Source organism: Oryza brachyantha, chromosome 4 (assembly GCF_000231095.2).
Source record: "Oryza brachyantha chromosome 4, ObraRS2, whole genome shotgun sequence".
In the NCBI taxonomy this organism is placed as follows: domain Eukaryota; kingdom Viridiplantae; phylum Streptophyta; class Magnoliopsida; order Poales; family Poaceae; genus Oryza; species Oryza brachyantha.
Window position 1 is genome coordinate 9,729,812 of NC_023166.2, and position 215,448 is coordinate 9,945,259.

The window sequence follows — 215,448 nt, forward strand, 5'->3', positions numbered from 1 at the left end:
ATAAACATACTCTATCGATCACCCAACTCGAGCCACCGGAGGAGTATGCCTACAAGAAACTGGTCAAGCATGCAAGTTAGGTACCCAAACTTGTTTAAGTTTGGGTCCCTTAACAATAGTAATCAACTCCTTTGGGATCCATATGCTTGGCCTTCGCTTCTCTTGACTTGATCTAATGAAGATAGCAACCACAGGTCCACGGTTATCCTTCATGATCACATGAGAGCCATAGATAAGCCTGATTCGAGTTGGATCATCATGAACTAAGGAGAGCTTAAAGTCAACCTTTCTTCTGGGCTGGGGTCGGACTGTCCGGCCCGTAGGACCAGATTGTCTGGCTGGTACTCTCTGCCAGGCAGACAACTCAGGTCGGACCGTCCGGTCATTGGGACTGGACCGTCCGGCAGGACCCTTGTGCCAGATCGAGAAGTCTGACCGGACTGACCGACCCAGACCAGACTGTCTGGTCTGCCCTCTCTGTTGAACAGAGGGGCTAGACCGGACCGTCCGGGCCGGGCCAGACCGTCCGGCCTGCCTTCTCTGTTGAACAGAGGACTCAGGCAGGACTGTCCGGCCCTGTTTGGACTGTTTGTCCTCAGGGCTGATTTTTGTGTCCTCTTCAGCAGTTGACTCCCTTTTGTCACGCCCAGAAATTCCTCACACGAATTTCTGAACTTAATTGTGTATTAAATCCCTGTCCAGGACCAGCCAAGGTACACAAAAAGACAATGTTGATTACATAACCATCGTTCTTAGAAACAACTGAAAATTACACTTATTCTAGCGGAAATGCAGCGGAAAGAAAAACAAAGGGGTAGACTAGCTCCAGCGGGTACGGCTCCAGTCCACAGGCAACACTTCGACGGCGGAACAGCTCACTCTTGAGAGGCACCTCCATCGGACTCTGCTTCTAGCTCTGGGTTGGGAAAGTTAAGCAAGGCTGAGTACAAACCACCATACTCAACAAGTAACACGGACAAGGGGAAAAAATAAATGATGCAATGGGATTAACAAGGACAGGCTAGGGTTAGTTGCGACAAAGCAGCAGTTTAAATAAATAACATAGATTGAAAGAATAAAGGTAATTTAAATACAGTAAAGCATAAATAAATAAACAGTTGTAAAGTACCACAACACTGTCCAACGTTACACCACGTTGCAACAGGCCCAACCACTACTCAACGTTACACCACGTTGCAGTAGTCCCAAGTGATAACAAATTTACTCAAGTTATTAGGGTTCACTAATCACAGTGAAGCTGGGAGTTCGCCCGTAACCGTGGGCACGGCTATTCGAATAGTTTATACTCTGATCAGAGGTGTACTACTGTACCCACAAGACACGACTCCACTACACTTGAACGTGCGCCGACATACCACCATGGTATACCGGAAAGGAGACCGTGATAGGACCCGTTACACAACCCTCCCTATTTAATCGTACCACACTTCAGGTTTCACCCCCTCCTTTACACCAAGTCGGGCAGTCCCCTCTTGTGCCTTGGTAGATCCGAAAGCAGGAGAAGCTTTCGTTACACCACGATTGCCCGTCCATACTCCATCACGCCTACCCTTGCCTGGGTACGTCAAATAGTTCGAAGTCATGCTCCAAATCCCACCTTACCCATTTCGGCATGTGGTTAGCACTTAACGACTTCCAGGGTTTCCCGTGAACCGGTCCTTAATCGCCATGGGTGCGACTCTCAAAACCATGCACCCATAGCCCACCATTATCAATATTTTAGTTGACATTAACCCGAACCGGGTAGTGAATCATTATCTCGGCTATTCAGAACTAAGCATAATTATATGTGATCCCATGAGCTATTTGTTCTAAGCATGGCTAAGCATTAACCTAGGCCTGACTCTAATCAAGTTACCCCTGGCCCAGCAACGAATAAAGTTGGATAAACAACGGCATAATAATAGGGTTTACCCGAAAATAACATAAAGTAAGTACTTTAATTAAAACAATGCATATTTGAAGTAATAAAGCGGGGAATTTGCAATAATGGGTTCAATATGTTCAAGGATGTGTGTCACTTGCCTTGCTCTGGCCCTTGGGGAACTTCGGCGACGATCTCGAAGTAAACCGGCTCTTCGGCGGGGTCCGAATCTAAGCGACAAAGCACAAAAATAAATAAAACAGGCACAAACTCTACTGAACAGCAAAAGAAACTATTTTTAATGGATTCTTGATAATTTTATGAATTTAATGAAATTTGAATGGACCTAAACGGAGACTAGATGAATTACTTATGAATTTTACAAGTTTTCTGGGTTTTAACTAAACAGAAAAGTCCTAAATCAATTATTGCGCAATTAATGGGGCTGCTGACGTCAGCGAGGAGAGAGGGTACTGACGGCTGACAGGTGGGGACCACCTGTCGGTGAGAGAGAGAGGGAGAGAGGCGCTGACAGCTGGGCCCGGGAGGAGAGAGAGAAGGCGGGCGCGGGGAGTGACTGACGAGTGGGTCCCACTCGTCAGCGAGAGAGGACCGAGAGGAGCGCGGCTCGGGCGGGCGGCGGCGACCGGCGGGAGCGGCGGGCGACGCGGCGGCGGCGGCGCACGGCGACGGCGCGACGGCGACGACCGGCGGGCGGCGACGGCGCGACGGCGACGACGGCCGAGGCGGCGATGCACGGCGATGGTGGAAGGACAACGGCGGCGACGACTGGCAAGCGGCGACGGCGCGGCACGCGCGGGCGCAAGCAACGGCGGCGGCCAGACGTCGGCGACGCGGAGGCGACGACGACCACGGTGGCTGGCGGGAGCGGCGGGCTTCGGCCTTGTCCGGCGACGGCGCGCGACTCGGCGGCGGTCAGCCGGAAAGGGGGAGAAAGAGGGGAGGAGGGTGCGGAGGCTCACCGGCGGCGGTGAGGGCGCGGACGGGTCAGCGAGACCGAGGCGAAGGTGGCGACGCGGGCGGGTGCGGGAGATCGGCGGTGGCGGCGGAGATCGATCGGCAGCGGCGAGGTGACCGGGCGCGACGGAGGAATGCGCGGCGCGGGGACGCTCGCCGGCGACGACGAGGATGGCGACCGGTCGGCGACAGCGGCGCGGAGGTGATGACGCGGCTGGACAACGGCGAAGGCGTCCGACTGCGAAGTTGCGCGGCGGCGGCGAGGGGCGGCAGCGCGGCGGCGACACGAGCGACGGCGGAAAGTGGGCGACGGCGCGGCGGCGGAGGGGATTTATAGGGTGGCGGCGACCGGCTAGGGCGGGCGGAGGTTGGAGACCGAGTCGGCGACGACGCGGTCTCGGCGGCGGCCGTTGCGGCGCGGCGGCGCGAAGTCCGGCTCGGACGCGGCGCGGCGTGGGTGAGCGGCGAAGCAGTCACTGACAGGTGGGCCCCACCTGTCAGTGGCGCGAGAGGGAGGAGGGAGGCGGCGCGGACTCGCGGCGCGGGCGTCGCGCGAGCTGGGCCGAAGCCGCGGCCCAGGCGGGGCCGCGCGCTGGCGAGCGGAGGGAGGCCGGTCGGCTGGGCCGGCCGAGGAGGAGTGGGCCGGCTCGGTTGGGCCGGCTCGGGAAGGAAAAGAAAAAGAAAAAGAAAAGGAAAAAGAGAGAGGGAGGAAAATTGGACTTCGGCCCAATTTGAGAAGGAAGGGAAAAAGAAAGGAAAAAGGAGGGAAAAAGGAAAACCCCACTTTTGCCGAGTTTTAAATTAATTTGCTTGGCCAAATTTTATACTTCTGCAATTTGAATTTAAATCCTGTTAGTCGATTTGCGAGCCTCGATTTAATTGAATTAATTCCTCTTAGAGGGATTTTTCCTGAGTTAATTAAGCCAATTGTTATTTACGGATTTCTTTTTACAATTTAGGCTTAGGACGAAACTCCGGGTGTGACAAACCTACCCCCTTAAACGGAATCTCGACCCCGAGATTCGGAGGCACTGGCGAAGAGGTGCGGATGGGCGGCCTTGAGCTCATCTTCCCTTTCCCATGTTGCTTCTTCTTCTGAGTGGTGACTCCACTGAACTCTGCAGAATCTGATCACACGGTTCCGAGTCTTCCTTTCACTGGTTTCTAGAATCCGTGCTGGCTTCTCCACATAAGTTAGATTTTCCTGCAGGTCGATGTGCTCGGAGTTGGTCTGTTCCTCAGGCACACGGAGACACTTCTTGAGCTGCGACACATGGAACACGTCATGGATTCCGGCCATGTTAGCGCGGAGTTCCAACTGATACGCAACTTCTCCCCTGCGTTCCACTATCCGGTATGGTCCCACGAAACGTGGTGCCAATTTTCCTTTGGTCTGAAACCGGTGTACTCCTCGCAAAGGTGTGACGCGGAGGTACACATAGTCTCCTGCTTCGAAGGCTAAGTCCCTTCGACGATTATCTGCATAACTCTTCTGTCTGGTTTGGGCCGTTTTCAACCTTTCACGGATTATTCTGACCTTTTCTTCCGCTTGGCTTAAAACTTCAGTCCCAAAAACTTGACGTTCTCCTGTTTGATCCCAGAAGAGGGGTGTACGACACTTTCGCCCATACAATGCTTCAAAAGGTGCCATCTGCAGACTGGCTTGATAACTGTTGTTGTACGAGAACTCTGCATACGGTAGATTCTTATCCCAAGTTCCACCAAAGTCGAGAGCGCAAGCTCTGAGCATATCTTCAAGAATCTAATTTACCCTCTCTGTCTGACCATCTGTCTGGGGATGATAGGCTGTATTGAAGTTCAGTCGGGTTCCCAATTCTTCCTGTAGCTTCTGCCAAAACTTTGAAGTAAACTGACTCCCACGGTCAGAAACGATCTTCTTCGGTACTCCATGTAAACACATGATCCTAGCCAAGTAAATCTCGGCTAATCTTTTCCCTGAGTAGGTAGTGTGAACTGGTATGAAATGAGCGACCTTTGTCAATCGATCAACAATTACCCAAATCGAGTCATGACCAGCAGCAGTCCTTGGTAAACCAGTGATGAAATCCATCCCGATTTCTTCCCATTTCCATTCTGGAATCTGGAGAGGTTGCAATAGTCCTGCTGGCCTTTGGTGTTCTGCTTTGACTCGTTGACAAACATCGCACAAGGCGACGTATTCTGCAATCTCTCTCTTCATACTAACCCACCAAAACTTTTCTTTGAGGTCCTGATACATCTTAGTACTCCCAGGGTGAATAGAGTACTGGGTTTGATGAGCTTCTTGGAGTATCAACTCCTTCAACTCCTTGTTATCTGGTACGCACAACCTTTTTCCTATCCAGATTGTTCCATGTTCATCTTCTGAAAAATCTCGAGCCTTACCAACTCGCATATTTTTCTTTAGTTCGGCTATCTCCGGATCATTTGCTTGGGATTGGCGAACTTGATCCACCAAAGTGGGCTGCGCTTCTAGGGCTGCCACAAAACCTTCTTTGACTAAACCCAAATTTAGTCGTTCAAACTCCTGTTGCAACTGCTCACAAACTTCTGTCGACATCGCAGCGTTGCAGTAATTCTTCCGGCTAAAGGCATCGGCAACTACATTTGCTTTGCCGGGATGGTAATGGATACTTAGATCATAATCCTTGATCAATTCCAACCATCTTCGCTGACGGAGATTCAAATCCGGTTGTGTAAAGATATACTTTAAACTCTTATGATCCGTATATACTTCACACTTGTTACCGATCAAGTAGTGTCGCCGAATCTTTAGGGCATGCACCACAGCTGCTAATTCCAAATCGTGAGTCGGGTAGTTACCCTCATGTGGTCTCAATTGGCGAGAGGCGTAAGCAACCACCTTTCCTTCTTGCATTAGCACACATCCCAGTCCTGATCTGGATGCGTCACAGTAAACCTGGAAGTCCTTCGTTTGATCCGGCAAAACCAACACTGGTGCCGACACTAACCTTTGCTTGAGCTCTTCAAAACTACTATCGTACTCACTTGACCACTTGAACTTCTCTTCCTTTTTCAACAACTGTGTCATTGGCTTGGCTATCTTCGAGAAATTCTCAATGAACCGGCGGTAATAGCCCGCAAGTCCTAAGAAACTCCTGATTTGGGAAACCGTCTTAGGCGGGGTCCACTTGATCACTGACTCCACATTACTGGGGTCTACGGCTACACCTTGGGCATTGATCACATGGCCAAGGAACTTCACTTCATGCAGCCAAAAATCACACTTGCTGAACTTGGCATACAACTGGTGTTCTCTTAGCTTTTCTAGCACAATCCGCAAATGTTGCTCGTGCACTTCTTCTGACTTGGAGTAGATAAGAATGTCGTCGATGAAGACAACCACAAACTTATCCAGGTATTCCATGAACACCTTATTCATGAGATTCATGAAGAATGCCGGGGCATTAGTAAGTCCAAACGACATTACCGTACACTCATACAAGCCATAGCGAGTAGTGAATGCCGTCTTAGGGATATCTTCTTCCCGAATTCTCAACTGGTGATACCCTGATCTCAAATCGATCTTGGAGAAAACTCTGGCTCCCTTCAACTGATCAAATAGGTCATCAATCCTTGGCAGAGGATACTTATTCTTGATAGTGACATCGTTCAAAGCACGATAGTCCACACACATTCTCTTAGTTTTGTCCTTCTTCTCAACAAAAATAACCGGGGCACCCCAAGGCGAGGTACTCGGTCGGATGTAACCTTTCTGAAGCTGTTCATCCACTTGCTTCTTCACTTCTGCCATCTCATTGGCGGCCATCCTATAGGGTCTCTTATAGATCGGAGCGGTTCCGGGTACCAAGTCGATACGGAACTCGATCTTTTTTTCTGGTGGCATCGTTGTGAGATCATCTGGAAACACCTCCGGATATTCACAAACCACTGGTATGTCTTCCAACTTCTTTGGGTCTTTGGCTTTTTCCGAGGGCTGCTCTTCGGCTTCCATCTGATTCAATCAAGTCCTGGTTGCCACCGACTCCAGCGACTGATAAGCCACCACTTTACCTTCTTCACTGGTCAGGGTGACTGTACGCTTGGCACAATCGATCACTCCTTGATGCTTGGTAAGCCAGTCCATTCCCAAAATGACATCTAGGTCTTTAGATTCGAGAAGGATGAGATTGGCTAGAAAGGGTGTCCCTTGGATTTCTATGGGCACGTTAGGGCTATAAAGGTCCGAAAACATACTATGCCCTGGAGTATTAACCCGCATCGGGTCTCTTAACTTTTCCCTTTTTAATCCAAGCATTCCCACAAACTTCCTTGAAATAAAAGAGTGTGTAGCACCAGAATCAAAAAGTACTGTAGCAGGTACGGAGTTGACAGGAAACGTACCCAGTATTACTTCTGGCGCAGCCTGTGCTTCTTCGGCGGTGACGTGATTCACACGAGCTTGCACAAACCTTTGCCCACTGCGCTTCGGCTTCGGGCACTTATCAGCAAAGTGACCTGGGTCGCCACAGTTGTAGCACACCCCAGGCTTTGCACCTGCATCCTTCCTGGCTGGAGGAGGTTGAGCTGTCGGTGGAGGAGCATTCTGTTGCCGAGGAGCTGGTGCAGGAAGAGTACGCTGAGTAGGAGCACGCTGGGACGAACCACTGGAGAAGTTGTTGGGATTGTAAGGACGATGTTGGCGGACAATGATGGTTGATTGCCCGTGCTGCTGATTCGAAGGATAGGGGCCGGTGTGGAATCGGGGCTTCTGAGGAGGCGGCTGGTTAGACCTGAACTGCGAGGCCTTCCTCTTCTTGTCCATCTGGAGGTGCTGGTCCTCTTGACGGATGGCCTTGTCCACTAGTTTCTCAAAATCAGCATAGTCGCCCGAAAGCAACTGCTTCTTCAATTCATCATCCAAGCCTCCGAGGAACTTTTCTTGCCTTTCGGCGTCGGTGCGGACATCCTCGGGAGCGTATCGCGCTAGGCGATTGAACTCATGAAGGTACTCTGTCACTGTCTTGGTACCTTGCTGCAGAGCGCGGAACTCACGCTTCTTCTGGGTGACTATCCCGTCGGGAATATGTGCCTTGCGGAAGTTAAGACAGAATTCCGCCCAAGTCACTTCCGTGGTAGCAGTGCGGGTAGCCAGGAAATTATCCCACCAAGCAGAGGCGGGACCCATCAGTTGATGTGCGGCGAAGGAAACCTTCTCTTGGTCAGTGCACTGCAATAAGTTGAGCTTCTTCTCGATAGCATGGAGCCAATCACTTGCCTCCATGGGGTTGGTGGTGCTTGAGAAAGTTGGGGGACGAACACGGAGGAACTCCGGTAACTTGGACTGCACTGGGGGTGGTCCCTGCTGTTGCTAGTTGTTCTGACTTTGATTTAGAAGCTGCTGTAGCATTTGTTGGTGCTGCTGTTGTTGCTGTTGCATCTGCTGCATCATCCAAGAGAGCATCTGCGTCTGGTTAGCAAGAATCTGGGCAAGCGACGGGTTCTCTGGTGGAGGCGGCGGGGGCGGTCCTCCGGTGCTGGACTGGTCGGTGTCGCGGTTGCCGTGGCGGGTGTTCACCATCTGCGGGGCGGGAGGAACAGAAAGAGAAAGAAGAAAAAGAAACGACTAAGCAAACAGGGGCTTTATTTAATTAGTGAACTGTAATTGTCTTGCTTAAGAAACACACTTAAAAACCACACAACTCCTGGCGGCACAACCATAACCCCACTACTGCTATGGTTCACCACTAGCCCCAAGCGAAGCAAACCTAACACACAAAAACTAGCAAACAACGACTAAAACGAAGCTAAGGGCGGCGTCTAGGGCACGGAAGGAGAGCGACAATCGGCGACCGGAGACAGATCTTCTTCCTCGTCTTCAGAGCGGCTTCTTGAGTTGCTGGGGAGATCATCTTCATCTTCACCAGAAGCGGACTCACTGCTGCTCGAGACCGTGACGACCCTGTTGCGGTTCCTTGCTGCGTTGAACAGGGAGACACCTTCCTCGGGCACCGGGGTCGGAGAGGTTGGCACCATCTGCATCAGGGGTCCTGGTCCATCCGGGGCACCGTGGTAAGACTGAACTCTGGGCGGCCCACGGGTTCGCTTTCTTGCTGTCGTGCGACACCTTGCACCTCCGGGCTCTGGGAGTCCTTTAAGCCTGGCATTCTCCTTCTTCAAGCGGTCGACCTCATCTTGCAGACGAACGATCTGGGTGAGCTTGGCGTCGTTCAGAGCCTTGGACGCTTCGTGGAGGTCGTGATGCATCTGGTCGAGGCCCTGCAGCACCGTGCACATCCTACCGAAGGTAGGGTCTTGCTCACTTCGGGCAGATCGAAACCTACTGACCATGGAATTGGGTCCACGACCAGGGTGATACCGGTAAGCCGAATGTCGGAACGTCAGGTCATGCCTGGCCCTGAGCGTTGTCATCAGACTGTAGGCAGCTTCCTGGCAGGCATGCTCATGCGAACCTCCAGCTCCTTCTGCTTCCAAGTTAGGGAGAAAACCGGGGATTCCATGTAGCTCCAATCTTACTCGGTGGGGAAACTCGCCTTCCAGAGGATGGATCGTGGTGTACTCCGGCTCATAGGGGTATCCTGCGGTGAACGAGACTCTTGCCAACTCTGCCACGAATCCAGTCATTCCGTTTCCACGATGGTACAAGGGATGGTCAGCCATCTAAAGAGCACAAGGATTTGGAATCAATAGATGCAAAATTTTATTTCAAGATAAATAAATCATAAAAGAAAGAAAGTAAATAAAGTTTTACCCGTAAATCGATTTACTCATGCTTTTCAACAAAAGGGGTTTTGTCTTTTTAAATCACTCACGCTTTTGAAAAACACCAACCCATTTTCAAAACACTCCCACTTTCGCAAATTATGCACAAACATGAAAAGCAAAGGGCTCTTAGGGTTTCCATTGGGCTGATCCTACGGTCAAAGGAGGCTCTGATACCAACTTGTCACGCCCAGAAATTCCTCACACGAATTTCTGAACTTAATTGTGTATTAAATCCCTGTCCAGGACCAGCCAGGGTACACAAAAAGACAATGTTGATTACATAACCATCGCTCTTAGAAACAACTGAAAATTACACTTATTCTAGCGGAAATGCAGCGGAAAGAAAAAAAAAGGGGTAGACTAGCTCCAACGGGTACGGCTCCAGTCCACAGGCAACACTTCGACGGCGGAACAGCTCACTCCTGAGAGGCACCTCCATCGGACTCTGCTTCTAGCTCTGGGTTGGGAAAGTTAAGCAAGGCTGAGTACAAACCACCGTACTCAACAAGTAACACGGACAAGGGGGAAAAATAAATGATGCAATGGGATTAACAAGGACAGGCTAGGGTTAGTTGCGACAAAGCAGCAGTTTAAATAAATAACAGAGATTGAAAGAATAAAGGTAATTTAAATACAGTAAAGCATAAATAAATAAACAGTTGTAAAGTACCACAACACTGTCCAATGTTACACCACGTTGCAACAGGCCCAACCACTACTCAACGTTACACCACGTTGCAGTAGTCCCAAGTGATAACAAATTTACTCAAGTTATTAGGGTTCACTAATCACAGTGAAGCTGAGAGTTCGCCCGTAACCGTGGGCACGGCTATTCGAATAGTTTATACTCTGATCAGAGGTGTACTAATGTACCCACAAGACACGACTCCACTACACTTGAACGTGCGCCGACATACCACCATGGTATACCGAAAAGGAGACCGTGATAGGACCCGTTACACAACCCTCCCTATTTAATCGTACCACACTTCAGGTTTCACCCCCTCCTTTACACCAAGTCGGGCAGTCCCCTCTTGTGCCTTGGTAGATCCGGAAGCAGGAGAAGCTTTCGTTACACCACGATTGCCCGTCCATACTCCATCACGCCTACCCTTGCCTGGGTACGTCAAATAGTTCGAAGTCATGCTCCAAATCCCACCTTACCCATTTCGGCATGTGGTTAGCACTTAACGACTTCCAGGGTTTCCCGTGAACCGGTCCTTAATCGCCATGGGTGCGACTCTCAAAACCATGCACCCATAGCCCACCATTATCAATATTTTAGTTGACATTAACCCGAACCGGGTAGTGAATCATTATCTCGGCTATTCAGAACTAAGCATAATTATATGTGATCCCATGAGCTATTTGTTCTAAGTATGGCTAAGCATTAACCTAGGCCTGACTCTAATCAAGTTACCCCTGGCCCAGCAACGAATAAAGTTGGATAGACAACGGCATAATAATAGGGTTTACCCGAAAATAACATAAAGTAAGTACTTTAATTAAAACAATGCATATTTGAAGTAATAAAGCGGGGAATTTGCAATAATGGGTTCAATATGTTCAAGGATGTGTGTCACTTGCCTTGCTCTGGCCCTTGGGGAACTTCGGCGACGATCTCGAAGTAAACCGGCTCTTCGGCGGGGTCCGAATCTAAGCGACAAAGCACAAAAATAAATAAAACAGGCACAAACTCTACTGAACAGCAAAAGAAACTATTTTTAATGGATTCTTGATAATTTTATGAATTTAATGAAATTTGAATGGACCTAAACGGAGACTAGATGAATTACTTATGAATTTTACAAGTTTTCTGGGTTTTAACTAAACAGAAAAGTCCTAAATCAATTATTGCGCAACTAATGGGGCTGCTGACGTCAGCGAGGAGAGAGGGTACTGACGGCTGACAGGTGGGGACCACCTGTCGGTGAGAGAGAGAGGGAGAGAGGCGCTGACAGCTGGGCCCGGGAGGAGAGAGAGAAGGCGGGCGCGGGGAGCGACTGACGAGTGGGTCCCACTCGTCAGCGAGAGAGGACCGAGAGGAGCGCGGCTCGGGCGGGCGGCGGCGACCGGCGGGAGCGGCGGGCGACGCGGCGGCGGCGGCGCACGGCGACGGCGGCGCGACGGCGACGACCGGCGGGCGGCGACGGCGCGACGGCGACGACGGCCGAGGCGGCGATGCACGGCGACGGTGGAAGGACAGCGGCGGCGACGACTGGCAAGCGGCGACGGCGCGGCACGCGCGGGCGCAAGCAACGGCGGCGGCCAGACGTCGGCGACGCGGAGGCGACGACGACCACGGTGGCTGGCGGGAGCGGCGGGCTTCGGCCTCGTCCGGCGACGGCGCGCGACTCGGCGGCGGTCGGCCGGAAAGGGGGAGAAAGAGGGGAGGAGGGTGCGGAGGCTCACCGGCGGCAGCGAGGGCGCGGACGGGTCGGCGAGACCGAGGCGAAGGTGGCGACGCGGGCGGGTGCGGGAGATCGGCGGTGGCGGCGGAGATCGATCGGCGGCGGCGAGGTGACCGGGCGCGACGGCGATGACGCGACGGAGGAATGCGCGGCGCGGGGACGCTCACCGGCGACGACGAGGATGGCGACCGGTCGGCGACAGCGGCGCGGAGGTGATGACGCGGCTGGACAACGGCGAAGGCGTCCGACGGCGAAGTTGCGCGGCGGCGGCGAGGGACGGCAGCGCGGCGGCGACACGAGCGACGGCGGAAAGTGGGCGACGGCGCGGCGGCGGAGGGGATTTATAGGGTGGCGGCGACCGGCTAGGGCGGGCGGAGGTTGGAGACCGAGTCGGCGACGACGCGGTCTCGGCGGCGGCCGTTGCGGTGGCGGCGGTTGCGGCGCGGCGGCGCGGAGTCCGGCTCGGACGCGGCGCGGCGCGGGCGAGCGGCGAAGCAGTCACTGACAGGTGGGCCCCACCTGTCAGTGGCGCGAGAGGGAGGAGGGAGGCGGCGCGGACTCGCGGCGCGGGCGTCGCGCGAGCTGGGCCGAGGCCGCGGCCCAGGCGGGGGCGCGCGCTGGCGGGCGGAGGGAGGCCGGTCGGCTGGGCCGGCCGAGGAGGAGTGGGCCGGCTCGGCTGGGGCGGCCCGGGAAGGAAAAGAAAAAGAAAAAGAAAAAGGAAAAAGAGAGAGGGAGGAAAATTGGACTTCGGCCCAATTTGAGAAGGAAGGGAAAAAGAAAGAAAAAAGGAGGGAAAAAGGAAAACCCCACTTTTGCCGAGTTTTAAATTAATTTGCTTGGCCAAATTTTATACTTCTGCAATTTGAATTTAAATCCTGTTAGTCGATTTGCGAGCCTCGATTTAATTGAATTAATTCCTCTTAGAGGGATTTTTCCTGAGTTAATTAAGCCAATTGTTATTTACGGATTTCTTTTTACAATTTAGGCTTAGGACGAAACTCCGGGTGTGACACCTTTCCTTCACAAATGCAACACATGGTTTACCATTGATCATTACTCTTTTTGGGCTTGCATTTGAGTCGGGGGAATATCCAAGACCCCTCTTATCCTTGTTATTATAAGAGGTGATTGTCTTGAAGAGAGCATCCTTGGATTGGAAAGTTCGAATGCATCCAAACTTTACCAAGGTCTCCAACCTCTCATTTTCTTTCTTCAACTCTTTGAGAGCTGCATTGTTAGTCTCAACAACACTTAAGTCAATAATTTTGCATTTCTCACAATCAAGAATAGTATTGACTGTTGTGTTGTCCTTAGAGTTGGAGAGGTTGTGCTTAAGATTGTTAATTTCATTCTCAAGACCATTGTGCCTCACATTCATGGACACAATAGTTTCCTCAAGGATTTCATTGACATCCTTAAGATTGGTTATGGTTTGATTTGCTAGCGTGAGCTACTTAGACAAATCAACCAACTTTTCATCCTTTCCAGCAAGGACTTTTTCAAGAGAGTCATTTTTTATCCTCTCTTGAATAAGGAGATCCTCTTGCCTCTCGAGAGATCCTTCCTTTTCTTCTATCACTTTCATGAGTTTAGCGATATGAATGAGAGCGGGTTTGCTAAAATTTCTAAGCAAAGCATCATCATTATCATGGTATATATCATCATCACTAGAGTCAACATGATGCTTGGGAGCTATATATACCTTGCGCCCTTGCGCCATGAGGCACAATGGCGTATGACCACCGTCGTCGTCGCTCAAGTTGGAGAAGAGCCGCGTGCTTGATGACGATATGGCCATGGTAGCGACGCCTTTGCTCTTAGAGTCACTTGACTAGGGCTCTTCCTATTTGTCGCTCTCATTGTCGCTTGAGAACCACTCTTCACTGATGTGAGCTCTACCGGGCCTTTTCTTGAAATACTTGGTCTTGCCCTTGCCCTCCTTGTTCTTAGCGAGCTTGGGGCAATCCGCTATAAAGTGCCCAAACTCCTTGCACTCATAGCATGTTTTCTTGGATTGCCTCTTATACCGGTCCTCATCCTTTTTCCCATAGCTCTTCTTGCGGAGGAATTTCTTGAATTTGTGAACAAGGAGAGCGAGTTCTTCATCCTCACTCTCTGAGTCACTTGAGCTCTCTCCTTGAAGCTTGGAGCTAGTCTTCTTTGCCTTGAATGCAATCTCCTTGTTGTTGGCTTGGGCGGCATTTGTGGCGTATTTCTTAACTTCCTTGGCTTCTTCCTCCAAGAGTTCATGCGAGATGATCCTTGAGAGCACGTCACTTGGAGTCAATCTCTTGAAACCGCTTGACTCACGGATCAAAGTTACCAAGGTAGGATTTCTTGGTAAAATTGCCCGGAGCAAGCGCTTCACCACCACATGATCCGTTATGTCTTCACTCCCAAGGCCACGGATCTTGTTCACTATGACCATCATCCGGTCATACATCTCTTGAGTTGTTTCGTCATCTCCCATCACGAACCTCCCTAGCTTCTCTTCAAGAAGTTCAATCTTGAATTCTCGAACCCCTCTTGATCCTTCATGAGCAATGCGGAGCGTGTCCCAAATCTCCTTGGCTTCATCAAGTTGATCTGAATTCCTCCGGGCTCAAGGAGTTGAGAATCACGCTTGCCGCTTGAGCATTGTGGTGGATCAGAAGCTCTTGCACCGGAGTGAGATCTTCTTCATCTTCCGACTATCCTTCACACCTGTGCACACAACTTTCCAAACACGGCCGGAAGAGATAGAAATATTAGATGATGAAGTCTCATTTTATGTTTCCATGCCCCATAGTGAGTACCATCAAAGAAAGATACACGGCCGGAAGAGATAGAAATATTAGATGATGAAGTATTGAGTTTAGAGTAATCAGACTCAATAGAGGCTCCCTTTTTGGTAGAGCCTTCTCCACCATCTTCATCTTTACGTTTGTTGTTGTTGGAAACGTCGCTAGTCTTGTCTCCCATCTTGGATCACTTCAAGCTTTTAAGCCTTTTCAGAAGAATAGGTTCTGATACCAATTAAAGTCCTAGGGGCCGGACCGTCCGGTCGGTACTCTCGGGTTGGGCCGAGAGCTCTGGCCGGACCATCCTAGTTAGAACACCGGACCGTCCGGTTAGTGAAAAATACAGACTTGATAGTCTACCTTTTCGGTGATGTTCCTAGGAACATGATGTGCTCCGTTGAGGCGCTCCTTCGAGCGGGATCTCTCTCAATCCTTTCCGTCTCTTGGCTTCCTCCCACAAGACCAACACGGGTCTCCGAATTCACAACTAGGGACTAGCAACCCATTCGATCGACCACCAAGGTCAAGATCAAGGCGGCTTGCCCAACCCTAGATTGCAATTCGCTCTGTCCTGCAGCCTTCTATGAGAAAGCACAGGAATCCACTATCAATCTTACCTATTCCCTTGCGGAGGTTAAACACCAGCCTTCACAACTTGCTCCCGGGCGATCCACACGAATCGGAGGCTCGCGGGCGACGCCTATCCGTCTAGGAGATCAATCTCCAAGAGTAATAGGCCACCTTGACTCCACATGCATCCATCAACACCCGAGAATGAACACTCTATCACTCACTAACCTTAACACTCTCTCTAAGACATGATCCAACGATTAATCTCTCTAGGAGGTGTATTGGGTTAGTGGGGAGGCTTGAGAGGTGCTAAACTTGGCCTAGCAACCAGAAAACTCGAACAGATAGTCTCATCAACGGCTAGATCTCAAGAGCCCCTTTTATAAGCTGGCAGACATCACTTAGCCGTTGGAAAAGAAACCTAATCGGACTGTCCTGCTAGGAGGCCAGACCGTCCGACCGACACTTAACTCACTCACTCAGAGCAGGGGCCGGACCAAGGTCCAAACCGTCCTGCCACCGGACCAAGGACCGGACCGTCCTGCCATCGGACAAAGGGCCAGACCAAGTAGAAATCGGACCAAGGACTAGACCGTCCTGTCACCGGACCAAGGATCGGACCAAGGACCGGACCATCCTGTCCCTGCTTCAGGAAAAACAGCATAGACTACAACTGGACCTAAACTTACTCCACTTGGCTTAAGCTTACTCCAGGATGCATGTAGAGATTCCAGTGACTCCTCTTAGTAGTACGGAGTTCCTACGATTCAAAAAGAAAAAATAAAATACGTCTTTGAGCGCCTTCGTCTTCGTAGAGCCGTCGCTTCGGGTCACACATGCTCTAAGTTTGATCAAGTAACCCTTCAATCAAAATGATCTCTCATCTTCTCTGCGATCACAACTCATTAGCACACACATGCTTGACTAGCATTGTCATTAATCATCCAAAACTTTGATATGACCGTTTTGAAATCCATTGTGCTACCCTTAAATTAATTGACTAGTAGTAGTTCATTCAGACCCGTGACAGTGCCCATCATATTTTCACACCAAACAACAAATGATGAGGCCCACCATCCTTTTTACGTATGCATACTATAAGTTAGAATCTAATTATTAAAACTTAAATTTAGAGTTACTTTTATATTTTTCATTATTTTCTAGTACCTACTCTTAGTTAATAAAACAATATATAAAAATTTATTTATAAATTATTTTTAGTTGCCAGTAAGGCCTTGTTAGCAAGACCCAACAAGTTATCTAACCTCTCTCGTTTTTCGCGCGTACGCTTTTCAAACTGTTAAACGGTACATTTTTTAGAAAAATTTTCTATAGGAAAATTGTTTTAAAAAATCATATTAATCTATTTTATATTTTTAATAATTAATAAATCATGTACTAATCTATTACTATGTTTTCACGCAGATAACTAACCCACCTCACATCTCTAGACGAACGGTCATACCCACGAGGTAACTAAGCTTCACTTGTTTTCCGCGCACGCTTCCCGAACTGCTAAACGGTGTATTTTTTTACAAAATTTTTCTATAGGAAAGTTGTTTAAAAAATCATATTAATCTATTTCATATTTTTTAATAATTAATAATTAATTAATCATGTGCTAATCTATTACTATGTTTTCCATACAAGCATAAGTTAACTTATGCCCTTTCCTCAACGGGGCCTAAGTAGTTGAAGGAATTTTATGCAACCATGGGACGATGGGAGCTCCCCCACGCCTAGGGCTGGATAACGAGCCTGCTCGGCTCGGTCTAGCTCGTTAAGATAACGAGCTGACTCGATTCGACTCGTTATCGTAACGAGCTAAAAATCTAGCTTGGCTCGTTACAAAGCTCGAGTTGGCTCGTGAGCCATGCATTGAAAGTGAATTTAAACAATTTTTCAATAGATTATACAAGCAAATTTTCAGTTCAAACTTGTAAATCATATGAAATTGTATCTAAATATTAAAGTTTGAACCAACATATCACATGATTAACCTATGAAGTACTAAACACATGCATTTCGGGGTGGAAACAATGAACGCCGGCGAATCGCGTGTCTTTGGTCTAGCTCGTTAGGCTCGCGAGCAGCTCACGAGCTAGCTCGAGATGGCTCGTTATCTCTAACAAGCTAAAATGCTAGCTCGACTCATTAAAAAAATAAAACGAGCCGAACGAGTTTGTCCCGAGTTAAGCGAGCTAACAAGCCACGAGCTTTCTATCCACCCCTACTCACGTAACGCACTAGAAATATATAGGCAGCGGATGGCAGTCTCACGGTGGACGCCCGACCAACCTGTCAACGGCTGCCTCCTCCCTGTATCTTCCCTCTTTCCCTCCCGAAAATTTGAAAACGACTCTCCCCGCGTCCAATTCGGCCCCGTCTGGACACCATAAGACCCAAATCCGCCCAAGCTGGAATCCTGGATGCGGCTGGTCACTCACCGTCTCACCCTCACCACGTTGAACGGAAGGCTCGGCTGCAAAAGTACTACGGTAGCTGCCGGTGTTTTTTTTCTCTAGATTATTGCTGGTCTTTTACATACGTATATTTTGAATGGTTAAACCAGTGGCGGAACTCGCCAGCGGTATTAAGGGGTCTGAACATACAGTTCCAGGCTCCTTTTTTATTGATTTTTGCCATAAATTTTAAGAGGGGCTTCGTGGGAGCTCTAATGACTTAAACATGGGTAGCGGGGCTCGAGCCCGTGCCGCCCTCATGCCAAATCCGCCCCTGAGTTAAACAATGCTTTTTCATAAAAAAAAGTTTATATATAAAAATGTGTCATCTTAGTTTTGTACATTAGATTTTTAATTTTATATTAGTCAATTTCATCCTTACTATTAAGCAGCCACACTCATTCTAAACTATTTTTTCCATGCCTCGTAATATAAGTCGTGCATACATGCATTAAAATATAAAACTAGCATATCTTTTTCCTCTGAATTTTTTTTACTTAAATTCTCCATATCAAAACACTCGACCACATTATATATGCACCAAAACAATCTACACAAGAAGATGATTATAAGTTTTTCACGTCTCTTTTAGTAGCAGTTACAACTTATTTTAAAATAAAGAAGTGTTTACAACTTATTTTAAAATAAAGAAGTTTATAAAAAACTAAATAATCTTCACTTTTGTTATTGATCAAACATTTGATTTTTTATTGTCCCGTCAAACGCACATGCAATATATCTATCTGACTGACTAAATTTAGTTGATAGAATTAAAATTTTTAAATATTTAATCACTCGACAGACCCAATAAACTTTCACTAAAAAAACAACCTACCAGCCCTGGCCGGTGTTTAGTTAAGCCGGCCATGTGGGAACCGTTTCGCCGATCGCCAACTTAACTGTGCCGCGGCCGGCCGTATCCATGGCCGTACGCATGCACGTATACATGGCATTACGACCTTTTGCCGAGAGAAGACGACTGTCGTCTTCGGTTGGTGAACAAAACATAAAGTCATACGACATATTTTTAAAAAGAAAAATAATTCATAAATAAAATATCTATGTGCGTGTTTAATGATTTGAAAATAAAAGCTAAAAAATAAACTATAGCAATTTTTTTTAAATCAACTTTAAATTTAAGGTTGAGAATTCAAATTTTGATTTATAAAAGTAAGAGAAAGAAAAATACAAGGGTGATGGATAGGAGACACGATGCCACACTATAAGATCGCGTTTGGTTCTGGCAACACAAACCTAGATTTCTCTCGTTTTCTGTTTGCACGTTTTCCAAACTGTTAAAACAATATATTTTTTAAAAATAATTTATAGGAAAGTTGTTTTAAAAAATCATATTAATCTATTTTTTTATTTTTTATAATTAATAGTTAATTAACAATATATTAATTACTATGTTTTTACGCCGGACAAGTAACAACCTCTGCTATCCAAACGAACGCGGCCTAAGAACGAACGAGCCGCGTACCGCTAAGAACGACGGCGATGGCAGGGGTAAAGACTACCACGAAATCTCGTTTCGCCTACACGTACTGCTTGTACGAACAGGTGGTAGTAATGCGAGACCTTACACGTTAATGAATGATCCGCAGTGCTGGGCAGTGGCCATGGCTGGTCTATTATCCGCATCCTCGAGCATTTCCTTTGCCGGTGGAACGCGTTACCCCGTTTTGTTTTAGCAGACAATATATGTGGCTGTAAATCTAGATAATACTATGAAGTTTTATATTCTAAAATGAAGATAGTCATACATACCACAGAGATACATGTGAGTTTTGCGGTTAGTAGTGTCCATGGCTCTAAAGCTAGTAAAAAATTAGAGTTTTTTTTTTACCATTTTTAAAAAAATATGTCAAGTTACTACTTTTTTCTACTTAAAAGTGTGGTACCTTGAGTTACCAAAAATTTATACTAAAATTTTTGATACTTGACGTACATTTTAAGGATGGTAAAAAACCCAAAAAATTATTCTCTCATTCTACGTAATAAGACTTTCTGGTTCTGCCTAGATTTATATGCGTACTAATAAATCTAAATATAAATACATTGATACATGAATAAATTTAGACTAATCGAGAAAGTATTATAATATAAAGTGGAGGAAATTGTAAGATCAAGAAGTGATCTACATGTTTTTGTGATGAACAAATTAGTGTTTGCGAGTTAAATGTTTTTGTGAAAATTGATCAGGCGGTCAGACCTTTTAGACAACTGCGGTCAGACCGCAGGTATCTGGGCGGTCAGACCGGCAGGTCAGCCCCGAAAGTTTCAGCTTTCGGTTTTCCTTTCGGTTTCGGATTTGTTCTTCGTGAATTATCTAGTTGGTTTCTATACGTATGGGTATTGTTGTTTTGCTAATCATGAGTCAAGTTGGAGATAGCTTGGTCTCGGAATATGGTTTCTTTGTTTGATTCATGTGTAGATGACTTGATGCCTCGGGAGAGTGTTGCCGGTGATGGATCGGGAGTCAACTTAGAGATAAGTTGACGTCCGGCGGTCGAGATATCATGCGGGATACTTAGGCTAGAGTTCAATGCACGTGGTGGTAAAGATTCCATGTGGCATACGATGGAGATATTGTGTGCGTATGGGATATGGAAGTTGAGTTCGGATAGAGTCCGGATTTGAGAAGATTTGTTGTATTAGAGATAGAGACATGGTTAGTTACGGATAAAGATATGTTTCCCACGAGATTGGGAGTCCTAATTCATGCTAGATACGTGGGTCTTGCATACCCACGGCGAGGTTATGCGAGCGGTCTGACCGGCCACATAACGGCGGTCTGACCGGTGGTACATTCACAGTGCGACCGGAGGCTTCGGTAAGCCTTTTGTGAAGTAATATTTTGTTTCTGCGAAAAGATTTGGTTTTTCGATGTAGCTACCATTCACCCTCCCTCTTTGACAGTTCTTTTAATCTGTTGCGATGCTGCAGAAGTATCTATAAACACCGTTTTTTTTTTTTTGCCATAGCCTATATGTCAGTTTGGCCAAGGTGTTTATAAATTAGCTTGCAAGTTCAAGCGACTAGCAGAGCAAGAAAGCATGGTCCGTGGCTTGTAATTATTTGGTGCCATCTGCAAGTGGATATGTTTACGTAGACTAGCAAATTTTTTAGACGAATCAAATTAGTATTTGTTTAACCTAAATATGTGCGCAAATCACAATCAGAGCAGTACTATATTTAGTTGAACTGTGCACGACCTCGATCATCACAATCCTCTGGATTTTCTTCTGCCGCCTGAAGACGTAACCACTCCCAAGTTGGCATATACTAATGTCAAGTTATCAACGGATCTTTAGCAGTTCAAAACGGAAGCTCCGTGGTATCACTGGACTAGCTACAACTTGAGATCGTGTTTGATCTTTAAAAGAAGAGATCTGGCTTGAAATTTAAACGGGAACGGTATCATGCACGTCATCTCTTAGTAGAGGGAAACACAGTGAAAAGCTAATGTGGTTCAATCAATGAGAAAAACCAAATTACCCCCCATAAACTCGAAAACCAAAACTTTTGCAACTTCTACTATTTAGAGTGAACGAATAACACCCCATCACTGTTTTGGGCAGTTTTGAGCCATGGATGACTAATGTGGCATTCTAGCGTGGCAAAAAAGAAAAAAATAATGGGTCCATACGTCAATTCTTCATCTCTCATGTAGTCACCTCCTCTTTCCCTCCGCATCCTCCCTCCATCTCTTTCTATATAGTTGAACCAAGCAAGGAGGGGGAGGTGACGGTATTCCCGATCTTTTCGATAGAGACAACTAAGTATAGTAGCCAACGACAGAGCCATCGTTTGGACGAAGACAACTAGAGGCTTAGGTTAGGAGCATTGAAGGTGGCTGGAGTACGAGCTCGCATCAAGGAGCATGGAGACGACAAGCAATGATGGAGCGTTAATGGAGGTAGGCGACAAAGATCGTTGACGTAGCTTGCTCGGTGTGGGAGTCGAAGCTGGCAAAGCAGGTGCTCAGTTAGGAAGAGTGTCGTGGCAAAGCTTGAGTTTGCCTCAGGGAGGTTGGAGGCGGTGGCGAACAGTAGAGAAGCGCTAGAGGCGACATAGCCTAAACTCATTCGAGTAGAACACTAGATGGGACAACAGATCTCAGAGCTTAGGAATGTCGTCATCCTTTGCCTCATAGCCTAGTTATCAATGGCACAAACTCGTGGATGATAGTGGTGACCACTGAGTCAGCTCCTTTGCACTAGCCTCCTCTTTGCCTCTAGTGCCTTCCTTGCGGAGAGCTCGAGGTGCTCCCAAAGTAGGTGCTGATTATTGCCTCCACCATCATTCTCAACAAGCTCCTCCTCTGGTCGCTTTCCCTTCTTGACGTCACACCATACTCACCCCTACGTTTCTCGATATCCCTACTCACCACTGCCACTAGCAGAGAGGCCACCTCCTTCGCGTCCTCCCAGTGACACCTATGTGCTATCATTGTCATCACCTACCCTCCCCGCTGCGCTGCAATGGCCCAAGCAGCACACAAATGCCAAACAAAGAGATAAAAAGAGAGGGATGAGGTATATCAAAAGAGGGTCATATGAATTTCTTTTTATTTATTTTTACTGATTAAGTTGTCACATTGGCGGCACATATATGACGGCATATGAGCAAGCCAGCTCTAGATTGAGTCAGTGAAGTCGAGTATTTCACGCAGTTTGGCTCTAGATTGAATCAGAGGAGTTTTTCATGCGGTTTGAATAGTTTAGGGTGGGGAATCTCTGTATTCAAATGTAGAGGGGTAATTCAAACATTTTTCATGTCAAAGTCTAAGCAAACTTTTATCCCTATCTTTTCGCTTCTACTTATGCTTTAAGCTTATATTAGATTTTGTATTTTTCATCTAGGTTATTTTCTAGCCCTATCTTTTCGCTTCAGCCTTAGCTTTTAGATCGTTAAAAACAAAAGTTTTATTAATAAATTATTTTTTTATTTGTAAATATGTCTTTTGATTTCTCTCTCAATATATCAAACGATCACCCCTTTAATTGTCGTAAAAATAAGTCATCCCCTTGAATAGCAGTTCAGTCCCACTATACGTACGACCCAATCGTACAATCTGCATACGGCTGAAACGCTGCAGCCAATAATTAGGCAAAGGGGATTAAGCGAGTGTCACTTTAGCTGTTGGATGGTTGAGAGAGTGTTTGTTTCTATCTAACTTTTTTAGTCCCTATCATATCGAATGTTTGGACACTAATTAAAAGTATTAAATATAGACTATTAATAAAACCCACATCATACATTGGACTATTTCGTGAGATGAATCTATTGAGCCTAATTAGTCTATGATTAGCGAATGTGATGCTACAGTAAACATTTGCTAATCATGAATTAATTAGGCTTAAAAAATTTGTCTAATGAAATAGTCTTTATTTATACAATAAGTTTTATTATCAGTCTATATTTAATACTCTAATTAAATATCCGATGTGACGAGAGAAAAAAAAAAGTATCTGTATCCAACCAGCGCCCAAGTCATATGCATACCAATTTCCACCATAGTAGTTTGCCTATACTCTAGGCTCTAGCTGATCGTTGATCTCGTGTCAGTTCAACTGTACCAGCAACCACGATTTGGATAGCCCCCTCTAGCCGTTTCACATCCACCGCGCGTACGACTCGTACCGTGGCAACAGGGGATCGTTCACCTTCACCGTGTGTCGAAGCGGGGGGGACTGTAGTCCCCTGGCTTTGGACTCCCGTAGAATAGAATCTACAACCCTTTCTTCTCCTACTCGTACGGAAAGGTAACTCGCAGTCGCAGCATAACGAGGCAAAGAAAAAGAAAAGAAAAGCCGCGACCGATCGCTCTCCGCCACGCGACCTCCTACAGTACAGGGCTACAGATAGACGGTCTCCTCTCGCCGGGGACCCGACCCCGGCTCGCTTTGCTGCATCGTCGGATCGGAATCGCCGGGTGGATGGATACGGACAACGCGCGGTTGCGCGAGAGCGAGCGCGACACACATGTACTACGGATCACGCGCGCGGATGGGCGGGCGGGCCGCGTGCCACATGCCGGCGCGGAGGTATCCAAGGCTTGCGACGAGCGAGACAAAGCCGCGACGACGTAACGTAACCAAACCGTGGAAAACTGGAGATCGGTAAAGGTGGGGTCGTGCCGTGTTTATTATCTACAGCGACTCGCAACTCGCAAGGCGTTTTCCAGCCCCGGCCGTGTGTGTGCTAGTGCTACTAATAGCGTAGTAGTAGTAGTATCAGTTCGTTTCGCTGGATGTTTCTGCCGGCCCGCCACGATCCACTGCTGCTCCGCGGGGGGGAGGGGACACATCCCACCCACGGGGCGGAGGGGACACATCCCACCCACGGGGCGGACACACGTTTCGTCGAGGGGAAATCTCGACGTGTTTCACGGCGCCGTGCCTACCTCCTTTCTCCGCCGTGGCCGACGGATGCGCTCCCGCGAGAGGATTGGGTGATGCCGCGTTGCATCACGCCGTGGCCTCCCTCTCATGATCAGCTCGAGCGTTGCACGGAAGATTGGCACGGCCACACGTCGTAACATCTCTAGACTCTACTACTATTATTACAAGATAGAGTACCAACTTATTTGTCTTTCTTGTCAGTTATAATCACAGCGTGGTCTATCTAGCTAGGCCCTAATTCCCTTCGGCTATGCGTTAGACCAGTGGTTAGCAGTGGTGGTTTTCATGTCCCGCAGGTCAACACGGGCGCATCTCACTACATCAGTACGTCACCTAACCTTACCTAGATTTGAAAAGGGTGGCACTAATTTTCTCTCATGTACAGCCACGCAATGGTGAGGCGTCACACACGCCATTAACCATATCTACAGTTGAGCACTCCTTTTTTTCTGTCAAAACTCTGCCTTTTATGTGGTCCTTTCATGGTGTTTTTTTTTTTACATAAGTCCTTTCATGGTGTTAATTAGCACAAAGAGTGATTACCTGCATGCGTACGGATTTGGACTGAGTGTGACCACGTAACAGAACTGCTTGAAAAGTCGCAAGACAGTGCAAGTAACATTTGATCACCAAAAATCACCGGGCATTGTGCTGTAAGCTGAAGGAGAGGACGAAAAATGAGTGTACTGTGTCGTGTACCCTGCTTGTGTTTATGAGAGCACAAGCACGGCGTTTACAACGCATTGATGCTCCTGCTCGTTGTAGTGGTTTGGCTGTACCCGAAGGAAAACAGCCACTATGACCTGTGACGTACGCACAGTAGCCTGAATGCTGGTATCCTAATCGACATGCAAGTATGATATTAATAGCATCAAGTATGGGGCCATGGAACTGGTTTCAGAATTGGATCTTCGCATGGCTGAGATAAAATAAAACTTCGTATCAGATCGAGAATCCAAGAACGGTGTGGAATAATCAGCAATGCAATTGGCCTACCTGTCGATTCTCATGATGTCCCAACAGGCCGGTACTTATCATCAGTTCTTTGGATTTCAAGGGCACTAACATTATACAGTGGCAGGTAGACACAGGCATACAGTTGAGCCTCTGCAGATCGCAAGTGGAGATGTTGGACGGTCAGGACGCAGAGCAAAATGCCCACTCACGAGTTACGATAATTAATCATGTGTATAGTCATAGTGTGTTCCTGGTTAGCAAGAGACCAGCGTGTAGTGTAGAGACTGTTTTGCAGATCTCATAACACTCCTAGTAGCTCAGAAGCCAATTCATGAGGCGACCCATTTCAGAAAAGTTCATTGGGGTGAGTTGGAAGCTTGCAAACAGCTGCTGTGCAAGAACACAGAACAGAGACAATTCTGTCCTGAAAACCTGAGACAGATGTGAGGTCTTTACAAGTGCATGCATGTTAATCAGCAGAACGATCAGATTGTCAGAACTGCGTGCGTTGCTTGCTACGACAAGAGCAAAGCGGGCATCAAGCAGGCATCGGGGTGTTTCTGCTATCTCATGCTCGCTCAGAAACTTCAGACATACCATATTGATATCAAAACAACCTGCTTATAAAGCCACCACGAGGAAATGCATGGAGCCACATGGTAAAACAGAATCATCCCAGACGCAGTTCATTCTCCAGCAAGTATCGAGTTACATACTTAAAAAAACATGGTTCACATATTTGTTCTCGCAACCTTCTCGTTTCACTTACAATAAGTATAAACGAAATTGCATATCAACAATTGAAACATAATTTATGAATAGAACTTTTACATACGTGTTTTTATCATTCTAAGAGCAAATTCTGTAAAACATAATACGATGGATAAATCCTAAAGCCAGCTCCAAAATTACGCTCTAAAATTCAGTGTTTTCAGCTTGAACTAGAAAACGAAAAGGTAAAAAAAGCAACAAGTGGTAGAAGACTGAACCGTGGGCCAAATGCCTGCACCGGTCTCTCTAAATGGGCCTTGAGAAAAGTTAATGGGCCGCCACATGTGCCCATATCTTCATGGGGGAAAAGCCCACAAGCGACAGGAGTTGGGGGAAAAGAAACCTGACCCGTAAATCCTATCCTCCTCCCTTCACCTTCGCGGCGCGCCGCCGGTCACCGGTCGCCGCCGCCCTCCGATTCGTCTCCGATCCATTCCGCGGAGGCGGCCGGCGCGCCACTCTAGCTGCTTGGCGTGTCTGTATGTGATTCCGCTTCGTGCTGCTCCGGCGTCGCCTCCCCCCACGCCGAATCGAAAGCTGACCTTTCTGGTGTGTTCCCCTCCCTGCTTGTTTGTTGGCCGCAGGGGCGCAGGAAGTTGGTTCGAGTTGCCGCATCGGATTGTTCGCCGGCGTGAAGGTTCACTGGGCCAATATGGATGGTACGCACGCGCTGTCTCTATTGCCATTCCCATTTCCTTTTAATTTCTCGCGGTGCTTAGTTTATTTTGTGACAGTTTGGCCCTTTGTGGATTAAATCTTGCCCCACCGGCCTTAAAAGTTTGAGGATTAAATTGTGTTTTGGTAGATAGTTTGTGTAGTTGGTGGCAATTGTAGTTGACTGGGACGAGTTAATTTGGAGTTAGTAATGGCAACTGCAAGGAAATATGAAAATAGCTATTTTTTGCCCTGGAGAATAAATAATTGATCGGTTTTTTCCTGATCATGAAAGAACCGGATCTATGCTATCAGCAATTCGGCATTAATAAACGATGATGGAACACAGTCAGAACTAAGTTTGCAGTCAGTATCATGCATTATAACCTGCACGCTAGAGAACCTGATTTGAGTTTCCAACTCCACGGATTTGAAGTACAGCTTCTGCTGGTGACCTTGTGTTAATGATGCTGCCTTGTTATATGTGTCTTTCAACAGTCGATAAACAGGAAACAATGGAAGAGACTATTCTTGTTGGTGATGATCTCATGCGTGGGTTGCCATCCCCTGTCATACCAAAAGAAATTGCTTCACATGTCCTGGATGGTGTTGAGATTTGCGATGGCATACTCAAAAATCTTTTCTTATGTGAGTTACTGCTTACATTCACACGAAAATCATTCTTCTCGTACTCTGTATTTGTGGAAGCACTATAATAAAGCAATTATATGTTACAGGTCTGCAAATCAATGATATCGAGCCATTTTGCCAAGATGAAATAGTACTATACCGACAATGTGCTGAGAAAAGGGTCAGTTATATTATAATTGTTTGAAATTGCAGGTAATATTTCCCTTTTTATTTAATGTGTTTCTTTACATCTTATTTTTACAGGATAAGGAAATTAGAGAGCGGCTGCAGGATAGTGAATATAAGCTGGGTTTTTCAATGCCCCTGGAAGAAGCTAAGGAAAGAACTACCCAATTACAATCAGAAGTCACACTGCTAGAAAGGTAGCCAAACAACAGCAATTCTACCCTACATGTATCCAATGATAGTGTGATTAGCAATACTAGGCACTCCAATTATATGTCCTTGCACATGTCTTCTTGTGGTAGGAGTAATACCTAAGGCCAATGCATGCTGCATTTCTCTTGATTCATATATTTTGACGAGAAAAAAGGTTGAAAATGGTCATTTAAATTGCACAAGAAAGGTCATGTAAATAATTTATATACACCATGCGGCTTTCAAATTGAATTTCCTAGATTGTTACTGTTAAACCTAATTCTCAATGGAACACTTATAATGGCCTGCTCAGGGGATTTCGTGGCATATGAGAGAACCACATGGTTCCTGCATGATAAATGACAGGCAGGATCTTCATATCATAGGCTTCACAGTCCACACACGGGTGTCTGTTCCTATGAGTAATACTTGTTCTGGTGATTGACAGACTTATGAGTTTATGAGTAGCACTAGGAACAAGGCCAGACACTCGTAAAAATACCAACCATAATTCAGCTCCATATAAAATGAGCAATTGGATGTTCTGCATTCCCAATGATTTATCGACACGATTTCATAAGTTTTGCTTGTATGTGCTCTCATGTTTCTATTGTAGGCGCATGATCCTTGCTAGTGGACTTGAGGGCATGGAAGGATTTCGCCAAAGGTGGAGCTTGCATGGACAGCTCGAAGACACAAGGTATTAACTTTGAATTGGTCATGTGTTGTGATCATCTATGTCATAGTTGAAACCTGAAAGAGCTCGCTTCTAATTTATAAATATGGGATTTGAGAATTAAGAAGCTAATGGGCCTATGGTGCTTAATCAAGTTTTTAACTATTCGTATACATTTGAATAATTTATTGATTCAAATCCAGATGGCGCACAAGTGCAATGTGAACATCTGAAAAACAAAGTTTATCATTTTTCCCCTTCATTGACACTTGAGGCTAAATTTTCATCTGAACTGTCATTAATGCATTATGTTTTTGATTATGTGGAGGATCTACTTCAGATGAAATTAAACTGTTATAACCCTAGTCTCTCATGTGTTGGCCTGAGTGTCTTTTTGTGTGCTTTGTCTCTGGTGAGCCTTGTGAAGAGTTGTTTTCCAAGCAATTTGCCATCCTTCGTCTTTTTTATTTCTGGGATATCTTCCAGTGGTGATTTCCTCATTATAAGCACAAGCTACTGGACAAATCATATGCAAAGGAATTGCATTCAAAATTTCTGGTCACTCCAGTTGAACTTCTGAATTATTTGAGTGCAGAAATGAACTTAAAGTTGTTATTTCAGTTGTTATACTTTACACTGTTACCTTTTCAGGAAACGATTGGAGGCACTGAACCGTGGAATGGAAAAAAGAGTGGGACAAAGTTCTCCATCGCAAGGGACAGCTCCTGCTGTTAGGAAGAGGTGGTTCTTTTGGTAGGTTAGTATTTTGATTTGCTAAACGTTGTAGGATTCGGTATATCATTGGCAATGATGGAGTGAGCTCAATCCTTTCCGCAGTATACCGCCTCCAAACCAACCACTGAACCTGCTAACCAGTAAATTTGCATTTATACATAGCTTAGAGACTGAGCGTATCCAGGAATCCGAAACCTTCGAACTATTGCTCATAATACACTCATATGCCTTGCTGTGCCTTGTGAACCTCTCTACCATAACCAACCAAATGATCTGTATTTTTTTTTCCCTGTTGTGCTAAAATTAACGATAGCTTGGATTGTTTTGGTTGTCAGTAGAGTAAGTTTGCGGGTACACTCAATCTAGAGCATTTTACAGCGCAGTATTGAAGTTGCCACGGGCAACTTGGATGTCTCCACCCAGCTGTACTGACTACAGTGATCCAGATATTGGGAATAACCTATTAGCTTCCTTGGAGCAACATCCCGAAGCAAGATAGTACTGTACCAAGTAGAACTCTAGTGTGTTTACATGGACACTATCATGTGCCTCCAAGGTCATGCTTTACGCCTTGCGATGAAGATTACGCCGTACTCATGTCTTCTTCAGTTCTTGCACTCAAGACCGCATTCCTGAGTTGTCCTTTAACTTTTATGCCATGCTCGTATATCTCCTCTGGTACTAATAGGATTGGTTCTATATTGTCAACTGGTTTCAATTTATCGTTTCAAAGATTATTCTGGCACAAAGAAACCCTGAATTCCGTACCAGATATTCAGTTTTGCGTTCAAGATGGACAAGCAAAACCACGAGTGTACAAACTCGAAGCGGATCTTAGATTCTTTGTTTTTTTTCAGTGAGAAGAACGGCAAGAGACACTTTTGAACAAGCTGATAAGGTTAGATTCTGCTGTTGCCATAGCGTAGAGATGATGTACTCGAAACCAAGATCAAGAACAAGCAACTGTATTCCGTTGGCCGGGATGTCAAGCGTGGAATCGTTTCATGTGGAGCTCACCGAGTGAGAGAAGCCGAGAAGTTGACCTGCCCAGACTTGATTGGCGAAAAAGCCATGCTTGGTTCCAACGACATACGTACGCTTGGTCAGAGCTCAATGCAGCCACCAAGATTCATATTAAACAATCTTATTAATTTTTTTATATTTTTATGATTATTTAGATGGTATACAAGCAACAGGTTACACCCGTGTGCTAATAAACTGCTTCCCCTGCCTATAAGAAAGCTCGACGCCCCTGCACCGCCGTGTCACTCACACCCACGAACGTGTTCACGTTCACCTCCCCTACCAACGACACATCGGCGCGAGCGATCGATCTCTCTCCCGGAGATGGCATCCGTCCGGCCGTGCGCCGCCGCGTCGCTGCTGCTCGCCGCCGCCACCGCTTTCCTCGTCGGCGCGGCGGGCGGCCAGCAGCTGAGCCCGGACAGCCCCATCCTGAGGGACCCCAACGTGATCCCCATCTACATGACCCCTGGCTCGTCGCCCACCGTGGCGAGCTGCTACAACCAGAGCAACCCGGCGTCCGGCCCCGACTGCACCCTCGCGCCTCGCGCGTGCCCGCGCGGCTGCCGCGACATGTGCTACGTCCACTGCCCCTCCTGCAAGCTCGTCTGCCGTAAGAAACGCCTCTGAAAAACACGTTGCGTCGTGCAGTGCGTAGGCGGTTTTGATGATCCGTTTTTGTGTCGATTTATTTTGGACTGAACTGAGCAGTTTGTGAGCTGACCGGCACGGAGTGCTACGACCCGCGGTTCGTCGGCGGCGACGGCAACAAGTTCCTGTTCCACGGGCGCAGGGACGCCGACTTCTGCCTGCTCTCCGACGCCAACCTCCACATCAACGCGCACTTCATCGGCAAGCGCAACGCGGCGTCGGCGCGGGACTTCACCTGGGTGCAGGCGCTCGGCATCCGCTTCGGCGGCCACCGCCTGTACCTCGGCGTGAGGAGGACCGTCCGGTGGGACGCCGCCGTCGACCGCCTCGTGATCACCTTCGACGGCGCGCCCGTCGAGCTGGGGGCCGCGCCCGCCGCCAGCTGGAGCCCGGCGTCCGCTCCCGCGCTGTCGGTGTTCCGCACCGGCCCGGCCAATGGCGTGGTGGTGCGCCTCGACGGTCAGTTCCGCATCGTCGCCAACGCGGTGCCGGTCACCGAGGAGGACTCGAGGATCCACGGCTACGCCCTCACCCCGGACGACAGCCTCGCCCACCTCAACGTGGCGTTTAAGTTCTACTCCATCAGCGCCGACGTGCACGGCGTCCTCGGCCAGACCTACCGCCCCGACTACGTCAGCGCCGGCGTGGACGTGGGTGCCAAGATCCCGGTCATGGGCGGCGCCGGGAAGTACGTCGTGTCCGACATCTTCGCCACGGACTGCGAGGTGGCACGCTTCGCCGGCGAGGACGGCGCGCTCACCTCGCCGGTCGGCATGGTCGACGAGCCAGCCGACGCGCTCTGCGGCAGCGGGAAGGGCAGCGCCGGCCTGGTCTGCAAGAAGTGAGGTAAGTGTAGGAGCTGGTTTTGCTCGGTGCTTAACTATATCTGCTCACGTGCTTAGCTGCGCGCTGCTACGGTTATTGGTAGTAGTTCTAAGAATAAAAGATTTGGTAATTTGTCGTGTGTTTAGTTGTTGGGCAACGCAGGGATCTATACGAAGTGTTTTCTCATTGCCATGATTTGGAGTTTAGGATAAGGTCGGCATGATTCGAGCTTCAAATTCATATCGTCTGAATCCTAGCTCCCCTTTTGTCGTTGTGTTTCAGAAGTTCAGAATAAAAGTTGAACGCTAAAGCTTAATTTGTTATTTGCCATGTACTTTACAGTGTCTGCTAAAAGATTCAAACAATTATGTGTCGTTTTGGCTGTTGTGTGTATTCATGGTACAGGGGCTGAAGATGCGCTTCAATTTCTGTTTCGCTATATATATACCACCTCACTTTGTTTTCTCTTTTCACTTTGGAATCTGTGTTGTTGGTTGTCATTGATCACAAATGCTAAATCTGGACCAAATGGCTGTAATTAATTTCGTTTTGGAATCAATGTATACACGTGTGTTTTTATCAGCAGATAATTGTTGGGTTGCTATATATTTTGGTGTCTAGTTACAATCAGAAACCTATAAAGTTACCGTTTTGTTATTTGTACATTGTTTTTTTCATACAAATTTACAATGGGTAAGGCTGAAAATTTTAAAACGTGACTGATTTCTAACAAAAAAAAAATCAGTCAACATTACCATTTTCACCATCTGAAAAATGACATGTCGTCAAACTTGTTCTGGCCTGTTGACACCAGTGCACCCAAAAGACCAAAAGTTTAGTACAAGATGACAAAAACAACAATCCGGTTCGGGTCTTAAGCTGGCTCTCTCAACGAAGTCCGTGGTCATGCACCGTAACGGGGGTGTCGGGATTCCTTGCCGAGGCTTGACACAAACGCCACGCACCTGTGTCCCTCCTTCCTGAATCCTGATCCGCACCGCTCACGCGTGATGCCTTTTGATCATCTCCGCCTCCTTCTTCTTCTCCGCGCAGCGAGTGCCGTCCAATACTCCAATTGCATCGTCACCGATCAGGCGATCGCTTAGACACCAAACTCCAGTCCTGGTGGTCGTATTCCTTGCGTTCCCTCGCTGCAAGAATGACAGCTTGTTGCGCGGGCAGAGGTACAGTAATATAACGCCGCGTGCGTTGCTCTGGCCGGGAGCGAGGTCGCCATGGCGTAGGGAGCAACGATGGCTGGAGCGCCGCCGACGGAGAGTAGCCAACAGCGATGGCCTCTTCGGCCGCAGCGCCCCGGCGAGGATGAGCCTCTGACGAGCGGTCAGGTCCCGCCAGCTGCGGGCGAGACGACAAGGCGGCGGTGGCGGCGGCGACGGCAACGGGGATGCCAACTCCGCCGCCTCGCCCTGCTGCTCGGCCTCCTCGCCTTCCTCCTCTACCTGCGACGGCGCCGGCGCATGCGACGTCGAAGGAGACGCCGGGTCGCCGTCCTCGTCGTCGGGGAGTAGGCGCTACACCAGGCTGCACGCGCGCCGGTTGTGGGGTGGCCGCGCCGCCCGGTGCGCGAAACGGAGGCGGCGCCTGCGGCTAACGGCATACGTCGCACCCTAGTTGTGGGAATGGTTTTTTAGTGCATAGGACATTCATAATCTTTGTAATGTCATTTAAATAGTCATAAAAATATATTTTTAATAAAATAGATTAATATGAGATATATTGGATATGTAAGTTCAAATTTGACTTGTATATATGTAACTAAAAAGTTAAAGTAAAACTAGGATACGCACTCATAATTATATATTTATTTTTTTCATGTTTTAGAGAAGTTGAATTTAAATTTTGTATGTTATAGAGTGATATATCTCATATTAATCTATATTGTTAAAGTTTTTATATTTTTTTAAATGCTAATAAGAGTTTTTCCCTAGCAGTGGGTACACCCATCGACAGTTTGATGGTTGACACTATGTAGGATCAATTGATAATACTTTTTTGGTGGTGTTTAGATTGAGAAAACTTTTGATAGAAGCGTCACGTCAAATATTTGACCGGATGTTGGAAGGGGTTTTCGGACACAAATGAAAAAACGAATTTCACGGCTAGCCTGGAAACTGCGAGACGAATCTTTTGAGCCTAATTAATCCGCCATTAGCACATGTTGGTTACTGTAGCACTTATGGCTAATCATGGACTAATTAGGCTCAAAAGATTCGTCTCAAAATTTCTTCCGTAACTGTGCAATTAGTTTTTTTGGTTTATCTATGTTTAATGTTTTATTTAGGTGTCCAAATATTCGATGTGATGTTTTTGAAAAAAAAATTTAGGAACTAAACAAGGCCTTTGTCACACGTACGGATGCGGTGTGTCTGTTCTTCTAATTTTAGTATTATTTTATTGACTAGTCTTATATAGTCTTATGCTTTTTATGTTTATATATTGGTTCATTCTAACAAAGTTGTCTATATATGATGCCGTGTATGGACGAACATTTTAGTGAGTGTAAGGTACTGAACTAGCGTGCAAGGCACTCCACGCGGCAATGGCACCCACAAGCAGGCACAAAATTGTCTGAACTATCAGACGCACAAAGTTGTTTACCCGTAAAGTAACCATCCAGGTTCACCGGCACATGAACAAGCGTGACGTCAAACTGATTTCAAGCAATGTACCGGCGCCGAAGTTAGCGACCGATCCGTACAAGCGCTACCACGTTATACATTGCTACAACTCGTCCGCGGGATAGTTCGCTGCGCCGCCGCCGCTGCCCTGCCGGCACGCGGCGTCGGCGGCCAGCCAGATCTCGTCGCGGACGGTGGAGTCGGCGTCGTCGTTGCGGTGCCACGTCCAGCGCGCGGCGGTCGCATTCACCACCCTCAGCCGCCCGTGCCCGAAGCTCGCCTCCCTCACCGCCGAGAGCGGCGCCAACTTGTGGTTCTTCCGAAAGCTGACACCCAAGCAGATTAATTTAGCCGTCGGAATGCTAATTTCTCTTGCATCCACGAGTGGTGGAATCAGTACGTCTGTGCGTGAATCTAGTCTTAAGTTATGTGTTGGTGTTAATGTTTGTGCTTACTCAAATGCGAGGCCTTCCCTATTGCCGCCGTCGCCTATGGTGATGTGCACCGGTCCACACGTGTTCGCCTCGTTGTTATATACCCTTGTCTGCAACGACAGAAGCAAGACGTGTTGTACTGCTGATCAACGCGTTGGAGCAATTCTGATGCAGATTGAAATGGAACTCACGAAGCGTTCGTAGGCGTGGACATGGCCGGCGAATACGACGTCGACGCGGGCCTCGTAGAGGAGGCGCTCCATGGCCTTCCTCATGGCCTCGCCCTCCCCCTCGTGCGCTGCGTTCGTGTTGTACCAGGGGGCGTGCAGCAGCACCACCACCCAGGGCGTCGCGGCGCGGTCGACGGCGGCGAGGTCGCGCGCCAGCCAACTGTACTGCTCCGAGCTCGAGTTGAAGTCGGCGTACGAGCCGAGCATGACGACGTGGACGGCGCCGCCGGCGGCGTCGAAGGAGTAGTAGAGGCTGGTCGCCGAGCCGCTCTCCTCGTACGGCATCCGCCACCGCGCCGCGTAGGCCGTGAACGGCCGCGGCGAGTCCGGGAGCGCCATCGCGGCCTCTACCTCGTGGTTCCCCTCGGTCACCATCCACGGCCGCCGGCTCGCGTACCGCTGAACGAACCGGCCGAACGAATCCCACAGCGGCTGCTGGGCGTCGGCGTAGGACAGGTCGCCGGGCACCAGCAGCATGTCGTAGTCGGACCGGCCGACGTGGGACAGCGTTGACGCCGTCCATTCGGTCTGTCCAAGATCCCCCGCGACGGCGAGCTCGATGGGGAGAGCGGCCGGCGGGGTCTTGAGGCTGAACTCGTCGCCGGCCATGCCGCACCGATAGTAGTACACCGTGCCCGGATCCAGCGGCCCGATCTTGACGTGGTGGATCTTGCCGGAGGAGTAGAGGAAGTAGCGGTAGGAGGTGTGCTCGCCGGTCGCCGACGCCGTGTAATTCCCGGAGACCTTGCCGTACTCCACCACGGACTTCGCGCGCTTGTCCTCGGTGACCCATGACACTCTCATACGGTTCGCCCCGACGACCGACACATGGACCTATGCACAAACACCACGAGCTCATGCATCGTCATTTCCCTAGCCACACCAAAAAAGAACGCGACGCTCGATCACGATCTCACTCTCGCTCGTGTATCAAGTTACAGCAATGGCGGCGCCCGTGCAGAGCAACGCTTTTTGCGCGCGCGCGGTACCTGTTGAGGATGTGAGGCGGGCTTGGTGTGCTCAGTGAAGATGACCCTCCCGGGAGGCGGCCGGGCATACTCCGTGGCGGCGGCGGCGCACGCGACGAACACGGCGGAGACGAGGAGCGTTCCGGCAACCAGGTGGAGATCAACGCGACGCGTCATCTTCTTCCCTTTGGCGCGTCGATCGTGTCGTATCTAGGCAAGTGGAAGCAACCTGACTACCTGAGACCCGGTGGAGTCGTCGTATACATTTGGGACCATATAGCGTGGGGTTGGCCTATACGGCGATGCGTCGCGTGTTGCCGATGGCGTCAAGCAATGGGGAAATCGCTCGCATGCACGCGCGGCGCAGAGGCTTTCGCTTGACGCGCTGCACAACGGCGGCGAGCGGGAGAACAACCTGTGTGGCGCAGCGCGATGCGGGCGTTTGCGTCCTCCGCGTACGGGAGCCGCTCGCGCTTTGCTTAGCGGGGACTTCACCGCACGAGACCCAACTGACACACACAGCTGATACTTCGCTTCAAGCATTTTGCACTGCTGGGTAAGTGGGTAGTGGGCGGGCACTGGTCACTTGGTCAGGAATTGGGGATGCCGAGGAAACGCGAGGGCGCGAGAGGGCAGATCTTACTACTGTTGAGTTGGGCTAGGCCCTTCGGAATTTGCAACACCGCGAGAACTTTGGAAGTCCGGCTTTTGGGCTTTCCTTGGACTATCGCTTGGATTGGAAACCGTTCACTTTGCCTCGCTGCACTATGAGCTGAGTTTGATTCATATCCCTCTATCGTAAAACTGGGTATAAAAATTCACTCGATTATTAAAACCTGATTAATTTAGCTCCTTGGACGAGTTTGATAGCGGGTTTATCCCAGTGACAATCTAGTTAGCAAAAAAAATTAAAAAAATACATGTGTGGTGCTTATTTAGGGATGACAATCATACTCGATTACCCATTTACCCATCAGTAAAACCAATTAAGATTAGATATGTTCTTCATTTTTTACCCATGAAAATGTTATTAGGTCAAAATCTATGTCCGATGGGTTTGTCTGTTCTTACCCGCAAAATGTCATTGTTATGTGAGTTTCATTAGTCCGTAAATTTTTAATGTATATCTAAGTTAAACTTTAATTTATATCTTGCACTATGATACGGATATTTTAAGTTAACATTGTATTGGATAGTTAATACATGAGTAAAATTATTTTATATTGTTTGTATCATGTATATATTTAGTGATTGGTAAACCCGTGGTTACGTCATTACGTGCCGCTTGTGGATAACGTGTATGGGTCTCATACCCGTCACAGGTAATAGATATATGATTGGCATAAAATTATCTCACGGGCATAGGTATGAGTATGCACTACCCATGGCTGTTGTGCCTGGTTGCTATCCTTACATGGCATACAATCATCAAAGACTCATATGCCAATGACGTCATCTTCCACTCACCTCATCTCCTCTCTTATCTCTTTCTTCAGTTGATGAGAAGGATTGTCTGCTTGTCACCATCGTCCCTTTTCATCGACAAGTGCATGAGGAGCTCACCGAGCCAAGCCTAGGTGGAGCCGTGGATGTCATCTTATCTCATCACTAGGCGTCAGTGCGTCACTATATGAAGTACAAGGTTTACATCGACATCGACTTCGTCTGCCTATTTAGATCAACCAAGAAGGCATGCTCGGTATTGTCAATGAACCCTCCACGTGTGTGCCGAGGAAGATGAGGAGACTACTGATAATGGTGCACTATGAGAAGATCAAGGCTATAGAAGGGAACAGAGTGCAAGGGTGATGCGATGACCCCTCCCCTATGCTCAAACTAGGAGGCGATTGGAGTGATGATCACGCTGTGTCTTGGGATCTAGCTACACGGGGCTCCACCTTGAATCCTTCGCTACTTAACTCTTCGACCAACACCCACCATAAATATGACATCCATTGTACAATTGTGTTCTTTTTATAGATGGTGACGAAGATGAAAGATTTTCTAACTTTTATTATACCTATTTAATGGTATAAAGATGATTGGTTTTCTGGTAGCAATCACCACCGATCATCCTTCCCGGATTACCCTTTCCTCTTTTCTCAAGTGCTCACCTCCTCTGCTTGGAAAGGGTGTTGGTCTTTAGCTATCAATGCGTGGAAATCAAGGATGCCGAGGTGCAGAGGTGGAAACAGAAAAAAAAAATAAGGATAGGACTAAGTTAGTGTAGTCTTAACTTTTTTAAAATTATTTTCCCAGGGTAATTTTACATAATTTTCAAAAGATCATGGATATCGGCCTAGGGTTTAAGCCATAGCTGCCCTAGGCCTAGTATGGCCCTTGCCAATGTGGTAGAATTGAGGATGGGTGGGGGTCCAGGCGTCGACTTCATTGTTTGTGCATGGGATAAGGAGTGTGACCGTTTGAGGAGGGGGCAAGGAGAGAGATGGGTATGCAACTGGAAGGTGGGATCTGCAACATATTTTTTTCTAGACTATAATACCATGTAAACGCTATATAAGTTCTATGTTAAATAAAGACCAAGTCAATATTTCACATGGACACCATATAGGAGTTCCGGGAGACAAAAGAACTATATTTAATAGTTGAGGAGCCTTTGTATTGGTTTTGCAACTGAGGGAGCCAAATCAGACTCAGACCATATTTAAGATGCAAAATAAACTTTTTCACTCTATACTTATGCAGTTTTTGCACACCATATGGCCCTTTCTCTTCCTTTATCTAGTAAATCCAGCCTGTTATGATGACGATCTAACAGGGAGAAATGGGCTCGTATAGGCCGAATCTTCACCATGACTCCTGATTATGGGCTTTCTCGTAGGTTCGTCCTTCGGCTCTTTTGCATGTGGTCCTTGGAAGATGTTCTCTCCAGAGTCCAGACCAAATTAATCTTTTTCCACTCCCATGTTGGAGAAACTGATGTCCAAATTAAAGGCTAGTTCGGTCGCTTTACTCTGCTAAATTTTCAATAGAGTATTTTCTTTGGTTTACTTAATTTGGTAGGAAACTGCAAACCGAACACATTACACATGTTTATCTAACAAAAAAAGAAAACTGCTAGTATTTCTAGCAACCTTACTTAAATGGTAACACCATGCTTTGGTATTCTTCCTCGCAGCCTTAATCAAAATTTCCTTTCCCCCTTAAATGTTGAAAATCACTCAAAAATATGCCAAAGTCATCATTATAAGCTTGGTTATCGCTAGTGTGCACACCTAATCCCTGGCATAGTGCTAATCATCATTAGTTAGTCCATAATCAATAATTTTAATATAAATAATAAATTAATTGAGTTGAAAATTTTAAAATCCTGTTCAATCTTTTAAATTTAGGGCTGAAAATTTCAAAATAATTCAAAGTTTCAAAAAGTTTGAAAGTTTCAAAAATTGTTCAAAATATGAATTGAAAGTTTTAAAAATTTGAGTTAAAAGTTTAGGTGATTTTTAATATCTGGAGCTGAAAGCTTCAAACTGGAATTAAAAGTTTGCATCTAGATTTGAAAGTTTCGAACTAGAGTTGAGAGTTTCAAATTTACATGTCCATTCCATGTGTGTGTGGGCCTCCTCCTCGGACTTGGGCCCGTTCGACACTCATGTATAAGTTATCTAATTCATTCCTAAGCTGCTAAACTGTATATTTTTGTTTGAAAATTTTCTATATAATTAATCATGTACTAATCTATTATTGTGTTTTCCTCACCGGATAACTAACCTCATGCCGAACACGGCTTGGTACAAGCGCTAGTGGTACGAACACCAACGTTTATACACTTTGGTAATTGGGAGTATGTTCTCCTCGCAGAGCCACTCTATCCAGAACACTATATATATCCAAAAATAAAAAAAACGCCTAATATTACACATATAGCATGCATGATGCCTCGCCATCCAAAATCCAAATCACCGCTAATCAACTTTGTTCTTGCGACAATATCTAACCTTGCATTCTAAATGAAAAATGGGCAAGCATTTATGGGATAGGCACCCCCTAAATATTATAGCATTTCCTAAACACCTTAGAGCAAATACGATAATAGGCTTATAGCATACTTAACTATATCGCACGTACTGGGAGAAAATAGGAGAAAAGGAGGCGGGGTTTTTCTTATGCAAGAGTCAGTAAAATTAAATAGAGAAATTGAAGAAAGAGATGAAAAGAGCAAACGTGTGGATAAGTTTATAGCTAAATTGTCAATAATAAATAGCTCTAGTATATTATCTGTAGATGTTGCATGCTTACAGATAGCCGGTTACTAGTTATATTATAATCGACTTGCTCTTGTACATCGAAGATTCTATACAAACATCTAATTTCCCAAAGTAGTATTACAATGCTATGGTGTTCTTAAAGCACCTATATTTTGTGTTTCCTTGACACAATTAACCATTTTTTCTTTAATACGTCATGCTTTGTGTTGATCTTTTAAGAGCAAGTTCAATAGTTTAGCCAACTACTGACTTTAATTCATCTATAGTCAATATAATAGCAAATTCATACAATAATAATCTACAAAACATATACTATTATGTCCTATCTGTCAAACACACGTTATGTCGTTGAGTTTATGCTGCAGCTGGTTATAAATCTATAGCCCACTGCTCTTCTCTCTCATCTCTTATCTCCTTAGCATATGTTTATAGCCAGCTCTAAAAGAAACTTTCATGACACCACCCTTTCTTCTACCCAGTCAATACTTTTTTGCTTTGTGTGCATGAGATGTTATAATTGCAGGGCAGTTGCAATATCCTTTAATGTGTGTGTACTAAGAAAAAATGCCAAGTGAATACAAACGAATGGTGTAGACAAACTGCACATGAAAAAAATGTTCTGGATAATTATGGTTCGGTTCATTTGCTAATTTTCTAGTTTCAATTCTTTCCTCAAGAAACACTCACAGTGCAGTATTTATAATTTAATTTTTATATAATAAAAGATTTCATTAAACACCAGGTATGTCCCAACTAAAATTACGCGTACATAACCAAAAGAAAAGAAAAACCTAGACGACGTGAACATATCGTATTACCTTGCGGCAATATGCTATACTCTACAATATACCATCCGGAAGATAACACTCTGAATCATTCTCCTTATTCCAAAATATAGCAATTTACAGGGAAAAAATGTTCAGAAATATTGCAACTTCTCCCATTACATTCTTTTATGAGTAAACTGTACTTTGATTCACACTTTACTGCTCAAGTTTCACTTTAAATTATCCTTAAACCTCTATTTTTCAGTTTAAATTGGATAAATTTATTGTTGCGATTTAAAACACATCAAATGAATTTTCTAGTCAGGTCTAACCTCCATTTTGGGATATATATATATATACACAGATTATATATAAATTTGAGTTTGTCGCTGATGTGTATAAGGTTATTGGTGTGTACCAAAAAAAAATTTAAGTAGTCCAAATTACAATAAATGATAAATATAATTGGCCCAAAGTGAAAATATAGATTTAAGAGGTCCAAATTAAACTTGGGTAATAAAATATAGCCTAAGGTACTTTACTCATATTTTCTCAACCAATCATAGCTTTTTTTTCATTTAATTCTACTTACTTTCTTAATACCTAGGTTGAACCCTAAAACTTTTTATATTTTATAAGGCAGGTAATATATTTTTTTTGGGAGGACTGGTTAACTGATTTCAAAACTTTTATAGTACCCGCTTGGTTTCCTTGGCATCTACAGTATGGAGGACAGCCAAACGAGCCCATGTTCGGACCTTCCACGGTTCTGTCGGGTTGGACTCGGATCAGAGAGATCAGATCAGATTGGTGCCCTGCCCTGCCCTGCCCTCCCTGAACAGTGAACGTGCATGCATGAGTCGCCATGCCTTTTTCTCCTGGTCATCTTAATTCCGTGTTTTTGGTCGTCTCTCCATCATCATTCCATCTGCTCGATCTGCAGCTGCAACCTTTGCCTTTTTTTTTTTCTCGCTACCCTTTCGCGTTGCATCCTGCGAAACCGAAGGCTGCAGCCTGCCTGCACTGCGCTGCGGCTGCAAACGAAGCAGGCCGTAGTAGTCGCCGCTCGCCAGCTAACCTCGGTCCTCTTCTTTCTTCTTCTTCTTCTTCTTCACCGTCCGATGGCGATCGACAGCGCGGTGCACCCGTTCGCCCTGCCCGTGCACGTGCGCTGCCATGTTCGGATGTTCCCCCGACTACATACTCCGTTTTGTCCCCCAGCGCGCGTCGTCGCCGTCCTGGCGGCTGGCGCCGATCGATCGCGGGGGGAGGGGAGGGGAGAGGCAGCGTACGGTGATTAGGCAGAGCAAAGGGCAGCGGCAGCATCATCAGTAGCGGCGGCAGATCGGTCGCGATCGGTCCGGGTAGCAACGGGCTCTCGCACGTTGCGGCGTCGTCGTCGTCGTCATCGGCAACGCGAGCGGGGAGCAGTATTCAACCCCGCCATCATCGGCGCCCGGCTACGCGAGCGGCGCGACCACACCAGACGTGTCGACGGCCGGCAATTAATTCCGTCTCCCTACCAGAGCAAAAGGCCAGTGTATCCAATCATTTTGGCCTCTTTTTTCTCTCAGGTGCATCATGTCCAAACGCCAGGCAGCACCAGCAGGCTAGGAGGAGCCCGTGCAAAAAACCTACTCCTACTACTACCGCTGCTACTGTTAGCACTAGCAGCGATGTCACCTACGGGTAGGCATGAGCACAAACGGCCGGGCCGATCGATCCAGCCCTGCTCTCTCTGCTCTGCCGATCGAGTGCGGCTTTGACAGTTTGACACGACCGGGCTGCTCTCCAGACTCCGGCCATACAGCAAAGTTGAAAAGAATTTGGGGGTCCTTTTGGCGTCTTGCCGACACGATCGATGGATCGGCCTGACACGAGATGAGGCCGTCTGCATCAGGGAGAAACATGCGTCATGCGTGCGTCCGTCCGTCCGTGCGTGCTCGCTCAAGGAAGATTCGGCGCGCAGCGAGCTAGCCCTGGCTGCTACTACCTACTGGAGCTTTAAGCTGAGTGGTACTGTTGCGACGCCAACACGGCCGGGATCGAACGTGTCAGACCGGACGAGGGGCGTACGTAGCGCGACGGGCAATTGGCCGAGACGGACCAGTGGACGCAGAGGCCGCGCCGGTGAAGCGGTCTTGCAGGTTCCGGCCGGGGACTCGCGTGTCGCGTGCACGCACGCACGGCAACTGAGCTGAGCTGAGCTGAGCTGAGCTAGAGCGGCCGATGGCGATCTATGTGCTGCCTGTACTGCTGTGCGTGCACCGGCACGCGCGGGCACTTTGATGAACTTCCTTGGATGCGGCATTTACTCAAGTTAAGTAGCGGCACCTCGTACTGGGCCCCACCTGTCGGCCTCTAGCTAGCACTGTACGTGCATCGTTCGGTTTGTACTACGTACGTAACGTACGTGGGTGTGAATGCTCATACAGCATAGTAGTATCCGTTTTCAACCGTACGTAATACTAGTAGTCTACTACAGTAGTGCATTCTGCTCTACCAAAAAGCATATCTAAAGTTTCAATAGACTACTTGAGTTACTTTTTTGTTTATACTTATGCTTTATGTCAAAATTTAAATTTTAAAACTTAAACTTAAATTTAATTTTGAGTTTTTTATTGTATATTATTTTCCTGCATTTGATTTTACATCACTAAAAACGGATATTTAAATATTTTACTTATACTTAATTTTAGGCGATGGTACTAACCGTACGTTGTAATAACGTATTCAAAGGACGGAGGAATGCTTATGAGGTTTAGTCCTCGCCTTCGTCGTGGCTGTGGCTCGTCGACCGGCAATTGGGCATGATGATGGCATAGCCGCGGATGCATGTAGCCAGCGTACGTCCGCGCCGGCAAGATGCCCATTGATCCCTCGCTCCGTGTCGATCGATTGCATGTAACGCCATGATGAGTCGGGGGCCGGATAGGATATATCGGAGGAGGGAGCATCTCTAGCTTTGTTTGACTCCAAACGAGGGCATGCGCTTCAATGCGATACCATTAATTTGTTGCCAGGAACCAGAGTTTCCTCCTGTCGATTCGATCGTCAGGGCCATCGCTACCCGGTGAGTGATACGCCGATAAACGTGTGCGTATGGCCATAACTTCTTAAATTTCTTCCAAAGTTTGTCTTAGGGCGAGTACAATATATAACGTAAGCGGTTATATTGCTTACATTAAGAAGATAGAAGAAAAAGAGAGAATAAAAAGTAGCTACATATTATACCTAACTACAGCACAGGCTCCAAAACACTAAATACGTATGAGAAATGGATCATACATCAATGATACAAGTTATAGCACAATATATGTTTGTGTATGTTTATGTGTAACTATTGTACTACAAGTTAGTTCTATGCAAGATACTAAGTAGCGGTAGTAACGCCGCTATATCGGCGCAATTGTGATATCAGCCCACTTTCGCTACCGCTATGAGATAACGGGCTAGATGTAGCATACCAGAACTTAGCGGCCGCAATTACAGTTAGCGAACCGTAATAGCGTCCGCAAAAATGATTTAGCAGGCTGCAATCACAACGGGAAATATGTATGTAATCCTAATCTCAGCCCATCGCTTCACCCATGTCTTCTCGTATTTCCATATAATCATATTGTCATGACTCACGAACACCACGTTGCTTGCGCCATACAGCGCTGCTCGGCTGCCAGCGGATCAACACCGGTGGGCCAACTAAGCGGTGAGCGGCGGCTGCCGTGGCTCGTGATGGAACAACACATTAGCTTTTAAGTGCACATAAACATCTATCTATGCTCTTCAGTTAGAAGTGTACTGTGTTTTGTCACTAATTTGTTTGTCAACTGCTTTATGTATGTGTTATAGAACCATTATTCATCTACACATAATCAAATATATGTCTGATTATTAAATATTGTTATTGGAACTTAGCGCCCGCTATCTGCGATCCACTATGTAGAACTCAATCCACTACCACCCCGCTATTCGCTATTTAGTACCGGCTCTATGTTAACTTTTAATGACATGAAAATATTTTAGAGCTAGTAGTTATCTCTTCTCTATTGAGCGTGTTTTAATCCTATCGGACCCTACCTTCCGTAAGAAAGGAGGTGAATCCCGCATAGGAGCGATGGGCCTCGAGCCTTTACTGCCCTCATTAAAATCATATGAGCCCTCACTAAGATCTTGCTAAAATTATATGTTAAAGATTAATAAAAATAGAGCTATATCTAATTTGTTTAGACATCTCTGGCATATTTGATCAGATCTGCCACCATCTATAAAAGTTATCACGACAAACTGAGCGGCTGTCGTCGATAGGTGATATACACGTATACGGTATATACCCTTGTAAGAACTGTAGTAAATGACTTCATTAAGCTAAGCGAACAAAAGTTCTCCGTGTAATACCGATCTGACGCCCAGACAAGTTTGCTGCGAGTCTACAACTGCAGGTCCAGATAAAAGAAAAATGCAAACCGCGGGGGCCAGATTAATAGAAAAAACGAGTAATTCCCCTGATCGTGTTGCGTCGTTTCTCGTGGAATTCGTGTAGAAACCTCCGCGTCCAAACACGGCATCATTCTTCGATCGGGTCGTTCTCGCAGCAGTTTTGGAAGGTAGCAAACGCACGCCGGGGATGGATGTATCGCCTCGCCGCGCAAAGATCCACACCTTAATCGAGTGTGAGTGCTGCCTGCCCGCTCGATAGGCTAGCGTAGCCATCATGCATGCCCCCATGCCACTACGCCAATAAAAAAGAAATACTCCTATCTGTATAGTTTCAGGATGATTTTTTCCCTTGTTACGTAAAATGTTAAACGGTATTTATAAATATAAAATAATTTATAAATAAAACGTTTATATACATATTATTAGTGATCTAAAATCCAAAATAAAAAAAATAAAATTTAATAAAAATAATTTAAAATTTGGTTTATAAATATAAATATAAACAAAAACAAAAAAATATGATGTATTACTCCTGCCGCCTACGACCGACCACAGTGCTACTGCTGTACTGTACTGCACATCATGCGTGCGTACACACTCAACACAAACCGTAGAGTACATATACGTAGCTGCTAACTACCTAACTCTTCGCTTTCACCATGTGAGCATGCAGCGGGCAGCATGGAATTAGGCCACAGCTAGCAGTACATATAAGCACATGCAGGAAATTTTTGCTGGTTATGGGTTCGGTTGCTCGAGTCTGCAAGCTCCATGAGTAAAATTTCTTCGCCATACCGACTGACACGGCTAACGTGTTTGGATTTCCTTTGTGCTATGCATGCTATGCTGCTAGCTGGTATGGTTGGCCGGGAGAAAAGTTTTCCATGGGGCGAATTGATGCGCCACATTGACCGGCCCTGTCCTGCCTTTTCGCCAAGGTCCATTCATTATGCCCACGCATATCTAACTTTCTGCCCCCCCCCCTCCTGCCCATGTACTTCATTGCATCTGCCTTCTTCCATCATGCCTTTCTAGAAACCATGCAGCTCATTATTTGCTGCCCCTGATCTGATCAGGCAACAGCTTCCTCCAACAGGCACAGCTTTTTATTCAAAGGGAAGATGTACGTGTGAGCTACGTATGGCTACATGGGTATGGGAGATTAAGCAGGGGACGCTTCATCCAATTGTGATCATGAAAATAGATTAGTTGTAGTGCAGCTGATGTGCATTGGCTAAATAAGATCATCGAAAGATTGTTGCAAAGCACAAGTACCTTTCGCAAATGCAGCAAGGACAACCAGTTATTTGCTGCTGCAGCTAGAACAATTTTCATTTCCAGGGAATCTTTCTTTGCAACGCATGAAGCTTTTTCCCCTTAAAGATAAAAGAAAGGGGGAGAAACACGCTGACAACATTAGCCACTTCGAGTAAGATTTGCCTTTCATTTCCATGATCATGATCGCTAAACATTGTGTACCAGCAGTAGATTCTACCTAGTGGGCGGCGGGATCGGTAAAGATCTCTCCGGGGAGCAAAAAGAAGAAGAAAAAAAAAGAGGTGAGGTTGGCATGAGCACAAGAACTGGGAATCCAAATGATGGCTTTGCTTTTAATTGGTGATCATGGTTGTACGCTCGTACTCCCCTGGAATCTTAATTGCCTGTCTCCATGCATGGGCAGCTCCAGCCGCTTGCAAACTGCGAAGCAAGCTGGGACGACGACTCCTCCATAGCATCCGTTGAAATGGATGGCCATGACAGTTGGAGGTCGCTACTGCTACCGTGTCACAGGGAATCATTACACCGGTGAAAACATGATTTCATACGTACGCCATCCATACGTGCAATGAAGTTTTTTTTCTCAGGATTGAAACAGAAAGCGTTTTAAAAGCCTCGAGAGCACAAGACCGTCATTTCCAGCATTCGTCAATTAGAAACTGCGAAAGTTTTAAATTTTTTCAGGTATTTAAACTGTGCATACCAGTTTGTATTCTGTACTGTGTGGTTATATATACCAGTCATCAGCTGTAAAGAGGCAGAAGTTGATCAGTATTCACCGGTTGTCTGCTCCGATCTCTCGTCTTGGTTTATTCAAAAGATGCCTCCCGATCTCCTGTGTTCTCTGAAAAAGGTATTACCACAACTTGCCCAGCCTGGACCACGGTTCATTGGTGACATGGTCTATCAGTCCATCTGGGAAAACATAGCAATACTATTAGAGAAAACAATGCAGATATGCAGTTTGATCCATCTAAATTTCACAGACATAAAACGGAGTTTGAGGGCATCTGCAGTCCTCTCCTCGGCGGCTCGACGGACCACAACAGAATGCCAAGTACTACTAGTAGTAGCTTGCATTTGTGAGTTCCAAATGGGGATAAGCGTAATCCGTCTGTCTCCACAGGGATTCCCCCCTGTGCAAAGCTAGGGCCAAGCCTGTGTTTTAGGCCAGGGAGTTGTATTAGCTGCTGAATTGCTCTTATATATGCAGCCTAGAGAATCCAGGACTCCAGGCTGTACAACATCATTGCCTGCTTTTCTTTTTCTTCCTCTCCCATTCTTTGCCCCAATCCAAATACTCGGATTTTTCTTCGGCTTCACGGTTTTTGTTTATTGTTTTCTTGACTCAAAGATTCTGTTTATTGTAACAATCACAAGATCGCACTCATCAAGATGTGAAACACTTTATGTTTATAAGCAAAAATTTAAATTTTTCGCTTTAAATTGAAGTTGATTTTAAGATTTTTTTTCATTATAGTTTACTTTTCAGCCTTTAATTCAGATTATTAAGAACACATGTATAATAGTTTAATTTCTAAATTATCTTTCCTTATAAATATATCGTTTTATCTTTTTCCTCGAACACCCAAACGATGGCCACCGTTGTTTCTTTTTTGAAACCAATAACAAGTGTGGTGTAGGCCAAAGTGACAAGGATGAAAAAAAGGGGCAGGAGTAGATGAGAGGGATACTCCTATGTCCTACTACGGCACGCAGTAAAAATCTCTGTGTGAGAGAGAGAGGAGAGGGTAAAGAGAAGGCACAATTGTGAGGCATTCAATTGGTGGAAGAGGGATCATGATCACCTGAGGCTGGTATTAAAGGAAGGGAGGGTGCAGTAAGTAATAATAATCCTGGTAAAAGAAGAGAGGGGAAGAAAAAACAATGGAAAAAAGGGGAGAGGAAGGGGGAAATGGTGTGTGATGATGAGCGAGGACCCGGAGATGAGCCATCATTACGAATCTTGGGCCGTCCAAGGCCCATCATCATCATCATTTGAAGCCTTCGTCGTACGTCCCTCATTGGCTCGCTCACACCATCTCTTCTCGCTCTCATTCGCTCTACTGCCAATTTGGCTTTGCCCAGCTGAAATCATTAGACCACCTCCAATGGGTATCTATAAATTATCTAGATATACTATATAATTTTTTAATAGAAGAGAGATAAAAACTATTATGAGCTACTTGCTAAGAGCTAGACCATTGAAGAAGTTGTCTTTTAGAGCATTCCTAACCCATAACACTAGATATGGTTTCTATATACTTCTCATCCTCAAGAAACTAGTACTAGACACTACTCTTCCAATGCAAACACCACTATTCCACACTTAAATTTAATGCTACTTATCTTACATGATATCTTGGATGTTACGTAGAAACTATGTCTCATACAAGACATGGTTTCATTATCTTTCCTTATTTATTCACTTGCCACATCATTTTTTATCTTATGTGGCAACTTATTTAATGCTATGGACACCATCCTAGTCATTGGATTGAGAATGTCCGGCATTCTCAACCCATAACACTAGATGTAGTTTCCATAAATTCCACATCATCAAGAAACTAGTACTAGACACTACTCTTTCAATGCAAACATCACTATTCCATACTTCAATTTAATACTACTTATCTTACATGATATCTTGAATGTTGTGTAAAAACCATGTCTCATGTCAGACATGGTTTCATTCTTTTTCCTCATTTATTCACTTGCCACATCATATTTTATCTTAGATGACAACTTACTTAATGTTATGGATATCATTCTAGTCATTAGGTTGAAAATGCCATTAGAATGTTTAGAATAGTATGGCTCAACTAGCTGGCACAAATTACTGCGGGTATCCCCTGTCAAAAGGCAACGGAAGAGGTTTGCGCCGCAATGCAGGGCTCTCTACTCTCTTGAGCCGCCCCTCGTTGAAAAGTTAACGAAAGCGTCCATAGGAGAAGCTTTATTTCTCAATCATTAACCTTTGTTACCTCCGTTCATGAAAGATTTTATCTTTAATACAAAAAATATTCTACAAAGACTTTATTTTTAGAGGAACCGTTGCCTGAGATTTCGAGTAAAATTGGTAACAATTTATTAGGGCCGTAGAAAGCGAGGAGTTTATTGGAAATTAAAAAGCGAAGGATATATTAGTCTTTTAGTTGTATATTGGTGGGTGTGAGATAAAAGAGAAAATATATCTTTTGGGATGGACGTATTAATTTATTCTACCTTTACCAACTTTTGTACTAATGCATTCCTCCAACTAGCACATTTCGTGATATATCTTATACATTTTTACCTCCTTATTTTTTTTAAAAAAGAAAGAGCATAATCCATCCTATTATATGACGAAAAGAGTAATATTTGAATAACTGATCCAAAAAACAAAATCAACTCTAAGCCTAGTCTCAAAATTCAATTTTTTTTTGATAAACTAACAAACAGACGGTGAGAGTGAGCTGTATGGAAACATCCCAATAGCGTTGTTAAATTTAGCTCTCCATATCTACGTATTAAGAGCATCTTCATAACATCCACACTATTCCCTATTTATATTTCTACACACTCCAACGAACTCTCTATAATCAAATTAATATTATTTCAGTCAAAAGAATTCATAGCATTTCAATCAAATTCGCTGGAAACAGAGACACAAATCTCATGGGTGTATTTGGGGATGTTTGGACACTTATTATAAATAGTAAACATAGACTATCAATAAAACACATCCATAATCTTGGACTAATTCACGAGACGAATCTATTAAGGCTAATTAATCCATGATTAGCCTATGTGATGCTACAGTAAACATGCGCTAATTATGGACTAATTAGGCTTTAAAAATTTGTTACGCGAATTAGCTCTCATTTATATAATTAGTTTTATAAGTAGTCTATATTTAATATTTATAATAAGTGTCAAAACATCCTATGAGACATAAAACAATTTTTTAGCTCCATATAAACATCCCGCCATGAAGAGATAGACCAGCTAAACAGACCTTGGCCAAATGACAACCCAGATAGACAACCTAGCCTGTCGACGCTCCTATTCTGTATTGTTCGCAAATATAGTAACTTTTACAATTCAAAATGTCTTAAAATAGAACTACTTCTTCACCTACTTTTCTTTAAATCTCAACGAATCCCAATTTTCCCCTTTTCAATCTGATCACCTGTTTTTTTAATCAACCAATCACAAAAAATTCTACTTATTAAATAGCATAGTAGTTATATGTTAGATATGGATTAATTATTGGAATAATAAACCAAATAGCCAGATGCTCTGACTCTGCAACAAGCCATGTATCTCATGTATCTCAAGCATTGGCAAGCGTGCATTGCCATGTTTGAAGCATACATATTTTTTCAAAAAAAAAAGCAACTTGCAGTGAATTTGAACGGGCTAAGTGTTTAAATTTATTTTTAAAACCTGTTTTTACATTAAGTGAACACATGCACAAAGTTAAAACCAAATATGATCTCATAATCAATGTATATCATCTAAAGACTCAGAGTATGTGTAAAGGTAGAGTTAAATATATGTTTTCAACCAATACCCAATTTTCTTTATTACTATTATTTCTTTTTCTACTCACCCGCATACAACACAATTTCCTTCACTCAATACTAACCGTTGACTCTAACCCGTTAGAGCACGTATACTCAGCGGCGGAGGTGGCATGGGGCTTAGGGGTCTTCAACTCCCATTACCGGTGCCGATCCCATAGAGACTCCCCTAAGTCCTCCTACAAATTTTCTCCATGGTTTCATGAGATAGGGATGGAGTTCTTCAGTTCGTGGTTGAAGGTAGAAGATAAAATTAGTTGGACCGTTATGAAAAGAAGCCTAGCAAATTTATTTCCTTGGCCTAACCCACTTAGAACACAACCATCAACATTCAGACATCCATTTTTATCTGTTTCTATCCAAACCGTCCATTCTCATCCCAATCCACACCCCTCCCCACCACAATACCCTAATCCTCACTCACACTCACCCAATCCCAGGCGGCTGGCGATGGACAATATATGCACGGAGCGGCGGAGGCGGTCGTCAGCTGGCAGCCAACGGCGAGCGCATAGGAGCGGGCCGAGCGGTGAGTGGCCTACGCACGCAGTAGGGGTCGGCAGCCGCGCGTAGCATGGCAGGGAGCTCGGCACATGCGGCATGGCAGAGGGCGACAGGGGCGTACCCGCACATGGCAACCGATTTGGTCAGCCCCCTATGATTTTTTTTGGATCCACCCTTGCGTATACTGACATTTATTATTTGACTCTCTTCATCACTACACAAAGTGGAGGAAAGAGAACGGATGTAAGAAAAAACGGTTGTTATGTATGACAATTACCTAGAGTTGACTTTTAACATTTATTGTATGAACTTTTATTTTATTGGGTGGATAAAAAGAAAACGAAGGTAACAGAAAATAATAATATGAATTCTTGTTAGAGATGTGGATCAAAGAAGAATCAGCTCTAGCTCTAAATTTGAATATGCCCTAATATGCATAGCAACGGCATTTTTATCTCCTCCATATCGTTATACTTCCTCCACATGGGGATCAGTCGAGCACGTAGAAATGCTACCACTACATAAGCCATAATTTTTATTTGATGCGGTTGGTTTTTGATTTATGTTTTATATTTACTAATTATTTTGTTATTATTTGATCTATTGCTTAAAAACTTAAAAAATGACTTATAAATTTACATATTTGTAGGTAAAAAAATTAAATAAGATAAACAGTAAAAATCAACGTGTTAAATAAAAGGAAACATTTAGCTATATGGTGATCAGGACTTCAGGAGAGTTGGCGAACACGGCTACACGTGCGCCTAACAAGGCTTGGGTAGCCGGCTAGCCGCGCCGTGGTGCAACGCAACGGTGCGGGCGGGGTGCCGGTGCCGGAATGGTGGTGTGCAGCGCAGAGGAGGAATAAAAACGCAGCAACCGTCACGTGAGGGCCGGACCCCCACGGAACCCCATCAATAGCCACCATTTACGCCGTCTCCTCTCCCCTCCCCTCCCCTCCCTGTTCCGTCCCCCTCGCGTTCAAAGCCCTCATGAGAGCGCGGACAAACCCCCCCTAATTCCTATACGTACGTGCAGTGCAACGCCCAGCCATGACACGAGCTTTGGTGGCCTTTCTCTGCGCCTATAAATAAGCCCCCCGACCCCCTCACCACAGCGAGCAGCTAGCACGGACAGGAAGGAAGAAGCACACACATACCAATACCAGCAGGAGTGCACCACTGCTCCCCTCTGTTGTTCCTTGCTCACCCTTTTTGCCCTCTTGTTTTTGCCTTTCTGCCCCCCACAAGCGACCGACCTTGTTCTCGTAGCTTAGGTTTTTAGCGGTTTAGCCTTCTGCTTCGCCTCTCGTCTCCAAACTCCCCAGCAGCGAGCGGCATCATCTGATCAATCACTGCTTCCACACGACCGCACCGAGGTGATGCTCTTAGTCCCGTCACTTTTGCTTTTTTCTCTTTGTTTCTTTCTTTCTTCCATGGTGATTTGCTCTTCTCGCTTTGCATTTGCATGCACAATCATGCGCGAGGGGTGCAAAATGGGGCCTTGGCATCCACTTTCTCGGTGTGTAACGCTTGGTGCTTGGCATGCTTTTTGTTTGTTTCTGCTTTATGCAACTATAACCGTCTTGCATGCGATCTGCAGCCTCCGTTACCATTGATTTGTTTGTGCTTTCTGCAAACTGTTTCTTCCATTAGCAGTGTCAAGAGCATGTTAAATATGGGTGTAATTGTAACTGTATGTTTCAAGTGTGACTCTGTTTCCTTTGCTCATACAGAAGCTTCAGTTTCTATTCTGTTTTGCCTCACAATGTGCATAGGAAAGTACTATTAGCTTACCTCTGATGATGTTACCAAAGCAGGGACACCCTGAGTTCCTGGATATTTTATTGGATCTCGAGCACAATATACTTCACTGTTTCAGTGTGATGTCCTTTTATTTTTTTCTCTCTCTGCAGACACAGCAGAGTACATATTAACATGAGACTCCAGCATGCAAAAAAGCAATAAAAAAAAACCCGTACTGCAACCGAAGTCCGAAACAGGGGTCCACACAGTGACGCCACATGGCTGCTAACTTCGTTACCCTGTTGTTGGTAGCAGGGCAAGATGGACAGGCTGAACGCGAAGCTGTACCTGCAGAACTGCTACATCATGAAGGAGAACGAGCGGCTGCGCAAGAAGGCGCTGCTGCTGAACCAGGAGAACCAGGCCCTGCTCTCCGAGCTCAAGCAGCGGCTTGCCAAGACGGCGGCCACCAAGGTTAACAGCAATGGCAACGCCGCCGCCGGCGGCCGCGCGCCCCTCCCCGACCTCAACTCCGCCCCGCCGGCGCACGGCCATGACAAGGGGGCGCCCAAATCCAAGAAGACGATGGCAAAGTAATGCAGGCTTCGCAGCTGTCATGGACTCATCATGATCTATGTAGTTTGTAGCCGTCAAGGGTTTTAGCTCTGGGAGTCAGGAATGATGTTTGCTTAGTCTTTAGCTGCATGCGCGCCTAGTGGGTTTTAGCAGGGTCCTTACGGATGGATATGTAGAGCTAGATCAACTAGGAGTATATATACATAGTTGGGTCGCTGTGTGCTACATGGCAGTGATGTTTCAGCAGCTCTTGCTTTCCTGTCCTGGCTTTCGACAGCACCACTCGAGCCAGAATATGCAAATGTCATTTACTGCTTGTTTGATGATAATGTGCCGGGCTAATTTAATGCATTATGCTACTTTGGATTCTGCCTTATCCGTATGTTGAAAACCTTTTTGTGCAAAGTAAAATCTCATAAACCTGTGAGCAGTTTCAAATCAAGCCCACAACTAATGAAGTATGTATGCTCTCATTTGGCACATTTAAGAGTTATGCTTTCTTTTAGGCATATTCAAGAAGGGTTGTAAAAACAGATCAGATATTCTTTAATTGGGATGGCCTAATGAACCGTAGAAAAGATATGATGTTGATCGTAACTGTACAAGAATTGTTGGCTTCATTTAATGAAAAATGGAACTGGAGCTGATAATCTTACACTTTTGTCTCCTGGTCATTGTATATGTATTTTTAGTGTTAAGCAGGAGGCATATACATCTTGTTAAAGGTATCACACTTCATGATTAAACACTATTACGTACAATATATGCATACTCTCGATACTTTCTAAGGGCCAGAAAAGAGGCGCTATCTAAACATTTACGTAATACAAGTAACCTCAAGGTCTTAATATGTTTTTGTAACACAGCAGCAATATATATAGGAAAACATCGCCAAAAAAACAACTAACCTCAATCATAATTATCCGCCTTCGTACCGAGGAAGCAAAACCAATGAGAAGTAGTCCCCATCTACTAATGATATGCCAATGAGCAAATAGGAAGTAGTAATCTCCAGTAACCTACCAATGAGAAAAAGGGCATCTCAGCATGTGGAACACAATGTGCTAAGTATAATATTTCTTAATCACACCAGCCATCAGCTTAATTATAATAACCTGACCACCTGAAATCAATTATTATTAAAATGTTTGACTATACTAGAAGAAAACATATAGTAGTACTCCATATTGGCGATGAATGTATCATTGCAAATGCCAGTACAAGCGCAGAACATATTTGTTCAAGCTTAATCCTAAGGAAAAATGTAACACTTTCTGACTTTCTGTGGTGGAAAATGAAACATAAACCATTTTTCCACTGCACTATAATTGTTGAATTTCACATGTATTTTCTGATACACCCACAAGCCACATTCCTGAGATGCACATAAGAATCACTATTCATTCCTATCATGACTTCGCTTTGTCCCACATATCCAAGAATCCAGGAGATATGGATAGAAAATACATATTACCATTCCTCGATCACATCAACACATCATCCTCTGCTCAACTGCGCCCATCCACTACAGTTTCACCACGAAACATACAACTGACTACTACAGTGGTATAGCTCTCCACTCAAACCTTTGGTCCGCGCTGTGGCCTCTGAATTGTGATGCTTGCACAAGAAATATTCTGGGTTTACGAGAAGCTTTTATGATACTTTGAGCTGCACACTCGTACAATACAACCTCTTTAAGCAGCTAAAAGCAGGGTACAGAACAAGGATTTATATGGAACAACCAAGTATACATAAGTTGGATGTCCATACCAGTCTCAAAGCCTGCTTGTAATTTCTCCACCATTGATTTAGAAGACATGAAAGGACTTCTGAATTAAGGATATCCAATTGGAGAGTGACTATTCTTAAATTTCACCAAAAGATGACATGCATGGCTAATATGCAGGACCTCTTGCTTCCATGGACCATGATTTTGGCTTGCATTCCCAAAAAAAACCCACATTAGGATATTAAAGAGTTCATTTCAGGACCATTTGGTCTGGGCAGCCTATGCAAGAGGCCAAACAAAAACATGAATGCAACCTGGCACCTGCCAACTCTGTAAAAATACTTGCTCTTCACTACGAAAGTGATAGTTTTGGATGTCAACAGATGTACATCATGAACAAGGACAAGAAGAAATGAGTATAGCTGTACAAGATCATTGCAAAACAGTGCCCAACCACGTACTTCCTCCGTCCAAAAAAAATTGACTACTTCGAACAATTTCAGACAAATTAACATTCAAGTAAAATGATCTCTATGTCCTATCTACTTACCCTTTTGGTGATGAAAAGATGTGCAATAATTGTGTATGCCCTATTTAATCCGATTTCTTTAATTCTTAGTCCTAAAGTAGTCACTTATTTCGGGATACAATTTTTGGCCAAAATGACAACTTATTTTGTGATGGAGGGAGTATTATGTATCCTTACAATCAAATGCATCCCAGTGCATAGCCGATCATTGCCTATCATTAACATGTCCATAATCCCATTTATTTGGCAGATTATATCCAATTGAGATTATGTGGCATAGCAGTATTTAACATTTTCAGACGTTTCTTATCCATGAACTATTATACAATACAAGTGGGTTGTAATTCTTGCGTAGTGCAGTGTATAATAGTATCACTAGATGAAGATTCAGCTATCATCCCTGCTTCAAAACAGTTGGGATTTACTGTTCGAGATGGAAATCTGAAACAATTATACATGAGAAATGCTAGTTTCTTAAGGGAAATGCCCTGGTAGCCCTAAAACATCTTGTTAAAAACTACCAATGCAGTGCAAAACCAGGATAAGCGTTAATTATGTGTGTAAAAATCCACATTAATAAAATCATCAATCAAAATAGAGGGAACCTGTCTTAGATAAAAGAAGCGATTACATCATATAGGCTTATACGCAAGCTAAACTATTAAGCAACACACCTTGCGCAGTTTCCCTTCCCCTTTTCTACTTCCTTTTTAAGTAACTTGCATTCTTCCTTTTTGTTTTAACCTTCTGTAACAGCCTAAAATGTCCATATCGTGGTAACAAATAAGTTGCATTTATCTTATAGTTCCATCCACTAGCCGTAGAATGCTTGCCGGCCACAGAGAATCAAACCACAAATGTCCTATTAGAAAAATAGCTTAGCACAAAGAAACTATCGTCAAATTCAAAGCCTAAGAGCATGGCTAATAATATAGCTAACAAGCTGGCTATAAGACTTCTTGTAGTTTTCTTGTAGCCCACTCATATAATGGTTAGCTCTTTATCTTTAATGCATGACCCACATGTCTGTTTTACATGTTGTTTTGGTCCTTGTGCCTGAGCTGGCTATAAGCTTATAGCCAGCTTCTCCTTTCTCTCCTCTCTTCTCTCTTTTACCTCAGCATTTAGCTGGCTTATAGCCTACTATTATACTTGCTCTAAGCACCACGAAGTCCCTGTACGACAAACCCCACGCAAGCATCCATGTGGCTACAATTCTAATTTGTCACAAACCGACCAAGCGCAAGGTCAGCACGTGTCAGGCCCGGGCCAGGACCAGGACCAGGTCAGGTAGACAGAGAAATCTGGATTGATGGCAACACCACAAGAACACCTGATTGCTTGTTTGAACTATCTCGGGCTGCTGGGCTACCCGCTCTTCCATTCCACTCTACCCCAACACCACAAGACCACAAGCATAATGATCGCCCCCGTATGCAGGCAGGACGCGCAACTTGAGCAGTGGAACAAGGCGGGATGGAGGAACACGATCCCCTTTAATTTCCCTACGGAATCATTCGCGCACGGCGGCATCCGGGGGAGGGAGCCCAGCCCCCCTCGCGGCCGGCGGAAACAGCGTTTCTACCGATCGCGACCCCCACGGCCGAGGGTAATTGGGCGGGCGCGCGCGGGGCGGGGGCGTCGGTGCAACGGTCGCGTCAAGAGTGAGATACTCGACGCAGGGGATGCATACCAGGATGGCCGCCGGCTCGCGGTGGCGCGTCGCCGGGCGATCTCCCGTCCGGCGGTTGGCGAGGAGGGGCCGGCGGTTCGTCTCCGCCGTCTCCGGTTTGGCTGCCTCGTTCTCCTCCCCCCCTCCACGCAGATCGCTTGCTCGAGTGGAGCAGGCTAGATGGGCTCAAGTGGAGTAGAATGGGCTGGGCCATATTACTGCAGCACTCGCCCATGGGCTTTTCTTTGGGCCGTGCACGCAGCCTCGCTGAACTCGCACAATTCCCAGGTTACCACGACTCCACGAGTTCCTGTCTTCTCTTTCCTGAGCCCCCGCCGCTCCGCCGGCGGCGATTCCTCCTCCGCCTCCCCCGCCGGACGCCGCTCCCCCTCTACATCCCTGCCTCCGCAATCTCTCGCGACCACGAGACCCCCACTTCTCTAATTCTCTGCTCCGTCCATGACCTACCCGGCGGCGACATCCCAATCGTTCAAAGTTTCCGATGATCGATTGCTCCGCCACCGCGGGTCGGTGGAGGAAGCTGCGGAGTTACTCGAGGCTTGACCGCTGATGGCGGCCGCACCGCCGCGTGGACCATCGCCGACCCCGAGCCACTTGGTATTTGGTAAGTGACCGGTTCCCTTATCCCTACTACTTATCTGAATTCCGTTCGATTAGTTCGGTAAGGGATGGTAGATTGGAAGGGAAGTCTGGGACAAAGGAGACCACTGTGAATGAATCTCTAGTTCGACAAGTTGGAGTTTCCGTAGTATGTGGAGATTGTTCAGTGTTATACTTGATCTGAACAAAATGTGGCCTGGCGAGCATCGGATTGTTGAATTGTATATATACGATACAGTTCATATCTTGTTGAATTTCTATAGATGATAGAAATTAGGGGCATTGTATTTGTACTGCACAGTTCACATCTTCTTTTTTGATTTGGGGTTCGTATTAAGTTCTCCATTGTATCAAACGAGTTCTACACTTAGAATCCGTTGTTCATCTTTTTTGCACATATTCATACACCCATCTCTGTAAAAGTGTAAATTAATTCACCCATCCAGATTGCTACTACATTGATTGTTGACTATATATATATTCATTTGTGCCCAATAGGTACATTCCTCATTTTAGGATGTTGGGTGGCCTTTGGAGTCTAGAACGTTGTGCATTCCTTGTGTTGTTTGATACTTTAATACTTATTTAATGGAGGCAGTTTTTACTTGTACGATTGTACCCTTTGTCTCTCTTTCACTTGGACGGATCTTTTGGTATTCATAGTTCCATGTTGATCAATAAAATTTACTAATAGTAACTAGTGTGAGTACATAATGCGGTAATCTGAAATAGTTTCCCAATGCAATTTTGACTGGTGAAACAGAAATATAACAAAAAAAAAATGTATTACAAGCACAGAAGAATTTTTATTAGAGTCAAAATATAGTGCATTGGTTTCACATATATACAATACAATCATTCAAAAGGAAACAATAAAGTCAAACCTGTTGTATCCTCTTTATCTTATAAGAACATATATGCTCATAAAAAGCATATAATGCAGACGAACGGTGGCTGCTAGTGGCAAAGAAGATTTTAAAATAGCAGAAGCTTTGGCAGGGTAATCTATCATATTTGGTGGAATATCTTGAAGGAGAGAAATAGAAATATCTTTCAAAGTGTTTTGACTCATCAATTTTAGGTTTCTTGTCTCGTTAGAATGATGCCTTCAGTTGACATTTCTCTCTTTAGTGGCTGCTAGATTGTCCTCTTATGAGAGCGAGAGACATGTAAACATCCATTTCTTTTTCTAGCGTCCTTGCCATAAAGGTTTATTCCTTTTAAAAATATGATTATTGATAGTTACTTCATCTGTTTCATACCGTAAGACTCTATAGACTAACTTAGATTCATATGTGTGCTAATGCATCTAAACATATATATAAACCATATAAATTTGATCAATGGATGAATCTAGAGAAGACTGAATATATAAAGAGAGTACCACTTAAAAGTTAAATGTGAGTGTAAAGTGTTAGTGTATGTATACCCAATTATGCTCTTTTTTAAACTACATTTTGTTTTCCTTTTTTGAGCACATGACTATTTTCAGAGCCAGGACTTGCTCCAGGAGGCTTAGCATTTCTAGCAACTTTGTAACTCTTTTCTGTCATGCGGAAGTACTAGGAGTACTATAAGATGAGGTGACTCTTGTAGGTAAATTACACTTCTGGTAGCATTGCTGTAGATATTTTTCTTTGGTAAATTTTACTAATAAAACAATACATGTTTGGTACCATCAATGTTCACGAAGGCGTTAGACACTAGATGGTCGAAAGCGTTGGTTTCTAGACGGTGCTTAATGCTGACTTGCTCAGTAGTTACTGAGCAGAAGGATTGGTCACAACTAGTTAGCAAGATCACCGAGGAGGCGAAGCTTTTGGTAGCTGCTGGGGTCACTTTTCCAAGGTTAGCAATTAGCAATGTAAGTGGCAGTGGCCACCGCTACTTAGTTTGAATTTGATTCATGAGATATTGACTTAGAACAAGTATAACAATAGACTATAAACTGGCTATAATCTAATGTAGAGGAGGGAGGGAATGGAAAAATGTGTGGTTAGCTCTCATGCCAGAGCTAGCTCTACGTATACTCAAAAAATACATTAAATGTGTAAGTGAGAACATGAGATAAAGAGGTAGGAGATAATAATTAAAATCAACCTTATGATCAATCTATTATATGTGTTGACCCTAATATAAACTTATAGCTACTAAGTTGGCTTTAGTACTAAAATTGCTCATATTGTATTGCACCTTCTTCTAGCATGACTGCTTGTTTGAACAACTTCCCTTAATGCAAAGATTGCCAAGTCTTTTGTGTGTGTCATGGAGAGTTGGGAACTATGTAGATTCAGAAAAGAGCAAATTAATCACAAGCTGCAAACATCAAACGACATCGGTTTGTCCAATCCAATCCACTGGTAGCAGACGCACCCACCAAAAAACAAGACTACGAGAGTAAAATGAACAAACCATCAACTGCAGTACAAAGCAAGTAGAGTAGAGCCATAGCATAGAGCAAGCAAAGCGCACTAGTGTGGAACCGCTCATGATGGGCCTAAACCCATATTTGTGACATACGACAACCTCATTACTGTTGAGTGGTCAATGATGAGGACGAACCATTGGTGACAGTCCTTCGATTATCGATGACCATCATCTTTGATGGGCTGAAAGCAAAGCTTGTCATCGAGGACATCCAGAACCCGTCATGGATAGCTTATTCGCGACGGGCAGTAATTATGGCCCTTCACGGATGGATAAATACTAGAGAAAAATTGGATAAACCTCATCTTTGATGGGTCGTAACTGAAGGCTCATCACGGATGATGAAATACAAAAAAAAAGATTGTAATGTTGGTTAGCCTCAAGATATTGCTAGCCATGCCCTTTGTAAAATGAACGAATGAAAAAGCATATATATATATATATATATATGTGTGTGTGTGTGTGTGTGTGTGTGCGCTAGAAATCCCCCATATATCTCCAACCATGCACTCATATATATATCCATCCATATACAATCACATATGTCAATCCATATATTATTCACATATGTACATATTGATTCACATATACATATATCCATCACAATCACATAATTAAAATTTTCCATCTTCATCTTAAATGGTTATACATGTAGATTGAGTTAGTATAGAAAAGAAGTAACCAACTTACACAAAAAGAAAAACAAATATTGATCATGGCAATTTACAAGAACTGAGCAGTGCGACTGCGGCTATAACTAGTGGATGTTCTTTAGCTTGACCAGTTGATGCACAACTACTTCTCCATTGTGTAGGGCTTGGTTCTCGCATGGTTATAGCCTTATAGGTGGGTCTTCTGCATTTTGTCTATTGCAGCTCTCGCCTGATTCTAGCCTTAACTTCTTTGATCTTGGCATTTAATTCTTGACTAAATTCCTCCTTATGTTCCTCTCGTAGCTGTTGCTTCATATGGATCTCTATGTCTTCCTTGCCGAACTTCCGTTTCTTGTAATGCCAGCTATACTTGAGCAAACAATTTTCCATGGGACGGTTTTGCCAAATCCTCTTGTGCGGCCTCGGTGCTCAGGATTACCAAGCACGCGTGAGCATGTCATCCTCCCTAAACTGAGACTGCACTTTGTCTTGCGATGATTCTTGCTCCGCCATGAAAGCAACCTACATATACTTTGAGTACAATTACAAAATACTTTTTGGAAGAGAACCATTACATATGAAAGAGATACCTGTTGAGAACTCACCGGTTCATATACTTGGGTAGCTGTGGGGCCTGCGAATGTAACCGTCCATCTAGATTCGATCGATCTCCCCCGCGCTCTTGCCCAATTCCTTGCACGTGTATCAGGGATGTTAGCAAATGGAGCTAGGATGTTCGATTCTTACCTGAAGCTACCTATGCGCCTCGCTAACTGCCTGAAACTTTGGTGTATTCTTTATTTTCTAAAATTACTCCCATACCTCCGGCATGATGTGAGGGTACTTCAAAAATGGGGTTGGTTGGGATTGAGCACATTTCAGTGTGCAACTGCTTGAGATTCTTCCAAGCCATCCTTTGGTGAGAAGTCATAGCATCCTTGAACCTTTCCCAAGATTCTGCCTTCTCTGCATCTGTCACATGATCGATGTCCTTGGGTGGTATGCTCTAGTAGCGTCTACCAAGAACCCCGCATATACTAGCAAACTTCTTTGATGTTACTTGAGGTGCTATAGGTGTTCCATTTCTGTCAACCTTGGTGACTGTTAACTTGGAGTCCGATAACTTATTCTGTGTCATTCGACTGCGGCTTGAGGTTTCAGTAGTTGTGGACAACGTGGTTTGTTTTTGTTCAGACATTTCCTAACTTGTATACGGGCGGTTGGCGCTGACCTCTTCCATGGGCTATTAGCAGCGAACTCCGTGGAGACGGGCACACCCTTAATGGCCAGTGGCAGTGCTTATCCTTTGCGCCATGTGTTAACGGTGTGGTGTGTGGGGGCAAGCTTGGCCGACGGTGCGCGTGCGGGAGTTGTGTCGATCTGGAGATCTGACTAAGTGAACATACCGAAAACCCTAGTCAATAGAGTAGTCAACCACGTCGATGACATGCTTCATTATAAGCCCATCACAGAACTCATCGGTGATGAGCCGTAACATATTGTCCATCATGGATGAGTCATCGGTAATAGGCCGTATTCTATGGCTTGTCAAAGATGAGGTGTCATCAGTGATGGAATGGGTCATGTCGGGCCGATATTTTGGCCTATCAAAGATGATATGTTATCTGTGATGGGCCAAACGTAGTACAATCATATACAATGGGCCTTATCTGTCACAAATGACTGGGTCTATTTTAGGCTATTGGATTTGGTCAGAGATGACCTGTCTATTTTGCTAGGTTCTTTAGTAGTGACACAATGTGCAAAGTAGAGGAGATTGGAGAGCAAAACCACCAAAGCAGGGCAGCAGCCTAATGAACCACTAATTGCCAAATCGTGGTGCCCACCCTCCACCTAGTGCCAAATTGCTGCCTAGGCTTCGACCAATGCCGATTTTTAGAACACTTGTGTTCTTTGGTGATGAAAGATCAAATATTATCCTTTTCTATAGCTATTTAATACTACATCTATTTCGTAATGTAAAACTTTCTAGCATTGTCTAAATTCATATAGATGCTAATGAATCTTGACATATATACAAATAATATACATTTATCAATATATTGATTTAGTCATAGCTAAAAATACTTACAATAGGGAACAAAGGGAGTAGTATAAACGATGAAATTAACTACTGTAAAATTTAAAAATATACTTTATAACAGGGAGGTGATAAATTTCTATACAAAATCTTTTCGCCAAAATGCACAATTTAATGGTTTGAAAATCGTACACACAAAACCGAGGAGTAATCTAGACTAAAAGAAAGCAGCCTTAAGTAAAATTATCTTGAGATTTTCTATAAAATTAACATGGTGGCACTTTGTAAGCATTACCTTTGTATTTGACAGATTTGATCTCGTAAACAAAATCAAAATGGTGTAGACATGTGGAACTGATGAATGGGGCATGCCCATGGGATAGGATGCAAACATGTACTCTAAAGTGTAGTTTCTTAATCTTATGATAAACTGTTGTTCTCCAGGACTTATAAGTGTAGAGATAACACTGTTTTGTTTATCGAAAGCCTACGGAAGTACTCCCTCCGTCCCAAAATAAACCAATTTTTTACTTTTACCTTTAATTTTTGATTCTTCGTCTTATTCAAAATTTTTTTGCGATTGCTATTTTTGTTTTTATTAGATGATAAATTATGAATAGTACTTTTTGTGTGACTAATTTTTTTTCTAATTTCCTAAAAATTTTTCAAATAAGACAGATGGTCAAACGTTGGACACGGAAATCAGAGAATTTGTTTTTTTGGACAGAGGGAGTAAATATGTATGGAAGGGAATTTCTGTAGAAATGTATGCATAACCTGGCTCTTCACTTTATATCTAGTCTGCCATTTTCAAAGACGCAGCCCTAGATGAAATAAAACATGTCAATCATGTCTAGCTCTAGCAAAGGTCCCACTTATATAGTGTTTGTTATGTTTAATTGTTGAACTGCTTTGAAAGAAGGAAATCCCCTGAAGTATCTTCCATCCATCTTTCGATCCCAAAGTTGGAACTGTGTGGAAATAGTATTTGGTAAATTTGGAGTAGGAACAGACAACTTGACCAAAAATCACGTACTATATTTGATAAGGCACACAGGGTTTTGCACATCAATCACCGTACGAGATCTGACATGTATATGAGTTGTAATCCATGATGCATATGCTACCTAGCTAGCTAGGTTCAATGGGCTTGATCTGTAGGGGGCATGTGCCTGGGGGAATGACATCTTTTGCATTGTGCTTCAAACTGTTAGAAGGAAAATGCTCATTTCAAACATCCATGCTTATGGTTACAGTGTAACTTATGTAACTCTCTGTACTGTATACTAGGCATTAGCTGAAACCGTGGCTCAGTTTCTGATCATCTAATAACTTCAGCGCGTGCATTGATAAATGTTCATCATTTCTGCTTGGTCCCGGTAATAATGTATTTTATATTATATGACTTTCTAGTCTTGTCTAAATTTATATATGTGCTAATTAATTTAAATATATATAAAAATATACTTTAATATATAAATAAATTTAAACAAATCTAGAAAGTCTTTTAGTATGGATCCAAGAGAGTTGATTAAACCACGGATAACTGACAGTTTCGAGCAGGACTGCTGCTTCATGCATGTAATCATGCCGAGGAGCGGGGATGAACAGAAGAAAGGAGTACTCCCATATTCCAGAGGCCTGTGAAGAAGTGGGGTTAAAACACCGACGATTAAGACGGCTGCCAGGATTCGACACGTCGGTGGGGCTACCTACAAGTCCGGAGTGGCTCGAAGACAGAGGAATATCCTGTTTGTTGCAAAGACCTAGAAATGCTGTAAGTGCCTGCCTTGCGTCCCATCTTTTTTCCTGTTAAATCTGCGAGTTGTCGCATGTTTGCTAATTTATTGGAGTTCGTATGGCGGTGCTGTTTGATTATTAGTAGAATGCTGAGCCGCCTGGTACACTTTGGGAAAACATGGACGCGGGCGGGCCAGTTTGGATTGAGAGATTTTTTTTTAAATTCTGGTTATATTAGATGTAGATGTTAATTAGGAGTATTAAATATAGACCGATAACAAAATTAATTGCATAAATAAAGGGTATTTCATTAGACAAAATTTTTAAGCCTAATTAATCCACGATTAGCAGATGATGACTATAGCATCACATTCGCTAATCATGGACTAATTAGGCTCAATAGATTTGTCTCGTGAAATAGTCCAGAGTATGGGGTGAGTTTTATTAATAGTCTATATTTAATACTTTTAATTAGTGTTTAAACATTCGATGTGATAGGGACTTAAAAAGTCTCCGAAAACAAAATGGGTTGAATTAACAAGAAATGAGATGCGTCTGTGGCTCCCACAGTAGTTATATAACGTACTACTTGTTTCAAATAATATCATATTTGCTCTCATCTCGTTCCAAAATAAGTTTGTTTTTGAGGAATTATTACGGAAGTTTACGAAAGTAGGAAATAAATATGTTGAAAGTAGATAAAATAAAGGATAATTATATTTGGGATTTGATAAAATGGAGGTATTATAGTCTTTTTGTTTTTTGGTACGTGTGAGAACAGTGAAAAATAAAGTTATTTTTAGACGAAGAGAGTAATTAAGTTTGGAGGCTTAGTTTAGCTCATTTTTGTGGTGTTTAGATTGAGAAAATTTTTAGGAGAAGTGTCACGTCAAATGTTTGACCGGATGTCGGAAGGGGTTTTCGGACACGAATGAAAAAACGAATTTCACGGCTAGACTAGAAACCGCGAGACGAATCTTTTGGGCCTAATTATTCCGTCATTAGCACATGTTGGTACTGTAGCACTTATGGCTAATCATAGGCTAATTAGACTCAAAAGATTCGTCTCAAGATTTCTTTTATAACTGTGTAATTAGTTTTTTGGTTCATTTATGTTTAATACTTTATTTAGGTGTCCAAAAATTCGATGTAATGTTTTTGAAAAAAATTTAGAAACTAAACAAGGCCTTCGTTATTAAATCGGTAACAGATTTTCCTGCGCGATACTTCAATGGACGGTGATCCTAGCTTGGACGTCCCTCTGACGTAGAATTCACTACGTCAGAGGATCCGGTTCCCTAGGAAGATAAAGCCGAAGTTCTTGCACGCGCTACTAGCCTTGCACGCTATTGGCGGTAGCAGATCGATCAGCGTACTTTTTTATGTTTGGACTGTGGACATTGTGAGTGAACACAGTATGCAATTATTGGCGCCTGATGCTCGTGAACATGTAGTTGTAAATGTTAGGCCTTGTTCGTATACTGTCTGGCTGTAGCTAATACTGTAGCAAACTAATATAGAAAGGCCAACACTTTAATTTGGTAAGGTGAGGATAGGGTAATATAACGTAATCCTTCCGTCCTAAAATTTACTTTTTTTCTAGTAAATTTAAATTAGGAAGATAAATTTATTTTGGTATGGAGAAATTAATAAGTTTTGCTCTCATTTGCTTAATTTGGAGCTAATGGTGTTGAGAGTTAAGAGGCAACATTCTTTGTTTTGTGCGGCTCAACCAAACAAACCGGAAAGTTGCATTTTCTTACTATAGAGAAATCCATTACATGGAAATAGAAAACACTATATTGCTAGTATATGAAAGCAAATGAGTGGTTTAACAGTTCCACACACATATATTTGGTACCTTCTGATACGTACTTTTACAAGTAGAGATATGATATATCCCATCCTTATTTTAAGGACGGTAAAATTAGCCCCATATTATATATGCTGTAGTAGGTGCATGGCATATCATGCATCATGGCTTGTGTGCTAATACTACCTCCCTCCTAAAATATAAACATTTATAAGATTCAAATTCTATATTATAGCATAAGTATTTCTGTACTTATTCCTATGATTTTAATCATTGCAATGATTTAAAAGCCAATTGTATGCTTAGAAAGATAAAAATTCAAAAATTTACTATCGAAATGACTATTTTTTTATATTTTCTTAGTATATGATAACCAATGTAAAATGCTTATATTTTAGAACGGAGGTGGTGTATTGTTAGCATTGAGTTCTGATTATTTAATGACCACGCTCCATTTGCTATAGTTTTAATTATATTGTGTGAATCGATCTGACCAACCTTTTGCTTCTGCGTCCTATATTTGAGAAAGCAGGCCGACCTTTTATAATCTTCATTTGTCCTTGCTTGGGGAGTTATCCTGAAAAAAAATTCTACCACAGAACCTGCTGTCAGGTGTGGTATATGCAATAGCAAAGCTGAATTGGTCGATTGGATTGAAAGATATTAGTGAAGGTGTGCGCATGCATCATAAACATAGCAATCAGAGGCAAGATGAGTACGATGTATAGCAATTGCGTGCTTGTTAATTAACTTTCTTATTACGGAGTATATGCCAACTTAACGCTTGTGTTAATTCCTGTCACTCAAAAGAGCTGCAAGGTGCAATGAATCCCCTAGCTATTGTCAACCAATCTAAATTCGTATATGGATGTTTTCAAAACAAGCTATGGCAAGGTTTTTTCCATCTATTGTAACCACAGCATCACGATTTACATGTACCGTGATATTATTATAATGTTGAACCATACTACCATATCTGTCATCTGTACTGTAATGGTGTAGAATTTGCAAATTTTATTATCTAGTAGATAGAATCTTATTGTATTATAAATATTGGTTCGTGCAGTGATGATGTACATGTTCTACTAAGATGGCAAATTACAGCGACAAGGATTGAAATTAAAGAGGGCCATATAAACGTCAAAAGGTACGTAAGAGATGCACTTTCGTATTAGTACATTTTTTCCCTGGAGAGATACATGCTTGCTTGCTTGCTTGATGTATATCATCGCTAGTATTAAGATGGGATTCCAGCGGATACGTACCTTCTTCTAATGGTATTATTAGTTAATTTTATGAAGAAATCCATGGTAATTAAAGGAGAAATACGATAATAATGAGAACTAAGACACCTTACTCCGAAACCTGCCCTTGCGCTCTCTCTGTCTCTCTCTCTCAAGTTATTCCGAGGCTGCAAGCCTAGTATTCCTTCTTTATCATTCTAGCTAGATATATTTTAGCTCTAGCCTCTATTCTTTTGTACACCGAATAGTTGAATAACTAAATTATTTGGGATAATGTTTGTGGGTGCAAACAAATGAATTAACTATATTCTAACAGAAATTTTATGGTCATGAAAAAAAATACTTTGAGGTATCAAATTTTTAACGTAAAATTTATTACCGAAAGTACCAAGTTTTTATAATGAAATATATGGTACCTCTATGTTATTAGGGACCGATGGTAAAAATTCTCATTATAAGTTGAAAATTGGATTGAAAAGGGTTTCTAAGAAAATCATATATATATAAAGTTATTTTGAAAATACTGTACTATTTAAAGGCTCGAGAAGCGTATTGCCATTCCATTTCGTTCCATTCGGAGGAAATCAACGAGCACAACTATCAAGGCACTGGAGCGTCCGTTGGGCTAAAGATTGCTCTGCCTTAAAGTATGCTTGACAACAACATTAACCATTTGCTCGGTAAAACCCTAGTAACTGTAGTAGTATCCCCCCCCCCCCTCCCGTTCGGTAGGCAACTAGGCATTGCTTAGCTTAAAAACAAAACAATGGTGTGTATAGATTTTCAGACTCATTATAATTTATAAACTCAGTCATATAAAAGAGTGAATTACACTTTGAGCCATATTTTATTACCTAAGTTTTATTTTGAACCACCTTAAACATATCTTTTTACTTTGGACCAGATAATAAATTTATCATTGTTGCGGTTTGAAACACCCCAATCGATCTTTTCTAACACATCAACGACTTTAAACACATCGGTTCCAGTGCAACAATCAACCCTCATCTATATGCAGTCCATATATTTGCCAAATGAGAGGCTATAACCATCATGAGAAAAGTGTTTAGGGTGGTTCAAACTACAACAATGATAAATTTACCTGGTCTACAATAAAAAATAAGTGTAATGGTGATCCAAAGTAAAATTGTAATAAAAGATGGCCCAAATTGCAATTTACTCTATAAAATTGATGGTCAAAGTATTAAAATTTTGATAATTTTAGTTCCAATCTATGACCGAAACTTGTCCTAAACCATTTATTTTGTGCTAAACGTGTCACCGGAGGAAGCAGTTGTTTCATTAACGGGAACCTAGCTAGTACGGTCTGTATGACATCTATTGATTTGAGTTATAAACTCACTAGGACACAAACCATTTATTTCTTCTTTATTACTGTAAATTAAAGGTATGTTTGGCTTGACTCTGCGGGGTTAGCTAGAAACGTCAATTTATTAACCAAATGCTAGCTATAAATTTATTGAAACTCTACAATATTTATCAGTAGCGCGCATTTTTTCACAAATTAAGGCACTTAAGTGCTAGCTTCTCTAATGGGAGAGTAGCAACATAGCGTAGCATGGTTAATTTGTGCTCCTAGCACAATAAATCATTCAAAATAGTGGACTTTTGGACGGGAGTAAGTCTTTATAGAAGTTCTAGATCGACCCTGTGGCAAAACTTTTATATTATCCTTAGCTCACCATATTTCCATGTCAACATCACAACAAGCCTTGTTAATATGCATCCTGCATTAATTATATGTAGTTTATTTTAACATACTATCTGTGTATATTAACCACCTGAAAATGTCTCTAGAGAGTTTAAGCTTACTCGAGATAATATGTTTGCAAATTAATTACTTTAGCGGACTAAAGATCGATCTAAAAATTTGTTCTGCAAACTATTTTGTTTGCATGTTTCGATCTAGAACGTCGCAGAATAGATTTTCTCCAAGTATCCGAGAAAGCACCGATAGTCTTCTATACTATATAGTCTAAAGGGAACCTTGATTATTACAAGGACAAATTAATCTGAAGGCATGCATGCACATTAGCGGTACAAATTATCAGATGTTTTTCTTATATTTTCTCTAAAAATTAATTCCAGCTGGACATGCATGTTAGATATATACCTCAGCCTACCGTATATAATTCCATATAACTAGCTTGTCCATGCATTGCTAGGCATAATGATTCAGATAAGTGCATTGCAGATAGCACTAGAGCCATTGCATCAGGCACTTATGCTAATGATCTAACATTACCAAATCAACCAAAAGGTTAATGCAAATGATGGGAAAGGGGGAGGCCAAGAATTGATGCTCTCCTCATCCGCAGCCATATTAACATTATAGAACCACGTAGAACTGATACTGCAAGAGTACTACTAAACATTTATATACACCCGACCTGAGCTATATAAATAGCGATGCATGTCTTGTCACAGGAAAGCTTAGCATAGGACAGATTCAGATCGATGGAGAGAAATATATACTGCCTCCGTCCTCGTATTAAGGTTATTTTTTAGTTTTTAGATACAATGTTTTAACTTTTTATCTTATTTGAAATATTTTTGCGATTAATAATTTTATTGTTACTAGATGATAAAATATAAATAGTGCTTTATGCGTGACTAATTATTTTTAATTTTTTATACAAAATTTTTAAATAAAACAAATGGTCATAGCGTTAGACATAGAAATCGAAAAATAAAGTTATTATGAAACGGAGGTAAGGTAGGATATATAATGATATCAAACACTTCAAGAGCGTACCAAGCTACTACTAGCAAACGAAAATCAAACTAGGATCATGCCATAAAAGTACAAACACGTTGCTGCAAGCTGCAAAAGTGCAGAGAGCAGCCACACACACGCACATAACAGGATATATATAGTAGCTTGTGACTGGCAGATGGAGTACTAGCTAGAGCCATGGCCACTTCCTCCTCCTGCCTTCGCCGCACGACACGTCGATCGGCTTAACTGCTCCCGGTCAACATGATGCATTATGCGACGTCGCCTTTCGCCTCTCCCAGCACCAGCTAGCCTCTGTTTCTCCGGCGAACATGGCGAACTTGATCGCATGCACGCATCCTGCATCAATCGATCAACTGGATGGATACACAGGAGCAGAGCTGGCTCTCTGAGATTGACTCAAAGCTATAGTGCCACACGTACGAATGACCTAGCTTGCAGACATGGATAGACATACCAACTACACTGACGAACTGAACAGCTGTGGCTCTAGCTCGCCGCTCGCTGCGCCTGAGTTCTAGCTATTTGGTTCAATTCATATATATATGTGGGCTAATTAAGCTAATTGCAGTGGCTGATATATTACTAATTGCCACTAGGTGAAGCTCCCTCTTGCTTATATTAGTAATTATGTTATATGTAGTAGTAGCACTAGTGGTACGTTTCTTATTTTTGGAAGGCTAGCTGCAATTACATGCATGAGACATATATGCATATGCCTGAAAGAGGAGCTTGTTTTGGTCTTTTTTTTTTGGTCACTTGCATGGTTAGCGGCGGCGAGCGGCGGTCTCCCGCTGCGCGTTGAAGTAGACGGCGGCGACGGGGAGGCCGAGGTCGTTGTCGGCGGCGAAGCGGCGGGTGCTGAAGTAGTCCCTGGAGGACGGCGGCGACACCGCCTGGCGGCGCTTCTGCTTGAACAGCACGAGGACGAACCTGTGGATGCCAATGTTGGGCTTCGGGCTCTCGTAGCTCACCACCTCCCTTCCTGTGCATATTAATTATATATATACATGCAAAATTAATTAAAGATCAGAAAGCAATCAGCATGCATCATTCGTGTGTTAGTTATGCACATCCGTGGGCATCAGCTCGCATATAGTTTAGTAATTAAATATGCGAGCAAATGCTTAAGGCAAAGGTGTACATATATATATATCTGTGAAAAGGACTTACCAAAGGAAGCATCAGTGGTGCCAGGAATATCAGTGACGATCCTGCCAGGGGTCAATATATTAATTATATAAAATTAAAGCCACGCTTTATCAGAAACTGAGAGCTATTTTGTGAGTAGCTGAATATATACTAATGATGCCATTTGTGTTGTTTGTTCAAAGGGGGAACTTAATTGAAGTGTCCATCGGAGTGTCTCACTAGGCAAAAAATTTCTTAATTATTATCTAAACCGTACTTCACTGCTTCCTGCGGCCATCAAAACATGTTGTGTAGACCTGTTTCAAATCGACCTTTAAGTTTTGAACATTCTCATATATTTTTAATATATCTATATTTGAAATTATATGCATAAATTTTCCTTCAAAGTGCTTCGATCTATAACATTATGATTTCATTGGGGGTTTGCAAATGTTTGTTTTGCAACAGAAATTAGCTGTGAAGGTCATGCCAATCTCCAAACCGGCATGTTTAGCATGCATGATCGGAGCCATCTTGCACGTGGGATTTCATGTCTTCTCTCTTTCTCTGTAGCTTCAAAACAATCACAAGTTAATTGTTACTTCTAAATTAATGAGATATTTACCAGTGGAGGTGCTCTCTCAGGTACGGATCACTAGGCCCTGGCACGTCCGGATCTGTCATAACCTGATCAAGAACAGCACCAAACGACATACTCATCATCATTAGGTACAGACATCGCACAGAACTGAGAACACATACGCTCATAAGATTAGCTAGCGCTTGGTCAATTTGATTGTTAGCTGATAATTAATCTGGTTTATGTCCAGGTGAGGGCGGCACAGACCAGTGTGAAGAAAGACCTCATGTCGCCGCCCTGGACCTCGACGCGCGGCTTGGACACGACCGCCGACGGGAAGAACTCGTGGCCGTTGAACACCTGCTTGTTGGAGCTGTAGGTCGCCGTCATCTTCACCGTGGGGTTGAAGTTGTCGATGACTTCTCCGATCACCTTCCCGACGACGAGAGGCTCCAGCACCCTAGACATGGCGAGCTGCAGGGGCTTGAGCTATAGGGAGCTTGCTAGCTACCGGACTGGAGGGAGGAGAGAAGGCGAATGTTGGTGATGAGAAGGGCTGGTAGTGTAGGTAAACACGAGATAAACAGTCTCGAGTGGTCGCTGTCTTGCTGCTCACAATGTGAAGCCGGGGCTCTATTTATAGCTGCGTGAAGCCGATGGATCGAACTGATAAGGGAAATGTATAAATAAATGTGAGGTACTAAAAAAACACTTAAATTGTCTCATCTCCGTCGTCTTTGCCTAATTGTACCTGAATTGTTAAACTGATGCACAGCTCCAAAAGGCTTAAATTATTCCACTCTTTTATCTTTCAATGAGCCTATTAGGGGAGCTTAGACCAATTTCAATATATAGTTTTATGGCATAGTTATCAAGACTGTAAACTAGTTAACCGAGCCAGATAAGTTTTATGTGGATGAAACTCATCTCTCATCTCATGAAACCATATTTAATGACCCTGTCAAGTCAGTAATTTTGCTGATGTGACACCCTATTTTAATGTGCATGACACCTCTATGAAATATGCATTAAGACTGGCCTTAAGATTGTGAGAAGAAGATGGTAACAAGTCAGCTTCTTCTAATATGGAAAAGCTGGGTTTTCCAGCTTCTGGCTTCTAATTTATTTTTTGATTCTACAAATCTAAAGCTGAATATTATTTGGAAGAGCTCATAACTTCTAAAGATTCTAGAGAATCTACCGTTGCTAGAAACTCTCTCAAACAAGTTCAATGTTTAGAACAAGAAAAATGACCCGATTAATTCTAAAATGTGCCAATATAAGAGCATTTGTTCGTGTCGTAGTTACGAGCTTGTTGAAAAAATAAGGCATGGCATCTAGATTTCTCAAAAGAAGAAAAGTCTCTTGCCACCTATATCTGCGTCTCCAATATGCCCTAGCCGGAGGTAGCAGATTCACAAAAACAAAAGGCCTGAAACAGTTATTAGTCCGTATAGCAAGGACAGTTTCAGTCTCACATTCTTTGAGAGTGCCGTTGAAACTTGCTTCAGTGTCTTCTGCAAAAATTCGTTAAGGTGAGGTTAAGTTGGGGAATGAAAATTTTTGAATATCATATCAGATATTTGACTAAATGTCGGAAAGGGTTTTTAAACACGAATGAAAAAACGAATTTCACGGCTCGCCTAGAAACCGCGAGTGGGTTACTGTAGCACTTATGGTTAATCATGGACTAATTATGCTCAAAAGATTTGTCTCGCGATTTCTCACGTAGCTGTGTAATTAGTTTTTTTTTTCATTTTATCTATGTTTAGTGATCTATTTAAGTGTCTAAATATTTGACGTGATGTTTTTGAGGAAAAATCTTTGGTAATTGTCGGGACCTAACTTCCTTTATGTGATGACGATGCGTACGTACGGCGCTACATATATCTGCTTATCAAAATGCCATTAATATTCTTTGTTTGCTTGAAATTGCATGCATGCTAGCTAGGAAGTTGCCTACTCCCTATCGAACTGCTAGAAACAAGCTGGTTAACGTCTAACTAGCTTACCAGTTAGCAACAAAAATGATGTGGCAAAAACATTTTATATCCTTTAAAAGTACTGTGTGCTACAAATAAAAATAGTCAAAAAGGCACAAAATAAAATTTAAAACTAAGTATTAAAATTTAAATTATAAGCTAAAATGGTATAAAAACAATGAGAAATTGCAACTATTTTGTCCAATTCACAAATAAATATCTTGTCGAAAAATAAAAGTAGAAGTCTTTTCAAATTTTAATATCTCTATTGTGGAATACATGTACTAGGGTTATCCATAGACTACATGTGTACATACAGTTGTAGGGGTACCGAATAGGAAGTAGATTATATCTGTATGGTATCAACCAGAGTTTGGTTACCGTTGGATTGCATGCCACACGTACCGGATCTGTAACCGAATTAGGATATATCTTAGTTTTATCAGATTAGGACTCTATCTGTAAGCCCTATCCCCTACTATATAAGGAGGATAAGGGCACCCCTCATGGGCACGGCCAGAGACATGACATATTCAGATCGGCTATCTTCTAGTTGATCTGTCCACAATTCAATACAATCGCCAAGCAGGAGTAGGGTATTATCTTGCTAGTCGAGAGCCTGAACCTGGGTAACCATGTGTCTTCATCCTAACCATCGATCTTTACGCATCGCTAGCCATCCCATATATATTGTCGATATCTAAAGCATCGACATCTATATATTTAAAATTTAAGGTTTGATCATAACATATGTATTGGATACTGTGGTAATGTTTTAAACGACAATACAATAAGAGCATGCATGTGCTAACACTCGGTAAGCTGGGGACTTTTCAGCCTTCTTGACATGACATAGTTTGCTTCGTATCTATATATATACTCCTCATGTTTCAATTTTCTTAGTTTTCATAAGGGGTGAACCAAACGATATATTTGCAAATGAAAAATAATGTAAATAAAACTTTTATATACATATTCTCAGTGATCTAGAAGCCCATACTGAATAATAAAATACTATGAAAGAACCCCAAAATCAACTCTAAATGTAAAGTTGAAAATTCAAATTTTGGTTTATAAGCATAAGCAGATAAAAAAGATGAATGTGATATCATTTTCCCTAAAAAACATGAACATGTCATGATATTTTGGTCGAAGCTACTCACTTATTTATAACTCGTTGTGTTTCTTCGCTCTCTAAAAGGACCCTCATTCTTGAGTAAAATATTACGAGAAGAAGAAAAAATTTTGTGCCTCGGTAGCCTTAGCTTGGGAGACTTTTCAACCTTCTTGACATGAACACATATTTGTACCACATGCGAACGCGCAGGAAGCCCTTGTGAGCATCCTAGGACGCTGGCCACTCGTATAAATTAAGTTTTAACATCGACAGGATCATAGGACAATAGAATGGACAGAGCACGGTCAAGGAACAATCATATTTAGCATAAGGCCTTGTTCGATTGAAAGGGGATTGAGCAGGATTGTGTCACAACCTCATGGATTTCCTGCGGAATAAATTCCGGCCCACAGAAAAATTGTTGTTCGGTTAAGCCTAGTCAGGGTTCTAGCCCGGTCCATTCCGGGATTTTTCTATTGTCTTGGTCGAGGAATTAATTCTCTCCATCGGTGGTGTGGAAAAATCCCATCATCTTATGTGATAATGTGTAAAACCCCAACCAGCTATTTTTTATAAATCTATGCCAAAACGAACGGATATTTTTATGGAAGGGATTATGGGGAAAGTTGCGAATTCAAACCCCATAGGGATTGGGTGACACGGGAGGGGTTCACCCTATCCCCCGGGATAGATTCCTCTTGGGGGTTAAATCCCAACTAACCGAACAACGCCTAAATGGGAACGTGGAAAAAAATATATTTTAGGTGGTTCTCTCAGTCTGGTAGTGATACACATGCACAAAGCATGCTGTTGTTGATAGATTCTCATATGAGCATGGATTCTAAACTCTTGGAGGGGACCTCTTCTCATCGGTTTCTCGTCTATTGCATGCTATTCAAATAGTCTTTAAAAATATAAAAAAAATTCTAAAGGTAGATCAATATATGATATACCACTACACAAAATGCAAATTAAAATATGACTTCTACAATCCATAACAAAAATAACAAATTAAACTGTGAATAGTATACACATACTCACAATCATATATTTGTTATTTTTGCTATAGATTATAGAACTCATATTTTAACTTGTATGTTTGTGTAGTGATATATCACATATTAATCTATCTTCATAATTTTTTTTATATTTTTTGATGACTATTTGGATAACATGCAATAAACGAGAGACGTCCCCTCCAGAGTTTAAAACAGTTTCCCATTCTCATATGGAAAGAATAAGTGGCATTATATATATATTTAAATATAGACAAATTAAGAAACAATAAGTGGCATTATATATTTATATAGACAAATTAAGCACATTTTTGTGAACATTAAGCTTCTCTGTATGTTTAATGATGAATAGATTTCATTTGTACTTGCATTATACTTTCTTATTCTTTGCTATTACAATAATCCTCATGTTATGAGACCTACACTGGAAAGTGCCTAGCCAAAAAATACTAATTTATGCTATCCAAAGAGACACCTTTAGTTTAAAAATTAGAAATTATTTTCTTTTGTTGAAGGGTGCATTAGAGATTTGGAGCAGCTAATACAGGCAACACACGTCTAACTATCTAGACACTTGAGATATACTCCCTTTGTCCTAGAAAAAAACAAGCTTATAGACATAAATCTAGACGTACTTAGAACACTACCACAAAACTGCCTATCTGTGTTGGGTGTCATATATTGTGTGCATAAGTGATAGGTATAGAACCAGTATTAATGCCTTAGCACCGATAAGGGCAGTCCATCGGTGCTAGATATGAGACTCGACACTAATAAGTTTACAAGAGTAAAAAAAAACATTCGGCTCAACACATTGGCTCTTGAATCAAGCTCAACCGCTCCCCTACCCCACCCCCAAGAACCCCGTCAACATCCAAGAATGATGTATCGGATCAAATAAAAAACATACAAGACATCCATCAACATCCAAGATCAGAAAGACACAAGACATTGTATAATCCACATAAAAATAGATTAATATTCCCACCTCTAGGAAACAATGTTATAGATTAAGTTAGAAACATAGAAGACATCACACAATCAACATCAAAATTGAAAAATAGCTCAACATCACCCACCCCATTTGTCACCACCACCACTGTGCCTGGAGAACCCTGGCCACCTGCTATTGCCATCAAGCAAAGTCTTCATCGTGGATCTAGCTAAACCCCAACTAGTGGCTACTGGATCTAGCCACCACCAAGCTCATGAAAGACGGATATGGTAGCCTCTGAGCTAGTGGTGGCCAAATACAACATCCCGAGCTCGACGACATGCGCCATCAAGAGGCGTCGAGCTAGAGGAAGAGAGGAGGGGAGGGAGCCACCATGAGGAAGAGGCGTAACTGTGATTGACTATGTCGACTATAAGGAGGCTTGGTGGTGGGTTGGAAGCAGCAACGTTGGCCGTGCATTGATCTCTAGAGGGAGATAAGATTGAGAGGGAAGAGTCTCGAGGGAGGAGTAGGAGGGAGAGATAAGATCGAGGAGCTAGTGGTGTGGACAGAGTCTAGTGTACGGACAGAGTTGGCTCAATCGACACAAGGATAAAATAATTGCTTGCTTGACCCCATTAATTTGTACCAAATATTGAATTAAATAACCAGCATAATGTATATGACCAAGAGATTTGCCTGGAAGAAACAGGGTTCATCAGTGTCGGGTCTTCCCTAAAACCAGCACAAATAGGCAACCTCCCTATCTGTTATTTGTTGTGTGGGGGTGCGGATAGAGCCTGGTGTGCACATATTTGTCATGATCCTTTGGGGGGGATAGAGTGAGAATACAACTAGTCATCGGCTGATCGCACATATGCAATGCTCCACATATACATAATACATGTGGAATTTAGGTTAAGCTTTGTTTGAATTTTCTGCCACATAACAATCCTTAGGGTTAGAAGTAGGGAGTCGGTACTTGATATTAAAATGCATCACTCGGAAGATTCAATATTATTACCATTTACAATACTATTTTCTTGGAAGGTCCAACAGTTACTGCATCAATTTTAAAACTTCACATTAAATCAGATATCCAACTTATGACGTGATCTATTGGTTCAAACGATCCTACGGATCAAATAATGCAATACCTTATTATATCAGTATATGTGTAAGGGTGTGACTATAGTACAAAGCTGCACAAAAAGTAAAGATGGGTGCTAGAACTGTACTATATTATGAGGCGTGGTCTATGGGATCAAAGCTATATTATGCGGCTTCTCCATTCCCTACTCCGCAAAGAAAATATAACTCTAAAAAAAATAAACACGGGCGATAAAAGTAATATAAAAATAATAGAACAATACAAAATAGAAACATGACAGGGAAATAATATTGAAAGCAAAAGATGATAGACAAAGGATTAGAAGCCAAATGTTTAAATAAAAAAAATACCCCCAAAAAACTAAACCTTATAAAGAAAAATAGTAATCAGAGAATTGAACAAGACAAAAAATCAATTTAAAAGGGCTACCAGATTGCTTTGAGGGGGTTGGGGGTAGGGGGCTATGGATGAGCTATGAAATGCATCCTCGTTGCTACCATATCGCAACAAGGAAACACATATTGTCATGAGCCACCTTTTTGGAAATAGGAATGGATGAAATTAAAGAGGGTGAAAACATTTGATGTCATTTCTCCCTTGACTCCATAAGAGATCATAGTATGAAGGGCTATGCGAAGTGACACATGAACTATGTAATAAGTTGCTATTTGCCACAAATAGCTTATGCCAAGATGTATTTGCATCCATATCGGCAGACACCTAGCCTTTCCGTAGGCATATTGTTGAGCTGCTAAGTGCTCTTCCAATGCTAACATATATCATGCATGCCTATGTCACATGGACACTATTATGGAAACTGTATACCAAATGGAGAGTTTATAGTCTAATGCTATTAATGGAAAATAATTATAACCTTTGCTAGTTAATTGATGAGTAATATTTGGTACCTATTGATGTGCACGGCAAGAAGATTATGAAGATCCCGTTCCTTAGGGCGATTGGAGTGGAAGGTATTGATGGAACGAGGATCGAACAAATTGAGAGAGAGCACCACGCAGATATAGGAGATAGAGTTAAAATACCAAGCAAGTTAGAGTATTTTTAAATCTAGAGCATTTTTCCATCCTTGAGGAGGTACCATGAGGTACCACTGTTTTCTATATAAAATTTGGTACCTTCTAGTACTTAAAACTAGAAGGTACCAAATTTTATATAGAAAACAGTGGTACCTCATGGTACCTTCTTAAGGATGAGAAAATTGCTTTTAAATCTAACTATGTTATGTCTAAGGTGCAGAAATATCTCTATTTCTGCTCTCATTCAGTAGAAAGCACATACTACATATATAGTTGCCTCATTCGTATGTGATTTAACATTGTATGTGTTTTTCGCTGGGTGAGAGCTAAAACATATATGTAGGTGTTTATATATCATAGACGTGAATGGAGTAACTACACCTGATAGTAGAATCTAATATTCCTATATAATATACTTCCTCCATATTTTTTTATATGACGCCGTTGACTTTTAGGTCCATGTTTAACCATTCGTCTTATTTAAAAAATTATATAATTATTAATTATTTTGTTATAATATGATTTATTATTATAGGAACTTTAAGTATGCATTATAATTTTGTATATTTGGATATAAATTTTGAATAAGACGAATGGTCAAACGTACTCCTAAAAGTCAAGTTCTATATAAAATTTGGTAACTTCTAGTACTTAAGATAACAAGAGGTACCAAATTTTATATAGAAAACAGTGGTACCTCATGGTGCCTTCTTAAGGATGAGAAAATTGCTCTTAAATCTAACTATGTTATGTCTAAGGTACAGAAATATCTCTATTTCTGCTCTCATTCAGTGGAAAGCACATACTACATATATATTTGCCTCATTTGTATGTGATTTAACATTGTATGTGTTTTTCGCTGGGTGAGAGCCAAAACATATATGTAGGTGTTTATATATCTTAGACGTGAATGGAGTAACTACACCTGACCTGATAGTAGAATCTAATATTCATATATAATATACTCCCTCCATATTTTTTTATATGACGCCGTTGACTTTTAGGTCCATGTTTAACCATTCGTCTTATTTAAAAAATTATATAATTATTAATTATTTTGTTATAATATGATTTATTATTATAGAAACTTTAAGTATGCATTATAATTTTGCATATTTGGATATAAATTTTAAATAAGACGAATGGTTAAACATAATCCTAAAAGTCAATGGTATCATTAATAAGAATATGAAGTACTGTGGTTTCTCTCTCACCCCGTTAACTCAAAGCCGGTCAAAGTTCGGGGTTCAGTTTTCCCTCTTAAGTTTGGGGTACTTCAACTTGATCTGGTTATGGTCGGTGAATCTGTATGTCAAGTACTCAAGTCAAAGATGGCTGCATGCCTACTTAGCCAGCTCAATTATGCTAATTTGCTTGACGCGTGAAATCTCTGTGGCGTATCAACTTGACAATTTCAAATCACTTTAGAATACACTGTATGCCAACCTAGGAACAATAAGGCCATGGGATGCCGTACGTTTTGGTGGCTGAGGATCGATCAAATGACACGGGATAAATAATTACTTCAACCAAAAATAGACTTTTTTTTTTGCTCAGTATCATTGTCATTGGCACCAAGGTGTAATGTCTCGATGCCAAAGATGATGACGGCAACAATAAGTCATTGATATGAAGAATGACATCACCAATGTTATTGTCGTCGATGACCTATTTACAAAAAAGTTATAGAAAAGGATCTACATAATTATTTACAAATAGATCAGTGATTTTTTTACCCTCTCTTCTCAATTAGAGGAATTTTATAATACTTAAGTAGGTACCAAGAAATACTAAAATTTTAGTATAAAATTTAGTATCTCCTAGTACCTTTAAATTTGATATCTTTTAGTACCTTTGCACTAAAATTTTTATACCTCTCAGTAGCTTCTCAGATTGTAAAATTGCTCTCTCAATTAACCATCATTTGTTCGAGCTTGTGGAACGACCACACCTTATTCCTTGGTGCACAAATGCACCTGCTGCATTGTGACAGATGACACCGCTGCATTCATGTCATATCAAAGTTTTTCAAGTTTCAACTTGGGATTCGTTGGACATTCTCGACAAAAATATTTAATTGCCATTACATTGATAATGTCGTGTAAAGATCGACCAACCTTCTATAAACAGCACTGCACTAAGATGGACTTGCTATTAATGAGATTTGCTCCGGTCCAATAAAAAGTACGTCGAGGTATCGATACCTTAAGGTACCAAATCGTTTTTCATCATTGAATCTAGCTGAGTAAGATATGCACTGTTAAATCTAACGATCAGAAGCGATTTGGTACCACGAGGTACCGGTACCTCGAGATACTTTTTGTTGCTTTTTATTGGACTAAAGCAAATCTCGCTATTAATTCTTTGGTATGACAGTACATATTCTCGTGACAATTGTGAGGTTATCCCAATTCCCAAGTGCCAAGCAAGAGGTGAAAATAAAGTGTAAAACTAAATAAAGTGGGCTGGTCTCTTTCCACTACGGCATAAAATTAAATAGCCGCATGTTGGAACGGCCAAACAGGTGGGTATATGTAGTTTAACCTCAATCACCAAAGTAACTTGCAGAGAATTAAACCTGAGAGATCTTCAACTGTGCGCTTTTCATTAGGCAAATTAAGCTAAGTGTTCTTTTGTTTCCATAAATGCTGGGCCAACTTGCATCAAGCACATGTTCTTTGCCATCTTTAATCTTTTGCCTCTCCAATCTTAATTTGGTCTTACACTCCTGATTTGATCTGTCCTACCTGAGCAAAGGAAGACAATCATGACTACTTATAATTCTATTATGATTGATCTCTAAGAGCATGTAAAAGGCGTTTATTAGAAACCTCTCTCTCCATCCCACACCAAAATATATATATATATATATATATATATATATATATATATATATATATATATATATATATATATATAATAGCATGGAGGAGATAGGAGGGGAAAGAAAAACACGGTTGCTATGCTGATAACGTCTCAGAAATGACTCTTAGCATTCTTTGAAAGGAATTTTGTTGCATGGGAATAACTACCAATTTTAAATTACTTTGACAAATAATTCAGGAATGTTATGTTCTAAGTTTAATTAATAATAAATATACTACTCCTGCCAAGTTAGGGAAACCTGGAAAGTCCTAAAAGAAAAGAAAACACTACTGTCCTCTTTTTTGTTTTAGAAAAGATAACTCCTTTATGTATGTGTAAAAGTTTGATTAAATAAAATACTAATGAGTTAGGGCCGCTTCCAGAATACAATGTTTTGTGCTCTAAGGAATATATGTTCGGCAACACGCTAAGCACACCATCGCATCTATTTTTTTATTTTTAATCACACTAGCCATACGTGGTTACGGTATTAAAAATCACATCAGGACATTGCAAAAAGAAAAATCTATTCGAAATTTTAGAGATTAATTTTAAAATTAGTTAGGGGATTTTGCTTATCAAGTTTTTTTATTAACATGCAGGAATTATCACGATTGAGAACTCTAGGTATGATTACATGATTATTTTTTTCCTCTACCATACATTTGGTTGACAAAAAATCACCTGGTCTTTTCACTTCTGCTTATCCTTATAAGCCAAAATTTAAATTTTCAATCTTAAATTTAGAGTTGATGTTGAAATTTTTTTCACCAAAGTTTAGTTTTTAGCCTTGACTTTTAGACCGCTAAGATTATATATATATAACTTTTATTGATAAATTATTTTTTATTTGTAAATATATCGTTTGACTTTTTTAAAAAAGTCAAACAATCATCCCAAATAGCTCAACGTGTCATGATTTAGGAGAGTTGGCAGTAGATTCACTTCTCACCGGTGCTCCCTTTTTAAAATACTCAAGACATGTAGAAGGCCAACTATAAATCCGTGAGCAACGCTAAATTTTTAATAAAACACACTTGCATATGGGTAATTATAAACATCGGAATTTAAACACTGATGAGTATAGTCGAACACCTATAACTCTACTATTATATATATACCTCTAGTGCCCTGTTATCTTATTTGTTTGGAGCTTGTGCTCCTGTGCACTTTTGGTTTATATATTTTTCAGGGCACGCGTGCTAACTTTGAAGATTATTAGTATTAATGCTCGCCTGTTCCTCTAATGGAAAAGGCTTTGATGGAATTACCAGAAGAAAATAAGAATAATTCCTCAAATAGATTGGCCCAAATAGTCAAATATAGTACATTATTATAGTTGTGAAGAAGAAATGAAGCTAAAGGTGCAGTTGCGAAATAGTCGGTTTGTACTAATTTTGGCGAAAAAAATCATCTCAACTACTGTCTATATGTTGCTAAATGGAGAATATTCTTCGCTCGGATTAATTAAGAAGAGGCTGTCTCGTTAGAACAAATGGAAAAGGACGGTGATGTGTTGTTAGTTTATCTTTTAATCATTATAAAAGAAACCCTGGGCCTAATTTCTGTACTATACAGTGTGATCTGGACATGTATCTTTCTAGTTCCAGTAAGACAAGACTGTTATACATTAATACATGCATTCAATCTCCAAGTGGTTTCGTACCAAAAGGAAACATTTCCCCCGTGGATCGAGTTGTCATTCTTGATCGAGTTTGGTTCTCACATCTGTTTTCTTTTTCCAATAATGGAATTCAGAAAAAAGGAAAAAGGATGTTGCAGATGCCAAAGGATCTTATGAACTAATTTGGTACAACTTTGACAATTTTAATGGTTTCTATGTTACATGTCAGACAAGTAGTTATCCACCTGGACCACCTTTCTTTTTAAAAAAATCAGTATGCCAATGTTTCTTATAAACTAGCTAAACTAGAGGTTAAATAAGGGTATAAGGGCATTCTACCCACTAGATATGGTTGCGGAAACAAACAAAAAAAACCCAACATGAGTTTATTGGTAGAAAAGTATATCTCTATCTTAGTAATTTAGAGGCTACTTGCCAAATATACAATGAGGTCTTATCTTTAAAATATAAAAACAGTAGCCAACCCAATAGACATGCACGGACTATATCTATATTTTTACGATTATTGGAACATGACTCTAGCTACAACCATTTTCTTAATCTGCATCGCACCCGGTAGTGCTCCAATTAACCACATCAACAAAGATGTCATCAATGTAGCTAATACTCATATTTCTTTATATATATATCCTGCTATTAAACGAGCATGATTTATTCACAACCAATAAGAACTAGAGCTATGTCAAAGAAGTTCACCTAACTAAATATGTAGATAAGTAGAAGAACAATTCTTGCAACAATTTCATTTTCCTTACTAAATGGAAAATCGGAATCCTTATTACTTGGAACGCACATTCACATCGAAGTCACGAATTATAACCCTTTAAAATAACCATGATTACTATAAAAAGAACATTGGAGTCGAGAAAATGATTGTGCTAGCTGATTCACTAGATCAGAAAGAAAGGAATTCAGAAAACACAATGAAAGAAGATCCTAAATATATCGGAACATATTTGCTTAATTAAATTAAGACACGTAATTTCGAGACCTAATTTTCAAGATCCTTGTGCAGTTCTCTCAACTCGCACGTGCTCAAGGACACTCCTACTAGTTGAGTTAAATGATGGTCAATACACCATTAATCCTATCGGCCCAAATATACCAACATAATAAAGGGAGTTTATATAGGAGCATGCAGAAAGGGATCTGTTGACTCTATCGTTGCATGCTCACTGACATAGAAGAGAGACAATAGGAGAGAGAAAAATGGTTGTTTTGTAATAAGCAAAACATCAACTCTTGGTACATAAAACGAAAAGACAACCTGAAAATCTGCTTTGTACGTATGCTGACTCTAATCAAAAGCGCCGATCAAATAAAATGCGAATGAGGATTAATTAGTCTATAGTTACGAACAAGCCAAGTCTCACGTGCGTGTGGCAGTCCCACCACCCTCTCACCCGTTCAACTAGTGCTCTCTAAGACCAGTTTTAGTGTGGGCTTTATAGATGTTTCAATTTTATCAAATGACATGTCGTATAGGTAAAAATGGTGATGTGACAGAGAATTTATGATGAGAGAAGAGTTGAGTTCTTAGTGATGAAACTTGGTGTACACAATTATCTAAAGTATGGAAGTGATTTGAAACCTCCATTGAGAGTAATTCGTTTTATCTCTATAAATTAGATTAACTCCTATTGATCACTTGGATGCAACATTTAAGTAATAGGTTAGCCTATGAAACCGTGAAGTGAAATTTTTACGGTGAGACCCAACCCATTACCGGTGGGAATCCGTGATTGAATCCATTTTATACCCAAAACTTTCTAACTCACCCAAGCTAACCCAAACGTCCAGGGTTGTGTTCTTTTAGACAATCTGTTCCTCAGATTTTTGCGTATACGCTTTCCAAACTGTTTAATGGTATTTTTTGCAGAAAGTTTCTATATAAGAAGATAATCATATTACATTTTAATGCAGAATTTTAATTTTTTAATAGTCAATTTCATTGTTTATAGCACGAAATAACTATCCCAATAATTAAATAAACGTTCATTGTTCATCTAATAAAAGAACGCATATCAAAGCCATTCCAACATACTATCTACGTTAACCCATTTCCACCCACCCAAAGCTTAACTCAAGTTGAAACCCAACCCATTAGCAAGTCTATTATTTTTAAAAGAGTAAAGTACATGCCCGGTTCTTAAATTTGTGGCGCGGTATCACTTAGGTCCATGAACTTAGAAAAATACACGTTTAGATCCATGAACTCGGTTTAACGTCTAAAATCATGGATCTGGATGGTACATTAAAATGAGTTCATGGAACTGGATGATACAGTTAGAACAAGTTCATGGACCTGGATGGTACATTAAAACAAGTTCATGGACCTAAACATATATTTTCTAAGTTTATGGACCTAAGTGGTACCGCACCATAAGTTTAAGAACCGGCAAATTTCTTACTAGGAAATAGAGTGAAAAGTTCAGGTGCATTCGGAAAAAAAAAAAAGGAAAGGCCCACTCTGCGTTCGAACTTCGAAGAGAAAAATGAAAAGCCCACACTCTCTTCTGGACTTTAGACGGGATTATCCAGCTTCTCTAATTTAAACCTACATAAACGGTTCATGGGCCTAATCTCGCCTTCATCAAAACAGGCCGGGCCTTTTAAGTCCTCAACCACACATGGCTATCGCCTTCAACCGTAAGACCCTCCGGCCAAGCGCCGTCAGAGCCGACGGCGGCGGCGCCCGACCACCACCTCCTCCGCCTCCGGCCTCCCGGTCTTCCTCGCTGACCTAACACCGTAGCCGGTAGAGCCACCCATCCTATGCTCTCCCCGTGCCGCCGCGTCCGCCTAGGCTTCCGCCCTCTCAGTTTCGTGTCCGCCCTCGCCGCGCCCCCGGCCGACGCTTCCATTTCCATTTCCACCTCCGACTCCGACCTCGACCTTGAACCCGAGTCCCACGGCCCCGCGGATGCCGCGCTCCTTCGTAGCCGCATGCGGGCATCGGCGGCGGAGGGGGACCTCGCCGCGGCGCTCGACGCGCTCGCCCGCCTCCGGCCCGCGCCCGCCGCCCCAGACTACAACGCCCTCCTCCACGCCTACCTCCGGTCCGGGCGAGCCACCGCGGAACACATCGCCGCCGTGATATCGCACATGCGCTCCGTCGGCCCGGCGCCCAACGCCCTGACCTTCAATACCGCCTTCAACGGGCTGCTCTGGCTAGGCCAGCTCGACGCCGCGCACGAGGTGCTTGAAGAGATGTGGTCGGGCTGCGGATTTGTGCCCTCGTTCACCACGGTGGATAGAGTAATCAAGAAAGCTGTCAGTGGCTCTAACTTTGACCTTGCTCTGAAGGTGTTCGACCTAATGCTCAGGCTGTGTTACTTGCCGACTCTCCCTACTGCCAATGCCATTGTCTCGATTCTATTGAAAAGTGGTGGAGCTGAGACTGCATATGAGGTTTTCATGGTGCTTGTAAATAGAAAGTTTGTGCCAGATGTCTATATGTACAACCAAATTCTGTTTGGCCTGTGTAAATCGGGTTGCAGCAACAAGGCGTTGGTTCTGTTCTGTAACTTGAAGAAGAGAGGACTCCCTCTAAACGTGTATTCATATACAGCATTGGTTTTTGGATTCTGCAAAGAGAAGATGTTGGCTGAAGCATACAGAGTATTGGAGATGATGTGCAATGAAGGGTGCAAACCGTCTGTTGTAACATATACTGTAGTTGTGAATTTCCTCTGTAAAGATGGGAAGACTGATGATGCGATGCATATTTTCAGGATGGCATGCAAAAGAGGCTGTTGTCTTGATAGCACCATATGCAATGTGCTACTCCATGCACTCTGCTGTGAAGATAAAATTTTGGAAGCTCGTGTGATCATCGATGTGATGGAGGAGACAGGTTTGATCCCTGACTATTTCACCATTTCTTCTCTGGCTGCTGGCTTTCTGAAAGCTGGGCATGTCAAGACCTGTCAGAATTTTGTACGAATGGTATGTAACAGGGGCAATCTTGTTGATATTGTCACTTGGAATATATACCTCCATAGCTTATGCTGTGATGGCCAGGTTAAGAAAGCATTATCTTTGGTTAGTGGAATGATGGAGAGAGGACTTTTACCATCTACTTCAACATGTAACACAATACTGAAAGGATTCTGTATGGAGCTGGATCTTCAGAGGGCATTGCAGATGTTGGACTATTTTAGCTCTACTGGTGTTCTCTATGATTCGGTCTCCTTCAACACTATCCTCTCTGCAGCCTGCAGGCAGCAGAATGCTTCAGTTATCCATATTGTTCTCTATCGTATGAATGTAGAAGGGATAAACCTTGATGCCATCAGTATGACATGCTTACTCCGATACTTCCACAGATGTGGGAAGTTTTCACAGATGTGGGAAGTTTGCTGAAAGTGTTAGCCTTGTTGAGAGTATGCTAATTGAGGGCAGCCAACTTCTTGTGCATGGTACTTGAGGACATCAACAAAGTTTATGGTTGGTTTCTTTTGTTGCCAGGCTAAGCAAGCTTGTACGCTTGAAGCATCCAATCTTCAGTTCAGCTTCCATAATGAACACGATCTTGTAAGTTTACCCTTTCCTTGTGAAGGTACTGTCATTGCTAATTTCTTTTTGTGTGTTTGTTTTCAGAATATCGTATATTCAATTACTGCATCAATGGCACAACTCTGCACTAGGCGCAATCGTTTTTTAAGTGTCACCTTTGTTAAGGAATCTAGGATCTCGAGGACAATTGAATTTTGTTTTATTATTATTTGGTTTGCTAGATGTTTGGAATAGCTTCTGAAGATTGCCCCTCTGCTCCTTTTGTAAACACCTTTTCAGCTGGAATTAACATTTATTCATTGTAGAATATCGAAGGAGAAGTCAGTCAATCTTATTCTTCAAATGAATTATGGTGCTGGCATCATTATGCACTCTCATACCGTTTGCAATATGCAGTGTTGACTTGCCAACATTCCTCAACACAACTCAGGATTCTCTAGAGGTACTAACTGCAATATGACTTTTAGTTAGCTTTTGGAACTGGGCTTCATGTTTGACATTTTCATGTGCCATTCACTAACTTTCTTTATGTTTCCAGTAACAGGAAAGGACAACGAACTTCCTCCACAATGTTGAAGTAGTATTTAACCAATGAGGTACAATCTTCATGGCTTTCTCCAATTATGTTCTTGTAGAAGAAAATCATGAGCTAAGGATTGTTTTTGAATTGTTTAATTAATACAGTATGTGTTGTATCACCTTGTGATGGTACCACACACAAAAAGATTGCAAGGTCATTAGTACTTGTATCTCGCTGCAGTATTATTGCCTTTATTTATAGTGTTTTCAGTGTTATATGGCTGATTCCGTTACTGCATTGTTCCTTCAAATACGCAAAGAAAAAAAATATGTGATAACACTTTTACAACATAATAGGCTTAGGGAAGACCTAAGCATGGAAACTAGCTACTGAAACTCTGGCATTGATCAAGTAAATTTATTTTTTTATTATGAAGTATTTTTTTCGTATAAAAGAACGCATCCCCAAGAGAAAGACCTCCCCCAAGGTATGTCAACTAGAAGCACCCAAAACTAGGGCCGAGAAAGGTCAAGGAAGCCGGTGCCCCCCTACACTGGGAGCCGCTCCCTATGGATTGGGCCATAACCCATCCTTTTGATGCCCTGCCCCATACATGACGGCCCACCCTTAATAGGACAATTCTTACACGTCTTTGGGGAACCAGCGTGTAATGTTGGTGCGATACCAGGATTTGAACCCTGTTCGGTACCTTCCCACTGGAAGGTTTAATAAGTTTTGAAGGGTGTCTAAGAACAGGTGTTATGTACAAGGTCTTGACCACTCCAGCATAAAAGATCATTTCTTTATGCACACGATCACAAATCACATCCATTGAATGACTGCAGTGGAAACTAAAGCATATTTGGTTAGGTCGGCATTTCATGATTTGGAACACAAAGGTTTTAGTTATGTAGGATGTCTTCCACATATCCCTCAAAAACTTCTCTAAAGCTCACTTGATCTGACCATGTTTGTATACCTTAATACTGTAACACTGCTTTGGAAAATTCCCTTTCCAAGTTAAAGAGTGCTGCTTTCTATTTTAAAAACCTCTTGCCACAGTCAGTAAATGCATTCCATGCCTCTACTCTATGAGTTGCTGGTGGCAGCAAGGGACATGCCATGCTTTTGTTTTTCAGAGACCAGCACCAGTATTCAGGTTCAGACAGAATGTAAAATGTACCTAACAATCTAACAGAGATCCTAATGCCAATGATGCAACACGACATGTGATGGTAAATCTTGGCAAGGTATAGGTTTGTTTGATTGTTCATATGTTCTTGCTCCATGTTGTGAATATTTGTAAATGATATACTTACTTTACACATTTAGATTTTTTTTATTAGATATTGTTAGATTTCTCATTTTCATTTTGGAAATCATACCAAAACAACACTTTATTCTTTATACTGAAATATTGAAAATACTACCTCCATTCCAAAATAAAGAAACCTGGTACTGGATGTAACACATTCTGGTACTATGAATCTAAGTATGTTTCTTATCCATATTCATAGTATTAGAATGTGTCACATTTAGTGCTTTGTTTCTACATTTTGGAACAGGGGGACTAGTATATAAGACTAAAGTATGGAACTAGCAAACTTGCTTCCTTCTTGTAGCCAACAGAATTTATGATTCAATGGCAACATTTTGGAACCTGGTACTGGATGGTGACCATTGACTCCACCAATTAGGGAAGAAAAATAAATGGTGTGACTACTGGAGACACTTTGTTTCAATGGCAGACAAAAGAAATACAGAGAGTGCAAAATGACAGCAAAGTTATCCACATTGCTATCACGAGATGAATACCACCATTCAGGGGAACGAAAGGTGATGGAGAAAGAGCGAAAGATTCCAGATGTACTGTATTGTGCTTTATATCGTACTACCTTCATTTCATATTGTAAGACTTTCTACTCTTATCTAATTACATTAATTGATGAATGTATATAATTTATATATATGTCTAGATTCATTAGCATCCATACGAATCTACGCAACGTTAGAAAGTTTTACGTTGTGAAACGGAGAGAATACTGTGTCGCATTGCTCAGTTCCAATAATGTGATTGCAGAAGAGGTTTTTAGCCTTCCAAAACAGTTGAACTTGAAGTTATATGGTTTCTTCTAGAAACTTTTCAGAGATGGCCGGAATGACGTGGTTAAAGAACTGAAAATGACCTGTATTATGCTTTCATTATGTTTGATTTTCCATGTTTTCCACTTACACTAAAAGCCATTGTGTTTGCATTTGTCGTACCTCATTACCTTTAGCTGTGTTGTCAAGAATTTGTCGGAAGCTGTTAATTAACGCAGGAGTTTGCCAATGGCTCTGGTAATGTGTAAATCCAGAAAAAAGAAGAGCAGTTGTATCTTCACGCAACTTTTCTTCTTGTCACCGAATAGTTTCTCAATGCCTGAATTTACTTATATCTTGTAGTAAATTTAAGTATCCTTTTTGGTCAGTAAAGATTGTACTTCATTGCAAGCTGCCAAGGTGAAGTAGAGCTTAATGGAGTTCAACTACTACTGATCCTCGTTAATTGCAGATTCACAAGAGACAAGAGCATGCATAAATCAACCTCAACTTTGCCTCTACCCAATAACATCATTGTCGGTATGAATGTATGTTAACATCATTATCGGTATGAATGTATGCGTGTACGTATTGCTGCTTGGATAATGACAGGACTAAATTTAAACAACTGCAGTGAGACATTTGTGGGCCGGGCTTTGTGCCTGGCGGTTGCGGTCGAGAGTGCCGTGGCCCGCCCGGCCCGTTGCGCTGGTAGGTGGACTTATTTCACTTTCCCCGTCACAGTGTCTGGCATAAGAATCTCAGCCATCCGATCAGCTATGAGCGGCCTAGATCAACCAAAGGTCCCCCACATTCCACAAGTGAGCATGGCCACTGTTCGTCTTCGCCTGGCAGTTTCTGCGCGTGCTATGCCCTTCAGAGGATTTGATCTGTTTTGGTATGACCTTCTTGTCTGGATGGGTGAGCAATCGTTTTGTTTTGGATGCGAATTGTTGTGTTGCTTTCTTGCTTTGTTTCACTTCTGATTTCTTTTTCTTTTTCTTTCTTTCGCCTTTACAAGCTTTCCATTATGTTTTTCTCCCTCGGAGAGCTTCACGATTACGATCCTCTTTTATATACTTTTCATGAAAAGCTTAGAAAGCTAATCCACTCGTTTATACTTGAGATAACGATCGCTATCGAACCACTCGAAACTGCAGAAATAGTATTGGCCTATGGCCCTGAGAGATTTGTCAGCTCCGTCTAAAAATGTAATTCAGTACAATTAGTACTTCGTACTATCTCCAATTAATTCGTAACAGGTGCCCCCTTAAAAAAGAATACGTATCAGATCTTAGTTTATTAACTATTACACTTTTGTACGATCAAATCGTGCCGTTGGCTTCTTCCAAGATCCTTCCCAGCTCGCCGGGCGATTCCCCGGTCACGACATCCCCAGGAGGCCAGGACAAGTGGGCAACCTTTAGCCGGGCATCCCAAAACCCAAAGGAGATCTCCAAGTAGGAGGTCATCACCATCCACTGCTCCAAAGCATCCAGCTCCTGCAGATACGATCATACAACATGCCAATACCTCCTTGGTACAGGCACAACTACAACTACAGCTACTACTACTACATTCCTAGTTGAGAAAATTAAACAACAGCTTGGTCACCAAACTTGCTTAGAGCAGGAACAATAGCAGGCTATAAACATATTTTAAAGAGATAAGAATGAAGATAGAAGAGAGGTGGGCTACTAATTTATAGTCAGCTAGCTGCACACGGACTCCAAGATAGAGTGTGTGTATGACATATGGGACCATGTACTAATGTTTATAGGTAAGTATTGTATGAATTGACTATTAGATTGACTATAGATGAATTGGAGCTAGTAGTTGGCTATACTATTGAACTTGCTCTGAGCCCTTGTGGTGTCGTCTGCCACGAACTTCCCATGGCCGCCCACCTGCTCCTTTCGGTTGCCAACGGCATCGTCATGGCCGTTGCTGCTCGTAGATGACAAGGGGCGTGAGTAGGGGTGGACAGAAAGCTCGTGGCTCGTTAACTCGCTCGACTCGTAACAAACTCGGCTCGGCTCGTTTTATTTTTCTAACGAGCCGAGCTAGCATTTTAGCTCGTTAGAGATAACAAGCCAGCTCGAGCTGGCTCGTGAGCTGCTCGCGAGCCCAACGAGTTAGATCAAAGATACATGATTCGCCGGCATTCATTGATTCCACCCTGAAAAGCATATGTTCAATACTTTATAGGTTCGCCATGTGATTTGTTGGTTCAAACTTTAATATTTAGATATAATTTCATATGATTTGCATATTTGAACTGAAAATTTACTTGTATAATCTATTGAAAAATTGTTTAAGTTAACTTTTCATGCACGGCTCGCGAGCCTAACAAGCCAGCTCGAGTTTTCTAACGAGCCGAGCCGAGCCGAGATGGGTTTTTAGCTCGTTACGATAACGAGCTGAGCCAGACCGAACCAAGTCGAGTCGAGCCGAGCCGAGCTGGCTTGTTATCCACCCCTAAGCGTGAGCTATATCGTACACTCTATATAGCCGACGCAGTTGACTCAGCGTTAATAGCCGACGCAGAGGCAGGCCTATCAGATTGGCCACGCGGGTGATTTGACTCACACAACCACATGAATACAAGCACAAAACGCTTAAAAGTGAAACACCGATTTTCCGCAACAATGCCGTCGATACATACCTGGTGCTGACGCCGTCGCCATCGCCGAGTTGCTTGTTTGCTTCTGCCACCCATCTTTCTCATGTGCCCAGCAGAGAGAGGATGACTTCTCGGCATTAACGCCACCGGGTCCCCCACGCGATTTTTCTGGGGCCATGTCGCAGCGAGTCTGTGCTTTGCTGGGCTTGCAGTTTTGCACACCACAGCGTGGCCGTGGTGCTGGTCGGCACAGAACGGGCCGTTTATAAAGCCAAGCCGCGGCGGCGCCTGCCCGCTCGGGGTGACTCGCCGTTGTTGCACCTGGCTCCGCCCTCCTCCTCCCCTTCTCCCACGCCCTCGCGTAGTCACGCTCCTCTCACCGAGAGACCGAGCTAACCAGCCGCTCCGCAGCCTGCTGCAGGGGCTGTGCGTGCCGTCCATCGATCGATCCATGGCTGCGTCCGGCGCTCCGCGGCCGGCCCCGGCGTCCTCCGGCGGTACGTGCACCCTCTCTCTCTCTCTCTGTATGTGTCTTCCTCCTTAGGCTCGTCACGTCTGGGCGGCCGGTCGCTGCTCTGCTCGGACCTGTTCTTGTTCCGCTATGATTATTAGTTTATCACGGTGTGATTTTGCGAGTTTGCTCGGTGACAAAGCATTAGTTCCAGCCATCTGTTGGTGCCAGCCACGAACTGAGTTTGCTCGAGATAGTCGGCCAAGAGTTGTTAGAGCGGGGGTATTCTGAGTTTAGGAAGCCTATTTTTGTATTTAGACATGTTCTTCTGCTCAAAGTGTCTCGCCTTTTTGTTCTGGGCTTTGTTTTTATCTCGTTACTGTGCGCCTGTGCTCAAAGTGTGCTTTTCTTTATTCTGGAGAGCTAACTCTGTACGTTCGGTTCCTAAAATTGAGAAAATTCGTCGAATGCCCATTAGTTTTCCTCGATCTCTTATTTACTCCTAAATTTGGTCTCATCCCCTAAATATCCCAGCGTTTTCGATTTAATCCTTTTTATACCCATAAGTGAGTTAACCGAGAGTTGCATATGCCCATATTACCCCTCTCGAATACTCTCGAATACTTGTTTGCTAGCTTAGGCTAAAAAAACTTTTCCAAAAACATCACCTCGAATCTTTCTACAATCAAATAAGGCATTAAATATAGGTAAATATTAAAATTAATTACACAGTTATAGAGAAAATCGTTAGATGAATCTTTTGAGCCTAATTAGGATATGATTAGCCAAAATGCTACAATAACCAATATATGCTAACGATGGATTAATTAGACTCAAAAGATTCGTCTCGTGGTTTTTAGGAAAAATCTGAAATTTATTTTATAATTAGACTACGTTTAATACTTTAAATATGTGGTCATACGTATCGATGTGATCCTTCCCCAAAAATTTTTAGGATCTATACGGGGCCTTACTAAGAACAACCATAACTCTCAGTAGAAATAATAGATTTATCTGTATAAAACAAATACAATAGAATTATTTGACTAAATTGGAGAACTTAAGTTTAAATTTTAAATAAATTCTAAACCAAATTTGATAAATTTCGGACAAAATTTTCAACAAGATTTGAAACAAAAAATAATTTTGGTATTCAATTTCTCCTTGAAAATATTATCTAGATTTATTAGTTTTAAGACTGATTTAAAATTTAAACTTTGTTTTCAAATTTGCATCAAATAATTTTAGGACTTTTGATGTTATTATAAAGTAAAATAGTTTCACGCTGAGATTCATATTTTTGAATAGGTTGTACAAAGGTGTGAGAGGGGCAATATAGTTATTTTAGAAAAATAACAGTAACTCATATAATTAAGATATAGAGGATCAAAACAAAAACTCACGGTGTATAAAGGTCGAGACAAAATTCAAGGTATCAAACGGATTGAGGGAAAACTCATAGTCACATAAGAATTTTTTTTCTCAAAATGTTCCTTTTAAAAACAAATTAAGATTCGATTGTGGGTTAAGAAAATTGCTTTAAGCCGAGTGATTTTACAGTAAAATTTGATTCTCTCAGCTAGGATGTACATTAATCTTAGAGACGGTAATATTTCTCCTTTTCAAGTTACCTTCGAGCTGAATAATTAAGGTGTTGCCCAGAAGTAGGATCACAAACTACACCTCTAGGTTCTTGGGCTAGTAGATCTTGATCGGAAAGTTCGTAGCAGCAACTGTTGATTATTCAAGAAACTGAAAAAGATGCCATTTGTGTGTGTGTGTCTAAGACGCCCTAATATGACCACCATTGCACATTAACGCCTTGTTGAATAGACCATGTTGATGCACTCATGCACGTAGGGACAACGGACTGAGTTGACTATGGATGAAGTGATGAACTTGTGCTTGAAAATGACACTCCAAGTTGATATTGCTTATTTAGTTGCTCTAAACTTCTTAAATGCTGATAAATTACAGTCCATGTGCTATGGTTAGACGTCTTTATCTGTCATGATGCTTTCAGACTCTAGTAATCTGCAAAGTGTTTTTTTATAACCCTTGTGACAAATATTTTAAAGTCACATATCTTTCCATCTTTTTTATTGGATATCTACGCGTACTCCTACAATAAACAACTTCAGTGCCTGTTGGTCACTCCTATCTCCCATCTGTTACGTGTACCTAACCAGCACAACATTTGGGACACTGATGAGCCTCACACATCAATGCCGGTCTAGGGAGCCCATATTAAGGTTGACGAGCCACGGGAAGAAAAAAAAAATGAGCCGGCTAGTCCAAATCACATACGCATGCCTAGCTAGCTGAATACACAATTCCAAATGCCCAACCTATCACAAATCCAAATCAACAACTCACAAATCAATACAGATTGATGTACACCCTCATAAACCAGGTCGGCTCTCTCTTTGGTGCCAGTTCACCCAAAAACTAACATTGATGACTACTCAGCAGAGCCGGTGCATAATAAAAATCGGCATTGATGAGTAATCTTTCTATAAGTATGGGTCGTGTTCGTTGCTCCCTCTAAGTTAACTTATCCCTTTGTTTTCCACATGTATGTTTTCCAAATTACTAAACGGTGTATTTTTTACAAAAATTTTCTATAGAAAAGTTGTTTTAAAAATCATATTAATCTATTTTATATTTTTTAATTATCATTAATTAATTAATCATATACTAATCTATTATTACGTTTTTCATACCGGGGTAAGTTAACTTACCTTCCTCCAAACGAACACGGCCTTAGTTCTTGGTCATATTAGACGCGAAATAGGTAGGTGATCAAGAAACCCCTATCGTTGCCGGGTTTTACCCACTTGGCAGTTGGCAATGATAGGGCAATACAAGTGGGTTTTTCGACCGCAATGCTAATCTTAGGCCTAGTTTAGTTTCTAAAATATTTTTCTAAAAATATCACATCAAATTTTTAGATATCTAAATAAAGTATTAAACATAGATAAATCAAAAAACTAATTACATAGTTATGAAAGAAATCTTGAGACGAATCTTTTAAGCCTAATTAGCCCATGATTAGTCATAAGTGCTACAGTAACCAACATGTGCTAATGATGGATTAATTAGCCTCAAAAGATTCGTCTCGCGGTTTCTAGGCTAGCCGTGAAATTCGTTTTTTCATTTGTGTCCGAAAACCCCTTCCGATATCTGATCAAACATTTAACGTGACACTTCTCGTAAAAATTTTTTCAATCTAAAAGTTTCAGCCATCTGTATTTAAAAATTTTGATAGGCATGCGTACATATTTCTGCTCCTGTCAGTTTTGTCAATGTTGGTGACATGTATTTTCTTTACAAATGTGTAGAGATACAAAAGGTGCGTGCTTTTGACTGAACGGGATGATCCATGCATGGAGGGTTGATTGTGAATTATATTTTTTGAGCCTCTGTGTGGTTTATTCTACTAATTTAATCAACACAGTTGAGCTATTTTTATTGAATGAGTAGCGACGACTCTAGCCAATAAGATTAGAATGGTCTAAACAAGTTAGATTAAACAAGTTAGATAGAGTTTCAACTCCTTTCGATCTTTGTCATAAAATTTTAAGAGATCTTCATGAGGGTATGGCTTTAACGGGGGCTCAAGCCTTTACTGTCGCCATGCTAGATCCACCCCTGCGAATGACTGGGATTAAATTATCCTACCAATAACAGTGATTAGAATTTAGAACCAGTAGAAATTTGGAGGGCTATTGTCGTCTTTTTAATTATGAGCCTAAAAGTCACATACATATTATCTTCTCTTTTGCGGGCTGCCACAAATCATAGCCTCGCCATCACGAATGTACACACTGAAGAAATGATCTTCTCTTCTGCTAGGCTGCTAAAAATCACTTACGTATTATTTTTTGTTTGTAGAAAAATATAAATTATAAAATACTACTAATCAATTAATTAACAAAATACTAAAACACTATTTTTAATCAACAACTCTAATTAATTCTACTGATAGTATATTATATTATTAGTAGAGAGCACCGGAAGGGACCTAGAAAAAAGTCTTCGTATAATCGGACTGACTATATGATAACTCTGTACCTGACCTTTATTCAACGGAAGAATCGTAAGCTAGACCAGTATTATGATCTATTGATCCGCATAAAGTAGACTCTCTGTATGTGTCATTAAAAGAAGATTTAATTTTGTTTGTTACAGTGCCTTCTTCGTGGTATGCAGAAAAACGCTCACAGTATATAATTGGCACTCTTGTTGCGTAGTACTCCGTATGAAATATTCAGACCTATATCAATTGTTTAATCCATGTGGAGCTGATTTGACCATACATGAACATGGCCTATAAGACTGACAGTCCGAGCTCACATGCTATCTTCGTTGTTTGTCCTTTGCTATTTATATTCTTCTTGGGTAACAGATGCACATTTTTTTAGTTAATCATTAAGGTGATTATTTGTCTTATTAAGAGATAAAAGATAAACGGTATATTTACAAATAAAAAATAATTTATGAATAAAACTTTTATATCATGCTCTTAACGATATAAAACCAAGGTTAAAAATAAATTACGATGAAAAAAACTTAAAATCTATTTCAAATTTAAAGTTAAAAAATTAAATTTAAGCTTATAAGAAAAAGCAAAAGCAGAAAATTGTTACGGATTGTGTTTGAAACATCTTACTATTATTTGTACTTTGCTATCCTTCTAGTAGGATTTAAGAATCTGTCAATTGGTTGGGATATTTCCTAGAATATTTAATAATGTGGGCCTCTTTGCTAATTAGAAGCCGTGCGCACACAGTTGACTAATTAAGGATCAAGATTTATTGAGTTTGGGCTGCAAGCCATCCAATACAGACGTCATTGCAATTTGATTAAGCGTGCAACCCTCCATAAAACCATCTTTAATTTAGGTGAAAGCCTAAGTTCAGAACTAGACGCATCTCTTCAACCCACGTAAAAGTACGAGCAATTTTACAGTAATTAAGAAGGTATCACGAGGTACTAAATTATCAGTGTAAAATTTTGGTATCTCTTTGGTACCTAAGTATTCGGAGGTACCAAATTTTATATTAAAATTTTGGTACTTCATGGTACCTACCCAAATACCGTAAAATTGCTCTAAAAGTACACTTTATTCGAAGCCTCAAAATGAATCAACTAAAAATCATTCATCAGATATTTTTCTCCCTATTGGGTGTATTAGTTTCAAACCAACACCCAGTTGACATGTTTACTTGCGTTGCGCCACTTTCACAGGCATGGTAAGGAAGCTCATCCTATCTCTGGCCGTGTTCTTGCCGGTCCTGCTGTACCAGCAGCTCCAGCCTCCGCCTCCAAAGATCTGCGGCTCCCCGGGCGGCCCTCCAGTTACAGGGACAAGAACGCGGCTCAAGGACGGTAGGCATCTGGCCTACCTGGAATCCGGCGTCCCCAAGGACCAGGCCAAGTACAGGATCATCTTTGTTCATGGGTTTGACTCATGCAGACACGACACCCTCCCAATTTCGCAGGTAAATATATATTGGTACTTATGTATCTTGTTCGCCTTTGATCAGACTGAACACCTAAACCTTCTGGTTAGAATACACTCGCTATGTTGAGAGTACAAGTTATCTGTGATCGATCGTGATGAACTGATGATGGTCACGTCATGGACTGAAACTGCTGTAGGAGCTGGCGCAAGAGCTGGGCCTTTACCAGCTGACCTTCGATCGTCCAGGGTATGCCGAGAGCGACCCGAACCCGGACAGCTCGGAGAAGAGCATCGCCCTCGACATCGAGGAGCTTGCTGACAACCTGCAGCTGGGTCCCAAGTTCTACCTCATGGGTTTCTCCATGGGCGGTGAGATCATGTGGAGCTGCCTCAAGCACATCTCACACAGGTAACTAACTAACTAGCTAGCTAGCTTAATCAATGTACTTACTTCAGCTGGCCACCATTTTCTCTGAAAAATTTATGGCAGGACTGTTCATTCCTGAATTCAATTCTGACCATGGTTCTTGCACGCAGGCTTGCCGGCGTGGCCCTTCTTGGTCCGGTGGGAAACTACTGGTGGTCGGGGCTTCCGTCGAACGTGTCGTGGCACGCCTGGAACCAGCAGCTCCCGCAGGACAAGTGGGCGGTGTGGGTCTCCCACCACCTGCCATGGCTGACCTACTGGTGGAACACCCAGAAGCTCTTCCCTGCCTCCAGCGTCATCGCCTACAACCCCGCCCTCTTCTCTGAGGAAGACAAGCTCCTCATGCCCAAGTTCGCCTTCAGAACCTACATGGTAAGCTAGAATCACGGTGGATCAGTTGCATACATTTGACACTGATGTTTGCTCATCGGTTTGCTTGCGTGTCCCCGTCGCCGTCGCAGCCGCAGATAAGGCAGCAGGGGGAGAACGCTTGCCTGCACCGCGACATGACGGTCGGGTTCGGGAAGTGGAGCTGGAGCCCGCTGGAGCTTGAGGACCCGTTCGCCGGCGGCGAAGGGAAGGTGCACCTGTGGCACGGCGCCGAGGACCTGATCGTGCCGGTCAGCCTGTCGAGGTACCTCAGCGAGAAGCTCCCGTGGGTCGTCTACCACGAGCTCCCCACGTCCGGCCACATGTTCCCTCTCGCCGACGGGATGGCCGACACCATCGTCAGGTCGCTGGTTCTCGGGGTCGATCAGCCACCTCAAGCCTCCTGATTGAACTGTCTCCTCCGTTCAACAATTTGCACTTTTGCGGTGCATTTCTCCATCCTTTTAGCTTCTCGTGAAGTACATATTGCTGGCACTGACAGCGTGGTTGATGAAACTGGTCGTGCTCACACTGAATAAGAGTATCCAATTTGGGATGGTTGAGAATTCGGCCGGAATTGTGCACGAGACTATTCGTTGATTCGTTCCCAGTTCCCACACCGCATTTGAAGTTTACGCACTTTATCATGGACTTTTGGTTGATCTAGGCCGCTCATAGCTGATCTGGGCTGGTTGCCTGGGCTTGTTCACGCACTTTATCATGGGCTCATCGCGCAGGGTCTGTGAATATATACTTCCACGTTTTTGGTTGCGTCCACGGTAGCTCCAGCGAGCGAAACGACAAGAGAGAAAAGCGCGGTGCTCTGTAGCACCGGAGACAACATGTACGAGCACAACAACCCCGTCCCCACGAGGCCAGGCAACGACGACGTCATCCAGCGGCGCGCGGCGCGGACGAGGAGAAGAGGGAGCTAGGAGGGAGCACGGATCGCTACATCCGCGCCGTGCGCGCGTCGCTCCCCACACGATGAGTGGCCGCGCCGCGCGCTGGGTGGCGCTGCCGATCGCCACCCGCGCGTGATCGCCCGCCGTACGTCATCGTGCAGGACCCCGCGCGCGCGCGCGCACGCGTCTTTTCACAGCGATTGGCCCCTGTCGCACGCGGAAATCGGGTGGGAGATACGGAGGAGAAAGAGCATCGGGCGCGCCGGGCGTGCACCAGCGGCAGCCATCGACGTACGCCGGACGAGACGAGCAAAGGCATCGTCGTCCAAGAAAAGAGGAAGCCGACAACGGGAATATGGCCTTGTTTAGTTCCTAAAATTTTTTTTCAAAAATATCATATCAAATTTTTGGAGACTTAAATAAAACATTAAACATAGATGAACCTTAAAACTAATTGTACAGTTATGCAAGAAATCTTGAGACGAATCTTTTGAGCCTAATTAGTCCATGATTAGCCATAAGTGCTACAGTAACCAACATGTGCTAATTACGGATTAATTAGGCTCAAAAGATTCGTCTCGCGGTTTCTAGGCTAGCCGTGAATTCGTTTTTTCATTCGTGTCCGAAAACCACTTCCGACATCCGGTTAAACATTTAACGTGACACTTCTCTTAAAAAAATTTTCAATCTAAACACCACATATATGTGAGGTGAGGACGTCATTACACTCTCTTTCTGTGCTCGCCCGCGCATCCTGTTGGTGGACCGGGTTGGGCACGGCCTCATGGGCCACTTGGGCGTCGACGAGTAGATAGGCCGCATTCCTTCCTCTGTTATCAGTAAACAGTGGAGTAATTAGTTAAAGCCTTCAAGACATGTTCAAAGGTAGAGAATAGTGTGACTTTTCCCTCGCCCATGTCAGCAACATTAACTTATTTTGTACATGTGTATATAGGGGTAGAGTCGGGTATAGTTACTCCATTAATACCATAAAATATATTTTTATTACTTTTATTTCCTTTTAATCTACCTCGTGCAACAAAATTTCCTTACATAGATGCGAAGAGTCGACTCTAAGTTGTTGCCATACATAACAACTATTTCTCTCTCTCCTCGTTTCTGTTTTCTTTTCTCCATGTCATCTTATTTGCTCACATGGCAACAAACAAAGTCAGTTAATAATTACTGTTGTGCATGCTCTTAGAACTTGCTCTCTCCGTCCAAATATAAGGGAATTTGTAGAATCTAATTAGTTGCATGAAGAAATGACTTAAATATCTCTAAATAAATAAATATATTGTATAGAGAGGTAAGGTGGGATAAAATGGATAGATATTTGAATATGAGACAATTGATGGAACAATTAGTACTCCACATATGCATTCTTTATTAGACAAATTTAAATCCAGAAATACACTTATCATGACATAGAGATAGTAGCACACTCTTCACACAGTGTATGATGCTTCAAACGGGCCCTCCAAAAAATGTTTCATGTTAGTTCTTATATTATTCACTTTAGACCTTGCAAATATTTGATATTTAATTTTTGTGAAAGAATGGCAATCCAACCCTTCCATAAAAACAATTTCAGTACAAAACCTCCTACCCCTATATATACGTTAGCTACTGCCTATAATCTTGACCCCTCCTCAGTACCTATCTATCTCTCTTGTACTTCTTTCCCAACACCTACATGCAACAGTATTAATGATGTCTCCTCCCTTCAAGCCCGTGGTTGTTGGCTTTCCACTGCCTCTTCCTCCCTCCAACAACTCTTCCACCTCTCCCGCCTCCTCCACTCCCTCTACCCCCTTCATAATCTTCATTTCTAGCGATAGTCGTCGCTACCAGGAGGCATAGGTCGGCGAACTCCACGACGACGAAGATTGGGGCGACACGAGAAGGCAAGTCCATGATGGTGCAGATCAGGGTAGAGGTGCGGAGCATCATGCAATGATGATCAGAATCAACATCGGTGGATGTGGGTGAAGTTTTAGTTGGCAACGCAGAGCTCCCACTCTGATGATTGCGACACGCTCTCCTCCTCCATCTTCCCACGGATCGAGCAGTGTGGGCTGGCAAACCCTCCGACAGCACCTATCGAGGTAGCATCGATCAAAAAGCTTCCTATCAACGTAGATCAGAGCAGCATGGGTTGGCTAGCTCTCGGGTGATGGACATCGAGGCAGTGTGGGTGACAAACTCTCCTTGTGAGATCCACCTCTCTATCTCCTTCGTTAGTGCCCCCTCCCCTCACTCTCTTTTCCTCTATGTCATTATGCGAAGAAAGGCGGGAGGGTAGGGACCTCATGCGTCACCCGGGGCCCTCCCCAACAATTGGTGCTTGTCACCTCTCTAATGCACACCGACGAGGAATGTGCAGCTAGCAAAGGTTCAAGAAGCTACGTGAGGGCACGATCGCAACAACAGTGGAACCGACATGCCAACGGAGTGAGACAACCACTAGCCATGTTGGTGCATTGTGCATGCCCTAATTGATTGTCGTATGATGGACATCACCATATCACGGGGCACGAGCAGAGTTTGGAGTGGGAAAAATAATAGAATAGACCAAACCAAAAGATGTGACTGATAAATTCAGTCTTAACATCACACTAACAAATTTTCATTGATTAATTCGATCAATCATCACTCTTAGTTAACCAAATTAATTGAATATACTAGATAAAAAGGACCCAAGAGCCCCTAGACCCTAGTTGGCCAACCCACTTGGATAGCCCTAAAATGATGAAAACTAGAGCTGCACTCCGGCACTCGCTGCCCCTTCTAGAGAAACACCACACCAAGCCGACAATGCACACCTCCTCCTTGCATAGAACCAAACATCACCACCTAGATTGTTGTCACACAAATAATATCCCCTTCCTCCTCGGTCCCAATGCACCCATTGTAATCATAAGTTGGCTACCATACATGGCTTTCAATCCATGAAGTAGGGTTAAATTCCACCGGTACATCATTTTTTGGGAGGGTTCTGTCAAAAAAGTAAAAAGTCCAATTTGACTCCCTTAAAGTAGGCTGAATCTAATTCATACCCCTTAAACGGAAACCGGATAGGATGACTCCCAAACTATTGAAACGAGTGCAATTTAACTCCTCCGGTGGTTTTGAAGAATGGTTTTGCTGACATGGCATTGACGTGGCGGTGTTGACTCAATCTTAATCTCACGTGACGCTTAGGTGGCACTGGAATTTTAAAAAATACCAATGGGACCCATCTGTCATTCAAAAAAATATTATGGGACCCACTGACTTGTGGGGCCCACATGTCATCCCCTCCCCTCCCCTCTCTCTCTAACCATTCTTCCCTTCACCCTTTCTCCTCATCCAGCAGAACCATCCACGCTATCCCTCTCCGGCAGCATCCGGCGGTGCGCGCGACGAGGCGGTGTCGACGACGCTGTCGGAGGTGGCGCTCTTGGCCGAGCCGTTTCGGATCCTAGAGCACGTGCCCTTCGGGTTCGACCGCGACGACATGGTGATGTTGTCCATGGCGCGTGTTGAACCGGGTGTTGCGTGTCAGCGGCGAGCGGCAACGCGAGGAGGAGCAGAAGGGCGACCACTGGCACCGCGAGGAGCACTCCTACGACAGATTCTAGCGCTAGCTCTGCCTCCCTGACAATGCCGACCTCGACTCCATCGTCGGCATGCTTGACAACGTCGTGCTCACCATGCGCTTCCGGAAGCTAGCGCCCGACCAGATCAAGGGCCCGTGCAGCATCGCCGGGGGCGACGACGACAGTGCCAAGAAGAGCATCGGCGCCGTCAGCGAGGAGCGGCACCAGCAAGCCAAGAAGGTGGAGCTCTGAACAACCAGTGAACTTGTGAAGTGACTGACAACCATATGCTTGCGAGTGTTGTTCCTTGCACTTGTTTTCAACATAAGCTCGTGGACCAGGTACGCTTCAGTTTGATCGATCTGTAGATTTTAACTGAGGAATAGGAAGCTTCAGTTTACCTTCTTTGATGCTTGCAAAAATTGGTTGTTTGGTGCGTGCAAAGATTGGTCATGCAAGCAACGCGACTGGACAATGGCGTGGCCCTCCGGGTGGCGATGCACCACGCCGTGGCCGACGGCCGGTCTCTCTGGAGCTTTCTCAGGGCCTGGGTGGCCGACTGCCGCATGGATGCACACGCACCCAACGAACCACCGCCGACGTTCGACCGCGCCGCACTAAGGCTCCCCGACGGCGACGACTTGACCAGGTCCGTTCTCCGACATGTTAAGAGGGGAGAGAGGGGAGGGGAGGATATGTGGGCCCCTCAAGTCAGTGGTCCCACAATATATTTTCTTTGTTGAATGACAGATGGGTCCCACTAGTATTTTTTAAAATTCTAGTGCCACACAAGCGCCACATGGGACTAAGATTGAGTCAACACTGCCACGTCAGTGCCATGTCAGCAAACCACCCTAAAAAACCGTTGGGTGAGTTAAATTGCACTGGTTTCAATAGTTTGAGAAGTCATCATATCCGGTTTTCTGGTTAAGGGATATGAATTAGATTCGGTCTACTTTTAAGGGAGTCAAAGTGGACTTTTTCCTTGAAAAAACTACATGGTGTGGTGGTAGGATTTATTGGGCCTTGGTGTGGCCCATTTCAAAAATTGCTTCACTACCGTAGAGGATAGGTCTTCGATTCTAGTCAGGAAGACCTTCGGTGTCAGTTACCTAACTGGCATTAGAATTATGGCATTAATGTTAGACATGGTCATTAGTGTCAGAGTAAAAAAAACCGACACTGATGAGTCTTACCAATTCGAAAAAAGAAGTTGACTCGATGAATGAATCGAGCTGATGGATTGAGCTGCCATCCACACATCCATGCACAAAAAACATCAAATCTTTGTAGCCAACACAGAATCAAGGTTAGTCAAAGATCAAGAGCGAACCATGGCATTCATTAAGACATTGACCAAGAACATCAATCCACATAAATAATAACATATCGAAGATACACCATTTAAGCAGTGGAGGAAACTATGCAATGTCATGCCATTTTCCTCCATGGAAACCCTGGTGTGCTGCTTGAAGAGGATAAGGGCAAGTACAATAATGTAGACGGTTATTATCTATTTGACACACACAAACAGCTAATAGACAGCATGTACAATGACTTGTCTACTTGTTTGTCTGCAAAACATTTAATTTGTTCTTTGATACAAAAATTAAGGTAATCAATGGTGCTAGCGAATAGACGAGACGTGACATACAACAATGCTAGCGGTGTCGGTTTGGCATTGGAGCACGTACCCCTGTCGTCTCTTCGCGAAGAGATGTTGTGGTCGTCTGTTAGATGGGGAAGGGTTTTTTTTGTAAATTTTGTAGCATATAGACGGCTTAAAGACAACCGTTGTACATGCCCTAAGGCGATAGAGACGCTGACCTTTGATTGTGGGTGGCGGCAGGGAAGTCATCCTGGTCTGGCAGTGAGGTGATGGGGCCATAGCTCATGGACTTGTAGTCTTGACCGCCTTCGAGTTCCTACCCATCATCGACGCATCCAAACTTGTGGCTGCCGAATCTGGCCACACACCAGAGCTCTAGATGGTTAGATCCAATTGGGAGTTTCCAAACTGCAAAGGTGGATAGATCTCTCAAGGTTCCAATAGAGATGGAAGTTGTCACTTAGGGGAGATGAGGATAAGACAATTGCGCATTAGAAGGGGTGGCCACTGCTTGCTGGGAATAGCCATCGCTCGCTAAGGAGACATGGTTGGTGCTCACCATGGTTAGGGAGATCTAGAATGGGGAACGAGAGAATAGAGGAGAAGGACTAGATGACGAAAATAGGGCATGGGCATGGAGGGCCTGAGAATTTTATTGTGTTAATCAAATCAGGTCAGATCGCTTGTATTATCTTTGCTTGGTCGCTTTTTTTCTTTCGGTTATCCACAATAATCGGCATTGATAGTTGTGTTTTTTGTGCTGGTCTACCTAAAAATCTGATATTGAATACATCCATGTATGTTTTTTTACTGCAAGGCGACGCTGATTGAGTAATCATCACCGTCGGTTCTTGACTATATTTGATGTTGATCAGGGTGGGTTGGCTTAAAATCCCCTACTAGTGTCGGATTTGCACCATTTAGTTCTGATAAGGCAGTATAAATGAGTTGTTATGTTGTGGGGTTTACATTCTAATCTAGGCCTTCGACAAGTTAATCATGATTAGAGGTGGGAATGGGTCAAGGTCCGTGGGTTCTCTAATAACCCTATTTAATTCTTAAAAAAATTTTAGCTCAAAACTCTATACAATTTTATTTTCAACCCGTTTTGAACCCATACCTTAAATTTTATATGTAAAATAGTTGGATCCATTACCACTCCTAATCATGATTCAAACTAAAACCTTCTGGTTATTGTGGTTAGTACTTTAGTAGTATTTTTTTTCCATAATAAATGTATCGTTATAGTATATTCAATGTTTTTAGCAAACCGAAACGTGCATGCTAGACTCAGGTTTCGGTCTTTTACAGTTGAGGACGACGGACAGCAGCACCGGGAACGGGCAGGGTGCGCACCACCACCTGTGGCCCTGAAAGAAAAATCAAATCTGCTGGCGGTGGCGACTGGCGCTGGCGGTATCAACCCATTGGCCCTCCTGCGTCCAGCCCACCCTACGCCGCCTCCAGCCTCACAATGCAACCTCTCTCTCGTCTCTCCCCCTCCGCCAAACCAAACCACCACCCGCAAATACTACGGGCGCCCGCGAGGCGAGGCTCCCGCGCGTGCTTCGGTTGTGGTTGCGGGTTTGTCACTGTTACTGGTGGTTGCGGGTTTGCCATCACCAACCTCGATCCGCGCCCGCTCGTGCTCTTCTACGTACGTTACGTCCGCCTCCTCCGGCCACGTCGCGAGGAAAGGGCAGCCACAAGTAGGCGCGGCGGCAGCAGGCCACGCTCCCCTCGCTGCCACCATGCATAGCATAGCTTTAGCAGCACAGGCGCAAACGCGCAAGCCTCCGGTCTCTCTTCTCCTCCCCCTCCTCGTAACGTGTCCGCTTCTTCCCCCACCAGTCCCCCACCACCTACCCGGCCTGATCTTTTTCCCCTCGCTAGGCAAGAGCTATAGCTCCCCAGGCACCATTATATCATCAGCAAAGAAAGCCAGCCGGCAGCCGCTGCTGCTGCGATCGTCGTGGGTGCGTTGCGTGTGCGTAATTGGCAGATCAGCTAGCAGCATGGCGACCTCCGGCGACGTCGAAGAGGTGCCGGAGCCCGGGACGGATCACCCGCCAGAGCCATGCATGGGCGTCGGCAGCGGCGACGACCTGGAGCCGACGACGGAGGAAACAAGCCGCCCTCTGGCGGCCGAGACGACGTCAGATCACCATGAAGCGGCACAGCCGGAGCAGCCTGCGGAGAGATCGACGTCGGAGGCGGATGAGGAGAAGGTTCCGGTGCCAGTCGCGGTCGACACGACGTCCGATAAATATGAGGCGCCAGCCGTTATTCCCAACGCCGCAGCGGAGAGGGCGTCGTCGACGACGGAGGAGGAGGAAGAGAAGGTACCTGTGCCGTTACCGGCAGCGAAGGAGCTGCAGGCAGCCCCGGAGGACGACTGTCATCAGGAGAGCGCGCGGGAGAGGCTGAAGCGGCACAGGCGGGAGATGGCCGGGAGGGTGTGGGTGCCGGACATGTGGGGGCAGGAGAAGCTGCTCAAGGACTGGGTGGACTGCTCCGTCTTCAACCGCCCGCTCGTGCCACCCGACCTGCTCACGGCGCGCCGGGCGCTCGTCGCCGAGTTCTGCGCGCGCCGCCCGGACCGGACGCCGCCCGCCGGCTCCGGCCCTCTCCGGGTGCAAAACAGCTGCTCCTAATCGAGCTCAATTAGCGCTCCAACTTCACTAGCCATATTAGCTAGCCACGTGTGTGCGTGCCTTCTTTTTGCTCAAATAAGAGAGAGACTTCTTAATTTGTTTTGAAGTTGTGAAGGTCTTTCAATTTCTTTCTGTACTAATTCTACATTTCTAATCATGCATATGTGAATTACATTTACTGATTTTACTAGCTTATATACTCTGCTATGTAATAATATGTGTTCCTGTCAGTTGTCCTCACAGATTCACACTTGAGCTCCTCCAGAAAACTATATTGGTGACTGTCACCTATATATTTTAATAGTTTTTTCCCATCCTTAAGTAGATAATATGAGGTATCACTCTCTTTTATTTAAAATTTGGTATCTTCTGGTACCTAAGGTACCAAGATATACTAAATTTTACGTATAAAACAATGGTACCTCTTGGTACCTTCTCAATGATGGTAAAATTGCTCATATTTTAATGAGTAATTTTATAGCTCTTGAGAAGGTAGCACGAGGTATCAAAATTTCAGATACTATGAGGTACAAAAATTTTACACTAAAATTTTGGTCTCTCAGTACATACTTAAGAACTATAAAATTGCTCTATTTTAATTCTCCTTAGTAGTGTTAGTGACTCCCTAGTGTATATATCATCACATGTGTGCAGCTAGTTTTAGCTTTCACTGGGTTCATACATGCTCTAGTGCGATTGATTTTCGAGATCGCTTGCTTGAGAAATATCTGTGTAATTAATGGGAGTATCGTGCGATCGATGCAGGCCGGTTTAGATCGCCATCTAAGAATTCATTGTTCGCTCGTTGATTACGTGGGGCGAACCCTTTTTCAACAACTTAATGACGACGTGGATTCCTGTCACTCTTTCGTTTATTTCTTCGCTACCCATGAAAGTTACCGCTCTCATCATTTTACTTTTCCTTAGGCTTTTAAGACAAAATTTAAACTTTCAGTCTTAAGTTTAAAATTAATTTTAGATGTTTTATGATAATTTATTATTTAGCCTTTGTTTTTTAATTGCTAAGAACATATATATGAAAATATTATTTATAAATTATTTTTTATTGTGTAAATATGTTGTTTGATTTTTTCTAAGAAAAAACCAAAAGAGGAGCCTCTGTATATTCCTGCCTTTAGTTTTCGTTGTTGATAACGTGCCGGTACCAGTAGCATTTATGAACAATTAACTATTATAATGGAAAATGTGACCATCTAGCTTTTACGTACATGCATCTTGCGTATTGTCAGGTCAAAACCACCATCAGCGTCATTTATATGTACTCTAGCTAGCAAGCTTTCGACGAGATTCAGAAGTACACATTCAAAAGAATATCTCGTTACTATTCGTATCATGTGGTCGTTTTGCAATTTTCTTCAAACAATTAGTAGAAGAGAATATATTTTTAGCATAATACAGTAGTTTATAAGTTAGAATGGAACCCTTCCAGAAGTCATAAGCTTCATACCATGCACATATATGCATGGTCAAATCAATATGATCGTGGACTAAGGTGCACCATGAAGTCCTTTGGCCTACATGCCGGACTTCTTTCAGAAGGCGGGGAGAAGTCTAGCAACTATCTTCAATTCAATTAATAATCCTGGGAACGCCCATTCTTATTGGAATCATGAATAATCCTGCTAGTTAAAAGAACAGTAGTTGGCATGGTACTATATGAGCATAAGCTAGCGTGGGATATATGTGAGTGTACGTCTACGTTTGTACGTATTGGTGTACGATAGTTCATAGTATATGCAATCATAAAAGTAAGTAGTACTACCTTTATATTTTTTTATATAACGTCGTTGGCTTTTAACTTCACGTTTGATCTTTCGTCTTATTAAAAAAATAGATAATTATTAATTATTTTATTGTAATATGATTTATTATTATAGATCATATATTCAACGCGTACTTAATTATTATAAACTGATATTTTAAAAATGAAAATGGTCGTACGTGTGTTGAAAGTGCATGTATATATTGATCTTATACTACATTTGTAGCTATTTTAAACTGTACTTCGTTGCAACTAGCGTATTACTTCCAGTCTCAGTAAATATATATAGCAACTGTTGTTTTGAACAAATATATAAAATGAATTAACCATGCATGTAGGCCCATTATTCTATTGGTCTTTCTTTTTGTTGCAAGTAGCATTGAATTAATTGTTTACATAAGTTGCTTGTAATTCTCGCACAAAATTTCTACTCTATAATAGTACATGGCCGTCTTGGACTTTCCGGCGCAAAAGTGCCATATATGTAATAGGTCAAATCTATTATATATAATAGGAAGCGTCTATCCTACTACCAGGGTGTAGATACTCCCTTCACGTCTAGGGTGCAGAAACACGTTTATACATATTTTTCTCTTCTAACAGAAAGTACAAACTCTATACATGTAGTTATATCATTCGCATTAGATTTAATAGTGTCCATACTTTCTGTTGGGTGGGAGCAGAAACGGTTATAAAAATGTTTTTCATCATGAACGTGCAGGGAGTAGCTACACCTGATAGTAGCATCTAATTTTTATATATATACATACATACACATATATATACATACATACATATATATATACACATATACATATACATATATATACATATATGTATATATATATACATATATGTGTATATATATATATATATATATATATATATATATATATATATTAGAAAAAGAGCCTCCACGTTGACTCTCACCGGCCAGAAATTATGAGATTAATCAGAGGGAAAATAGGAGAAAAGAAAAGATTTTTTTTAGGAGAAAAGAACGGAAAAAAAATTGAATCAGACAACGAGAAAAAAAAAGAAAGAGCAGCAAAAGAAAATTGAATCGGACAATGAGGGGAAAAAGGAGTAGTTTATTTAGGAGAAAAGGTTAACCGTACAGATCCGGTTTATAGCAGTAAAAAAGAGAAGATTAAAACCATCAGGTTAATAGCTCGGTGTTTCTATAAGTACACGTGCCAACAAATTGATCAGAAGTTTAAAGATAAAAAAGATCAGATCAATCGCTTGGTAAAAAAGGAAAATAAAAGATTAAAAAAAGAAAAGACAGTTTTTTAGAGAAAAAAGAACGTGAATTTTGGATTAAAAAGGTGATTATTTTGGTTTTTTTGGAATCGAAAAAAGAAAAAGATAATGATTTTTTGGATTGAAAGGAAAAAATCAGGTTTTTTTATAGAGCCGTCAAAGGAAAATAAGAGATAAAATAGAAAAGATGATATGTTTTTTGGAATCGGACGAGAAAAGGGGAAAAAAAGGTTTGTTTTCTCATATGCCTAAACAATATTTATTTTATTTTATAAGTGAGCGCTATGTTATTTGAAACAGGATATGAACAATCACAAATAAGTAATATATGTGATTGAAGAAGACAATGAAAGAAGAGATATTATACTATAAATTTTGTATAACTTTGATCTATTGTAGTATTATTGTTAGATATGTTATGTTATTAAGATAATATAAAATGAGCAATTGTTTAAATTTGCGTAGAACGTCAAATATAATGATCGAAGTTAGGTCCGAGTTTAACACTATATTGCAACTTTAATATTTATATTTTATAATATAATATGAAACTATATTTGATATTGTATAAGAAATTTCATAACGAAGTTAGTCGCGTAGTCTGCATGGGGCACGATGCTAGTTAAATAAGAAACAAACAATATAAGTGTACAGTAGTAAATTCACCATTACCTTCTGTTAAACAAAATAATGGACTTCTAGGGAAACATCTATAATACTTGTGAACCCAAGCGGTTTTAAGGCATGGACTCTGTTATGATGGTTAGTTTCAACTGATCCAATTAATGATTGTGATGGAAAGGAGTGTTAAAATAGGCCACAAATTTGAGTACATATTTGAGTAACCCATTTTACCCATCTACAAGACTACAACCGAATCTATCACAAAGGAATTGAACTACCTTTCCACTATTTATTGTTTGAGAGCAAACCATAATTTTAAGACTAACTCTACCAATTAATACGAGGTGGCCGAGTTCCACAATATCTAACCAGGTCTGTGACGATGAAGCTCCCTCCTCCTGTTGTTTCCCCATGCAATCTGTATCTACTAATTAAAGTCTACTTTTGGAACGTTTGGTATCACTATATATGACAAACATAACAATGTGTGTAGGCTTACCATGTATTCAAATATACTTGAAAATAATCCTTTTTGCGCTCCCGTAGACAGTCTAGAATTTAAAGGATGTTTGTATTTATTACTAACTATTTTTCAGTTACGTTAGTAGTATTTTAACTTTGTTGCCCAAATATCTCAATTTCTATATACACCACTTCAGGGGCAGATCTAGCGCGGGACTGGCAGGGCTCTAGCGGGTGTGTTGGATCCCCTATAAAAAATAGAAGAGAGGGGAGGGAAAAGAAAAGGAGGAGGGACTGAAGGAGTAAGAAGGTAATTAGCCTCCTAACCTTCGAATCCTGGATCAACCACTGCACCACTTTGAAACTGAAGGAGACAATGGTTCTTCTTGCTATTCTCAATTACTTACTTCTCTATTTATCTCTTTTCCTCTCTTTAGCATGACATCACAACCGTTGTTGGCATGCCTAGAATAAAAATCACCACGTCCTATACATATCATAAGAAAGAATATTCTATTTTTTTACTAATAATATAATTAATAAAACACATGTATATATATATATATACCCCTAATCTGTATATCCCACGCCTACCTTGCTCAAAAGAAAGGTTGTTGTGCACTTTGTGTATATGCTAAACGTATTGATTAGTTTTGTTAAATGATAGTAAACGATCCCTTCATCCACGAAATGGAAGGCACGTATGCAACAAAATATACATTTGAGATGAATACTAGTACCTGTCACTTCGAAGGGTATCGATAACTCATACCCGTACCGACATGTTGCCACATATATAAATGGCTCAAAAGTTGTTCACAGATTATGTATAATAAATCACTCCTACAAAACACAACTAAATTTAACAATTTTATAATATGAACATGAGTTTAAAATTTGAGTTTTTTTTATTCTTGAGAAGGTACCATGAGGTACCACTGTTTTCCATGTAAAATTTGGTATTTACCACTATTTTCTACGTAAAATTTAGTACTAAATTTTATATAGAAAACAGTGATATCTCTTAGTACCTTCTCAAGGATGGTAAAATTGCTCTTAAAAATTTTATGTCTAGAGTTTTTCTCATATAATGGGTCAGGGTAAAGTTGGTAAAATTAGTACTATTGTCCTTCACCCAAAACTTAAATGTGTAATTCCTTTTTACACGTACATTATTTTCTAAACAGTGTGGGTATAAATTTAAATATGGCAATGAGTGTATCCAGGACATCCCAACCTATGGTTGCTTCTTTTTGACCTGTCCGGCTAAACTAATCCTCGTTTTCTGTTAGCATGCTTTTCAAACTATTAAATGATGTATTTCATGCAAAAATTTTCTATATAGAAATTGTTTTAGAAGATCAAATAAATTCATTTTTTAAATTTTTAATAAGTAATACTTAATTAATTATATACTAATTATATTTATCGTTTTCTGTGCGGCTAATCAACTTATGCAACACTCGTTCGAATGCAGCCTATATATATCCCATAAACCAAGCAACAACCTTGTCCAACTACTACAGCCCAAGTAAGCTACTATGCCTATCTACTCAAGGTACGCAAAACTAATGAGTACGGGTTCGGATCCTCTGCTTTACCGTAGATAAAATACTGTTCATGTGAGTGAAACAGTAAAAAAATTAGTGAACAGTGACGCAGACACTATAGACACAGTATTTTGATATTGTAGCACTAAAATCTAATCTGTCCATTTTTGATCCAGTGATTAGAAAAATAGTCCAAATTCACGGTATTGTTCCTCATTCCCACCGAGCAGCCGGTCGAACACACGGGGCCAGGTTTCTATTGTTTTAGTTATGATTAGGATTATAATTTGAATTCTAAATTTTAAGTTGGTTTTAGAGTTTTTTTAGCATAATTTATTTTTAAAATTTCATTTTTAAGATCGTTAGAAACACATCTATAAAAACTTCTCTAGAAGTCCTTCCAGATACTCCAAGGAAACAAGAATATCTTACGTACTCCCTCCGTCCCAAAAAAATAACTTTTCAGTTTTGTATCGAGCGTTTAACCATCCGTCTTATTTGAAAAATATTAAAAAATTTTTAAAAAAAATTAGTTATATATAAAATACTATTCATATTTTATCATCTAATAAAAATAAAATTATTAATCATAATTTTTTAAAATAACATAAAGAATCAAATATTGTATCTGTTTTTAGAGAGTCTTCTTTCGCTGGTCACGCCTCACGAGTAACGGTAACACAGCCATCTGGGCGACTGGTCCCTGAAAGCCCTGAACGGCTAAACGCGCCGATCCTACTAGCGTATAGCCGCTCGTCGCGTGGCCCAGTGGCCCGTCGTGCTGCCGCGGTGTCAGACCAGCCCACATTTTCCTCCCCAATACAATGGGCCCAACCAACCCCGCCCACGGGGTGTCCGCCAGGACGCCTTGCCTTGCTCCGCTCGCCTCCCCGTGGCCGTCGCGGTCGGTGTCCTCTGCCACCTCCGCTGGCCACTGTGGCGCTACTGTATCGTTTTTCGTTTTTTCTATCAAACACGTTTGATCATTCATATTATTTAAAAAATTTATATAAAAACTAAAAAAAATTAGTTAGTATTATTCATTTTTTATCATCTAGTAAGAAAAAAATATTAATTGTAAAAAAATTTAAATAAGACGAAGAGTTAAAACATTATATAAAAAAATAAAAAATGATCTTATTATTTAAAGACGGATGCAGTAGCAAGCGAAGCGAGAGATTGCGAGTACCGGTCGCGGTTAAAAAAAAAAGAGCCGAGGTTGCGGCATCGCATCGCTGTGTGCCTGCACTCCAGTGCCCGTCTGTCTCTATCCCTACTCCTCCTCTGTGTCTCTTCACTCTAATCCGAAACACAACCACTCGTGACCCCGGTACTCCCAGAACTCTCCTCGCCGTCGCGGCGTCGCGCACCGCCTCGCTCGCTAGCCAGCTCCGGATTCGGCTCCAGCGCCACCGGGCTGGCTATCTGCTGCTCGTTTTGCAAGGTCAGCCGCTCTCTCTCTCTCTCTCTCTCCCGCCTTCCCAGGCTTGATCACTGCGCGCCGTTTGGTGACGCGGAAACGATCTCGGCACGCGGCATTACGAACTGTTATAATTCCCTCCTGTGCTATAGGCTTCTTGGGGGTTCTTTCAATTCGGTTTGTATTTTGCTTCGCCATCGCATCAAAGTGCAGCATGGATAGCATATGTTTCCGTTTTTTTCTCCTTTCGATGTATGCTCTTCTTCCTGTCGTCAGTCGGTCAGTGCCAAAAAAAAAAAGCTCTGGTTGCGCGTCCAAATCAGAGTAATTTAGACAATGCACGCAGATCTTCTAGTGGTATCCTAGAGGGAGATTACTACAGTAGTACAGTGCAGTTGTTTGTTGTCCTGAGTTGTTTATTTGTGCCATTGTAGAATGATTACATACTCTGGTCATGACATCTGTTCAACATTGCAAATCTAGAGTTAAGGACTGGACAATCAAATTGGGTCGAGCTTGGAAGTTCAGTCATTGCAACTGAAGCCTAGATTACGTATAGCCTGTTGTATGCTCATACTCCATATCCTTATGACGGATTGATACGAGTGGCCCTCGTTTGCTCCGGCTTCATGCTTCTGTAGTTCTTACTTCTTAGGTTGTCCTAATTGCTCCTCATCATAAAAGTTCACCATTCGGTTCACCTAAGAATATCAAATCATTTGTGGGGTAGGGAGTGTTATTGTCAAACGGCATATTTAAAAAAATATATATAAATAAAACTTATATATATATATGTATGTATGTAGCGATCTAAAAGACTGAAAAATAAACTTCGGTGAAAACCTCAAATTAACTCTAAATTTAAGGTTAAAAATTCAAATTTTACTTATAAGCATAAGCAGAAAAATCCACCATATATAGTTTTTAGTGCTACTTTGTGATACCAAATAAGTCTCGAAATTTGCACAGGCATCTCGTTAAGAACGGTAAGAAAATCTTTCCATAGTAATATAAGAGAAATGCAGCAAATTCATAATGTTTACCGGTAGGACCGTCTCCATGAATTAGAGGCCGGTGAGAGAAATGCAAATGGAGGTCCTAAAATATATAAAGTCATGACTAATGAAAACAAGTTTGCCAGCTTTTTACGTCCAATGCGATAGCTTAATCACGAAGATGAGCTGAGATATGCGGCGGCACGGACAAACAATGGAGTATCTTCATGTTGAAACAATCGCTTAGATGTCATGTTTCAGTTGCCACCGACCGGTATGGTCTAAATCTTAAAAATTCGAACCAGACCTTCGTCGTAGACTTTGGGGCCACCGAATGGCCTGTTTACATGTGAAAGTCCCAAAGTTGTCATGCACACCCTTATTGACACTAATGTCAAAGGATTTTAGAACATTCATCGCTCTGTTTATATTGCTATCTAAGGCCTAAGGTGTTATAAAACCGGCTCTATAATCATCATCTAAAATGAACAAGAAAGCACATAATAGAAGATCTAAAACTCGTGATGACCAGGGGTGGATCCAACATGGGGCGGCGGGGGCTCGAGCCCCGCTATCCCCGTTAAATCCATTGGAGTTTCCACGAAGATCCTTCTAAAATTTTATGGCAAAGATTAATAGAAAGGGAGTCTGAAACTCTATCTAAAGTATTCAGACCTCCTAATGTCGTTGGCTAGATTCGCCACTGGTGATGACACCGAGACACGATAGTATTTATTAATAAGATTTAACTGTAGCATTATTCTCAGGGCACTGATTACGGATGTTCTTCCATAAGCTAGCATATTTATAATGTATCATGTACCCACACATCAACCCACATTAACACTGACCGGTTGGATGCTCATCTATGGTAAAGTTAATATGGGGTATCTCTTTATTTAAAATAGAACTTATGATAGTTCAACTCTACTAAGTATCCAAACACTTATTACAACTTCAAGTACTATATCCTAACAAAGCCGACTTTATACACATGTTGACGCAAACTCTAAAAGCTATTAGGATGACTTCAAGGAAATGTAAGTGGGGATGACAATGATCCACGTAGAGCTTCCCGCAGAAATGGAAAACGGCTTGTACATTACTACCAACTATGTGACGTGTCATGCACCTGTGATCCATTCCTTATCCAAATATATCCGAATGGCAGTTGGGAAAGATTAATTTTGGATGAAATTTGTTTTATTTCTTCATCAGGTAGTTGACTGTAGTACCATTATCTGCACTTAAAGGAAGTGTAGCTGTGTAAACCATTGTTAGAGATAAACTTTGATCCTCAGCCACAGATCATCCAGGTTCAAGTGTCCCAACTTTTGTTTCTGGCCTTTAATAATTTCTTAAGTTTCTTTGAATTCAGCAACGAGAAAAATCCAGGAAGAGTTTATTTATATATATTAGGGATGAATGCATGTGACAAGATTAGATACCTCATCAAGAGGCATGTATATGTACTAGCTTAGTGCACATACATTGCAACCGGATTTTATTAAACAAAATTGGCACTAACATATTATTACCATTATTTTATGCATTTATCACATATTAATTGTTGTATATATTTTATACCAACACGTACACACATTGGCCCCATAGGTTTTTCTCTCCACAAAAAGCAGTGTGTCCGTGATGGTTGGTTGACCAGTGTGTCCTACATATTTTTTCTTTCAGAAAATAGGGAGCTATTGGTAGGTTGGATGGTAGAATCGCTACCTAAAACTACCACTTTTTTATATAGGAATATAGATAATATAGATATTTTCTGCTAAGATTGTTGGAATTAAAACCAAGGTTCAGTGTGACGCTTTCAGTAGCCCTTGCTTTTAGGACTACTATTTATCCATAAATAAAAACTTAGTGGCTTGGAAGTCATTTAGCTAATTCAGTAAACACTCTTTTCAGGTTCGACAGTACTACTCAGAGTAGGAACTTAGTACCTCTTTTAAGCATTGTGATCCTTGAAATGTTTTTTTAAAAAGTAGCAGGACCTCCACTGTTAACTACGCTATATCTCACAGTAAAGTTCTGGGAATTCTATTGTACTTAGGATTTAGGAAGGTAGCTTGAGTTATTAAAATTTTTAATATGCAATTTTGATACATGTATCTAAAAGCACCAAGTTTTTAAACAAGAAAATATGGTCCTTGATCAGGTATCATTTCAAGGTTGAAAAAAAAAAGCTAGTTCGCGAAATTTTACATCGGTAACCTATTAAGACCGTGTTTGTTTGAGGGTCAGTAAGTTAATTTATCTTGGCGCAAAAAACATACTAATAAATTAGTACATGATTAATTAATTATTAAAAAATATAAAATAGATTAATACTATTTTTTAAACAACTTTCCTATAGAAAATTTTTAAAAAAGTACACCGTTTAGTAGTTTGGAAAACGTGCACAAGGAAAATGTAGGAATAAGGTAGGTTAGAGGGGGTGGCTGAACACGGCCTAGATGGTTTCAGTTTCTTCCTTGCTCAAGAAGTGGCGCTCATCTGCCATCTTCAGTTAAACTTCTGTGTCCCTATCCTGACTCTTGACAAAATTTTCACTTCTTACTGTTTCGGAGTGTTTGGTTCCTTAACTTCCTTTTGTCACACCACGCTTTCATGTTAGACATGTTTTGACTTTCTCTAAAGTCAAAGTTCTTAAAGTTTAACCAAATTTATAGAAAACTATACAGCATCTACAATACTAAATTAGTTTCATTAAATAGAACATTGAATATATTGTAAGAGTATATTTGTTATATTTTAGAATGTTACTATATTTTTTATATTTTTTGTTAAATCAATGGCCACAACATCTACGATACTAAATCAAAACAACTTGAAACATGAAACTAGAAACTGGAGGAGGACAACTTGGTTTTGTCTCACCTTTTTTACCTTTTCCATGTGTCATTCACTCTATTTTTAGACTAATCAGACCACACTTATGCCCATTAAATCCATGGGCACACTTTTGTGCCTTGCCACACCTTCCCTAAAGCTAGTCGTGGCAAACATAGGCAACAACTAAATGAAAATTGAACTGTTTGCCAACTGAAGGACCCAAAATTGTGGTTATTTTCTAGACTACGCTCCACCAACCTTGGTTTGGTTGTGTGCTTCAATTTGCCTAACTTCTCTTGCTAAGGTGTACCATGCCACAGTGGTTATGACTAAGAAATCCTTAGGCACAATTTAGGTAAACGTTGGTAAGAATTTAAGAGTTTATGTCTATGACAGGCAGGGACACTCGGCTAGATTTTGTGGCATGCCAAAAGAGTGATAACAAAAGTAAACACTGTGGCCAAGTGTAGCTAAGTAGGCACGTTTTTGCAGTGTATTCGCCACCTTATTTTCGGTGCCTTCTACCATGATGCCTCGTGCCCTGCCATTTTTGTTGTTCTTCCACCTGAAACATGAAAAACTTTGGGCTTTTCCGAGTTTAAATATTCTTGTGAAACACAGAAGTTCAGGTGTTCATATTTTGTGAATAGCCAAGAGCCCAAGCTGACTGAATGCAACTACCATTACCTTTTCAGTTCTCAGACATCCCGAGATATGGCAACTACTACCGTCACAGCACCAATCCTCTGCAACCTCAGCGCCAAGCCACAGAACAGCCTACGCCTGACGCGCTCAGCGAACGACGGCACAGGACGACGACTGTACCTGAGCTCGTCAAGGAGCACGCCCACCACGCTGGCGCCGGCCGGCGGCGGCGTCAGGGACCGCAGCGACTTCCGCGCCGCCGCGGCCGTCTACAAGGTGAAGCTCGTCGGGCCGGAGGGGAAGGAGGGCGTGACCGTGAACGTGCAGGAGGACACCTACATCCTGGACGCGGCCGAGGAGGCCGGCGTCGACCTGCCCTACTCGTGCCGCGCCGGCGCGTGCTCCACCTGCGCCGGCAAGGTCGTGGAGGGCACCGTCGACCAGTCGGACCAGTCGTTCCTCGACGACACCCAAGTCGGCGCCGGCTACGTGCTCACCTGCGTCGCGTACCCGACCTCGGACTGCGTCATCCAGACTCACAAGGAGTCAGACCTGTATTAGTCAGCTATACTAGTAGCTAGCTTGCTTGCATCGCATGCGTGCACCGGTGCAGCAGTGATCGATCCAGTCCAGTCCCATGGATTGATCTCTGATCCATCGCTCTCCGTGCAATCTTTTTACTGTGGCTTTGCACATGTACTTGCCGTGCGTTGAAACTAGCCAGAACATACCATCATCTTCCACTCCGATTGAATTTAAGTGTACGTTCTTGTCTCTGCATTGTTCTCCATGGATATCTCGGAATCTTTCGAGCCTGTCTTGAAGGCGATGGCCGTCGGTTTCGGCTCTCGCCGCCGTTCTCGCGTCGTCCATGAGAAAGAATCATCAAAATGGATGAAGCTTTCAAGAATATTTCAGTATATATGGAAAGCGAAATAACCCGCGCAGTAGACTGATTGAGTGATTGTGCAGAATAATATGACCACATATAAACCTATCCTTACCGTATTGAGCCATATGGTTTACGAAAAGTTAGGACTATGAAGGCGGCCTGAAGCAACTGCGAATCATAGCAAAAAGAAAACGGACCAGGTTCAATCCGCACTAACCGTCGGTTGGTTTGCCGTTTGGGTTTTTCTGTTTATTACTCGGACGCGCCGTTGATTTTTTTATACACATTTGATTACTTGTCTTATTCAAAAAAATTACATAATTATTAATTATTTTTATATCATTTTATTTATTGTTAAATATACTTTTATGTATATACATAGTTTTATATATTTGACAAAAAAATTAAATAAGACGAATAGTCAAATGTATATAAAAAAATTAATGGTGTCAAACATTTAAGTAAGAAGGTCGTAATATTTTGTTTAACCTATATTACTTTAATATAAAGTAATTTATAATATGCTTTCATAATCCCATATTGCCAGGATAAATTAAAACCCATTTGATTCTAAAAGCCGTCACCAGTTCGCTGGTTCGAGATAAACCGATTTACTAGTTTTCGATTACATCAACCGTCTTTAAGTAGAACTAGATGTCGAGGGTAGTCGATTTTGTTTTGTTTTTTTTTTTGGTTGAGCTGTCGAATGGTTTTATTTTTACGAATATTAGTCTTGCATGTAGTGTATTGCAGCAGCTAGGAGCAGGTGTCGCGTCACCGAAAGGCCAAACCGGTACAGAGCTAGAGCAATTATTTGGATGGTTTTGGCTCCTGCTCGACGTGAACTGAAAGCCATGCCACTTGGGCAAAGCATACCACCATGGAAGCTGAAAAGCTCTCTCGATCTCGACAGAATGGAGAGTTGCCGGCGAAATGGGGATTCTCGCCTCTCTTTTTTTTTTTTTTCTGAAACTCTGAACTTGCTCCGATCTTAACTGGTACGTGTTGTTGGTTGGCTGACGAAACTGAAGTTTCGGAATGGGGTCTGGTGGTTCGGTTTGTGTTTAAAGGAAAGAAGCCGCACAATGCCGTGGAATGCAGCGTGCCAGGGTGTAACACGAATGCGCTGAACTGATTCGAGTGTATCTGCAACAGGATATTTGGTCGGGCGTTAGGTGAAGGTGAACCCGTCCGTCCAGGGTGATGGGGCAGACAAAAGTTGATGAAACAACAGACGATGAACTGGCCGCTGAAAGACGATTTGTAGCTAGCTAGCGTAATGGTGCCAAATCAAATTGAGCGCCAAATGGAAAAGGGAGCATCGATTATTTCATACGTTGTTCGAATGTAGCCGTATTGAATTATTGACATCTGAATCACAACTTACAAGGCTGAAGCTTGCGTAAAGCTCCGGGCATCACGCTCAGCTCGTTTTCATGTTTGGTCCTGCTTGACCGGAAAACCAATGCTACGTCATTACAAAGCAGATCGATAGAAAATGCTTCACATCGTACAGCTACTTTTGTAGTGCTCGCGTCCTCCTACAAAACAATATTAGCGTTTAATGATAGGAACAATATTAGCGTTTAATGATATTAGTGACTAGTGACGCTGTATCCCAGCGACGGCTGTGTGTACATTCCATGCATTCGTCAGATTTGTAGCTTTCTTAAGTAAATTCACGTGCTCTTCCCTCCTCATCTTGTCTGCTTCTTGTTTAGAATTTAAAATTTAAATTTTTCGTCTTAAATTTAAATATAATTTTTTTATAGTTTATTTTTTGGATTTAATTTTTACATTACTAAAAATATATATATTTATTTATAAATACTATTTATTTATAAATATGCCGTTCGACTTTTTAGCCTACATTAACCAACCCATCGCCTCCTTTCGTCTTCTATAATCAGAAATTGTACATCGCCTAAAGCTCTTGTACGAGTAGTTTCCGATGTACTCGTCGCGTAAGCTTCGCTGCCAGCACGTTGTATGCCCCCATATACTTACGTGATACGACGTGGCAATGTCGCAGCAATTTGCAGGCGCGGCGAATTCGGCAGGTAGCGGCAACGGTAGGGTAGAGGGCCGGGCCTACGTGGGGACCCGTATCAACCGTATGCGACTCTGACGACGCACACAGTGGTTGGCCGCTCCCGGCCCCAGGTCCACGTGCCGCCGACTCGGAACGGCGTCACCACGCGGCCACACGCCCACACCGGAGTCGCGTCGATCGCCCACCGCCCCATCACCACGCACCGACGCCTGCCCCGCCCGCGTGGCGGCCGGCGCCCCACGCCCGCCAGAAACCAATCGGAACTCGGAAACCTCGGGTTCGCGCCCCGGCCCGGTCATCCAGTCCGTATTTTCTTGATTTTTTTTTATTTTATAAACATTTCTAATTACTACCTCCTTATTTTTCGTTTTTCCGTGTTCAATCCATTCATCTTATTTAAAATTTTTTTACGATTAATTTTTTTATTGTTACTAGATGATAAAATATAAATAGTACTTTACACGTGACTAATTTTTTTAAGTTTTTTATAAATTTTTTAAATAAGACGAATGGTCAAACGTTGGACACGGAAAAACGAAATATGAGATTATTATGGGACGGAGGTAGTATATAATTATGAAACCTTTAGTAAAATCAAAATATTTTAGTCATGTTACACGTGGCCAAATCATGTCAATGAGAATACTGTGACAAGTGTTATCAAACTAACTACTCATAACAGGACTACTAGTATTATTTGGGGACTGAGTGACGTCGTCAAAATATTAAGATCTTAAATAAGTTTTGCAATGATTTAGTATTAAAATTAGAAAAATAAAAATGCTTAAAAGAATCAAAACTTTTTTTTGTTAGTCATAGGTAGCAGAGGGAATGAATGATCATTTGTTTTTTTAAGAAAGTCAAGCAATATATTTGTGAACAAATATAATTTTAATTTATGAATGATTTTTTATATATGTTTTTAGCAATTAAAAGAAAAGTCTAAAGACAAACTATAATAATTTTTAAAGATCAACTTTAAATATAGTATAAAAATTTAAATTTTAGGTAAGCACAAGCAAAAACTAAACCCTCGTTCCACTTTGGGCCAAACCGTGCGGGAACATCTCGGCTTGGCCGCTGGAGAAATGCCGGGATTTTTCCAGTCGCGTGTCGCCTCGTAAGCCCGTCGATTTTCGCTGAAACGCACGGGGGAGGTCAGTGCCGCGCCGCGTGTCGTGAGGAAGTTTCGGTCGCCTCGCAGCCGCCAGCAGCGCCGCCCTGGCCGGCACCGGTGCGCGCGTCACCGTATAACCGCCAGCCGAAAAGGGCACGGCATGACGACGCGGTGATCATGGTTTCAGCTGCCATCCCAGGGGCACCACCGAAACTGCCTCTGCGAGGAGCAGCTGGTAGTAGCATACACGTAAGAGCGTACCAGATGCAGCCCAGGCACGCCATGGTCGGTGGCGGGCGGGGACCCGGCGCGGCAACGCATCGGGCGAGCCGTCCTGTTATAAAAGAGCCCGGGGGAGCAGAGCGCCTGCGCCTCTGCTTCCGTTTCAGTCGCTCCCCCGATCCATCCAAGCTCCGAGACGAGCCCTGTCGCGCTTTCCTGCCCCTTGCCCGCTGCGTCGCTCTCGCCCTCGCTCTCCACGGCCGCGAGCACGCGCACGCAACAGCGCGACGCGGTCCGGCGCTAGCTGTGACTAGCCAAGCAAAGCACGCGCCGCGGCTCGCCACCCCCGCGACGTTTACGGCGCGCCACCCGCGCGCTGCTGCTGCATAAAACGCCCCGCGCTCCCCTCGCGCGAGCCCATCCGTCGATCACGCGCTCCCACCCGCAAGAAATCTACCGCGGACGCGGGATACACTCTCGTCTTAGCACACAACAATAAGCAATAGATCGAGGAGGGGGGATAAGAGTAGTTTTGACTTCAAGCTTCAGCCACAGCCTCTCCGGCCCACTGCTTGGAGCGCGCTGTGCTGTATTAGACATACCTGCGACGGCCGTCCTTAGACTGAGTGGTTCATGGCAGCCGGAGAGCAACCGGGAACCAGGTCGTCGCCGCCGCGGACGTCCGGCTTGTTCCTTCTCGTCCTCGCTGTCATCCTCTCAGGTGAGCGCTGCTGCAATCTGGGGACTCCTCAGTTCACTTCTCCCTGCACTGCAAGTCTGAATTTTCATGTTATTATCGTTTACCAATCGCATGATACGGTTTGTCTTCTCGGACTATTTATCAGCGTGTGGCCTAAAATAGACCAAGAAATTTATCGCCCGCATGATATAGAAGGAATGATTAATCTTAGCAGTGCATGGTTCATGCTGATCCTGTTGTGAAATAGTTTTGAATTTCAGAAACTCTGAGCTTACAGCATGTCTGAACGATGGTTAATATTACTGGCTGGACTAAACTGTGCATACATATATGATCCTTGTATGAAGCTCCCTGACCGTTTGAGTTTGACCTGCGCAGCTAACTGGTGTCTCGGACTCTCTGTGTCTGTTATAAATTAGTCACTTTCTTTTGCATGGAATTAATTATTCGTTCCATTTTCTATTTTGTCTATTGCATCTTGACTTGTTTCACAATGTTTTTCCATGATGAATTGATTGATAATACCTCTTAATTAGTAGAGTCCAGCTTGAAGTCTGTTCTGAATTCTGAATGCCATTTATCTTTTTTCTGTAGTAAATAGTTCTCTCGATAAAGATACTTCGATAGGCCATACGATATGTTTTTTTTTCTCATAACAAATTTACAGTTCGAATCGCGAACTACTGCAAATGGTGGTTTTTAGATGTCCTTGCTGATATAATCTTACCTAAAATTTTAACGCATATCCAGTGAGATCACATGGTCCCCTATGTGCTCCATGGCGTAACGTAGGCTGCCCACTAAGATGGCATCACCCCAAATCCCAATACTAAATCCGAGCCTTTTTAGCGTTATTTACCTAAGAAACAAGTCCATTTGTCACCTTTTTCTCCTCTCCTTTTGGCCTCAATTTGACGTGCATCTGATCTGGTTCTGAGCTGTGATGACTTTCCCCGTAAAGCTTGTCTGCAATAGTGATTTGCTTAATACTACGCAGTTGCCAGCTAAATCTGATGAACTTTTTGATCACTTGTGGCCACTGGAAGAGAAATTCTATAAATCATGATCCTAGACTGAAACTCGAAAGTTGTTTGATAACCTAAGTTAAGTTGTTTTTTATTGACTTGATTCTTGGTGGGACACCCGAATCACATGCTCACATGTGGACCAGGCTTCTCACCGGATCATGTATTAAGTAATTAACTAGGATAGGATTGTACTATTGATCAGAGGCTCAGCTAAGATTTCTCGTTTCTTTGGTTACTTTTAAAATTTCATAGATTCCTTCACCAATTATCTGTTCAGGTACAATTTGGGTCCTTCGTGGACCACATGGTGAATGTTGTATTTCTTTCTGATTAGATGATCAAAACCATGTCATGAAGTTATGTCTATATATAGTGAAACTTCTTTTGGGCAAACGGTCCATTGTGGTGAAAACTGAAAACTGAACACTAGTGTTAAAGCCTCCTGGAAAGTGAAAGGGTTTGTTTACACAAAGTAGTTTTCCCCTTTCCCCTCTCTACAGAAATGCATTTTCCAGTTTTCATGGAAATAATGTTGCTTTTACTTATCCAAGACAACAATAAGCATTTCTACCTTTATTTTTGTTGTTAATTATACATCTAGAAAAATAACTTTAGGAAGTATAAAAAATTATGAAAATATTTTTTTTACTATTATTGAGAAAATATGTAGAGGTACCTGATTTTGTAGTGTGGAAATTTTACATTTTTTGAGGAAGTGATTCGAGATACCTCGAGTTTTATATAGATACCAAATTTCTTTTACACTAAAAGTTTGGTACATTTATGGTTTTTTTTTCAATGACCGTAAAATTTCTCTTACGAAAAACTTTCTTATGTCAAAATCAAATCTACTGATATGATTTTCATTCATTCAAACCATACATTTTCCACAATAGCTTAACTGATTTGTTTTTTGTGACTATAGTAGTACACTCCAATGTATGACGAAACTCAGTCAGTGTAGCATCCAGCCGTTGATTTTTGTCACATGTTTAATCATTCGTCTTATTAAAATTTTGTAAATATGTAAAAATTTATTTTATAGTTAAAATATATTTGGTAATATATCTAATCACAATAAAAATAAATAATAACTTTTTCTAATAAAATGAACGATCAAATGTATAAAAATAGTTAATGCGTCGTCTTTTAAAACACCGATGTAGTAAACAATAATTTTGATAAACATGTAACAATTGCAGATCAAATGCTAGCGGCATCAGCTCAAGGCATGTCAATTGGGATCAATTACGGGCAGATCGCGGACAACCTCCCTTCTCCGGCCAGGGTCTCACGGCTCCTCCGGTCGATGCAGATCAGCAAGGTGAAGCTCTACGACGCCGACCAGAACGTCCTGAGCGCGTTCCTCGACACGGGCGTGGAGTTCGTCGTCGGCATCGGCAACGAGAACGTGTCGGCGATGGTGGACCCGGCGGCGGCGCAGGCGTGGGTGCAGCAGCACGTCCGGCCGTACCTCCCGAGCGCGCGCATCACCTGCATCACCGTCGGGAACGAGGTGTTCAAGGGAAACGACACCGCGCTCAAGGCCAACCTCCTGCCGGCGATGCAGTCGGTGTACCAGGCCGTCGTCGCGCTCGGGCTGCAGGGCCAGGTGAACGTCACGACGGCGCACTCCCTGGACATCATGGGCAGCTCCTACCCTCCCTCCGCCGGCGCGTTCCAACCGGACGTCGTGCCGTACATCCAGCCGCTGCTCAACTTCCTGTCCATGGCGAGCTCGCCGTTCCTGATCAACTGCTACCCGTACTTCGCCTACAAGGCCGACCCCGGCAGCGTGCCGCTGGAGTACGTCCTCTTCCAGCCCAACGCCGGCGTGACCGACCCCAACACGAAGCTCAACTACGACAACATGTTGTACGCCCAGATCGACTCGGTGTACGCGGCGATGCAGGCGCTGGGCCACACCGACGTCGACGTGAAGATCTCCGAGACCGGGTGGCCGTCCAGGGGCGACCCCGACGAGGCCGGCGCGACGCCGGAGTACGCCGGGATCTACATCGGCAACCTCCTGCGGAGGATCGAGATGAAGCAAGGGACGCCGCTGAGGCCGTCGTCGCCCATCGACGTCTACGTCTTCGCGCTCTTCAACGAGAACCTCAAGCCGGGGCCGGCCTCCGAGCGGAACTACGGGCTGTTCTACCCCGACGGCACGCCGGTCTACAACGTCGGCCTGCGCGGGTATCTCCCGCCGATGGACGAATCGAAGAGCGCGCGAAAGGTAGGCGGCGATTCTTGTTTCTCTCCATTTCAATTCTGCAAATTTGTTACAAACTTTCTGGTGCTAGCTTGCCACATGCATATAGATATGGAAGAATTTTTAGATCAGGTTAACTAACTAGATCATCAGATGGCCTAAGCAAGAATAGAACACTCCACTTAAAAATCGGTGTCAAAAGTGGTTGACGACTTGACGCGACTGCTTTAATTTGCCGCGAAAGCGTGGCGCCCGTTCTCTGAATGTGCAGATGAGTTTCTCCCTTTTGCATCTTAACGACGGTGACGTTTGTCTTTGGCAGGTGGTTCCATTGTTATCCCTCATCGCCATTGCATCGATCATTCTCATCTTATCCTGAGAGGCTGAGAGTACATACTCTCGACCACTGCAGTAAAGTGGATTAAGATAGCATGTCTTGTCACTGAAGGTTCCCGTAGAAGATAGCGAGGTAAGACTGTTGGAATATAAGTATATAACCGGCAATTTCTTTCGTACTGTATCCTTTATGTAGTTAAATGGCTTGTTTTGGATGAACAAATTGAAGAAAACCGCCATATCTGGAAGATCTAGTAAATACTTGTAGAAGCAGTGTACGTAGTAGTTGGCCATCCATTAATCGTGATACATTAATACTCTCTCCGTAATTTATTAGACGACTTTAACTTTTTGGCATTCCTATTATCATTCATCTTATTAAAAAAACTTATGCAATTATTATTTACTTTGTTATGATTAAATTTATCACTAAATTTATTTTAATAATAACATTATATTTTCACATATTTTCACTCAATTTTTGTCAAACGTATACTTAAAAAACCAACGATGTTATATGGATTCTGAGAGAGTACATGTTAGTACTTTATTAGTAAAACTTGTTTACCATCCTTGAAAAAAGTCCTTTAAGATATCACACTAAGGCTGCTTTCGGCAGCCAAATAAGGTATCTTCTTCATCTCGTTTTCCGCGCGTACGCTTCCCGAACTGCTAAACGGTGTATTTTTTGCAAAAATTTTCTATAAAAAAAGGTTGTTTTAAAAAATCATATTAGTCTATTTCATATTTTTTTTTAATAATTAATAATTAATTAATCATATATTAATCTATTGCTACGTTTTCCACGCAGAATAAGTTACCTTATTCCTTCCCTAACAAACGCGGCCTAGTTGTTTACTAGAAAGTATAATCTTGAGATACCAAAAAATTGTATTAAAGTTTTTGGTACCTTGAGCTATTTTTCAAGGAGGTAAAAAAAGCTCTTATTAGTAGGATTGATCTACCTATATGCTCATGGTATTTACTAGTGTGTTCAAATATTAACCTAGTGTTACATTGCTCCAGGGAAGCTTCTGGGGGTTCTGGAGCACAGCATCATTCAGAAACGATAGGATCATCCATTTGGTGTGTCTTCTTTTTTAATAGCATTCAGGAGCTAAATTTGGCTCCACAGTGAGTAAGTGACAGTGGCGTAGAAGTAGAACTAACGAAAGCTTTGGTTTGATACAAGTCCAAATCTGTACAAAAGGACCTGGGTTTGACACAATTCATGTTGATTTTCTTCTTGGTACATCTTTCTTTATGCAAACTGTATATTGTATATCAGTGGGACAATGATCATGACACAAGTTAAGATCTTTGTGTTTGTACATTATGTTGCCCTTTTCAATTAGTTAATTTGATTTGTGACCTGTGAGGATGATGGCATATATGTTCGATGGTGCAGATTTGCATCATCGGCGCATTAATTTGGTGTGTGTACGATGCTACACGCGTGATTAAAAGTTGCATAACTATAACCTAATTAAACTAGTTAATGCTGAAAATTACCGTGGAATGTAACTTTTTTTGTTCGGAGTACAAAAAATTCTACAACGTAGTAGCCAGGGCAAATAACAAGCCAACTTGGCTCGTTAACGCTAACAAGCTAAAAGTGTTGCTCTATCTCATATAAAACATCTATATAGTTTTTAAATTTATTATTTTATTACATAACAAAATGATAGACACTAACTTAATAGATAACTTGGTGATACAAAATTTTGATGTTATTATAAGACTAGGGACTAGTGAAGAAGAACTAAATATATGAAACATAGAGATTTTTAGTACTATGAGCAAAGAGCTTAATTTATGAGCTAAAAGTTCAACTTGGATAGATTCACTAAGACTACAACTTCAAATGATTCGAGTAAGCTTGATACGAGTCAATCCAAGCAAGATTCGAGCTTTTTCTTTCGTCTGCCTAGGCGCGTTCGTTGTAAGAGATAGATAAGTTAACTTATCTGGCACGAAAAACGTAGTGATAGATTAGTATATAATTAATTAATTATTAATTATTAAAAATATAAAATAGATTAATATGATTTTTTAAATAAATTTTCTATAGAAATTTTTTTATAAAAAACACACCGTTTAACCGTTCGGTAAACATATGCCCGAAAAATAAAAGAGTTAAGTTAATTTACCTATGCAGTCTAACGCGGCCCTAGTCATAGCAGAAGAGGCCGAAAGAGCTAAGCAATATCTAACATCTCCACGAATCTCGGTGGGCTCATAGGCCGCGTGCCTTCATTTTGCTTGCTGAGCTTGTTGGGCTGTAGTTTGGTGGGCACTGGGAGGCCAGTCTCTGTGGTTTCCGCTGTTCGCCAAGGCCTATGGGCCACAGCTTTCTTGCCAAGCACCTAGGCCGCGTTCGTTCCCCTCTAATCTAACTTATTCTCCTCGTTTTCGCCGCATGTATCTTGAATATAAACGGTATATTTTTTAAAAAAAAATTCCATTCAAAAAAGTTATTTTAAAAAATCTTAATATATTTTATATTTTTTAATAATTAATTAATTATGTACTAATTTATTAGTACGTTTTCTGTGTCGGGATAAGTTAACTTATCCCCTACTCGACCGAACGGCGAGAAATCTGGATTCGCTCTTCTAGATCGATAACTCACTCACACACAACAGCTCCTTTTTGGTAAAGTTACAAAACAATTTAAATTTTAAATTTTGATAAAAAAAAATCTCACTCACACACAACAGCTCCTTTTTGGTAAAGTTACAAAACAATTTAAATTTTAAATTTTGATTAAAAAAATCTGCCTAGATTTAATCGATTTTTGTCAGTTTCTCAAACGTTTCCGTGAAATCCGAAGATGCAGCTAGTGAGCAATTTTTGATCCAGTATTGGAATTGTGAACCTTGCCTCCACCACACCGGATCAAGAATTTCGATATGAATGAAACTTTCGATATGAATGAAACTATCATGAAGGTACCAGAAAATGGGGATCAAGAACCATTAATTGTTGAAGTTCCTCACGAAAATACGAGGCTAATTTATAATTTGCAATAATTAATGTCACGTGAGCCCCTCTTAAGTTTCTGGCTTAAAAGGCTGCCTGTCGCACAACATCGAATCTGGTTCTGGTGCATGATGTTCTAGTCTATGCATGATGGAACTGAACAAGTCTACTGTTAATATGTATGATTGCTTTGGAGAAAAATGTGCTGCCGATTATGAGTCTTTGCCATCCTACAGAGTGCCATTGACATGCTCACATCCGCCGTCGTTGCATCTCCACATTCTACAGTGTGCTCCATGCATTTTGCCTGCACATTGAAATACTACTGGAATAATACTTGTGGACGGCTTAATGGCGGCCGATTCATGCTTTTCTAGGTACTAGAAAGCGCCATGACCTTATCCTCCTCCACTTCACCGATTATGGGGCGGCCGATATACCAAGTTCAAACCGGTATCCATCTTGTTATAGCTGGAAGTGGCTCTCATCCAAGATTATTTCGCCTGCCACAGGCTCTTGACTCTTGTCCTGTTCTAATATTCTCTAGGCTGTTGATAATTTGATATTACAGGGTCAACTTTTTTTGCATGCTGAAGTGGTAGGCAATGGATTCTTCAAAAGAAAAGAAAAGGTAACAAAATAAGTGGTAGGCAATGAGACATGGGTAGCACTTATCAATGTCAAGCTCTTACAGGAGCATCTATTATTTCATCCATGAAGCCATCCAGAATGTGGTATGGAACAGTGGAGCTTGAAAAAAATTGTGGTCCTTTTGGTGCTGCCTGCACAGTCCCCACATAGTGGGATATATTCCCCCAGCTGAGACCTGCTGAGTGATGTGTCCTTGCCATTTTGCAGGTCGGCTATTCGTAGAGATGAATCTTGCCATCCTAGTGCTGCCAAAGGTGATATAGGCTTTCGTACTTGTCTGTTTGGGTTGCGTTACTGTAAATTCAGAGATAATAACAGTTGGCTACTTGATCACTACATTTTCAGTCATTATCTGAAAAAGAAATTATACAGGATGCTAAGTGCACCTCAGATCCCTGCATTAGTTGACAAAGTTGAACATGTCTTCTCAGCCGACTTTCACGTTCAATTAAACAAGACGATGTTTTTTGTTGTTTGTTCCGATATCTGTATAGTTGAAGGCCATGACGACCTTGACGCTTTCGGTTGGGCAGTTGGACTGTTCGGTGAAAGCACCCCCACAGCATCTCCTGATCTTCTCGAAAATGCAATGGCAACACGATTTTCTCCGTCGTGTGCTCGTGTGCCTGGACGTGGCCAGGATTTTCTCCGTGTGGCTGACCGTCTCCTTCGTGAGCATGCAGTGCAGCCGTAGTGGAGGACGTGTTGTTACTGGGCGTACGTGCTCCCTGTTTCCACGAGAAGCACTAATTCCGTTTCCTCGCAAGTCTGCATGCGATGCTTTTACCACTGACGATCATGGGCAAAAACTGTGTCTATATATACGTGGCCACTTCTGAAACTCTGAAGATCAAGCCGCCCAAGTTAGCACCTTCACCAGCAGCTTTCTTGCTTGGAAATCTCTGGTCTTCGAAGATTCCTGCCCGTCGAGCAAAGAGGTCACATCGCTAGGGCCCTTGCATGATTGCGTACTTTATGATCGATATTGTGATGGCTGCAGAGAATCAATATCTTTTGCCTGTCTTTTTCGCAGGAACATCTACGACTCGAAGCACAGAGAGGAGCAAGGCCACTTTGGTTCCAGGGACCAAAGCGTCGAAGCTGATCTGCATATAGCAAAGTAGAGGTAAGAGCGATTGTGCTTGGTCCATGACATTGCCACGATGCGATAATCTCAATCCCTATATATTTGTGCATTCTGCAAGTGGCTTGACTCCAAACTACTCTGTGTTCTTGCCCTGTGCCTTCCTCTCCATTTGCAGGCTTTGCATTGCAGGAAAAGGATGGCAGCTTCTCATGGAAATGCGATCTTTGTTCTGCTGCTGTGCACCTTGTTTCTCTCGTCCTTTGCATGTGACAGCGGTACATTGTTCTGCTACCCTGCGTTGAGTATTTGTCTGAACCGTATCTACTCTGCTTGTGTATTTTTTTACTGTCACAGTCGTTTGCTTGCCTTCACGAGCATCTTCAGTATATTCCTTGTTCTTCTTGTTTCTGCTGTCAATTTGCACAATTCAAAATTAAGTTTGCAGGTGTTAGCATGGGCTGACGTTATCTTTAATGTATGTTGTGTGAATTCTTGATTTGGAAGCAGGTGGAGTGAAATTTGGTTACACTGGTTCTGTTGGCCCTGCCTACTGGGGAAACCTGAGCTCCAACTTCACTCGTTGCTCGAAAGGAAAGCAGCAGTCGCCGATCAACATCAAGACTAGCGAGCTGGTTCATGACCCGAAAATGGAGCCACTCCATAGGAATTACACCGCTGCAAATGCTACCCTCGTCGACAACATCTTCAACATCGCGGTATGTTTTGTTCTGAAGCAAACCTATTGCACTGAACATTATTGTGCAGTCTTCTGATAGTCGGTTTCTTTTTCTTCAGCTGCGGTGTGGAGACGCTGCAGGGGCTGTGAGCATTAACGGGAAGAAGTACACGCTGAAGCAGATGCATTGGCACTCTCCTTCTGAGCACACCATCAACGGCCACAGGTTTGCGCCTGACTGCAAATAGATCGACGAAATGCATAGGATGGATGCATCATTCTTGCTTGTGGTGATCACAATTCGTCGCAACTTCTTTGGCAGGTTTCCACTGGAGCTCCACATGGTTCACTCCGACGACAATGGCAACATCACCGTTGTGGCCTTCCTCTATCGATTCGGCAGGCCAGACCCGTTCTTCTCACAGGTAAATCACCGATCCTACAAACCACATGCCGTGCATTCGATCATCCAAGCAACCAATTAAGTAGCAACTGAAATTTTTCTTACGTGGTTTCGTTGTTCATGGGTGACAGATTCAGGATAAGCTGGCTCAGCTCTACGCAGAGGGCTGCAAGGCAGAGAAAGGCACCCCGCTTCCTGCCGGATTTGTGAGCATGCTGTCGCTGAGGCAGCACGTGCACATGTACTACAGATACGTCGGGTCACTGACCACGCCGCCGTGCGCCGAGAACGTGATCTGGAACATCCCTGCCAGGGTACATACATAGATACACACGCCTAGCCTCTCCTGGAAGACTCGACCACACTGTACCATGACATGCGACTTGCATTCTCTGAAGTCTGAACTTTGTGAGCACGAACGCTAAATGTTGCAGGTGAGAGAGATGACGCAGCAGCAGGCTGCCGCACTGATGGCTCCCCTGGAGGAAGGGTACCGGCGGAACAACAGGCCGACGCAGCGGACGAACGGCCGCACCGTGCAGCTCTACCACAGGTTCTGGGGGAACAAGAAGTCCCCGTAGGCTGCTGAAGATTGAAGACGCGCCGGCGGCGTCCATCCGGCCGATGGAGATCGGTGCGTGTGTTCTGGGGGGGCGTCCCTTAGCTTGTGTTGTGTCTTGTCCAGCAGTAGTTGTGTTTTCTGGAAGTAATCGTGCATTTGTGGCGTCTAGGTTTGCTTGTCATTAGTTACCGGGCTATACATTGGCCTGGTTTAATTTGCTACCGGTGTTATAACTCTGAAGTTATTTAGAATATGTCATATAGGGCTTTGATTTCTGTTACAAGGGACTTTTTTTTTGTTCATCTTACCAAATGAAGAACAAGTTTCGCGTTGACGCACTGACCCATTTCGAGCTCCAGCTCCTGATCATGCAATTGCCCGTGTGCCGCCGGTGCGCGCTCCCGTACGTGCCGGCGCTAGTGCAGCGGGTGCACGCGGGATGGACGGGAGCTTAGGCGCCTCTTGAACTATAACGCACTCGCGGAGAGAGATTCGTCGCGGCACTGCCGTGCATTGCCCAACCTTGCCGTGTACGCAAGCACGATGCTTTCGGTCTGTTGCTGCGGATGCGCCGTGCGCGGCTCGACCGCGCAATGGCAATCGCTGCGTCGGCTTATTTGCCGCGACTTCGTCCGAGCCAGACGCAAGGAACGTGCAGGCAAACTCGGCTATCAGGGTTGGATCGATACGAGATGGCGAGGAACGTGCAGGCAAACTCGGTAGGCTTGCGAAGCGTCTACCACGTTAACAAGAGGCAAGAACGAGAAAAATTTAGCCAGACTGAAAATGAATTTGGGCTGGTTGGAAAATAAAAAAATATTAACAGAGATGGTTTTTGTATGTTTTGGAGGAAAAAGTAGATGAATTGCGCAAATAAAAATATGGTTTTTGCATGATTTGGAGAAAAATAGATGAGTTTGGCTAGGTTTGAAAATTTGAGCAAAATAACAAATTAGAGGGCCCATCCGGGTTCGAACCGGAGACCTATTGATCTGCAGTCAATTGCTCTACCACTGAGCTATGGACCCAACATGTTATATTTAAGCATCTTTTTTTTAATAGCGTACGTATTACAAAACCATGTGTTATCCTCTCCAAGACAATGAAACAGCGGGGAGGGAATATTACAACTGGGTATGTGTAACCCAATTAGAAATATAATACATATATATGGGTCCTTTTTCTTAGAAATGAACCAAATTTTATATAAGAGTGAAGTGCACCAGCGGTCCCTAAACTTATATGCACATGTCATCTAGATCTCAGAACTCTCAAAATGTATTTTTGGATCCTCGAACTTGTCTGAGGGTGTCATATAGGTCCAAGAAGCTCTAACCCGCTCCGTGGCATGCCACGGTGGCGTCTACGTGTTGGTGGTGTTACGTGGGTCCCACATGTCAGTTTCTCTCTCTCCTCCTTATTCTTTTCTCTCCCTTCTCGTAGGCGCCACAGTGGCATGCCACGTCAGTGGATGGAGCTGGTCGAAGTGGACCTATATGACACCCTCGGACAATTTCGGGAAATTTCAGGAACCAAAAATGCATTTTGAGAGTTCTGAGACCTAGATGACACATGCATATAAGTTTAAGGACCGCTGGTGCACTTCACTCTTTATATAAAGTCACTCTTCTACATAATAAATAATCTCACCAAATTTAAGAAAAATTTGATTTTTTTTATAGTGTTAACATAAGTTTGAAAGTTTTAGTCTGAGTTTATATATACTAATGGGTTTGAACAACGTGACTCAAATGAGAAATACCCTCTAAATACCCAAAATTCAAATGGATATTATTCATGATTCACGAGGTATGACTTTCTAGATTCATATGGATGCTAATAAATTTAAATTTTTATATATATTGTGATTAATATTTTTATTGTTATTCGATGATAAAAACGTCAAAAGTTTTTAATAATTTTTTTAAATAATACGGTTGGTCAAACACCGCACATATAAATCAAAAAATGAAGTTTTTGTAAAACGAAGGTAGAATTTTTAACTCATACCCTATCCAAATAATATGTCTGGTAATGAATAGCTGCCGGCAGCTCGACACTGCACGACCATATCGAATAGGAAAACACGAAGGATGACGATATTTACGCCGATATGTTTCTCACGATGGATGAAACTCATAGCAAAAACATTTTCAATTTATACAATAAGTAGAGGGCCTAATTTAGTTCCAAATTTTGCAGTTAATATCAACAAATAGTAATTGATGGGGACTCCTATTTTTAATCTAATCCTGTATAAATTGAAATATAACCAATGCATATTCGGTTAAAACTTTAGCATCTATACTGTTAATAAGACTAATAGAGTAAAGTTTAAAAATTACTCCCTCCGTTCCCCAAAAGACCGTATTTTTGGTTTGTGTGCCGGAAGTTTGATCATTTATCTTATTTAAAAGTTGATAAAAAAATCAAACAATAGCAACCGTCTTTAAATTTTAAAGATATTAATTGTAATAAGTATTGCAAAAAGAAATTAAATAGGACAAAGAGTGAAATATTATATGTAAAACTGAAAAATAGACTTATTTTAGGACAGAGGATAACAACTATCTTTATAAAACTACCACTGTGCTGCGAATTTCGCTAAGAATTTCATGAAACTACAACAATAGATACAATATTTTTTAAAAAAACAACAACTTTATATTTTTGACAAGTTTACCGATATGTTGCAAATCGATGCCGTATGTCCTACATACGTAGAGGATAAAAATGCATTTTTCAATAATAATTTCCTATCATCGTATTTTTTTTGTGAAATACTGTTAAAGTTTTAGCAAAATAATACAGTTTTGACCATCCAATTTTTTTAAAAAAATCTCATATACGTCAAGTTATCGTTTCCATATGGCAATGTAACCCGTTTATTTCCACCTCTCTTCCTTCCCTTGGATCAGATAGGAAATCCTGAAGAGAAGCAAGCAACGGACTGAGCAACTAGCGGGAAAGCGTATATGTTTTCTTGCTTCATAAACTCCCCAAATGGACAAAAAAAAATAGTACTAGCGTATTTGGTGCAGTGCTAAGAGCATCTCCAAGAGATGTCCAAAGCTAATCCTAAAAGCTAAAATTTAAGAAATATGTCACAAAACACCTCATTACACTCAGAAAATACCGATGCCTGCCTGCAAACTATAAGAGCATCTCCAATGCTTGGGTGTTTAAATAGGTGCTAAAAAGATAATTAAGTTAAGCACCATGCAGTAGAGTCTAATGGTCCAATGCAATAAAATAAAATGGGTGCTTAAAATACTGAAGGTTTGTTTGTAGCACTCATACAAGCACTAGAACGTTCTAACCCATCTACAGTCAAGCACCGGATAGTTGTCTACTACTATGCACTACTATGCCGGTCCAAGAAAAATAAAATATCAAGCAACAGAGCTAGAGCTAAATGCACTAGCAGCTCACCTCGAGTAGTCTCCTTCCTCTTAACTTCTCCCTGGCTTATCTTGTCCTCCTCTCCTCCTATAGACCCAATGCTAGTACTTCTTCTTCAAGAGCTAGATTTGCTTCCCCACAGCTTCGTTCCACATCTTGTTGTTCTTCATGAGCTAGATTTGCTTTCCCCCAGCTTCGTTCCACATCTTGCTGTGCACTCACCACCGGCGACCGGAGTCAAGAACGATGGTACTGCAGTAATGCGGCCGTTGTGGCCGAGACCGGCGGCTGGCAGATGGGCGGGGGTCGCCGGAGTGGGGCCCACGACCATCAGCGAGGCCTCCATGGAGCAGAGCAAGAGCTTTGTCAAGGCCTTGTAGGTATTGAAAGTGCATCTAGACCCCTAATTTGTTTTGATGATTAATGATAATCAAATGATGAGGACTAATGACGTGTGTGAGAATGTGAAGGTATAAATAATTCTCATGAAAAAGTTGTTGTTGCGCCGCCCACGTGAAAAGAGAAGTCTAGTCAGTATATTCGTGTTGGCGTGTGTATTTACTTTGAATTTGAGTCAACTAGGAATGCCGTACTATAAAGAGAGGTGTGCAAATGAAATCTAGGAATGAATCCGGTGCTCAGAAATATTTTTGAAGTGAATCTTTTGCTATCTTTTTGAAGTTGTGCTGAAATTTACGGAAGTTCCGAAGGTACTGTCGGAACTTCCGAAGGGGCCAGAATCAGTTCTGTAAGATTCACGGAAGTTCTGAAGGAGACCTTCAGAAGTTCTGAAGGGGTCAGAATCGGTTCTGTAAGATTCACGGAAGTTTCGAAGGAAACCTTCGGAAGTTCCGAAGGGGCCAGAATCGGTTCTGTAAGATTCACGGAAGTTCTGAAGGAGACCTTCAGAAGTTCCGAAGGGGTCAGAATCGGTTCTGTAAGATTCACGGAAGTTCCGAAGGGGCCAGAATCGGTTCTGTAAGATTCACGAAAGTTCCGAAGGAGATCTTTGGAAGTTCCGAAGGAGCCTGAATCGGTTCTGTAAGATTCACGGAAGTTTCGAAGGTCTTGACCGGAACTTCCGTTGACTTGACTTTTCACAGTTGACTTTGAAATTTCTAAGTGTTGAGGGCTGCTATTTTGAACTGACCGGAAGTTCCGAATGAGACCTCCGGAAGTTCCGAAGAAGGAATCTTTTGCCCCCAACGAGCAGAAATTGAGAGGGGGGTATAAATACCCCCCAACCCCTCAAGCTAGGGGTGCTGCTTCACGTGTTCATCTCTATGCCCTTGGCTTGCTTTTCTTGAGATTCACTTTGAGTCTTGCTTTCTCACTTCCTCCTCTCCACGGATCTAAGTGATTTGGATTTTGTGTGTGTGAGAGTTGGTTGTTTTGAGTTGGTTTGAGTGCTTGGTGTTGACTTCGTGAGAAATTTCGTGAGCACTAGATTCATCCCAAGATCTCCTTACTAGCTTGTTACTCTTGGTGTTTGAGGACACCTAGACGGCTAGGCGTCGTTCCTCGAGCCACCGAAGCTCTTGTGGTGCGCCGGGAAAAGGTTTGTGAAGGTTGGATCTCACCTCCGAAAGGGAAGAGATACCTCGAGTGAGGGGGAGTGCATGAGTGCAACCCTGAGGAAAGGGTTGTGGAACCCGGCTCAAGTTTGTGCTCCTCAACGGAGAGTAGAATACCCTCAAGGATTGAAACTTCGGTAAAAGTCTCTGTCTACACATGTGGTGAAATCTCTCTAACTTGTTATTTAAGCTTTGCTTTTCGTTGCCGCGCGTACTCTAGTTGCTGTTTGTGCAAAGCTTGGAGGTGCTTTGCTTATTTGAGCTTTGGTTGGCTAGATCTACTCCTTTCTCGTTCTAGATCTGGTGTTGGCGGAAGTTCCGAAGATCAACGGAACTTCCGAAGGCCGGAAGTTCTAAAGCCACTGACCGGAACTTCCGAAAGTCTCAGCTTCCGCTTTTTAGGTTTAATTTTTTAAATCGCCTATTCACCCCCCTCTAGGCCTTGATATACTCTTTCAATTGGTATCAGAGCCTAATCTCCTTATTAGGCTTTACCGCTTGGAGAGATCATGTCGGGAGAGAGGAAGGGTGATGATGCGATTATTCCTCATGGTCGAAGCGATGATTACTCTGTCGTCAGGCATAAATACTTCACATCTACATCCTATTCCTCTTATAGCGGAAGAGCACCATACTTCAATGGTACGGAGTATGCCGCTCGGAAGCATAGGATGAAGATGCACTTAAAGTCTATTAACCCATCTATTTGGAGGATAGTCGAAAATGGCTATGTTTTCCATAATCCAACCGCACCCACCGAAGAAGATGACAAGAATGAGCATAAGAATGCTCAAGCCACCAATGCATTGCTTAGTGCATTGAGTTCAAGTGAGTTCAACCGGGTCGATGGGATCGAGAGCGCCAAGAAAATTTGGGACACCCTCCGCAATGTCCATGAAGGCACCGACGGGGTGCGTGAATCCAAGGTGAAAATCTTGAAGGGACAATTGGAGAGCTTCGTGTTGAAGCCGGAGGTGACCCCAAGTGAGATTTACGACCGGTTGAGCAAGATCGTCAACGAGATCAAGGGACTTGGGTGTAAGGACCTGACGGATAGTTATGTTGTGAAGAAGATGCTCCGGACCATCACACCAAGGAACTCAACCTTGGTAACTCTCATACGTGAGCGTGCCGACTTCAACACCTTGACACCTCATGACGTGCTTGGGCGAATCCTCGCTCATGACTTGATGGAGCAAGAATCCAAAGATGCTTGCAACTTCATCTCTCAAGGCTCAACACCGAAGAAACAAGACAGCCTTGAAAGCCGTCAAGGAGGCCGAGGTTGATGAAGAGTGTACTTCTCAAGCCGAGTATGACATGGCATTGTTCATCCGGCGGCATGGGAAGTACATGAGCAGAAGCGGCTTCTTCAAGTGAGACGCCTCCAAGTCAAGCTTCGGCAAGTCAAGGGGAATGCACTCATCACGCAAGAGTTTCGAGTGTGGTGAAACCGGGCACTTCATCACCCAGTGCCCTAAGCTCGATGACGACAAGAAGAAGAAAAAGAAGGAGAGGCACTTCAAGAAGAACAAGGGCAAGCATGGGAAGAAGGAGGAAAGGAGGCAAGCTCATATCGGTGATGAGTGGACCTCCGACTCCCAGGGCAACTCAAGTTCAAGTGATGAAGATGGAATGGCAACCGTCGCCATCAAGTCTTCACCACCACCGCCACCAACCCTCTTCAGCTATGATAGCAACAATGACGCTCCTTTTTGTCTTATGGCAAAAGAGCGTAAGGTATCACCTTTCTTAAAATTATTTAGTCATGACTTGATTGATGAAATTTGTGGGAGTGATGATGATAAGATTGAAGATGAGTTGGTCGATGAGCTAAGCAAGGAGTCCTTGCCAACCATGTATGAATTGCTTGACACTATTGAGGGTCAAGAGTCCCTTCTCGAGAAGCAAGAGGATATGCTCATTCGTGAGAAAGAGCGTAACGTTGAACTCGAGAGTGAACTCACTAAGGAGAAAAAGAGATATGCGACACGTGTGCGTCTTTACAAAGACACCAAGGACTTATGCTCACTACTTGAGGAGTCAAATGCAAAGCTTCTAGAGAAAGTGGAAAGCTTGGAAAAGGCATACCACTCTCTAGAGGATAAGCTTGACACAATCAACAAGTGTTCACCCTCCCTTAGTGAGATATCTAAAAACTCAAAGAAGTCAAGCAATGAGCCATGTGTTAAATGCAAGGACCATGACCTTGATGCTTGCACCTCAAACGCCAAGGCCGTGAAAGCCTTGACCGCTCGAAATGAGAAGCTCATGGGGTTACTCAACAACGGGCTTCTCAAGTGCCACGTGGGTAGTAAGGCCCTAAAGTAGTACCTCAGGTACCAACGTGACAACCACAACCGTGAAGGCCTTAGATACATTCCTCCACCTAAGGGAAGAGTTGATAGGAGTGTGATGATCAAGAAGATCAAAGGGCTTGACAACTTTGTCAAGGCCAAAAGTATCCTCCCTATTACTCATATGCCTCATTGTTCATTTGACACATCTTATGTTCTTAGGAGGAATGCCAATGGTCGTGTTGTGGCTCGCTATGTTGGTCCTCGGGACAAACATATTTCTATCAAGAGAGCTATTTGGGTGCCAAAAACACTTGTCACTAACATGAAAGGGCCCATGCAAGTATGGGTACCTAAAGCAAGAAGTTGAACTCTTGTAGGAATATGTCTCCGGTGGAAGGAGTTAGGTGATCGATAGCGGTTGCACCAACCACATGACCAGAGAAAAGTCGATGTTCTCATCTCTTGATGTAAATGGATCCTCTCAAGAGAACATCGTCTTTGGAGAACTTGGTAAGGGAAAGGTCGTTCGATTGGGTAAGATTGCAATCTCCAATGACCTCTCTATCTCAAACGTTCTTTTAGTAAAATCTCTAAATTACAATCTTCTTTCCGTTTCTCAATTATGCAAGCTTGGATATAATTGTCTATTTACCGATGTGGATGTGACCGTTTTTAGAAGGAATGATTCCTCCGTGGCTTTTAGAGGTGTTCTCAAGGGCAAGCTTTATCTTGTTGACTTCTCTTCGAAAGAAGCGAACCTTGAGACATGTCTAGTGGCCAAGTCCAACATGGGGTGGTTATGGCATCGGAGACTAGCCCATGTTGGAATGAGAAATCTTCACAAACTTCTAAAAGGGGATCACATTGAAGGACTAACAAATGTACATTTTGAGAAAGATAGGGTGTGTAGTGCATGTCAAGCCGAGAAACAAGTTAGAGTGCGACACCTCGTCAAGAATATGATGACCACCACAAGACCTTTGGAGCTTCTACACATGGACCTCTTCGGGCCGATTGCTTACATAAGCATCGGAGGTAACAAATATGGTCTTGTAGTGGTAGATGATTTTTCACGTTACACTTGGGTTTCTTTTTGCATGACAAGAGTGAGACACAAGAAATATTCAAAAAGTTTGCAAGAAGAGCCCAAAATGAGTTTGATGTCAAGATCAAGCAAATCCGAAGTGACAATGGTGGTGAATTTGAAAACACCAACATTGAAGAATATCTTGATCATGAAGGCATCAAGCATGAGTTCTCCGCTCCCTACTCCCCACAACAAAATGGTGTAGTAGAGCGGAAGAATAGAACACTTATAGAGATGGCGAGGACCATGTTAGATGAGTACAAGACGTCGGACCGGTTTTGGGCCGAAGCCGTCAACACCGCATGTCACGCCATCAACCGGTTGTATCTCCATCGCCTTCTAAAGAAGACTTCCTATGAGCTTCTTACCGGTAACAAACCGAACATCTCATACTTTCGAGTCTTCGGTAGTAAGTGTTTTATTCTTAACAAGAAGGCAAGAGCATCCAAATTTGCACCTAAAGTGGATGAGGGGTTCTTGCTTGGCTACGCGTCAAATTCGTGTGCATACCGTGTTTTCAACAAGACCTCCGGTGTTGTTGAGATCGTGCGTGATGTGACGTTTGACGAAACTAACGGCTCCCAAAAGGAGCAAGTTGATTCTCATGTGCTAGATGAAGAAGAAATACTGTACGAAGCTATACGGAGGATGGCTATTTGGGATGTACGTCCTCAAGTGTCAAATAGAGATGACCCTTCTTCATCAACACATGTTGAGCCATCAACATCACAAGTGCAATAACCGCCGTCACCAACAATCCATGAGCAAGATGAAGAAAGCCGTGAAGATGTACCACAAGTACCACATCCAAGAGTTCATCAAAGCATCCATCGTAACCACCCCACCGACAACATTCTTGGTGATATAAATAAAGGGGTAACAACTCGATCTCGTGTCGCAAATTTTTGTGAACATTACTCGTTTGTTTCCTCTATTGAGCCACTTAGGGTGGAAGAGGCACTTGAAGACGCCGATTGGATGATGGCCATGCAAGAAGAACTCAACAACTTCACACGCAATCAAGTGTGGTCGCTAGTAGAGCGATCCTAACAAAACGTGATTGGTACAAAATGGGTCTTCCGCAACAAACAAGACGAAAACGGCGTTGTTACACAAAACAAGGCAAGGTTAGTGGCGCAAAGTTTCACACAAATCGAGATACTTGATTTTGGTGAAACTTTCGCGCCGGTTGCTAGACTTGAGTCAATTCGGAGATTACTTGCTTATGCAACTAACCATGACTTCAAGCTATACCAAATGGATGTGAAGAGTGCCTTTCTTAATGGGCCTATTAATGAGTTGGTATATGTAGAACAACCGCCGGGCTTTGAAGACCCCAAGTACCCAAATCACGTGTACAAGCTTCACAAGGTGCTCTATGGGCTTAAGCAAGCTCCTAGAGCATGGTATGAATGCCTTCGTGATTTTCTTGTGAAAAATGGCTTTGAAATAGGCAAAGCCAACACCACTCTCTTTACTAAAAGACATGGGAAAGATTTATTTGTGTGCCAAATATATGTTGATGACATTATATTTGGTTCTACTAACCAAGCTTTTAGTGATGAGTTTAGTAGGATGATGACTAAGCGCTTTGAGATGTCCATGATGGACGAATTGAAGTTCTTTCTCGGTCTTCAAATCAAGCAATTAAAGGAGGGAACATTCATTTGCCAAACCAAATATGCTAAGGACATGCTCAAGAAGTTTGATATGGAGAATGCCAAACCGGCCCGTACACCCATGCCTTCAAATGGGCATCTTGACCTCAACGAGCAAGATAAAGACGTCGACCAAAAGGTATACTGTTTCATCATTGGATCCTTGCTTTATCTTTGTGCATCTAGGCCGGACATTATGCTTAGCGTATGTATGTGTGCAAGATTTCAAGCCGCTCCCAAGGAATGTCACCTTGTGGACGTTAAGAGAATCCTTAGATATATAGTTCATACACCTAATCTTAGTCTTTGGTATCCTAAGGGCGCACGGTTTAATCTCATTGGTTATTCCGATGCGGATTATGCCGAGTGCAAGGTGGATAGGAAGAGCACATCAGGAACTTGTCAATTCTTGGGTAGGTCCCTTGTTTCTTGGTTTTCCAAGAAGCAAAACTCTGTCGCCCTATCCACCGCCGAGGCGGAATACGTTTCGGCAGCGAGTTGTTGTGCTCAATTGCTTTGGATAAAGCAAACTTTGCAAGACTATGGCCTAAATGTGAGTAAAGTGTCCCTTCTATGTGACAATGAGAGTGCCATCAAAATTGCCAACAATCCTGTCCAACACTCTCGCACAAAACACATAGATATCCATCACCACTTCCTAAGAGATCACTCCACTAAGGGCGACATAGAAATTTCTCATGTGGGAACCGAAAAACAATTGGCGGATATTTTTACCAAGCCCTTAGATGAAAATAGGTTTTGTGCCTTACGGAGTGAGCTAAATATCTTGTATTCTCGAAATGTGGCTTGATATGTTGCATGCATGCATAGCACATTGTGACAAATTGCTTATTCAATTCATGAATGATCACTAGTCACTCTTGTGTGCATAAATTGAATCTATGTGCTTTTGAAGTTTCATTTTGTGTAAATGTTGGTTCTAGCACAATTCACATGGATTCATACATGCCCTTTCTAGGAAGGGTAATATGCATGTGCATATTTTATCTCATGCTTCAATATGATAAATTGCAACTTGATATGAATGTTTGTGGTTTAGCTAGTTGCATTCTCATAATGGATCAATGTGTTTCAATCTAACTTATCCAAGTCATCAAAATGTTTTTGGTCGAGTCTTCCCTTCAAAAAATAAGTTTTAGAGTCCTCCTGGAATCTTCGGAAGTTCCGATCAGGATAACCGGAAGTTCCAGAGATCTTACAAAACGGAATTCCACCTCATCGGAAGTTCCGGTCAGCCTGAACGGAAGTTCCGAAGCCTCAAAATTCGGTTCTATACCTTTGTCGGAAGTTCCGGTGAAGGGGACCGGAACTTCCGAAGGGGCCTCCAAGTATATAAAGGGGGAGGCCGTGGGGAGGGTAAAAGTTTTTCACTTTTTACCTCTCTCCCATGGTTCTAACCCTAGTTCTTCACCCTTCACCAAAAACTAGGGCTAGATCCAAATTCTTTGGAGGCTTCCTTCACTCCACGTGGTGTGGAGGCGGATTTGAGGCCTTCAAGGGACGATTCTCATCAAGTTCTTCACAAGTTCATCGTCTCAAGGTATTTTCTTCGGTTTCTCTTTGGTTCTTCCTCAGATCTACATGCCTTGGGACAATGCCTTTGGATTCCGCTTGGTAGAACCATAGATCCGTGGTTATAGAGTACTTTCCTAGAGTTTATTCATAGTTTCCACGGTTGAATCATGCAAATCTTGGGTTTTGGGGTTCGGGTTTGAACTCCTTCGGAAGTTCCGAAGGGCTGACCGGAACTTTCGGTTATCGGAAGTTCCGACGGCTACTTCAAAAGTTTCGAAGAGGATTCAACCCCGAGCACCATCTCATGCTTTGCATTCCTAGAGTCCTCTAATCCTTATTTTCTTGTTCTTGTTTGTGTGAAAGGATCATGGCTCTAACAAAGAAGTTTTCCAGTAGGCAAAAGGGAAAGAGGGTTCGCACTCCCACCTCCTCCTTAGAGAATGCCACTAACAGTGATTGGTCTCCCAGCGACCATGAGCACGTCCCTCAAACAGAGAGGGTGAATCTTGGAGGAAGGTTGCCAGAAAGAAGAGCCACAGCCAAGGTGCCAGCAGGGTGCTTTGATCCAACCAGACAGGGTTTTCATACTGGGGACGTGGTTGGTCCCCTGTATATTCACATGCCAGTTGGCAACAGAGGCAGTGCACCAACTGGAACAAGAAGGTGGAAGATCTTGTGAGGGCCAAATCTCAGAGTGGGCCAGATGCGACAACGTCTGACTCAGATAGTCGCTTCCGGACCAAGTTTCAGCAGGACTTCTATGAAACATTGATCATGACAATGCAGCACAAGACTGTCCCCATGCAGTGGATAGACTGGGATGGTCTGCGCCGGCTGGATGTTCCCGTGGTCAATGAGATCATCAGCATCTGCAGGCGTATATACCTCTTAGAGATCATGGAACTTGAGCATGATTGGTGTGAGGAAATAATAGCTCAGTTCTATGCCACAGTGTACTTTGGAGGACCTGAGGGAAACATCATGTTTTGAATGACACAGGGAAGGTGGTACAATATCACCTACAATGACTTTGTGGTCCTTTTCGGCTTTGATAAGTACTCTGTCGACATCTACAACAAAGTGCACAGCGAAGATGTTCTTGCTGATGGGATGTTGTCCCGTATGTATATTCCTGGAGGCAGTCCAAACTTGGGGGCAGTAAAAGGACTCAAGCCTACCTTTGTCTATCTCAATAGGATGTTGAGTAAGACCCTTACTCCCAAGGATGGTGATGCTAGCCACATCAACTCCTGTATTCGCAACATTCTTCGCAGGATGAGGCTCCGAAATCTCTTTAATGTGCCTAGGTTCATTTGGGATGAAATATGCAATACCTCTATCTCTCATAGAAATGGTCTAGGCTACTCTCCTTACATTATGATTGAGATTGTCACCGAGACCACCTTTGTCAAGGAAGTCAAGCACACCAAACTTGGTCTTCGCCTGGATCAGCCAATCTATGAGTCTGGAGGAGAGGGGGAGCAAGAAGGCACCAGTCAGGCTGGTGGTTCTAGCCAGGCTGGCGGATCCTGACAGCGTGACATTCCTACTTCCCGGGGTCACGCCAAAGCTTCGAGTCAGCAAAAGTCCTCATCCTCAACCAAGTTCCTAAAGAAGATTTTCAACATCTGTTCCTCCAACCACAGCATTCTTATCAAAGAAAGGAATGCAAGAAAGAAGAACACTCAGAGGTTGAAGGAGATCTAGAAGCATCTCAACTTGCCACATTCTGATACGGATCTAAAGGCCAAGTGAGTGAGCCAGAGGAATGGCAGTGGGAGTCTGAAGAGGAGTTTGATCCTGAGACACATGCACCCCATAACTGAGTTCTCACCATGTTCCTTCACTTCTTCTCTTTTTGTTGTCTTGATGCCAAAGGGGGAGAAGTAGTCTATCTTCTATCCTCCTTAGTGTCGAGTTGGTTGAAACACTTGAACTATTTGCATTGCATAGCATTCATCGAATTATCTGCATCACATGTTTAATGTGCATTGTCCATGTAGTGGAACACTTGCTAGTTTCTATTTGTTTAAGACTATGTGATGTGATGTAATATTATTTGTGAGCTTGCTATTTCTATTGCTATATCTATTCTTGTTCACATTTGTGCTTAACTGTGAGATGCAAGGTGTAAGGGGGAGTTACTCCATGCGTATAATGTATATCTTAAGGGGAGCTCAATCTTTACTTTGTGTCAAAATTTCGTCAATTTTATTCAAATATCTCTTGTTAATCAAATGGTTGTCATCAATCACCAAAAAGAGGGAGATTGAAAGTGCATCTAGGCCCCTAATTTGTTTTGGTGATTAATGACAATCAAATGATGAGGACTAATGACGTGTGTGAGAATGTGAAGGTATAAATAGTCCTCATGGAAAAGTTGTTGTTGCGCCGCCCACGTGAAAAGAGAAGTAAAGTCGGTATATTCGTGTTGGCGTGTGTATTTCCTTTGAATTTGAGTCAACTAGGAATACCGTACTATAAAGAGGGGTATGCAAATAAAATCTAAGAGTGAATCCGGTGCTCGGAAATATTTTTGAAGTGGATCTTTTGCTATCTTTTTGAAGTTGTGCTGGAATTTACGGAAGTTCCGAAGGAGCCAGAATCGGTTCTGTAAGATTCACGGAAGTTCCGAAGGTCTTGACCGGAACTTCCGTTGACTTGACTTTTCATAGTTGACTTTGAATTTTCTAAGTGTTGCGGGCTGCTATTTTGAACTGACCGGAAGTTCCGAAGGAGACCTCCGGAAGTTCCGAAGAAGGAATCTTTTGACCCCAACGGACAGAAATTGAGAGGGGGTATCCCCCAACCCCTCAAACTAGGTTTGCTGCTTCACATGTTCATCTCTATGTCCTTGGCTTGTTTTTCTTGAGATTCACTTTGAACCTTGCTTTCTCACTTACTCCTCTCCACGGATCTAAGTGATTTGAATTTTGTGTGTGTGAGTTGGTTGTTTTGAGTTGGTTTGAGTGCTTGGTGTTGACTTTGTGAGAAATTTCGTGAGCACTAGATTCATCCCAAGATCTCCTTGCTAGCTTGTTACTCTTGGTGGTTGAGGACACCTAGACGGCTAGGCGTCGTTCCTTGAGCCACCGAAGCTCTTGTGGTACGCCGGGAAAAGGTTTATGAAGGTTGGATCTCACCTCCGAAAGGGAAGAGATACCTCGAGTGAGGGGGAGTGCATGAGTGCAACCCCGAGGAAAGGGTTGTGGAACCCGGCTCAAGTTTGTGCTCCTCAACGGAGAGTACAATACCCTCAAGGATTGGAACTTCGGTAAAAAGTCTTCGTCTACACTTGTGGTGAAATCTCTCTAACTTGTTATTTAAGCTTTGCTTTTGGTTGCCGCGCGTACTCTAGTTGCTATTTGTGCAAAGCTTGGAGGTGGTTTGCTTATTTGAGATTTGGTTGGCTAGATCTACTCCTTTCTCGTTCTAGATCTGGTGCTGTCGAAAGTTCCGAAGATCAACGGAACTTCCGAAGGCCGGAAGTTCCAAAGCCACTGACCGGAACTTACGAAAGTCTCAGCTTCCGCTTTTTAGGTTTAATTTTTTAAATCGCCTATTCATCCCCATATAGGCCTTGATATACTCTTTCAGGTATGTCGCCAGTATTTTTTTCCATCCCAAATCCCTTGCGGGCACACGAGGAGGGGGAAATGTATTCTCCGGAAGATTATAACTCCCTGTGACACACCGAATGTACTGAAATTTGAGCATGGTTTTTCCAAAAAAAAAAATGGAACTTCCATATAACGGTAGAAAGACTCGCATTGTTTCTGTTTGTTTAAAAACCTTGCAGCTTCCATTGCAGTCATATGTCCGCATTTGTTTTCACATGTTGGTTTAAGTTTTTGAAGCAGTACCTATTGTTTTCTTTCCAGGTTTTGTATTGGCCGGTGAGGGATTTAAAGGGAATAGCAAGGAGTGAATCATTACACATTTGCTATCGGAGTTGGAACAGATGATGTTCGAGGTCGCTTGCTGCTTCGTTGGGTGCTTGGTGAAGCTGATGATACCTTGTGATTTTGTGGGAGAGGGGCAGCAAATTCTTGCTGCGGTGAACAGATATCTGCTACCTTATTTGTTGAATGAGAGCCCAACAGATCCATGAAGCTAGTGTCCGTGTAGGACTCCATCGAGATGGTGCTTTGTGAAGTGCGTGAGCGGCTCCCAAACGTTCTTTGAGAATTATTGATATGGGGTTATTTATTTGGCTTTCAAGAATGATTTTTAAATTTACTGAATGTTGTGATTGTTCGTTGAACTTTTAGTTTTGTGGCTAATTTATAGGGTTGTTGGTTTGCTGTGTGATTTGCTTCAAGTTTGTTGGATGGCCCTGTGATATTGGTTTGTTGCATGATTTGCTGTGTGATTTACTATCCGGTTGACTTGTTTGTTGCGGCAGACGTCGATGCTAGCACATGCTTTCAAAATTTGTTGGTAACGAGTTTAGAGCCTGGTGAGGCATCAACACCGCACGGAACAGCAACCCCATTTGAGAAGCGCCCTATCCATCCGACGTGGCAAAAAAATCAGATTTTTTTTATAGAAGTGTTCCCCTAAGCACCTGCGTTAGGGGTGGCCTAAGAACAACAAGAGAACACCTCATTACACTCCCCCGGCAAGCCGCGCCTCCCCCAACCACTCAACCCACCAGGCACCAACGGTACTCGCCGCCGTTCCCACACCACACGGCGGACCTTTTCAAAATCTCCACGCCTTTGGCGCCTCCCCTTTAAATCGACTCGTACTTCCGCCTCTCGCTTCTCACAAGTTTCTTACAAGTCACAAGACAGACCAGCTGCCACGAATGCCACACCTCAATCTGGACTCCCTCTTCTGCGGCGGCGGCGGCGAGGTGGGATCGAGGGTGGTGTGCGAGACCATCGCGCTCCCCGGCTGCTCTGACGACGGAGGCCGAGGTGATGCCAACGCTCACGCCAACGATGCCGACGCACCGGCGGAGTCGCGCTGTGTACGGGTAGGCGATGGCGCCGCGTGGGCGGAGTTGGCCGGTGCGGTGCTGGAGAGGGGTCGCTCCACCAAGGGTAGATCTAATCCCAAGGCCGCGGCGGCGGCGTCTGCGAAGGGGAAGGGCGGGTCAAGGCCGTCGGCCGAGTCGAGGGGGCTGCCGATCGGCAAGGTGGTCGTCGTCATAGGCGGTCTACCGGCGGGAAAGATGGTTGCGCAGAAGCGGCGCTCGCCATGCCTTGGCCGCGGCTGGTGCCGGCCGGCGGCAGGGTCCTGCAGGATCTTCGCGAGCGAGGCCGTGGAGACGGATCCTGGGTCCCCGAAGGTGTCCTGCTTTGGGGCCGTACACTCGGAGAGGCGGGCGGCGACGGCGACGGCTCCAGCTCTTGCGCCGGCCGTGGAGGACGAGGAGAGGAGCAGCGGGTGCTGGGCGAGCGTGGCTGCCGCACTGCATCATCTATGCCATCCCAACAATCCGCCCGAGTGTGAATTGGAGGCCAGCGAGTCGAAGGCCATCGCACCGGCGCCACCGTCGGTCACCGCTCTTTCGCCGCCGCGACCGCTAGCGGTTAAACTGGGAGAAGTGAAGCGCCTTGCTTCGCGGCGGTGGCCTGAGACCATGGCAGGACCAGTCTCGGCATGAATCCGACATATCCACGCTAGCCGAGGCAAACAACCAGCAATTCTACTAGTACTTGGAACGGCATCTTCCCGTGCTAATGTCCATTTGTTAACTCTGAAAAAAAAAGTCTCTTTTAACTTCTTTCGCTTGTGCATGTGTGATAGTCCTAATCTTCTTTCTTGAGCATGCTGCTCCTCGTACCTTGTGTTGTCGATGTTCGATTCTAAATCAATCACTATAATGTACTACTAGTATTATCTTGAGATGGTCCATTCCAAATTTCCAATCAGACTAATAAAGCACTCATCTGAAAAACTAAAAAATCGTAAACTTTGTGGGCTCGCACGCGAGACTAAAAAGCCCAAACAATTGGTACTCGTATACCCAGAAGGAACTGGCCCAACACTTTGCATCCGTACGATCACAGCGGGGCACTCTGACACTGTGCTACACGGGCCGCGCCACTTTTTTTTCGATCTGCGGGCCTTCTGCAGTTTCGCGGCAACGGGCACCACCACCGCACCAAACCTTCCGCCGGATTCGACCGTTGGAACGCTACCAGCATCGCCGCGCAGCGCACGAGAAAATTAAAAAGAAAAGCCCAAATCTGCAGCGCCACGGCCACCGCCCTCTCTCTCGATGACCGTTGCACGCACAGTCACTCGCGTTCAAACACCACAAAACGCCCACTCCCCTGAGCCGGTCAAGCATAGACGTTGGCACTGGTCAAGAGAGAGCGAGAGGGTGGAGAAGGCATCGCCGTGAGAGAGGGAAGCGGGGGAGGGAGAGGTGGTTGGTTTCTTTGCTCGCCGTCGCTGTCGCCGTTCGCCGTGACGAATGGGGTGCATCTCCTCGAAGCTGCTCCCGCCCGGGCCGGGCGACGCGAGGGGGGGAAGGGGCGGGCGCGCCACCGTGCGTGGCCGCGTCGACCATGTGGTGTCGCTTACTTCCACTACCTACGGGGTGCTCGACCTCCACCCCAAGCACGCGGCGGCTGCGGCTGCTGCTGCGGCGGCTGCGGCGGCATGCCAGGAAAAGGGGCAGGAGACTCAGCCGCCGCAGGAAGACAAGCCGATAAGCAGGGAGTGGAAGCGCGCGCGGCCGCCGCCCCTCGTGGTCCCGAGCGCCAAGAAGCCGGCGCCCGCGGCGGCTAAGCTGGATTCCGGCTTGGAGGTTATCAACGCGTGGGAGATTATGGCCGGGCTGGAGGACGCTGAAGCCGCGGCCGAATCGCCGGCGAAGAAGCCGGCCAAGGCGCCGAGTCGTTGGTCGCCGGCCAGGGTCATCGCCATGGCCCTGCCGTCGCCCAAGAAGTCGGCAACTAAGCGGATGAACACGCCGGGAAAGGAGAACAGTCCACTGCAGCGCTGCTCCGGGAACAACAACAAGGCCGGAGATGTTGAGGTCGACAGAGTGCTCCGGCCGTACAATTCGATCGACAACTCAAAATTGCTCAGGGCGTCGAAGAGATTTTCCCCGGCGAGCGCCAGGATCGTCCGGAAGGCCGGGCCGCCCGAGACTGGCGGCGGAATGTCGTCGTCGCGGCGGAGCCTGAGCCCGCTGTTCGACCCGGAGCTCCTGGCGTCCATCGAGCGCGAGCTGTCGGAGGAAGGCGCCCACATCAAGCGGATGGTCGGGTCGGATAAGCCCAAGCACCCGAAGGCGGCGCCTCCGGCGATGGTGGCCGAGGGGAAATGCCCGCCCGGCGGCGCCGACGCGGTCGTCCTGTACACCACCACCCTCCGCGGCATCCGCAGGACATTCGAGGAGTGCAACGCGGTGCGCGCGGCGATCGAGGCCCACGACGTGAAGGTGATCGAGCGTGACGTGTCCATGGACTCGGGCTACCGCGAGGAGCTGCGGCTGCTGCTGGGCGGCCGGGAGGTGCGCGTGCCGGCCGTGTTCGTCCGTGGCCGGCACGTCGGCGGCGCGGCCGAGGTGACGAAGCTGGAGGAGGAAGGCAAGCTCAAGGCGCTGCTGCAGGGCCTCCCTCGTGCGCGTGTCTGGTGCGCTGGCTGCGCCGGCGTTCGGTTCGTCATGTGCCGGGACTGCAACGGCAGCCGCAAGGTGCGCGTGGACGGCGAGCGGAAGGAGACGGTCCAGTGCGGCGAGTGCAACGAGAACGGCCTCGTCCGCTGCCCCATATGCTCGTGAAGTGAAGGTATTGCGGCAATGAGATCTCGCGATCGCCATGAATTGTGGTTTGACGAAAGTAGTAGAGCAATTCGTGTCATGTTGGGTTGATTTGCCTGTCTACCCGGCTGGTGTTGGATTTTGGTTTGTGCTGCTCGTTGTGCTCGGCAGCGGCTAACAACTGTAATTCTGTACCGATTAATATTCTTTCCTATGTGATAAGTTAAATTGCTTTACATTCTTTGCATTTAGGAGCAGAGAATTTGATAATTGCTTTACTACTTCCATTGTTTGATTGTGCTCGAATAACAACTCACGTTATCAGATCAAAGTGTTTTAGGCTCCGTTCCACTCCAAGAGAAAGAAAGCATCGGTGACTGTGACTGACATGTGAACCCCACATTTTCCTGGCTCATGGGCGCATTCGCAAATCGCAATTGATACCTGAGGCAAACTTTTCGCACCTTAATCGGACGAAACGATATGCACAAGAAGCATTTGAACAAACATGAGATTATTGCTGCAAGCCAATGCATGTATTGATTACCAGCAAGATCATGCACATTATCGCAGGAAGGAGAGGAAGAATTTCCAGTGCTCTAAAGACAAAAAGAAAATCTGGTAATATCCTGATCAAGACTCAAGAGCGCTGTGTCGTCCTTCCCTTCCTAGTCCTACGTGTGGCCCCGCACCGGCGCCGCCACAGCGACCGGCCTCTGGGTGGATGAATAGCTTGAACCTGCCGTCCTCCTTGCACGGCTGCAGCAACTCCTGTGATGGCAGCCGCATCTCCCGCAGCACCAGCCGGCCGTCCTCCCGATGTGCCCGGAGGGTCAGCCACGGCCGCCCGCCCTTGCCGATCACCGATATCGGCGGCGGGAATGCCGCCCTCCCGGTCCTCGTCCTCCTCAGCAACATCACGCCGTGCTGGTTGTCGTCGTCGTGGTGGTCCGCGACGACGCCTTCCGTGAGGAGGACGTGCGACCTCTTGCACGGTGGGGCCAGGGCGTCGACCACGGCGACGTTGTCATCCATGGTGGCAGCGGCGGTGGCAACGTCGTCGGGATCGAAGCTCTCGGCAAGTGCCTCCGTGAGGAGGTCGAGGCCGCCGGAGGACGGGCGGAGGTGCGGCGGCGGCCTTGAATGGGTGGCGGGGCGCGGCCCGGGCCACGGCTCCACGGGGGTTTTGTAGCAGAACGGGACGTGCAGTGGTGGTGGTGGTGCCATGGGAAGGGAAAAGCACATGGACGGACAAGCGTTACTCGCGCGTGTGCTTTGCTCCGGCAGTTCATGTGGTGGATAGCTAGACGTACCCATGCCGGGTTGGCACAAGTTATATATATATATAAAAGACGTGTCTATGGATCGGCGCCCGATTTGACGCAAAAGATCAACCGTCCATCCCACCATTCAGAGTCCATTTGTCTATACCGATGTATGGATATTTGCACTTTGCTCCTATTAGAGCAGGCATGGGCATGTCTGCATGCAAAAGGTAATCTTAGCAAGTGCTTGACCACAAGGAAGGAGCATGACCGCATATAAAGAGGGAACGGCGTATATGCATGCATGTGTATTGCATTTATCGGCTTTAAGAAAACTATAAATCATGACTTTTAAAAAATATTAATCCAGTTTATGATCCAATTGTTATGGTAAGATTTCACATAACTATATTTTGGATCTCGTCTTATTTCTATTCTATCATATATGAAAAATGTTTAGAAAAATGTTCAGACATTACAACGAGCAAACACAATGGAATCATACTCTGAAACATTTTCGATGTACAATATGAAAAATTAGTTTTATTAATAACATGTATTATCCATCAAATCAAAGGCAAAAAAATCAAACATAATAAAAATCCATTCTAGCATTTGGATTTAACACCGATGAACTTCGAAAATATATTCAACAAAGCATCACAAAATAGTATTATTTCAGATCTGGTTCTGGCTCCTCTAGTGTAACATTCTAACCCAACACAAATAATTATCAAGTTATACTTATTGAAATATAACAAATTACTGCTAAAAACACCACCATGACATTTTCATATAACACAAGGGAACATTGAGTGAAACATCGAAAAAACGCAAAAATAGTACCATTTCAGATCTGACTCGTCCAGCTTTCTAGTGGCTATTAATTAACATCAAAGTACCTAGTAGAACATCTTAATCCAACACAAAAAATATACTTTGATTATATATTATATACTTACATGCATACATGCATGTAGAGAGAAGTGAGAAATCCAAACATAGAGAGCCAACAAGCAGCACAGTAATATACACATGCATGCATAGACACTGCTAAGCCCCAACTAATGGCATCAGCAAAAATCAATAGTTATTTTTGCATGCAGCCCCTTAAGTGACCCGTATGGAAAAGTCGATTTTTCCATGTAGGCCTCCTAAGAGAACCACATGTAAAAATGAGTTTATTTTTGCATGCGGCTCACTTAAGCACCCACATGGAAAAATTGATTTTTTCATACGAGCCACTTAAGGGGCCGTATGCAAAAATAAAATTTGAAAATATTGAAAAAATTGAAACTAGTGTATCTCACTCGTATGAACTTTAAATTAGATTATTCTTTTTTCTAAATGTTTCTAAAATCATTCTCTATCATGCTATTGTGTTCTTACTGCTATCATTTGGCCATTTTCTTGTGACTTTGTTTTATCAATTAAAATTTTGAATTTGTCTTATTCAAAAATTATGGAAATACATTTATTTTGCTTGTGACTTACTTTATTATTAAAAAGAACTTTAAGCATGACTTGTCATTTTTTATATTTGTACTAATTTTTTGAATAAGACAAATGGTCAAATATTATAAACAAAAAGGTTAAACATCTTACATTATAAAACAACATTATGAAACAGAGATAGTATATTGATACATAACAAAATACTTGCTAAAAAGCCACCGCAATATTTTGATTTAACACAAAGCAGCATTAAAAAAACATTAACTAAAATATCAAAAAATCATAAAAAATAGTGAGTTAATTGAAATGAATACAGTGGTTAAATAAGATCATAAAACGGATAGGTAGTCGAGAAAAAAAATTGTTTCAAGGTTGCTAACAATTTACATGCATACCTGCATGTAGAGAGGATGGAGAAATCCATTCATATAGCAATAAAGCAGTTGAGAAGCGTAGCACCACATACAGATAGAGTAAATTGATGCAACATGTAGAGCAACCAAGGTGGAGCGCATCTGATCTTTCGGATGGGATAGCGCGCTCGAAAGCCAGCATTATCGGCGTTATCGATATATATCTACCATGGCGGAAGGGTCTTTCTCGGTGGAGGTAATATTAGGAACAATTATATAACTATATAACTGATTCTATTTTAGAGTCTAATTATAAATTTAGTCCTATTTTTTCTACTTTACAAATTTAGTCCCGAATTTCAAAATCGAAACTTTCGTTTGACCCCTACTGTTAATTATGTAAATAAAAAAAGAAAAATAAAAGAAAAAACACGTAAAATAACAACAATACCCCTATCCACTCTCTAACCCTATCTGCTCCCCTCTCTCCCAGTTAGAATGGCGGCGGCGCTCCGACAGCAAGGGCGTGCAGCGAGCGAGCAGGCGCGCGGCGGGCGGGCCAGGCGAGGGAGCGGGGCGGCCGGCGAGCAGGCCAGCGCACGGCGGCGGACGGGGCGTGCGGCGGCCAGCGCTCGGCGCGCGGTGAGCAGCGCGAGGGAGCGGGGCGGGCGGTGAGTAGGCCAGCGCGTGGCGACGCAGCAGCTAGGGCGCGCAGCGGCAGGTTGGGCTTCGTCGGCTGCAGCCGGAACCCGGCTGTCGCGTTGGCGTCGACAGCGGGCAGCGGCGGAGTCAGCTTCCGCACCGTGCTCGACGACTCCTCACCGCCGTAGTACGACGCTGGCGCCGGCGCCGTCAGCATCGACAGCACCGGCGCCATCTCGGCCACCATCTTCACGTCGCCGCCGCCCCTCGCCGCCGCCTGATCGTTCTCGTTGATCTGCATGCATGGCCGACCAAGAATCAAAAACAAGCATGTGCTGCACATTATATACGCTTCAAGAATTAATCATAACATTTTAATTATCTTCTTGATAACTAGGTAATTAATTAAACTATCTCAATTTTGTTTACCACAAATTTTTAAAATTTTGTTCAAATTTTAATCGAATGTATTTTAAATCTTAGTCAAATTTATCAAACTTCAGTCAAATATCAATCAAAACCGACTCAAATCAATTAAATACAAGTTAAATATTGCAAATATTTCTTAAAGTATACACACGTATAAAAACAAGACCAAATATACAAATAATACTAACAAAACAGGGTTAAATGTGAAAGAGCAAAGACGCCCACGTTTTCCTCACTTAACACCGTTAACTTAGCTTAACGGAGCAGGGCCAAACGGAAGCTTCAATTTTAAAAACCAGGGCTAAATCTGCGAAGTGAAAAAACAGTGCTATATCCGTAATTGGACTCTAAAGTAGGACCAATTATGCAATTGCCCCTAAATATTATGGAACTTTTTTTTTGGCAGATGCGCATACGGATCAGGTGCCCATCCAACCGTCTGATTCGCAGTCCATCCATCTACACCCTTTGATCTTTGTCTACCTGATGCATTTTGCTCTAGTTGACCAGCAATTTGCATGACTGCATACAAAAATGAAATATTTGCTAGTGCTTGACCAGGCATGCACATGCATGACCACATGTAAAAAGGCACTCGTATATATACATGCATGTGTATGGCATTTCTCCCCACTAAGAAATTGTTAAATCATGATTTTTTTATAATATCTATCCTATTTATAATCTGATTGAATTGCTATATTTGTTGTAATTAACTTTGTAACAAGATCTCACATGACTATATTTTCAATCTTATCTGATTTGTGTTTCATCCCATAAGAAAAAAATGTTTCACTCTTCACCGAAAATGTTTCAGCTATTAGAATGATGAAATCCAATTGAATCACACTCCAAAACATTTTTGTTGTATAGTATGAAACATTGAGTTTTCTCTATTGAAACTTGTATTATCCATCAAATCAAAGACAAAAACCAAAGATAATAAAGCAGCCATTGTAAAATTTGGATTTAACACAAATGAAGATAAAAAATATTTAAACAAAACATCAGAAAATCATAACAAAGTACTATTTTAGATCAGGTTCTTGCTACTCTGTAGTGGCCATGGAACAACATCAAAATATCTAGATTTATACACAAATTAATTGAGTTTGTTCATGACCACTACAGAGGGGAGTAACCCTATTTGAAATAATACTCTTTGTGATTTTTCGATGTTCCGTTCAATATATTAATCCAAAATGTTACACCGGCTTTTTATTATGTTTGCTTTTTTTTTTTGTCTTTGATTTGATGGGCAATACATGTTTCAATATGTATAACTCAATGTCTCATATTATTCAACGAAATTGTTCCAGATTATGATTCAATTGTTTTTTTTCATCATTTTAACAGGTGAAACACTTTCCAAAGATGAATGAAACAATTTTTTTTTGTGATAAAACACAGTTAGGTGGGATCTAAAATATAGTCATTTGTGATCTTGTTGTAAAGAGTACTTAATTACAGCAAATACACTTCAATCGGATTATAAATCAGATAAATATCTAAAAATAAATCATGATTTATAGTTTTCCAAAAGCTGAGAAATGACATAAGCACTAGCAAAGATTATCTTTTTTTTTTACATGCAGCCATGCACATGCCACGTCAAAACTAAAAACGGTCCTGAATTCGTGGCTATGGAAAACGGAACGAAACTCCCGTCTCCCACGCTCGCGCGGATCGACGACGCAACCGCCATGCCAAGATGCGAAGAGAAACCCCTCGTAACTAATCCGGTGATCCCCATCTATAAAAGCCCACCTAGCACCTCACCGTGATTGATCATCCGATCGCTTCTCGCTAAGCAAGGTAACTAGTGTATACGACCACCGTGGATATGGCGGCGTTGCTGGTGCTGGTGGCTCTGCTGCAAATGACGGCACCGGCGATGGTGCGAGCGTCGCACGTCGTCTATCCGGAGCTCCAATCGCTGGAGGCGAAGCATGTCGACGGGACGCTGCGCACCGGGTACCACTTCCAACCACCCAAACACTGGATCAACGGTGCGTTCTCCAATTGAGGCATACATTGCGATCGATTTGTGTTGTTCTTTGATCAATCAATAATACTAACTTCGTGTGTTTCTTCTTTGCCTCGGTACACGATGACCAGATCCGAACGGTGCGTACGTAAACCAGCCACATAGAAAATCTGTTTGCATGGCACGACTTTTAGTTACACTTATTTGCATTTGGATGACACGTATGTACCGTGCAGGTCCGATGTACTACAAGGGCCTATATCACTTGTTCTACCAGTACAACCCCAAGGGCTCGGTGTGGGGCAACATCGTGTGGGCACACTCGGTCTCGACGGACCTGATCGATTGGACGGCGCTGGAACCGGGGATCTACCCGTCCAAGACGTTCGACGCCAAGGGCTGCTGGTCGGGCTCCGCCACCCTGCTGCCCAGCGGCGTGCCGGCCATCATGTACACCGGCATTGACCCCGACGAGCGGCAGGTGCAGAACGTCGCCTACCCGGTGAACCTCTCCGACCCGTACCTCCGCGAGTGGTACAAGCCCGACTACAACCCCATCATCAACCCCGACAGCGGCATCAACGCCAGCGCCTTCCGCGACCCGACCACCGCCTGGTACGGCCCCGACGGCCACTGGCGCCTCCTCGTCGGCAGCAAGGTCAACATGAAGGGGCTCGCCGTGCTGTACCGGAGCCGCGACTTCAAGAAGTGGGTCAAGGCGCACCACCCGCTGCACTCGGCGCACACCGGGATGTGGGAGTGCCCGGACTTCTTCCCCGTCGCCGTGGCCGGGGGCAGCCGCCACCACCGCCGCGGCGTCGACACCGCCGAGCTGCACGACCGCGCCGTGGCGGAGGAGGTCAAGTACGTGCTCAAGGTGAGCCTCGACCTGACGCGGTACGAGTACTACACCGTCGGCCAGTACGACCACGCCACCGACCGCTACGTCCCCGACGCCAAATTCCCCGACAACGACTACGGCCTCCGCTACGACTACGGCGACTTCTACGCCTCCAAGTCGTTCTACGACCCAGCCAAGCGTCGCCGGATCGTCTGGGGCTGGGCCAACGAGTCCGACACTGTCCCCGACGACCGCCACAAGGGCTGGGCCGGCATTCAGGTCAGTGGCCACGAGCCTCCTTGGTGCACGCACGCATTGCATTCCTTCCTTTCCAACACTGACCATGGCGCTCTCTCAGGCCATACCGAGGAAGCTCTGGCTGTCGCCGGACGGGAAGCAGCTGGTCCAGTGGCCGGTGGAGGAGGTCGAGGCGCTGCGAGGCAAGCACGTCAACGTTAGCGACAAGATCATCAAGAGCGGCAGCTCCATGGAGGTCAGCGGCTTCAAGTCCGTGCAGGTCAGTACACCACATTGCACAGAACCCTAAGTACCGGACGTACGTACACTGGACATGAGTTCGTTGACGAAAATAACATGGACCATCCACATAACCACAGTCGGATGTGGATATGGCGTTCGCGATCAAGGACCTGAGCAAGGCGGAGACGTTCGACCCGGCGTGGCGGGCAGACGCGCAGGCGCTGTGCAAGAAACTCGGCTCGGACGTCAAGGGAGGCGTGGGTCCCTTCGGGCTGTGGGTGCTGACCTCCGGCGACCTCAAGGAGAGGACGGCCGTCTTCTTCAGGGTGTTCAAGGCCAACGAGTCCTCGCATGTCGTCCTCATGTGCAACGATCCTACCAGGTGCGTGACGTGTCCAGCTGATTAATCTGTTGGCGTCAGTACGTCACTCGACATAACTAATGCCTCGTTCGCCAATGATCACGTAACCACTAATAAACTTGCAGGTCGTCGTACGAGTCGAAGATATACAGACCGACCTTCGCTGGCTTCGTCGACGTCGACATCACCAAGACCAAGAAAATCGCCCTCCGGACATTGGTTCGTATGACTTTGTTTTTTCGTCTTCAGGTACCAACGAATGTTTCATCCTGTGAGACCTTGCGTTTGCTGAATAATTTATCAACGCAGATCGATCACTCCGTGGTGGAGAGCTTTGGGGCGCGCGGCAAGACGTGCATCCTGACGAGGGTGTACCCGAGGAAGGCCATCGGTGATGAGGCGCACCTCTTCGTCTTCAACAACGGCGAGACGGACGTCAAGATCGCCAATCTGGACGCCTGGGAGATGAAGACCCCCAAGATGAACGCGCAGCAGTAGCAGCAGTAGAGAGTAGCGCCTAGCCAGACGATTAGCCAGCTACCTTCTTTAGGCGGAGAATTTTGGATTAATTTAGGTGTGGTGTTTTATGCATTGTTAGGTAATGAAATGATCGTGTGTATCATACCATTTCAGAATTCAGATCTGGTGTCCAGTGCAACAAATTGTGCACTCAATGTGTGAAGAAAGTATGAGTCAGGAGTGAATAAAAAGATCAATGGATATTAGTTGTCCCATTCCTGCTTAATAGAATGGAACATGACATATGGTTTGTGCTAATTATTTCTGCATATAAACGAATTAATTAGTAAACTATTGGTTTTCTATAAAAATATCTTCATTTAGGAACTCAGGAAGGGTTCAAACCATTCCATTCCGAATAGACAAACGTTGTCAAATCATCCCTATATGATGAATAAAACCTGTTTTGGGCATGGCATCCTGTATATCTCTTTGGGCCAGATATCTACTTCTCTGTAGATGTAATTGCCAATGGCCCAGTGGCTATAAAACGCTGTAGAAATTTTGATGCTCTTAATTTGCTGCTATAGTTAGTCCATAATTTCTTTAGGCTGACATATAGGCCTATATTTTGTTATGTGACGGACATCTCACAACTGCGACGGGACAACATGTTTCACTATATTTTATTTTTTTTTATGTGACTGATATACAGGCCTATAACATTTTTATTTATTTTTCAGACTTGGATATCATTTCCCACAAAAGACCGGCAGTGATATCGTTTGGTTTTTTATTTGAAAAGGCAAACGCTATATTCAGAAAAAAAATATGAATAAAAATATTTATATGTATTTTTAGTAATCTAAAAGTAATTGTTCAAAATAAAATATGATAATTAGAAAACCTAAAATCAACTCATAAATTTAAAGTCAAAAATTAAACTTTAGCTTATAACCATAAGTACAAGCAAAAAAAATTAGACCATCTTCTATACTGCACAGGGAATCGATTCGCACCTATATTAATAATTAAGTGATGTACTATTCCTTACTTTGTGGTTAGGGATAACTAATCTAAGCCTTTTGAGAGAGTGAAAGTGGACATTTTATCGGTGGCGAATGGAACATGTGGTGTACTTGCATCTAGGGCTAAAAACGGAGCGAATACGGACGGATAATACATGTACCGTATTTGTTTCCATATTTTTAGGCGGATACGGAAACGGATACGAATATCTCGGATACGGAAACAAATATAAATTATCTCGAATACGAATAAGGATCGGATATAGTCGAACACGAATACGAAAACAAATATTTCTTGGAACATACAAACCAGTCAAAGCGTTCGTAAAGACAAATAGCACCACATATATATAGCTAACTTAATCGAGATAGTGGTCATTTTAGACCTCATCATAGATTAAACACGGTAAATTTAGTTTCATGGGTAACAGATAAGTGACATAAGTCCACCCCATAGCATATGATGAGTTCAACAAATACTGATAGTCTAATAGCACAAAAGTAATTTGTAGTAAATTGGTTGATGCCTTGATGGGCCAGACCTGGAATCAAGTGGGCTGAACTGATTTTAGGTGTTCGTGGATATCCGCTCATGACAATCTGCGGATATCCGTCGGAATATCCGTATCCGTCGGAAACTGTCATACCGTATTCGTATTTGTATCCGAAGAAAATTATCTGTATTCAAATTATCCGAGAAATATCCGCTCCGAGCTACCTCCGTATCCGTTTTTTTCGGAACGGACGGAAACTATCCGCTCTGTTTTCAGTCCTACTTGCATCCTAACTTTTTTAAGAAATTAACCTATTACAATATTACATGTACGTAGTAATCTTGCCGCTAATCTGTACTGTATAGTTCTTCTATTCTTAAACTATGTGTTGGTACGGGCTTCTACTTCCCGTCCTATTCGCTCAGAGCGTGCCTCAATAGCATGTTCGACTATCGTATCTTTGTGGCATGATCGATTAAGATGACTTCGTATTCGACTATCATTCCTTTGTGGCATGTTCGTATCATGCCTTTGTGGCATGTTCGACTAAGATGTCTTAGTATTCGACCATCATGCTTTTGTGACATGTTCGACCAAAATGTCTTGGTATTCGACCAAAACACTTCGGCGGCACCACCAGTGCACCTCGGTGGATTGGTTCAAGGAGGGTATGAAGGAAGCTTGCCCGTCACGACTCCAAAGAATATTCTCACCATGATACTTGGGACCAGCCCTCAAGTATACTCAAGTACTGAAGATAGCTGGCATAGTGGTCCCCTGGAAGCTAGGGATTTTACGCAATACCCTCAGACTCTATTAGTAACTACCCACTTGTAGTCTGGTAATTGTACAAGGGGTAACAGGGATATAAAAGCCTATATCCACATCCTATAAAATTCAAGGTTAATGAGATGAACAAAACCGAGGCATTTTGAACATCTTCCACTTGAACTTCTTATGTGTATATACGGCTAACTTTTTCATTGTTGCATATACACTTTTGTGTTCGTGACGCAAGGTCACAACACTATGTTACGTGTAGTTAAAGTTATCTTGCATATGTATTAGCATGCAAAGTTGATTCAGTAACTTTATATGAACGTCTAGTTAATTTGCTCAATTTAAAATCTTAGCAATAACTATATCCTCAAACCGTTGCCGTATTTATTGGATTCTCATGTTATTTTGGATAGTTTAGGGCACGTACAAAGGGTTCTCATTATCGTCTCTTTGATGCTCGCTAAAGTGGAAGTGACATGATATGAGAGGAAAAAGTGGTTGTTTTGCATAGAGTCAGCAAAAGATCAAATCTTGGCGTATAAAACAAGGAGACAACCAGAAAATATGCTTTGTATGTGTGCTGAGTCTAATCAGAGGCGCTAATCAGATAGAATGTGAACATGGAATTAATTAGCCTGTAATTATGAAGAGGCAGTTTAAAAAACTGTCATTTGTATGAAGAGTTTTTTCTGCTAATGTGATTAGAGATAGAACTCATAATAAACTCTACCATTGAACATGCTCTTACTAAAATTCTCACCCAAGAAAATCTTGAGAGTCATCTTTCGGTATTTTCTTTTAAAAAAGTTAAACAACATATTTATAAATAAATAATAATTTATAAATAAAAATTTTATATACGTATTTTTAGCGATCTAAATACAAAAGCTAGAAAATAAAGTTCAATAAAAGAGCCCCAAGATCAACTCAAAATTTAAAGTTGAAAATTTAAATTTTGGCTCGTAAGTATAATAAAACTCGAAAAGATGAGGCCGCCTAACCTCTGCCACTGTTTTTTTTTCATAAAACGTTAGCGTTCGTACATGGCGATCGATGTATCATGGTCCTCGTATGTACAATGTACTATACAACCGTACTAAGGTAAGGCTTCCAATAACTTTCGTCCCTCCTCGTGACAACACGTACACTGCATTTTTGTCCGTCGACCGCACAGTTGATACTATACACATACACTGCAAATTTGCAGCTTTGTGAGGAGGGATCAAGGGGGTGTTTAGTTAAGAAAATGAAATATTTTAGATGTCACATTAGACGTTTGACCGGATGTTGGATTGGGTTTCGAAAACAAATGAAAAAACGAATTTCACGGCTCGGCTAGAAAGCGCGGGATGAATCTTTTGAGCCTAATTAATCTGTCATTAGTGCATATGGGTTATTGTAGCACTTATAGCTAATCATGAACTAATTAGGCTCAAAAGATTCGTCTCACATAACTGTGCAATTAGTTTTTCGTTTTATTTATGTTTAATGCTCTATTCAGATGTTCAAAGATTCGATGTGATATTTTTGGGTGAAAATTTTTGGGAACTAAACAGGGCCTAACAAAATTATTAGAGTCCAAATAAATTTGATAGAGTTTTAACTTATTTTTTACTATTCTTTGATACAAAATTTTAGTGAGAACTTTATGGGAGCTCCTGTAAACTTCTTAGGATAGAGGACTAGGGGCCTGTTTGGGGGAGTTTCTTCCAGCTGCAGCTTTTCCTAAAAGCAGGAAAAGCTGTTTCTGGCAGAAGCTGTCCCCATAGTTTCTGAAAATCTGTAGTTACAGATTCTAGAAAATAAACTGAGAATTTAGAAGCTGGAGAAGCTAGGTTTAGGAGTTTTTCCAGATTTTCAAAAGCTGGCTACCTAACAACTGTTTCTTAGAATCTAAAACTCACCAAATAGACCTAGAGCTCCTGCCGCCCCCATTCTACGTCCGTCTTATTGCCATGATCTTATGGCCGGACGTCAACTATCACATTCTGCTCTCGAGGTCGAGAATGTGGTGAGAACGTGCGTATTATTGGGGAGGCTGATCGAGCCGGGATCGAATAAAGCAGCGGGCAAGGGCCAAAAGTCGGAGCAGGATTTGTGCGAAATGAGGGCGTGCAGACGTAAAAGCCATGTCAAGATGACGCTGAAAGTTCACGTCCATTGGCGGTGCTTCTAGCTAGCAAGCCCACTTTAGCCGCCTGCGTAATCATTTCGGCTACAAGCAGTAACCTATCATACTACTACTGGAGCTCGTACTTCATTGGCATGCCATCGCAGATTTCAACTCTGCGACGAACGTGTGGTTCAAAGGGCGTCATGCACGATTTGTTTAGTGCCAGCATATCTGCATATGCATGTACTTCTTGGCTTCCAATAACCCCTGTTGATCAACTTGGCCCATGCAAGCACTCCAGAGTCGATCCAGAGCTGTTTTGGCAGTTAAGGGTCACCAATGCCCTAATGCTCTGCTTATAAACCGTCAATTATTAAACACTGCGCATATATGCATATCCACCTGTCGGTATCAGTTGGCTGCCCGACAAGTAGAACGTTAATACGAGGAGGTTAGCGGTAAGCATCTATAGCAGCTGGCTTGGTTTTCTTCAGACGATATCAAGATCTGGAGCGCCGCAGTGTTCCTGCACGCAAGCGCACATGCCGGCGCGCGGGCGCGCGGCCCGCGCGATCCGTATCTGCTGGAAAGAGGGTGAACCCCGTGGCCGCGGTTGATCGATCGAGTGGTGGACTGGCCACTAGAGCGCCTCGGCGCACGCGTGTTGGCAATCAAACTGCACTGGTACTGCCGCCGTCTTAATTTGAAACTTGCTCTCGCGCGGTGCGAATCCGCCGCGGCTGCACCTCGGAGACGATTTGGCATCGCATCTGCTAGGTAGTGTGGTGACAGTGGTGTATCCTTGTTGAGTTGTTTCTTCTTTTTCCTTGGTAGAATGACATTGGGCAGATGTAAAAAGAAGGACTGCGACATTGGGCGATTGATCCGATCGATGAAACATTGGATTTTGAAATGCTTTAGTTGAGCATTAGTGAACCATCAAATTGTAAAATAGAAAGTCTGTTTGTTGAAACATTTGAAAATAAATATATAAGGAACAACCATGTAATGAAGCAACATTAGATAAATGTGGATAAAACATCTAGTCGTGTGTGCAGAATGTCCGATATATTTTTTCTTTTGAAGTGGTCACCGGGGGGCGAGAAGCCCCATCTGAATTATATTAGAAAAAACCTTAATAGTGGCATTACAAGGAGGGAGATGGAGAAAATAACATTCCCAGGGAATAGGAGAAGATTAAGTCATGAAAAAAGATTTTTTTTTCTAATCATCGATTACATATCTTTGTGAAGACTTGAGACCGTGAGACCAAAGGATTGCTTCATTGGCACAGTCTGATAGAAGACGTTGATGAGATGGCGACACAAATTTGAAGATGACTTAGCTTATGTGTGGTTTCATAGTCTCCATAGGCGTAGCAAAAAGCGGTCCAGAGGTCTCTCAAAAATTGGCAATTTACGAAGCAGAATGTGAGATTTAGAAGAATATCCGATATTTTGTTGGGATTGGATGCCTAATATGAAGCATTATCGTTTTCTATTTCCAAATTCAAGGAACGTTGCCAGATATATAAACCAACCAACCAACCCCTGCACACAATTTTTACACGTGCTTGAAGGACACGCTATGCATAAATTCATAAACCCTATAAGAATTGTGAACATCTTTTTGAAACAAAGAAATTAAATTTGTAGACATGAACAGTCAATAGAGTGGATTGGCATTTTCGTATTGGTCAAAGAGAAGGAACAACGCTGCTCTCTTCTTTGCAAGCTACTCCAGTGTTTTCATATGTCATATGTGAAAAAAGAATTGATATCTTTGGTTGGTTCGGATTGATAAGGATTTTCGTTCAACTTCGCTTTTTTTTTTCCAACGGGTTACACTTACAGTTGGCTTTGTGCTCATGTGGTGACCACCTCGGGTTTTTTTTTCGCCTCTGGATTCAGGGCTTGTTTGGCCTGCAACTTATAAACCAGAACCAACATGTAGAGAAAAACTTCCTCAGTAAACCCACTAGCATCTGTGTAAATGTAGTATGTGCTCCGTCTTTTCTATAGTGTAAGATGACATAGATTAGTATGGATACTAACAAATTTATACACATATACAAACTATATACATAGATAAATGAATAAATTTAAATAAATATATAAAGTATTATAATATTCAATGGATGGTGCATGTATTATAACATGCTCCCTCCATCCACAAAATAACTAATTCTTGAGCAATTTTTTTAAAACTTCGAGAGAATATCCTCTCATTTATTCCATATCATCTAAATGGTTTGAAAAGAATTAGAAAAAGTTAACCTAATAGATTAACGTATAATATAGTAGTAAACCACCATACATGATCAAATTTGACTTATACACGTTACATAAAAAAATAAGAGCTTATTTACCTCAAGGTACCAAGATTTGAGCTTTTTTAATATTATTGAAAAAATATCTCAAGTTATCATATTTTTTAGTGTAAAAATGTGATACCTTAAGGTACCAAAATTTTACACGAAATTTTTAGCACCTCAAGATACTTTTCAAGGATGAAAAAAAAAGCCCTTAAAATTTTACACTGAAAAATGTGGTAACTTGAGATAGTTTTTAATAATATTAAAAAAGCTCAAAAAATAAATATGACTCTTAATATGCTATAGTAATCAGAGTTTAATTTATTCTTATTATTATAAATTCTAGAGATCAAAATTAAATCTAGAGCGTTATATCCCATACTAAACTATGTTATCATTTTTAGAAAACTTAAAATTATTAGATAAAATAAAAACAAGGGAACATTCTCGAGGTATTAGAATCCATTCTCCCGATTCTTGGCTAAGAATATGAACATGGCCATCTAAAAACATGAGAAAAACAAACATAAATTATTTTTTAGAGGAAGAGAAAAATGCATAGTCACGGACGGCGCAGGACACTAATAATGTAGGTCGTCCACAATCCTGCGGCCCGCCCTGGCCTGCCCATTGCTTCTGCTCTTTTATCTGACTGTACTTTAATGGTTCGTCTAGTAATCAAATATTTGAATATTTTAATTTTATAAATTAAATTTAGTATTATTGTCGGATGATAATATGAAGGTCTGCAGGTAAATAAAAAGCCCATACATGCCCTCCTCTCAGTCTCTATACATTATACATTGTGAGCGTGTTTGATAGAAGAAGTGTCTTTGAAATCTCAACGCTTAAGAAACATCATCTCGATAGCGTAGCGCTTCACCTTCGCAGTATAAATAGGTCCCCCACTCCTCTGCTTCTGCTCATCCATCTCTCCCCACGCCATCACCTCTGAGCCCCAAGTGAGAGGCAAACAACAATGGGAGTTCTTGGCAGGGTGGCTTGGGCATGGCTGGTGCAGCTGCTGCTGCTCCAGCAGCACGCCGGAGCGTCGCATGTCGTCTACGACGACCTCGAGCTGCAGGCGACTGCCGCCGCCGCGGAGGGCGTGCCGCATTCCATCGTCGACTCGCAGCTCAGGACTGGGTACCATTTCCAGCCACCCAAGAACTGGATCAATGGTAATGCAATCTAACTGATACGTTACCATTGTTCATGCTAGAACGTCAGGCTGTGTGATTTGCAGGTATATAGAACGTTGAGCAAACTGAACAGAGTGCTCTGCTGCTGAGAGTTGAGACGCTGAAACATGCAGAGCAATACGCAGACAGTTTTTGAGGGCGTTGTTGTGTACAACATCACCAGAACTAAATGACTAAACTTGATCAATTTACAGTAAGGCATGAAAGCATTCATGTCATAGCCATGTCGAATTTTTGGTACAACATGAATTACGAGCAGGAAACTAAGCCATCAATCTCTTATGTCAATTGTGTTCTACTAATTAAGATGTCTGAATGTTAGTTTCGGTCAGCTAACAGAGCCAACCTTTAATCAGCAGGAAACTACCCACGCCGAAAGAACTGCAGAAGTAGTAAACTACTGAAAATTTGCGTTCTCTCTTCAGCGAAAAAGAAAACCTTTAATTAGCTAGTGGTTAGTTTAGTAACAGTCCCTTCTAAACAATATAATAACTATCTCGTCCTACTTTTCCTGCTAATGATTCTTGACGAGGCTGATTCCTGACCGGCAATTTTCTTGTGCTGCTATTGGTGGGGGTGCTCTGCTCTGCTGCGCTGTGATTGTTGCTGCGTTATCAACATTGGAAACCTCAAGATCCGAACGGTACGTCGTTTTCCTACCCTTTTTAATATCCTGTCACGAATCTCTGTCCTTCGATGATGCTACAATCTGCTGTAGTACTCCAAATCCTTTACTCTGCAACTTGCAAGTTCATTTCACGGGAAAGAACTGTAGTTAGTGACGCCTTTTATGGTAGGATTAAAGGTTTAAAAGCGCATTTAGCAGGGAAATGGTAGGCGCACTGGGACTCCACATGCAGGCTTGCTTGTCGACCGTGGGATAGCTAGCTCCTAGCCTCCTACCATGGCCTCATGGCCACAAGATCATATTTTAAATTCATCTCAAAAAGGAATTATCCAAAAGTGTACTCCCCTGTCCTACGAAGCATCTATTAATTGTTCAATGTTCTATACCATATGGCCATATTTATCTAGTGCTCATACTAATCATAAGCAACCGAGACAAAATGCAATTAATGTGAAACACATGTGGGTAAACTGAAATGGTAATTAATTTTGACTGTACTGCTATGGCTGAATGAAGATGGAAGATTTGTTGATTTGATGAAAACTACGTGCTCGTGCAGCGCCGATGTACTACAAGGGGTGGTACCATCTGTTCTACCAGTACAACCCCAAGGGAGCTGTGTGGGGTAACATCGTGTGGGCGCACTCGGTGTCACGTGACCTCATCAACTGGGTGGCGCTCAAGCCGGCCATCGAGCCTAGCATCAAGGGCGACAAGTATGGCTGCTGGTCGGGCTCGGCGACGATGATGCCCGACGGCACGCCGGTGATCATGTACACCGGCGTCAACCGCCCCGACGTCAACTACCAGGTCCAGAACGTGGCGCTCCCGAGGAACCGGTCGGACCCGCTGCTCCGGGAGTGGGTCAAGCCGGGGCACAACCCGGTGATCGTGCCCGAGGGCGGCATCAACGCCACGCAGTTCCGCGACCCGACCACCGCGTGGCGCGGCGCCGACGGGCACTGGCGGCTGCTCGTCGGCAGCCTCGCGGGGCAGTCCCGCGGAGTGGCGTACGTGTACCGGAGCAAGGACTTCCGGCGGTGGACGCGGGTGGCGCAGCCGCTGCACTCGGCGGCCACGGGGATGTGGGAGTGCCCGGACTTCTACCCGGTCACCGCGGACGGACGGCGCGAGGGCGTCGACACCACCGCCGTCGTCGTCGACGCCTCCGGCGGCGCCGCCGCGCGCGTCAAGTACGTGCTCAAGAACAGCCTCGACCTGCGCCGGTACGACTACTACACCGTCGGCACGTACGACCGGAAGGCCGAGCGGTACGTGCCGGACAACGCCGACGGCGACGAGCACCACCTCCGGTACGACTACGGCAACTTCTACGCGTCCAAGACGTTCTACGACCCGGCCAAGCGCCGCCGGATCCTCTGGGGCTGGGCCAACGAGTCCGACACCGCCGCCGACGACGTGGCCAAGGGCTGGGCCGGAATCCAGGTAATTAACGACCCCTACGTGCATGCATGCCTCGTTGGCTAATTGCGTGTCCACCATGCATATAAGTTGCCATCTTCAGAGCGTCAAATTGCAAGATTAGCAACTGATTTTGCAGGTAATCTTGTCAACTATCTTGACTGAATTGTGTGTTGCGATGTGATGTTTAGGCTATTCCGAGGAAGGTTTGGCTGGACCCAAGTGGGAAGCAACTGCTGCAGTGGCCAATCGAGGAGGTCGAGAGGCTGAGAGGGAAGAAGCCGGTCATCCTCAAGGACAGGGTGGTGAAGCCAGGGGAACACGTCGAGGTGACTGGGCTACAAACTGCACAGGTACTTCGTCCTTTTACATCTGTAGCTATCTACTACCTCCGTTTCATATCGTAAAACTTTTTAGTTTTGTCTAAATTCATCAATTGATAAATATATATAATTTATAAATATGTCTAAATTCATTAGCATCTATATGAATCTAGACAAGACTAGAAAGTTTTATATTATGAAATAGAGGGAGTACTTGTTTTGCCCGCAAAAGTAAGTTCAGGCGAGCAGTAATTACTTGGCCTGTGCATAAAAGTAATTAGTAGTAAGTTATGCTGGTCTCCTGGACCTCTTATCTTATCCGGCACGCCTGAAGTTGTGTCCAGTGTGCAGTGCCCACTAAACACTAGCTACTACTTGTGCTCTGTGGCTTTCCTCTCGTCCCTTTTGCCAGTTCCTGCATTTCCTGATCTGCCCTTTGCTCGTAACCGATCCTGTCGTCATCAGCACATCTGCAGATATCACGTACAACTTCCAGGTTACAGAGTGATCACTGCATGCTTGCTGCTATCTCCTCACTAACAAAATGATTAAAAAGATGACTAAGTCTCATTATACTACTGCCGTGAGTGGTCATACGAGCTAGCTGAGCTGATCATCTGTTTCGGTTGGTGGCACGTACAGGCTGACGTGGAGGTGAGCTTCGAGGTGGCGAGCCTGGGGGCGGCGGAGCGGCTGGACCCGGCGATGGCGTACGACGCGCAGAGGCTGTGCAGCGCACGGGGCGCCGACGCGAGGGGCGGCGTGGGGCCGTTCGGCCTGTGGGTGCTCGCCTCCGCCGGCCTCGAGGAGAAGACCGCCGTGTTCTTCAGGGTGTTCAGGGCGGCGCGCGCCGGCGGCAAACCCGTCGTGCTCATGTGCACCGACCCCACCAAGTACGTCACCTCTCTCTCTAATCAATCGTCTCAATGCGCAGACGCTAGTTATGCCAATTAATTAGCCAGCACAGGCGCGCGCGCATTAGCAGCTAATATTGCTTAGGCACGACCACAGAAAGATCATTGATCGATCGCACTAGCAAGAACGACAATACCACACATGGCCAATCGTGCATGATAATACTGCATTGACTCCTGTTCAATTTCTTGGTCGGATGCAGGTCCTCGCGCAACCCAAACCTGTACCAGCCGACATTTGCAGGTTTTGTTGACACCGACATCACGAACGGGAAGATATCTCTGAGAAGCCTGGTACGTGGTTATGTGTATATCAAGACCAAACTAAAGTGCAAAAAAGAGGTGACAAATTGTATATGTTATCATACTCCTTAATTTTTCTCTGCAGATCGACAGGTCCGTTATTGAGAGTTTCGGAGCTGGAGGCAAGGCCTGCATCCTGTCAAGGGTGTACCCGTCGCTGGCCATCGGCAAGAACGCCCACCTTTACGTTTTCAACAATGGCAAGGCGGAGATCAAGGTGTCACAGCTCACCGCGTGGGAGATGAAGAAGCCACTCATGAATGGCGCCTAATAATATTTGGAGGAGATACATAGATGCATGATGAATGATGAGAGCCACCTTACTAGCCAGCTAGCTGTTTTGAGTTTCAGCTGAAATTTGATCGCCCTTATGTGCTAAATCATGTCCCTTGTTCGATCAAAATGGTTTCAGACTTTCAGTCACACGTGTTGTGTGCATATACCAAGCGGACAATTTGTATCCATTGATGCCATTAGGACTAATAAAGATTGATGCTAATATATAACCATGAGTCGATGGTAGTGGGTCAAGTAAGGTGCCTCGTGACCCTGACTTTTACCCGCCCGCGAGTATACTCACGGGTATAGTTTCGTATCTACGTCTGCGTCCACCGGGTTTCGGGTACCTACCGGGCCTCGATAAATATCACATCATAGTGATCATAGTAGCAAGAATAATTCAAATTTAGCACGTATATCTGTCATACCAACCAACAATGATATATATCAACTAACAACTAATTAAATCAAATTACAATTTCATATCTCACATGCATATTATTGTCCACCATGTTTTTTTCACCATGCATATGCATATTATTGAAAGTCTGGAATTCACGAGCCACAACAATATTATTATTATTCATAGTTCATACTAAAGTTGAACAACACATCCAGATTCAACATATGTTTTAGAATTTTCTATGGGACAGATTACTTTACATGTTGCATGGAGGTAGGATATTTGTATCTTTTTTAGGACCATGGCAAAGACATGCACCCACGTCCGACCCGTATATTTGCGGGTACCCAATCCACGTATACCTTACCCATCAGGACGATACCCGCGGGTCCAACTGACATCCCTACGTGAGTGGGCGCTGGTGTTATATACACTTCGATCCCACTATCTTTTTTCTGAAGATGTCATCTTTCAATGCAAAGACCAGACCACTGACATTACCAAAAGAGATATCTGAATGTTTTATGTGAAAGTGAAAACATTAGTTTTTAATAGTTTCTTTTGCGGACAGTGACTTCCTTGTTTCAGGAAATATTAATTAGAAAGAAATAACTTCAAATGTGTATATTGGGTAGGCAAATGCCCATTCATCCTGATCCGGGAGAGCCTCACCCAATTGAGAGGAACCACTAATAATTAATCAATGAAAGTGTGACGGGGGTGGAAAAAGGAAAGAAGACCCACTGGCAAGTTCCATGAAGGACCGGTGATCTTTTTGTCTCAAAAGATGAAAATTAGATCACCTGACTGCAACATAGTTAGGTCAATGAGCTAATGTGCGACTGAAAGTTAAACAACCATGCCAAAGATCAGCGCTAGGTGACATATGAGATTAGACCACACGTTCTTTTAGAACGAAAAAAAAAAAGATGCGAATTGATCATACACATCTATCTAGTGAAAGCCAAATGTTTTAAAGAAAATGACCATAGCATGAAGTGCACAATACAGATGGCAACACACAGTTCGCAGTTGTGACTTGTGAGTTGTGAGTGCTAGAACTAATCTGGGAGTGGATTATCTTTTTTTTTGAAAGTATAACGTTAAACACTGTTTGTGTGTGCTCTAGTCTACTGCTAACTCCATCCCATAATAAGTGCTGCTCTATAGTTTAAATTTGAACTATAGGGCTGGGTTATTATTGAAGGAGGTAATAAATTTTAAGAAACAAATGTTTCCTACTTAGGTGGTTAGAATATGGAAACTTGGGTTTTCAATTTCTAGCTAGTTAAGTTTATGGTTTGTTTATATGTATGTATTCCCCAAATTTGAGTGAGGATCTTTTGGAAAGGACATCTACCGAAAACTCCTCTAGGCAGTGCCATAGACTGATTTCATAACACCAACTAGTGATATAGTCATATGACCAATGTTGGCCACAATTCAACCTCTCGAAGTGGATTACTAGCTAGGGCACAAAACTTAAAAAAGGGAACATCAGAATAAAACAGTCCAATGGTGCTTGTAGAGCTGTCTTCCATGTACACTGGAGTGCGATTAAGATGTAGATTTATCTCATCTATTCCACAAAGCACAACCTGACAGGAAAAGTATTCTGATCCCTTAAAAGGAACGTCCCCTCGTTTATTGCATGCTATACAAATAGTCATCAAAAAATTTTAAAAAAATTATAAAGATAGATTAATATAAGATATATCACTACACAAACATGAAACTTCAAATATGACTTCTACAATTCATAACAAAAATAACAAATTAAACTCTGAATAGTATACGTATACTCACAGTTATATTTGTTATTTTTGCTATGGATTGTAGAAGTCATATTTGAACTTGCATGTTTGTGTAGTGATATATCTTATATTATCCATCTTCACAATTTTTTTCAAATTTTTTTATGACTATTTAGATAGCATGCAACAAACAAGGGGATATCCCCTCCAGGATATAAAATCCCCTCCCCAAACTCACGCTTGTACAACAGACTGGTTATAAACCTGTATAAGTGTATAACTAAAAGAGATCCTCATGCAATGCAGAAGCCTTAATTACATTTGCCTTATGTCCAAGATTTTAGTTGTGTACGTGACGTGTTAGTTTACTCTATTATCAATATGTATGCGTTTTACTTTTATCTTTTATTTTGTACCAAAGATACTGGTATCCTGAGGTACTAATATCCTCACTCATGATATCCATGCTCAAGCTGGTATCTCGAGATACCATGCAATCGTGATTATTCGATTTATCATTATCAATATCAGAATTTTAGTACCAACTTAATTGTGAGATAGATAGCACGAGGGAGGATTTTAGCATGCCATGGTATAAAAGGAAGTATGAGAGTAAAGTCTAGCATGATAGTAGCGTATAGTACTTGACGAGACTTGAGAGGAGCTGCAGGAGTTTCATTGATTGACACAGCATGGACACGAGCCCTGTGAGCCTGTGCAACGTAGCTGGACATCACTGAACTTCCTTTCTCCACTGTACGGTCTACAACAACTCGAGTTATAATTGACGGAAACTACGCATCCTCGAGGTCGATCTCAATATCTCATTTCACCTGGACCAGGAGATAGTCTGGATCAGGCAGCAGAGGCGGTAGGCCCACTAGAGTGCATAATATGCATGCATATACACAAACACAACAGTGGTACACGATCATTTTCCCAGAAATAATTCAGTACCCTGATTGATCCGGCCTACCGTGCAACATAGAGAGAGTGAAACAAGCATGTTCCCTTAACCGCGCAAGCTGGCCGTGCTACGGGACGGTAGATGCACCGTTATCGTGAACGCTGCCAAAACCACAATAAATTTGAATTCGAAAAATTTAAATTCAAATCCGTGCAGTAATCACATGGTTTTAGGTCAAAACCGTGACTTGTGCAATCCGAGACATGTAAAATAAAAAATAATTTTAAAAAATCTAAAAAGAAGGGGAAATACGATAATATTATGTAGCTATATTTTAAGACATTGAGAACATGTATTAGGTAAAAAAGAAAATTTCGGCATAACATCAAATAATTCACATCACTAATAAGTAACAACAACTTTATTTTAACTTTTGTGTCACGGCTATACCTACTACCAATTATTGCAAACAAAACTTTTACATATGGACTAACATACACATATAATTTTCCTCCATACATACTTTTCCTATATTCATAATTATATATTTGAATTTGAACATTATGTACAACATATGCTTATTGTAAATTAATAATGACTCAACAACGAAATATTCTTAACCATCTTCTAACGAAATATTATTTGCAATAGGCTACAATCAAATAAAATTTGTTCACAACCGTCATACTAACGCAAACCCGTCGTTTTTTATCAGCGAACCTCGTTGGAGCCCACGGGTAACACGGTATATAGCGCGGTTACCGCACACATATTACACCCAAGCAAAAAAAAAAGATTACCTCACAAAACCGCACAGGATGAGCTGCCAAAGCCACGGTTAGCACCGATCCCGCCACGGGAACCGCTCGCAGCCTTAATGGGCCTTCCAACGAATAGGCGATTTATCAATTTTCCCCAGACTTCTCAGTTACCATTTTTAATTATGTCGGAAAATCTTTTTCATAATTTCTTTGACAAAACTGCACTATGTATCAACCTCTATGACTTTTTTGGTTAAATTCACTCATTTTTTTGAATTCTCCTCATATTTAAAGTTGAAACCGCTGCCGTGCAGTTACCGTGCCTCGGCGGAGTGTCCGGTTACCGTGGTTACCGCCGCGGTAACATGAACCCTAGAGACAAGTTCACCTTATAATGGTTCTAGCCATAGCACGGGCTACTGGAACTCGTATGTTTTCATTTATATTTATATTTATATTTATAAGTTAAAATTTAAATTTTTAATATTAAATTTAGAGTTAATTTTAGGGTTTTTACCATAGTCTATTTTTCAGTCTTTGTTTTTAAATCGTGAAGAATATGCATATAAATTTTTTATTTATAAATTATTTTTTATTGTAAATATATCGTTTGGTTTTCTGATAAGCGCAGCAGTCAAGTCGTGCACGATCCATTGACCATTTTGTTTGATCAGATTATCGGGAGAGGTGGAACCCGGAGAAGTGGAGGGTCGCAGGCCGAGAGGAAAGCCTACACCGGATCAAGCAAATCCGCAAATGCATGCATATACACAAACACAACAGTGGTACACTGCCATTTTCCCAGAAATAATTCAGTAGCCTGATTGATCTGGCCTGCCCTGCAAGCTAGAGGGAGCGAGACAAGTTCACCTTCTATGCTGGTTCTGGCCACAGTACAGGCCACTATCAAGCATGCAATCCGCAGCCGAGACGTGCACGAGCACGATCCATTGACCATGTTGCCATGTTGGTCGATCAGATTGCCGGGAGAGGTGGAACCCGGAGCAGCGGAGGGTCGAAGGCCGAGGGGAAACGGGGAAACAGTGAAACACTACACCGGATCAAGCAAATCTGCAAATGCACCGCATGTCGCTGATTCGTTGGTGAGTCATGGCCTACGCGGCTACGCAGAAACAGCAGCAGCCACTTGCACGGTTGCAGGCTTGGGCTACACAGCCGCGCGAGTGCAATGATGCCGGCCTTTGGGATCGTCGACCTTGCGTCTGTTGGAAATAGTCTCACATTAAAAGTTTAGTGGGAGTAACATCAATTTAAAAGGGGAGGGGTCTCTCACCTCATGGGCTAGTTTTTTGGGTGTAGAAAGGCTTCCTCTCGGTTTGATCGACATCTTCTGGTTTTGGGCTACCAAGTGGTATTAGAGCTGGGCCTGTAAGCCCCGATCTCTCTAGTGTCCGTGCACACTCGTGTGGTGTAAGCCCCGAAGCTTAGTGGACCACGCGCGGGTGTGAGGCCCGTATGTGCCTATGTGTTGGGTCGGTCAGTGGACCGGGGTGTGAGGCCCGTATGTACTCATGTATAGAGCCAGTCAAGGTAAGGGGCAATGTGTGCTCGTGTATAGAGCTAGTCAGGGTAAGGGGCACCAATGTGTGTGACGGAGGAGATTACTGGAAATAGTCCCCAACTTAAAAGGGAGGGGTTTTCACCTCATAGGCTAGCTTTTAGGGTGTAGAAAGGCTTTCTCCCGGTTGGGCCGGCGTCGTCCGGTTTTAGGCCACCTGTTGCACGCAGCAGCAGGGATTCGATCCGCGGAATAGCAGTGAAGGGAAAGGAAGGAAGGAGTTGCCGATTTTGGGACGAGATGGGAGTGGCTCTGCCAGCGCACATTTGGTGGTGGTGGTGAAACCAATGTGGAGTGGAGGCGATGATTCGAGTGATCAGGTAGCCGTTTCAGGCTTTGAGCGCGGCCGATGGGTGGCCGGCGATTGTGGTGTGGTGATGTGGTGTGGTGCTGCACTCTAGCTTTGCGACTAGCTACTGCCTGATTCAGAGTTCAGGTACAGGCAAATTAATCCGCACATGGCAGGAAGCGCCGCATTCAGCAGCATCCGCAGTTCAGGTACATCAGTGTCCAGCACGCCTGAAGTTGTGTCCAGTGTGCAGTGCCCACTAAACACCAGCTTACTTGTGCTCTGTCAGCTTTCTTCTCGGCGTTCTCGCCCCTTTACTATCTCCTGCATTTCCTCATCTGCACTTTGCTCGTAACCGATCCTGTCGTCATCTGCACATCTGCCCATCTCACGTATAACTTCCAGGTTACGGAGTGATTAGTGCATGCTTGCGGCTATCTCCTCACTAACAAAATGATTAAAAAGATGATTAAGAAACTATCATTATACCGTCGTGAGTGGACACATGAGCTAGCTGAGCTGATCATGGTGATCATCTGTTTCGATTGGTGGTACGTGCAGGCTGACGTGGTGGTAAGCTTCGAGGTGACGAGCCTGGAGGCGGGGGAGCGGCTCGACCCGGCGATGGAGTACGACGCGCAGAGGCTGTGCAGCGCGGAGCGCCGACGCGAGGGGCGGCGTGGGGCCGTTCGGCCTGTGGGTGCTCGCCTCCGGCGGCTTCGTGGAGAGGACCGCCGTGTTCTTCAGGATGTTCAGGGCGGCGCGCGCCGGCGGCAAGCCCATCATGCTCATGTGTGCACGTACCGACTCCCACCAAGTACATAATCTACTCTAATTAATCGTCTCAATGCGCAGACTCTAGTCATTTGCGTTAACATGTTTTATTTTCTCAGCCCAATGTTTTCAAAGAAACCCTTAATATGAGGTCTAAGCTTATGAAAAATTTAGTTTAGTCATTATCTCTTCTCAATTTCTTGTATTTTTTCTTACAGTCCATTCAAATACCTTTATAAACATTTTTGTGTTTTGCAATCCTTTGTTACTTGAATTTCTATCAAAATGTTTTTTAGTTTGTATGTTTCTCAATCATACGTTTCAAACAACCATTGGAGTTTTTCACGGCAACTTGAGATCCGTCAAATGCGATCTAGATCCTTTATCATTATGATAGTGATCTTATAGTCACACTCATACGTGTGGGTCTCATGGATGATAGGGTCTACACGTCAATGGTGACATAATGACAGAAGATCTTAATCTCGTCAGGTGAGTTAGTAATGGCAAAACCACACGGGTATGGCACTGCCCTTAAAGACTTCCATATTATAGTATTTTTTTTTTTACCGTTGAATATGTGCAGTATAATCGAAAGCCGATGCGTTTATAGAACGATTTCATAAATGATGCCGATAGTTTTCTAAATATTTAAACACCAGTTTGGGAGCCGATACATATGTGGGAATATATTAGAGGTTGATGGTTTCTAAATTAGACTCTACTATAGTTTCCTTGCATTTATTAATTATTTTTCCTATAGATGTTTGACCTGTTATCTGTAACTGAAATTGGACTCATTTTGTCCAAGTTTATAAATATGTTTGCTTTGGGTCTTATAAATTCAGAATCAATCTCAATACAATTTCGGCCCATCGTCGCTGTGGGTCGCTGTGGTTTTTAGTTCTCGTTGGAGCGAGATCTCAGCTATGACGCATTGGTTGAGTTCAACCTCCAATATCGTCACTGTGGTTCTTAGTTCTCGTTGGAGCGAGATCTCAGCTATGATGCATTGGTTGAGTTCAACCTCTCTATGTTGCATTGGTTGAGTTCAACCTCCAACACGCGGGTAAGTTCTCGACATACGAGGGTTTTAATCTTATTAAATAATATAACAAAAATAATGGTGACATATAACTTATGATAAGAAAGATCAGTCAAGTTTCATAGGAATTAAACCGGTAAACATAGTTACCTATAACATAAAACTATATGAAAATCTCCGTCGAGAATAATTTGTTTCATATATATTGAAACCTCTATGGAAATTAATTGGTTCCATCTCCATTGAGATGAATTTATTTTATCTCTAAACATTTAATCAACTTACATTAATCACTTAGATGGAATATTTAATGATATATTAGCCTATAAAATCATGAAGTAAAATTTAACATTAAAAGCATTTGTTTTATTCATCCACTTAAATATGTTTTCAAGACATGACAATATTATAATAAAAATAGCATGATAAAATCATGCCAAAGGATGTGGCTGTGTTCTTTCCGTACCTAAAATATTATCTAATTTTTTATGCCTATTTAATGGTATAATCAATAAAGTTAAATACTATAAATGTATTACACTTACCAAAGAAAAATAATCAGGTGAAAAAGAACACAGCCAATATTGCAAGCAAACTGAGGCGAGCGTCTACTAAAGTTGGACAACAAATGCTTGGCTCAACAGGTCCTCCACTTCAAAATTTTCAACGTCGATTAAGACACCAGATTAGAAGATATCGACGTTAGTAAGACAGCTTACAATTGAACGAAACAGTCCTAAGCACGGATTCAACATATAATAAGGGCGCGTTCGGACGGAAGGGGATGTTAATAGATTGATACATAATTAATTAACTATTAATTATAAAAAAATATAAAATTGATCAATATGATTTTTTAAAACTACTTTTCCATAAAAAAATTTATAAAAAATACACTATTAACAGTTCAAATATGTGGGTTAGGAAGGGGGAGCCTAAGAACGCGAAAACTGACATCAGATCATTTGACGGAGGCAATCGCAAACACAACAAAATAACGATAAACACAGGTGATAACAGCAACCAAATGTCTCGATAAAGGGGCAGGTTATCCGTCCTCTAAAGATCCAACACAGCATAGCTCAATTTATAAATCCACATCCGATGCTAACATCATAAATAGAGTACAGAACAAGTTGCAAGGACAAGGGTAGATAGCTTTGTGTTTCCCCGACACTTTGAACTGCGTAGAATTACAGCCTCCTTCCTCTTCTGCCACCCTTTCTGCGAGTGCTGTCAGTTGGGACTGGAGTAACGTCCTCTGTTTCACAAATTGAGAAGATACCAGGTTTAATGTTTTGAAGAAGTCATTATGATGATAGGTAAAGTCAAAATGACATAATTATAAAGGGCAATTTAACATCTCTGGAGGCATAATTATAAAGGGCAATTTAACATCTCTGGAGATAAAAGTTCATACCTCAAGGCCAGTTTACCAAAAAATTTCAATTGTAAAATAGTTTGCCAGCATGGTTAGCACAATTCTGAACATAAAACACTAAGCCACACGTTTGCATTATGCCAATCAAATCTACAAGCCATTTGCACTAGAAATCCTAGACCGCATTCTAGTAAAATGTCTTAACAAGTTAAGAAGAACAGTATATAAATCCCATCGTGCTATGCAAACTAAAAGACCTTACGAACAGTAGTATAAAAGCTCCACAGAAACTAATGTGCACAACTTCGGAATAACTTTCCACAAACATCAGGTGACAAGTACAGAAAAAACAGCAGTGCTGTAAAGAAATTAATGGGGATCATATGATTACCAATGCGCCCGATCTTCATGCCAGAACGTGCAAGAGCTCTAAGGGCAGATTGAGCACCAGGACCTGGAGTTTTTGTCTTGTTTCCACCAGTAGCACGGAGCTTAATATGGAGAGCAGTAATTCCAAGCTCCTACAGAGGGCAACAAAATAGTAAGTATCAACTGACAGCAGACAATAAAAGTTTGGGCAAAGAAGTTGGTACCTTGCATCTCTGTGCAACATCCTGAGCTGCAAGCATAGCAGCATAAGGGGATGACTCATCACGGTCAGCTTTGACCTTCATGCCACCTGTAAAATATAATTATTAAAATATAATTTCATGGTAACTGGAGAATTCTATAAAGCACATATGTAGTTTGAATTAGATCTAACATGGCCTAAGAAACCATGAATTATAAAGAACTTAAACATTTTAGAGAACTCAGCATATAAAATTGTAATCCATAAGCATAACCACAAATCTACAATCATACATACAAAGTCAGCAACAATATAAAACAAAAAAACATCAATAGTTCAGGTCTTCAATTAGTGAAAGAAACTAATTAATTAGAGAAATCAAGGAATATTCACTTCATCGACTAAAGAAAAGGAAAGCATATAGGTAGTTCTCAAATATAAGCACTTGTTATTGAATACGCACGGCAAAACCCAACACAGCAAAAATGACACATGTTATTGAATTCTCATGGCAAAACCCAACAAAGCAAAAATGACACCTTTAAGCAGACGATTAGTGGGCTGCATCAAGTGAAAAACTTAAGATAACTCCAACATATCAGGTTGAAATAATTGGAGGTAAGGTTAAAAAAATCTTGAAATGAAAAGCAATGTTGTTGTAGATAATAAAATATGTTCACTTCCACAGGGTAGAAATCTCCATTTGAAGTAGCAAAGAGTTGCAAGAATGATGAACTAGGCAGAAGCAAAGCGAAAAGCAGATGCCCCATACTGGTCATACACTGCAGGAAACTCAATGCCAATGGAGACATCTCAAGAAGAAGCAGGAAGAGAATAAGTTCCAGAGAAAAACTCCCAGGTCCATCTTGTCAATCTTGCATGGCTATGACTCAACACGCTCCCACAGAATAAACGGGAGGCGATCTTAAGGGCCATGCCAACAAAGAGAAACAATAATCTCAAGAATAAAAAGGCTCCTACACAACAAACTAGAGAACAGATGTAACTACGCTGTACTGACGGAGGTTGCTGCTAAGAGCCTACAATAGGAAAAAAACATGAGAGCTACAAAGGTCCCTTTAGGGTTAACCGATCTCACAAGGCCTGGTGAAATTGACTTGGGCCAGCAGCATTGGCCTCCCAGATGAGCCACAATATCTTAGCAGGCACCATGGGGTATAAACCTATCAGGTCGATATGAACATATACCCACCAGCACTAATAGGGGATTAAGCTGTTGAATTTCAAGGAACAACAAATTGCCTGAAGCTTTATTTTTTTATGAAAGGTGGGCACTACCACTATACTGATTCTTCAAAACAAAATGATCAACTTAGTTGAAAAGTTTTATGAAAGAACCATACAGCAACAACAATTCTTTTCATGAATGTGTAGTTTTTATATACTATGAGTGATATATCAGCCTTCCAGAGACTTAAGCTAACATAAAGTGTATTCACCTCAAAGTGCAGACACGTGCAATTAATTTGGCAACGGGTTGCAAGGCAAAATATTGAACAGAGGCAATGCAGAAATTAACTGTCACATACTGAGCATACACTACCAGACAACATGGACACCTGATATTAGAAGATTAAGGGGATTAGAAGCTCCAGATAAAAAACCTTTGAACTCATTTTGTCAATTTTGCAAAAATATGACTCCTTCCCACATAAGAAAAACAGAGGCAATCTTAATGGTTAGGCTTACAAAGCAAATGCAAAACCAAATCTTAAGGGTGAAACTTACAAAGCAAATGCAAAACCAGTAAGCCAATTGAAAGATCAATTGTTTTCTACTTCACATGTAAGAACATCAACCTCTGCTTTAACACATGCAACGATGCACAACAGATCATTTTAAGAAGCATCATGCTATGCAAATATGGAGCACAGCACAATATAATATAAAGCGCAATTCGTGAAAAAACACCATGCATCGCTAGTATGGAGCGCAACAAAATCAAGATCCATTATTTAAAAGCCAGGTACGCCGAACATCACAGGTACACTATCAATTATAAGGGCAACAAACAACTTATTGTTGTAACCTTTTCTAGCATATTCCCCGCTCTATCCTTAGATGCAGGCCTATATGAACTTAAAGCCAGATCTCTCCAATAGTTGTAATACACAACCGCTACACATTCCAATCAAACAAGGTATAGTATATGAAGTGACACGATAACTACGACTGGTCCATGAAGACACAGATTTTCAATCAGGGATAAGCATTCTCAAGGGGGCAATTACCGGTGATGCGGACGAGCGTCTCCCTCCCGGACAGATCCGTCACATGCTGCAAGGAGGAAACCAAGCATGAGACCACCGTAGCAACGAGCACCACAACACGCCCTACATCAACTAGGAGCAGAAACAGAAAACAAAAGTAAGTAGACAAGAGGGGTCTTGGGATCTCACGATGAAGGTGTCGTTGAATGATGCGAAGATGCGCGCGACGCCGAAGACCAGCTCGCCCTCGCGGACCGTGGGGCCGAGCGTCACGTTCTCCTCCTTGGGCTCCCGCGTCTTCTTCCTCCCGGACTGCACCAAGCACAAACAGCAGCGGCGGCGGCCGCCGCGGTGAGCAAAGGAGACCTTTGGCTAGGCAAACCGCCCGATAAATGTAGACCAGAAACGAAGAGGAAGAGTTGTCGGGGCGCCTCACCATGGCTGCGTCGTCTGCGTGCTCGCGGTGGCGGCGGCGGCGGAGCGAGGGAGGAGACGCGGGTCTAGGGTTCGGAGGGCAGGAGGTATGAGCGGCCGAGCGCGTGCGGATATATATACCCTCGGCGTGCAGATCTTCTTTTTGGGCTGCGCCGGCCATATGGGCCGTTTGCTGGGCCGGATACGTGAAAATGTAAAAGCATCGGCCCACCGCCGCGGAAGGAAAAGGTCCACTAGCACTCTCAGCTATTGGTCATTGTTTTGTTTGTGTGCTTCTACCGCAGAACAGAGCACATAGAAATAGAACTCTAGATTGTCCTACACTTTTAAGTAAATCAAGTCTCGATGCAGTATTTTTAGTGTTGACAGGACACTTATGCGGCACAAAATAAAAAAATACTTTCTTATGTGACACATTCACATCCTAATACCATGATACTATGAATCATGATAAAATAAAAAAATAGGCCATAATATAAAATATAGGACTCGTATGGCAGAGGTAGTTACAGAGACAGTGAGCTAAAATAAAATATGATTGACGACTACCTAGCAAAGGGAGCTTGTAGTGGGTGGTGGCATGGGGGCCGTCAACAGAGATACCGTATTGCGCGTGTCATAACCGAAAAAAGAGAATGTGAAGGTGATGGCGTTGCTACCTCTTCCTTCCCAATTCGTTCTAGAGGCCCTCATAGATATAGAACTCGAGGCATCTTTATTCTTCATAGCAGGTGGAAAATCTAGTGGAGATAGAGAACGACTAAGTGAATGACAGACAATGGTGTTAGAAACAGAGAAGATATGTCTTGGTTTCCACCATTGGCGGTGAAAAGGTCTTCTTGTTGCAATTTAGCAACTCTCCTCTGGCTCTTATTGGCATGACAAGATTATTCCACCTTGCTACCCTCCTATACCATTGGTGAATGCCCTCCTACTCTTCGATATATTAGCCCATTCCCACCGTGTTATTGTCATGAGAGGATTAATGGTCGTGTCAAGCTCATCGCCTCATCGCTAAGAGGTGGTCGTGGGCTACCATGGGCTTTCAGCTCCTCGCTCCTCGTGTACGCAACAGAGGAGATGGGGCTGAGGGTTGGCTTTGGGACGACGCGATAAGAACCTTCTCAAGCTCCCTTCACACTAGCCTCATCTAGCTCTTGTTTTGTTATGATCTCCTATAACTCCTCTTTATTGACATGTTACGACATGCAACCTCCTAGAGCTCTTGGCTCAGGTGTTGACAAGTCACAATGAGAGAAGAGAGTAAGGAGAGAATAGACCGAGAAAAAAGACAACATGTACACTTACATGTGGAACTCAATGGGGTTTTTTGTCAAAAATACCTCAACACTTTGGATGGACTCGATTTACATTGGTTTTAGAAGTCGAGAGTCTCCATACCCAGTTCCGTGGTTGAGGGATATTAATGAAACTGAAGTCATAGTGGAGCGACTCAAAATGGACTTTATCAACCATGCCAAAGGGGGCAAGGATGGCTCGTGGATTGTGTTTGGGTCGTTAGTTCATCACCACGTGGGCCGTGTTTCGGCTCTACCACACCAAAATGGTCTTTCACAATGGCGTGTTAGGCTTGTTTCGTCTAGGCTCTGTAACCTTTGACCCCCAAGTCCCAACAAGTCCTCGATCAATTCAATGTGTTCAACTTCAAACACCGGTTTTCTTGAAATAAAAAAGAGAAAAACTTCAAACGCCAGTTTTCTAGCATTTTTTTAGGTCAACTATTTGGATGTTAATAATCTCGAACCTTTGTAGGTGACGTACCATAACCAAAAGGATATAGTGTACTATATGTACTGGTTTATATCTAATAAAAAACATTAGCAGCCCGATGAAAGCAACCGCAAGTAATTCTTCGGTAAGCATTTTCTAAGAATTTATTTAGTTTCAAGGAAATTTAATCCAGATAAATAAGTAATGATGCATGCACGTATCAATCCATTGAATATTTCATATGGATGAAAAATTTTCTACACTTTCTCTTAACAACTTTTAGAAATGTAATTTTTCACTTAATTTTCTTATACTTCATCACTCCAAATCGAATTTCACTATCATAATCCTCTAAGGGAATAGGAACAATAGAAACGGGAGATAACAGTGAGAAACAAATCAACGCATGAAAGGAGAGATAAAAGTCACCCTCATCTTTTCACTTCTACTTATGCTTAACCAAACTTTAAATTTAATGATTTAAATTTAAAGTTGATTTTGAGTTTTTCATCTTAGTTTATTTTCTCACCTTCACTTTTAGATTGCTAAGAACACCTTTATACAAATTTTATTCACAAATTATTTTCTAAATATCCGGACAATCACGCCAGTAAACGCTGTTAAAAACTGCATTGAAAAAATAAGTAAAACAATAAATTTTGACAGCTGTGGGATTTGAACCCACGCCCTTTCGGACCAGAGCCTAAATCTGGCGCCTTAGACCACTCGGCCAAACTGTCGCCTTGGCAATTTATTACACTTTTCTATATTAGCCTCGTTTTATAATGTAACGTTTTGATATGAAAATATCATTTACTTTACTTGTCATTTGCTTTATTATCAAAAGAACTTTGAACATGATTTGTCATTTTTTACATTTGTGCTAAATTTTTAAATTAGAAAAATGTTCAAAAGTTACAACGAAAAAAGTCAAACATCTCACATTATGAACCGAGGTAGTAATTAGGACTAGGCGTATACATATGGTGGCAATTGTTGCGGGTAGCTCTAAATGGTTATTTTCATTGGTAGCACTAAAAGGAAGTATTTTTACATTATTTGTAGCTTAGCTTAAAAGTTGCCGAGAATACTTAGATACGCCTCTGCAGTGAAATGGGCAGCGGGGTATGGTTGCCAACTGAACAACTGACATTGTGCTACTGCCCTTTGATACCAATGTCTCTGAATCGGTTGCACTCAGCCGCAGCTTTGCAACTGATCCCAGATTAATCTAAGCTCAAAATTAAATGGCCCTCCAATCAATCGAAACCCATCGTTCTTTAGTCTTAACTAACGCATGGAGCACATACTCCGGACGATTGGGACAGGTTAAAATAACAGAGGTTAGAAGGGAAAGTTTACACGATTTAATCAGAACCGTATTTGGTGCATTAGCTTCGTCTACCTACTTGCAATGATTGAGATTCTGTGTTCGGTGATTGTCGTTCACAGATGTATCAAGCTCAAAGATATCAAAATGAGTTGCTACATCTCCAACAATATTGTTATTCTCATGTATGCAGCTTATTTCATCGGGCAGCTGATTCGGTCCGGCTAACTGCGAAAGGACGCGAATTTTATAGGACCCTATAAGGTTTTAGGAATCACATTAAGTACGCTCTACAAATGCAAAAAGAGCAGATCGTTTTCCTTGATTGATTGAAAGCCGTAAGCGTGCAGACATATATACCATGCATACGATTCTCTCGCTATATATCACTGCCGTTTATGTTCAACATTTGATCTTTCGTCTTATTTAAAAAATTATAATTAATATTTTATTATTATTAGATGATAAAACATAAATAGTAATTTATATGATATTAGGTTTTTTTAACTTTTTTATATATTTTTTAAATAAGACCAGCGGTCAAAAATTGGACACGAAAATCCATGAGTAAGTTATATTGGGACGAAAGGAGCAGTTATCACGATAACCAAATACGGTTGTTATTGGGATACGGTAACTATTGTAGCACAGTAACTATACTAAATTTAAATAGTTTTGAAAATAACTTTATTTTTAATAATTTATGTATGGTAAACATGGTAAACTGTGGTACCATCAAAGTACAATAACCCTATTTTAGTATTTTAGGTGGTGTTAAAAACCACGAAGATAAGTAGCGAACCTTAACTATGCACCCATAACTTTACCAAACATCTCGTGTTTCCACACATAACAAATTTAAACACCGATCCAATGTCTAATATTGTTAGACCTAGGTGCCTTTATGATATTTTTAATGAATTGAAAATGCCTAGTTCGTCCTAGTAATTTTGGCACGTATATATAATTATACGCCAGCTAGACACTGTCTCCCGATACGAGCTACATAAACCATAATCTTATCACAAATTCATCCGATGTCTGCATGCTAACGACCAGATAGACGGATCCTGCTGAAAGATCATGTGTCAAGAAAAATACAACCACGGAGAACGTATTTTTCGGTCTAGGAAATGGCGAGGCGTATATCTCTGCATCTTTCGGCACAATTTCTTTCACGGCTTATCTAAGAGCAAGGCTAATAATATAGCTAACAAACTGGCTATAAGATTCATTGTAGTCTTCTTATAACCTACTCATATAATGATTAGCTCTTTATCTTTAATACATGACCCACGTCTCGTTCACATTGTATCTTGGTTTTTATGCCTAAGCTGACTATAAGCTTATAACCAGCTTCTTCTCTCTCCTCTTTTCTCTCTTTCACATTAGCATTTAGCTGACTTATAGCCTACTATTATACTTCTCTAGCCCCCATGTTTTTGTCATTCAGCTTTTCTGCCACACTTGGCAGGCTGTCATGAATGCAACTCAACAAAGGCATGGCTAGCTTGTATAATACCTGACAAATCATGCTTGGACAGAATAATCGTATGTCGCTGTTGCCCAATCACGTACCTTGCAAAATAACACACGTCTGGCTGAGACACCCCCCTCCACCCCTCTCCCGGGGCAATATTAATTTGAATGCCGCATGCGTTCGAGCGTACAAGAACAACCACAAAATTAATCATGCATACATAGTTAGTGATACATTAATACCCATCAGATATATATATATACAAGAACAGCAGAAATTCTTTAACATGAAAGTCGCCTACGTGAATAATGATACCCAAGTGCTGGTAGTACTGTTTAACTCCAAGGTCACTGTGTCGTTTTTAGCGCACGTTTCTTCCAGCACCACGTTAGCACTAGCATGCTAGTAGCTGTGGCTAGTGACTGTTGTTGCCTCTTCTTCTTCTTTTTTTTTTTGTTTGCTTTTTGCGCTGTGCTGCACTGATACTCTATGCTACGCTACGCTACGCAATGAATCGGCGGGAACGGGAGAGGCTGTCAGGTAAAACGTCAGCGGGAAAAAAAAGGGGACAGCAGCAACCTCGTCGATCGCAGCTAACACTCCACGTGCGGGTGCCCAGCAGAGGGCGCCTGCACTCACCGTCCAACGTCCGAGGAAGGCTTCGTCGCGGTCCTGAGATACCGAGACATCGCCGTCGGCGGAGGGGGCCGGGAAGGGGACCGCGAGACGGATGGATAGCGAAGAGTGACATAGGTCTGTTAGGGTTCTATTTGGATCATTTAGGGTTTTAGCTCTAGTTCGGTATCTCTATTGGATAGATCAATTGCGTTGTGATTGAGGGATAGAGGATTAGTTACCGACCAGTGGATCCGCTTGCCGTGGAGCAGGAACCCGGCCATCGTCGTCGTTGTTTGGCTTGGGGTTGACTGTGGCAGCAGTGACCGGTGAAGTCCAGGCGAGGTCCTGGTCGTGGCGGCTCCGGCGAGGTGGTGGCAATTCCCGTCACTGGCTGCGCTCGCCGTAGATCGGTTAGGGTTTTGTGGGGTGGAGTTGCGGCGGCGACGAACTTGGTTTTTCGTGCCCAGCTAGCCTCCACCCCCTTTGTTTATATAGCATAGTGACAGAGGCCCACCAGCCTATTGGGCTGGATGCCTTCGATCAGGGCGCGATTAAGGCTCCTGTAGCCGTTGGGCTAAAGGGCTGGAGATCAATCTAATAAGACCGTGTTTTTTTACAGGGTTAATAAACGGCGCGTATAACGTAGAAGCGGATTAACACATGATCAATTATTCATTAGCTATAATAAACTTAAAAAAGGACCCATATATTTTTAAACAATTCTCTTATAATTTATTTTTATAAAAGATACCACGGTTAACCATTAAAAACATAGTTTCAGAGAGCGAGAGAATATGTGTTAGAGGGACGTGTGTTAGGTAGTTAGGCAAGAGCACGGTCATAGGCTGCCTTCCTCGACCCAGCTCATTCTCCGCTATTATTTTTGTTGATTTTTACCCTCGCGGCTTTTTTTAAACTTAGTTAGTTAGTTAATTCTATCATTTGTATTATTAAATAATTACAAAATATTTGTTATATAGTGCGGTGGACAGGGCTGAAAAGATAGTTTTCGCTCGGTTCCGGTAAAAAATGATATGGAGGTAGCTCGGAGCGGATATTTCCCGGATAATTCAAATAATGATACAAATACATATAATTTCCTCCAGATACAAATACAAGTATGGTATGGCAGTTTCCGACGGATATGGATACTCCGACGGATATCTAAAGATTGTAATGAGTGGATATCCGTAAACATCTAAAACTAGCCCGTTTGATTCCAGGTCTAGTCCATCAACCAATTTACTACAAATTGCTTTTGTGCTATTAAACTATCGGTATTTGTTGAACTCATTATGTGCTATGTAGTGGACTTATGTCACTTATCTGTTACCTGTGGAACTAAGTAATATGTTTTATCTATGATGTGGCCTAAAATTACAACTAACTCGATTAAGTTAGCTATATATATATGGTGCTATTTGTCTTTACGAACAATTTAAGTGGTTTGTATGTTTCGAGAAATATTAATTTATTTTTTTATTCGTGTTCGACTACATTCTATCCTTATTCGTATTCGAGATAATTCGTATTTGTTTCCATATTCAAGGTATTCGTATCCATACCTGCCTAAAAAGATAGAAACAAATACAGCACGTGTATTATCTGTCGTCTATCCGTATTGCTTTGTTTTTAGCCCTGGCGGTGGAGTGCTGGGACAAATGAACGAGGCTTTTGGAGGAGGGGTTAGATTCTGCCTCCTCTAAATGCGTTGTTATCCGCCGGAGGCTACTGCCCTGTCCACCCCGACTGCTTGTGTCCCACTGACGGGTTTATCTTAGACTGATCGGTTTGGATCGCATGAATGGAGTTTGATTGATCCATTAAATTGGGACGCAGATATAATATCCTAGTAGAATTCGGGTTTGATTCGAGCCATTTCAAGTTTCAGTTTGTTCAGGTGTGTTCACTTGTTTTTTAAATAAAAAAAATCAACAGACATTCAGAATACACTCATCACGTTTAGACACTAGTGGTCTGCTGGAATTTGAATTGTTAGTTAGTGGTTATCAAAAACAATTATTAGCTAATGTAAAAAATCAAGAAAATCTATGTGTTATTATTAATTATGGAGGGAGCAATAATTTATCAACTCACAACTACTCATGAGTTGCAGCCGGTGCAAATTCGCACGGGTGGTGTAAGGAGGTGTAGGATAAAGTGGGAAGAACATTTTATCTGGGTCATAGACATGGTTAGAATTGACAAATCACAAGCGTACGTTTGGTTCTTATGCAACTAGGTTCGTAGGTTGATCCTATCCTAGCTTGGTGAAACCAACGGTTTGAAGCCAAAAAAAAAAAATCCCAAAGGGTGCTTCTATTGTTTTAGTGTTTCTAGCGAAAGAGACAACAAATTTTCTCTCTACTAAGGGGGTCACATATTGGAGTTAGGGCTGGGCAAAAAGCTCAGGCTCGGGCTCACCTAGCTCAGCTCAGCTTGAATCCTAAACGAGTCGAGACCGAGCCTGGGTTTTAGCTCGTTTGTGAACCGAGTCGAGCTCGAGCCAACTCGCGATAAGCTCACGAGCTAAATAGGCTCGATTTGAATAGATAGACATCTAGCCCAAACAAAAAAGTCCATCAATTCTCTGGCCCATTACATGAATAGATCAAAACTTAACTAGGATTGTCTCTCTCTTGGTGTCTTAGTGCCGTATGCGGGTGGCGAGGAAGGAGCCTAGGGCGGCGGCACGGTGCAGTATGAGAGACGGGAGTACGAGAGTCGGGACTACGGTCTACGGGGGGCATGTCGTCGACACTGAGAGCCCGAGAGAGACCACCCCATCCTCGTCGACGCGGGAGACGCCGCGCTAGCCGCCAGGACCTCGACCTCACCCACTGCCCTGCCACCTGTGCCGAGACTCAGGAGACGCCTTCACTAGGCTCACGAGCCAGCTCGAGCCTGACCATGAGCCAAGCCAAGCCTCATGTATAGCTTGGTTGGAGTACCGAGCCGAGCCTAGCATAGCATATGGCGAGCTTCTGCGAGACGAGTGGAGCCTAGCTCGGCTTGGCTCGTTTCCAGCCCTAATTGGAGCGTGGATTTTGAGGGAATTGTGGAGGTAAATACTGCTCTCGATGTTACCCTTAGCTTTGAGGCTAGTTGTATTGGAGTGTCATCATCGATTTATAAACACCCAAATGACTATTTTTCCATGGCTTACATCACTATCTAAAGTCGTAGAGCATCCCAGCAGTTCATCCATCCCATCCTCCCCCTCATAAAGAAGGGTAAAATTTGAGCTCCAGTAGAACATCATCCATCCCATCCTCTACTTTTTTGATGTCATTCATGTTAGAAGAGAGAAACCCCATATTTGGATGTTTTCTGAATATTCCCTCTTTACTTTCGTAACAGATATGGAGAATATCATATATGAATGATCTGCTGGAGTACAAAGAGATATAAATGATGAAACTGTTTTAGATGATCATCTAAATAAAGATATGGATGATAAAATTTAGATGAGCTGTAGGAGATACTCTTAATTCCACATGCTAGCGTGAGCCATGAGGCTAGAGGGTTGTCGCACCACATCAGCTATTCAACTAGTACGCCGCTTCAATTTTGTCACTCTCGCAACAAATGTAATATAATATTGTTCAATATTAACGTTAAAACTTCCAAAAACTACTTGCGCATGATATAATGTATCTCATATTTTATTTAGATGGTATAACCCATTAGAAACACAAACAATAAAGCTTGTGCTTGCTTTGAAAGGCTTAATCAACATGCAAAAAAAGAAAAAAAAACTGTTCTCATAATGGTGTATTCGATCCAGGACTGAATAATCCAGTAGTCCACATTTTAACTAGACAATCCTATTTTAACACCATACCAATTACACCTTACGAATTATCCGTACACACCCTTCGCACACCGCTCATTATCCACGTCTCTAAATTTAGCAACCTTTTATCCTCTCTCTCTCTCCAAATTAACTAGGAAAACCAACCTCTCAGCCCGTACGTGCCAAAAGAACCAGAATTAATTAAACCCGACCCAACTCCCGCGCCACCGCTGCGCCTTCGGCGCTGGAACCACCCGATCCCATCCGAGCAAGCTGAATTCGAATCACAATTCACACCATACATACGCCGCAGCGCAAGCAAAACCTGATCCAAACCCACCCCCGACCGAGTGAACAGTATCCAACGGGTGCACCAGACTGATTCAACCAACCGCCCCGTGCTCCTTATCTCCCTCGTCTCGCTCGCACGCACGCGCCCGCCACGTCCCCTGCCCCCCATACGTGCCAAGCTTTCCGAGGAAATGAGGTGAACCGAACGCCGTGGGCCATGCCCCTCTCTCCCCTCCCCTCCCCTCCCCGCCGGTGGGTTGCGCTGAGCCGCGCGCCCATAAAAGCCAAGCCCCCCACGAAGCCTCGCCCTTCTCGCCCTCGCCTCGCCCTCGCCTCTTTTCACCACCGCCTCCGCCACGGCGACACCGTGTCGTACTTCTGCTGCGGGGAGGGAGGGGGGGTGCGGAGGCCGCGGCGTCCCCCGGATTGGGTGCATGCGCCCGCCGCCGCGAGGTTGTTCCTCTGTGCCGCCTGCTGTGACCTGACGACGCTCTCGCCTGGGGAGAGGAGGAAGCGCGTGGACGTGGTGGGGCTGACTGACCATGGATGAGTATCGGCCACGACGGTCGCCGGCGAGCGAGCGGTTCATAGGGATGTTCGCGTCGCCGTCGCCCTCGTCGTCCCCGACGGAGCCGTCGTTCGTGGCCGGGGACGAGTTCCACGAGGACGATTTCCTGTTCTCGTCGTCCCCTGCCGCGCCCTCGAGCACGCGGCCTGAGGGGCCCGGGAACCCCAGCAGGGTGCCGCAGGGGCAGCTCGGGCTCCTCGCCGCGTTGCACGAGGGGGACAAGAGGCTCCTGCTCCGCCGTGGCGGTGGGGGAGGAGGAGGAGGAGGAGGAGGAGGAGGGGGCGCGGCTGCTGCCGCCGCGGCTTCCGCGGGGACGCTGCTCCGGCGCAAGGCGACAATCGCGGCGGCCGCCGCCTCGGCGTCTGGCGGCTCGCTGTCACCTACCCAGTCACCGACTTCTGCTGCGCGGGCCATCCCGATGACCCCGAGGCAGAAGAACACCGGGCCAGCGGCCCCGTACCACCAGTCCGCTCCAGTGAAGGTCCCCGTCCGACCGCCCCGGAAGCAGGAGATGGTCCCGTGGGACGAGCTCGACGACGACGACTTCCTCCGGAACGGTGACGCTGCCATGCTGCCCCCACACGAGATGGTCGCGCGAGCGTCCACCGGCGGGGCCGGCCCGGCCGCCCCGTTCTCCATGCTCGAGGGCGCCGGCCGCACGCTCAAGGGCCGTGACCTGCGGCGAGTGCGCGACGCCGTGCTCCGGCAAACCGGCTTCCTCGACTGAATTCGCAAAGGTGATGTGGCTCTGGCTTTTTGTTCAGGTCCGCATGCTCAGAGTCGTCGTGGATTGCTTACATTTTAGGGTATAATTTAGTGGGTTGTTCGTGTAGATCGAGAATTAAAACGATGAGTTAAGGCAACAAATTGAGTTAGTTTTTTTAGTGCAACTGCTTGCAATTTTGGTGCCCTTGGAGGTGTGTGCGTGCGTGTGTATGTGAGTGAGATATTCCTGTAAGTTTCAACAGTAATGAGAACTGGCATCTTGTGTTTGCGAGCTCTCCGTAATTCACAAGGAGCAAATTTTGACAGGTTAACAAACCTGTTAGGTGTATCTATCGTGATAATTTTCTCAAGAATTATGGTTGTTTAATCTTAGTGGAAATTTTGTTACTTCAGTGATCTCTCGATATCTCAACCATAGAATTTCATAGAATTTGTGAGAACAAGTGTCTTTATTTTTTTCCTATGTGCTTGCGTCTGATGTGCATTAAGAGAGGCATGGTTGCCAGATACGGAATAATTGCATATTTCCCTTAGTCAATGTGTGATATCACACTAATACGAGCTACCAATGATTTCGTATGTTTGATATAACAAGTGGCTTTCGCTGATATCTTCTGAATAGCGGTGCGGCAAGCTCATCCAGCAATTCATACTTCGTTCCAAGTCATTGTCGTTTAATTTTATGAATTTCTGTTGTCCGTGGAATTTTACCTTGTTTTCAGAACTTATCTTAGTAACTCTGGTTGAATTTTGTAACCCTCTATAAGCTTACTAGGGCCGCGTCCGGCGAGAGGCTAAGTTAACTTAACTCCCTCGTTTCCGCGCGCACGCATCCCGAACTGCTAAAAGGTGTATTTTTTGCAAAAACTTTCTATAGAAAAGTTGTTTTAAAAAATCATATTAATCTATTTTATATTTTTTAATAATTAATTAATTATATATTAATCTATTACTATGTTTTCCGTGCCAAGTAAGCTACCTTACCTCCCCACGAACGAACGCGGCCTAGTAGTATTTGGGTATTCACGGTGAGTCCATGACTGGTACTAGATTTTCTCTTAATGAAACAATGACTAGTGGTTGTAGTTTCAGTAATTTTTTTTGAAAACTAGTTTCAGTAATTTTGGTGCTATGATGGCAGCCACTTTGTCTTATTGAACAAAAGGGACAAGTTACCAACAACTCGATTGGTTCATTTACTGCTGTTTTCTGTCTTCTTCAATGTTTAATGTGGATTAGTTATACCCTACTTACCTTAGCGTTTTTAGTGTTCTATACTGTAACCTCTTTTAGTGCCTTAAAGATAAGGCATTAAGCCATATGGCTGATGTCGATGACTTCTGCAAGGACATTTGGACCTCAGAATTTTCTGGTCCTCGAATTATGGAGTACATGCATTGCATTTCAGTTTTCAGAACCATAGAGTACCATGCATTGCATTTCAGTTTTTTCTATTGTTTTGCAAAATCCGGAGTTCACTGACAATGGAGGACATTTTCAGCTAATGTGAGTCTGATTAGCAAACCGATATACTACTATGTTGCGCAATAATTATCTTGTATCCAATAGTCCTGAATTCTGTTGAGTAATCCTTGTTTTTGTTTTTCTTGTTGGTTTGAAACACTAAAGCAAAAGAAAGGATATGGATGCTAGGCCTGATGCTTTATGTCTTTATCAGATATAGTTTTCAGGCAATTTGGTTAGGTTTCGACTGTGAATCACTTGATCCACTTTCAGTGCTGCTCCGTTGGGGAAAGTTGGTTCTCTTGCCCCTTTTTGGCTAGATTTTGCTTTATTCCGTTGTGCCCCTCTTTTCCCCTTGTCAATTGCTGGTTTGTGGGTGCAGTGCTTTAGTCAATTGCTGGACCCTATTTTCAGCATGCCAATTCAAGGATCATTGGATCATATTCATGCCCAATTGAATTTCCAGCGCCTTGCTGCGTGCCATTCTGTCTGTGGGGCTGTGTACTGTCTGGTTGCTCCATTCAATGAGAACTAACTGCACTGCATTACAATTTACACAATTTTCTTTCATCGGTCACCACAAGAACCCTATCAATATCTACCTGAAGAAGCAATGGTAGCTCGCCGTTTCAGTAGTACCTCTGTTTGTTGCTAAGCTGCTTTCCAGGATAATGCAATCTTGCCTAGAGCTAATGCCTACTGAAGAACTGCCAGATGCATGTCCACCTATCGATGTGACTCGATTTCCACCTCGATCGGCCTTTCCTCTTCAGCTACTATCATATTCTAGGGTTTCACTTACCGTTTTGGCTGCTGAAACTATGGGCTGGCGGTAGGGTGATTATCACTGATAACTACAGAGGAAACCCACAAATTTGAATTCAAAAAATTTGAATTGTACCGTCACGGTTTGGCGATCAAACCATGTGATATTGTATCATGTGATATTTTGCTATTATCGCGCGATATTATGCGATTATCGTGGCTTCTTTGGCAGTGACAATAATCTTGATAATTGTGGTTTCGTTGTGAAAATCATGCGACATATATATATATCATCATAATTTTTTCGGATTTCTTCCTATTTTTTTTAAAAATGAATTCTCACGATATTTTCTGAAGTGATCCGGTGCATAACATTATTACGCCCTAGCAGCTGGACTGATAATCATAATAAGTGAACGGGAACCCTGATTTCCAGTGCTTCAACTCTAAACATTCTTATCTGATTGACAGGTGGGTCCAAGCTGACTAGGTAGGCTGACATATGCAGTCCACGTGCCACGTCAGCCAAAACCGTCCATTATACTGTCTTGGGACCTAATTTGAACCGATTTTGCAAGTTACGGGATGTGTTAGACCATATAACCCATATCACCCGCCGTCGCCCCGCGGCCATTCGCGCCAGTGCCGCAGCGCCTCGTATCCGTGCCGGCAACACCCGCGCCGCGGCCCACTGCCACCCACACGGCCACACCTGCTGCTGCCGTTGCCCTGCGGTCATGCCCACAACCGTCGCCCCACGCCCGCTTGGTCTCGCCGGCTCTGATTCGGTGAGCCCGGGGTCGTTGGTTGGCCTAGTCCGACTTGGATACGGGTCTGATTCCGACTCCGAGCCAGCCTTAGGGTTGGCCTCCGCCTATTTATATCGGTGGACGCCACCGCCGCCGTCTTCCACATCGACACCAACTCGCCTCGAAAATTCTCTGATCCCCCAATCCATGGCCGGCGGTGAGTAGGAGGGCTCATCCAATCGGCGTGTTGTCATGGTGGCGGTGGGATTGCCAGAGTTTGCGCTGAGTCGTTGTAGCCGGATGCCGTGCACCAACAAGCAATCGGCCGCCTTGAAGTGGAGTAAGGCAGCGGAGGAGTGCGCCACCGTGGAGTTTGCTCTGATGAAGAAGATGGTTCCATCGGAGCGGAGGAGTACGCCACCGTGGAGTTTGCTCCGATGAAGAAGATGGTTCCATTGCCGATGGGTGATGTGTAGTGGATCCTGTCGCAGAAGAGGGAGCCCTACACCGACCCCGACACGCTGCCGGAGAGTTGCAGGAAGACCATACGTAGATCGAATATCATCCGCAGGGTCGATGATGACCGCTTCTTTTGAGTTCCAGAATGTCACGCTCGGAGTGTCATCCTAAGCCTAATTCATAAAAGAAATTCGTAAATAATAATTGTCTTAATTAACTCAGGAAAAATCCCTCTAAAGGAATTAATTCATTTAAATCGAGGTTTGCAAATTGATTAACAGGATTTAAACTCAAATTGTAGAGTATAAAATTTTGCTCAAAAAGTTAATTTAAAATTCGGTAAAAGTAGGGATTTCCTTTTTCCTTCCTTTTTCTTTCTTTTTCTCTTCCTTCTCAAATTGGACCGAAGTCCAATTTTCCTCTCTTCTCTTTTTCTTTTTCCTCTCCTTCTTCCTGCGCTGGCCCATCCCCCCTTCCCCTAGGCCAGCCCAGCCGAGCCGGCCGCTCCCGTGCGCTCCCCCTCCTCCTCCATGGCCGCCGCCCGGCCCAGCTAACCGGCCCACGCCGGAACCAAGCCGGACTCCGCCCTGACGCCGCGCCGCCGCCTCACGCCGGAACCAAGCCGGACTCCGCCCTGACGCCGCGCCGCCGCCCGCAAAGGCAGCTGTCGAGACCGCGTCGTGGCCGACCCGGTCTCCAACGGCCGTCCCCGCCCTAGCCGGCCACCCCCGCACTATAAATCCCCGTCGACCCGAGCCGCCGTCGTGCCGCATCACCTCGCCGCCGTCGTGCCGCATCACCTCGCCGCCGTCGTGCCGCATCACCTCGCCGCCGCCGCCCGAACTCACGCCTCGCCGCCAGCCGCCGCCGCGGAGCCTCGTCACCACTATTGCCTCGTCCTCGCCGACGCGACCACGCCCCTCTATCGCCCATGAGCGCCCCCAATCTTCCCCTCTCCCTCTCTTTCCCTTTTCGCCCGTGGTTGCCGACGTCGTCCCCGTTGCCACCTCTTTGCACGTTCCGGCCGTCGCCGGCGTGCGTTCGCCTACCGTCACCCCCGCCTCGCCGACGCTGATGCGACCCCGCCGTCGCCGGAGCGTCCCCACGGTGCCGCGCCCGTCACGTCGTCGTCGCCTCCTCGAGCCGCCCGGCGTTCCGTTGCATCGCCGTGGTGCGCCGCGTTCGCTGCCGGGCCCTGCCCCGCCGTCGCCGCCGCGCTCGTCACCGCCGTCGAACCGGTGCCGTCGCCCGCAACCGCCGCCGCCTCTCTTCTCCCGGCCGAGACGCCCTCCCCCTCCTTTGTTTCGGGCCGCTGACGAGCTGGCCCCACTCGTCAGCCGGCCGGTTTTCCTCTCCTCCCCTCAGGCCCACCTGTCACCCCCTCCTCCCCTCTCTCTCACCGACGGGTGGACCCCACCTGTCAGCGCCTCCTCTCTCCTCGCTGACGTCAGTACCCCATTTAATTGCGCAATAATTGATTTAGGACTTTTCTGTTTAGCTAAAAAACATAGAAAACTTCTAAAGTTCATAACTAATTCATCCGAACTCCGTTTAAGTCCATTCAAATTTCATCAAATTCATAAAATTGTCAAGAATCCATTAAAAATACTTTCTTTTACTGTTTCAGTAGAGTTTGTGCCTATTTTATTTATTTTTGTGCTTTGTCGCTTAGATTCGGACCCCGCCGAAGCGCCAATTTATTTCGAGATCGTCGCCGAAGTACCCCAGGGACCAGAGCAAGGAAAGTGGCACTCATCTTTGATCATATTGAACCTATTATTGCAAATTCCTGCTTTATTTATTCAAATATGCATTGTTTTAATCAAAGTTTCTATTGTATTTATTTTACGGGTAACCTATTATTATGTCGTTGTTTATCCAACCTTATTCGTGGTAAACCAGGGGTAAGTTGAGTAGAGTTAGGCCTAGGTTAATGTTTAGCCGTGCTTAGAACAAGTAGCTCACGGGATCACACTTTAATCATTACTAGTTCTGAATAGCTGTTAATTTTGATTTATTACTCGATTCGGGTTAATGTCAACTAAATATTGTTAATGGTGGGCTGTGGGTGCATGGTTTTAAGAGTCGCACCCATGGCAATTAAGGACCGGTTCACGGGAAACCCTAGAAGTAATTTAGCACTAACCACATGCCGAATGGGTAAGGTGGGATTTGGAGCATGGCTTCGAACTGTTTGACGTACCAAGGCAAGGGTAGGCGTGATGGAGTATGGACGGGCAATCGTGGTGTAACGAAAGCCTCTGCTGCTTTCGGATCTATCAAGGCACAAGAGGGGACTGCCCGACTTGGTGTAAAGGAGGGGGTGAAACCTGAAGTGCGGTGCGATTAAATAGGGAGGGTTATGTGACGGGTCCTATCACGGTCTCCTTTCTGGTATGCCATGGTGGTATGTCGGCGCACGTTCAAGTGCAGTGGAGTCGTGTCTTCTCGGTACAGTAGTGCATCTCTAATCAGAGTATAACTTATTTGAATAGTCGTGCCCACTGTTAAGGGCGGACTTCCAGCTTCACTGTGATTAGTGAACCTTTTAATGACCTGAGTAAACTGGCTTTCACTTAGGACTACTGCAACGTGGTGTAACGTGGAGTAGTGGTTGGGCCTGTTGCAACGTGGTGTAGCGTTGGATAGAGTCGTGGTATTTTATAACAAATGTAACAAAAGTAACCATAGGTTTCACATAACTCCACATTTTCTAAATATTAAGTATATTTAATTTTAAAATAATATTAAATATTAAATTCACATAACTCAATGGTTTGTCTTTTCTAGTATCAATTTCTTATTTGAGTTCCAGGCAAAAAAAGGCAAGCAAGTACAGTTTGAGAAAAAAAATCAATGAAATTATATTCTAAATTTGGAGTTGACTTTTACTAAGTTTTAAATCAAACGCAACACCTTGGTTATGTTGTATGTGTATATATAGGATAATTATAGTAGTTATATACTGTATAAATTTATATTTCATATGAAGCTTCTAATATATAGAATGATTTTGTGTATGCATGACATATACAAAGTTTCTAATACAAGTTTATATTTCTTAGAAAGTTTCTAATATATTTTATCACTATAGGTAGATTAGATTATACATGCACATATATATTAATTAAATAATTTAATTGGACCTAAGCAAATTGTTTATTTATTTTATGAATGACTTATGATATTGTATAGGTATGAAATTTAGCGGCGTCTAAAAAAACGGACGAAGTAGTACAAATACTACAATATCAAAAAATAGCTCCCGCAATCAACTGTGAGTTAATCTGAACACACATGTTTATAATTTAAATAATATATGTACGTGTATATTACAAAATTTATTTTATACTCGTTCCTTTTTTAATTGACGTTGTTGATTCATTCGTGTTGATATATACATATAAAAAAATTCCCGAGTGAGTATTACAAATACCACCATGTGAAAAATATCTCTCGTTATTTAATAATGTCAACACGAACGTACATATAAATATTATATATATATATATATGATAAAATGATACATCATTAATTAATATCCGATCTATTTTTATTTAATGTCATTGATTTAGGGGTCTGAGGTTGACCATTCGTGTTGATATATATATATATAATTATTTATTTATGAATTTGATTCATTATTAGTAAGTGAACTATAAAAATGATGCATAATATTCTATGTTTGCATAAAACTTTGAAACGATGAACGAATGAACGAAGATTTGACCGAGATCTAACATAATGGTATTTGTAATACTCCCTCTGGCCTTTTTATAACACGTTGAATTTTGGATCTATATTTGACTTTAATGGATTAAATTTGACATAGGGAGGATAGATGAAAAGTGCACGTGATTTTGGGAGACAGTCAATAGAAGGAGGGTAGATGGAACCTGGACCATCCGATTTGATGCAAATAATTTCAGCCATTGGATTTGTCTAAGGAGTAAATTAAGTGTGTGCATTATAGGATAGATGTCTAATGAGTAAATTAAGTTTGTGCACTATAGGATAGATTAATGTATGGAGGATAGATGGAATGTGTGCGTGATTTGGGGAGACAGTAAAGGGAAGGAATACGTGATTTGGGGAGTCGGTAAAGGGAAAGAGTATAGATGGAACGTGGACCATCCGATTTAATGCAAACGATTTAAGCCGTCGGATTTGTCTAACGAGTAAATCAAGTTTGTGTAATATATATAAGATATATATGAAATGGAAATATACCTTGTTGTGATCACTTATCACTGATCAGTGTCTTGCTGATGTGCTGCTCAGCTTGAACAAATAGGAAGCTCTGCAAGATCTTTTCTGCAATTCCGTTAATCTTGTTTCTTAGGTGTACTTCCTCACAAAATTGCTTGCCTTGTTCACAGTATTGCCTATGAACTAGACTGGAATATGTTCAACCAATCTTCAGAAAGCCTGCTCCGGATAAATCAATGAGACAATGACCATGTTTTGCTGTCATATTCGGCTTGCTGTTGTCAATCACATTAATACATAGATCAAGACGATGTTTGGCTGGTGTGTTCTCGTGCTCTAGTTTATAGTGTGGACTGCACAATTTGATCATTGTATGTTGGAAGTTGGATAATTAGTACTTGATTGTTTCTTGTTGATCAGTCAGTCTTTTCTAGTGCTATTACTTCAATGCATATATGTCGGTAGCATGTTAAAGTTATTAGCTCAGTATGTGCTGTAATGGCACTAAAAAAAAGTATGTGTTGTAATGGTGTCGATTACTCTCATACTTGGTGTGAATTTTGACAGATAATCCTAAGTTCTGACTGAACTTCAGCTTAGAGCGTGAGACAGTCTCAAAAGCTTTTCTTTTTGCTCCAGCTAGTTAATCATGAGATGTGGAAATGTTGCATGCTTGATCTGCATTTACTGCCAAACTGTGCCCTTCAAGTCCTTTTCTTTTTCTCTTTTTTAAACTAGTCTACTAATAAAGAAACAGTGCTTATTGGTGTAGTCTGTAGAATAGAACTTTGTTCAACCGACTTAGGGCCTGTTTAGTTCCCACAAACATTTTTTTTTAGTACCTGTCAAATCGAATATTTGGATACTAATTAGAAGTATTAAATATAGACTATTAATAAAACCCAGCTCATACTCTGGACTATTTCGTGAGACGAATCTATTGAGTTTAATTAGCCCATGATTAGCAAATGTGATGCTACAGTAAACATTTGCTAATCGTGGCTTAATTAGGCTTAAAAATTTGTCTAATGAAATAACCTTTATTTATGTAATTAGTTTTGCTATCAGTTTATATTTAATACTCCTAATTAACATTCAAACATTCGATGTGACAAGGGACTAAAAAAAGTCCCTGGATCCAAACAACCACTTGCTCTGTAGAAGTTAGAAGCACAAAGTTGCCTCTTTGTTGTGATCCAAAATCACAAACAAGAATATGAATATGCGACGGGAGAGTATTTTCTTCGCCAATTCAAAGTGCACTTGAGCCATAGTAATGTCAATGTTTGTCGGCGAAATAGGCTCATGGTATGCTGTACGAAGAGAACATGGCGTACAACACATTACCATGTTTTTTTTCGATGAAAAGGTCAAAGTTGCTACGTTGCAAACTTTGACCTACAATCTTCGCTACACGGAAGGGGCCGCCTCAGATCCACGTGGCCCGCAGACCCCAAGGGAGTCAGGCTGGGGACCTGAGAGACGGTCGCTTTCTCGTGCAAGGGGACGGGCTGCCCTGACCACTTGGGCCCTCGCCCGCGCATCAAGGGACGCATGGCGTGGAAGGCACCTAGTGCTTGGTGCACTGCTACCGCATTTAATGCGCTCTGCCACTCATATGATGCCGTATTTAATGCGTCGTGCCAGGGGCACAGTAAGTTGCCAGATGGACTGATAGATGCGGCACCAGACCAAAAGCATGTCAGAGGTATGCGCCTGTGCATGGCGGGGGATATGATCCGTGCCAGCATATCTCGTTGACCATTAATGTTGAGATTTTTGCCTCTCTTCTCTGTGGGAGAGACAACACCTTGTCTCCAAGGCGCTTCATCATTGCCTTTGCCGCACCTTCGAAATTAGGAGTCTTGGGTATTTAATGTCGAAGAGACACCGACTGCTCCCCCCACGTCATGACAAGACATGGCCCACACGTGAAAAGGCATGCGCTATTGCCGCACGTCTCGGATTAAATGCTACTAAACTATGTATTTTCTTTTTTCCTTAGAAGGCTTGTCGAGGCACATGTGAGAGCCCCTTATAGTATAAAAATAGGCCCTTGCCTAAGGAGAAGGGAAAGCTCTCTCAAAAGATCAACCAAAAGGATTTAGTGCGCTTCGTCACTAAGCCCAACTATGGTGTAATTCCTTGCGCCCCAAAACACCAGTCACGGGAGTAGGTTTTTACGCTTCTCAGTGACCCGAACCTACATACATCGTCGCGTTCAACACCACATTCGAGGAGCCCAACTGCTCCATCTTACACACACTCTCGCTCTCACCCACACTCTAGACCAAACCTAAAGGGGGGGCCTCCCGCTAGAAAGATTCACACTCCGACAATGTTGGTGACAACCATGTTCGTAATTATGAAGGTCATTTGTTCACTTACTATTTCCTGAGATATGGTGGCATGAACACAATAACGGTAGCCTAACGGACTTTGTTGTTGACTTTCGTAACCGGTGTCAATTGCACGAAGACCTTAGTTTGAATTTCCAGAATTCTTTTGAGCATTTGCTTAGGCAACAAGCTATTCGATCGAGAGTTCGAGATGCTACTCATTTGTTCCGATCAAAAGTGAAAATAATCCTCTTAACGTTCGTTTTGATATCTCTAATTGAATGTTTCTATACATGTACTCGAAGTGTTGTAATAAAGTCCGGCATGTTGTTTTGACTTGTTCATTATCCTTGTGCAGTTGTGGCTGTCACGAAATGTCATTTTGCCAATACCGTTTAACTCTGAAGCTATTGTTCGAGTTCGTGGTCGGTGCCTAGTGCATTTCGACTTACGTACTTAGAAAAAAACGCTCTCACACTATATATAAATCACATACATTAATCAATGGATAAACTTATACAATATCAAAAAGTCTTGTAATATGAAATGGATAGAGTTCACGGTACTTAAATCCTTATGTGCTATTGAAACCAGTTAATATTCCATCTCAACGTTTCCTGATACATAAGCCAACTTGTTGATGCTGGTGTGCATACCATAATTTCATTCTAGCTTAGAGTTTACACAATGCAATCACCAAAACAACGAGGACACCGCCATTTGGCTCTATCACCATTTGCGGCAAACTCGTTTGGATGCACATGCACTATTTCTCTCAACGACTCGACTGAGTTTCTTTCCGGTGACGTGGCGGAGCTGTGTTGCGGCGAGCTGGCGAGGCAGTGAGGCACCGCGTGTGTGGAGAGTCAGAGGTGCCGCCTGTCACACCCGAAGTTTTATCCTAAACCTAATTCGTAAAAAAAATTCGTAAATAATAAGTGGCTTAATTAATTCAAGAAAAATCCCTCTAAAGGAATTAATTTAATTAAATTAAAGTTTGCAAATCGAATAACTAGATTTAAACTCAAATTGCAGAGTATAAAATTTCGCTCACAAATTTAAGTTAAAATTCGGCAAAAGTGAGTCTTTTCCTTTTTTCCTCTTTTTTCTTTCTTTTTCCCTTCCTTCTCAAATTGGGCCGAAGTCCAATTTTCCTCCCTCTTTTCTTTTTCTTTCTTTTCTTCTCCTTCTCCTCCCTCCTGGGCCGCCGCCGGCCAACCAGCCCACTCCAGCCACAGCCGGCTGACCAGCCCAGCTCCCTGCGTGCGCCCCGCCCCGCCCTAGCTCGCCGCCTCGGCCCGAGCTAGCCGGCCCGTTCGCCCGCGCCCGTGCCAAAGTCTGCTCTCCCTCCCTCCGCGCTGCCGCCGCCGGAACCGAGCCGGACTCGGCTCCGCCGCCGTAACCACCGCCGCAACGGTCGCCGCCGAGACCGCATCGAGGCCGACTCGGTCTCTGACGGCCATCCCCGCCCTAGCCGAAGCCGTTCCCCTATAAATCCCCTATCCTGAGCGCCGCCGCCATTTTTCCCCGTCCGCCCAAACCACCGCCGCGCCGTCCCCTCGCCGCCGTCAGTCGATCTCATCGCCGGACGCCGCGCGACGCCGCCCACCCGCGTCACTGCGCGTCCCGCTACCTCGCCTACGCCGCCGTCGGTGAGCGCTCCCCTCTCCTCTCCCTCTCTTTTTCCGCCGCCGCCGTCGGGCCGCCTCCTACCCTGTCGTCGCCAGGCGTCGTGGACCTCCGGCCGTCGCAGCCGCACCACCGCCGGTCTCGGCCATCGTCACGCCGTCGCCGCGCCACCCCCGGCTTCCCGCGCGACCGCTTCCTGCCGTTGTACGCCGTCGCCATGCTGTTCACCGTGGCTGTCGTGCGCCACGCTTGGCCGCTGCCTCCGTCGCTCGCCATCGCCGTCATCCCGCGTTCGCGCCGCCGGTCGCCGCTCTCTGCACCGCCCGTTTGTCGCCGCCCGCTGGTCGCCGCCGTCCGCCGGTCCGCGCCGCTGTCCACCGCTCGCCGCCGGCGCCGTCTCTCCTCTCCCGGCCGAGGCCAGCTCCCCTCATCCTCTGTTCCGAGCCGCTGACGAGTGGGCCCCACTCGTCAGCCGGCCGACCTCCCTCTCTCATCTCTCTCCCTCTCGGGCCCACCTGTCAGTCTCTCCTCTCTTTCCCTCTATCACCAACATGTGGTCCCCACCCGTCAGTGCCCTCCTCTCTCCTCGCTGACGTCAACGCCTCGCTTAATTGCGCAATAAATCTATTTAGGACTTTTCTGTTTAGCTAAAAACCAAGAAAACTTCTGAAATTCATAACTAATTCATTCGGTCTCCGTTTGAGTCCATTCAAATTTCATTAAATTCATAAAATTGTCAAGAATACTTTCTTTTACTGTTCCAGTAGAGTTTGTGCCTGTTTTATTTATTTTTGTGCTTTGTCAGATTCGGACCCCGCCGAAGTGCCAATTTATTTCGAGATCGTCGCCGAAGTACCCCAGGGACCAGAGCAAGGCAAGTGACACTCATCTTTGATCATGTTGAACCTATTATTGCAAATTTCCTACTTTATTTATTCAAACATGCATTGTTTTAATTATAGTATTTACTGTATTTATTTTACGGGTAATCCTTACTTATGCCGTTGTTTATCCAGCTTTATTCATGCTAGACCAGGGGTAACTTGAGTAGAGTTAGGCCTAGGATAATGCTTAGCCGAGCTTAGAACAAGTAGCTCATAAGTTCACATTTTTAATCATGATTATTCTAAATAGCTGTTAATTTTGATTCATTACCCGGTACGAGTTAATGCCAACTAAAATATTGATAATGGTGGGTTGGGTGCATGGTTTTGAGAGTCGCACCCATGGTAATTAAGGACCGGTTCACGGGAAATCCTGGAAGTAATTCAGTGCTAACCACATGCTGAAATGGGTAAGGTGGGATTTGAAGCATGACTTCGAACTATTTGACGTACCAAGGCAAGAGTAGGCGTGATGGAGTATGGACGAGTAATCGTGGTGTAACGAAAGCCTCTGCTGCTTTCGGATCTACCAAGGCACAAGAGGGGACTGCCCGACTTGGTGTAAAGGAGGGGGTGAAACCTGAAGTGAGGTGCGATTAAATAGGGAGGGTTATGTGACGGGTCCTATCACGGTCTCCTTTCCGGTATGCCGTGGTGGTATGTCGGCGCACGTTCAAGTGCAGTGGAGTCGTGTCTTGTGCGTACAGTAGTGCACCTCTGATCAGAGTATAATCTATTCGAATAGCCGTGCCCACGGTCAAGGGCGGACTCCTAGCTTCACTGTGATTGGTGAACCTTTTAATGACTTGGTTAAACTGACTTTCAGTTGGGACTACTGCAACGTGGTGTAACGTTGATTAGTGGTTGGGCCTGTCACGGCGTGGTATAACGTTGGACAGTGATGTGGTATTTTTCAACTGTTATATATTTATTCCTTTATTTATTTATTCACTTTTACTCAGTTTAATCTCTGTTATTTATTAAATGCTGTTTTATTGCAACTAATCCTGTCCTGTCCTTGATAATCGCTATGCATCATTTATTGCTCTCTTTTTCGTGCTGCTTGTTGAGTACGGTGGTTTGTACTCAGTCTTGCTCAATTTCCCCCTCCAGAATTAGAAGTTGAATTCAATGAAGGTGACTCTTATGGGTGAGCTGTTCCGCCATCGAAACGTTGCCTGTGGACTGGAGCCGTACCCGCTGGAGCTAGTCTACCTATCTTTCCGCAGCATTTTTTCGTTAGAATAAATGCTATTTTCTGTTATTTCTAAGAACGAAGGTTATGTAATCAACATTGTCTTTTTGTGTACCCTGGCTGGTCCTGGACAGGGATTTTAATACACAATTAAGTTTGAAAATTCGTGTGAGAAATCTCTGGGCGTGACACCGCCTGAAGGGCGATGGGAGGAGGTCATGGGCTGGTGGATTTTGGCGCAATCTTCTCGGCCTCATGGTATGATCCGTCAATTTATCCCATAAGATACAATATAAGCTTATAAGCTACTACTAAGCTACTACTAGTCCATCGAAAAAAAAAGATTTCTGAGTTTTGTGTATGAAGAGTTTGACCATCTGTCTTATTTGAAAAAAATATTAAAAATTTTAAAAAATTAGTCATATGTAAAGTACTATTCATATTTTATCGTGTAATAATAATAAAAATATTAATCATAAAAATTTTTCAAATAAGACAAATAGTCAAAAATTCTATCTAAAACTCAGAAATTTGTTTATTTTGGGACGGAGGTTGATTATGGTATTTGATCTACCCTTTAATTGTTTAGTGAAGTTTTTTTTCCCCGGGACACTAGAAACATGGACGTTTATGAGCCTATGCTCAGACAAGCAGCACAAAACCTTTTGAAGAAAAAGGGAAAAAGACCGCTAATAAAACAACAGAAACAGCTCAACATGGAACAGTAAATGACGAATAATATTTACTGGACTGGAGCTTTGATTCTAGAGAAAAGTGATATAAGTTCTACTTATGTAAACAACATTATTAGATCGACCCATCAGGACGACCTCTGATTAAACTAGGGGTAATATAGTAGATACATGTAAAAAGAGGGCCAAAAACATCATCGATTCCTTCGTGTTTGGCCTTTATCTGTAAGTAATAATAGTGGGTCGCCGCCAAGAGAATGAACCGGATGAGCCAAAGGTCGTAGTTCGCCCAGCGCTTGAAAGTGGCGTCCTCTTCTTCCATCTTCCTCTCGCCTTCCATCAGATGAGTTTTCTCTTCTGCCATCAAGGATTTTCGAACCGAAGTTGGAATCTGCACCACGATTTTTTTCTTGCAACTTCGGTGCTCGAGACTGAACGAATCTTTGGTGTGGTCGAAGGTTGCAATAGGCTAGGGGTGTTAGCGGATTCAGACGGTAAGTTATCATGCCATATCCTAAACCATAACTTTTAAGCGGATGCGGAGCGTGTGTGGATGTCGGATGCGGATACGGATTGTTGTAGATGTAGGAAATGATGCAGAGTCGACTCGAAAACGGATTATTATGACTGGATGTGATATGTAAATGTAATCAATACATTGTCATTCAATATTGAATTAAAAATACTTATGCTATTGATGGACTTTTGATTGAGTGCTTTGTGGGCTAAAAACTCGGATTATCCGCTAAAAGTTCTATCAGATAATACGGTAAGAAATTCGGATAATCCGCGTCCACCGGATATTGACAATATCATATTCAAATCTGAATCCGCAACTCATGATTCGAATCCGACTTATTATTCGCCGGATCGTTGTAAACCTGTACGGATTCAGATCGGATATTGATATAACAAACAAAGTCAGAATCGCCGCATAGGAAGTAGATTAGTTTGAGATTGGGACTCGCCTTCCGCGTCGTAGCCCGTATGATCTCATCGATTTGCCGACTGGGTTCGGTGACCTCGTTCGTGCCTGTGCGGTATGGCATGCAGTCCCGAGACTTTGGGGAAGATAAGCCGAGCCCAGCCTAGTTTGGCCCAATCCAATCGGGCGGCTAATAAGCAGGTCGGCCTAGCAAGCAAGCAAATCAAGCCTGGACCGGCACAAACCCCACCGGAGCGCGTTGCCGGCCAAACGCGCCGGACCCAACCCTGCGGCCGCCCGTCGACGCCACGTCGCCATCCTCCTGACCACCGCTGGCGAGCACGCGCCTTTTGCCTCCCGTGCGCCGCTCGGACGCTTCCACACCGACGTCATGCACCCACCGTGTCCAGCCTCGGGCGCCGGCGTCAACAAAGCGGGTCCACTCTTATCAGAAAAAAAAAACAAACAAAGCGGGTCCACGGCGACGCTCGGCGAGCTCGTTCACTCACGGCGCCAACACAGCGCCTTCAATGCCCCGGACCGCTCGGCGAGCTCGTTCACTCACGTCTCCGGTTATGCATCTATCAGCCCTCCCCGTCGCAAGCCACGCAACCACCATGGTGGCATAGTTTTTTTTTTCTGAGATTTTTGATAATAGATGGATAAAAATTTTCTAATTATAGTTATTTAATGGTTTAAATATGACTAACTATTATAAAATTAAAAGTTTATTTTATAAAGAGATAATGAATTTATATATAAAAACGTCTTGTTTACATGTTGAAAAATCATACACGAAAAGGTTAATATTTTCATATTCCAAGAAAAATCATGGCAGCCGTGAACCTGCTGGACCAACCTCGCGCCCGACGTCCCGCGACGGCGCCTCAACCACACCTCACGGTCGCCTTCGCGTGGGTAGGTTCAATGCGCACGCGGACGCGGGGCGCCGTTACATACATACACACATTTTAGTCATATAAACTTTATACATATAATTATACATATAAAATTTACACATACAAACTTATATATAGAAACTTAATATAGAAACACTTCATACATATAAAATACCATATTTTGTAAAGTTCAAAAAAGTTAGAAAAAGTGCCGGATTAGCCTTCTCGCCTCGGCGCCGCATGGTTTACCCAGTTTGGAAAAAATCCGCCAGACTTCCCTAAACTTGAAGCCGAGTTTGCTTTTTGTCCCTTAGCCATAATACCATAAATGTGTACCTCTAAACTAACAGAATCAGTTCACAAAAGGTCCCTCGGCAGTATTGACCTATTTTTTAACCGGTTTTACTGATGTGACATCCGGTGGGTCCCACTTGTTAGACTTTGTTTACTCTCTCCTCTCTCTTCCTCTCCCTTCTCTCTTCTTCCTCTCTTTCCTGTTTCTCTCCAGAGCGCCAGACGCAGGGGTGGGGGCGAGCGGCAGCAGGCACGGGCGAGCGTGTGCAGCGGCTGACACGAGCAAGCGCGGGCAGCGTGCCGCGGTGGCGAGCGGTGGCCGGCGTTGCCGTCTGAATCATCGGCGACGCACTCGCCGCCACCGTCGTCGTTGTGGACGTTGCCTTCTTCTCCATTCTTGTTTGCAATAATTGTAGCCGATGGCCATAGAGTCTGTGCACACCCGTGCCACCACCACTCGCAAGCGCCAGCCGTGACACGCCATCACCGTGCCGGTTGCTGCCTGCCCGCGCCTGCCACTGCACGTCGACGGCGGCCGCGCCGGTCCGGCTGCCACCGCCCCGCCCGTGTTCCGGGCGCGTCGGCCACCCCTGCCCGCTGCATGCCACCGCTGGTCTGGCCACGTCGGGCGCTCGCGC

The 215,448-nt window shown here is 43.3% G+C and overlaps 18 protein-coding genes, 2 long non-coding RNA genes, 2 other non-coding genes and 1 pseudogene across 34 annotated transcripts; 16 read left to right on the top strand and 7 right to left on the bottom strand.

Annotated features, from left to right (window-relative positions):
- The first annotated feature begins 26,290 nt into the window (after positions 1-26,290).
- Positions 26,291-30,288, top strand: LOC102699394. Of its 4 annotated transcripts, none has more exons than XM_015836197.2 (8): positions 26,291-26,450; positions 26,556-26,630; positions 27,124-27,273; positions 27,363-27,436; positions 27,520-27,638; positions 28,250-28,333; positions 28,961-29,066; positions 29,902-30,288. In XM_015836197.2, the coding sequence occupies exons 2-7, from the start codon at positions 26,624-26,626 to the stop codon at positions 29,064-29,066; spliced, it is 540 nt and encodes a 179-aa protein (XP_015691683.2). In that variant the 5' UTR covers positions 26,291-26,450; positions 26,556-26,623; the 3' UTR covers positions 29,902-30,288. The 4 variants fall into 4 exon arrangements, with proteins under 4 accessions (XP_015691683.2, XP_006652256.3, XP_015691681.2 ...); XM_006652193.3 differs by having other exon boundaries at positions 28,961-29,062; XM_015836195.2 differs by lacking the exon at positions 29,902-30,288 and adding an exon at positions 29,423-29,800 and having other exon boundaries at positions 28,961-29,062.
- Positions 30,289-30,325: 37 nt separating this feature from the next.
- On the top strand, positions 30,326-32,121 carry LOC102699857. Of its 2 annotated transcripts, XM_040523628.1 has the most exons (3): positions 30,392-30,680; positions 30,779-31,564; positions 31,949-32,121. In XM_040523628.1, the coding sequence occupies exons 1-2, from the start codon at positions 30,392-30,394 to the stop codon at positions 31,561-31,563; spliced, it is 1,074 nt and encodes a 357-aa protein (XP_040379562.1). In that variant the 3' UTR covers position 31,564; positions 31,949-32,121. The 2 variants fall into 2 exon arrangements, with proteins under 2 accessions (XP_006652257.1, XP_040379562.1); XM_006652194.2 differs by lacking the exon at positions 31,949-32,121 and having other exon boundaries at positions 30,326-30,680; positions 30,779-31,779.
- A 2,073-nt stretch (positions 32,122-34,194) lies between these two features.
- LOC102700136 (purple acid phosphatase 22-like) lies at positions 34,195-36,047 on the bottom strand. Of its 2 annotated transcripts, none has more exons than XM_006652195.2 (4): positions 35,836-36,047; positions 34,808-35,680; positions 34,638-34,726; positions 34,195-34,508 (listed from the first exon to the last, which is right to left on the bottom strand). In XM_006652195.2, the coding sequence occupies exons 1-4, from the start codon at positions 35,989-35,991 to the stop codon at positions 34,286-34,288; spliced, it is 1,341 nt and encodes a 446-aa protein (XP_006652258.1). In that variant the 5' UTR covers positions 35,992-36,047; the 3' UTR covers positions 34,195-34,285. The 2 variants fall into 2 exon arrangements, with proteins under 2 accessions (XP_006652258.1, XP_015691850.1); XM_015836364.1 differs by having other exon boundaries at positions 34,808-35,719; positions 35,836-35,872.
- A 10,520-nt stretch (positions 36,048-46,567) lies between these two features.
- On the bottom strand, positions 46,568-57,992 carry LOC107303971. Of its 2 annotated transcripts, XR_001549997.2 has the most exons (6): positions 57,870-57,992; positions 54,824-54,934; positions 53,391-53,503; positions 52,754-53,233; positions 47,263-47,440; positions 46,568-47,184 (listed from the first exon to the last, which is right to left on the bottom strand). It is a non-coding gene; the product is annotated as an uncharacterized LOC107303971 (long non-coding RNA). The 2 variants fall into 2 exon arrangements; XR_001549996.2 differs by having other exon boundaries at positions 46,568-47,440.
- Positions 53,469-54,266, top strand: LOC102700422 (protein LITTLE ZIPPER 3-like). The gene has a single exon (XM_015835839.2). The coding sequence runs from the start codon at positions 53,661-53,663 to the stop codon at positions 53,934-53,936; it is 276 nt and encodes a 91-aa protein (XP_015691325.1). The 5' UTR covers positions 53,469-53,660; the 3' UTR covers positions 53,937-54,266.
- A 149-nt stretch (positions 57,993-58,141) lies between the features above and the next one.
- LOC107304148 lies at positions 58,142-73,747 on the top strand. Of its 3 annotated transcripts, none has more exons than XR_001550188.2 (6): positions 58,142-58,473; positions 65,144-65,367; positions 68,210-68,290; positions 72,745-72,816; positions 72,922-73,005; positions 73,107-73,747. It is a non-coding gene; the product is annotated as an uncharacterized LOC107304148 (long non-coding RNA). The 3 variants fall into 3 exon arrangements; XR_001550189.2 differs by having other exon boundaries at positions 65,154-65,367; XR_001550190.2 differs by lacking the exon at positions 72,745-72,816.
- Positions 71,913-73,324, bottom strand: LOC102700701 (protein SELF-PRUNING-like). The gene is made up of 4 exons (XM_006652197.3): positions 73,124-73,324; positions 72,902-72,963; positions 72,319-72,359; positions 71,913-72,130 (listed from the first exon to the last, which is right to left on the bottom strand). The coding sequence occupies exons 1-4, from the start codon at positions 73,322-73,324 to the stop codon at positions 71,913-71,915; spliced, it is 522 nt and encodes a 173-aa protein (XP_006652260.1).
- A 13,558-nt stretch (positions 73,748-87,305) lies between the features above and the next one.
- Positions 87,306-92,740, top strand: LOC102706002 (pentatricopeptide repeat-containing protein At1g62680, mitochondrial-like). Of its 4 annotated transcripts, none has more exons than XM_040522922.1 (6): positions 87,306-89,124; positions 89,387-89,523; positions 89,620-89,677; positions 91,167-91,510; positions 92,156-92,231; positions 92,318-92,740. In XM_040522922.1, exon 1 carries the CDS (start codon positions 87,339-87,341, stop codon positions 88,926-88,928), a length of 1,590 nt encoding a protein of 529 aa, XP_040378856.1. In that variant the 5' UTR covers positions 87,306-87,338; the 3' UTR covers positions 88,929-89,124; positions 89,387-89,523; positions 89,620-89,677; positions 91,167-91,510; positions 92,156-92,231; positions 92,318-92,740. The 4 variants fall into 4 exon arrangements, with proteins under 4 accessions (XP_040378856.1, XP_015691443.2, XP_040378855.1 ...); XM_015835957.2 differs by having other exon boundaries at positions 87,306-89,099; XM_040522921.1 differs by having other exon boundaries at positions 87,306-89,099; positions 92,156-92,223.
- A 1,789-nt stretch (positions 92,741-94,529) lies between these two features.
- On the top strand, positions 94,530-101,667 carry LOC102701162. The gene is made up of 5 exons (XM_006652198.3): positions 94,530-94,803; positions 100,008-100,261; positions 100,422-100,633; positions 100,762-101,023; positions 101,113-101,667. The coding sequence occupies exons 1-5, from the start codon at positions 94,758-94,760 to the stop codon at positions 101,425-101,427; spliced, it is 1,089 nt and encodes a 362-aa protein (XP_006652261.2). The 5' UTR covers positions 94,530-94,757; the 3' UTR covers positions 101,428-101,667.
- Positions 101,668-104,101: 2,434 nt separating this feature from the next.
- On the top strand, positions 104,102-105,758 carry LOC121054188 (annotated as a pseudogene).
- Positions 105,759-108,826: 3,068 nt separating this feature from the next.
- Positions 108,827-110,063, top strand: LOC102701438. The gene has a single exon (XM_015836381.2). It carries the CDS (start codon positions 108,867-108,869, stop codon positions 109,767-109,769), a length of 903 nt encoding a protein of 300 aa, XP_015691867.1. The 5' UTR covers positions 108,827-108,866; the 3' UTR covers positions 109,770-110,063.
- Positions 110,064-116,724: 6,661 nt separating this feature from the next.
- On the top strand, positions 116,725-122,134 carry LOC102701717 (ferredoxin-1-like). The gene is made up of 2 exons (XM_015835958.2): positions 116,725-116,895; positions 121,409-122,134. Exon 2 carries the CDS (start codon positions 121,428-121,430, stop codon positions 121,917-121,919), a length of 492 nt encoding a protein of 163 aa, XP_015691444.2. The 5' UTR covers positions 116,725-116,895; positions 121,409-121,427; the 3' UTR covers positions 121,920-122,134.
- A 3,683-nt stretch (positions 122,135-125,817) lies between these two features.
- On the top strand, positions 125,818-131,303 carry LOC102701997 (glucan endo-1,3-beta-glucosidase 14-like). Of its 2 annotated transcripts, XR_005811717.1 has the most exons (4): positions 125,818-126,363; positions 128,573-129,609; positions 129,908-130,054; positions 130,948-131,303. XR_005811717.1 is itself a non-coding variant. In XM_040523771.1 (3 exons), the coding sequence occupies exons 1-3, from the start codon at positions 126,276-126,278 to the stop codon at positions 129,962-129,964; spliced, it is 1,182 nt and encodes a 393-aa protein (XP_040379705.1). In that variant the 5' UTR covers positions 125,818-126,275; the 3' UTR covers positions 129,965-130,270. The 2 variants fall into 2 exon arrangements, 1 of the variants encoding a protein (XP_040379705.1); XM_040523771.1 differs by lacking the exon at positions 130,948-131,303 and having other exon boundaries at positions 129,908-130,270.
- Positions 131,304-134,407: 3,104 nt separating this feature from the next.
- On the top strand, positions 134,408-136,641 carry LOC102706281 (alpha carbonic anhydrase 1, chloroplastic-like). Its single transcript, XM_015836334.1, has 8 exons — positions 134,408-134,492; positions 134,588-134,680; positions 134,817-134,916; positions 135,149-135,357; positions 135,437-135,543; positions 135,640-135,742; positions 135,852-136,034; positions 136,155-136,641. The coding sequence occupies exons 3-8, from the start codon at positions 134,838-134,840 to the stop codon at positions 136,299-136,301; spliced, it is 828 nt and encodes a 275-aa protein (XP_015691820.1). The 5' UTR covers positions 134,408-134,492; positions 134,588-134,680; positions 134,817-134,837; the 3' UTR covers positions 136,302-136,641.
- A 597-nt stretch (positions 136,642-137,238) lies between these two features.
- TRNAC-GCA lies at positions 137,239-137,310 on the bottom strand. Its single transcript has one exon. It is a non-coding gene; the product is annotated as a tRNA-Cys (tRNA).
- A 15,339-nt stretch (positions 137,311-152,649) lies between these two features.
- LOC102702274 lies at positions 152,650-153,700 on the top strand. The gene has a single exon (XM_040523718.1). The coding sequence runs from the start codon at positions 152,650-152,652 to the stop codon at positions 153,451-153,453; it is 804 nt and encodes a 267-aa protein (XP_040379652.1). The 3' UTR covers positions 153,454-153,700.
- A 397-nt stretch (positions 153,701-154,097) lies between these two features.
- On the top strand, positions 154,098-155,806 carry LOC102706840. The gene has a single exon (XM_015835959.2). It carries the CDS (start codon positions 154,270-154,272, stop codon positions 155,584-155,586), a length of 1,317 nt encoding a protein of 438 aa, XP_015691445.2. The 5' UTR covers positions 154,098-154,269; the 3' UTR covers positions 155,587-155,806.
- A 268-nt stretch (positions 155,807-156,074) lies between these two features.
- On the bottom strand, positions 156,075-156,807 carry LOC121054222. Its single transcript, XM_040523313.1, has one exon. It carries the CDS (start codon positions 156,790-156,792, stop codon positions 156,199-156,201), a length of 594 nt encoding a protein of 197 aa, XP_040379247.1. The 5' UTR covers positions 156,793-156,807; the 3' UTR covers positions 156,075-156,198.
- A 4,701-nt stretch (positions 156,808-161,508) lies between these two features.
- On the top strand, positions 161,509-164,140 carry LOC102707396 (beta-fructofuranosidase, insoluble isoenzyme 3). Its single transcript, XM_040523317.1, has 7 exons — positions 161,509-161,718; positions 161,828-161,836; positions 161,933-162,816; positions 162,896-163,054; positions 163,155-163,399; positions 163,504-163,597; positions 163,688-164,140. Exons 1-7 carry the CDS (start codon positions 161,553-161,555, stop codon positions 163,874-163,876), a joined length of 1,746 nt encoding a protein of 581 aa, XP_040379251.1. The 5' UTR covers positions 161,509-161,552; the 3' UTR covers positions 163,877-164,140.
- Positions 164,141-171,497: 7,357 nt separating this feature from the next.
- Positions 171,498-175,859, top strand: LOC102702552 (beta-fructofuranosidase, insoluble isoenzyme 2). The gene is made up of 7 exons (XM_015836628.2): positions 171,498-171,747; positions 172,403-172,411; positions 172,956-173,842; positions 174,010-174,171; positions 174,784-175,034; positions 175,259-175,349; positions 175,444-175,859. Exons 1-7 carry the CDS (start codon positions 171,546-171,548, stop codon positions 175,627-175,629), a joined length of 1,788 nt encoding a protein of 595 aa, XP_015692114.1. The 5' UTR covers positions 171,498-171,545; the 3' UTR covers positions 175,630-175,859.
- Positions 175,860-184,132: 8,273 nt separating this feature from the next.
- Positions 184,133-187,857, bottom strand: LOC102702838 (40S ribosomal protein S14-like). The gene is made up of 6 exons (XM_006652202.2): positions 187,769-187,857; positions 187,522-187,644; positions 187,354-187,399; positions 185,124-185,209; positions 184,922-185,051; positions 184,133-184,410 (listed from the first exon to the last, which is right to left on the bottom strand). Exons 1-6 carry the CDS (start codon positions 187,769-187,771, stop codon positions 184,343-184,345), a joined length of 456 nt encoding a protein of 151 aa, XP_006652265.1. The 5' UTR covers positions 187,772-187,857; the 3' UTR covers positions 184,133-184,342.
- A 2,301-nt stretch (positions 187,858-190,158) lies between these two features.
- On the bottom strand, positions 190,159-190,238 carry TRNAL-UAG. The gene has a single exon. It is a non-coding gene; the product is annotated as a tRNA-Leu (tRNA).
- A 6,937-nt stretch (positions 190,239-197,175) lies between these two features.
- Positions 197,176-198,680, top strand: LOC102703114 (vasodilator-stimulated phosphoprotein-like). Its single transcript, XM_006652203.3, has one exon. It carries the CDS (start codon positions 197,556-197,558, stop codon positions 198,306-198,308), a length of 753 nt encoding a protein of 250 aa, XP_006652266.2. The 5' UTR covers positions 197,176-197,555; the 3' UTR covers positions 198,309-198,680.
- The last annotated feature ends 16,768 nt before the right edge of the window (positions 198,681-215,448 follow it).

Bases quoted from the DNA above. Each gene is read 5' to 3' on its own strand.
- LOC102699394 (XM_015836195.2), top strand. The intron at 28,334-28,960 runs GTATTAACTTTG...TTACCTTTTCAG, and splicing joins GGACAGCTCGAAGACACAAG to GAAACGATTGGAGGCACTGA. The intron at 29,063-29,422 runs GTAGGTTAGTAT...AGCATTTTACAG, and splicing joins AGGAAGAGGTGGTTCTTTTG to CGCAGTATTGAAGTTGCCAC.
- LOC102699857 (XM_006652194.2), top strand. From the start codon at position 30,392: ATGGCATCCGTCCGGCCGTGCGCCGCCGCGTCGCTGCTGCTCGCCGCC. The intron at 30,681-30,778 runs GTAAGAAACGCC...TGAACTGAGCAG, and splicing joins CTCCTGCAAGCTCGTCTGCC to TTTGTGAGCTGACCGGCACG.
- LOC102700136 (XM_006652195.2), bottom strand. From the start codon at position 35,991: ATGACGCGTCGCGTTGATCTCCACCTGGTTGCCGGAACGCTCCTCGTC. The intron at 35,681-35,835 runs GTACCGCGCGCG...GTTTGTGCATAG, and splicing joins CCGCCTCACATCCTCAACAG to GTCCATGTGTCGGTCGTCGG. The intron at 34,509-34,637 runs GTAAGCACAAAC...CTTGGGTGTCAG, and splicing joins AGGGAAGGCCTCGCATTTGA to CTTTCGGAAGAACCACAAGT.
- LOC102700422 (XM_015835839.2), top strand. From the start codon at position 53,661: ATGGACAGGCTGAACGCGAAGCTGTACCTGCAGAACTGCTACATCATG.
- LOC102700701 (XM_006652197.3), bottom strand. From the start codon at position 73,324: ATGTCTAGGGTGCTGGAGCCTCTCGTCGTCGGGAAGGTGATCGGAGAA. The intron at 72,360-72,901 runs GTAAATATCTCA...GACCCCTGGCAG, and splicing joins CTGAGAGAGCACCTCCACTG to GATCGTCACTGATATTCCTG. The intron at 72,131-72,318 runs GTAAGTCCTTTT...TAATATGCACAG, and splicing joins CACCACTGATGCTTCCTTTG to GAAGGGAGGTGGTGAGCTAC.
- LOC102706002 (XM_040522922.1), top strand. From the start codon at position 87,339: ATGCTCTCCCCGTGCCGCCGCGTCCGCCTAGGCTTCCGCCCTCTCAGT.
- LOC102701162 (XM_006652198.3), top strand. From the start codon at position 94,758: ATGGCTGCGTCCGGCGCTCCGCGGCCGGCCCCGGCGTCCTCCGGCG. The intron at 100,262-100,421 runs GTAAATATATAT...AAACTGCTGTAG, and splicing joins ACACCCTCCCAATTTCGCAG to GAGCTGGCGCAAGAGCTGGG. The intron at 101,024-101,112 runs GTAAGCTAGAAT...TCGCCGTCGCAG, and splicing joins TCGCCTTCAGAACCTACATG to CCGCAGATAAGGCAGCAGGG.
- LOC102701438 (XM_015836381.2), top strand. From the start codon at position 108,867: ATGCATAGCATAGCTTTAGCAGCACAGGCGCAAACGCGCAAGCCTCCG.
- LOC102701717 (XM_015835958.2), top strand. From the start codon at position 121,428: ATGGCAACTACTACCGTCACAGCACCAATCCTCTGCAACCTCAGCGCC.
- LOC102701997 (XM_040523771.1), top strand. From the start codon at position 126,276: ATGGCAGCCGGAGAGCAACCGGGAACCAGGTCGTCGCCGCCGCGGACG. The intron at 126,364-128,572 runs GTGAGCGCTGCT...TAACAATTGCAG, and splicing joins CCTCGCTGTCATCCTCTCAG to ATCAAATGCTAGCGGCATCA. The intron at 129,610-129,907 runs GTAGGCGGCGAT...TGTCTTTGGCAG, and splicing joins AATCGAAGAGCGCGCGAAAG to GTGGTTCCATTGTTATCCCT.
- LOC102706281 (XM_015836334.1), top strand. From the start codon at position 134,838: ATGGCAGCTTCTCATGGAAATGCGATCTTTGTTCTGCTGCTGTGCACC. The intron at 134,917-135,148 runs GTACATTGTTCT...ATTTGGAAGCAG, and splicing joins GTCCTTTGCATGTGACAGCG to GTGGAGTGAAATTTGGTTAC. The intron at 135,544-135,639 runs GTTTGCGCCTGA...CTTCTTTGGCAG, and splicing joins CACACCATCAACGGCCACAG to GTTTCCACTGGAGCTCCACA.
- LOC102702274 (XM_040523718.1), top strand. From the start codon at position 152,650: ATGCCACACCTCAATCTGGACTCCCTCTTCTGCGGCGGCGGCGGCGAG.
- LOC102706840 (XM_015835959.2), top strand. From the start codon at position 154,270: ATGGGGTGCATCTCCTCGAAGCTGCTCCCGCCCGGGCCGGGCGACGCG.
- LOC121054222 (XM_040523313.1), bottom strand. From the start codon at position 156,792: ATGGCACCACCACCACCACTGCACGTCCCGTTCTGCTACAAAACCCCC.
- LOC102707396 (XM_040523317.1), top strand. From the start codon at position 161,553: ATGGCGGCGTTGCTGGTGCTGGTGGCTCTGCTGCAAATGACGGCACCG. The intron at 163,055-163,154 runs GTCAGTACACCA...ACATAACCACAG, and splicing joins GCGGCTTCAAGTCCGTGCAG to TCGGATGTGGATATGGCGTT. The intron at 163,598-163,687 runs GTTCGTATGACT...TTATCAACGCAG, and splicing joins AAATCGCCCTCCGGACATTG to ATCGATCACTCCGTGGTGGA.
- LOC102702552 (XM_015836628.2), top strand. From the start codon at position 171,546: ATGGGAGTTCTTGGCAGGGTGGCTTGGGCATGGCTGGTGCAGCTGCTG. The intron at 173,843-174,009 runs GTAATTAACGAC...TGTGATGTTTAG, and splicing joins AGGGCTGGGCCGGAATCCAG to GCTATTCCGAGGAAGGTTTG. The intron at 174,172-174,783 runs GTACTTCGTCCT...TGGCACGTACAG, and splicing joins CTGGGCTACAAACTGCACAG to GCTGACGTGGAGGTGAGCTT.
- LOC102702838 (XM_006652202.2), bottom strand. The intron at 185,052-185,123 runs GTACCAACTTCT...TGCCCTCTGTAG, and splicing joins ATGTTGCACAGAGATGCAAG to GAGCTTGGAATTACTGCTCT. The intron at 184,411-184,921 runs GTAATCATATGA...TTTGTGAAACAG, and splicing joins CATGAAGATCGGGCGCATTG to AGGACGTTACTCCAGTCCCA.
- LOC102703114 (XM_006652203.3), top strand. From the start codon at position 197,556: ATGGATGAGTATCGGCCACGACGGTCGCCGGCGAGCGAGCGGTTCATA.